A 246,923-nucleotide genomic window follows, 5' to 3' on the forward strand; every position below is an offset into this window, starting at 1 on the left:
TTCACGCCATTATTATCATCATATGATATAGCTAATGATACTAATTTTGCCACTTTCCTCGTTGTTTTCGCGCAGGAATGTCTGCTACACAAGCTTATCGCGCTAAAACACGATAGGCCTCTACAACAATTAAGTTTCACATTTATCGCAGCGTAATTTCATCGCGCCGTATATTTAGAGGTCTAATAAGCGCGATTAGGCCCGTTATCCACATACCCCGAAGCTTGTTTTTGCGTGATTGCTCCGCGGTAGCTTGTAGTTTGCTACTTCATGTTGTGTTTCATGGGTGGCACAAGGTTGAAAGTTTGAAACGTTAACGGGCGGGTTGTAGAGTATTAATGGCGGAATTTGGTAGTTATACTAGGATAGATTTAGTTAAAGGTAACCGGTTTTTTTGAGGGACTGATCAATTTTAATTATTTTTTTAAGTAGGTAGGTAAAACTAGATTTCATGCCGATCTGGTCGGCCAATTTCTTAGCACGCTACGAGAGTTCTATAAAAGTATATAGTTTTATTTTTTTCTCTATAGTTCTATTATTCTGCTAAATAATAGGACAATGAGGCATTGTCAACGACATAACGAGACGATCAATCATTGCCTTTATTATGCCAGTTAATTATGCCAGTTGGGCATTTAATTCGCGTTGTAAACTGACAATGGAAACTAATTGTCAATCTCGTGAAATTCATAATCACGTTTAATCGTCTCTGAGCCGCTAAATTACTAATTTAAAAAAATAAGTACCGAGTTAAATTGTTTGATCGTTGTGTATCGCGGAAAAGAGGTTTTTTCTTGTTGCCGGATATATCCTTGTGGTTCCTTCCACAATTCGCTCAGCACTCTTAACTTGGCCCATAACCTGCAGGCCCGAGGCGTCGGTCAATCAGCCCGCATCGACTAAGCAAATTCAGCACAAATAAATATTCCATAAACAACCACATACAGTTACATTATAAATAAATCTCGATCGCGCTTTCAATGGACAACCTCGAGTCTATTTCATTATTCTGTGACAATTGCTGTATTCACGAGATCATACCATATTAATTCATATCATATCATACCACACAATTTGAGTAATTCGGATTTTCAGATAGGAAAATGACATATTGCGTTTTCAAATCAAATCGAAAATCATTTATTTCGAACAAAAGTCCATAATGTGTTAGCATAGACTAGGAATCCTTGGATGTCTTGTCTGTGTGTGTTAGTAACATACTAATACTTAAATCTAGAGTTAGTACAAACATTTTTTACATAATGGATTTGATAATGTGTCCATGCACTTTGACCTGTGTATTCCGTTAATCCGAAACGTCTGAATTATGGTTTATATTTGTTTATTCATTTGCGGTATCTGATTTTGCACGCCTAATATTGTCTTTCACACATAATCTTAATTACGATTTACTAGCATAGTTGTGTTTACTTCCGAAATAAACTAGTAATCAGTCCCTCCTTTTCTACTACTACCTATGTAAATAAGTGACTATGTAAATATATCTTAGCACGAATAGAGTTTGTTCGGAATCTTCGGAAGGAAAGAGTCGTGGAATGTATTGGGCCCCATACATTCCACGACTCTTCTCTTTCCGCACAGACTCTAATAGTTATCACAAATATAATTCCTTGGACACCCAGGACGGGATTACGATGGCTAGATATACTGGCTATTTTTGCAATAGTTAAAATTTCAATAGGCCGTTCAATATTCATCACATTTCCAATAGTTCAAAACAGCAATCTCACTATCCTGATGTCTAGGGTAAACATTAATCCTGTAACCGATATCTTGCTCTTAGCTAAGCCATTAAGCAGATACGACCAGCCGACCAAACCGTCAGGCAGCACTTAAAGTGATTAGATTGTGTCTGTCGAGTGCCTGACTACCGTATGTTATCACGTGTATTGAAATTAATAGCGCGCCGTCATTTCGCGTTATATGTTTTGAACATTTTTAAATTACATAATACACTGTTTGACGTCGCAAATATAACGTCGCCCAAGTATGCATTGGAGCGCCAAATTAACGAATATTGTAATACTGTGCGAGTTGTATGTTCATACTTATACGTATATAGTTTGTAGCTTTCTAATAGAGCCCGACGGCTAATCCTATTGTCTATTGTTAAGTAAAACCGCTCGTGCCACGTGCCACAACCACCTGCATAAAAAATCGCTCGTTCACTTTACCCAGGTAATTGAATTACAACTCCTATGGAAATTGCAATAAGATTCAAAATGAACTAATGGATAAATATTATGTTACGATGTGTGTGGTCAGTACTTCGGTTACTGAGTGCCGGCGAGTCGAACGCTACAGAACCAGTCTAAAATGTGTCATCGAGATGCGTAACAAAGGCGCGTTACGGAGAGCGCACCTACACTGGTTTTTTGAGCGTTGGACTAGCCCGCGCTCAGGTGCCAAGTAGAATAATTAAGACCCTTTTTTGCAGGTAAGTAGCACGTGCGGTTTTACTGAACAATAGACAATAGGATAAGCCTTCGGGCTCTACTAGAAAGCTACAAACTATACCTATGTACATTTTTGTTAAAACATGTTAGTCATAATTTTGTAGTATGTATAATTATTCATGAACAAACAAGAGAAGTATGTTTGTGTGTATATATTATGATTGACTGCAAATTCATTCGCCATTCAGTAAAAATAAAAATGTCATATAAACAATCCATGCAACACATGTCTCACGCCCGTCACAGTAAAGCTTGATAGGCGTGTAAATTATTAACAAAGCTTAATTTGCGATTCAGTGTTATCAGAGCTCAGAAAAACCACATGTTTGTCGCGTGCCTGCTTGTATGCATGATTAATAAAGATTTAAGTACTATGATAAAGTCATTTAGGTTAACATTTTTTGTGTAAAAGTAGCATTTAAATGGCATTTTTACTAACAGTAACTGGGACACTGAATTAAACGCGCGATATAGTTAAATAAAAACCGGCCAAGTGCGAGTCGGACTCGCGCACGGAGGGTTCCGCACCATCAACAAAAAATTGAGCAAAACAAGCAAAAAAAACAAGCAAAAAAACGGTCACCCATCCAAGTACTGACCCCGCCCGACGTTGCTTAACTTCGGTCAAAAATCACGTTTGTTGTATGGGAGCTCCACTTAAATCTTTATTTTATTCTGTTTTTAGTATTTGTTGTTATAGCGGCAACAGAAATACATCATCTGTGAAAATTTCAACTGTCTAGCTCTCACGGTTCGTGAGATACAGCCTGGTGACAGACGGACGGACGGACGGATGGACGGACGGACGGACGGACGGATGGACGGACGGACGGACGGACGGACAGCGGAGTCTTAGTAATAGGGTCCCGTTTTTACCCTTTGGGTACGGAACCCTAAAAACTGAAGGGTTGGGCACCTGTCTGAACACATATCTTGTACCTACTTATTCCTGGCAGTCTGAATTATTAATCTGCAGTTTGTAGATTTACACACTACATATTTATGCGAATGCCTACATATCAACGTCATTATACTAATTTAATTTAAACGGTCGTAAATATGAAGAATGAACAATCGGTATGCGAAACGATATTAAAACATCTCGAGAACGTGTGCTTAAGTGGTTTTACTTGGAACTTTTTGAAAACCATTGAACAAATTTAATTACAAAGTAATTCTTGAAGTGTTTTAAATGCTTGATACCACTCGATGAGCTTGAAATATTTTGTCTTTTTTAGGGTTCCGTACCTGAAAAAGAAAAAAGTCCGACCGTGCGTCTGTCTCTCAAGACCCTTTATCGCGGGAGCACGTGGAGGTATCGAGTAGAAATTTAAACTATATACTCAAGTCTAAATTCCCTTGAAGCTGTGAATAAATAAAAGTACTTTAATATAATATTAATAAAAGTGGTTTACGAAATAGTTTTCGAAAATTAAAAATTAGATCCGGCCATTATGCCGCAAAAAACGTATATTTTGACACTCTCAAGGTAATCAAAACTCATGGGGTACTTCCCGTTGACCTAGAACTATGAAATTTGGCAAGTAAAATCTTCTTACACTATAAGTACAGGAAAAATCTCAAACCAATTTTGTGAAAAATAAAATAAAACAAGAATAAGTTAAATTTGAACGGAATCCTCGGTGAGCGAGTCCGACTCGCACTTGTCACGTTTTTTATGTAAGTCTTGACTTCCTTGGTATTTCACAACGTAATTATACTAATTTGATTTCAACTTTGTTCAAAGTAAAAAATATATAGTATGTAGGTAGAGTCTGTGCGGAAAGAGAAGAGTCGTGGAATGTATGGAGCCCAATACATTCCACCACTCTTCGCTTTCCGCACAGACTCTATGAGTTATTATACATATAAGACTGGATGGTAAACCACAGCAGGCAATAATGGCCGTCAATATTGCTGAACCCCACTGGGGTGACCTAAAAAAGTTTTATTTTCGCTATGACAGTATCGTTCTTTATTTTATGTTTGCAGGTCACTTTGCCTTACTTAAGATATTCGTGTTCTAATATCCTTTTTATCCCTACAATGTCTAGAAAATACATTGATTAAAACATCTTTAATCTTTGGTATATTAGAAATTTCATACTTAAACTACAACGTTTAAGGAAGGTTTTAAAGGGATCATTACACCGGAAAAATAACTTCTAGGTAAATGCGACTTGACCTATTTATAAAGAAAACCTATTTTTGAAAAATTGTTTATTATGAGGGGTCCGCCAACCGTCGCCAGTATGTCTAGCCTAGACGGCGCTTCCTAGAAATACTTACCTACTACTAAAAACCTAGACAGTAACGGTTCAAGGTAGTCGAAGCGGGAATAACTAATTAGCTAGACTAACGTTAATTTTTTTGTAAACGTTTCAAGATACTTATTTATAGGTGAATCTTATACCTACAAAACGTCGACGGTTAAAGTCGGACTGCAATAAATATATATACAATTATAATTCACTAGCAGTCACTATTAGGTAATACACCTACTTAATTAACTATTTACGATAACTTTCTGTCATTAGACTTCATCGACCATTTTCTGGCATCCTGCTACCTAGTTATTGCTTAATTTTAATAGGTACGTACCCACCTAACTAAAACGAAAATGTAGATCTAAATCTACAACGCTGATAAACTCTTAATTATCTAAGCATCTAAGCTTTTCAACTCCATGACATAATTACGTCGTGTCATTTAAGATATAGACGTAATTCAATAAATAGATAATTTTATCTAACGACAGCTGTCAGCCAAACCAGGCTTTTGAGCTATTATCCTATCAATTCTAGGTTCTTGGTGAAATATAAATTTAATCCTTTGTAAAATACCTATGTAGGTACCTACGTAGTGCTGTTGTGTAGGTACCTAAAGTCTATTTTTTTATTCGGTAGACTAAAATGACATTTCATATTATGAAATGTTATTTTATGTTCATATTATGAAATGTCATTTTAGTCTACCGAATAAAAAAATAGACTTTAGTATTCGCATGTGAGTCAATCTAGTCGAGTGCTATCGGTTATATAGTATTTAATATCCACTGATAGAGTCTGTTCGGAAAGAGAAGAGTCGTGGAATATTGGGCCCCATACATTCCACGACTCTTCTCTTTCCGCACAAACTCTAGCGTTAAATATGTATAAGAGAAGACTTTCGTGAATACTTAAAAGCAGCTAAACCGACACAATGTTGAAATCGAGACAAAATGTGAAAAACTGTCGATACGTGTCAGCTTCGTCTTCGTGCACGCCTGTTAAATGCCCGGTCGGTACCTACACACAAACAGAAAACTATAAAATAACTTCGCACGGGTTAACAAATTATACGTAAACCTTCCTCTTGAATCACTCTGTTAAAAAAACCGCATCAAAATCCGTTACTTAGTTATAAAGATCTAAGCATATATAGGGACAGACAGACAGCGGGAAGCGACTTTGTTTTATACTATGTAGTGAAGCCGACAACCTGACACTTGACACCTCCAGATCAAAAATTTTGCTATGATCGTCGCATGAAAAATAATGTGTGACACTAATAAAATAATACGATAATGACAAGCACATGTATCGCTTACAACTCTGAATAGATAACGCATCTCGCAACCGTTTATTAATAGTCAATTCAATACGCGCCGGTAGTACGGGGGGCAACACAATTAACTTTGTTAAATGAGGTCCGTTAATTAGAGACGTGTCGCGTAGGCGTGCCCCCGGCTGTAGCGTCAGCAAAAAAATATATAATCCACAGACATTTCATAGAATCAGAGTGTCCTATTTAGATCCGTGATCATATAAAAGTTATGTTACTGGTGATTCCCTTTTAGCCCTATTCAGTCAAAAACACAAGAAATATTATCATTTTGTTGAATAATTATTAGTGTCCGACCGAAGGTTCGGTTTCGGTTTCGGTTTCGGCCAGTTTCGGCCAAAAAATCATGTTTCGGCTGTAGTTTCGGTTTCGGCCAAAAAACGGCCGAACCTTTCGGCCGGGCCGAAACTTACGAAATGGTACTTCGGACAAAGACCAAAAGTTGGGGAATAAGTAGGACAACAATATTATTACCTACATATACTGATTCATGTATAATTAGGTACAGACATTAATTGGTTTATTATAAAACACAATTCCACTAATGAGGGCGCCACTGGACGGTTGACGCAGTCTTAAGAGGCTGTCAATACATAAGTGAATGAGATAGCACTGTCGCATGTTACTGGGCCCTGGGCAAGATAATAATAAGAAAACTAGCCTCACTTTTTACCTCAATTTACCATTGGTTTGTGTTCCACATGTCCTCTACTTCAGCTTAGCCTTTGGCCTCGCTGCGCCATGCTCGGCCTGCGGTCTCGCTTTTGAATCCAATGGACATTGGTTGGAATCTGTGCTCAACTACTTATCCTGAAGCCTTAAGCACGGCTAGGGCTTTGACTTTTCGGCCCAGGTGAAGATCGGTACCCGGCCTTGCGATATTGTTAACAAAAAATTTCGCGCTCGCTGCGCTCGCGTTTTTGGTTGACCCTGTGTCTACATGTTAGCTTGACTGGTGAATGAATAGAGTTAGACCAAGAAAATTCTGCAATGATTTTGATAGCATACGCAGTGCAACTAGTGCAAATGTTATTTATACGTCATAATTTCATAGAAGTTTTGACGTTTAAAATAACACTTGCACTGCGTGTGTTATCAACTTATCAAAATCGTTGCAGAATTATCTTGGTCTAACTCTAGTAATTTTCATAAAAAACTGCTTAAGTAACATCAATTTCAAGGACATTGGGTGTTGACAGCCCCATAATATGTGTGTAAAAGCGGTTTTATGACATTTTTTCAACGATTTTAACAAGTCTACAAAAGTTTCGGTTTCGGTTTCGGTTTCGGCCGAAACTAGAGCCAAAGCCGAACATTCGGTTTCGGTTTCGGTTTCGGCAAAAAAACATGTTTCGGTCGGACACTAATAATTATAGTGACAATAAGTAACTTGTCGGTTTGTTAAGACAATCTCATAACGGATGCAATTAGCAATAAAAAGATATATTATTTTGTTTGTTTAACTTTTATTTATTAAATGTACACCTTGATTCTATAAAGTTAAGGTCACATTTTGCTCAGCTTTGATAAATTACGGAACAATTAACAAGACAATATAAAATGGGCGTGTTTATAGTTTCAATTATCTTTAATTTCCTACTAAGATTAAATACCTAATTTGCTTCATTATATCTTCAGAAGGTATTACTTATGTTGTTGTCGCTACTGACGGGGAATTAAGCAAAACAGCGCGACGTCGGCGCGCGTGCTCTCGCTTATGAAAGCCTACGGACGTTAAGACATGCACATACGGTACTGTTTGAATTAAAAATACAAATAACCTATGCAGTTATTTAGAGATTTCTGGATTTTCTATCAACATCACATTTTCCGTCGTTTTACAGATTATTACCTACTTCGTAAACTGCTCCATAGAAAAATTGGCATTGGCGGTCATAACAGACAGATGGACAAACGGACGGACACAGCGAGACTATGAGGGTTTTTTGAGTTCTTGTTTCATATGATCAATGGTATGATACTCGTATGTCAATCAAGTGCGACATCATATGAGTCGCGCTTGAGGTAACTATTGAAGTCGTGCTAGTTACCGCAAGTTAGTTATGCAGTATGCTACAGTCGACGACAAAAATATGTGTACATTTTTCGCCTTATTACAAAGCAGTAAGGTGCAAAAGTATGAACATATCTTGGAAGTCGACTGTACAAGTGTTAAATTTAAAAATTTGCCCTACGTTGTGGCAGTGGCACTTGAACAATTACTTTAAACTTATTATATTTTTTTTATTTTGATATTAACAAACGCCAATAATGAATAATAGAATTGAAGACGAATGTACACCGAGCTCAAGCCTTCAGGAAATAAGGTTGTGGTCTAATTCAATCGTGGGGCTCCGTGCGCCGCCGCGATTTATTGAGGCGCGCGCGCTGCTGTCCAGTCACGATGCTGTAGGCTGGCTTCCGACTGACGAATACCTATGCCATCGACTACGTCTAACGTTGAGCCCTAAAGGAGTCATAGTTCAGCTCCTATTAAAGAGATTAGCTAGTTAGAACGAGAAGATAAACACTTAAATGTTTATGATTATAGAAAAATAATTTTCTTACATCATCTATGTCTATTGATGTGAAGCACTTTTCGACATTCGATGTGCAAATCACGTTTTAAATTTTACGATGTTTCAATAGTGTGGTGGTGTAAAACCTTGCATCTGCGTGCGTTGCGTTGTATGTCACTACCGACACATACCGATCTTGTAACACACACATACTGCGTGCCAAATGATTATAATGTGACGCGTGACGTTTCATTTATTGTCTTAATTCCGTAAAAGATATATCTCAATGAATTATTTTGGCTACGTACTTTACGAAGAATATATCCACGTAATTGGATTCAGGACTACTACCCGGTGGCTCCGGTAAATTATTAGCCTGGCTTTTTAATAAGATTGGTTCTTTACAGACCCGTGCTTCGCTTCAACAATAACAACAATGGAGACTGGAATAAGTCTCGAATTTCAAAATGTGACTTGTAAATCCTATTACGATAGCTCGACACCGATATATCGCATCTTTCTCTTTTACTCCAATGAAGGCGTAATTAGTGACAGAAAAAAATCTCGCAATTTGCGAACTTCGATTTTCGCGGTTGTAGCCCAGTTTACAACAGTAATATAAGCATCTAAATGCTTGACAACCCGTAAATCTGGTGACTTTATGGTCGGTTGCGCCAAACCGTCAGTCGCTGTTAAAAATTTCGCTATATTCTATTATATAAATAAATAGTATAGGACAGTACAGGAGTTACAGGACAGTAGGACATTCTTACACAGATTGACTAAGTCCCACAGTAATCTCGAGAAGTGTTGTGGGTACTCAGACAACGATATATATAGTATACAAATACATAAATAAATACATAGAAAACACCCAAGACTCGGAAACAAATATCGGTGCTCATCACACAAATAAATGCCCTACCCGGGATTCGAACCCAGGACCGCGGCTTCACAGGCAGGGTCACTAGGCCAGACCATTATCAAAGTCATTAATCGCTGAACCTAGACTTCAACCCAGGACCTTTACTTTGGCAATCGCCTACCGACTAGCAGCTTAAGGATAAAATATAACCTAAGCAAAATTCGCAACAATACCTTAGCACCGTTACCATCGATAAATAATGCATCAGATACATACTATAACTCCCGTTTTAATGACGAGCCCCTTTGTTAACTATTTTAATACCAACTATTGTTACTAATGGCATGCGCTTGCTTTGAATTTCTAAAATAGTGATTTTATCGTAGAGCAGGCTAGTTGATATATCGGTGCGTCTTAGAATGGAGATGTATCGTTATTGTAAAATGTCGAATGGGCGCATTGAATGATAAAACGATATGTTTTCATTATATTCTAATTTAGACTCGGTAACTGTATTAATATACCTACTTGTAATTAGAATAATAGGCATTACAACAAAATCAATGATTAATACCAGCTACCGATCGATTCCAAAGTAAAATATGTCCGACAAAAACTCTGCAAACATACTCAATATTTACTACCACGAAACCTATTTCGAAAGGAAAACTTTCGCAAGATTACATCTTCCATGCACACAACAGTAAAACAAATTGTATTCCACAATATTAAAGTTCAAATTCCTATCAAACTTACTTTGATACGAGCCTATGAAAGGTATCCCTCGATTTACAACAATGCTTTTATCCCTCTCCATTCCTCATTCTATTTATTTGGCCCCGCGGCTGTATTACATTACAATCGAATATAATCGATTCCTACCTCGATTTCCCATCAACACTCCGTATAATAACCAACTCGGTGAATTGTTGCCGACAATTTCTATTATTCGATACATGATGCCTGAGGGCGAGTGACAGTCAATACGTTATCGGGGTGCCGGTATAACGGATGGTTGCATATGATACTCGCCTTATATTGCCGCATATATTAACAGGACGTTTTTGCTCACTGCATGACCAAGAGATTTATGGTAACTATAAATCACAACTAAATAGGGTTGAAGAATAAAAAATATGCACGTATTGCATATCAATTTGCAATAGATTTAAAATATCCAGTAAATCGGGATAGGATGACTCACGTTAGACCGGGCCGTGTCCGAGCCGGAGCTTCAGCGCTTACTTTTCTATGACAATGGCAGGTGATCACGTGATGCTTTCCATATAAAACGAAGGAAGCTCCGGCCCGGACACGGCCCGGTCTAAAATGACAATGATATTTATAAACAAATTACCTAAGCTTCGCTTGACATTTCACGACGCAGTATTTAAGGCAAAGAAGTACATATTTCTTTACAAAAATTTTATACTTGCCTATTATTGCAAGTAAATTAATTATTCCGTAACTAGCGACCCGCCCCGGCTTCGCACGGATAGTTCAATGAATTTACACAAAACCTTCGCAAATTATACACCGAAACCTTCCTTAAGAATCACTCTATGAATAGGTGAAAACCGCACGAAAATCCGTACAGTAGTTTTTGAGTTTATCGAGAACATACAGACAGACAGACGCGGCAGGGGACTTTGTTTTATAATATGTATGTATGTATGTATGTATGTATATACTTTATTGCACATAGAAATAAAAACACGAGAAACATAGTTACAGAGTAAATTAAATACAACAAAGGCGAACTTATCCCTGATATGTATTGATGATACTTATACGAACTTGCCTAGTATTAAAAAAACTCAAACTCAAACATATAGGGTACATTGTAAATCTAGCATAAATTGTAAAAACAAGCATAGCTACGATTTGTGGGTAGGATATCTAGGTTTGATATAAATTGCTGCTGTGGCCAAGACTACAAGTACTAATAATGCCCCTACGGGCATATGATGGTCTCTTTTATCGAGACTGGACTGGAACTTTAAAAGCCTTAGAGAGATATATTATATGTACATTCATTCACGAAATCTTTACAGATGTAAGGGTTCATTAAAGAGAGAATTTTGTCTAAGATAAGATAAGATTTCTTTATTGTCAAAGCTGTGTTGGTACGTCTTATAAATATCACAGAAGTCCATCAGCTTCAAATTTCTATGTCTGGCTTTATATCACTAAAAATGCGATAGGTAGGTAGGTACTTTAAAAAAGTAAGGAACCGTGCACGTTGGAGGTTCTGCCGGTACCTACCTAGAACGATATTGATGTGTAAGTATGTGGCTTCATCAAGGCCACATACATTTATCTTATCCAAATATAGCACTAAAATAATTAGCTACCAACGTTTGTTAGATCTTAATTGACTTAGATATATCGTGGTCACTGTCCCGACAAAGGATTTATTCCGCAATGACTGTTGCGCCCGCAGCACCGCGTGTTTGTCACCTCCTGCGCATACAGACAATCTTTGTTTAACGTGACTCTAATGAACATACGCCTTTATTGAAGTCTATAAAATAAAATATTAGCATAGTTTGTGATTGGAATTATGCTATCGTTCATGTTGGCATTCAAAAAACTTCACGAAACCCAAGCTTTCAATTCAAAACGGCATGAAAACGTCTTATTGTAAATACCTACTCATCTTAAATTATAAAACATAATGTGGTTAGGTACTGGTAAACAGTGTATTTTTTAACTAATACTTTGCAAGCAGGATATGTCGGCGAAACAGATGGCGAATTGAACGTCCAATTGTATTTTCGCGATTTTGGGGTTAATGGTAAAAGTTGTACAATATATTTACCTCGCGGGCTGCGGCTAAGAGTTGAAAAACATCCTGTATGTGGAATACGTAACTATTGAAACCTTTCCAAAGATTAAAATTAAAATTCAAGGATTTAAATCCATACGGTTTGGTTGGTGTATCAGAATCAAAAAGTGCAACAATTGCAGAAATGGCAATTGCGATGCACGAATGACAAGCAAACAGTACATAATCAACAACAGTTACTCGTACGAATACAAGATTACCTTCGAAATCAAATGCTTGGCTTCTGTGAGTGTGTATTTACAATCCTTGCCTCGAGGAATTAAGTACCTACGACGGATTGTTCGAACTCTTGACATTCGCCTTTCGTCTTATTACCGATTTTACACAATACAAATTAGATGTAGGTAGGTACGTACACTTACCTGCAGAAAACAGCACTTACTCCGGGCAACTGGGCCCTGGGGCCATGGGCTGGGGCGGCAGGTTGCGAAGGGCGGCGCAGATCGGACGCTTCACCATTGGTTTAAAAATTCAATTTCAATTTATTTATTTAAAAGAGAACAATGGCACATTATATTGGTTTAAGCTCTGCTCTTCTGTAGTTGCCTTCAGCCTCACAGGGAAGTTCACCGCAATCGGACATTTCGGCCCGCCGGCCCTATGCGAAGCTCGGCCCTCAGCCTCGCTCACATTTGGCCATAAGTTCGATTCCAAGCTCTATTTTCCTGCAGCTCGGCCTTTGACCTCGCAAACGAAGGCGCCGTTAAAAGGCTTTGGTGTTTGGGGCGGCCCAGGGAGACTTATATTAAAAGACGCCTCTGCATTTGACCACTTTGCTGTTTCCGGTATTTAAGTACCTACATATATGCATGTATATAGAAACGCTTTTCTCTCTCTGACATGTTTATTATTTCTCAATTCGGGGATTGATATGCGTGCAATATTTACTTTAAGTAGGTACAGCCAGCTACAAAATTATCGGATATCACAATGCATTAAAAAAATCTACCCCAGAAAGTATCAATCAGGAAGAAACATTTGAACGCGAACTGCATAGAGATACTTACACCTTTATTTGTAAGTAAACTAGCATTGTCTAGTATGGCAGATAATTTTGGCATTGTTATTTCTAATATTATTGCAGCTGACTATACTCTTTTTATATCCTACTATACTTCCAATCAAAACAAACGCAACCATTTCTCCGACCGCAATTTTTCTGCGCCCGCAGCATCTATTCACATGCTTATTATCCCCGCATTATCACGGCTCGGGGCGCTCCACCACTCGATAGCCATTGACACGTGGTAACCACAGGCTTGCCGTCATTACTGCTGGTTACAGGACGTGGACTCAATACGGTAGTGATGTACCGCGAAATAACAGAAATCGGTAGGTTATTGTAGTTTCTTTATTATTGATGCCGAATTACAGGTTGTTGGATGCATTACCTATTTATCTGTAGGGTCAATTTAAGTTTGCATTTTCAATCGAATAGTCTCCTTAATCACATTTTAAGGAGACTATTCGATTGGACATTCTAACAAGTACCTTAGTGCCATAAGGTCCCATACACATGCAACAGCTATGTGTAGAGTTTTGATTATATATGCACGTTTTCTTAGTATATTTTCCTTCACCAAAGAACAACATATCAGATTACATTTTTCGTACAGATGAATACAAGTTTCCAATAGGTACTCATTAGTAGTAGGTAGCTAATTGGTGTTCCAGTTCATTCAACTACCAGATGAAAGTTAGCCACACCTTTGACGCCCTTTGACGAGTCAAATAGGTTCCAGATGTACCTAAATGAGGTGCTAAAACATATCGTGCGTATCCTGCTCGGAAACACGGGCGCACTTAACCTGACATTCGATTCAGCCATATTTTAATAATTTTACCGCTGTTAGTATACTGACACCAAAGACAGGACACCGGAGCCTTCCGCGTCGAATATAGCCCAGTCAACGAGTGGCGTTATTATTATTGCTTTTGAATCTTTTGATTCATGGATATGGGTAATATCAGTAATATGAGACGCCTAGATCTCTATAATAATCAGAGTTCGGCGGGGGTGAGCTATTTACCTTATAATTTGACATGTCTCACGTCAAATTATAAGGTAAAATAGCTCACCCCCGCCGAGCTCTGATAATAATGAATGACATCATGACATGAACCTAATTGAACTAGAAAACCAAGTATGTTATTCAAATAGATGTCCAAAAATACAAATACGTCTCTCTTGTTATGATAGTTATATCTATCGTTATTAAAAACTAACCTTCTTTAATAGGTATGCTGCTAATATTTATAATTAATAAATAAATAAATAAATATTGGGGGACATCTTACACAGATCAACCTAGCCTCAAACTAAGCAAAGCTTGTACTATGGGTACTAGGCGACGATATACATACATATATAGATAAATACATACTTATATACATAGAAAACATCCATGACTCCGGAACAAATATTAGTGTTCATCACACAAATAAATGTCCTTACCGGGATTCGAACCCAGGACCATCGGCTTAGCAGGCAGGGTCACTACCCACTAGGCCAGACCGGTCGTCTGTATGTAAATTATTTTCAAAATATATTTAACTGTTAAATCACAGTTAAATTGATATGATAGATGAATTATTCATACGGTTTATCAATTTCTTTATAGTTGATAGGTACCTACTTCACCTTTCACCTATTTTAACTAAACTGCAAAGATTGAACCGAAATCTGACTAATTTATTTACGCCACCTATTGTTCGTTTTTTTTTTAGCTTTAGAAAGTACTTGCAAGAAGGTAAGCGATCTTGACAGGTCTTTTAATTGAAAAACGCTTTTTAAAAATCAAAAACTATTACTTATGAAAGCAGAAGAATATAAATGATCGTATTAGATTCATAATTGTTACATATATTTGCCGTAACTTATTTTTAAAATGTGTTTTTCAATTAAAAGACACATCAAGATTGTTTACCTTATTTCTAATGCTAAAAAAACGAACTATAATTGAAGCAGCAATTTTAAGTGACATACAGTCACGCACAAACAAGATTAATCAAGTTTAATGTACCTCCTTATTGACTGGAGCGCATCAAACCCAACAAGGGGCGGTCAGCGGTCATGTCGGCTAATTTTACGGCACCCAACCAATAAAAGTCCACTCAATAACCCAGTTACAGCTTCCTTCATCAGCAATTATAATCGGCACCACATCGGCTACTTTAACGACGTCTAGTATTGTTCTAGATGCCTTAGGGCACCACGAGGGCCATTGCTCACCTGCCGAGCTCCGCGAAGATTAATGGCCGAGTGTGGCCGAGGATGCCCGAAGGCCCCCGAAGCTATCTGCGTCAGATTCGCGACTGCTAAATTAATTGCGCTCCGATTGAAGTTATGGCCACATGGTGGACTGTAGCTATTTGTCTATGGTAGAAATAAAAGAAATAAGTACGAGCTTCTGAATTATACTTACACTAATTGTATTTGGTGATAATTTATTGTGTTTGCTTCTGCTTTAGGGATATAAAAATATGATGAAATAAGAGTCTCTTGATTGCCGGTAATAGGAAAGTATTTTTTTTTTATTTGAGTCGGCTTACAAGACATTAAAATAGATTATAAATAGCCACGATTATGGTGATGATGACTGTACATCCTCGACATGGAAATTTATGAAAACATCCCATACTTATTCGTTCACAAAAATGAATAAACCTATCGTAGGTAATACTACTACAAACACTGAGGCTGGACCAAAGTAAAGATTTCAACGCGCTCATGAAAATCAAATGACAATGGACCCATTTTACTTCAGCGTATATTGTGGATCATGTTTGTTTGCGATATCATTAACAAGATGTATTTCTTTCAGGTACTTAACGTGCAAGATCAGTACGTATTCTACGGAGTAAGTATATTTTCCTTGGCAATGCTGCCGGCAACGATTCGGCGCGAATATGCGGTCGCAAGAGGAAATGATGTAAAATTTATGAATCCGTTTTAAAAGGTTTGAGATTTGCATTCTAACGTATTATTTTCAAGGACATGCATATGAGACGTGTAAAAAGCGTCACAACGGTGACAGACGTTATGTATATTTTAAATTAAAAATACTTCCGATTCCAATAACCAGGCTTGGGAGTTTTCATAGCACGCTAATACTAAAGGGCCCCACTGATTACCAGTCCGCCGGACGATATCGGCCTGTCAGTTAGAACAAAAAGTTGACAGTTCCGAACAACTGACAGGCTGATATCGTCCGGCGGACTGGTAATCAGTGGGCCCCTTAAGGTGAGCTATGGAGTATGGAGTCGATATTAACATTTTCATCCTTTTTTAGGGTTCCGTACCCAAAGGGTAAAAAACGGGACCCTATTACTAAGACTTCGCTGTCCGTCCGTCCGTCCGTCCGTCCGTCCGTCCGTCCGTCTGTCACCAGGCTCACGTACCGTGCCGTGCGTGTACCGTACGTGTATCTCACGAACCGTGATAGCTAGACAGTTGAAATTTTCACAGATGATGTATTTCTGTTGCCGCTATAACAACAAATACTAAAAACAGAATAAAATAAAGATTTAAGTGGGGCTCCCATACAACAAACGTGATTAATGACCGAAGTTAAGCAACGTCAGGTCAGTACTTGGATGGGTGACCGTTTTTTTGCTTGTTTTGCTCTATTTTTTGTTGATGGTGCGGAACCCTCCGTGCGCAAGTCCGACTCGCACTTGGCCAGTTTTTTATTTACATCCGTTATCACAGGGTCACCTTCAGGTATTTTACACGGACTTACTGGGATTACAGGAAGAAAGCCCCGCTCACCTCGGCCAGGGTCTTAGCGGCCCGGTGCGTACCAACCGTACTGGCCTGCTAAGTCCCAAGCCGAGGCTGGCTATGCTGCGGACAAGAAACTGACCAAACATGTAGATGAACTATCATATGGACCATCATTCGACACGAGAGGTATAATGTGTTAAGCGCCGCAATTTAAGACTTTCAAAAGGAATTTCGATACTGATGGAAGATTATTAGGTTTAGATCAAAACTATGTAGAAATTACGGTATAATTTTCAACAAATGTGCCTACTTTCCTTTTTTGTGTTTTGTAGGTTTGCTCATTCGCCATTTCGTTTCTTTTTGTAAATTGTGTCAGAAATCTTTTGAATATATACTACCTAAGTTAACATGCGCCAGAGGAAGCACTAACATAAATCTAGCTTATTTGCTTTATGCGACGACTGTGATAGCTTTGTTATTCATTATATTATTACATGAACTACCAAAAGAAAATATTAAACTTATAATAATAAACTACGTATTTCTTACGCAGGTATTTAAACATATCTGTCTGTGCCATTTTATTTTATTTAGTAAATTTCCATTCTGGGGCCGTAGCCAAACTGGCCGCGTAGCCAACGTGCCAATCGCTTAGGCTCTGTAGCGATCGAAATCGAAACGCAACTGTCACTGTCACACTAATATGGAAGAGTGATAGAGAGACACAAAGCGGTTCGATGGCGAAGGGATAGCGATCGTCTTCTTGGCCAGGCCGCCTGATAATACTCTAGAGTCAATAGTTTATCGACAAACGCCAATCAATAAGTAAAAATGTATCGGGGTGACAGATGCGAGCGAAAAGTCTCGTGATCATTACCATACATTAAGACGGGGCCAATCCCTATGATCAGTAAAAGATCGATGACTTTTGCAAGACAAAACGTGACCTTTAGATTGTCACCTGCTGATGCATTACTGTTGTGACGTCGTTGTTGCCGCCGCTGTAGCTGTCAGTTTCCTTGATAAAATGTGTGACGGAATCAACGTCATAATAGCGGCAGTAATGCGCTGGCGAACGTCCCTCATTTTATCAAGGAAATAGACAGATAAATTGGTGGCAACAACGACGCCGCGACAGTAGGTAATGCAGCTGCAGTTGACATCCGCACGTTATCTTAAGAATTTGGGCCATTTTATTTAAAGTTGTCCCCTACACTTTTTTTTATGTTATTTCTACTTAGAATCATGAGCTCTTTTGATCCTAATAGGAGAAAAAAAGTGTCCCAAGATTTCCATACATTTTTCGATCTTTCCATTCCGAAACCGCCATACAAAGTCTATGAAAAAATGGTGACGGAATGGGAAAAAACCTTGGGACACTTTTTTTTCTCCTATTAGAATAGCAAGAGCTCGTGATTCTGAGTAGAAATAACATATAAATTCACAAATTAAAAAAAAAAGTGTAGGGGACAACTTTAAATAAAACGGCCCATTTACGCCAGCATTTCTGTCGAATATTAGCAATACACATGTATGTACAATTATTGTAGATGGCTTGGAGCATTTCTTCAATCGTACAATGCGCGGCCTGCTCAAAGCGCTCAATCAGTACATTCAGTACTAATGAAGTTACTTGACATTGTATGGGACAATCCCCACTGTTCCGTCAATGTAGGAGGTCAACTGTTCGTACTCGAAATAATTATGTTACGGTTCCTAATAAACATCTATAAGTATATATAAACGTGAAAGACCTGACTGACTGACTTAAATCAACGCACAGCCCAAACTGCTGGGACTAGAAAGTCCGAAATTGGCAAGTAGGTTCCTTATAAGGTCTAGGGGTCCACTAAGAAAGGATTTTTCAAAATTCATCCCCTAAAGGGGTGAAATTTAAAAAAAACTCTCCTGCGCGTGCGAAGCTGCGGGCAAAAGCTAGTTAGGTTATAATGAAAATTATTTCATAAGCAGGTGTAATATCGTTGGACATTTAATATGGCCTATAATGCCCTAATAAACCTGGATAAAGTCTGAAGAAGAAGCAAATTATCTCACAATGCCTGGTTATATGCACTACCATAACTACAGAACGAATAAGAGGGGAGGAGGAGTATCCATATATATACGGAATAACATTAAACACAACATTACCCGAGGACAATACATAAATGGCAATAACTACCTATGGCTACACTCAGATAAATTTAATCTAAATATTGGGTTGGTATATAAACCCGGCGACACACATATGGAAACGTTTTTTGAAGATTTTGAAGGTCAACTGCCTCAGAACAAACCAACGATTATCTTTGGCGACTTTAATATAAATTTACTTGTGAAAGACAGAGTTTCCAAAACTTACATAGATATGCTTAATGAAAACGGATACAAGATTATTAATAAAATTGATGAACAATATTCAACTCGCGAAACAACTACTACAAAAAGTATCTTGGACCATATTATAACGAACGTGAAGGACAAGTTTATCCAAATAGCCTTGATTGACTCTTCTCTATCAGACCATAAGCAAATTATTCTAGGGATGAAGAACTGTGTATCAAAGAAGCCAAAATCGCACCAAAAAGAACAGTATGAAGCAGTTGACTACAAAATTCTTAATGAATTAGCGGAAGAAGAGCTAGTGGACCATACTGGAAATCAAAGCATTGAAGATTTGCACATTGCAATAAGGGATTTAGCCAAACGCAGCACTACCTTAAAAACTAAGATATCTAACCCGCCAAAGCAAGACTGGATCAACAAAGATATAATTGAAAATATAAATAAACGAAATGAACTGTGGCTAAAGTTGAAACAGTACCCGCAGTGCGCAGAGATATCGTCAAGTTTTAGAGCTCAGCGAAATAAAACTACTATCCTTATAAACAAGACTAAAAACAAATATTACAACGATTCTTTTGAGAAATGTAAAAGTGAACCTAAGAAAATGTGGGAGCTGATCAATTCTTTATCGATCAATAAACATAAATCAAACTGTGCTCCTTCGAAACTAATTACGACATCTGGAGTCATAACTAATGACAAAGAAATTTGCGAACAATTTAATCACTTTTTCGCAACGATTGGTCCACATCTAGCTAACCAAATACCTGCTCATTATCACAGTAATAGGTATCCGATGACAAACCTCAATAATCCGACAGTAAATTATACAGGCCTATCTGATTTCCCACTGTGTACCGAAGAAGAGGTTGAAAAAATTATAAATAATCTGGATACAAACAGCAGCTCAGGCATAGATAAAATAACAACTAAAACAGTCAAATGTATAAAACAGTACTTAATACCAAAACTTACAACATGCATAAACAACTGCCTAAAAAATGGTACTTTTCCAGATTGCCTAAAAATAGCTAAAGTCACACCTATTTATAAATCAGGTTGTAAATCGGATCCCGGGAACTATCGACCAGTGTCAGTTCTGTCAATACTCTCTAAAGTCATAGAAAAAGTAATACACACCCGTCTAAATAACTATTTAAAAGAAATAAATTTCCTTTCTAATAGTCAATATGGTTTTCGGTCCGAATCTAGTACCTTGTCCGCAGTGATTGATTTAACTACTAAAATAAAAACAAATATAGATGCCAAAAATTTTTGTCTCGGGATTTTTATTGATCTTAAAAAAGCATTTGACACGGTCAGCCATCCACTACTTTTAGAAAAACTTAAACATGTAGGCATCACCGGCAATGCTCACAAAATTATGGAATCGTACCTAAGCAACCGGTGCCAAATAGTGAGAATAGGTAATGTGCAAAGCAGTCCCCAAATTATTACCTGCGGCGTCCCGCAGGGATCAATAGTTGGCCCTCTCCTGTTCTTAATTTACATAAATAGCATCTGTCAAGTACCTTTGCACGGAGAGATAAGCCTCTACGCAGATGACACCTGTATTTTTTATTTCGGACAGTCTATAAAGAATATCATAACATTGGCACAAGAAGACCTCAATAACCTTAATGAATGGTTCCAGTTCAATTTACTCACTATTAACGTAGACAAGACCAGTTATATAATATTCAAATCAAAAAATAAAAATAAAACTCAAGACATAGAACTAAAAATTAATCAAACACAATTAAAACAATCTAGTGAAGAAAAATATCTTGGCCTAATATTGGACTGTGACCTATCATGGAAACAACACATAAATAAAATCCGATCAAAACTCACATCTTTAAGAGCCTGCCTCTACAATACGGCACACTGTCTTCCCCGCCGGGTACGATACACGATTTATAACTCACTAGTAAAATCTCATTTAAACTATCTAGTTGAAATATGGGGCAGTGCCACTAAAACTACTCTTAAAAATCTTCAAATCGCTCAAAATAAAATAATTAAAACACTTTTCAGTTATGATTACTTAACTTCTAGTCGCAAAATTTACTTAGAAACAAAAATCTTAAATCTTAACCAACTGTACTTTAATAATACCTGTCTACTGATCCGAAAAATAATAGATAACAAAATCCACTCACAACTAAGTTTTATAACTAAATTTCAAAAAGGCTTACGACCTCTACGTAATTCTAACGACCTCTGTCTTCAACCAGCTAGAACTAAATGTGGCAAAAAAAATATTGGTTATGAAGGGGCACAGTTTTACAACAGCCTACCTAAAGATATTAAACAGTGCAAAAATCACAATATTTACAAACGAAAACTATTGGACTACGTAATTCATAATATCTAAATCCGGCCCTGGCGAACATTCCACATGGGAACAAAAGATAATGCACTATTATATTTAAAATATTGTCGCTCAACTTAACGTGCACATGTTTAGAGTTTAAAGTGCAATGCGGCTAAAGTGTAAATGTAAAATGACTTAGCAACAGTTTGGTAGTTCGTGAGAAATAATAAGCAACTTGTATTTAATTTGGACATACCCACATATTTATAAGAATATACTTATACAACTTCACTATAAGCATGTTCGTGTATCTATTTTTATATGTAATGTCTCGTAAATGACACGTTCTAGTTTTAATTCGTTATTTGTTATTAATTAATTTGTTAATAACCTGCATGCTCACTCATATTTTATGATTTATCTTGTATTTTCTCTATTTAAGTGAAATGTTAAATTTCTTTTTGAGAAAATAAAGTTTCTTTAACCACAATTCCTACGCATTGACATATACGGTGTATATCATATTATAAGTTTCCTGATAAAACTTATCGTAGAAGCGATCATTTCATGGTGTGGCAATAATTTCGTGTAGTGTTCGGTTGGTCACATCATAAAAAAGTCAAACCTAACTAGACCATATGTGTAGTTTTCAAGCAAAAGGTACCACTTTGTCGCTTATGTACCATAAAGACGAAATTTGCTTGTACATACTCGTATCTTTATACGAATAACTTGTCAAAGCGTCTTTATGTCAAGCGACAAAGTGGTACCTTTCTCTTGAAAATGACACATATCATGAAGTGGTCAAATCTAAAATGGTATTTCATGAAATGACCAGTATCTATGATCCGCCGGCCACGACATTATTCATAAACGTCTGCTAAGTTAATCAGCTGATGATCGTCGTTTGTCCCTCTCTATGGCATAAACGACAGATAGGGACAAACGACGATCATCAACTGGTTAAGTTAACAGCCGTTTATGAATAACGCCACTACATTTTAAAAGGATTATACTATGTTACTATAGGTCTACCACTTATCTCAGGCGGTTGGTGAAGCATTAGTACGGTTTTTTCTAGTTGGAGCTTTATTCAGTCAAACCTTCAACCAGTGCGTACAGTATTGACGCTAAGCACGAAGAATTTCGTATTTCCCATCTCTATCGCACACGCATAATTATATTGCTTCCCCGCTCGCACAGTGGCATTGACGGGACACGGGCGGGACAGCAATATAATTACACGCGTGCGTTAGAAATAGAAACGGGTGGATCAATGTACGAAATTCTTCGTGCTCAGCGTCCTTACTTTAGCGCATTATAACTTTTTATCAACCGTCTCAGCTAAACGGGAGACCTATATCCTCTAGCCGCCCAGAGACCTATAAAAAGGTCTCCTGTTCCGTTCTAATTTGAACTTTGTGTTGACAAAATAAAATTTCATTTTGCTTGGCAAGGTTTGTCGTATGGGCGGCTTGAGGTTAAACAAGGACTTTTGTATATGTTGTTATGTAGGTCTACATTAAGGGTCGCCGCATAGCTGGGGTTTCAAAGTGGCATGTGCCTCCCTAATGCAATGCCCTTGGAAATCCCAAACGTGCTGGCGACGCCGAGCTTCGCTGCAGGAACGGAAAACATCTTATTGTGCTTCTGAATGTATTATTTTCTTAGTATTGTGTGTCTTAAATTTCTTGTATATTGTATTTCCCAAAGCAGGCTTATGGATTCACAACGTTTTATAAAGCTAGAAGATATGCGGTCGGCCGATCGCTAATGACAGTCATGAGATGTTTTAGATATTTAACCTTTTAACCGCCAGCAATTTTTGATCGAACGTGCTCGTGTCGCCACCGACAGTAATTGTACCACGCAGAGTAAGGTTGGTATAGTTACAGGAGTTATAAATGTGCTGTAAAAACCAAATCAGATCTTTGTCTTATTTATCAGACTGTGGCGAAATGAGCTGGATATGTAATGTCTTATATATCAGACTCTGGCGGTTAAAGGGTTAAAAAACATTTACAGCTTTCTCACTCATGGACTTCGCTTCGCTCACATACAGCATAGGTCTTGTCATGCTTCTAAATATGTTTTCTCTCTCGTCAAATGAAAGACGGCCGATATAGGGACCGTGCGCGTTGGAGGATGTGCCGTCTTGAGGCCTGTATCGGAAACATAAACATGCACATTGCCAAAGCAAGTGCTGCCATCTACCGTTCTCGTACGTTTTCTCCGAAGCATAAACTTCACATTTACGCCTGTGCTGCCCCCTATAGTTAAAGCACACTCCCTATAATTAACTAGGTAGTACTTAGGTAGTACTTACTGTATTGTCTAATAAGTTAAGGCAGGAAATTAATAAAATCCAAGAAATACATACATTTAAACATTTATTCTTAATCCCAACTATCGCTCTCTTTGAACGCAGACACGCATTCCGTCTTAGCCTCTTCATCGAATCGTTCTATCACTTTCTTTTCTTGCTTCTTCGCCCTTTCGTTGTCCTTTTCTTGCTTTCCCTTCTTAGGTTCACTGGAGTCCCTCTTGCCGTTGACTTCGGGCCTCTTTCGGGAGGGCTCGGGCTTCTTCGGCGGTGGCTCCGTTTCGTCAACCTTTAAAAATAACCAATTAATAACCATAATACCCAGGCCCGGATCTAGGGTAGAGCGAGTGGAGCGGCCGCTCTAGGCGCCGGATAGCAAGGGGGGCGCCAAAATAGCAAATGAGAAAAAAAAGTTTTAAAAGACGCGAGTGTGGCGAGGGCCCAAAATACGCTTGAAAACTTCAACGAAGGGCGCCATAACCCGATTTCGCTCTACCCTGATCAAGGGCTCGGGCCGGCACTGATAATACCTCGCATAGCCAAAATTCTGTCTCCTAAAAGGACTTATTGAGAAACAAGATTAGGTACTACTTTTCTACTTCACCCTCCACCCTTTTTAATAATGTTTTAAAATTTTTGCTAGCAATCTCTCTCTACGATCCGCTCCATAAAGCCCTGGGCAAGAGACGGGGAGACTTTGACCTCTATTTCAAAGTCTCATCTTAAGATACCACTCGCCAGAAAGACACCTGAGCTGGGTTCTCTTGTGGGATATACGCTCCTGGTACCCACTAGAGCTTTTCCTGTTTGATGATGATGGTGGCTCTTAAAGCTCCTGGGCGGAGAACCTTGATCTTTATTTCAACGCCACAAAATACATTTTGCCGTGGCACTCACCTGGAACACACCGGAGCTGGTCCTCTTCCTGTTGGGCGGTGGTGAGGTCAGGCTGTTGCTGCGCGCGCGCTCTTTGGTGGGTTCTTTAACGTCCTTCACGGGAGACTTTGGAGGTGCGGGAGAGACGCTTGTTGTGCTAACGGCTAAAAAAAAACATTATTTTTATAACTTTTCAAATTCAGAACACATATCGGAGCTTTCACACGCTTTAATTAAGCCGCCCCAGTATTTACGTACATTAGGGCTGATTTAGACGGCGCGCGAACTCGCATGCCATTTTAGTTAAATTACGGACTGTTGGTTACGTCCAATTCAACCGACCGATCAAAACCCGCAATGTAATGAAACTCGCATGCGAGTTCTCGCATCGTCTAAATGGGCCCTTATTCGTTTCATCAAGTGATTAACATAACGCATTTTTCATAGACAACCGTCGAAATATCTAGTACAATGTGATCGTGATCGTATCGCACTCATATATATGATCATAATCGATAAATTTTTTTCATGTCATACTTGTCTAAACTAGACTAGGCCTAGGTTCAAACGGGATAGCCTAAAATGGCTAAGTGGTAAGGCACTAAAGCTCCCACGCCAAGCAAATCGTCTTTATAACGCAACTTTATGACCACTAAAAAGGCACAATAAATGTTTGCTCTAATCATCACAATTCTACACTATTGTAAATCTTAGGTAATAGTCGTACTGTCTCGCTAACCAATGCTCTGAATAGGATTAAATTTCACGAGTCCGATGTCCGAACATGGACATGCCAAATAGTTAAATTACAATATCTTGTTTCAGGAATTCACTACGACCATCCGTTGCGAGGTATTTTTGTGGAGGCTTAGACTCAATTTCCTATTGCACAAATTTCATATAGTTGACCGCTTAAACATTATGTAGTTAAAAAAGTAGGTACCCAACTAGCCAAAATTACTTCAAAATTAATGGAATGAAAAATTTAGAAACTGACATTTTGCGAAGCTTAGTTGTGTTTTTGCCCATTAGAATACATAGCCAAAAGATGATGATCATATTTTTTTGATCGACATTAGATACAAGAATATGCAATATCTTTATTTTTAGCTTACAATGTTCGGATGCTGGAATAACACCTCCACATTTCTCCCAATCACTAAAAACAAATTAGCTACATATGTCACGCGATTACTATGCAATACTTCTTCTTCTTCCTTGGTCTATCCCATTTTAAGTGGGGTCGACTCTCCTAATTATAGGGTTGTATCGTTTTTTTTAAGTAATTGGGTCATGCTGGTCCACCATGTTGTCGTCGGGCGCCCCTGGCCTCTCTCTTTCTTCGCCCCTTCACATCACGATACTATGCAATACATTGTTTAATTTTAATAGATAACACTGCGACCTGCATTATCCAGCCATGTCCATACTATCTGTTCAATATCACTGTCTAATAACAGTTCACTACCTATTCAGATCCTTGTCGATAACCCGTCCTGTCTAAAATAACCGTTAATTTTAACTGCTTAGAATAATGATGGTCGTCATTTCATCTTCATAGGTAGAATTTGCTTTATTATTTAACAGTTAACTATTACTCGTAATAACTATTAAAATGGTACCTTGCCGTGGCCTGGGGGTGTCAGGAATTCTGTAACAAAAGAAAACTTTTATATCAGGAACTTTCCTATATGTTAATAATTAAACTTTTCTATTATTTATTTGTTTCTAAGATTAGAAATTTGACACGAAAGTGGTCTTATAAAGGTGATTGAACAATGAACATGCGTAAAGACGAATTGAATAATAAGTGCTGTTTACTAAAATGTTTACGTAATATACAGAGTGGAAAGATAAGTCGGGCCCTGGAGGGAAACTGCCTTAAATCCTTAAGCTGGCTCATTTTACTTAAAGGAGACATTCCTTTATTTTTAAAAAGAAACAAAACTGCATTCAAAGTATTTTACTTTTTTTCTTCAATTTTGCTTGTCTAAAAAAATCTTGAGTACTAAATACAAATACACCCTGTATAACGTCACACGTACCAAGCAGATGCACGCAGTGCAAGTGTCATTTATTTTATACGTAATAATTTCATATAAGTTTGATGTTTAAAATAACACTTGCACTGCGTGTGCTATCAAAATCGTTGCAGACTTCTCTTGGTTTAACTTTCTTGGTCCTACTTGCATAAATAGGTATTTTAAATGGGTTGTTTTTTTATTGTTGTTTTTTTTCGGCACTATTACAAAATTCTTAGTGGAAATACGTGACCAAGTCCCTAGTTAACAGCATCCTAATTAATTTAAATCCGCGCAGTCACGTCTAGAAAAATACCTCAGAGTCGTTCTGGCTATTTTTAAGTCTTCAAGCGGCTCGAGCACTTAGGAGGGTCGTTTATTTGAACACGAGATGTCTTTAATTGGAGACGATCTAGCTAATAGTCTTAAGCCATAGAGTAAGTAGTGGCGTAGACGCGTTAAAATAGGACATTTGATAATAGGTACCTATAAGTAGTTAGATGACTTAGATGGCTTGATGTGGGTGGTTGGAAATTAATTGGACATATAGAATTGAATTTAACATAGAACATTGATAACCCGATATTGTTTCATGCGGTGAAAAGGGTTGCTTTTCGTAATAAGAAGCTAGTTAATATCGTATCGTAAAAGTCAATTTTATGATATTATATTAGTGTTGAAAAATTTAGTCTTATATGGTAGGTAGGTATATATGAAAAGCGAACGTATATTTCAGACGCTATTACAACGCTAACAACTGTGTAACTGTGTAATTGGAAAAAAGTTAATATCTGTTGGCATAAATATTTTTTTCAATGTGAAAAATTAAGGAAAGCTATTATAGAACTTACATTTATCCGTATCTTGTGTTTTAATTCGCACGGACACGGTCAATTGTCACCGGCGGTTACAAGTCACAATCCATGGACTGATTTACGTAACTCAGTTGTAACTACGAAGCTTCCAATATTTTAGTGAACTTACGATCTACAGTTCGGACCGACATGAGCGAGCGGCGCCGCGGTCATGAGCCGTGCTAACTGTCACCAGCGGCGGTTCGGAACAATCAATCAACTACGTAACTCAGTTAAGAACTAAGAACCTTCCAATATATTAGTGGACGTACGATCACCGCGACAGTTCGGACCTGGTCTTAGTCGCTACGGATCCACCTGTCACCGCGACATGCGCGCGCGGCGCCGCGGTCACGAGCCCGGCTAATTGTCACCGCCTGCGCAACCTGCCAGTGCATTCCCGTCGGTTAGGGGAGGAGGCGAGTTCGGAAGCAAACCGATATAACGGATCCGTATATTCTCTGTACGTAATTCGCCTCACAAGTCCAATAGATTCTATAGAAAAGTAAGTATTTTTTCCCATGTTTTTATATAACTAGGTACGAACTGGTTATAGTTTTTTGACATTACATGTTGGTCAAACCAATTTGTCAGTAAATAGGAACAAAAAAAAACTATACTCATCCTTTTCTTTTGGGTACTAGTGTAAGACAAAGATAGTATGATTCTCTCTGTATATGTATGTTTGAAATGATAAGATAAGATAAAAGATAGTTTATTCAAGTAGGCATAATTACAATGCGCTTATGAACGTCAAATAAAGCTAGGTAGACCGGCTCCGAATGAGACAGTCCTTTGCCACATTATAGGTAATACTAATGCGTGTAGAAAAAAATGTTCGACTTTAATGTAATCGCATGAGCGTATACCGTTATTTTCTTATACTGGATTGTAAGAGCCATCGACTCGCGCTAGCTGGGTAAGCGATAGAAATACCTTGCCCAAGTGGCCATCCTGCCCACGAAGCTCACGGAGCAAATCTGTTCGCTATGGCCGTAACCCATTAATTTACACTGAATACGGCGACATAAACTGTGCGAGAGCGTTTGACAGCCAGTGTCAGTTTTAATCAGGGCTCTACGGCAAAATATTAAATGAATTTCGTACCTACCTTTGAGTTTTATTATTGGAATGCGAGACTATAATTATAGCGCCCACCTGGCTTTGGGTTGCCAATTGACATTTATGTCGAATACTGTAAGAATTTGGGCCCACAAAAGTTTACAAAAGCTTGTTTGCTTTTTAGGCTTTTTCTAAAATAAATATCGAAAACCAGATTCTTTCAAATCTGGACGTTCTTGGGCTCATTCTACTCAGAATCGACAGCACTCTCCATCCTACCATTAAAAAAAGATGTCCCAAAATGTCCATTCCATTACGTCACGTTTTTATGTAGTATGAGAAAAATTTTCACTTGTATGTAACGTGACGTAGTGGAATGTACAATTTTCATACATTTTGGGACATCTTTTTTTAATGGTAGGATGGAGAGTGCTGTCGATTCTGAGTAGTATGAGCCCAAGAACGTCCAGATTTGAAAGAATCGGGTTTTCCATATTTATTTTAGAAAAAGCTCTTTTACTATGTATGTATGTATGTATGTACATTCAGCAAATCGATTAGCTTATCACCCCTGCATACATATTTGTATGTACATACCTAGAACAGGGAACAGTTTTCCCTCCAAGTTAATGTTATATTTTTGTAGTGCTTGGTGACTACGGGACACTTTGTAACTACTACGAACTACTACCTAGAATTCATTCGGTGGCAACTACACGAACTACTACCGTAAGCCCATGTGGCATTTAGAATTTAAATTCAAGTTATAATTTTCTCATAGCTGATGTTTTGACCCGTTTTGTCCTCTTTGAAGTCGTATATAATAGGTATATGAAGTCAACTGTACTTAAAACGCTAATTGGCTATTTCAGCACGTGACAATACCGTTAAAGCCTAGACTAGACCGTAAGAGATAAAAGCGCGCTGTGATTTATATCGTAACTAAATACTAATACTTTGCTCCATAGACTGACGGAATGAATCATTGTGAGCATATTTCACTAAATGCCATTTCCCTAATTATGACATTACACGAAGTCGTATTAGCCTTGCGTTGAACTGATGTGTTCTTAATTATCAAGGTTGCTTTGTTGCTCTGTTTTGCTATAACTTCATTTATAATCGGAAAACCTTTGTATACAGTACTGAATTTAATCTTACGACATGCTCATACTTTTAGGGGTCATTCTAAAAAGGTCAAACACACAGTGAGCACTCTCTATACTCGTAAGCTTACTTATTTCCCTATGGATTTAAAAATTTAGGAAAATGTCAATTGAAAAATCAACACACTATAATTATGTATATACATTTGCCTTTAGAACCTGGGAACATGGAATCTCATATGCTCACCCAACGCAGGCGATTGGATATAGGCTCACACAAACCAGATAAAAGCTCCTTCCGGACATGTATAGTTGTTACGAATCTCTAGATCAATATACCCTGGTTTACCCATTAACTGACACGCTCGCGCAACCCATGGTCATAGCGTGACATCTCACTTATACGATTTATACTTATAAATACGTAAACATGACGGCCGCGACGGCAATATATCATATCTTAAATGATACGTTTCACCCGACCATATTCGGCGTGTGCCACTCTTAGACATATAAACTTGTGTAAAGACGCTGGAATCATCTGATCAATATTTCATACATAATTCAATGTAGGTAGAATTAGAAAACCGACAAATTTACAGTCAGCATCAATAGTAGCGGATGAGAGTAACGTGTCTAAATATTTACTATTATCTGATAGCTTTAGGTACTTAAAGAGATATTTACGTCTGGGCCTATAATAATATGGTATACGATTAGACTATCAGATGAAATATTTTCAGGTAACTAAGGCCCATATGTTAGTTTTTAAGGTAACATATATTTACCACCTTACAAACTAACATACAGTGTGTAAGTCCAATACGGGCAATAAATTAACCCAGATATAGAATTTACCCGTTTAATCATTAATTAAGATTTTTTTTTTAAATTGCACTTAATTATGACCCCGTAATTAGTTATTTTCACATGTACCGAGCAGCAATGTACTGCAAACGTTAAGAAACAGAAGATGACATGACATTACGAGATACGAGCTTTTTATTGTAACTGCCAACAATCGTTGACAGTTACTTTATAAAGCTCGTATCTCGTATCTTGTGTGGTGTATTACATTGCGGACCGAATTGTTTTGTATGGGTAAAATTTTCATTGCATTTCTAAGTAAAATGTATCTCAATATACTTTTTAGGTCCTATGCTAACCACCGTTTAAATATTCGCCCGTATTGGATTTACACACTGTATAATTATATTTACAATAAAAATCTTATAAACTAAACAAAATCATGTCAGCGACACAGTTCATACGTCCAAGTTTACTTCGATCCAAGCATCGTCTTGTGGAGATTTTTATTAATTGTATTCTGTTTGCCGACTAAGTATAAGTACTTATACCAAGTATCAACCTCGAAGTAACGAAAATAAAAATTAAGTATCAGAAATCGAGCTGACACCAAAAGATGTCACAAAGTTTTGATGAAAGAAACTCGTCGCTTGTCGCGACGCATGGCGTCATTGGCTGGCTTCCCGTAACCATTAGACACTACAGTCAGGTCACTCAAACTTGGCAGCAGCAGAACAACGTAGGGTCAACCTAAGAGTTAGAAGGAGAACGAAAGAGCCAGGAATTGCATGTATGAGTACATATATGTATAATCCTTCTGCCTAATGTCGAGACCGTTACGCAGGACGTGTTTAATTCATATTTTCTCTTTTAGGGCCTATTGCATCAAACTGTATCCAATGTATGTGTGAGAATTGTCACTTCTGTAAAGTCTAGTATTTAAGGTCGATTAGTTCATCAATCAGAAACATTAATTCCTCCACAGATTTATATTCATACACTTTCGACTTGAATAAACTTTCAAAATTGTGCTCCTTTAAGATGTTCTAAAAATCTTAACTGCCATTTCCTACTCTTCATACGTTGGCGCGGTTTTTTTTTATATTTACTCTTTTCACGAACCCTACTATACTTATCATAGAAAATAAATGTAGTATTATGTTATTACAGTAACTGACGCGTTGCAAATCAAACTCAACGCCGTATATGGTTCTCGGCGCGCCTGGCGCTACCGCCCGATGATTGACTCGTATCCGAGGTTTTGTACGGCCACTAATAACCACGGTATTCGAAAAACAAGATCCGTTCTAAAGAAGAGAACGATACGATATGTACCTACTAGATACCTGGTAGTTTAGATTTCAACTAGATATCTTTTGCAGCTCAATTCGCGGGCAACCAATGTCACTTTTACATTAAATTATCGTATTAAGATCGTTTCTAAATCATTTTGAGATCTAAAAATACATAACGAAACGTTTTAGACATTGTGGATATCGTTCAAGAGTAGGTATCTCCAGAATCGCGGAAATGTCAAATTTAACAGCCTAAATCTTAAAAATATCGTTGTTGTATCTTGGTGATGTCTAATAGACATCTAATAGATGTCTAGTTCAAAATCCGAATCGGGCCCTAAGACTCGTTATTGGGATGTGCTTCAACGCGTTTGGAAAATCGGAAATTTAGGGGCAAAAGAGTAATTAACAGAAGTGTTAAGTTATTTAGTGATCGGTGATGCGATTGCCACGCTGCGAGATCTAGTTACTTACCTTGCAGAAATGTTTGTATGGTTAACAGTATGGTTTTATATGTTAAACCCGCAATATCGATTGAATTGTTAAAAAACGCTATTTAAGAAGTGTTGAAAAACAATTTACTCCTTAACTTATCAACAACATGCCGCAGTACATTTTTTGTGAAAGTATTTTTGGGCCACCCTGTATTTGTTGTACTACTTGTACCTACAAGATATTCACTCATTCCAGTAGGCAACTGCTAATGAGAGCATGATAGCCCGAAGCGTCTACTGGTCTCTAAAGTCTAAACACTAACTACAGGTTATCGCCACACAATGACTGTAATCTTCTCAACACTGAACTTTAACACTTGAACCGACAAAACGGCGTAACTTGCGACTTATGTCTAAGGGTAATACGACTTATTCGAATTAAGACAGCAGTTCTGCTGAGTTTAGATATAAGTATATATTTTTCAATTCTGTACTACCTTATGGTTCACGCATTAGTTATATAAAATAATGGATTTTCGAATGTAGATAGAGCAGAATTTTCACAAAAGTCGTACAAACAAGTCTTATAGGTATGTGTTTATTTTATACTAGTATTTAAGTTTAGATCCTAGAGTAACCGAAAAGCAAAGGTCATTTTATCGTACTTAAATTAAAATGTACTATAAGCTATTGGCATTAGCCAGGTTCAGTAATACAGGCATAGGAGGCAATTCTTTTACATAATTTGTACTATGAAAAGCACTTTCCGTTTCAGTTCGTAGTTTTGGGTTTGGGTGAAGGCGAAAGACTGCTTTGACCGCCAAAAAAGTCCACAAACGCGCACGGTTAACCTTAATGCAATCCAATAATAAAATAGAGTGTTATATAAAATAGTCGTGGCGTACAAAGGGTAAGGTATCTTAACAGGCATGCTAGTCTACAAAAATCCTTCGAGTACCTAGGTACCTACCCAAAACCTGATGATCATAAAGATACTTTTATCCGTTTCGCTATTTGTAAATTTACCCCATCGAAAAGACACTACATCGAGATATTCAAGATCTTCCAAAGAATTTCCAACTATCAAAGAACCCTACTTAAAATATGACTTTAATGTTATACGCACACAGTTCTAAATCGATCGTCAATAGATTTACACGGCTCGTATAGAAGTTAGAATAATTACGTCGGCGCACTTTTGTTATCGATGAGCGGTAGATCATGCTACCAATATTCCCTAACAGCAATGCTAATATTGCGCACACGCCGCCTCCATCTTGAATGGCCATCCGCGCCAAAATGGCGGCAGTTAGCGTCAGCGTCACAGCGCGAGACATGAATAAATGGTTGTTAGTCTAGTCAACGAGATAGATCACACAGTATGAGCTATACCCAACGATGTGTAAAACGTGATTACACCGTGGGATTTGGTGTTAAGTCGATTAGTTTACTAGAGTCTAAATAAGTCTGGTCCGCAGCGAGCAAGTGTTATTTTAAACGTCAAACTTCTATAAAATTATACATACATAACACTTGCATACTGTCAAAAAAAGTAAATAACTTTCAATCATAATGTGTTTATAACATACAGGGAAAAAATAATAGTCAGCAACACAACTTTAAAGTATCGCAATACGACAAATAAATCAATGAATAAATATGCACACCCTTCTACGTTTTTTTCCAGACCTGGTACTCAAATTATTCAAACTACAAAATAATTATCATGGACTAAGGCCTTTATAAGGAACCTTATTGACTGGGCTCCCTCTCGTTGTAAGCCACATAGTAATTGTATTTGATTGACCCGCGAGCGTCTCGCTGACGGCATTATGAAAATCCACCGCTCTTCTTATGGATAAATGAATTTCGCTTGCCTTTAAAGAAAACCTGCTATATTTGTGACGTTTCAGGCAAAAGGTACCACTTTATCGATGCCAATAAGGATGATTTTTGAAGTGAAAACCTCTTTAGCGGCGCTGTGCACTTTTTGTGATGGGGAAAAAATGTTAAACTCGCGACAGGTCACGTGACCGACAGATTGAAAATTCGTAAGACGGACACGTGACCTGATCGAAAAACAATTACAATGTCATTGAGTTTTCACTTCTGCCGGCACTCCCGGAGCGCAACCCGTTGTTTTTTTTTAAATATCAAACTGTGATAAACAGTAGTAACGAATAATAAGCGGACTGATCGCGTATCGTATCTAGATAGATCCTTATTGCAAGCAGAGGTGTCACATGCTTGACGCCCTTTATACATACCTACGACGATTTACTGTGTTAATAAATAATAATGGATTATTCCTTAAATGCAGGACCCTCGCCGACAACACAGTGCATCTTATCTTAAGGGACTTGCGACTTCTTGCCATCACGAACGGAACACTTCGTGCAAAATAGTACCTACTTAGTATTGTAATGGCTGTGGATTTCTGTTATTGTTAGTATAAATAGCTCAGAAAATAAGCTAAATACCATTATTATTTCTGGAACAGAAAACGGCAGTGTCGCCGAAATAATTTTTAGCTTGTAAGATTTTTATTATTGTATGTACTCGTACCTAAATATATTAGTTTTTTCTATGGGCCTTAGAATAATAAATGATATTATTTAATTTTAATTATTTTTTTAATTACTACCTTCAGCCATCGCAGATATGTGTCAGGCTCAGGCCAGATTAAGCTAAGTGATGTGAATCATTAATAAGTGAGAGAAACCAACACCCAAGCGACCAGAACAAGTTATGTTTATGGAATATTGCATGATTATTGCGCGCCAACAACTTTGATTAACCGCCAACACGAGTGTAATTAAAAGTCCACACGTACCAAACGAGCATTATAGTAGGGGAGCCCAAGAGGGGATTTTTGTGTTAACTCGAGCGCGTCAGATTAAGATATGAGTGATATCTTGCTACCCGTGTAGTCTACCTTTACCCCTTTTAGCCATCTATGTCGAGCCCTTGGTTGGTGGGGGGTTCAACAAATTGTTAAGCAGATTGTGGATTTGGTCATATTAGTCCAAATTAACGCTATAATTGTGCTATTACTAAATCTGATAATTATTTGCACGCATTTCCTTAATCTGACGGTTACAATTAGAGATGCCACGAATATTCGGCAACTATTCGGTATTCGGCCTATTCGGCCACTTTGCCGAATATTCGGTATTCGGCCGAATACCAAATACCTGTTGCACCTACTTAAAAAGAAAAATTGCTCAATAAAAATAACCAAAAACTATGTAGGTATATTTAGAATGTGTTCTTGGAAAGTTGTCAAATACGAAGACCCTTTTTGAGCATTTATTGATTAAAAAATATTTTATCTTTAAAAACTTTATATAACTTTTTTTTATATTTCGATTCCAATAGGTCTGTACGACGCTCGACTCTCGAGTAAGTACACATTTAGCATCGTCGGCTCCCCAACTATTACTGCCGGTTTAGCGAATCAATCAATTCGTCGGAAATGTTGCATGTGACAGGTCGCGTGTTGCAAATTTTCGCGGCTCGCTAATGGCACACGTTTTGGCATGCGGAAATTGCGGGGCTCGTGTCACAGAATAAGTCGTAGTATTTCATACAGAACGGTTACGCCCCATCCCGCTTAGCGTTGTGATATGAACAAATGGAACAGACAAAATTCTAACATCACCCTAAAAATCCTGATATTTCCTGGACGATCATTTCTCCAAAAAAATTAACCAAGCCTTTCTGCATAGTCTTTTTCAGGATGTGCGCAGTGTGCTCATTTTTACTGCTGTATCGCAAAAAACAGGATGCAAACTAATGTGTGTGAACACACCAATGATTTTTGCGGGATTCGGTAAAAAACCGTTCCCGCAGAACTGGACCTCAGTGGGATAGAGCCCTTAGCTTCTAGTTGTTAGCTGAGGTAAAAACACCCTTGTAAACTACTACCACTTATCTCTGCAGCTGATTGGACCTATTAACTACCTATTTATCATTTAAATAGTACAATGAAATTCCACTGCATATCTATGTATTAAAACGCATTGCAGGTGTGTGCAGTGTAGACTTCTGTATATCTTTACGAAAGGTATGTATACACTTTGGCTTGTAGCCCCATGTAAACCCGTCCGAAAACACTGTACGTATAAACCGAGGTGTCTGAGGACGCGTCTCTAAATCGCTACCCGTATTTATCGTTTGTTAAACCGGCGACGACACGGCGCGCGCTGGTATATCACCTTTAACGACATTTGCGGGGCTTACATGCGATGGTCGTGTTTGTACCGAATTTGGAATTTAAGTTTACCATAAAGTTAATAAAGCGCAGTAAATCAGGGCCGTTAAAGAAACTAATAAAATTTTAAACTCAACTCCTACATTCTAGCTGATTCAAAATGAGCCCTTCTTTCATTGGTGCTAAGAAGGCCACACAATTACAATTATTACAAATTGTGTCGTTCTAATTAGATAACCATTCAAAGACCATCCAACGCGTAGTAGAAGTGCGTTTTCTGATTGTCTATCGCGAACTTAGAAAATCGAAATGTGTGTATAAGTATATCCGTAACTCCGATAAGACGAGATCGACAGAGATGGGAACACAACACAACGATCTTCGAATCCTGACATTCCTGACGTTATCGGCAGTCTCCCAGATCTCGACGTCACACGTCACAGTCACTCTGGTAAGATGAGCCTCCTTGCCCATGTAAACCCAACTGTCGTCCACTAATCGCGCGTCGCGTGCGTCGGATCGCCAAACGGCTCTATATCTCAACCCACCCTCGACACAACAATGTCTATGTCACAACGACACATCCAACGACATACGCTCTTCTTCTTCTAAAACCATGTTGTTAGCTTCGACTAAACCGATAGGCACTTAAAAGAAGAAGGTCCCACGATCATATAAAGGATAGAGTGAGTTGGGATATTGTTCTTTTGATCCTCTAAACTTAAACTGATCAGGTCCCTAAAGTGTCCAAAGTGGGTTTAGAGCGTGTAGTGAAAAGCTACATTATTCTTCTAAACGTGCGTTGTTAGTCTACTAAACGGATATCAAAATAAAGGAAGAACGGCGTAAGTGACTTCGGGGTGGAACAACGCTCCATGCGTTGTAGTTTTGGAGGTGGGTTGTTAGCTTGGCAAAACGGGCTGGATTCCAGGGCTGTTGTTCAAAACGCATACCGAGTGTGGCCGAATTTGGTCGTTTTTGATGCCAGTATAGCAGAGCTCACCGATTACGAATAGTTCTTACGTATTTCGAGTTCATGGCACACCAGTTCGACCAAGAATTTCACTCGCTCGCGCTCGTGCTACTAATAAGATTACAGGACAAGAAAGGATAAAACATGAGAGCTTTTGTTAACAAAGCTTAGATGCGCGGGGTTTAACGGTGATAGGTCTTGTACGCTGTCTTATTTGTAAATAAATAATGGTTACCACACGAGTATGCGAGTGCGCAGTCAACAGAGGTGCAATACGATATTGTCTCTTGACAGCTGATGGAATCACGAGTCGTATGTCTTGGTCGTGTACGATATGTAATAGACCATATGTCCACTTCGACTATGTGACTGACAGTATCAAATTTAGGAACGAAAAACATCAGTTTACTTATGGTTTTAGAAACTACCTTTTTATTTATGACGATTATTTCTTTGTGAAACGGTTACTATAATCACTAATTTATAATTGGTGCCGTGACCAGGATTTTAATAGAATTTGAATTTCATCAATAAGTACTTCTACAATTGAATTATAAGTTATAACCATCAAATTTCAAAACACAATTTGAATTCATAAGATTAATTAATTTTCCGGTTTAAACGTGTTTTTACGAGTATGTATGTATAATCGATTGGTGATATAATAAGGTACAACGTTAATCTCGACGAATAATTCTTATCACGTTCTGTCCTGGGGCATGAGCTTAAACGCATTAGTCTCATTTATTTATGCAGATCGCATGCGCCGACGTCGGCCGCGATTATTGCGTTAATCCTTCAACGAAGTAAGTACAATATATATAATTAATTACATGAGGTATGAATGATGACTTCCATATAGTTTACAGCAGCACCTGAGGTATACACCCAAAATCCATATTTTTGGTGGTCGACACGTATAATTTCTCAAATACATTGTAGATCACTCTTATCCTCGGTGTCGTATGGTTGTCCGTTAATATATAATTGAGTTTCTTAGGATATTCAGAGGATGGGTTTCGATCCCTTTGCCTTTGCGCTGGAATGGAAGCCCGATGCGATCCAGTCATACTGAATACATAAATATAAAACGTGACTCAAGCAAGAAAATTATACCTATGTGCTCATCACAATCACACTAAATATATGCCCTAGTTTCGAACGTAAGACCTCCGGCTTTGTATGAGGCCGGGTCTCAGCCAACAACGCTGCCGTCTTTTATTCTAAAGTTTATACATACAGCTTCCGTGTCCGTAACCCGACTCTTGTTATTCCAGAATTACATTCCACACACTTGAAAAGAGGACTTATACCGTCGTTAACAGAAGCCTCTCGTGCGATAAATCGCAAGTCGACGGGTGGCGCTATTACTCCGACGTCAACGTTATCTTGATCTGCCGTCCTACTTGCCCTTTCCTCAATGCACATGTTTTGTCTCTTTCTGGAAGACAAACTGCGCGTACGCGGGTGCGATTCTATTTAGAATCCGGAACGGGAGCCTGATTGGTCCACAATGCATGTTACACACGATCTTGCTCTTGTCTGTTCAGCTATTTATTCACGTGTGTCAAGTTGCTAGCTAACCAAAGGACGGTTTGATGGTAAACGGTTAAAGTACGCTTTAGATGTTTGCAACTTCAAGGTTTTATATTCAGTTCTGTACCTCTTTTTTGCTAAGTATATACTGTCGACTTGAAGAGTTTATAGGTACTCAACACTAGTAGCTGGAGTTTGAGTTAATCATTGCTCTTTTGTACTTCCACTTTTCTTAGGTATTATTTTTATTAAGTGTCCATTACAGTAAGGCAAAGTATTCTTTTATTTTCTGGTATAACAAGTTGAAGAGGTCTACTCCAAACGTCAGAGTGATGTGTCGTGTCTGGTCTTGTCCACTTTTTTTTCCACCTTTGTCTGCTTGCATTTATTTTTAAGTGAAGAAACGGCAACTCGTCAGAATCTACAGAATTGTGCATCTCTAAACGCCCTTGCCTTAACCGACCGTGCTCTCACTACAGTGCTAATCCAAGTCGACTGGCAGAATAGCGTCCGTTTGTCACGGCTGCCAACCTGACGTATTAAGAGCACGCTTCCCTTTCTCACCTGCCTAACGAGCCTCGTGCGGGACAGAGACCGTAAACAACCAAACGGGAAACAATTTACAAAAAGACATATTGCATTAAGGACAGCTTGGTTTTTACGCCTTTTTATAAACTGTTTTATTCAGGAACATGACGCGTGATAAATGTCTCTTGAAGGTTGTCTTGATTTGTTTGTGAGGTAATGAAATGATCGCAGATACCGTGTTTGTGAGCGTAAATGTTTTAAGCTGATTAATTTCGTGTAATAAGTCTTCAGTGAATTTCTATAGTCCTAGGAGATAATGGGATTAGATAAGTTTATGTGGATTTTACGTTGTCTTTTCGTTATGCTAAGTGGTCTATTTCGTCAACATAGCTTAACCATTGTCAGCTGATAATGACAACAATTCAGAATTTGAAATATTTACGTACGTATTAGAAATATGTATAAGACTTTTCACACGTACGTATATGCATTTAGTGGGAATTAAGCCGTTTCCATTAAGGTTTCCTGCCAAACATTTCATCGATATTGAAAATAGTTACCGTAAAAGTATAAAACTTGTATAACATAACTTGGCCCACCGCGTCACAGTTCAGTAAAAGCGAAATAACTTAAAAGTAGTTACAGATACACTTTCTTCAGTTTTAGTTTTTAACTTTTTATGTTTTAAATTGCTGGCTAAAGTAACGAGCCTGAAATCAAAGGGATAACCGGGAATTACGGGGTCAAAGACTATCCAATTATTACTGACATAAAAGTATAATTTCACTTGTCATACAAATACTATATATAACTTTCCATGATTTTCTTGTAGCTACAGTGTTATGAATGCAATATATATTTAGTTACAACGAAACGAATCCGTTATTTGCCACCACAAAATACCTTTTATAATTATCGTAACGCGCGGCGTCCCTTTTACCGGTGACGAAATCGATCGAGAGCATCTCTACAAGCAAGTATCTGCTGCAATCGGTTCGCACATCGGTATCGGAGATCTCGACACGCCGTCGGGTATCCTTCGGCTGTCGGTGAGGTGACACAGACACCGGTAGTGAGGGGATTTAGATTCGGCCATATATTTTCGGCAACTTGTTAGGGCCGGTTGGTTATTTTACGGTGGTAATAGAAAGGTTAAGGATGAGCATCGCTACAAGCAGGTATCGAATGCAATCGGTTCGCACATCAGCAGGTATCGGAGATTTCGACATTCTCGACACGCCGTTGGCTACCTTCGACAGTGAGAAGACATAGACACCAGATAGTAAGGGGAATTGTTACCGACATTTATTGGCAACTCTTATTCCAGGCCGCGTAGAAAAAGTGCCAATCGGTAACTGTCGCACTAATAGGGAAGAGTGATAGAGAGACACAAAGCGATTCGATGGCGAAGCGCAAGCGATTGTCACCTTGGCTAGGCCGCCTGGCCCCTATTTCACCACCGTGACAGGTGCGACAATTGTCGACATCACTGTTACTGACGTCACAGGCCTCCATAGGCTACGGTAACCGCTTACCATCAGACGGGCAGTGTGCTTGGGCAATGACAATTGTCACAAGAAACACGACAATTGTCACGAAATTCCGACACAGAACTCATTTGCTGTCAAGAATTACCGAAAGTTCTTTTAAATCTTGTGACAATTGTCATCATTATCATCATAAACATCGCAAGAGAAATATCTGTTTTTTGCCGATATAATAAAGTTTTTTTTAATAATACAATGATGGTGACAAACAGGAATACGGCCCGCCCGATGGTAAGCGGTAACCGTAGCCCATGGATGCCTGTGACGTCAGCAAGAGTGACATTTGTCGAATTGTCGCACCTGTCACCGTGGTGAAATAGGGGCCAGGTCGTAGATAACAATATAATTAAAAGAGTTAAATAAGAAAATAATCATTAGATGGGTCTATGTCTGCTGTCATTACATCGCACATCAATATTGTGAGTATCAGTGAAGTTATACTGACTTCGGGAAGTTTCGGAGAAGAGTCATTTTATGGGGACTCGTAGGGCATTTCTTGATGTGAGCAACAATCGATGGTTTTACGCTATTACGAGTATGGTACCAGGTACATATATTAGTAGATAATCAGGGTATGGCTACACCTCTATATTATCGACTTTCGACTCGATTAGACTGACGGGAAGTTGACACAGACATTGTATATGAAGAGTACCAGGATTGGAAGTTAGTTTCGGCAAAAAAGCCTTTTACACGTAGCGCGAACCGGAAAAATTCGCCGTCGTCCAAATCTCAGCGCATCCCTCGACCAAAAACTAACGGAGCGATCGCGGTGATACCCGCTTTGCGCGTACCGACGATGCTATCGTCGGATCTCATTAGTTAATGGCAGCCAATTACAGGTGAGTGACGCGTCCGGGGCAAATTGCGCCGGCGGCGTTCCGCGCACGTATTTGGACACTTGACACGCGACCGTGTGTCAATTATAGTCGTGTGTGGTTCAGGTAGCGGACTAACATGGAAGTGCGAGTAAAAGGTCGGCACATGCCTGCAGGAGCTCTAGTGCACATTTTAATGGCAGCTTGTGCCCGGTAAATAAAACTGGAGATGTGACCAGTAAGGAGTGAAATTCAACATTTTGTGGCCTAGGTGACATATCGTTAAATTTACTTAATATCCACGTAAATTATCTAATACTGTGTATTTCGATCACGACAAGTTGCCATGTCGATAAAAGTTTGAGGGCTTGTGACACAGCGGGCAGGGCGACAAAGTCGAAAATGACGGTCAGTTGTCACTGTCCCAGGGATAGAAAAGAGGGGGTCGTGAAAATCAACAATGTAGCTGTTCCAATCAAGTGTTAAAAGATAACAAAAATATAATAGTGAAGAGAATGAGTTTAGATTCCTATTTCTACTAACCGTACAGATGCCTCCTTACAAGCTATCAATTACGGCTCATGTCACCCCAATGTTACTGAGCGGTTATCTCGTGTTATCTATTTTTTGTCGTCCTGTACAAGGCGACGGAGCCCGTGTAATTAGGGTGTTTTCACACTGACGCTTATGGCCTGTGAAACTTAAATGACCGTAAAAGATGTGTGGATTGCGGGAAAGAAATCAGTATCAGACGTTGAAGGAATTTAAAGGTTAGTAGGTAACGCAGCACTTGTAAAAATAAAATAAAGTATGTAATGCTGCCAATACCATACCAAATTTGGCCCAATATGTGTGTGTGCGTTATGTTTATTAGGTATTGCAAGCGAAAAGTGAGGCAGCCATAAAACGTAAACGACTAAACAAAGTAACGTTATTTTTATGTGTGTTGGCGCGATCGGTTATTTCCAATATTTTGTCGTTTCTATATACGATTTCCAAAAATTTCCTAAACCTCCTATTAAATTCTGTTTTTATTTCGTGATTACTCAAAAAAAGTGTTTGTGCGCATTCATTGTTCACAGGCTTATTATTTTTATTCTAAGATACACAATAAATTACATACCTATATGAAAAATCATAAACCCTAAAAAAGTAATTCCAATGTAATTCAAGCAAAAAAGTCACGACCCAACTTATGAAACTCATTAATGAAAAGCTATCAACGGATATATGGTATTAATGGTATGTATATAGGTTCAATGTTTCTGTCGTACTGTTTACAATTTTACGTACCTATTTCCTGTGAACATCGCAAAGTTAAGAGAATCAAAAGCTAATTGCTAGGACTGCACCCTAACAGACGGGGTAAATTTTATCAGTACTGGAGACTCAAGTATACCCGGGTCGTTAACTTTTGATGTTTTATCCCCAGACCTGCAAGAAGTGACCTTTTAATGAAACGTGTTCGACCCCGTGTTAACAGAGATTTGATTTTGGAATTCTTCTGCAAACGTAACTTGGAATATTCGTAGATACAGATTCCTCGATACCTTTTGCTGATGTCCACGTGTTAGTGACCACTGTCTGTAGCCTAAATCATCTCAAGCTATCTAGAGAACAGCTGTTCTGTTGTATGGACACGTAACTCAGTAGAGATAGCATCTGTCGTGTTATTACAGATGCTTGCCGAGTAAGAGCCAATTTAAGGTTCGGGGGACCATTAAAAGAGATAGTGATAAGACCTACATTTCAAAATTACGATTAGCAACGTTGTACGTTTCCGTACCTATCGTGGACACAGTTTCGTTCCTTTGCCATGCTTGCAAATGCAAACAAGCATTCAATAAATGACAGTCTCTCAGATTGTCTTTTTTGCACTAGGTATACAGACATCTAGTCCTAGTTTTTTAAGTCCTAGAATAAGTAATGTTCCCAAAGGGGTTTATGCTGAAACATGTAAATATTTTAAAATCTTGTAAAACCCATAAAAGCTAAATAAATTATGAATTATGAATCTAGCTCACGTTTCGATGGTTCGACCAAAAACTTGACTCGAAAGCAATCTTGCCACCACCAATGAGAACACACATTCCGCGCACGCGCGATGACTCTTTACGATGCGCGGATTGCGCTTGCAATTGTTTTTGACTTTTGTTCGTTTCAACACCGAACGCAACTACTGCCAACACTCGGCCATTAAAAATCCGACCGTATTAAACGAGAATTAAGTTCAAATTTAGAAGGAACTCGATTTTGTTGTATGTTATTTTGGTTTTGTATGTATCATTTGTTCGTTTATCGGTACATCGGGGACGAATGTTATGAGCTGAGCTTTCGATTAAAGCTTGTACAAACAAATCAGAGCAGGATCTGTGTGTTCGTGGGTGTAAGTGCCGTTTTTGAAAGATTAGGTACCTATCTACTCAAGTAAAAACACTGAGTACGGTTCTTTTATTAGAAGTAGGAAGAGAAAAAAAATCCAGTGCTTGACTGCTAATCTAACAGAGATCATTTAAAATAACTGTCTGGCAGATATCCGTTAACTGAACACGTACTTAAAATTCAAAACGACAGACGACTTCTGTAGAGCATAAACACACCCAATTTAAAAAATATTCCCGTCAACTTATTTTTGTCACGGCGAAGGTCAAAGGATTATCACCCGATCATGACATCTTAAACGAGTTAAACGCTGTCAAGATGACAGGCTTGACATTTTGGAATGCGGGTAAGAAACGACAGTCGGTGGACTTCGTGACATGTCAAGTGAAATTGACGTTGGATAGTGTCGGCACGATCCCTTAGTTGGGGGTATAGATGATCCCCTAAAAGATACAGCAAAGGCTTCGAGCTTAACACTCATCGCCGCACTCATTATATTTCTAAAGCAGAACGCCGTGACTTACACCTTTTGGCTCCAACCCTTCGGTTACAACTTTAGTCACGTGCCTAAAAATAGTAACGAAAACTTTATTTACAGGATATACACGTGCCGTACAGCTGCGATCGTGGCCCACAATAAATGGACTCGCCGGAAGATCAGCGCTGACTCTCGGGTCAGCATTATGCTGAGGCGAGCCCATTTCGTGGTAAACAATGTGTAATTATGAATTTCTAACCTTTATCATGTTACTTTTGTATGTTTAACTAGTTTATCACGAAAAATAAATGATTTATGATTTATGATACATGGACTATTGTACCTAACATAAAATAGTGAATACAACTAAGCAGGGCAGCTGTCTACATACATAGTAATTTACATGCAGAAACACCGCAAAAAAGTGGTAAGCGCTATTGCTATTTTAGGTACATATTTATTTTGCTCTGTCTTGTGGAAGGTACTCTGTCGCTGGAGTTCATTATTACAGTCAGTACTTTAGGTCCAAAAGAGTTAAATAATCTTCCTAATTCCTTTTTGAGTTGCCAAAAGCGGCATTCATTCATAGGCAATTAGGTACTCATTAAAAAGATAAGTTTTTGAGAAACAAAAAAGCACAATCAATTTTGATGTTCGTTTAATACATTTCATTATCTGATCACCCAAGCTCGAGTATAAAAACAAAGTGCATTGAGTAGCAAAAACTTTAGCATAATCATCAATTGTTTAATGAATTTAATCTCTAGATAGCGTAAAAGGTTTGTCAAAGGCGGCGACAATTATTCGTTATCTACCTATGTAGGTATGTACATCTACATGCCTTATTACGAAGTAACTTGCAAAATTGCACAATTTAACAACTCTTTAAAATTCCCGATGTAACATTCTTGTATGAAAACATAAAGATAAGCTTAAATGCCATCGACTAATTTGCATTAGATACCTGCTGATATAAAAATTAACTGACGTAGGTAGTTATCATTATAGGGAGCGCTACTTAAAGCATGTTTTAATACAAAAAGTCTGTTAAAACTGTACTCAAGGAGAGCAATGATAATGATCATCTAATTTACTTACGATTAAGTACTACTACTAATGTACATTACACTACTATGTAACCAAAAAATAGTTTCTCGTCGTTAGTAAAGACATTATGATGATTTTGGTCTCTATAATGTTCATAACAAGGTGTTTTCATTAGTTATGCAGTAACTAACCTGTTTCGCCTGTAATTGGTCTCCGCTTCAAGATCAAGTCCTAAGAAAGTCGGACCGAAGTACCTATAAGCTTTACAAAGTAACGTAGATGTTTTGTATATTTAAAGATTTCGAAACATAACCGTACTCCAGTGCGAGCTCAATTAGCGTCTTACATACAAAACTGACTAATAATGACTTTCTTTCCAGCCGGCCTAGCCAAGGTGACAATCGCTATCGCTTCGACAACGAAACGCTTTGTGTCTCTCTATCACTTTTACATATTAGTGCGACAGTGACATATGCGTTTCGGTCGCTACGGAGCGTAAGCGATTGGCATGATGGCTACGCGGCCAGGACATGCCTAGAACCCAACTATAGTTTCAACGACACTGAATATATTAAAGCAGCCAACTACCGAACGTAACGCAACAATGGAAATCCATTCCCATAAAACCATATTCCTAGCTCATACTGCGAACATCGTCATCGAATGTAAAGTAGTGGGTGGGCGGGAATCGTCGGATCGACACGTCACCCGCGCACGGCAGCTGACATGCAAATGATCACGTGGGCTTAACGTAGGGTCGCCAGAAACACTACGCGGACGGTACTAGTTTAAGGGCCACCACCTCACTAAGGTCTTTTGAGCGTCGGCGTTTACGGTTTGGCCACGACATTGAGCGACAGGCGACGGCGGCAGCGACAACCATAGGTGGGAACGACAGGTCCGATCGCTGTGTCTCGCTCCAACCTATGGTTATCGCTGCCGCCGTCGCCAGTCGCTCAATGTCGTGGCCGAGCCGTTAGTTAGCGTTATGGAAAATGGTATCGCTGCGCCAACGTTGCGTCGAACAAAAGCCATAGAGTTGACTAGACGCCGACGCTCGGGAGACGCTATGTGGGGGGCCCTAATATTACTTGTTTTCTTGTTTAATATTATAGTGTATCTACATAAAACTAAACTCATTTATTATATTCACACTCAACCGGCTGCTATAAGTCGTTTTAAAATATAAAATGTATGGCGGTAATGGTTAGATCGATACATCTGCTGCGCGCGACTGCTGGCATGCTAATGATGACGCGTGATTGTAACTAGTCCTACTATAGGTACACATCGTTACTATAGTCTTGTTCAAGAAGTACCTACACGTATATAAATAATAATAAATGGTAAATATTATGGGACTATCTTACACAAATCGACCTAGCCTCACAGAAAGCTCAATAAGGCTTGTGGTGTGGGTACTAGACGACCATAAATATAATACACACTTAAACACATTGAAAACATCCACAACTCAGAAACAAATGTGATAAGCACGCAATTAAATGCCCTTACCAGGTTTTGAACCTGGGACCTGATTCGTAATCAGGATGACAGGATCACTACCGACTAGGCTAAGCTGTTAATATGTAGTACACGATTATGAATTAAGAACCTAAATCCCTATGGTTACTAAATCAATTCTCAAGGTACGGGTAGATACCATTACCGTTTCAGCTAAACTGTGTTTTTGTGTCCTGCTTTTTTACTAATTTTGAACTAAGTTAATATATCAGTTGTAGTTGTACTACAAATCAGGGCAACTTTTAATAATGGTCAACAAAAACTTAACAAAACTTTGTCAATGCATTTATGATCGACTTATTGTCCGTCCGGTTCTGATCTCTTCGCCGACAATATTAAAAGCCAGCACGTAAATGAGGCTGGCGCGCGCGCACGTGTCGGCGACATGCAAATGCGCGCGCATTCGAATGCGAGATGGCGGAAGCGGCGCGCGAGGTCGCGGGGTCGCCGTATCGCCACGCGCCATTGTCCAGCCGTGGGGTGACCATAGGCTGGCCGTAGAAAAAAAGACTTAGTGCCAGTTGCACCAACCGTATTTGACAGACTGATCAACGGCACCCGGCGCGCCGCGGCGGTTTACTATGAAACTCTCCATACAATAAAATTTTTCTACTCCAGCACTTAAATGTGTCAATTAAATGACTGACAGTGATATCTAAAGCAATGTCATTTGAATGCTTTGTCTATAGGCTCATAAGATGACTGCTAGCAGTCATCTTATGAGTATAATACAACTGCTTTATTTTTTTTAAAGATACAAATTCCGATCATCTTGATTGAAAGAGGTATGTTTTCATTTACAATAATAACTCTTTTTTTTTAAATAATAACTCAATTTTTTTTAAATAATAACTCTTTTTTTTAATAATAACTCTTTTTTTTTAATAATAACTCTTTTTTTTAATAATAACTCTTTTTTTTTAATAATAACTCTGTTTTTTTTTTTTTTTATTTTTTTTATTTTTTTTTTTGCTGCAGCTGTCATAGAAAAAGTAATGTATGCAACAGCTCATAATTGGTTCTTAAAATTCTCGGGTCTTTTTTTACAAAACTCGACTACGTCTCGTTTTGTAACTTCGACCCTTGAATTTTAAGAACCCTTATTATATCACTGTTGCATAAACTACTATTAGAGAACTCTTTAAACGAAAATATAGGTACCTACAGAAAAAACTTATTTTTGTTAAACTATTTTTACGGTTTAAACTCACGTGTTTTTAGTCACTCGCGCGACATGTTTCGGGGAGCCTAAGTCTCCTTTCTTAAGCACTAACAGTGTGAGCAGAAATTCGAATTTTTCAGAGTGCCAAAATTACATAGCAACGTGTACCTATGGTTTTTTTGAAAGATATATTTCGATTCCATTTTCAGTGCGATTCAAATTTTTCTAATAAATATGCTATCTATTGTTCCCCAGACACTTCCAAATTGCGAAAATAAATATAATAATATAATTTCTTTATTCAGATAACTTATGATCCATTGGTGTTAGGTACAAAGTGACTTAAAATCTATTGTTAATATTTAAAATACTACATAAGTTATAAATAAATGAAATTAAAATTTACAATAAATTAAATTAATAAAAATTAAAAATTAGTAAAATCACAATAAATAAATAAAATCAAATAAAATCGATAAAATTAAAATGTACACAATTAACTACCCATGATCATTAACTTATTAATATGTCTGTGCATGGGAGAATCAGGCTTTCCTGCAAACACTTTTAGGATGCCGTTAGAGCAGGTGAAATATGACAAATAAATGTGGCGTAATTTTAGATACATTTTGCAGCGTGGTCACCTTACCGATATCCTCTCACGATTCCGCGCCGTACAATAGCTCCTATAAAACTAGAATGCGCACTGAAATACGCTGTGCCGTTACAGAATACGCGACTTTGTTTAACGAACCTATGTTTAAACCAGTCTCTAGTAAATAAAGAAGACTGACAGCCTGGTCAAACACATTTTAGAAAAAGGTCACTCCCGTGGACTATACTATAAAAGTTAACGACTCCGGTACATAGAATAGAATAGAATGCAACGTAAAAAATTAAATTATAGATTCCTGTAACATTCGATGTCTACAGGAAAGACACGAAAGTATACTATAAAATAATTATGTATAACCCAGCCTCCATACAACACCACTAGGCCCGCGAGAATAGTCAATGTTGTGGATGACATTAAATATTACTTTTACATTCTAGTTAGCATATGAAAACTGCCACCTGCCTGTAAAATTAGATTTGCCAGACCGCAGTTAGATGGCGCCATTAATTGATAAGAATATGTGTAAAATGCCTTTATTATACTTTAATTGTAAATATTATATTTGAAAGCATGTGCTTTCAAATATACAGCATGTGCTTTTAAATATATAATATATATATGTGTCATGTGACAGCGGTCAGGAAAATCGGTGTTACGATTAGAAGTCATAACAACGGTAGGTGACAGATTTTACACGTGTAAAGCTAAAATTGAAAAAAAAGGCACACAAGGAATGAACGCGGGGTTGTATGGAGGTTATTCGTCTTGAATATTTACTTGTCTCTGATTTAAACGGTTATTTTACTTTTGAAACGTATTCCGTAAATTAGATACAGGTCTACTGTTTAACTGAGGCGGCCAGTAAAGTTATTATGGTCAGCAATGGACTGGTTAACTGGTTAAGTATGTAAAAATGCTTATACATATAAACTAGTTTTAGTCCCGAAGCTGAGCTACATTTCATGATTTTTAGGGTGATGTCCGGACTTTAAAGAGGATAATCCATTTATTATACGACAACCCTAGTTGCAGGCGAGTTTTCGCGCCGTCTAAATGAGGGTTTAGTACGGCATATTAAGTGGTGGCCTGGTGGTCATTTTAAGGATGTCACTATACAAGGGGATTTTGAAGTGGACGCGTTCCTTTAAGAAGCCAAAATTAGTTTATTTTCAACACTTAAGTTCCTATCAACAGGGGTGAACCAATGGTTTCCGAGATACTTTTTCAACATTATATTTTTTTAGACTTGCCGTCGAAAAATGAATATTATCAACAAATATGTACGACACTATAGTTCGTTTTTTTAGCATTGGAAAGAAGGTAAGCGATCTTGATATGTCTTTTAATTGAAAAACGCTTTTTAAAAATCAGTAACTACCTATTACTTATAAAAGCAGAAGAATATAAATGATCGTATTAGATTCATAATTGTTACATATTTGCCATTATTTATTTTTAAAACGTGTTTTTCAATAAAAATACACGTCAAGATTGTTTACCTTATTTCTAATGCTAAAAAAAACAACTATTGTGAATGAAAGAGACTAGTGAGTAGTATGTATTAAAGTATTACAAATTTACCAAATATCTCGTGGTTAGTAGTAATTTTTTTGACGGCAATAATGTACAAATAAAAAGAAAAAGTCTAAAACCCCGGGTTGGAGCGGATTTTTTTTTTTTGCAAATAAACTCTAGTATTCGATCCTTGAACGAATGCGTCCAAAATCACCCTATATAACAATATGACTCTAACAAATAAAACAAATTTGTATAAAAGTTATATTTATTTTCAAAAGACACTTATAAATCTATGAGATCTTACATTATGTATGTACATATATATTGTATATGTATTACTCACTTGCACAAGTGTCGTTTCAAACAATGTCGCCTAGTCGGCTGGCATCACTTTTTATCTTTAGGAAATAAAAAGAGATGGCACGTGGGCATGTGTTATCCTTCTAATGTGTAAGAAGTGAGTCGTTATTATTTCATTACATTTACTAAAAACTCAAAATTTGGACTTTGTGCAACTGAGTGTCAGCCTTAAATAATGATAACGTTAGAGTCACATTGTTATTTCGAGTGATGTCACGTATTACAGAATGGGCTTAACCTGTAGCCATAGACTAGGAATCCTCTAGACGGAGTTTAGAGCAATTATTTCAAGAAACCGATGCTGCCAAAAATACTGGGGTGCGGGGGACGAGGTGAGCGAGTCCCGTGCCGTGATTGGTCCGTTCAAAGACACGGACGTCACACAAAGACACTTTGACTCGAAAATAGAGTAAAACTACCGTATATTTGTGGCAGAGGGGGTAGCGCTACTATGCTCAGTCTGGAGGATGTCTTGTCTGTGCCTGTAGCCGACCACATATCAAAACTTTAAATGCAGTTCTGGTATGTCAATATAAAGATTCAACATACAATGGAACGGACGGCCTTCTTATAGGCCTCTGGGCAGCTAGAGGTTAAAAATTGCCAATCAATGTCTCAATACCCCCTAGCCGCCCATACGTCAAACCTTGCCAAGCAAAATTAAATTTTATTTTGTCAACACAAGGTTCAAATTAGAATGGAACAGGAGACCTTTTTATAGGTCTCCGGGCGGCTAGAGGATACAGAGGGTACTTGAAATTAGTTCCTTAGTAATATGTTTAATATCTTCAATGGCTAATAAATGATCAATTTATGGCATTCCTGAGTTCCTTAGTCTATTGTTAATATGCTAACGTGCTCGAAACAGGAATGTGTTTCATTTAATTTTCGATCTATTTCGACAAAAACCTAGAGATTCCGAACCAACTGGCACGCAACACCGCTAGGATTTAATTGATGACATACGACAAATGTATCATCTACGTGACATGGACGTATTAAGAACACTGGAATTGGTAACATAATAGAGGGCACTTATTTTCGCAAAAAGTTGTTTTTTAGCTAAAACCGTAACAATGTTATGCGAAATAAAGCCGTTAGAAAAACATTAACTTAACTAAGCAACGTGGCCCAACATGGACCGTAAAAACCTTATATTCCTATAATCTACTACATGTACATACCAGTAAACAGTATCTCACATAATTTTATATTCTCAGATCATATGTTTCATAGCCAATATGCATATCGACAAAAAGCTCCTAAAATTATTAAAAATACAATTTCATAATAAAAATAAATCGGAAATCTTCTTCACTTAGTAAGTGTAAAATAAAATGATCCCTACTTATTCACCAGGAAATTTATTTTATTTTTATTTTTGGACACCTGGATAAGAATGCTAGGTTTTTTAATACTCTGCTCAACCCTTTGACAAACGTCAACAGACGCGCATGTTTACAGTGTAATATCAACCTTCGTATAGTTTGTAGCTTTCTAATAGAGCCCGACGGCTTATCCTATTGTCTATTGTTAAGTAAAACCGCTCGTGCCACGTGCCACAACCACACCTGCATAAAAAATCATTCGTTCACTTTACCCAGGTAATTGAATTACAACTCCTATGGAAATTGCAATAAGATTCAAAATGGACTAATGGATAAATATGTGTGTGGTCCGTTCAACTCAGTAACCGAAATACTGAGTGCCGGCGAGTCGAACGCTAAAGAACCAGTCTAAAATGTGTCATCGAGATGCGTAACAAAGGCGCGTTATCGGAGAGCGCACCTACACTGGTTTTTTGAGCGTTGGACTAGCCCGCGCTCAGGTGCCAAATAGAATAATGAAGACCCTTTTTTGCAGGTAAGTAGCACGTGCGGTTTTACTGAACAATAGACAATAGGATAAGCCTTCGGGCTCTACTAGAAACCTACAAACTATACATTCCGATAAGGTTTACGATGACGCGTTATGTTAACAGGCGTGGCGTTCAAAGAGTTAACAAGCTTTCTTTGTGAAATTCAACCTAAATGAAAATTCTATAAAATTAAGTCGAATTTAATTTAAAATAACGTATATAACAAAGTCACTATATTAACATTTCGAAAAGTATATGGACTACGGTCTAGACATCAATATTTATAGAGCTCCGTACAAAACTGTCCGCGTAGCTCTTATTTTAAATAGGTACCTAATTTATCTATGATTCTATTTAAAGTATATTATTATATAATATAAATGCTTTTTACCTAAAATAATAGGTGCCTTCGTATATACTTAGATTCACTATGAATTCATGTACTTGCATAAAATAGAAGGACACGCAAAAATTTTACAGAGTCAAAAATTTCATAAGTAAAAATTCGATTTTCTTTTAGTCTTTCTCTTATTATTTCATAGTTTTATCTTTTCCTTTCATATTTCAATTTTTAATTTATGTTATTCTTCCAATCTTAACCTCTAGCCCGTGGCCGAGTCGTCAAAACTTGCCAAGACAAATTCAACTTTAATTTGTCAAAATTAAGATGCAAACTAGAATGCGAGACCTTTATAATATAGGTCTCTATCCAGAGACCTAGCGGGCTAGCGGAGAATTTCCAAATATCCTGGAAGTCTAAAGATTAATCTACTTAATCATCATTGGCTCCGCTACCTTGGATACCAAGAAGAGAAGGAAAACAAAGCCAACGGCTATTACAACGATAAATAAGTGATATACGCACGTGTACTCCTCCTTGCGCCAGTGTCTGCTGTCTTGTGAAGCCTGTAGGACAAAAAAACAATCGTTAGGTTGCCTTTCCACTGAGCCAGAGCGGAGATGAGAAGAGACGTGAGGAAATCAACCAATAGCATCGGTTGTAATCCATATTACCACTCATCTCCGCCTCAGTGAAAAATTCCGCCAGAGCGCCACGAACGCAGACGTGTCGTCAATTAAATGTACCACTATAATATTTGCTATTGTGTTTGAACTTTGCGTACGGCATCAGCGTGGTCGACGAATGTTTGGCGAGCGTCCGCTTAACGTCCCTCGCTTGCTCCCGTCGCGAGAGCGCCACTAACGCTGGCGTGTCATCAATTAACTGTACTACTATATGTGACTATATAATTACCATGTGTTTGAACTTGGCGTACGGCACGAGCGTGGTCTGAGAATGTTTGGCGAGTGTACGAATCATGTCCCTCGCCTGCTCGCATCGCGAGAGCGCCACGAACGCAGACGTGTCGTCGATTAACTATACCACTATATAATTACCATGTGTTTGAACTTGGCGTACGGCACGAGCGTGGTCCGTGAATGTTTGGCGAGCGTCCGCATCACGTCCCTCGCTTGCTCGCGTCGCGAGAGCGCCACTAACGCAGGCGTGTCGTCGATTAACTATACCACTATACAATTACCATGTGTTTGAACTTGGCGTACGGCACGAGCGTGGTCCGTGAATGTTTGGCGAGCGTCCGCATCACGTCCCTCGCTTGCTCGCGTCGTGAGAGCGCCACGAACGCGGACGTGTCGTCGATGAACTGTACCACTATGGGACCTGTGAAGAGTTGTCACTTTTTAATCCATTTTGCATTGAGCGAAAATATAAGATCTAATAATCTTACTGAAAGGTACACTAGTGGAGTAGCGATAAGGCGGGTAGTTTTTTTTTAGAACTTATCTATGTAAGAAATATCATTTAATATTTGGGCGTTTTTTTTTGTTGTCCCCTACACTTTTTTTTCCGATTTGGGATTTTTTATGTTATTTCTACTCAGAATCACGAGCTCTTTCTATCCTAATAGGAGAAAAAAGTGTCCCAAAATTTCCATACATTTTTCGATCTTTCCATTCCGCGACCGCCATACAAAATCTATGAAAAATGGTGACGTAATGGAAGTAAAAACCTTAGGACACTTTTTTTCTCCTATTAGGATAGAAAGAGCTCGTGATTCTGAGTAGAAATAACATAAAAAATCCCAAATTTGAAAAAAAAGTGTAGGGGACAACAAAAAAAAAACGCCCATTTACAAGTTGCTTTTCAGTTAAGGGAAACTCGTGAAGATATCGCTCTAATGGCACTAAGATATACTTTTCCCTCTGAGTTGAAAGGCCAGATGAAAACTCTCGCAAAAACCAGTGCCTTCGCCCATTCTTGCCAAAACGATCCCAGATCCTTTAGGATGCAACCGGGAAAGCGCTAAGGGACGATACAGACGGACTGCAACCCAACTGCAATTTGTATGGGAACTGCACGCCGACTGCACGCCAACTGCAACGTCGGCGTGCAGTTCCCATACAAGTTGTAGCCTGGTTGCATTCTGTCTGCACCGGCTCTAAGGTGATTAGGAATCTTACCGAAAGGACTGAACAACTGATTGATGTCATTCCTCTGCCACTCCACGGGGAACGTGAGATGGAACACGTGGTCTCTGGACGGTGTAGCTGCGAACAAAATAATTAATTAACCCTTATTAACCTTTTGGACGCCAATGACCGATATATACGCACCGCAGGTCCAACGCCAAAGACGTATTAATCGGTCATAGACCACAGAGCAACATAGACCTAGGTGCATATGCATAAAGTTCAATTTCAGTTTTGACACTTCGGTGACGTGGCGTCTGAGAGACAGCTTTTGTGTTTGACACGGCGTCGAAAAGGTTAAACGTCTCCTAAGTTAATCAGTTGATGATCGTAGTTTGTCCCTCTCTATGGCATAACGACAGATAGGGACAAACGACGATCGTCAACTGATTAAGTTAGCAGCCGTTTATGAATAACGCCGTTAATTTCTTATTGACTAAACAAGCAATCTGTTGGGACTGATGACACCTATTTAATATGTTTTCATTTCATTAAAATTAAATTTTCCACATCATGTCGTATCACAGAGTGAGTCACATTGCAGTTAACGAAACATTAACAATAACAATATAAAAATATCTTTATTGACAATAAAAGTTTAACAGGCACATTACAGTGAACCCCGCACTATAGTTCGTTTTTTTTAGCATTAGAAAGAACTTGAAAGAAGGTAAGCGATTTTGACATGTCTTTTAATTGAAAAACACTTTTTAAAAATCAATAACTATTACTTATGAAAGCAGAAGACTATAAAAGATCGTATTAGATTCATAATTGTTACATATTTACTGTAACTTATTTTTAAAATGTGTTTTTCAATTAAAAGACATATCAAGATTGTTTACCTTATTTCTAATGCTAAAAAAACGAAGTATAGGCATGGCCTAGTGACGTCTAACCTGTCTCCAAACTACCATCAATCAATTCATCTCGTTTAACTGACCTAACTCACCTAACCAGGGGCCTATTTCTCAAACGGTATTAGTCTAATATTATTAGTGTGTTGCCATAGTAACCTATACGATTTGACAGTTCGTAGACTAATAATATTAGTCTAATACCATTCGAGAAATAGGCCCCTGACCAGAGCTCGTCTCCAATCAGAACTCCTGCATCAACTACTTATAGAACTAGTCCCACTCGCCGTTCCCAATATAGGTAGTGTCGTCAGTAAAAAGTTATTTACTTTCTATAAGCGCTTATAAATGACATAGTATCGACAAACTCTTTTTTTTTGACACACATTTATCTCAGATGTCTTTTACGCTCAAACAATTTTTGGTATCTTTTCATCCACTTACTACTTTGACCAGCAAAACGCACCGTTCACGACACTGTCGTCGAAAATCAATTTAGTCAGTAGAAAAATGCAGCAAATTTGAGAAACGTAGTCGGGAAGGTTCGATTCGACACAAATTTGGAATTCTGAAAATTCTCTAGTGACAAAATGTTTTACTATATACAGGTTGTTTCCTGTAACAGGAGCAATAAATTAAACTGTAGGGTGTACTCCTCAAACTGACCAACATTTGTTCAGCAACTTTTGAAAATAACTCATGTTTTGATTTTTATTACACTTTAGAGTTTATTCTAAGTGTAAGGCCTGAGTGGACGCTAGAGTTGGGCGTGCAGCGGGGCGGGGCGTGCGGCGTGCATGTTAAACAAATGCAAGCGTATAGGAGCGGCCTTAGTGCACGCTGCTCAAATCACTTGTGAGCCCGACGCCACGCTGCACGCCCCGCTGAGCGCTCCGCTTCGAGCGTCCACTCAGGCCTTACACTAAGACGCAATGTATTGCAAATTTTGTTATGTTTAAAGCGTGACAAGCAACGTCAAACACACTGATGTCAGCGTACATTGAAGGCAATATTTATTTTGTATGAAAAAGAGGAAGTCTAAAGGTATCATATTTTTTTAAAGTTGCTGAACAAATGTTGGTCAGTTTGAGAAGTACAGCCTTTAGTTTAATTTATTGCTCCTGTCGGGCTAGCACATGATTGGCGCGACAGAATCTCGCGGCGAGATAGACTACCCGTCCCTCTTTTATTAACACAGCTAGAAAAAGACGGGTAGTCTATCTCGCCGCGAGATACTGTTGCGCCAATCATGTGCTAGGGGTGCTGTTACAGGAAGCTCCCTGTATATGAACAACTTACGATCCGGTCCATCGATATTCATAAACGGTGAGTCCTGGTACGCAGTCTTCGTAAGGAACAGCTTATTAAGGAACGGCCTGAGCAGCGCCGCGCTCGGCTCGGACCTCTCGCTCTCCCCGCGCATGCGAGACACGTGCGACCGCATCGCTAGGAAGCAGAGGCCGGTCACGAAGGCGTCGTAGCCGGCTTCGTGTGACTTGTCGTCCGAGAGGGTGTAGCCACGGCCTGACGATGATCCTAAAAAAATTTGAGAGTTAATTGAGCACATTTATTTTATTCCGAGCGGATTGCGATTTTTATTTTATTTATTTAGGATCACCAACAGACAATACATCATGAAAAAATAATCTGCAGCTTACATAACATGAAGGGTAGATGCTTGTCCAATTACAGCTTGTTATTTTGAAGTTATAATTGCTTCAACTTACCGACTGTAGGGAGGCCGAAAGGCGGTTCCGATAGGGTGGCCAACAAATGCTGCAGCACGCTGGAATTCACCTTGTCCTTGAAGGGTGGCAAACTGGACATGTATTTTGTGTCTAGTAGGCTGTGGACAATCATATCTTATATAAGCCTTAGTGTAAGGCCTGAGTAGACGCTCGAAGCGAAGCGTTCGGCGGGGCGTGCAGCGTGGCGTCGGGCTCACGAGTAATTTGAGCAGCGTGCACTAAGGCCGCTCCTATACGCTTGCATTTGTTTAACATGCACGCCGCGCGCCCCGCCCCGCTGCACGCCCAACTCGAGCGTCCACTCAGGCCTTACACTAAGTGTGTATTACTGCCATTAATAATCATTTTATTGGGAAAATGTATATGAAAGCAGTGCACTGGTAGCTAAGCGGTAATTAAGGGTACGAACTGAGTGTACTCCGCGCTTCACGGCCTTCACGCCAGGCCGAACGCGCCGCTGGTCGCTTGCCACTATGGCTTGAATGCCCCGGCCAGTAAACGCCATACTTTTGTTTTAACCAATGTGCGTTGTGCGTGCATTCAAACGAGGGTCGTGGTTTGTACATCGGTTTGGTGCCAATGAGTCTCTGAACTTATACAGTACTAGCGACCCGCCCCGGCTTCGCACGGGTTAACAAAATCTACATAAGCCTTCCTCTTGAATCTATCTATTAAAACAACCGCATCAAAATCCGTTGTGTAGTTCTAAGTTCTAAAAATCTAAGCATACATAGGGACAGACAGCGGGAAGCGACTTTGTTTTATACTATGTAGTGATTCCTATACTGGGTACTTAACTGTAAAAACCGGCCAAGTGCGAGTCGGACTCGCGCACGGAGGGTTCCGCGCCATCAACAAAAAATAGAGCAAAACAAGCAAAAAAACGGTCACCCATCCAAGTACTGACCCCGCCCGACGTTGCTTAACTTCGGTCAAAAATCACGTTTGCTGTATGGGAGCCCCACTTAAATCTTTATTTTATTCTGTTTTTAGTATTTGTTGTCATAGCGGCTATATAAATACATCATCTGTGAAAATTTCAACTGTCTAGCTATCACGGTTCGTGAGATACGGCCTGGTGACAGACGGGCGGACGGACGGACGGACAGCGGAGTCTTAGTAATAGGGTCCCGTTTTTACCCTTTGGGTACGGAACCCTAAAAATGAATCGAAAATTTTAGTAGGAATTGTAGTATGCAGCGATCACAGTAAATCAGCAATAATCGCAGTGATACAAGGGCTTACTGGCCTGGCAAACCCGGCATTGCTCCTAAAATAATGATAATACTTACTTACCTAGGAAACATGCAGTGTGCGAATTCTTTGAAGGTCGGATAGTCTGGTGGCAGCGGTTGGAAGAAGTGGTTGAGCGTGTGGAGCACATCTAACAACATGTTATGTCCGACCACCAGCTTCTCCTAAAATAAAATATTAAAAAAACATTATGTTACAGTAATATGTAAATAAGGTGTAGTAAGTAATGAGTAATGACATACACTGCGACGTGAACACTTAAAATAGGCCTCAAAAAGAAGGCTCGAAGTCACTCAAACAGCGATGAAACCAGCTAGAGCAGTGGTTCCTAACCTGGGGGTAATTACCCCCGTGGGGGTAAAACTGGTATTTTACGGGGGTAATAAGCTAACCTAATATAACAATACAACAAACGTACACGTTTAACTTTTTTATTACCATTGGGAGGAGGGGTAAAATCAGGTTCCCTAGTTAGTCATAGGGGTGACCGGACTGAAAAGGTTAGGAACCACTGAGCTAGAGTCTGTGCGGAAAGAGAAGAGTCGTGGAATGAATTGGGCCCCATACATTCCACGGGTCTTCTCTTTCCGCACAGACCCTATGCTGTATGAGTTTTGTAAGTAGGAAACTTAAGGAGTGACTAATTATTGGCTCTTAGAAAATCCAATTGTTTTCTGGAGGAAGAGTGAGAGGAGGAAAGCTCATTCCTTCTTCTTTTTAGGGTTCCGTAGCCAAATGGCAAAAAACGGAACCCTTATAGATTCGTCATGTCTGTCTGTCTGTCTGTCTGTCTGTCTGTCTGTCCGTCTGTCTGTCCGTCCGTATGTCACAGCCACTTTTCTCCGAAACTATAAGAACTATACTGTTGAAACTTGGTAAGTAGATGTATTCTGTGAACCGCATTAAGATTTTCACACAAAAATAGAAAAAAAACAATAAATTTTTGGGGTTCCCCATACTTCGAACTGAAACTCAAAAATTTTTTTTCATCAAACCCATACGTGTGGGGTATCTATGGATAGGTCTTCAAAAATGATATTGAGGTTCCTAATATCATTTTTTTCTAAACTGAATAGTTTGCGCGAGAGACACTTCCAAAGTGGTAAAATGTGTGTGTCCCCCCCCCCCCTGTAACTTCTAAAATAAGAGAATGATAAAACTAAAAAAATATATGATGTACATTACCATGTAAACTTCCACCGAAAATTGGTTTGAACGAGATCTAGTAAGTAGTGTTTTTTTTTATACGTCATAAATCGCCTAAATACGGAACCCTTCATGGGCGAGTCCGACTCGCACTTGGCCGCTTTTTTTACCTTACGGTGTCGCACTGAATTCTCTCATACACTGGTTGTTATCAGTGTCACTAAGGCTTACGATGACATGAGCTACACCGCCACTCGCGTTAAATACTTGTATGCCTCATATGGCCAAAAGTGGAGCACTTAATTATAGTTGATCAAGCAAATTTTGTCAGTAAAAAAAGGCGCGAAATTCAAATTTTCTATGGGACGATATCCCTTCGCGCCTACATTTTTTAAATTTGCCGCCTTTTTCTACTGACAAGATCTGCTTGACCAAGTATATATATATGTAACACTTGTTTGTAACACTACCTGCTTTTCGACAAATAAACGTATTGTATTGTATTGTATTGTCACAGAATAACTAATAGTACTACCGTACAGAAAATTCACTCCTTCACAAAAGTCAGGTTTAGGTATAAAATTACACCTATATCGCCGCCTGCAAGCAAAATTTAAACTTATAACCGCGCACGAACCGTGAATCTCCTTTGCGCGCCGCAGTTTTATGACCGAGCTGTGAGTGTCGGCACGGGGTTATCACTTGACAAGTTTTTATACCTATACCCACTGATTTATTGTTTTTAAGATAAATATGTAGGAATTACAAACGTTGATTAAGTAAACATACATTTTTTATCCGAAGATAGCATGTCTGATTCTCGCGGAAGTAAGTTTCGAAGCCATTGTGTATTTTCAATTTTGCGCGAGCGCCACGTGACACGACTATCGTGCGCGCCGAGCGGCAGCCCACTGCTATACGCCTGTCCGGTGGGCGCGCCGGCCAAATGTACCTAAACTGCGGAGTGAAACCCCCCTGGTATTGTATTGTACACTCACCGCCTGGCTGATCATCCGAGCCACCTTAGAGAAGCCGACTGCCTCCTCAAGCTCCTCCCATTCCTTGTCCTTCTTCATCGCCTCTCGGTCCTGTGCCGCGTTCTCCGGCGTTACCCGGGTCACTTTCAGAACTCTACGAATAAAACAATCATAGTCATGTTCTTTCTTAGTACTGGCATAGACATTGACAACCCTGGAGCGAAGAAGACAGCGTGGTGACCTCATTGAAACATTCAAGATCATACATGATTATTATGAATTACCTGAACTAAAGGACCTGTTTGTTATGAGCAATACTCATCGTCTAAGAGGCCACAGCTCAAAGATTATTCGAGTTCCCAGTACAAGCAATCCTAGGAAGCACTTTCTATCGAACCGCGTCGTACGTGAGTGGAATAAGTTACCAGAAACAGTGATATGTGCTCCTTCAGTGAACAGTTTTAAAAACAGACTTGACAAACACTTAAAACAACAAAAAAATTGACATTAATCATTAAAAAAAAACAAGTGCACTGATATACACGCATCAGCTATCAGCTGCTAGTGTATTAAACAATATAATAATAATAATAATAGAGAAAAAATACATAGAGTGCTCACTCCATACATCAGTTTTAGTACCAAAAAGACTATTAGCATCTAGCATCTAGTAGCGGAACTATCAGTACTGCTGCTGCTGCTTATGCTGTTGAGATAAGACTTTCCAGTCGGTGCTACATCTATTGTCAAGTAGCAGTACTGATAGTTCCGCTACTCGATGCTAGATGCTAATAGTCTTTTTGGTACTAAAACTGATGTATGGAGTGAGCACTCTTGTCTTTATTTCTCTATGGTACTGGTAGTTATTGTTATTGAATAAAAATGATAGAAAGTGAACACTATAGCCCACTGACCAACAATCCGGCCAGCGAAAAAGCCAAATTCCATACAACCAGCCCCCGAAAAGATAATAATCCAGCCCCATAAAACCATTATTCCATGAGGGTAAGAGAGTAACTATAGTTCGTGTGCAAATAAATGATTATGATTATGATTATGATTTTTTTTAGCATTAGAAAGATCTTGACAGAAGGTAAGCGATCTTAACATGTCTTTTAATTGAAAAACGCTTTTTAAAAATCAGTAACTATTACTTATGAAAGCAGAAGAATATAAATGATCGTATTAGATTCATAATTGTTACATATTTGCCGTAACTTATTTTTAAAATGTGTTTTTCAATTAAAAGACACATCAAGATTGTTTACCTTATTTCTAGTGCTAAAAAAAAACGAACTATAATATTCATAACCTTGTCAATAGAAAAGGCGGCAAATTAAAAAAATATAGGCGCGAAGAGTTCACTTTCCGTAGAAAATTTGAATTTCGCTAGTTTTTCTACTGACAAGTTGGGTGTGTTTCAGTATATATATTTTCCTGGATTGATTTTAAACTGGAGGTAAATTTTACTAGTCTCTCTAATAGATCACAGAGGTTATTGCCTATTGATTTGACGCTTGGTATACCTGCATAGAAGGTACCATCCTATAGAAGTGGTCTACGCGTGCCTCCGTGAGGGATAAAACATACGCAATGCGACGCTATGATTGGTCAAATTTATTTGTTGCCCACCATAATCCATACTAATTTATGGTGGGGAATAAAAAAAATGTGAGACTGTGACAAGGACAAACAATAATAGCGCTTTCGCTGCTACTCCTAGTGAAAGATACATAAGACTATCCCGTTCTGTCAGTTATCCCCACCACTCTTGCCCAATCCAGTTTAAAAGCTTGGCCAAACACAGAGCGCGACGCAGCGCCGCGTGATGACTGTTCAAACAGGGCGCGCGCGGACCGCGCTCTCAACACGCCCTCATCGCGCGCGCGAACGCGGCGCGGCCGCGTGGGAACGCGGCGCGGCCGCGCGCCACCGCTCGCTGCCTAACGTCCGATCCGACTGATCTGACCCAGCCGCGTCCCGCCGCGTCCGCGCGGCGCAGCGCTGCGCAGACGCAAGGGGCCGCGCGGCGCGGGGCGCGACAGAAGCGGGGCGTGATACCGGCGGGACGCAGTCTGTTTGACGTCGGTAACCTGTTAGCGTGTGCCGCGGTCGCGCGGCGCGGACGCGGCGCTGCGTCGCGCTCTGTGTTTGGCCAAGCCTTTATACTAGATTCATGTATACCTGTTTTTATTCTCCAGTACTTTGGTTTCCACGTACGCCTCCCCCTTGAAACGCGAGCCAAGCTCCTGGAAGCAGAGCCGCCTGATGAACGCGTTGCAGCGGTCGATCTCCATCTCTTCCGATTTCTGCTCGTCGAGGAACTGACGGACTTTTTTACTGATGAAAAATAATAATGCAATGTTAGAGAAGTGAGATCAGCTATCTATGTATTAGTGAGATCGCTTTTTAGCGATAAGACCGCCTGTCGTTGCTTAGCTCGTTATGTTAAGAGCCTATCAACGTGCACACTAACGCCACTGCTAAATAGTCGTGATTATTTAAATTTAACGAAAGATATTTAAAAAAGGGCGCCGCTACGTACTGTAATCTTGTATTAAAGTACCTTTTGAATACATCAAACTAGTTTCTATGTTGCTCGATTTGTCAATCTATGAACTCAAAACAAAAACGGCAGTTTTAACTTTGGACGCATAGATTGACGAATCCAGCAACATAGAAACTAATTTGATGTATTCAAAAGGTACTTTAATACAAGACACAGTACGTAGCGGCCCCCTTTTTTAAATATCTTTAGTTAAATTTAAATAATCACGATTATTTAGCAGTGGCGCTAGTGGGCACGTCGATGGGCTGTTCATTATAATATATTTAATATTGTTTTAATTGTGCACATTAAAGAATATTACTACTACTACTATTATTAAGACAGTATACTTGCTCTTTACGAGGGTTAGGGATAGAGTAGATGAAGGGTACACGGAAAGAACATGTCTAGTCACTTTATTCGGAAAATGAGATTTTCATCTCAAAATGTAGAGCTCTTAATGAAATATTAGTTACATCTTTTGCTACTGTATAATATATGTAACGCAACTTTTTTTTAGTTAATAAAGTCCTGGTCACGGAAATTCCATACATTTTGACATTGTTCCAAATTTTAAAACTGCCATTACTCAGAATGTTACTAAAGTGACTAGACATGTTCTTTCCGTGTACCCTTCAGATAATATAATATAGTACTTTTGGTATACACTACAGGGGGCCTATCCAAAATGACAATCGTTTGCGCTACGACAAGGAAACGCCATGTCTCTCTATCGCACTAATATGGAAGAGTGTTAGAGAGACGGTGTTCGCGAAAAAACAACTCTTTTAACATTACATTTACTTCGTAATATCATCGGCACATGTTGGAATGTGGTTTAAAGCATACTGCATTGGCGTGATATGCGCATATGACTGCGTAAAGAAGTGTCAGCTTCTGGAATAAGAATAAGAATAATATTTATTTAATAGAAATAACCTTATTAACAATTATCTGTCCTGTGGCCCCACACTAGCTTCTCAAGATCACAGATTAAGGACCAAAACTAAACAACCGGCCAAGTGCGAGTCGGACTCGCGTTCCAAGGGTTCCGTACATTAAGTCCGTAAATTTTAGACCCAGTAGTTTCGGAGATAGGGGGGGGGGGGGGGAATGGTCATATTTTGCCTATTTTCTTGAATAACTGCTAAATTATTCATTCTAAAATTATAAAAAAAATATATTTGAGATCCTTACACTGAGCTCTTTCATTTGATATGTAACACGATATAGTTTGTAAAACTTTATTTTTTAATTTTCTCATTTACCCCCCAAAAATGGCCTCCATATTTAAAATTCATTTATTTACGTTACACGTCCATCTTCGGGTCACAAACTTACATACGTGTGCCAAATTTCAACTTAATTGGTCCAGTAGTTTCGGAGAAAATAGGCTGTGACAGACGGACGGACAGACAGACGCACGAGTGATCCTATTAGGGTTCCGTTTTTTCCTTTTGAAGTACGGAACCCTAAGTATGGTTTAGTTCTTTACCTTTATCTTTATCTTTAGTTATGGTTTAGTCTATGGGTCAACTATACTCAAAAGGCATACAACGCCCTCCGAATCCAATATAACAACGCCTTCAGGATGCTGTTGGGACTGCCCCGTTACTGCAGCGCTTCAGGGACGTTCGCCGCGGAACGAACTGATGACTTCTATGCCATCCGGCGTAAACGAATAGCGTCTCTGTTGTATCGGGTGCGGGGCAGTCACAATAGTATACTTAAGGTCATAGCAGAGAGGGTGGATTGCACCTTTTTGAAATTTTGGGTAAATATAATAGTAATTAAATAGTTATTATTATTTAATGTAGTAGTAGTTAAGTAATTAACGTAGTCATAAGCCAAACTAACAATTTTATGGATAAATTATTATCTGACATAAAGAATTAATAATAATAATTTACCAGATATCCTCAATCTGCTGTTTATTCTCGTCCGGCACCGGGATGATGTTATTCTCATTGGCGTACAACTTCTGCCTCTCCGCAAGCATTTCTCTGAGGCGCGACTCCGTTGGCTCCGTCATGTAAGGGATGCCTGGAACAAGCTCTCAAATCTACAAAATATATCATTCATAAGTTATGTTTGTAAGTAGTTCATAAATTTTAATAAACATACTCTGATTAAAATAGGTTGTGCAATGCAATGTACATAACATAAGTAAGGCAAGAACTCGTTTTTGTATACATACATTGCTCAGACACAGTCAGCAAGCAAAAGCTTTACTTCTATGACCACAGAATAGGTAGATCAGAAGGATATACATATACGATAGAGGAGTAGAAGGTAGGTATATTGGGTAAGCAAACAAAACAAATGCACCATACAAGAGCTTTGCAAGAGATACTAGGCTCCCTATACAAAATGTATGACTTTTTATGTAGTGTGCCTCTATAATGGTTAAACATTTCCCAACTAATATTATAAATGCAAAAGTATCTTGGTCTGTCTGTTACCCTTTCATGCTTCAACCGTTGAACCAATTTATATGAAATGTGGTATAGACATAGTCTGTGGCCCGAGGATGGAAATAGATTTTTTTTTAGTAATCGTCACCAGCCCATGCTGACGAAGTCACAGGCAAAAGCTAGTATTATGTTAAAGGTCAAAATTGAAGAGTTAAAAAAAATACTGCTTAGCATTATTTGTATAAAACCAGTTGAATATGAGTGGATTTAAGGAAAACAATTTAACATAATAAAAAACTTGGTATACAACCCTCAGACAAGAGGTGAATTATGCACTTAGCCGGTTTTGTAAACCTATAGTCAATTTTGATTGAAATTAAATTAGTATGATTAGTATTACACAAAATTTTACATATCAAGAGTAATGCGGATTTGAGGTTATAAATATTTCTACCGCTAAAGTTTTTTTTTTATTACGAACATGTTTTATTTAAAATCATGACTTAAATTCCATGAAATGTTAGTAAATAGTCCAACTTACCGTCTCGTATTAGTTTGTTGAAGTCAAACCCCTGGGCTGACAGGAAATCCAAGCTGGAGCTTTGGCACAGAAACATCCGCTCCGGGCCGGGCCGCCCGCGCGGGAACAGATAAAAGTTATACGCGTCGTTCATGTACTGCTGCGCATCCTCGTCCCAGTAGAACGCACACAGCCCGTACTGGATCAACAAAAAATCCTTACAACCCGCCATAGTCCGTAAGTAATACTCCCCCGGAGAATCAAACATGCTGACGTCCTGCCCATGTATTAGCCCCGTAAACTCCGCGTCTATCACTAGAAAGTCCGCTCTCTTTATAGACTCACTCACAAGAGGCAAGGACTCCTTGAAATCTGAAAAAAGAACACGAATCTTGTAAACACCTTGTGCACAAAGCAACACTACTTAATTATTTTTTTACGTACTTTTGCGAGTGACTTCCATGATGCAAGTTATTAAAACTAATAGTTAATTCCTTGCAGTATCATTTAACAGGAGATATGTCGTGATTTATGCCTATAATTTATTAATAATATAATAACAAAGACTATCCGATCTCGCGATACAACGCGCCGCTCTCGACTATTGACAATTTGACAGCTGGGCAGCTGTCATTCATTACTTTTTTGCAGTCAGCTGCGTTCGGGTATCACCCCCTTTCGGTCGTTCCGGTCTTTAACCGACTTCAGATATATAGTTGGTCAAACCAATTTGTCAGTAAATCAGAAAAAAAATATATACTCATCCTTTTCTTTTGGGTGCTAGTACTAGCGTAAGACAAAGGCAGTATGATTCTCTCTGTCTATGTTTGTAATGAGATAGTCCTTTGACAAACTTTAATCTGCTCATATTCTTAATATTAACCGATTTGGAAAATTATTTTCTTTGTTTTAAAGTATTTTAGTACCCATTTCTGTCAAAACTGATTACAGTCACACCAAGCTAACTCTGCAGCGATTTTGATAGCACAGATTGTGCAAGTGTTATTTTAAACGTCATAATTTCAAAGAAGTTTTGAAGTTTGGTATTTATTTCTTAACAAGATAACAACAACGGTGTGTTACGATATTTGGCTACTTTGGCCGTCACTGTTATTAATTAATGGTGACTGTACTTAATAAATAAGAACTTTCAAGAGTTTCAAGCCCATTTTCAGCCCTTTAGGATGCCTTTAGGAGATTGTTAGAAAATTATCCTATGTCTTGCCTTACTCAGAACAAAAACAACTGTTTTCAGGATAAAACCAATTTATTGCACTTCTAAATTACAAACTAAAATCAAGAAAGGATCTCACAATGAAATCAAAAGCCTCTAGGTAAATACATGGAAATTGACTTTTACGATAAAACTTAATATATAAATTATGCTAAGACTTCAATATCTTCTCAATATGGCTAGACAGCCGTTCATAGGCTGCTTTATTTCTGTACAGCTGAATATTTGCTTTCACTTTTTTCATGAGGAGCGGTGGGTCAACGGCACTAAGCGTGATCAGGGCATCTGAAAAAAGAAAAAGATTAATATACATACAAGTATGTAGGTACATTGAAAATAAACCTTAAACAATATATTGCTTCCTAAATTGCCTAACTTATTATTTAAATGACTAGTGTAGTTCAAAGCACACTTTGGCTAGGGGGCTATTCATAAATTACATCATTTCAAATTAGGTCTGGACATCGGATGATGGTAGCAAGACGTAGGAGGAAACGGGGTCATTCCAAGCATGATGGGGGTCAAAATCGTAAAAAATAGATGACGTAATTTATGGACAGCCTCTAGGCTGACTATTACGCTTGGCTTTATAAAAGGATGAACTTTTTGGGTGGTGGATGGAGTAGTCACAGACCCCTCAGAGTGTTCTAAAATGAACCTTAAACACTAGGCCATAAGTCCCTGATTTCACCTAGCATCTCCTTGCAGAACTCCTGACAGGTGTAGTCCAAGTTTATATGTAGGAAAGTATGGCGCTGTACAGTGCACACAGCTTAAACCCGTAAAACACTATCGCACCGCACCGCGACCTTGGTGCGTCGCACCCATAAGTGAGAGCGAGAAAGATATCTCTCTTTCTCGCTCTCACTTATGGGTGCGACGCACCAAGGTCGCGGTGCGGTGCGATAGTGTGTTAACACTTTTACATTTGCATTCAACAGTATTATGTTGTACGTCCTATAATGAACCTTAAACACTACGACATAAGCTTTAAAGTTTAAAGTCTCACCTAGCATCTCCTTGCGGAACTCCTCGGAGGTGTCGTCAAGGTGTATAAGCATGGCGCTGTACATGGCATCGATGTGTGCGTTGTACAGTATGGTGTCGTACGGGACAGGGCGGTTTTTGAACAACGTGGTGAGAGTTTGGACGGCGAAGGAACGGACTTTGTCGTTGCTGTCGTCGAGACGTTTCAACACTCCTGTGGATACGAAAACATGAGATGGAAATAAAACTTTCAACACCATTTAAATTCGTATTTACCGAAAAATTCGTGTTGTATCTGTAACGTCGCACTCTCAGTGTACGCGTTAACATAATCTTTAATACGGAACCACGGTATTTACTTAAAGCGCTTAAGGTTTTAATCGCCGCGCGCCGCGGTACGCGGACAAGAGCGGATCCCTAACACTAACGAGCATCTCCGAAGATGCGCGAGCGCCGCCGGCTAGCGGCATTCGGTTTTCTCTGCCTTCACACCGCTCCGAGCCATCGAACGGGGAGCGCGTGTTACTTTTTATCAAAATTCCGTTATTCGACACGTCGCTTGTCGTGTCGTGCATAATATTAATATCATTAGTTTTAGTGTCGAGTGTTTCCCGCTGGGGTGAGTTCACATTATGTAGCTTCTGTGCTTAATTGTATATTAGGGCTGTGCTAAATACTGTTATAAGCTTTTAAAGTTGCCGGTTGAGCTAGGTAATTGCGCTTCCCTTCAATCCTTAACACTGGACCTTGACCGGCACAAACAGATGACATGGCCTGCACCCTAACGCTTATCTCTGGGACTTCCAGGATCATTTACTCGACGCCTAAGTACCGGCGTAAGGGCTGGAGTTGCCGTACTACAAGCGGTCACGGAACTCACTGGAGCCACGCCTAGCTGACGTGGAGCTGCCTAGTCCCTACAACATCCACCTTGGAGTCTCCGCTACCGGACCCTAGTCAGGCCAGTGTTATTTTCAGTGCGCTCATCTACCCAGTGCTGTTAGGAACGGACAATATAGTTATTTTTAAAAACAATATAGTTATTTTTAAGTAACCTGAGGTTTCATTGACCCGCGACCCTACCATAGCGTGACCTAGCGTTACAGTGGCGCCTATTCGTGGTTGTCTTGTTCCAATGGTACTGGGTGGCATCAGGTCTATCTATCTAGTTCTCAACCTGGCTGACGCAACATTGTGAACGAGGAGGTTCTACGGCAGCAAACTGGTACGTTCTACCCACTTTGTTTTTTATTCATGCTTATGTAAGTACTTAATCAACTAATTTTAATCAATTATTGTGAACTGTTGCGTATAAATGCCAAATTTAAGAAATTAGGTAGTGTATAGATAATTGGCAAACCAGTGTATTGTGAAATTGAGAGTAATCGGACAGTTTAACGAATACCTATTTAATTTAACTGAGTAATTATTGTAAGGGTAAGCTTACGTAACAGTTTGCATTTGAATATCTTTTGATTTTGCATGCTAATTATTCATTCCTTAGCGTAGTTCACAAAACCGAATCGTAATTTAACTCAATTGTTTCTCGTGTAAATCTTATATAGCACAGTATAATATTATTGTAACTCCATTCATTTTTAGTTGGTATAAACCATCGTTGTAATTTACCCTCTTCTATTAGTGTAAAAGTAGTGTGTATTGGGATTAGTTCTGCTTCTCTATTTAATAATCTGCTCTTAATTGTGAAACAAAATGGAAACTCACCCCATCAAATATTTCATGCTTAATAAGAACGAATTAACTTATGAAGTGCTCATTAGGGGCGGTGAGCCAGCATTAAACGTGTTAGGATTGCGAAAACAGATAACTAAACTGGTTTTGTTAGTTCCAAACGATGACGTTCTCGATTCTGGTATTGAGGCTAAGGAGGACTGTGATGGCGTGCGTATATCCTTGAATGAGCTTGCTTCAAAAATTACCTCGCTTGAGGATAAATTTGATAATAATTTATTTCAACGTACAACTGCATTACATAACCATATTTATCATCGTTTGAGACGAATAGATGACACTGACACTTCTCAAGCTTTGGTGATTAAAGCGATACAAAAGGAATTTAACACATTATCTAAGAAAATTAACCAATTTAAAATTAGTCAAACTGCTCAAAGTGCTACATCTGAGCACACCAACTGTGCTCAACAATCGACTTCACTAGAAGGACCGTCTGTGGTCACAGTACAATGCGACCACACGAAGTTTAGCGATTTTAAAATTAAATACGATGGTAGAAGTTGCGTCCATGCATTTGTACAAAGAATAAACGAGTACAAAACCGCAAGGAATCTATCCTCTGAGAAATTGTTGATGTACGCTTCAGAAATATTTACAGGTAATGCCCTGCACTGGTACCGCGGCATGCGTGATTCCGTCACGAGTTGGGATGACTTAATTGTACAACTCGTTTCGGACTTTAGCCCTTTCGATTACGACTATAGACTTATGACGGAAATTCGTAGCAGAACGCAAGGGGAACACGAGAATATCACTATTTACTTAGCGATTATGTCTGAATTATTCTCGCGGTTGACAACGCCGATTACGGAACAAGAAAAATTACATATTTTGCTACACAACATAAGACCGTGCTATTCCCCGGTGTTGGCAGCTTATATAAACGGTATCGATTCTATTGCAACACTTCGCAAAATGTGTCTTAATTTTGAAAAAATCCAATGCCTTTCATCTCAATTTCGCGAGCCACCTAGATCTACCAACACTACTTTGGCTCCAGACCTGGCCTACACTAGGTTTGAGTCAAAAGCACCATATTTTAAAAATAACTACGGCCCTTCTGAGCGTAAAAATTTCCACAATTCTTATGACCGCGAGTATAAATCTAACAGCAACTTTACACCGGTGGCGGCTATCGAGTCAAGACCAGGCACTTCAACTGCAAAGGCTCGATTTTGTCCCCGCTGTCGCAGTGCTGAGCACTCGCTGAAGGACTGTAAACAGGAGCGTTATCCGATATGTTTCAAATGTGGTCTAAAAGATTATACGTTCCCTAACTGTCCTAACTGCCAATCTACTAAAGCTCCAAAAAACTAGAGGCGGAAGGTTGTTGCAATAATATTGCCAAATTCGATTACGAGGACTGGCAAGAGTGGTTAAAAACTATCAAAATTTATTTCTCGAGCTATTCCATTGCAACAATCTTCGATAAAAAGCCATCAGGTGATGTGCGCCCTTATGCAACTGTGAAAGTGGGGGATCAGTCCTTATGTGGATTATTAGATTCGGGTTCGTGGATCACGGTACTTGGAAATAACTCACACTTAGACTTGGCCGCTTCTACTGGCCTGGCTTTCTGTGATACCAACGATTCTAAGTCGTTTGTATCTGCCGGCAATCACAAGTTGGATACTGTAGGTTACATAAACCTTCCAGTGACATTTGAAGGCCAATTTCACATTATTAAAGCGTATGCTATACCTACGGTCACTAGTCCTCTGTTACTAGGGGCGGATTTTTGGACTAAGTTCAACCTCCTTCCAAAATACTGTAAATCGATTTCTTTGTCACCAAATGACCAGCAAATTTCGGCAATTGCGGAGAATCCTGTCATGTTACACTCGTTAAATGAATTAAATGACTCTGAGCTAGCTACCGCGACAGATATTATCAAACAGTTCGAATCTATATCAACCGAAGTAGCGGGGTTAGGCCGTACGCACTTGGTTAATCATCGGATTGATACTGGGGACTCGCCGCCTATACGACAACGATATTACAGGCTACCACCTGAAAAGATGCGTATAATCTGTGAGGAACTAGATGACATGATTAAACTTGGTGTCGTAGAACCATGTGAGAGCCCGTGGTCATCGCCAGTCTTGCTCACACCAAAGAAAGACGGGAAGTTACGATTTTGTTTGGACAGTCGGAAACTCAACTCAGTTACACGTAAAGATGCTTATAAACTACCCTACGTAGCAGAAATTCTAGACAATTTGAAAAACGCTAAATATTTAAGTAGTATCGATTTATCTAAAGCCTTCTGGCAAATTCCCATAGCGGATGAAGATCGTGATAAAACTTCTTTCTATGTCGCGTCTCGTGGAACCTTCCGCTTTGTTACTATGCCTTTCGGGTTGACTAATGCGCCTGCAACTATGCAGAGACTTGTAGATCACCTATTTTATGGCCCAGAATTCGAGAATTCAGTGTTTGTATTTTTGGATGATATTATTCTGGTCTCATCTGACTTCCAAGGTCATATAAACCTTCTTCAAAAGGTTCATAATAAACTTCGGTCGGCAAATTTAACTATAAATTTTGCGAAGTCTGTCTTTTTTCGTAACGAATTAAAGTACTTGGGATACATTGTCAACTCTAAAGGACTTCATGTAGATCCAGGGAAGGTCGAGGCTATCCTCAACTTTCCTACCCCAACGAATAAAAAAGAAGTGCAAAGGTTCTTGGGTACGGCCTCCTGGTACCGTAGATTCGTACCAAGTTTTAGCTCTATTGCAGGTCCGTTAAATCAATTAACTTCTGCGAGTAAGAAGGCTCCCCCCTTTGTTTGGTCAAAGGAAGCGGACGAAGCTTTTAATAAATTGAAGGAGTGCCTCATATCTGCCCCTATTCTGACCTGCCCTAACTATGATATGGCCTTTGAGGTCCACACAGATGCGAGTGACTACGGCGTCGGAGGCCTGCTCACTCAAACGGTTGACGGTGTGGAACGACCTGTGGCATACATGAGCAAAGCGCTCTCTCCAGCTGAACGAAATTATAGCATTACAGAGAGAGAAGCCCTGGCTGTCTTGATTGCCATTGAGCACTGGCGTTGTTATCTAGACAATGGTAAAAAATTCGTGGTTTATACGGACCACTCTGCACTGAAATGGTTTTTGAATCTGAATAATCCTACTGGCCGCCTTGCACGTTGGGGTGTGCGACTTTCAGCTTTTAACTTCGAAATCAAGCATCGTCGGGGATCCGAAAATGTAATTCCTGATGCCCTGTCGCGAGCCTGCCCTATCTCTGCAATTGAGGACAATACCAACGCTGCTCAGTCGACTGATCAGTGGTACTTAAATATCTACAACGGTTGTCAAAATTCTCCTACTTCTTTTCCAAACTATATAGTGAGGGATCAGAAGCTTTTTAGGCTAATGAAAAGCAACTGTCCCTTGCGCGTGGAATTTGATTGGAAGGAAGTTGTACCGAGCGAACTACGACGCTCTGTACTGGAGGAGAATCATTCACAGCCAATTGCTGGCCACTTAGGTATTTTTAAAACCTATAAGCGGCTCGCACTGAGATACTATTGGCCGGGTATGCATGGCGATACAGTGAAATTCGTAAACTCATGCGACGCTTGTATTGCTCATAAACATCAAAACCACCCTCCGCTGGGAGAGATGGGTCGGCCGAAGGTATGCGCTAGGCCCTTCCAATCTATAAGCATAGACCTAGTAGGACCGCTACCGGTGTCCAAAAGACAAAATTCATTTCTATTCGTAGTTACTTGCTGTTTTAGTAAATATTGCCTTCTGTTCCCTATTCGACGCGCTACTGCTGCCATAATCACTAAAATTTTGGAGGAAAACGTGTTCCTAGTGCATGGCATTCCTGCAACTGTTATTCTCGATAATGGAAAACAATTTATAAGTGCAACATTGAAAAATATGCTTGATAAATATAAAGTACCTAACGTGCATTTCACTCCTAAATATTCCCCCCATGTAAATACAGTCGAAAGATATAATAAAACAATTATGACTGCAATTTCGACATTCATAGATAAGGATCACCGTACTTGGGACCAACAAATACCCCAGATTCAATTTGCTATCAACAACTCTTTTAATGAAGTTACGCGTTATTCTTCTTCATTCCTTGTGCATGGTCGAGAGTTGGTTACGTGTGGTTCGCACTATATAGATGCAAAATGTGACAGTGTTATCTATCAGCCCCGGGATGCTTATGCTGAAAATCTAGGTGTCCTTTCCAGCATTTTTGATAAAGTACAAGCGGCGTTGATACAAGCTCATTCAAGGAACTGCCAAACGTATAACTTACGAAGGAAACCTGCGGAGTTTAATGTAGGAGACTTAGTCTGGAAGAGAACATTTTATCAAAGTGACAAGGACAAAAGGTTTAGCAAAAAACTAGCACCTAAATTCGTGCCCTGCAGGATCATTGCTAAAAAATCACCTTTAGTATACGAGCTGAGTGACGAGTCTGGTCAGTCGATCGGTTGCTGGCATATAAAAGATCTAAAGTTAACTAACTATGCAGATTAGGAAGACGGATTTCCGTTGATAGTCGCAAATCCTTCCGTTTGCCGCGGGGTACTGTAACGTCGCACTCTCAGTGTACGCGTTAACATAATCTTTAATACGGAACCACGGTATTTACTTAAAGCGCTTAAGGTTTTAATCGCCGCGCGCCGCGGTACGCGGACAAGAGCGGATCCCTAACACTAACGAGCATCTCCGAAGATGCGCGAGCGCCGCCGGCTAGCGGCATTCGGTTTTCTCTGCCTTCACACCGCTCCGAGCCATCGAACGGGGAGCGCGTGTTACTTTTTATCAAAATTCCGTTATTCGACACGTCGCTTGTCGTGTCGTGCATAATATTAATATCATTAGTTTTAGTGTCGAGTGTTTCCCGCTGGGGTGAGTTCACATTATGTAGCTTCTGTGCTTAATTGTATATTAGGGCTGTGCTAAATACTGTTATAAGCTTTTAAAGTTGCCGGTTGAGCTAGGTAATTGCGCTTCCCTTCAATCCTTAACACTGGACCTTGACCGGCACAAACAGATGACATGGCCTGCACCCTAACGCTTATCTCTGGGACTTCCAGGATCATTTACTCGACGCCTAAGTACCGGCGTAAGGGCTGGAGTTGCCGTACTACAAGCGGTCACGGAACTCACTGGAGCCACGCCTAGCTGACGTGGAGCTGCCTAGTCCCTACAACATCCACCTTGGAGTCTCCGCTACCGGACCCTAGTCAGGCCAGTGTTATTTTCAGTGCGCTCATCTACCCAGTGCTGTTAGGAACGGACAATATAGTTATTTTTAAAAACAATATAGTTATTTTTAAGTAACCTGAGGTTTCATTGACCCGCGACCCTACCATAGCGTGACCTAGCGTTACATATCGTTAGGGCCCATTTAGACGGCGCGCGAACTCGTATACGATTTTAGTTACATTGCGGACCATTGAGGGCTGAATTGATGTAAATCAATTCAGCCGACCGACCAAATGACGCAATGTAATGAAACTCGCATGCGAGTTACCGCACCGTCTAAATGAGCCCTTATTTATTATACTGGTTATCGAAAGCAAAACACAGTTCTACAACCTGAACACGATCACAAAATGGATTGTGTCCACAGTCGCCATCAGATATATCGGAGCGGCCGAGGTGCTCACAAATATCTGATCACGCCTCTATTGTCAAGGCCATAGAGTGCGTGTTCAGATATTTTTGAGCACCTCTGCCGCTCCGATATATCTGTTGGCGACTGTACAAGAGACAAGAAATTTGTAATAATCTGTTAAAAGCACCAGCGATTTGTATACACGATTCAACTTACCAAAGTACAACTTATGTAATATTTCAGCAGTGAAGCAACCCCGTCGAGTTGCCATCGTGGCTAGACAGCAGGTGGCTCGCAGGGTATGTTGTCTAGTCAGTGCCGAGTTGTCATCCAGTAAACTGTTGAGCAACGGGACTATTTGCTCTAAGAATGGCTCTAGGGACTCTTTTGTTGGGAATAGATTTACTTCCTGGAAAAATAATAGTTGAATTAAAGTCACTGTCAGACTTAGATTATAATCACCTATAGGTAGGCACATAAAAGTGCATCGCGCAGAAGCCTAACCAGTGCCTCACAAACTGAATTAGGTAGGTACTTATGACAGCTGAGTCTGGAACTCACGAACCATGTTTTCACTTCTCAACGCATAGCACACTATCTTTCGGCTTTCTATACATATCACGAAAGATCTTTTGTGATGCTACATCAAATTGACATTTATTCAAATTACAATAAAGTTCAACTTACTTTACAACTCGTTGCGAGGGTTCTCTTGTAATGCTGAACACAGACACGCTATGGCGGCCGTGCAGATAGTGTGTCATATCAAATTGATTTTTATTCCCGTAACAATAGAGTACAACTTGCCTTGTCCTTGTCCTGCTTGTCTCCGTCGGCCCCGCTCTCTGTCTCCAACTCGTTGCGTGGGTTCTCTTGTAATGCTGAACACAGACATGCTATAGCGGCCGTGCGAATTGCTTCTGCAGTGCGGCCTGGTTCCCATACCAAATTCACCAAAATCACCTCTGTGAATAAGGATCAATTTGTTTTATGAAGAACATCGAATTTAAACTGTTGTGAGACATACTAACATTGAATAATTTTACGGTTTAGACTCACTTGTTATAAGTCACTCGCGCGCCATGTTTCGGAGAGCCTAGGTCTCCTTTCTCAAGCACTAACAGTAGGGCATGCTCCCGGGAATTCCCGGGAGCATGCCCGGTTCATCCGGTTCATATATTCCCGGGAATTCCCGAGAATTTTATAGTGTTGAAAGAACCGATACTGAAGACCCGGTACCGGTAATTCCCGGTTCTCATCAGTTTGCGTATTTATTCCCATTTCAATAGTAGTTATCTTTTAGTAGTTTAGTTTTAGGATATTATATTCGAATATTCTTCTAGTAACTTGGTTTTATATGAAAATATTCCGTTCTCGGGTTGAATTTTTACCTTCTGACCCTTCTATTATATCTTCTTTTCTATCTATATCTGTGCCGTCATAGTGCTGAGTGCATCAACTACGGCCGTGTAGCTCGTACAACTTAAAGCCCAGGCGGAGGCAAAGTGTGCTGGTTAATTTCGTAAAATAGGTTGGAACGCTAATAAAGTGTAATTTTTTTTTTATAAAATAAGTCAATTATGAATATTTATGCAATTACTTATATGAAAATAAGTCATTAACGCTTACACAAACAATTTCTTTATAATAATCATAAGATGCCAAGAGAACCGGGAAGAACCGGGAATCCCGGTTCCGGCTATACCCAGAACCGGGAAATGAAATGCTTGGTACCGGGACCGGTACTGCATGCCCTAACTAACAGTGCGAACAGCGTTCACGACGGCCGTGTATCGCTCTCCGAATCGCACGAGTGACTTAAAACAAGTGAGCTAAACCGTAATAGTTATTTTCCATACAAGTGCGAAAAAGAGGAAATTCGAAACGAGTGGCGATAAATTAAAACACGACCGAAGGGAGTGTTTTAAATCGACACGAGTTGCAAATTACCTATTCGCACGTGTATCGAACAACGTTTTACAGTACATATGGCACTTTAAAGTTTCGACATACGCACGTAAAGTGCTATTTTACGCACTAGTGCGGAAAAGTAGCCCCATATGTACTGTAAAAATATTCTATGAAGAACATTTTATACCTACCTATGTATACGAGCTTTGCACAATGATATTCCATGCAAAACCCAAAATTTGCCACTGAAATTTGAACCTATAGTGCAGGGAATAGAGTTGATTTTTATTTATTTGAAAATTTAACGAAACAAAGGAAATGCAACTGTTCTCTGTTTAAATTTCATCGAACTGAAAAAATACTATAGGTAGACCTTGGGCCTTAGGAGGATATTTCAATTTACCTTCAATGATAATTTTCAAGAAAGCCTCAAGTATGTCGCCGCTGCACTTGCTAAAGTTGTCCTGTCGCCGCAACAGCGTGGTGGAGAGAGCGGTGAACATCTTCAGCTTGACCTCGGGGTCCACTTTGGGGGTCGCGAGGCATTCCTTCAGGAGGGGGGCTATTAGGTGCAGGTTGGACGACATGGCTGAACCTGTGAGGAGAGCGGCTGAGATTAAGTTTTAAAAATTGGAATGTTTTCGGATCACGCTTTCTCTATTCGCCTCGCCATTTGCACTTATGTGTGTATAGACTCCATTGTTGGTGGTAACAGTAGTAGGAAAAGAAGAAGATTGTTTTCCCATTATTTTCCCGGAATTCCAAAAGAGACCTGTCTGGCGTCAGCAGCGTCCAAGTCAGGGCGTCTGAGGTGATAGCAGACATCAGGATACGTCGAATATGCTTCTCGTACAGCGTGGTGAGGGTACGCCCGCAATTCTCTACAAAACGGATCGTGTCCAGCTTTGCTGTAATACGTACCAGTGTTAATCAGCACGCATTCCAGAAGACACCTGTCTGGCGTCAGCAGCGTCCAAGTCAGGGCGTCCGAGGTGATAGCGGCCAGGACGTGGCAAATATGCTTCTCGTACAGCGTGGTGAGGGTACGCCCGCAATTCTCTGCGAAACGGATCGTGTCCAGGTTCGCTGTAATACGTACCAGTGTTCATCAGCAAGCATTCCAGAAGACACCTGTCTGGCGTCAGCAGCGTCCAAGTCAGGGCGTCCGAGGTGATGGCGGCCAGGATGTGGCGAATATGCTTCTCGTACAGCGTGGTGAGGGTACGCCCGCAATTCTCTACAAAACGGATCGTGTCCAGCTTTGCTGTAATACGTACCAGTGTTAATCAGCACGCATTCCAGAAGACACCTGTCTGGCGTCAGCAGCGTCCAAGTCAGGGCGTCCGAGGTGATGGCGGCCAGGATGTGGCGAATATGCTTCTCGTACAGCGTGGTGAGGGTACGCCCGCAATTCTCTGCGAAACGGAGCTTGTCCAGGTTGGCTGGAAAAACGAGGTTTCATGTTTTACGTGTATGTTAATGTAATGAAAAATGTAGATAAATGAAATTGTAGAAGCTAAGAAAAAAGTAGTTCGCAAATTTATAGGTACTCTGTCTGGCAAGACAACTTTGTCAGTAGAAAAAGGCGCCAAATTCAAATTTCTATTGCATACCTTATTCCATTTTTTAGGGTTCCGTACCCAAAGGGTAAAAACGGGACCCTATTACTAAGACTCCGCTGTCCGTCCGTCCGTCCGTCCGTCCGTCCGTCTGTCACCAGGCTGTATCTCACGAACCGTGATAGCTAGAAAGTTGAAATTTTCACAGATGATGTATTTCTGTTGCCGCTATAACAACAAATACTAAAAACAGAATAAAATAAAGATTTAAGTGGGGCTCCCATACAACAAACGTGATTTTTGACCGAAGTTAAGCAACGTCGGGCGTGGTCAGTAATTGGATGGGTGACCGTTTTTTTGCTTGTTTTTTTTTTGCTTGTTTTGCTTTATTTTTTGTTGATGGTGCGGAACCCTCCGTGCGCGAGTCCGAATCGCACTTGGCCGGTTTTTTTCTACTGACAAAGCTGTCATGCCAGAGTACCTATAGTTTTAGAAGACACATTTTTCAAAAGTTCGTTGGCAATTTTATAGACGGGGTGTGTCTTGAAATAGGGTCTTAGAGAAAATATACTTTTTGCGAAATAACTAGAGCGGATAAGGTACCTACTATAACCAAGTTAGTTGCCAAGCGGACCCCAGGTTCCCATGAGCCGTGGCAAAAATGCCGGGACAACGCGAGGAAGATGAAGATGATGATGAAGGTACTTACTATAAGTGTTAATAACATACAGCTTTTAATAAAAAGTTAAAAACTATCGGGTACCTAACAGAGCTACAAAGTAATACTACATTTTATATCTGGAGACTCACATAGGGCCATGAACTGAGCCTTATCATCCACTGGCATTGCGTAGACGGTGAAGTTGATGGTAAACAACTCCTCTGCCACTCGTTGGCAGCCCTCGCCGCAAAGATCCAGCACCGCTTCCGACACGTAGAGGAGGCCTCTTTGGTATTTTTCCTGCAAATTTCTTGCAATGAAGGGCGCTGGTGGTTATTAATCATTCTAACCCCTCTTGAGAAGTTCTGCTTGAGAACCGTTGATGATAATCACTAGAACGATCAGAGCCCCCCAGGAGTCTATCTCGGCCTCCAATAGGGGCCTCACGTGCCCAGGCCGATAAAGTATCTAAAGTAGTATTCCACACCACACCTGTAAATTACGAAAGTACCTTACCTTTCTAACCCTACATCTGTCCGGATCAGCCAGCTCCTTGAATATGTCTTTCAATTTCGGCAGCACCAGTTCCGCTTGGGAGCCTTTAATGATATTCGCAAGAACGATAAGAGCCCCCCACGAGTCCATCTCGGCCTCCAGTAGGGGCCACCAGGTGTCGGGGCTGATGAAGTAGCCGAATAGCTCCGCAGCGCGTTTTACCTGGACATGGAAAACTTTAGGTTTGAATTGGTAAAAACCAGATGTCAAAGTGCACTATGGCGTAGCGACCACATTTTCCAACGGTGTTGGTGTGTTCTCTTCCTTCTCGTCATGCCAATGTCAAATCTATTTCTATATAAATCAGATCATCTCCAGAATAACCAGATCGTCATCGACGTCATCGTCACTAGCCCCGCTATCGTGTAGCGACTTCAACGATGGTGGATTGACGTTTTGTGTAGAACCATTTTCTCCGCAAACCAATACCAACTTTATTTCTATAGCAACAAGATCACCTCTAGAATAACTCGGTCATCATCGTCACTAGCCCCGCGGTGTAGCGTCCGCACAATGGTGTTGGCGTGTTGTGTGGATCCTTCTTCAGCGCATAGTACAAGCCAGCACAGTAACTGGGCTACGCGGAGACGTGCGTCTGCCTGCCAGCCCTCCATTTCTAGAACAATCGTGATGATGCTCTTATGGAAATGTCAACACTCAGCAGTGACCCATCACTCATCAAGTCATCACACATCACAGTGGCATCACTTCAGAAACGGGAAAATTAGGTCTCAATACTTATAAAATACTAATTTGCCATTAAATTTAGTGAGTCCTTTTAAAGTCAGTCAAATTTGAATCCTAACTGATTGTCATAAAGTTGTGTGTTCCAATGATCAAAAATGACGTATTAGCTAGCGTAGAGTGATAGAGACACGAAGCGATTCGATGGCGAAGCGCAAGCGATTGTCACCTTGGCTAGGCCGCCTTTTCTTTGTAAACCTTATTGCAACGAGATAAGGCCTTAACTTTTAATATTTTTAGGTATCATAATGTTACCTCTTCCAATAGCAGGCACAATCTTCCCAATATTGCTCTGCACCAGCTGCCTGCAGCCCAAATTGGGTCTCTTCACGTCGGGGTAGTGTGACGGCACGTCCTTAAGAAAGTCCGTTCTTTTCTTGAGATCCTCCTCGTTTTCTTCCATGTACTGAAGGCCGATGTCGGTCCACAGTTTAGCGGCTATTTCTCTGATGTTTTCTATTATATCACTCATGCTGAAAATGAGTTACAAAGTTCGTACAATTTTAAACGGGAATTGTAATAACTGAGAAGGTGAAAATTGGTGACGTATTCCTAAAATAATTTTGCATTTACTAAAACCTATTCCGAATTAAATTAAAGCCATCTTTGTCTGCTATAACTTGTATATCCTGTAGTTATTTGGGACCACGTGGAATAGATAGAAATATCTTCTTAATCTTAATTAGCCTTTATTCAATGACTCGTTTGTACTCGTAACATATGATTTTATTTTACAAATAAAATAATATGTCACGAGATAGAAATATATTAACCCTTTACCTGGTATGCATCATTTTAGAACTGGTAGAAATTTAACTTGATCAACTAAATTAAAAACAATACCATCCTTTTTTGGGGCAGTCGTGTAAAAATAGATATCTGTGTTCATATAATTATTTTATAAGTTACACATTACATATACATATCTTAAATATCAAATGATAATGTAAACTTGCCTGGTCAATAGCAGAGGAATCATGCGATGCCAGAACGAGTACCGGTCCCGGTAGTTCAGCATCCAGTTGCCAACCTCCTGCGTGACCGCCAGTCGGACCTGGTTGTTCTCATCAAACAGCTTCTCGGCCATCGGAGTGATGGACAGCTCAAAGCACTTTGCGTTGCCAGCTATTACTATAGCTCCTAGAAAAAAATTGGATTGGTGTGCCAGAAATGAAAGAGTAGTATGGCATGCCACAATAATTACAGAATAAGTTTGATACGGACCATAACAATAACATGGGACAATTAACAGTAGTTTGTGCTCTAATGATTCCAGATATGCTATTCCTTAGTTAGGCAATGGTACATAAGGCATTTACCCATTCCAGAAATAATTAATAAGTAGTGCAAACCTTAAAGAGCAAAATTTTTGTGTTGATTGCTAATAGTTTGTGCATATTATTAACTTATTAGTAATCTACTACTTTACTAATGTCGTATAAACTTACCAATAGCCTTAATTGACGCCACCCGAACCTTATAATGTTGATGAGCAAAGTTAGACAGCACTGGTTTGACATAGCTCTCACTCTGGAAATGGAAGTCCCGAGCCAGGGACCTGGACAGCAGAATGATGCACTCGCAGGCCTCCAGCTTCACCTTCGGGAACGGGTCCGTGCTGGTCTTCGTGAGGATGCTTGTGAAATCATTAATGAAGGGACTCAGGAGGTGCGTCACATTATATTTCACAATTATCTGGTGAACTAGCTCTACTAAGATTAAACGAATCTCTTCAGATTCCTCTACGATCTCCGGACAACCAATCCGACGGACTACAACTGGTAAAATGTACGTTAAATAATAATCGTTCAGCGGTAACCGGCCAATGAAGTTAGATATTATTGCCACTGCAGTCTCTCGACAAGCCTCAGAAGAATCAGCGAAACTCTTCAAGACGTAAGCATAGACCTCTGGGAATACGACAGTTAAGTCGCAATCTTTGTGCTCCGGGTTCTCGAATATCTCTTCGTTGATCTTAAGCAGGGCCTGTTTTCGAGTCATCTTTGACTCGCTTTGTAAAGCGGTGATGTGCTGCTCAAGAAACGCACGAGGGTTCGCCTCAAACTGTGATTTCTGAGATTCAGTCATTATTGTAGTTCGCAATTTTTGTATGCTAGGAAATAATGTCGCTTTATCGACTAAACCACACTTTTTTGAATATTGATAAACAAAATGTGGTTTCCATGACGACACCAATTTGACATTTGATTTTTTAAAGCATCTACCTTAAAAAGAGGCAAACGAACTAAAAACGGAGTGTGTTTTTCAGCTAAAGCACTCACTGAATCTAATGATTGCGAATACTAGATAAAAATATTAAAGCATTTAATATATTTAGCGTAAAATTTACTTGTTTCAAGTAAATTTATTGCTGTCAATTGAAAATAAAAATATATGCGTTAGCCGGAACGTTTCATAACTGGACTATGAAACGTGCGCCAATCACAGCTCGCCAAGTAAAGCTGTCAACGTCTTCATTTTCATGAATGAACGAGATACTTCTCTTCATTTTATTTCGATCTCTCTAGCTGCTGAAGTTAAAAGTAGTATAAATTATCTCGTTACAGCAACGTATTTACAATGTTGAAATTCACTGTGTTTCATTTATTATTACTTGCGGCGGTGCTGCAGGGGGCGCTCGCTCTAAGGGAAGGCGAATGTGAGGTGTGCGTGAAAACAGTCGAGAAATTCGCAGCCACGTTATCAGACAGCGTAAAGAAAGACCCCAAATTGATAGAGGCCGAGTTCAAGAAGTTCTGCAAAAACTCTAAGAGCAAGGAGAACAGGTTTTGCTACTATTTAGGTGGCCTAGAAGAGTCCGCAACTGGTATCTTGGGTGAGCTCTCGAAACCGCTCAGCTGGTCAATGCCCGCTGATAAAATCTGTGAAAAGTTAAGGAAAATGGACGCCCAGATCTGCGATCTGCGATTCGACAAGCAGATTGACTTAAACAATGTTGATTTGAAGAAATTGAAGGTTAGAGACCTGAAGAAGATCCTGAACGACTGGGACGAGGTGTGCGAGGGCTGCATCGAGAAGACGGACTTCATTAAGAGAATAGAAGAGCTCAAGCCTCAATATATGAATAGTGGTCGATCTGACTTGTAATAGTTCAATAATAGGTAAGCATTTGCTTTCACTAACCTAAATAAGTACTTTCTAGTTAGACATGCATTGTGACTTGAAGTTCTTATGACAAAACTAAAAATTAAAGTAAATAGTTTCAGCATTCCATCTTCCTGCATGCACAACATTTTGTTAGTTAAGATGCATATTTTTGCAAGATGACTCTGGACACATACAAATTTTAAATTTCACTTCATACTAAATACCTATTTATCATCCAAATCTACATATGGCATCATCACAGCCTGGAACGAGTTTTTAGTCCCAAGAATTGGATACAAGCCAGCCACAACATGCGATTAGAAATATTGTGATTAATGTTAGCTGCATTAATGTCTCTTTGAAGCCAACAATTAAGTCTCACAATGTTGGTTTTCCTTTTTATTTATTCTGTGATTTTAATGGCTGTTCAAAATGTATGTGTATAGTGTCATTCTATGGAACTTGGTAACTAAATATGTAAACAAAAGTCACTAACTTAGTAAATTCATCATTCGGAGAAATGTTCAGAGAATTTCAATATGGGGGGTTGTTTATACTAATCGTTATTAAAATATACGCCCATATGGAATACACATGCTGTATAGTTAGCAAGTTTCATAGAATCACACTTTAGTGCTAAGACTGCAATTTCAAAACAGGTTAACTTGTTAACTATTTGCTAACTCCCTACATAATTATTTGAAAATTTCCCTTAAGATAATTGTTTCATCTTTTTAAACTGATAGGTAGCCCAAATTGGGACAAGACAATAAATTATGAGATTCAAATACCTAAATGCTATAAAGAAAAGTTGTAAATAATACAATAATGAACTAAAATAATATATTATGCCAAAGATTAATGTATTTTCTTTTGTTACAGAATAATAAATGAAATGTGATATCAACATCAACAACTAGGCTCCTTGGTCTAGCCCGAATAGAACATCAATTGCATTTAAGGACTCTGTGAGTGTTGTGGGAATGTTTGTGCACACATTGAAGTAAATTATTGTAATTATTTTAAGTAAATATTTTTATGAACTCTGAGTTTTATTACTGAGTAAGAATTTGGTAGCTTTGGTTGAATAGACTAACTGAAAATGTTAGTCTATTCAACCAAAGCTACCAAATTCTCAAAAAAAAATGCTACCAAGCTCTTTATTTCAATAGCAAAAGATGCTTATTGTAATTTATGGAACTACAGCTATTGTGCCTAATAAATCTGTCTGCTGTCTACATTGACATAGATATCTAGGGACTGGCTTTACGGGCAATAATAATGAGGCATGACAGGGGCCAGTACAGCGGTGTGAAATCGCTACAACGCGATTGGTTGATGAGTTCGCATCACACGCGCGATTGGTTGACGAGTTCGCATTAAGCGCGCTATTGGTCGCAACTAGTCGCGTTAGACTGCACGATTGGCTGGAATTCGCGGGTAGCACCGCTGAACTAGAACGATGTTTAGTGCTCCATTAGCCCGTCCTTAGATATTATACGTCAACGGCTGTCTAGCTAAAACATTTTTTTTTTTTGCTTAGCTTGCACATGCTTGGCACAAAATTGACAACATGGCATGCAGACTTAGTACAGATAGCTCTTTAGCTTAGACAGCTCTAGTCATGGATCACCATGGTAATAAAGAAAAAGGATGAATTTTGTTTGTTTGAGAAAGCATTGAAACAAAGAAATTTTAATTTATTTGGTGTACAAAACTCATACAAAAGGTTCTAATTAGATTGAAACTCAGTGTACAGTGTAATGCACATCAGGCCTCACTAGGCTACACTTGTACAATCAGTTAGGTAATTCATCTCATACAATATGTAATACATATCCACAAGTTCCTTTTTTTAGCATTAGAAAGAACTTGCAAGAAGGTAAGCTATCTTGACATGTCTTTTAATTGAAAAACGCTTTTTAAAAATCAAAAACTATTACTTATGAAAGCAGAAGAATATAAATGATCGTATTAGATTCATAATTGTTACATATTTGCCGTGACTTATTTTTAAAACGTGTTTTTCAATTAAAAGACACATCAAGATTGTTTACCTTTTTTCGAATGCAAAAAAAACGAAGATAGCATATAAACACCAATAACCAATGTTGCTGAATTTCGTCTTATGTGATGTTTAATATTGCTGACTGTAGGTACATATGGATTACACAATAATCCCATAAGTAGCTGCCCAGGCTGTTGGCTTCAGGCCAAAGTGCAATCCATATTTTCAGTTATGTAACTAACTAGGCCAAATTTCAAAGTTTTGCCTCCATATTGGCACTTGATGTTAATTGGATTGGGAAAGGAAATTTCGTTATAGGGAATATGCAAAGATTACAAAGTAACTAAATGTATAATAGAAAATGAAAAATGTATTGTACCACACAACAAATACATATACATGCCTACATAGGCTACATACAGTGGCGGATTTGCAGTCTTTGCCGCCCTAGGCTCAGACCCTGTAACCGCCCCTTTCTCAGTATCAGCACCCATCATACTGACTGCATTTAGGTCAGGCAACGAAAAGGTACAGAGGGAAATGCTTGGACACATTTTTTACTAAGTAACTTTGTTTGGACTCGTTAGGAGGTGAAAATATCAAAAGTCGCCGGCCGGGCCGTAGCCCTTGAGCGGGGGTGGGGGGTTTGATTTAAAGGTCCCATTTTTCGGTTTTTCGCTTATAATATCTTAGAAACTATGCGTCCTTGTGACATGATCATTATACAAAATGAAAGCTGATTAAATTTGCTACAAGTTTTATACAGTCGAGTTTTTCGATAGGTATCTTGTTTAGTTTTTGAGAAAGCCGCTCTTGAATGTCTATAATTTTGCATTAAATTTCCATCAATAATATTCACAGTGCTCACGAGGAAAGGAACCCGAAAGATTTTAACAGTGTAGCAGATCTGCGAAATTGACTCCACACTCGCGTTCGCGGCTTCGTGCACGAGTGTGGAGGGCCCTATACAAGCCCCCCTTCAGACTATTGCGCGTCAATCGCGGCTCGACTTCGCGGAGCGAATATATTGCGACGTTGACGTATGACTCCACACTCGCAAAGTTCTCGGTGATTTCGCAGTTTAGTTCGCGCCAAGATGGCTGAAAAGCATCAGCTGATCGACTTAACTGTAATTTATCTACGGCAATGATTGCTGATGCTTATGATATCGAAAAACTGTACTAAATAAAACTTGTAGCAAATTTAATCAGCTTTCATTTTGTACAATGATCAGTCGTTAGAACGCATAGTTTCAGAGATAAGTATAAGCGAAAAACCGAAAAATGGGACCTTCAAATCTCCCTCTTTCCCCTGCTCATTAGCTACGGCCGGGGACTTTTGATATGTTCACATCCTAAGTAGTTCAAACAAAGTTACGAAGTCAAAAATTGTGTTCCAAGCATTTCTCTCTATACCTTTTTTTGAGAATTCGTTGCCTATATATGAATAATTTTGTGTTATTTCTTGTTATCATCAGCGATTTTTTGCCACAATTTGCCGCCCCTAATATCTCGCCGCCCTAGGCTCGAGCCTACTGTGCCTTATGGGAAATCCGCCACTGGCTACATACATAGGTATAAACAACATTTTTTTTAAATTACATTCTGGATAGAATAACAATCATAATATTATCTTCAGTTTTCACCATTATTTAGTAGAATCAAATGGTGTTATTGCATACCTAATGTTATACCACTAGATCTAGTGGTACTTGTAATTCCTGTGGTGACCTGAAATGGAAAAACAATGCAAAATTTTAAAACCTTGAAGTTGCTCTGATAACGTTTCATAGTAACTTTCTAGTGGGTAGAGTCTGTGCGGAAATAGAAGAGTCGTGGAATGTATGGGGCCCAATACATTCCACGACTCTTCTCTTTCCGCACAGACTCTACAATTATTGCGCCACTAGGTTAAAATCAGGGATGTTGCGAATATCCGCATCCGCAACCGCGGAACTTCCGCATTATTTTCAACATCCGCATCCGCATAATATCGATGCGGATTTAATGCGGATGCGGATGTGGAACAGGTCGGTACGGGAACGTCTTAGCATCGGCGTAAGTGCTAGACTGCTAGGTAATTTAGTCATTAACCAAAAAAACCTACTAGAAATGAGCAGTCAAGCGTGAGTGGGACTTAATGTACGTGACCCTTGGAACGCGAGTCCGACTCGCACTTGGCCGGTTTTTTGAAATAAAAATTACTAAAATGTAATATTTGACTTTTTTTATGGTACTATCTTGACATCCGCATCCGCATCCGCGGATGTGAGCCTTTAAAAATCCGCATCCGCATCCGCGGATGTCAAAAAATCGGCATCCGCAACATCCCTGGTTAAAATAGCCCGGGGATGCAATGTTAGGAAGGCCAAGGATTAATTAATCTCTTGAGTAATGGGCCTATAGCTGAGTAGCTAACATCCAAATTCGAACTTTCGGTATCTGCCTCTTCATCGTTCGTATATGCATGAGCGGTAGAGTTTTGGACGGCAAACAAAGGCATGGCGGCTACAAGAAAAATTAAGGATACTTACTGATCCTTCCATAGTTAATCGCGTAGAAGAATACCATGTTACCGACGAGTATCTGAAAGAAGGGGGCGGCGCCCACTTTGCGAGGCTGCATGTACTTGTGCTGCCATCTCCACCAAGCTGCGGGAAAGTGAGAAAACACTATTGCAATATTTTGCCGCTAGAGGCGCTACTGCACAAATTTTTGAACTCTAAACACCTAAAGTATTCATAATTGGAGTATAAAGCTATGTAAGATACCGTAAAATATTGTAGAAGGAAAACTAGTCCGATCAAGTATCTATTATCACATTTCTATCAATAGTCAATACCTTCGTTTCGTTGTACCTATAACATAGTGCAGGTGCAGTGCCGGTGACTGTAGGTACATATTTGTGTCTTTTTTTCATATACGGTGTGGAAATATGAATCGGTCCTTGAAAATCCTAAAAGCCCGGTTCGAAACTTATAAATTATACTTAGATAAATAGGTAAGTACCCCGGCTGAAAAGGCCCATAAAGGCGGAAGGAGATTTGGTCCTTCGAGCAAACCACGCTGGGAGTTCAATCAGTTTCACGTCGCCGAATGGAGTATCAGCTGAAAAAATACAAATGCACATGACGACCACAGGGGGCCGTTTTTTATGTGTTAATAAGGTGTAAGAAAATGAAAATTTATTAATAACCTTAGGTTACAAGTCAAAGATTACATAAAATTTGAAATATCATTTGAATTTGAAATTTAAGTATAGGTACGCAATGAAACTTTTTTTACGTGATAGTTGCGTCCCTCAAAGCAAGGCGTAGGAAAGTTCATAACTTCATAAAATATCTAAGTTGCTTTCTTGTGGGTAAATACTTACGTTTCCCATAGTATTTTGCAGGGTCGTAAGGTCCATGCGTCTTAGGATCATACTCTTTAGGATAGTCTCCTAAACCCATTATAATTTTGAGATTGCCAAAATTTCTTCAAATGTCGGAAATGACAAACAATAAGACTATAGACGTTATAATTTTTTCTTATATAACATTATTAATTAAATTCCAAAAAGTTTGACTAATATAAGAGTGGAGCCAAACGTGCGAGTGGCGAGCCGCTTATTTCATTCATAAAAAAAAACTTTTTTTTTTTCATAGATATAAAGGCCATTATTACGTGGGATAGCTTTTAACTTTCGTTGGCTCAAATTATCAACTGTCTGTAGGTACAATACGTAGTGATTATATGCTCTTTGGGTACAATAACTACATTATTATGCGTTATATAGCAGTCCGGACCTGTGTACACAGGTGTACACTATCAAGCACATAGCCATGTCTGAGCAATCAAAAGAAGGCAGCATATTACTTTACTTTTCTTTGCGGTTTTAAAAATATTAATAAGGAATTTGGTTAGGTAGCTATAGTTTGTACAGTGAATATTGTAACATTTAAAGCACTCTTCCAGTTTTGCTAGTTCTTATGTACTTTAAAACAATATCTGGGTCCCAACAAACACCGTTTCGGAAATAAGGTGATAATAAAATTCATGTTCATACTAATAACTTTATTGCAGTAACTGTAGAATTCACTTTCCCTTACAATACAATCATGGTTTTAGCAGATGTTCCCATACATAAACATAAATACAGTATTACTATCTGCTGATGGCTTGTTCCGATGACAATCTTTAGTGGTATTTGTAGTTCCTGTGGTGCTCTGAAATGGATAAATATTAGATTAGAAAAAAATACTTTAATCAAACTGAAAATAAGAGACTTGTTCAGTGATATTTTATCCTTTTGAGTGTTTCAACATGATAGATATATTTGACATGTTGTCTTTAAATTTAGATCGCAGTTATGTTGGTCTACTAGAAAATATCATGAAAGTGATACAGTACAATTTCCCAATGTATGATGATGATGATGATGATGATGATACAGTATGATGAAAGGTGTCCAAAATTATGTGATATGATAATATGAATATTGTACTGTACAATAAATTGTGTTGACGAGCTCACCTACAGCCCAATATCAACCTTAGTGCTTAAAAAGCTTTAGGCTGGAGTAATACCAAAACTAATAGCTAGTGTTGAAATTTTTTTATCTTTTAGGTCACACAATATTTCTGGTGAACTCTAAGTACAAAATAATTTATTGCTCTAACATCAGACAATATCTAAACACTAAGATCTTTTAACACATTCACTACCAGGAACCCACCTGGTGGGCGCTCATAAACTTTGCTCAGATGCCGGACAACCCGCTGGGCGGGTTGTTTTATACGCAGCTATAGACGACTGGTTTCTGGGGTAGTGCGCCGTTTTTTGTCTGGTAGTGAATGTGTTAAATAAGTAATTAGTCGAAGGTCTTATTTTGGATTACACAGTAACAGAAATTGCAGTAATCCCTTCATTACCATTTCTACTACATGTTGATGAAAGAACTTACTCATCTTTCCGTAGTTGATAGTGTAGAAGAAGATCATGTTGGCCACCACCAGCTGGAAGAACGGCGCGGCGGTCATCCTCTTAGGCTGCATGTACTTGTGCTGCCAGCTCCACCAGGCTAAACCAACATAAATCATGTTAACATATACATTTTCCTTTATCAACTCTGTAGGCCTGTCTTTATCTAACTGTATTAAATTAAAGAGAGACGGGTAGTCGTGCCAATCATGTGCTAGCACGGCTGAAGGTAGTTTAGGGGTTGCAGTTCGATTGGATTGAATGACATTGCGCTATAACCTATACAAAACTACAATTATATATCATACGCTACCTCGGCTGCAAGCGCCCATGAAGGCCGAGGGAGTCTTGTTCCTGCGACCCAGCCATGCTCCGATTTCGCTCAGTTTCAACTGGCCGAATGGAGTATCAGCTGAAAAGTGGAAAAATAATTATGTAATCAAGCGTTGTAAATTGACGGACGAAAATTTTGTAAAAATACACTTACGCTTTCCGTAGAAACGGGCAGGGTCGTAAGGCCCGTGCACAGCCGGGTTATATTCTTTAGGATAGTCGCCGAAACCCATTATTATTTTGTAATCGACCAAATTATTCAGAAAGAAATTTGGTCGACGAAAATGACAATCGTAGACTATAGACAACTATTTTTTTTTTAATTGATTTTTCCGATTGTCTATGCTGTGTTAAGGTTTACTCATGGATCTCAAGGACTACTCATGTATAGCTGGTCATACCAAATTGGCAGTAAATAAGAACACAAAAAACTATACTTATCTTTTTCTTTCGGGTGCTAGTACTAGTGAAAGACAAAGCTAGTATGATTCTTTCTGTTTATACTTGGTCAACCAGATCTTGACAGTAGAAAAAGGCGGCAAATTTGAAAAATGTAGGCGCGAAGGGATATCGTCCCATAGAAAATTTGAATTTCGCGCCTTTTTTTTACTGACAAGATTTGGTTGACCAGCTATATGTTTGAAATGGGACAGTCCTTTGACACACTATAAAAACGTTTAGAATGCCTTTCACGTTTTAAAGCATATCTTAAATGTCACTCAAATGTCATTACATTATTAAAAAAATGTATCGTTCTCTATGATTATACAGCAAATTTCATTGTGGAGTGTCCGACTTTTTCTATCTCTCGTAAATATAAACGAAAAAAAAGCTGGGAAGATGGTCCTCGAAAGTACAATGATATGTGTTGATAACAGTGACTACATGAGAAATGGAGACTTCCTACCAACACGCCTCCAGGCTCAACAAGATGCCGTAAATTTGGTATGTCATTCCAAAACAAGATCGAATCCTGAGAATAATGTAGGATTATTGACACTCGCTAACGTCGAAGTGCTGGCCACGCTGACCAGCGATGTTGGCCGCATCCTGTCTAAGCTTCACCGTGTGCAACCGAATGGCGATATCAACCTGCTGACCGGAATCAGAATTGCCCACTTGGCACTCAAGCACCGTCAAGGCAAGAACCACAAAATGCGCATCGTCGTGTTCGTTGGCTCGCCCGTCCACTCCGACGAGAAGGAACTCGTCAAACTAGCAAAGAGGCTGAAGAAGGAGAAAGTAAACTGTGACGTTGTGTCATTTGGAGAAGATGCTGAGAATAATCCATTGCTAACAACTTTTGTCAACACCCTTAATGGCAAAGACAACACTACAGGAGGCAGCCACCTTGTTTCCATTCCTGCTGGTAATTGTGTGGTTCTCTCTGAAGCCCTAATCTCGAGCCCGCTGATCGGTGGAGATGGTGCTGGCCCATCAGGTTCTGGATTGTCTCCATTCGAATTTGGAGTTGATCCTAATGAAGATCCAGAATTGGCTTTAGCTTTGCGTGTGTCTATGGAGGAACAGAGACAGCGTCAAGAGGAGGAGTCCCGGCGCCAGCAGGCTAACACTGAGGGTGAGGCTCCTAAGGCTGGGGAAACACAAGACAGTGGCATGGAGCGGGCTCTGGCCATGTCTTTGGGCCGCGAGGCTATGGAGCTGTCAGAAGAGGAGCAAATAGCCTTGGCCATGCAGATGAGCATGCAACAAGATGCCCCTGCAGCTGAAGAGAGCATGGATGTCTCTGAGGAATATGCTGAAGTCATGAATGACCCTGCCTTCCTGCAAAGTGTTCTTGAGAACCTACCCGGCGTGGATCCACAGAGCGAGGCTATCCGGAATGCCATGTCTACTATCAAGAAAGACAAGGACGAGAAAGATGACAAGGATAAAGATTCAAAGGGCTCAGGTTCAGGTTCTAAATAAAATATTTTTTTTTTACAATGTTTTAATGATACATTATGCTTGTAAACTTTAACCTTAGACACCACTGTGTAACTACAACATAAATTTATGGAATACAGAAGTTCTTTAAAAAAATATTGTTTATTGTGGCCAAGAGATCCAATTTAGACCCTCTATTTTGTCAAATTCTGAAACAAAAAGTTTATTTAGATGTAAAAGTGTTTTACTAAAACAAAACACCACTGCAAAAACTAAGCCAATACAGTAAAATCCGCATAGTTTGTGTTTGGTACAATTTCCCACACAATAAACCATTTCACACTGGTCCATGCAACTTTTTTTCTTCCTTATCATAGTATGCTTTCCCACTGGGCCAAAAGACCCGATACAGAGGATAGTAAAGTTAGTTGAGTTAGAATTGGTTGGCATTTTATTGAGTTAAAATACAAAATGGAACAAGACAATATTATTACTAATCTATATGGATAGACATAATTTAGGTAAGTATGGCAAATTAACTGTTAGTGTTAAAGGATTACTAACTCCTTGTGTGCACTTTGTGTCACATGGGCTGCACATCATACTGTGTAACCCATGTGACACATTGCATATGTAGTGTGCTAGCGGTTCATAAATACGAGTAGGCAGGTCCACAAAAAATAGTCGCGCAAAGCTGGCTGTGTAAAAGTATGTCGGGCATTGTGTCCGAACGTGCGTTTGCCTGGGTCGAAGCACATCATCGCAATGTACATGATGATTGATTACCTACTTGACTGGCACTGGTACTGTTTGCTCTGGAACTTCAGTTTTGATTGACGTATCATCACTTGTCTCAGATCCTCACGCAATGGCTCTGGTTTTTTGGGAATAATATCTGAAATAGAAGATATCATCAGTTGGCAAAGAACCTAAGAATTGCATAGTTGGTTGCAAGTATCTTTAAATTGCCTATATATAAAGGCCAGTCCAGACGGGAACAAGTTTTCGCCAATCTGATTAAATCGTTTGATCAAATCAGGTGGTGTGAACGCAAACGCCGATTTCGATTACGGATAAAATGGAGGCGCGGACGCAAGAACACCAATTTTTTTGACGCTAGTATTCGTGTATGGAGTCATTTTTTTTAATTTAGTGCTCTCATATTATCACCATAAATCTAAAATTGATGATTAAATTGGAGATTGACGCCAATTTCTTTCGCGATCATTCGATTTGATCATCCCGTCTAAACTAGCCTTAAAGAATTAAAGAAAATATTTTCGTTCCTCAACATTGATGTAGATGGCGACACTTGACGAAGCCTAAGAACGATATGTTTTCCGCTAAGATCTTAAATATTAAAAAGAGTAAGTAGTAAATTAGTCGACAATTATAAAAAATCTCATGCGATTGGTTGCAAGGCTTGCAATTCTTGCAAGTTCTGTGGAACTCTTAAAACCTGTCCTAGGTTTTAAAGACATGTCTTACTGTCTTCAAACTGTTGAGTTCGACGTATGAAACGGGTCCGGGCTTGGATGATCGCTTCTCTTGTTTTGTTTCTTCTTTCAGTTTTCTGGGTACTTTCAAGTACACTGGTGTCTGCAAAAAAAGAGAGGGGAGATACAGGTATTTATTTAGCCAGTTAAAATACTACGCCACGGGCATAAGGCTATACTTGACAGGTAAAACAGTCACCAATGCTGGAGGGCCGCTGTACCGCGAGGTTCTGAGGAATTTTCACACTCGAGGGCTCCCTCGAAGTGTTGATCAGTGAGCCTAAATAAAACAGTTTATATTAGTAGTACCTACTTAGTTACGAAACTTGAAAATTTATACAAGTATACCTAACATTTTAGGTGAAAGTATCGTTATTCATGGAACGGGGAGTAAAAAATCAGAATGGAAACTGTTTAATAAATCCATTTAAAATGTTTAAAACCAAATTTCAATTGCTTTTCGTAAAAAAATGAAAAAAATCGTACTTGGAAAGTAAAATGCTCAAGTGCAGAATCGTAGATCACTCTCTGCACACTTTTTAGAACAACAATGACCCTCTTTAAGAGCATGATAAATGAAAATGATAAAAACATGCAATCCCATGGAGTGCATGAATGTACCTACAAGAAGAGCTACAGTACTACCTACCTATAACCTACCTACGGGAAGAATGGCGACGGATTGTGAAACTTGCCACTGATATGACGACCACGACCACTCTGACAAGAGTGTGACGACATAGAAAAAGTCATCCCGATATTCTACATCTACATTATGTTCTTTTATTTTGGCGTTTGTCGATTATGCGATTGTCATCTTCGCTAGGCTCCCAGTTCGGGAAAAATCAGACTAAAGTAATCACTTACTGAATCTTACTGCGGCATTCTTAATTGCAATAGCTCCCGATGACATCGGCACAGGCGAGTGCTGGCTCTTCAAAGCTTCAAAATAACAAGGGTCATTCTACAAAAATCTCATTCCCCGACTAAGTAGTACCTATTCGCGAATTCCCAGAAAAATGACTGTGTGACGAGTTACTCGTGCCAACTGCCAAGTTCCATCTACAACCAAAACAGCTAAGCGGGATCTCTTGGGAATTTGCGATTAGGTATAGCCAGGGGAATGAGAGTAGAATGATCCACAAATGATCGTGTAGGTATGGTAAACGGTATTACCATACACGATTTGGTAGACCAGACTAGTGGAAAGTATACTTTAAATAATATATACCTACCTACCGTACCTACTGACTCGCAATTGAGTCAAAATCCTCGAACGAATCAGACTCTGTCACGATATATTTTTTGTAATATGGGCCTTGTTGCCTGATATAATTTCTAAATAAATAAAACATTTCTATGTGACGCAGATTTGTATGTAAATATGTATAAGATGCTATATTTTTTGTATTTCTATATTCTATTCTATTTCTAAGAAAATTAACAAATTTACATCAAAAATACATTAAACTATAAACTAAATTAAAACTAAACTCAATAAAGCCATAACTCAGTCAAAAAACTCGTCCCGCGCCCTTCCAGACGCAAAGGTGCCCATCACGCTCGCCGCATTGCCACGCTGAACCGCGATGGACAGCCTCTGCATCAGGAAAGACCCGGAACGAGGGTCATGACCTCTCTCCCTTAAACGCTGCCCTAATTCACCCAAGAAAATTTTGGCCTCAGCACACCAACACCCGGACGTCTCCACTGCCAACGGGACAAAAATATACTTTGTCAGCAGCGCCGAGTACTTATCGCGCTTCCGAAGTGCCGCAAATTCAGCCGCCGCTCCTGCCGTCCGGGACGTTCGGCCAATGTGCGAGGCGGCAAAAGTGCTAACACACGTGGCATCCCAAATTAGACACTTACCCTTCTCCCACGGAATAAGCGTCAACCCGTCAGGTCTTTTGCCGTCGGACCGACTAAGGCCTGGAGGTTCCAACATGCAAGGCACATTTGCTGATAAAAGTGCCCTCCGCACAATATCATTCAGGGCATGGTGGCGCGGAAACCTCCCCACACACCGACAACAACTCAACGCATGATGACCATTACTCTCAACCAAAGTGCCGCAGATGCATATGTGAGGTTCGCAAACATCGCAGCCCAGGCGAAGAGCGACAGCCACCCGCATGGAGTTGTTGTCGAGAAGGGTACCCACGTGTGGAGAGGGAAGTGCACGTAACCATGCCCCAGCCTCAGGCCTAGACACCGCAATCAGCCTAGCCTTGTCTGCACCAACAGCGCGTTCCAGCAGGCCATCAAAAATCCGCTCCACACCTATGTCATCCCACATCCTTTGACGGTCTGGTTTATCTGGCATCGGCGCATTCGGGTTGAGAGCCCTCCAGGCCGCCACAGCATCAGACGCAAAAGGAATTGTTGGCCTGCCACCATTCACAGATAAAATTTCAGTGACCAGGCCCACAACTCCCTCTGACGATGCCAAGAAGGCCGGCAGACTGACGTCCCGTGCACGCCGTATACCCAAACCACCGTTCCGTATGGGCAAAGACGCCAGAGCCCACTGATCTGGATTGAGGGAGACATTCAGCAAACGCTCCACTGACTCCTTCAACACACAGTCGAAGGAGTCTATACGAACAGGGTGCAACCAAGCTGGAACGGTGCGCAGAAAGTAAATTATTTTAGGGACGGCAAAACATACCCGCAAAAGAACCAGAGCCACATGCGCCGGAAGATCCCTCAATCTTTCCGCAGCCATCAAGAGAAGCTGCCTTCTCTCTTCAAAAGCCTCAGGAATCGCCTCCGAATGAATTGGAGAACCCAAGAGAGCGAAAGACTGAGCTGACACCTCCTTGAGTCCGGGAAGCAGATTACTAAAAGTAAAGAAAGAATCACGGGACTCGGCACTGCAGGGGAAAAACTCGCATTTTTCAGGGTTAACCTCCAGACCTAGCACCTGAAAACGTGGTAGAAGAGTAAGCAGATCCTGCTGCACATCCTCTGGCTTACCCCCGAGGGTACCATCATCCAGATACCAAATGTTCAACGGCGACGTAAGCTCAGAAATTGCCTTCTGTATAGCAAGGCTGAAGACCAAAGGACCTAGAGGATCACCCTGCTGCGCGCCTACCTGGGAAAGGACAAGGGAGCCATTGTAAAAAAGATTTGATGGGGAGGAATAAACTTGAAATAGGAACGGATAGAGAGAAGGCACCTTCTCCCTGACCTCCGACAACAAAACATCACGCTCAACCGAGTTGAAAGCGTTTTTGATATCGAGCTTAACTATAACACATTCCTTGTCTCTCGAATCCTCCGTAAATGCTCGAGTCGCGTGTATGGCAGCCTCGCAACCCAATCTAGTGCCAAATCCTAACTGGCAAGGTCGCAAATACGCTGCCATCTCCTCTCGCACCGCTCGACACCCAAGTTTAGCCACCAACCGGCGAAATGTGCTGCCAATTGCGATTGGTCTTACCCCTCCGTCCTTCTTCGATAGCGCGCACAACGAAGCTCCATAAATATAGGGGCAAGCAAATGCTATATAGGTACTTACCTACTAGTTTCTAACATAGCCTATTACGGCTATCTGAAGATAGAGTCAAAAAATTTAGCTTACGATAAAAAAAGAACATTTGCAAGCAACAAACGCTCGAAAAGTTCTTCATTCTCAGAAATACATTATATATATTTACTTATAGAGTCTGTGCGGAAAGATAAGAGCCGTGAAATGTATGGGGCCCCATACATTCCACGCCTCTTCTCTTTCCGCGCAGACTCTAAATATTAATATGTAGTTCGTGGTATGTATCTACACTATCTACTTATACTTTAATTGTGTAAATTTTCTTCATTTAAGTAGGTGTAATAGGCATTCGGTATTCGAACGAATAGTTGCCGAATATAACATGGGCCACTTGGGGTAAACAATAACACTTACTGTTATGGGTATATATTAAGGGTGTGGGGTACGGGTTGATGATCAGATTCTTGGTTGCCCTTTTGACTAATAATGGCCGACCGTAACCTTCCCCTTTAAACTTGACTGCTGAAAAATACAAATTCGATGTATATATCATTCTCAGTGTTCAGGGTTTTGGTTGCCACTCGGGGTGAATGACCTCAGTAACTGCTTATTTAATGTCGTATATTTTGTAAATAGGTATGTTATACTAAAAAAGCGGTTTTTCCACCAGTTTAAAAAGGTTTCGCGGGCTTAAAGGCGTATCCATGCATATAGGTACTAGTATAGGCTTTTGCCTGCCCGCGACTTCGTCTGCGGGATGATTTCGGGAATAAAAACTATTCTATATCCTTTCCAACAGATCAAACTATCATACCAGCATACCAAGTTTCATCTAAATCGGTTCAGCGGTTATTGATTTCCCATACAAATTTCCACCACTATTTTCACCCCCTTGAGGGGTGAGTTCTGGGATAAAAAGTATCCTATGTCCTTTCCCGGAACTCAAAGTATGTGTATACCAAATTTCAACTAAATCAGTTCAGTGGTTTAAGCGTGAAGACGTAACAGACAGACACACTTTCGCATTTATAATATTATTAATTTATAGTATGGGTTACTATTTTAACTTGATTATACCGCGGTGTGCCATCAAAAATCCCGATCACTGATCATTTTGGAGCTAGCTCTGTCATGTCTTATCTTATCGATATTTATGAACCGAAACTGAGAAAATTAAAAAATAAAGTTTTTCAAACTATATCGTGTTACATATCAAATGAAAGAGCTCATTGTAAGAATCTCAAATATATTTTAATTTTAGGATAAATAGTTTAGCAGTTATTCAAGAAAATACTTAGGCAAAAAATGCCCATTCCCCCCCTTATCTCCGAAACTACTGGGTCTACAATTTAAAAAAAAATACACAAAATAGTTCTTTATCTATAGATGACAGGAAAACCTAGTAGAAATGTGCAGTCAAGCGTGAGTCGGACTTAACGTACGGAACCCTTGGAACGCGAGTCCGACTCGCACTTGGCCGGTTTATATATTGAAAGAGGTTTGCTATTTTTTACGAATGGTCTTGGTGCATTTTGACGAAACCTGCGTTGTAGATTTATTTAGTAGCTACTTATTATGGCTCCTCTACACGATGGGCCAACGTCGGCCACTCCAAGGGACGCAGCCATGCGGTAGAATGAGATAGCAATATCACTTGCTCCCTCTAAGAGTGGCCGGCGTTGGCCCATCGTGTAGAGCAGCGGTCGGCAACCCGCGGCCCGTGGGCCGCATGCGGCCCGTGAAGCTGTCACTTGCGGCCCGCGAGCCTCCCTGGCTATTTTGTATGTAATATTGACAAATGACAATGTCTGACAAAGTCATAAAAATTAACAAAGTGCGGCCCGCGTCAACTTCGTTAATTACAATGTGGCCCTTGGCTGCTAAAAGGTTGCCGACCGCTGGTGTAGAGGAGCCATTAGAGATGTCACGCTCACGAATATTCGGCTGGTACTATTCGGCCATATATTGCGTACTATTCTGGCGAATAGCGAATACCTAATTCTTAAACGGACAATATTTATATTGATAAAGAGTTACTTACTTTTATTTGGCTGTCATGGTGAATGGACTTATATTTTATTACTCACTAGACTTTGGGCCAGGGGTCTCCAAACTTTTTTACCTGAGGGCCATATTGCGCCTCAGAAACTTCGCGCGGGCCAACGTGGGGGGCGGTGCGTTAGGTGCGGTTGTTGCTGTTAGGGCTGAACCCCTGGAGCCTGGCTCCCGCGGGCCGGACAGTTTGGGTGTCGGCGGGCCGGATTGGAACGCGTCGCGGGCCAGGGTTTGGAGACCCCTGCTTTAGAGATTACTGTTAAAATTTCTCTGATTCCTCGTGGGCACGTGGAACATATTTGGGTAGTTTTACAGTAATAAAGAGCTACTAAACTTACTAAAGTTTTTAGCTTATATGAGAAATTTACTTGACTTCCGCGTGACTCGCACGAAACTTGTGCCCGAGGGCCGCTTAGAGACATCTGACAGTAGGTCTTGTGCACGCTGGCTTAACTCGGCCGCTCCTTTACTCTGTTCTTGTGCTACGATTGCTGTAATTATGAACAATGTACACTCACCACACGGGATTGTTACGCCATTTAGGGTCCTTGTTAAATTGGTTGTTCCATAATTACGCTATGGAATGTCCAATTTAGCTAGAACCCTAAATGGCGTAACAATCACGGAGAGTGACTGTACTTAGGTAATCGCAATTGAACTCTTCTCATCATCGAATCGCTCGAATATGCAAGAACGGGAGAGAGTTATTATAGAAAACGATGTTCGATTTTTCGCAGTTGGGGCCGTCTCAGGGCCTACCGCGAACCACGACGTGTTACCTCCCTTACACACTTACGTACGGTACGACTTTACAAGTGCGACAGAAAGGCAAGACGTCGAACGTGGTTCGCGGTAGGCCCTTCTGGATACATGATTTTAAAATGACAGAGTTGACTTCGCGTGAGAAGTGTGACAGAGGGCCGATTAGAGTTGGACACATCCGATAGCAACTGTGGGCTATAACCACGAAAATTGAAGTTCGCAAATTGCGGCCATCTTTCCCTGCCGCTCTAATTACTCCTTCAAAGAGAAACATACCCGCAGTTTGCTAATTTCAGTTTTCGCGGTAGGCCCCCAGGTCTAGATCCAGGGTCACACGCTCGCTTAGCTTACCCGCTTGTTTAAGTTGCCTTTCCACTGAGGCGGAGACAGGAGATGAGAGGAATCAATAGCCTTACTCTAGGGCAGAGGGCTTCACTTTTTGAACCGGCCATAGCCTCAACTTATTTTCTTTTCGCGGGCCAGATCGTATGGAATTTGGGAATTTTTTCGGGCCATTTAGCAGGCGTGTGGGCCGTAGTTTGGAGACAGCTGTTTTTTTTCGTCCATTTGGACAGGCTAACGCTCTAATGACTCTAATCCATAAATCATAAATCTTTATTTGCAATACATACTGCCTTTGTCATGAGTAGGAATTTTTCTTTTCAGTAAGTTCAATCCGGTAAACGTCTTCAGTAAATACTATTCATATTAGGTCAATTTGGAGACTTTTCTGGGACTTTTCTCGCTACAATGTACAAAAAAAGTAACGAGACGTAAAGAGAATAGTATATGATCGTGACTCGATTATGATATTACTTGGCTTGCCCATGAGAAATATGCCAGAGGGCCGGTTGGAGTGTGACACATCCAACATATGGTCCTGTACACGTTCGTTCAGCTCGCTAGTCCGATTATTCTGCAATTGGGTTCCGAATGCTGTAATTAATCAATAAACATTTTACCCTATATAATATCGCCAGGTTACAAGTTACAACCAAATTAACCAAAACTAACTATATTTCTATCACGGACAAGGCTTAACACGTTCACTGCCCCCATACAAAATGATATGACAAAGTCACACGTCCAAGTGTGCTTCCACTTTGAAGAAGCACGGACTCGTGACAAAAAGCTTCATGATCCCACATTGGGGGCACCCGGACAGGGATCGTTTTAAGTAAGTAACCGATACTATACGTAGGACCAAAATTCATCATAAAACTATCTAATAAACTATAGCCATATCTATGAAAAGGGACCTTATTGTCGATGGTGCTTACGCCATTATTAACGATGCTCCGATATAAATACAATGCCGCGCGAGCGCGCGACGCTGTGCGGTATAAGCGCCATCGACAACAAGGTCCCTTTTCATAGATAATGCCCCATATACATTTTACCAACATTTCTTTAAGCTTAATTAGCTAAGTAGGTAAGTGTTCCGTATTCTCGACTCACTTCTGTGGTTCTCCATAGAGCTGAAATGCACTGCTGCCTCCGCAGACAGGCCCCTTGGCGTTACACATCTACCCTTAGAGGCGGCTGGGGAATTTTTCAATGTGTAAAAATCGTGAAAGCTTTAATCAGTGTAGATATAGGTACCTATAATGTCATTGTATGTGTAAAGTTTACAGTCTAACACTAGTTTTAAAATGAGATCGTAACAACTCTGTTTGTGTGGGAAGATGAAATTCGGCCGAGATTGCTGGGGACTCTTAGGCACCACAAAGGACTTACCGCTAGAATTAACGTTCTTATTGTGAGTATTGGACGGCAAGTGTTTTGTACATAAGCTTCCGACGATGTTAACGAAGTCGTTTTTGCTCTCACGAGTTCTTGAGGGTTCTCCTGAAGTAAAAAAAAAACACCTTTCAGCTTCTAGTAATTTCAGCCCAACTCCCAAGTAGCATTTATCAAATAAACAAAGCGGAAACGAACATTCGGTCCCTGACGCCACCCGCTCATAGATATTGTGTAAAACATACGTAGGTCGTGGAACTCGTAGACAACCTTAGATTATGTATACCTATCTAAATTAGACTGTGTTAAATCGAGCTAAGTAGCTATAAGTATAGAAGAGGCACTCGGTATTCCAATCCAGCAATTCGTGACTTCGATGAGCCGCTCTAGTTTACACAGCCGAACGCCGAATTACAGAACGCTTAGACTTGATAGAGTCTGTGCGGAACGAGAAAAGTCGTGAAATGTATGGGATCCAATACATTCTACAACTCTTCTCTTTCCGCACAGACTCTACTTATGCAGAATTTATTTTCTTATAAAGCTTTCTTTTCCCATACATCCATTATCCATTCATTCGCCAATTCCTACAATGGGGTTGGCAACTGTCAAAGGTTTGCATAGATGGCGCCATCATAGCTTGCCCCTTTTTCTATGAGATTTGGCTTCAAGGGCATTTAAAAAACAAAAATTTGACACAATTCCACGGATTGACAGGGCAAGCTAATGGCGCTATCTGCTAAATACTTCGACCGGCCAACCCCATTCCGCATAGGGGAAAATTTGGAGGTGCCGGATTAAGTACCAAGCGCCTACTTTATTTGGGGTATTCTTTAGCTGTAGTGTAGGTAATAATTAAGCCCCCTCCACACTCATGCGCGAATCGCGGCGCGAAGCCGCGAACGCGAGTGTGGAGTCAAGATCGTAGATCTGCGAAATCGGCTCCACACTCGCGTTCGCGGCTTCGCGCCGCAATTCGCGCAGGGGCTATAGAAGTATAGACAATAACACTGACGCGAAGGCAAGGCGGTCCTCCTGCTAGCGGGAGGAGAGGATCTTCGGGAGCTCATTAAGCTGGTAGTGCTGTTGTTTACTGACGAAATACGACGCAGCCCTGTGTCAAAAGAATGCGATTCAAACTTCTTCTTATAATGTATGTGCTTTGCCAATATGCCAATCGTTAACGCTTCGTAGCGTAGGTAGTCATCTCTATAGCCCCCACCACACACACCACACGACAGTTGCGTGTCGTTCGCTACGGAGCGTAAACAATTGGCATGTTGGCTACGCACTTTGGTCTGATTGATAGGGTTAAGCCATTTGTTTTTCTGTGGGTGAGCCAGACTACGCTCATACATTTACGAACGTAGCATTTGGAGATAGAGCGTCTGCTCAACAAGAAAAGTTTAGAGGGGGAAATGCACTGAGAGCAGAAAAAATCTTAATCTAAAGAAGAAAAACATGACGTGTTTTAGCGGACCCGTAAGGGCCGATACAGATGGACTGCAACCCGACTGAAAGTTGTAAGGGAACTGCACGTTGATATTGCAGTTGGCGTACCGGCCCTAAAGGCCCCAGTACACAATGGGCCAGCGTGGGCCATTCTGTTAGAGGGAGCAAGTGATATTGCTATCTCATTCTATCGCATGGCTGCGTCCCTTGGACTGGCCGGCGATGGCCCATTGTGTACAGGGGCCTTCACAGTCAAATCGTTTGTTACAGCGCTTGTGTAATAAAAAATAAACAACTCACTGGCTTGAGCGATTAAAAAAAGGGTCGGGATAGAGAGGACCTGGGGCCCGTTTCTCAAAAGCCTGTAACTTGTAATACAAGTGGAAGTCCCTTTCTAACAAATGCTGTCAAAAAGTAACATCCGCTTGCATTACAAGTTACAAGCTTTTTAGAAACGGGCCCCTGATACGCTGGTGTGGATATTTTATACTGTTACTTTTGCCCTGTGCAAAATAAGTATTTTCCACTACGATTTATTAAATAATCAAACTTACTGGCGGTAAGGTTCTCTTTGTAGCGCAAAGGGGCTCGTAGTTCCTTGGTCGGTGCCACATTTCCTAGATTCAGATTTGAGATCCATAATTAATAATAATTCTTTTGGCACTGTATAAGTACTTACTACAGTTTACGTTTTGATTTTTAAGTAGGTACTAAATATATGGACTTACGATTAGAATTAGGATCGCCATTCTTCTTCTGAGCATTAGAAGTCAAGCGTTTTGTACACAACTTTCCGGAACTTTTGGAATTTTTGTCTTTGCTCTCACGATTCTTCAAGTGTTCTCCTGAAGTAAAAACACGTTTCAGCATCCAGTATTTTGAGCTTAATAGGAGTAGCTTACAATTAGCCAAATATTTTGTCATGGTCTGGCATTGTGCAACATTTTTGACCATGGATGGGAGGTGCAATCTTATGCGTATTAAATTAGGAGTACTTAGGTATTGGCAAGGTGCGAAGTCGGTGGAGGGGGAAGTGGCGCTGATCGTCACAAACACAGGTAATCTTATGGAATGTCCGCCATTAGTACTAGCGGCAGCCGCTTGAACTAATTTTACTCATCCATAAGATTTAACGTAGAAAGCCCGCCAAAATGAGGGCAGCACCATGTCGTGCACCCAGCGAATAGTGATAAATGGTCTCTCGCTAGCACTCATTGTCTCTAGTGATGTGTGTCGCCGCGTTTCTTTTTATTACCTATTGTTGCCCTAACTGTATAAAAACTGAAAATTAAGCCTACAAGTACCCCAGTGGCGGATTTACAGCTTTGGCCGCCCTAAGCCCCTGTAGTAACTACTATAGCCGCCCCTTTCTCAACACGCATCATATAGACGACGCCACCCCACGCCTACTGTGCCTTAGGGCAAATCCGCTACTGAAGTCGACACAGTCACAGAATAAATAATAGTACTAGGTACTTATAGAAGATTCACTCTCTAACAAAACGCGTCTGTTACGATTAGGATATATATGACCGTTAGGTACGTGCGGCTTTATGGCTAGCCACCAGAATTGGTGTGGGACGGATGTACTTTTAGGTACTTGTTGCGACGCGGCGAAGTCGCGGAGTGAGCCACACCTGACACAGTACTGTCAGCGAACGCGGTGTAGGGTTCTAGCAGTTCTGGTAATTTTGGTGTAGGGTTCTGGCTTTGGCGCACATTGACTTATATATTGCTTCGTAAAGTCGTGCCTTACGAACCCTACGCAGTGGGCCAGTTCGTTGGTGCGCAAATAAGTAGCGTTTGTGCACATTTTCATTGGTGCGTGTGTTCGCTCGGCATTCAATGAAATTGCCTATCCTTACTTTTGAAATCTTTTGTGGCGTATCGATAAATACTAAAAAGTACTTACTGTCAGATTCTTGGCGCGTGAGCAAGCGTGTGGTCGAAGAGATTCCGCTATGCGAATGGCGGCGGTCGGCTGGCCTTTTCTCTCGCTCGGTTCCTACGAATATCGCTTATTATGCAGTATAAAACGTTGTACCGTTCAGAAAGGACACTTCATATTTCTACATATCCCTTTCTAACTTAGTGCACAATTCCCTTCGGCGGTTTCGGCTATTTAGGGTTGTCAAAATTAAAGTATTATGTAATTATCTTATCTGTGGTCGTGCACGCAAAGGGACGTCAAGTTGTGTCAACCCTAATAATTGCTCGGAGCAATGCTGAAACGAACGGAGCCGAGTATGCCCGAAGTTAGAGGAGTGTCTCCCCACAGGTATTGTTTTGTGTAGGTTTTTCGCAACGAAGATGTGTGGACTTGTGGAGCGTGAACTTGAACTATATTTCATGCAAGACGAAACTAATGAGTAAAGTCTATTTTTTTATTCGGTAGACTAAAATGACATTTCATAGTATGAACATAAAATGTCATTGAATGAAATGTCAGTTTAGTCTACCGAATAAAAAAATAGACCTTAAGTAAGAAAACGAGCTTTAAACGAGCGCTTGTTCATTTATTTATATATTTCGGGGATTTCGGAAACGGCTCTAACGATTCCGATGAAATTTGGTATATGGGCGTTTTCGGGGGCGAAAAATCGTCTTATCTCTGCGAAAAGGCTCATTTTTGAGTTTTTACATGTTTTCCGAGCAAAGCTCGGTCTCCCAGATATTTTATTTATTACGTGTGAAGTGAGCGGCGGGATCCCTACCGACCCCATTCAGGGCCAGCGACTCAGCGTATGGGTCATGCTCAAACAGTTCCGCAGGGCCAGTGACTCACATGTGAGTCCTGAATAAATTCTGATTTAAACTTAAACGAAACGTAATTTGATGTAATAACGTAAGTAACATATAAGCTAACAATCATTTCTATAAGGCATATTAGGATAAAAATTATAAACACGTTTTTTTTAATGCAAACATGGTCTCGAATATTCAAGTTTGGTTTACTATCAGTGCAATATAGTAAATATACTGAAATTCTAGATACATAATGCGATGCAAGCAAACAGAAAAATCTATATTGAAAAAATACAAAAAATATATATATTTCAGAAGTTATTGACAGGGCTCAAGGTATGGGTCACCGTGGCCTGGCGCTACTTGTAAAAACTGCTAATGTTTCCGTAGCAGGCTAAAATAAACTTTATTGGCTGGTTTTAAAGCTTATTTCATGTTGAAGCTGTTTGATATTGTACCATTTTACAACTGATTACTGTTTGGATGATGGTAAGCAACAATTTGTAGGAACCAAGCCGTAGTATAATAATATTTTGTTTTGTATGAGGGGTAAGGCAACGAGGATTTTTTCCCACTGTACTTTTATGTCATAATATTTGGTGATCGTTGTATTGTATCTTAGGCAATTACCTACTAACAATGATGTTAAAGTTAATTTTTTTTTCGTTTCAATATAGAACAAGGCGGTTGAAACAGTCACCACTAACTAATATGTATTGTATAACAAATAGTTTGTGACAAATATTTACAAGTTTTTTCAAACATCGTGGTTTCTACGGCAGATTAGAAAGTAATACATTTTAAGTTCTCTATTGTTACTAATATAATGGCGTTTACCAAAACAAAGATAATGACCGACCAGGTGTAAGCTTATCGGACACACTTGGACAATAAACAAGGAATGCATCCGAACGGCGGCGGCGGTATTATCTTTCATGTGGTATTTGTCACAAGAGTTCAAGATGTGATTCATCCCATCCCCCCTATTAGAGATGTATTTTAGAGTAACATGGAAAATATTATTTAGTCACGATTTATTCGTTGGCGACTTTATACTCCTCCTGTGCTGTTTAGTGATTTCGTATTTTGTGACCATGGCTATGGATTACCGGAATTTGAACCCGCCTAACCTGACCAACTGTGCTATGAACTGGACCCCGAACCTGCTTCATCCGAATGACCTGGCTACGAATTCTGGAACCCTGAACTCACCTTTGTTGAATTTCATCTAAATCGGGAAACGGTTCTAATTTAACTTCCAAGATTTGCCCCAAAAAACAACAACAAAAAACACGGCAAGTTAAATAGAATCAGACTAAGCTAAGTTGGCAGCGATTTTGATAGCACAGGCTGAGTACCTAAGTGTAATTTAAATGTCATACTTATATGAAATTATGACGTTTAAATTAACACTTGCACAGGCTGGGCTATAAAATTTGCTACCAACTTAGCTTGGTCAGACATTAAACGCTTGTAGAAAGTAAAAATATTCACTCCTACAAACTGCAATAATTAGTTTCTTTTTTGATAGGCACAGAAAATCGGTGGTTAGTAAAAATGTAGCATAATGCTGTCCAACTGGCCGGCTTCATAAGCGGCGATTTATTTACCGTTCGCGCCAGGCTCGAGACCCATAAGCTGAGTCATGCGTTTTAGCTAAAAACGATTTGTATGGTGGCCTGGCGTATTGTGTACGCTCGGCGGTTCGTGGCCATGAATGGGTTAAAATCATTGACATCTGCATCACACGCCTTCACAGTGACAGTATCCTTTAACAATGGGGTTGGCCGGTCGAAGTATTTAGCAGAGTGCGCCATCATAGCTTGCACTGTCAATCCCTAGAATTGTGTAAATTTTTTGTTTTTTTAATGCCCTGGAGCCAGCCCTTTAAGCCAAATCTCATAGAAAAAGGGGCAAGCTATGATGGCGTCTATGTAAACTTTTGACAGTTGCCAACCCCATCAAGTTATTTTTCTTTTTACTCCTAAAGATGGATGTACAAAAATGTCAAAAATAAACTACGAAATATTCAACAATATATTTTAATGTATACTAGCAACATACTTAGACAACATTTTTTCATTACAAGCTAGAGTTATCTAATAGATACGATACATACAATAAGACTAAAACGAAACAGTCAAAGTGACATTAAATCTAAATTTTACATTATATGATATGAGGCACAATTCCATAAAGGCTAAACATTACTATGATAATAAATAAAAACAGTGCCTCAAAGAATTCGACAATTTACACAGCCAACCAGATTCAACAACTAGCAACACTATTTTACGTTTGTTTTTCTTTCGACTCTATGGCAACATTTTCAATGTTATCCTTTATCTGTGCTACCGAGTCTACAGTCTCTTTTACATTCTGTTCGTTAGTTACATTATCTGTGGTGTGAGCAGTGTTGCCAGTGGAAAATTGTCTAGTACCCGAGAGGCTGGTGTTTGCTGGAGTTGGTGTGTTGGAGGATTTTTCCTTCCGCCGCACGCGGGAGGCGGCCTTCAGTTCCATGTCCACACAGTGCTCGGCGAACATATGTTGGAGGGGCGCGTACATGTGCGGGAGGAGGGGGAGGTCGCTTAGTGTTACCTGTGAAAAAAAATGTTTTATTGTAAGTAGGCATTGACGTATATCTCAGGACGGGCCTTACGGGCACAAAAAATGGTCCTAGTTCAGAGGTGTCACTCACGAATTCGACCCAATCGTGCAGTCTAACGTAACTAGTTGCGACCAATCGCACGCGTGATGCGAAGTCATCAACCAATCGCGTTGTAGCGGTCTCACACCGTTATACTGGCCCCATTCATGCCCCACTTTTATTGCCCGTAAGGCCAGTCCTGAGATATACGTCAATGTAAGTAGGATAGTTCTAAACAAGTCTTTCTGAAACTGGGATACCGAAACCATCGAAGGTTCGCGAACATAATGGGTAATGGATACTCAAGATTTTACATTCGCGGTTAAAATCTTGTGACGGAGGTTCGCAGCCGTCTGCGAAATTAAAATACGATATAAAACAATAACGTTCTCGGGGTATTTACATAGAGAAATATAAGCAAAGAAAGAGTGGTAACTCAGTTTTCTTACACACAAATTACAAACAAATTGATAGTAAAATAAAGTTAATGTTAGATTTAACGATCATTTTTATTTTTAAGACCAAATGTTTGTTAGAGAAATTTTATCCTGAATAGTAATACTATCGATTAGTATAATAAAATAGGGAGTGTTCGTTTTTTTTTTAAATTTTAGTTGGTTCGAGTCCCGGGCGAGGCAAGCGAGTTTTAGAAAATCTTTGAATGCAGTTTTATCTCTTTTTAAAAATAAAGGAATGTCTCCTTTAAGTAAAATGAGCCAGCTTAAGGATTTAAGGTACTTTCCCTTCAGGGCCCGACTTATCTTTCCACACTGTATATTCAACCATTAGGTAGTGTAGCCAACTTTTTTGTCACTAACCTGCATATTGTCAAACGCGATGCCGACGTTATGTTCGTTGAATATGTGCGTGTTGATGCGCGGCAGTCGCGCGTATCGCTGGCTGAAATGCGTTAGCACCTGGAAACGTATTATTTTCTTTGAGGTTTTCTAGTGAAAATTAAGATATAGAGGTGATAAAACAATACGTTTATTGTTTCAGGTATAGTCCGTAGATTTGAAGCTGGCTCCGAACGGCTAATCTTTTGTCTATTGTGTTAAGTAAAACCGCACGTGCCGCTACCTGCGAAAAAAGGGTCGTGTAATTCTAATTGGCACCTGAGCGCGGGCTAGTCCAACGCTCAACAAACCAGTGTAGGTGCGCTCTCCGATAACGCGCCTTTGTTACGCATCTCGATGGCACATTTTAGACTGGTTCTGTAGCGTTTTATGGATCAAATTTATATTTCGAGTTATCATTATTGTATAAAAAAATACACAAAGAGGGTGTAAAATGATGTATCATCACAGAATAAATAATAGTATTAAGTACAGAAGACTCACTCTCTAACAGAACGCGTCTGTTACGATCAGCACAGATATGGCCGCTAGGTGGCGACAGCGCCACACGCGGCTTATGGCTTTCCCCAAAATTGGGGCTGAACGGATGTACTTTTAGCTACCTGTAGCAAAGCGACGAAATCGCGGAGTGAGACACGCCTGGTATCATGTAAGATACATTGCACTAGATATGCAACGGATAGTTGTTTGGCCGGATACCGGATATCCGGCCTGGACACTGGCCGAATATCCGGTATCCGGCCGCCGGATATTCGGCCGGCGGAACTATACCTATATTTTGAGTTTTGCAGGTGCGCGTCGTGCAGGTTTCGACCTATTTCGTAGTGAACGTTCGCGCGGACACATTTCTAGGATCGTAACGAGTTTTATCATGTCATTACGTAGTAAGTTCGTTTATAGTTACAAGTGCGCGCGCGTATTTTTGTGTAAACAAATAAGTGTATTGTGTGACATTGGTTACGTATTCATTTCTATTTACAGTGTCGTTAGCATTATGACCGTGACTGTTTTTTAGATTCCATTTTTTACCCCAAAATGTGTTAATTTTACTATCCGGTATCCGGCCGGATAGTAGGTCGCTATCCGGTATCCGGCCGGATAGTAAAATAACGGCCGGATAGGCCGGATACCGGATAGTAACCGGATATCCGGTGCATCTCTACATTGCACATACCGTGTACTTGGCGTTCATTTTGCGTCCAATCTCTATCGCTTGCGACGTCGTCGAGTGCATCTTGATCCTCGCCTCGTCTGCCAGCTCGTCCTCCATTGTCGCCTCGTGTATGAGGATGGTTGAGTCTTGACCTTCAATCAAACAGGAAATATTAGAGAAATATGGAGTCATGGATGTTTTCTCTATATATAAGTATGTATATCGTCGCCTAGTACCCATAGTACAAGCTTTGCTTAGTTTGGGGCTAGGTTGATCTGTGTAAGATGTCCCCCAATATTTATTTATTTATTTATATTTCAAAAAATGTTGTGAATGTTGTGACTAACAGCTGGGCCCGTTTCTCAAAAGCTTGTAACTTGTAATACAAGCGGATGTCACTTTTTGACAGCTTTAGTTAGAAAGGGACTTCCACTTGTATTACAAGTTACAAGCTTATGAGAAGCGGGCCCCTAGTCTTTAGGCGTAAATACTTGCAAGATTGCACGTCTCAAAGGCGAATTATTGCAACACATGTTACTTTTATAGACATAATTAAAACAATCTTAATATTAACGAGTCTCTATAAGATTCGAAATTAGGCGTGAAAAGATGGTGAGCGGTATTTCACATTTAATTCTGAATTTTATTAAGTGTAAATAAAGTTCAATTTTAAATAACAAATCACGAAATCTTAGCAAAGGGATAGGGACGATAGCGGTATTCGCGGACATTAGATCTGGGGCCGATTGCATAACAACTTGTAACTAATAATATTAGCGGAAGTCTCTTTTCCATTCCTTTGATTAGAAAGAGACTTTCTCTAATATTATTAGTTACAAGTTGTTATGCAATCGGCCCCTGGTTGTTTTAAAATAAGCACTATAGCTTTAGATACCAATTTTGCTTATATTTAATCTTGCTTAGTTTCTATTGAGAAATATAATGCGAGGCATATCGGAATAGCAACTTTGACCGCGTTGGAGCAGTGCGGTACGAGGCAAGTCAGTACCGAGTCTTGGACTTCAGTCCTAGATCTTAAACCTAGTGCTCTATAGGTCTATAGGATACTCACCAATCTTGACCAGTTTCTCAGTAGATCTAGGATCTTGTGCCCGGCGGCGGTGATGGCGACCCCGAACGCGTTAGGGCAGTGCGGTACGAGGCAAGTCAGTACCGTCTAGCCCGATACTGGCGAGCGCTGCGGGTGTTAGGCCTGGTTCTATAAACAAGTGGCCTGTAGTACTCACCAATATTGACCAAGTTCTCAGTAGGCAGCGTATCGCCACTGTACGTGATCTTGTGCCCGGCGGCGGTGATGGCGACCCCGAACGCGTTAGGGCAGTGCGGTACGAGGCAAGTCAGTACCGAGTCTAGCCCGATACTGGCGAGCGCTGCGGGTGTTAGATCTGGTTCTATAAACAAGTGGCCTGTAGTACTCACCAATATTGACCAGGTTCTCAGTAGGCAGCGTATCGCCACTGTACGTGATCTTGTGCCCGGCGGCGGTGATGGCGACCCCGAACGCGTTAGGGCAGTGCGGTACGAGGCAAGTCAGTACCGAGTCTAGCCCGATACTGGCGAGCGCTGCGGGTGTTAGCCCTGGTTCTATAAACAAGTGGCCTGTAGTACTCACCAATATTGACCAGGTTCTCAGTAGGCAGCGTATCGCCACTGTACGTGATCTTGTGCCCGGCGGCGGTGATGGCGACCCCGAACGCGTTAGGGCAGTGCGGTACGAGGCAAGTCAGTACCGAGTCTAGCCCGATACTGGCGAGCGCTGCGGGTGTTAGCCCTGGTTCTATAAACAAGTAGCATGTAGTACTCACCAATGTTGACCAGGTTCTCAGTAGGCAGCGTATCGCCACTGTACGTGATCTTGTGCCCGGCGGCGGTGATGGCGACCCCGAACGCGTTAGGGCAGTGCGGTACGAGGCAAGTCAGTACCGTCTAGCCCGATACTGGCGAGCGCTGCGGGTGTTAGGCCTGGTTCTATAAACAAGTGGCCTGTAGTACTCACCAATATTGACCAGGTTCTCAGTAGGCAGCGTATCGCCACTGTACGTGATCTTGTGCCCGGCGGCGGTGATGGCGACCCCGAACGCGTTAGGGCAGTGCGGTACGAGGCAAGTCAGTACCGAGTCTAGCCCGATACTGGCGAGCGCTGCGGGTGTTAGCCCTGGTTCTTTTGGGTCCATCTAAAAGTATCAATAAAGTCTATTGAATGAAGGATATCTAAAAAAATATTAAACTATATCTGTATTACCTATATGCATATCGAAACCATTGAGGGATCGTTTGTTTATGTAAATTGACCAAGCGAAGCGATGGTCTTCGTTTCTGCTTAGCAAAAGTACATTTGTATGTCTGTCCGGCTGTTCTCCTTTACAGGTCGTGTATCTCAACCGATTGATCTCTAACTAGTCAAAGGTCCACTTTGTCGCTTAAAATAAGGACGAGATTTCCTTGTATCTTTATACGAATAACCTGTCAAAGCGTCCTTATGGCAAGCGACAAAGTGGGACTTTTTGCTTGGACACGACACAAATGTTTTTTTTTTCAAATTGGCGGGTTCGCAAGGTCTACAGCACTGAGAGCCACTAGTTCTGTTAACATATTAATATGTGTATCTTAAACCTACCAGATTCTGATTAGGTATGAGTGTAAACTCTGTGTCAATTTTCTCGAACTGGCTATCATACATGGTTAGCCAAGTTACAATCTGACCAGGAGCGAGCAACAGGAGGGGTGTATTTTTTTCTGGCGCGTTGGCTAACGCGGCCGCGCGGGCTTGTAATACGCCTATTAAACCTGGAACATAGGTATGAAATGGGTATATCATGAACATATATCGGGGTTTTCGGTGCGGGAATGTTTTACACTAGCCAAATAACAGGTAAGAACTGTAATAAACGATACTAATTTAACATTTCTAAGCACATTTGGACCTTACTACCTACGTTTAACTCATAGTTTGATAATTATTTTACAATTTAAACAAAGTTATAAATACACGAAATCATTCCCGCACCGAAAACCCCGATGTATGATCATGAAAATAAACGTTAGCTTTTAACCAAAAGAATACTGTGGTATGAACATGTAAATATAAAATAGGCAAAATCTTGTAGTTACAAATTTACCATCGGAAGAAATTATACAGATACGAATGCGGCCGAAATACGAAGGGCGGTGCGAATAGGGTATTTGACAATTTTTTATGAATGGTATCAGTCGATCAGGTTTGTTTTGAGGATCAAATGTCTGTATGGGACCCATTGTCTTAAAGCAATACAAAAATCACAAATGATGGTCAAAGTCTGGCACCCGGACTTTACTGATGAAACGCTTCTAACAAAATGGCAATACACACATCGTGACGTCACTATGTAAAAGTCTCCAATGTATTGTGATAAATTGCCCATTTTAACTAGATTTACCTAATTATAAAATTCAACATGTGTCAACATCAACAATCCTATTAGAACTAAATAGTTAGGTGGCAAGACACACCTGCCTACTGCTCTGTTTACAAAAACCTGCTGAACGAAATTAATGTGTTTTATTCCAATCCTAGTCAATATTTAACCCTTCGAGCGCCACGCCTCTCGTGTGCGGCGCGTCATCGTATACCTTGTCGGAGAGTACGAAGGTTGAGAGTTGTAGCTGCGCGCGTCAGTTGACGTTTATGGCGGTCAAAGGATTAATTAGAACAGGTAAATCGGTTTTATTTAATATAACATTATTTAGGTGCTTTTGTCGTCAGTAAACTTTTTTACAAAAAACTAAGTGCATATACTTGGAATTCGACCTAGGCCGCTGTGCCACCGGCCGCGGCACCTGCCGCGATAGCAGAGGACGCTGGTTCAATTTCAGCTTGGGGCACTGGATGCCTTGGTCACTTTTTCTTAGTTTAGGTATGACATTCATTTTTGTTTGTTTTAATTTTAGGATATATTTCAATGAAATAAATTTTATCTTATCTTATTTGAGTCTAGGAAAAAGTTTGTCAAGTTATTATTAGGTCCCGCGCTGTATACCTACACTTACCTATGTGATGATCGGCGTGTAGATGTGATATGTATATAGCTTTCAGTGTTCTAAGCAGTCCGTCCACTTTCCTCGGCCCGTAGAACCGGACGAGCTGTCCGAAGGTACCTTCCCCACAGTCCAGGAGGATCGTGCTTTGGTCACTGCAAATAAAAACATACTAAGGTGAAATATTTATTAATTTCCACTACCCAAAGGTTGTCTGGAAGAGATCACTTTTTAGCGATAAGACCGCCTGTTGTTTACCTTTGCATGTGTTTCTGTTTTCTTTCTGTATTGTTTTCTTTTATTGAGGTGTAAGAGTATTTGTATTGTATCCTTAAAATTTTAACGTTATACACTTATACCAAACCCAATATAATTAAATATAGGCTAACTGAATACCTAAAGTAGAAATAATTGGTGACGTTAATAATTGAAGTTTTCGAACTAGCAATAATATTTTTTAATGGTTACTTGGTTGTCTTTGAGTATTCGATGCTAGTCTTTTTAGGGTTCCGTACCCAAAGGGTAAAAACGGGACCCTATTAATAACACTCCGCTGTTCGTCTGTCTGTCACCAGGCTGTATCTCATGAACCATGATAGCTAGGCAGTTGAAATTTTCACAGATGATGTATTTCTGTTGCCGCTATAACAACAAATACTAAAAACAGAATATAATAAATATTTAAGTGGGGCTCCCATACAACAAACGTGATTGTTTTGCCATTTTTGCGTAATGGTACGGAACCCTTCGTGCACGAGTCCGACTCTCACTTGGCCGGGTTTTTTTCATGTAGCGTACCTCTTTTGAAACGTCCACGAATTGAAATGGAAACTAACATGTAATTTTCAACTCTATTTCAAGTAGATACAGTTCAAACTGTAACAACTTAAGATCAAACCTAACTCACTCAACATGAAGAATGATGGCGCTTGTGTTCCTAGTCTTGCTCGGTATACAGCTGCCGGTTCCCAGGAAGACGATCTTCGGATACTCATTGCTAGAGTAGTTATCCTTGAAGCGCAAGTTTTGGGCCTCCTCTCGGAACTTGGCGAGGCAAGCGGCGAACCCCTCCACGTCCATGGTCTCCTGGTAGTAGTCTTGGACGTGGAGCTTTGGCTCGGCCGATCTGGATGAAGGGATTAAAAAAATTAGAGGACCTTAATAATCACAATATATTGCATTGGATGAATGAATGAAATCTTTATTTCAGGCACTAGAGGCCTATACATAAATACCTTAATTCTTGCATACATATTATAAAAATATAACTAAACACTAAAAATACTCGTAAGATTATGATTGCGATGCATTACGCAACCCCGAAGTGTCAGGGAGCCGGCCGCGGAACCGCCGAAACTTGATACCCTTCGGCCAAAACTCCTCAATGGTGAAGGTCGCTAGATGTTCAGTCGGAACGGTCACCACAAACAAATTAAAATTCGCATTGTGTCGCGATTCCAACTTCGCGACCCTCAGGTAGAATCCGGTTTTTGCTTTCACATACTTTACGATAGCATTGAATAACCGGAGTCGCCTTAAAGAGCATACCCCTCTGCCGAAAACCTTGCACAATCGGCAGACTGCTTTGTACAGAAAATGACAGACAAGGCGTCTCCAGTTACTAAATGCTCTAAAGTCTAACCTAAAATACTCGTACAGTAATCATGTTTAACACGACTGACTCACTCCAACCGATAGCTGCGTCTCTATGAGGCTCACCTGTCAATCTACCTCTTGGGAGTCTTGGGCCACAAATGGAACATCATCGTCTATGACCAAAGATGGCGAGTATGGCTCCAGTTTTAACCATAATCACTCACCTCTCAATCTCTCTCTTGGGCCGTGATGAAACACCGTGATCGCCCATGACGAGTGTGTCTCCAGTCTGGAGCTCTCAGTTTCTTCAGACCTGTCTTTAGGCGGGATTATATTGTCTCAAACAACATGGCAACAAGTTTCCAGTATAGGGTTTACCTCTTCTTTATACATGTCTTTGGGTGGGCTTTCGCAGACTCAGACTCCGGTCCTTTGCTGTGAGCGTCCTTCAAAAGTTACTATTACTACTACAAGCTAGCGCCTCCCAGCTTTCTTAGACTATACACTGTTGATGTCTCCTTCTAAAGGATAGTTGCATCTCTATAACTCACCTGTCAATCTCCCTCTTTGGCCTTAGATGGAACATGGTGAGCGTTCTCGAAGAGTAAGTTTCCAATTTCTGGGCCCCTTCCTCTTCAGCCGTTTCTACCGGCGGGCTAGGCATAAGCTATTACTGTCTCACTCCAACAGATACTATCTCAATCACTCACCTGTCAATCTCCCTCTTTGGCCGCAGATGGAACATGGTGAGCGTTCGTGAAGAGTAAGTTTCAAATTTTTGTCCCTCATCCTCTTCAGCCGTTTCTTTCGGCGGGCTGCGCTTAATCTATTAGTTCTATTACTGTCTCACTCCAACAGATACTATCTCAATCACTCACCTGTCAATCTCCCTCTTTGGCCGTAGATGGAACATGGTGAGCGTCCGCGAAGAGTACCTAAATTTCGAGGTTTTTGTCCATCATCCTCTTCAGCCGTTTCTTTCGGCGGGCAGCGCTTAATCTATTACTATCTCACTCCAACAGATACTATCTCAACAGAGATGTACAAAATGGTTTTAAAAAAGCATTTAAATACAAAATGCAAAATACTTTTCAGATTTACTATTTCAAATGCAAAATACCAAATAGTTTTGCGTTTTGTATTTCAAATGCTAAATACAAAATAGGTATTTTCAAAATACTTTTTCAAAATAAAATACCTTTTGACCAAATCTCAGATATTTTTATTTATTTTAGGTACTTATTTATCATGAGAAATAGAGACACAATGCCGAGCCGAACAAAAACGTCTAATAACATGGCACCTTATGCATGACATTTTGGTCATATTTATCAGTAGGTACGCGTATCAATAATGTAAATCATGTAAATGTTTACATTATCTAAATTATCTTGTTGTAGTACAGTACATAGCCGTTCCAGTATTGTAGGGCTAACAACAACACTTCAATATCATAAAAGTAGGTAATCAAATCAAATCAGTAACCACTTCACCAGCACCAGCAAACAATAAATCAGTGAAATCGAATCGTCGGCGTCAGCGGCGTTGCGTTTCATAGCCATAGATCATGTTCGTCGTTTTCGTTTGACATTGACACTAGTCAGACATAATAGCCGGTTTAGACTCTCGCGCGATCCACGAGACGAGCCGCGAGCCGCGCCACGAAACGCGAGTGTAAGCGGTGGGCTCGCGGCTCGTCTCGTGGCTCGCAAGCTCGTCGAGCTAATGTAATTTAAACACTAACGGCACGGCATAAGGTTTATAACCGAATGACAAGCCAAACGCGGGTGCGTCGAGGCGAGCCACGAGCCGAGCCGCGAGCCGCAAGTCTAAACGACTATTGAGACCGTGCACGATGGCAGCGCCGCCTAGCGTTCGCAACGTGGTCAGCGCTGTCAAATAGCGAGCGCTACAAAATAAAGATTATTCCTTAAAAATATTTACTATAATGTACTTAACAATGTGCGGAATCTATTCGTATTTAATGTTAAATACACTTGGTTTTTGCTTTAGTGAAAACAGTAAGAATTATCTGTGTATTTTATATTATTCGGTCAATATCCTTCGTTGTTTTTTCGTTACAAATTCAATGAATAAACGCATGTTTCACTATGTTTTGATGACTCACTTAGTGATCCTTTTCCTGGGGATACGTACGATGCTTGCAATTATAAAAACTTTGACCTTTTTCACAGGTTTTAATCAACACATTTTATGTTAAAAATTTATGTTCTCCCGCTTAAGGCACAATGTCTGTTGTGACACTTGTGACAGACGACAGATAACCCTACGGGCCAAAAGTGTGCTTTTGACGGGCTTTAAATAACTAATATTACAATCACTTAATGTTGGTACACTGTATTAGCTATTTTATTAACATACAAGAAAAACTCTGTGTTGACATAGACTAGATAAAATGTTTAGCCATTACGTTGTTAAGCCTGGAATAGTACTATATGGTATAAAAAGCTAATATCTAGCTCGGCGTTGAAAATATATAAAATTTACTATTACGGTTTCGTCCAGTATTATTGCAGTTTACCACACAATAGCTATCGTGACCAATTTTTATCGTAAGTATGATTATAAAGCTAAAATAACTGAGAAGTATGGGAATTGACAGAAACACTGATACCAATCTTGTCATTATTGGCCACATCAAGCGCTGCGATCGTTTCGGCTTCCCCTACGGGTGCTTTGCACGGAGCGAATAAGGCGCGCACTCTGACTGGCATGGCTAGCAGTAGGCGCCTCTATCGGTCAAATTCGGCAATACAAGCGTCATTCGTTCATTTCATTTTGTTTGACTGGTAATGTTGGCTAAACTTAATCACAAAGTATTTTGCATTTTGAAATGAATGCAAAAGGCAAAATACATCTCGAAAAGTATTTCAAATAAAATACAAAATGCTTTTTACTAAAAGGCATTTAAATGCAAAATACAAAATAGGTATTTTGCATTTTGTATTTGCATTTTAAATAGAAGTATTTCAAATAAATCGCATCTCTGTATCTCAATCACTCACCTGTCAATCTCCCTCTTTGGCCGCAGATGGAACATGGTGAGCGTTCGTGAAGAGTAAGTTTCAAATTTTTGTCCCTCATCCTCTTCAGCCGTTTCTTTCGGCGGGCTGCGCTTAATCTCCGCGTTGATAATGTTCTGGAACTGGGCGATGGCGATCTAGAAGCGGTTTAGTGACGTCATAGCGAGAGAAGCGATAAGCGTGCGTTTAGAGAGGGACAGATAGGGGTGAATGTCCGAAAACAGTAATTGAGTAGCCTTAACAGTATTAAAGATAGTATTATGATGTTGTCTTTGTTGTTAAAGGGTGCTTCAATCTATAAACCGTCTTTGCAACAAGGAATAATCACTTAAATCAGTATATACAGTGGACACAGTATACAGCGGTATTAAAGATGCCTATTATTTAAGACCTATTAAGGCCGTGCATCGAAAAATAACAGGATCTTAGAAAGGTGGCAGTGGCTAGCCCCGGAAACAAACAGTAGTGATTTTCGGATATATGTTTCTTGACTATATGATAAGAGATTTCGTAGTAGTCGAAACACGAATGCTTAAAATTTTCTCGATAGAAAATAAATCCAAACTTACGTGTTCATTTTTCGGTTTTAGCTTCGTACAACTAGAAAACACATCCATATCCAGCACAACCCACCTTACAGCAAAGGTTTTCATCTCGTCTTAACTTTCAAAGAACTAAATATTAACTTATTATCCTTTACCGATGGATTTATTATCGATTTTTGATTTTATGAATTCAACAGCAAACGCCCATTTTACGCAGTTCGGTTTCTCTTTCTGTCATGCGTCAAAGTCATAAATGCATTCTTTATGCCAGTAATGTTAGATGGCCGTCGTGCCTCAAAGAGGTAAGACCTATGTCACTTCGCGCAGCGCTCCGAATTACGTAAAATTTAAATATCCAATAAACGTTGAGTCGTAACTCCATTGAGTAGTAACGGAATCGGAGGTAAACCTATGATGGTGCCTTCTTACAGGCCTATACGTTACGCATGTGTGCGTGTTTGCTAGGCTACGTCATGCTACGTCGAAATCTATACCCTTTGTCAGTTACAACGGGTTAGGAAATTTCGACAGATATTGAAATGTATCGGTAGCTGTTTGGTATTTAGCCATCAGAATCTAACCGTAACTTTTTGCTTTATTTTTGTTTGAAAATAAAATATCTATAAGAATATAATTTTTGCTTTTTTTCTATTGTAATGATAAAAATAAATCTAGTATGTTTCATGCTCAAATAATTTAAAATAATTGAATCAATATTAAAAACTAATTGATATTATTCGTTTTAATTATTATATTATTAAGTTTGTTTGAATAAAATATTTTATTTCAATAATACGAAAAGTTATTATATTTAAGTACCACTAAAAAAAGGTCCCTACTTACAAAAACTCACTTGCACGGGCCGGGGTTCGAACCCGTGACCTCCGGTTTGAAAGTAGCACGCCACTACAATTTCACATAAGTAATTTACAATGACATGATACCGTGGAAAAAGTGAATATTACAATGTACTGTGTTACTATCATTTTATAGTTTATTTTGGCTTGACAAGGAGGAATGAGAAAAACGTGCAGAGCGAGAGGATTAAATCTCTCTGTCCCTTTCTTAAAGTAGCCAATCCTAATTATGACATCTGTTTTGATATTAATTCTTTGAACATAATTTGTCGATGTTCTTTTTTATATCATCGAGAAAGATTTTTATTAAAAAAATGTGTTGAATTTATATGTTTTATTTATGTTTTTTTGGCATAAATTTCATTACTTTTGACAAATTTTGATTGTGATGACAAACGATTTGATGTGATGTGTGAAACGAACCATGTGATCAACGATTTATCTAATAAAACTTCATTTAGTCGAAAATAATAGTTGTCTACTACCGGGTGGAAAAAAATTATGGGCCCTGGAGGGAAAGTGCCTTAAAACCTTAAGTTTGCTCATTTTACTTAAATGAAACATTATTGTTTTTTAAAGAAACAACTGCATTCAAAGATTTTTGAAGTCAAAACTTCTTTAGCGGCGCTAGGCACTTTTTGAGGTGGGGAAAAAAATGATGAACTCGAGACAGCTTAAGGCGACCAGGTTTAGATGGCATTTAAATCAATAAAGAAAAACTCAATGACATTACATGAAAAAGGTTATAATCTTGTACGGGCTGAAATACGAGGATCTCACAGTATTATAACTTTATATCACTCAAATATAATTCAATAAAGCTACATCTTGATGAAATCGCTAATAAAAGTGAACTCTAGTACTGGTGAATAAAACTCAAAATATCATGACCAAATATATTTAGATGCGAGGTCTGCAAGGTAACTTTACAATTTCTATTCGAATTTTAAACAATTAACGCTATAAATTTGAATTTCGAATTTTAAACAAGCTCACTGACCAGCAATTTCGGAACCAAAAGTTTTCAATAGAAAGGAGGATGGGTCAATTATACATAGTGCTGCAGACATTTTGGACTAGTCATTGAGTTTTCACTTCTGTCGGCACTCCCGGAATGCAACACGTTGTTTTTTTTTAAATTCGCTTAGTCGCGCCCGGGAATCGAACCTACTTTTTCCACACTGTATAAAAGAACACAAATGCTTTTCTTCTGGTAACTTAAATGTTCTATCTATCTTGGTGATATGTCAATGCAATCAAATAATCTGAAAAAATAATAATAACCCAATTTATGAATTCCGTTCCTTCAGAAAAATGCGAAATGTACGTACAATTTTTAGGGATATCGTACTTTTCCCAGGGACAAATTTAGTTGGCTAAGAGACATTTTCACTGATTTGGGGTCTGTACTAAAAATCTAACATAATATGATAAGGACTTAATCGTTTTAAGCTCAAGAGTGAGTTTTCCTAAAGCTTTTTCTAAAAATGATGTCTTTATTAACGTTAGGAGTGCACTGCAGCATGTAAAATGTATGCCAAAATGTCAAGGGAGAGAACAATAAATTAAGTTTAAATTCCACTTCCACTCATCAGCAAAGTGATATAAGTATATCAGCAGTTTAAAGTTATTTTAGATTACAAAATTAGCGCATCAAAAAAATCAAAGTGCATAGAAAAAAAGTCTCCTGAGTCATAATAAAATTGATGTCTCTTGGGTCACCAGAAAAGTCACCAGGGAGAACGATGACCCAAATCACATTTAAAAGAAAATGTAAATTTTGTGTACTACCTACGAACATTTTTCAAAAAACTATGTTTTTATAACATATTAGACCCAGGATAGATCTAATACCTCTTTTCGTACCCCGGATAAAATGGTCGGCGACTAAAAAAGTAACTGAAACCTTACGTTATTAGGTTCACGATGCCGCGTTGTACCCTTGCCTTCGTTGCGATATGTTTGGTAAGTCAGGAGACTTAAGAGCCAACAGGAGTGGTCATTTCTCCATACAAACGTACTCGACTGTTTCCTCCGTGGGTTTTGAAGCCAGAGCAATGATTTTTTCAACACAGATTAATATAGTCAATATCTGTGTCGGACCGTTTTGCTTTTTTTGACATTTTTGTTTTTTAAGGCGCTAGAGCCCTTCAAAAATGGCCAAATTGACTATGCCGCAATGAGAGGCGTGGTATTCAAAACTCATATCAATTAGCCAAAAAAGCAAAACGGTCCGACACAGATAATTTTATAATAATTTAGATTTCCAAATTTGGTTACGATTGGTTAAGTTTTGGAGGAGGAAACAGTCGAGTACGAAACCTCGATTTTTGAGATTTTTACGCAGGATTTTTCGCCTTGTCCTTATCGCACTAGTTTCAGGAGCCGCTTCCGTTAGCGAGATGGGTAATATTTACCTAAAATATTTAAATCTCAGCTCCTGTTGGCTCTTAAAAAATGAGCCATGATTTTGGGACATATTAACAAATATTTTGTTGAATAGGTATATATTAACTTTAGCGGACTTTAATAATTTACCAGTTAAATTAGATGTAAATACCTTTTTAGTTAATCGTTAATGATATATTAGTAGCAGTAAAACACTTTATTGTACAAAAAGACACATAAAACATGAAAAAACACACATCCTTCGCATATGGTAGAATATATTTTTCACACTTATAAGTAAAAACTAAAATCGATACGCGATTGGGATACGCTCTTTTTGTATGGGATACAAAAAAAAATTCTCCTGGGTCACCAAGAAAAATCAACATATTAAAATAATTCAGTTCGTTTTTAAGTTCTAGTCAGATTGACTTTTTGGTTATTTGAGATAAATTACAATAACGCTTAGATTTGAAAAACATAATTTTCTATTTTGTTGCGATCGACCCGGGTAATAAAAATACGGCGAATTTGAACTTTTGTTTGTTGTCGTTGTAAAATGTATTAAAAAATAATGTAGGCACCCCTGACAATTGAAATTCAAAATTATCCAGAAAAAGCGGCCAAGTGCGAGTCGGACTCGCCCATGAAGGGTTCCGTATTTAGGGGATTTATGACGTATTAAAAAAAAACTACTTACTAGATCTTGTTCAAACCAATTTTCGGTGGAAGTTTGCATGGTAATGTACATCATATATTTTTTTTTAGTTTTATCATTCTCTTATTTTAAAAGTTACAGGGGTGGGGGGGGGGGACACATTTTACCACTTTGGAAGTGTCTCTCGCGCAAACTATTCAGTTTAGAAAAAAATGATGTTAGAAACCTCAATATCATTTTTGAAGACCTATCCATAGATACCCCACACGTATGGGTTTGATGAAAAAAATGAGTTTCAGTTCTAAGTATGGGGAACCACCAAAAAAAATTTTTTTTTTCTATTTTTGTGTGAAAATCTTAATGCGGTTCACAGAATACATCTACTTACCAAGTTTCAACAGTATAGTTCTTATAGTTTCGGAAAAAAGTGGCTGTGACATACGGACGGACAGACGGACAGACAGACAGACAGACATGACGAATCTATAAGGGTTCCGTTTTTTGCCATTTGGCTACGGAACCCTAAAAATGAGTGTTTCAAAAAGGCACCCTGTATTCATTACATACCTAAATAATCTCTTATTCAATAAAACATATAATTACTAAACACTGATTTATTTCAAATAAATGCAAATCGATCGGATAAAAGATATTAATACCTACCTATACAACAATGAATACGAGTACAGTCAGCTGCAATAATATGTTACACACCGAAGGCCGTTTTGCGGTAGATCATGTTAGATCTTATTTGTAGAGCCATAAGAGCGTGTCACATATTTTTGCGGCCGTCGAAGAGTAACATTTTATTGCAGGTGACTGTACCTATGAAAAATTCGAGGGTTAAAAAGCATTTCAACCAAAGCATTTATAATAATAACGACTATGGACGCCTGCAACCCCAGGGGTATTGTAACCCCATAACAATAAGGTTGAAATTTGCATTTAGTGACCGCAAAGTCAGGTGAGCGTAATCAAGTAAATCTGTTTTCATCATATTTTATCAAAAATAATCTCTTTTCTGTTCTTGTGCTATTTTCTTATTATCAATACTCTTAACTTATATGCTATATACGCTGCTGCTTCTATGCTGTTAACATCTTCCAAAACAACAATAAATATTCAGGTTTATTAATTAATTATTTTATTGTTTGCTATTATGAACAAGTAACAACGCCATCTGTTTCAATTTTTTCCGAATTTAAGTTTCTGGCCGACCGCAGCGACCGCGTATAATGGTAGTTAACTTCTGTAACGTTAGATGGTGCTAAAAGGTCACACAAACTTCACGTGCGGCGCGAAGCGTTTCCATGTGTGCGTGTTAGCGGGGAGGGAAGAACTAGCGGGCGTGGTTTACGAAGCGCCAGACGCGGCTGCAGTAGGCCCTTAAAGAACTATTGCCATTTTTTCGTGTGTTTTGACTGTTTATTTTATTTTGAATGGTTGACATCCACAAAGCCATGCATGCTAAGCGAAAGCGCTTACACCATTAGATAAATCTGGTTTGCTTCTATTAAATTACTATCCGGTCAAAGTATGCACAGGCACGACATTGGTATGCGACGCTACTCCCCCCGCTCGCCCCGTCGCTTGCACATTGCACCCAGGGCTATAACCGCGAAAATCGAAGTTCGCAAATTGCGGGCATTTTTCTCTGTCACTCTAATTACGCCCTCATTGCAGTAAAAGAGAAAGAACCCCGCAATTTCCGAATTTCGGTTTTGGCGGTAGCCCCTCAGAGCGCCGACATGACGTCACGAGGCGAGGTGCACAGATATTGTGACCGGGTAGTATTTAAGCTTACAGAGTCAATAAACTTAAAAAAAAAACATTTTTACTAGTTTACTCAAATAGGCAACGACTACAGATATAGTGCATAATTGTTTTCCATCGTATTTTCTCGGAATCGTTCGTATTTGTCATGCTACTTCAGTTAACCTCAGTACGTTTTGTACGGAGACTGAATGAAATAGCAATATACGTTCGTATGTTTCCGTGAAAATACAATGGAAAATAATTATGCACTACATCTGTACGAGCCGATGGATAAAAGTTCATTGACCCAGCAACCAATCAAGAGATCCACTTACCCTATTCTTCAAATCTTCGATGCCCTTTATTTTGGTAGGACTGTTGGTCTTGGGCACGGTACCCCAGTCGGCTGGTATGCTTGGGTCCTTAAATAATAGAATGCTGTTAGCTGTTAAGACCTTTTAACCGTCTGATGTGTTTATACTGTTTATGAGCTCCTTGTGTCACAGGTAAGCCTTATCTTGAGAAGTGGGAAAACCTCAGGGTCCAGTAAATGTGGTTTCGAACGAACGAACGAGTTTCGTCGGAACGAGTTCTTCGAGTTGAGAATGTGATGACGTGTTGTTGGGCCGAATTTGTCCATAGGACAAAACAACTTTTATTTTGCAATTTCTGTAGGACTCATAAGTTTCTTGTTATAGGTTAGCCTTACCTTGAGTAGTGGGAAAACCTCAGGGTCCAATAGATTTAGTTTGTGCTGAGTGCGATGGACGGCTTCGGAACCCAGACACGAGTTCTGCGAGTTGAGGATGAGGTGGCGTGTTGTTGGGCCGAATTTGTCCATAGGACAAAACAATTTTTGTTTTGCAATTTCTGTAGGACCCATAAGTTTCTTGTTATAGGTTAGCCTTACCTTGAGTAGTGGGAATACCTCAGGGTCCAACAGATGTAGTTTGTGCTGAGTGCGATGGATGGCTTCGGAACCCAGACACGAGTTCTGCGAGTTGAGGATGAGGTGGCGTGTTGTTGGGCCGAATTTGTCCATAGGACAAAACAATTTTTGTTTTGCAATTTCTGTAGGACCCATAAGTTTCTTGTTATAGGTCAGCCTTACCTTGAGTAGTGGGAAAACCTCAGGGTCCAACAGATGTAGTTTGTGCTGAGTGCGATGGACGGCTTCGGAACTCAGACATGAGTTCTGCGAGCTGAGGATGAGGTGGCGTGTTGTTGGGCCGAATTTGTCCATAGGACAAAACAACTTTTGCTTTGCAATTTCTGTAGGACTCATAAGTTTCTCATTACCTATAGGTCTTACCTTGAGTAGTGGGAAAACCTCAGGGTCCAACAGATGTAGTTTGTGCTGAGTGCGATGGACGGCTTCGGAACCCAGACACGAGTTCTGCGAGTTGAGGATGAGGTGGCGTGTTGTTGGGCCAAATTTCGTCATGAAATCTTGGTAGCTGTGGACGAAGGAAATAATATAAGTATTTGTTACGTTCTTAATTTTAACTACAAGAAAACGACTGCTATTGGTAGTAAACCAGCGTGAACTATAGATAACAACACAGGAGTCACTTATGAAGCAGGTGTGAACTGTAGGGGGCACCACTTGTCTTTTGGCTTCAAATGTCAATAACAAAATTAAGTTTTCTATATGTGATCCTAAGATTCACTGTTAAGATACCTATTTACAACATAATATGGCAAGCTAGTCGCGTTATGTTTTACGCATCCCAAATGATTTGTAAATGAAAAACTTTAACCCTTTGACCGCCGTTGGCATGTATACAAGACAACGATAGAACGATACACTGGCGCCGCTGTCTTGTATATAAGACAAAAATTCAACCGCTCGGTAAATGTGGAAAAAATATCAATTATATTTTTTTTTACTCATGTTAATGTTTTCGGTCCTTGTTTAAAAAAAAATTGCATTTATTGCAGCTATAGAAATCCATTCTTTTATAATAAGGCTCTCAAAAAAATTGCTCCAGATTTCAACGTTTTTCTTGTTCCTCGTCGCCGTTGTCTTGTATACAAGACAGCTAGGGATGGGAATGTTAACTCGATATGAGAATATTCAAAATAAATATCAAATCGCAAATCTGGTTTTATTTAAGCATTTGAACACTTGTTAAATGCCAATTGGTGGTAACTAGTAACTAGAATACGTAAAACGAGACAGGCATTAACTATAGCTGAAGTTCAGGGAGCTTCTTCAGCTGTTGATAGTAGAGTCAGACAAGTAAATCTGTCCTTGTGGTTTATTTGCAGAACAAAAGATTCATTTTAAGATGATAGTGTAGTGGGGAGTGATACCCTGCAGTGACCGCTTCGCACAAGAATGGTACAGGCGGACGCTAGGACTATATAGTCAGTGTCGCCTAACTATGAGAATGTTATATATTTGAAATTGACGAAAAATTGTCATGGTAGGGAGGATGTAATACGGGAACTGAGAAGCTCATCTAAGGAACATGTCGAATGTGAAACATGCATTCCCGAACATTTCCGATCCCCACCCTTTTCCAATATTATTGTTCTTCACTCATTGACAATTCAATTAACCCACGTGCAATTTTCCCCAATGCAGTTCCGGTACTTACATTTATATTATCGACACACGATGCGCGGCTCTAACGTTACGCTTATAAAGTTTACGTACCGACAAGCGCTTACGCCGTTGACCTAGAGACTATTATGTTTTAGAATTAAGTTAAAACATATTAACTAGTAATTCTGTATAATTACCTACATATCTTAGTTACCTAATGTTAATAAAATAAAATAAATATTGTACTACTTATAAACCTAGGGAAGAGCGGTGCCTCCCAACACAAGCATAAGCTTACCGGGCGGCTCCATCCCCTGTATCACAAAAATGTATACTATTATGAAATAAAGAATTTATTTATAAAGAATTTATTTATTTATATTATTACTTAATCCGCGCGGAAACAGTCCTTGTCGGTCTGCACTGCGGACAGTCCATGCGCGCCGTTGTCTTGTATAAACGACTTCTTGTACAGCCTAGTGCGGTGATATTACGTCATGAATCGATATTGTTTAGTGGTTGTTTTTAATGATAAAGACCTTTATTTTTAACATTGTCGTGTGTAAAAAAATATGTTAATTTTTGGCATTTTCGAAATAAATTAAAGTTGGATAAGAACAAAGCCAAATTGAGAAGATTTTTACCATAAATTGTAAATATCGATATCACTATTTGCAATCCCTAAACTTTTTATTAGTTGTTTACTTAAAATTTGCTCTGGCGTGTGAGTGAGCGTCTTTGCGGACTAGGTCCGGCGGCCAAAAGGTTAGGTGTATTTTTTAAAGCCAGATTCAAAACTTACTTTTTATGGTGGAACACCTCAGGCGGCGACAAGTGGACGATGACTGTAGGTATGCTTTCTGGTGAATTGGTGCCGTTGTCGAAGTGCGCCGCGAACTGTTCTTCGCTGAGGTAGCTGATCTCTGGCACTTCCAGAACTGAAAAAATTAGATATAACTAAAGATAACTTCTAACTTAAGATTGTTTTTCCTTTGCACTTATAAATACAGGATCAGGGTCGTCAGCCCTCTTCACGTCTTTAGACGCCATTAAAAAAGTACCATCAGCTAGTACTACAGTAACAGTACTACAGCTAGTACTACCATCAGTATTCCACTTTTAAACTGTCCCAGCAAAGTTCTAGGGTTGTTGTTATCTGCTATGTCGGTTTAAAGATCTTTATTTTTCTCAAATAACAATAATTCACTTACTTGAGCAAAGAAAACATTTACTAAGTTCATATGTGAACTCTATTTCTATAAGTTAAGATTGTTTTTCGTTTGTACTCACTTATAAAGACAGGGCCAGGATCATCCGGTGTTTTCACGTCTTTAGACAGCACTAAAGTACCACCGGGCAGTACTACATCTATCCCACTCTTTAGCTGTCCCAGCAAAGGTCCTGGTGGAACTCCCTTCTCCACGCACTTGGCTAAGTCTAGCGTGCCTAGACGTTTCTGGAAAAGACAGGGTCGTTTTTGTTTGAGTGAGTTGTTAAAAAGTTGTTGAAGCGAATCTTCTTATTTAGGCGGCAGTTCAATCAAGTAATATTTAGATAAGACTGTGCAATTTTTCGATAAAGAACAGGTTATTATTATTAATGCTCTTAAGCAGAAATAAATACTAAACAGAGATATTATACGGTCAAAAATAAGGTGTAGGTACAATTTCTTCATCTATTTTACACAACCACTAGTTTTTCGCGCAAGAACCAAAAAGATATAGATATTGTTAAAAAATATATCAATAATGAGTTATATAAATGGTTGGCTCCTTACTCTGTCAGCTATTAGCCTGAATTATAAAGTACTCACCTTTAATGTACAAATGTACGCAATCGAGGTATGAAGGTCCACAAAATTCTTCTCGCGGCGATCTAAGAGAGAAATATTACAAAATAATCATTAATGCCTTTATGCACGATTGTACAGTCGCCATCAGATATATCGGAGCGGCTAAGGCGCTCACAAATATCTGAACACGCCTCTATTGTCAGGGCGTTAGAGTGCGTGTTCAGATATTGTGAACACCTTGACCGCTCCGATATATCTGATGGCGACTGTACTGTTTAATTAATCTATACTAATAATTTAAAGCAAGCTAAACGGCGTTTTATATCTATTATCTCACAGTTACAGAAATTCAAAAAGTTATTGATTGCATTATGGATTCTACAAGAGATGTACCAAATGTCTAAGAAAAATTCGGATTCCTAGTTTGATAGCTGTAATAGATGGTGTTGTACTAAATACTAATGGCACTATGCCATATTTTTCATGGACACCGGATTTTAAAATGTCATCTTTTGTTAACTACAAGTGTTGTGAACGAAGTCATAAGTCATAAGTTATTTATTTGCGAAAGATAGGGTATACATAGGATGTTCCATTTCATAGTTAAGAACTGATACAACTAATTATTTGAAGCTGTGACGAATCTACAACTAAAAATGTTACTTATACCTTGCCTTTACATAGTGTGATCCAAAACAAAATAACTACACAAATCATGTAGGAGCTTCTAAAGACCCCTTTGCTTTATAATTTTAAACTCTATCTAGTGACGAGAGTCTATTGTTACTTGGACTCTGATAGCGAGGGGTCGCCGTCGCCTCGACTTCTTGTCGCCGCGGCCGTGGTCTACCTTGTCGTTTATCTGTTACATTCGAATTTCAAATCTGTTTAACGCAGGTCTATATAAAGTTTGGATTGGGCATATCCTCAGGAAACTTAACCTATCCAAAGTGGCCCTGGAAGATGCATGGCAGACGGAAACATGGTCGCCCTAAATTAACTTGGCGCCGTTCCGTGGAGCAAGAGTTGGATGTATTGGGAAAGGGGGGGGGGGGGGGAGGTTACCCAAGCCCCAAGCTACCCAGGCCCGACAGTCAGTGGCAGTAAATGGTTGAGCCCTACACTCCAGCAGGGGGTAACAGGACGAAAAGAGGAAGATATAAAGTTTGCGTAATAACTCTTTTCACATTTAGTAGTGATAATTTCCTTTTTGGAACATTACGATGGAATTGCACTCATTGATATTTCTTGAGAATATAATATCTTATAAAAAGGTTTGGCGTCTTTAGACCAACTCTGAGGAGCTTAAACAGTATGCGCTCGTATCTAAACTACTTTTAATAAAATAATTCGATTTTAACCACACCATCTCGGAAAGGCTTACTTTGCACTTAAAAAACTGATTGCAAAGTTGCATTTTATTCACATGTGAGGCAAAGTAATCAAATGCAAATTTTGAGTTGTTTTCTTATGTTTGCTGGTAGAATTGACTTTTAAATGATAATTTTGGATGATAAATATTTAATAACATTAATTTGGATTTGATTTGGTTTGATTTTGTTTGATATTTTACATTTAATATTTGCTTCGGGGTGGTGTGGTGAAAAATTTTGTGTTTCACTCGGGGCAAATTTTGTCTAACCCTCGTGCTTTGAAACCCTCGCAAAGCTCAAGATTCCATTTTTTGGAATCTTTCGCTTGCTTGGGTGTCAATATTAGCACGAGCGGTTAAACAACAACTTTGCCCCCTTGTAAAACAAATAACTATTGTTCCATAGTTCTAAGGCACATTTTGCCTGTAAAGCAACATATTTTTTTTTTAATAATTAGGGCTCATTTAGACGGCACGCGAACTCGTATACGATTTTAGTTACATTGCGGACAATCAATCAATCAATCGGTGTACGGGTGTACTATACCTGGACTCCTCGCCGACCTTGGCGTCGTTTTCCCCTCGCCCTCACCCTCCGTCCCGCGTTTATAGTAATCCGTCTTGTCGTGTATGAACTGGTCGTACGCGAGCGAGAGGACGTCGTCGAGCCTGGCGCGCTTGGCCGGCTGCGGGGGTATGTCTGGGAGCAGAGTCAGCTGCGGCAACCTAGGAACAAATATTGTTTAGGCATTGTTGAATACAATGTGTTGTTTTTCTATTGCTTTATTAACATCGAAAGAAACATAGGAAATGCAACTCTATTACAAGTGAAAATGGTATGTTTTTTGAGGTAATTAGAAGTGGAGACTTACAGGTGAACATATTTGATGGTCATAACATTATCCTCAAAGTCTTCTGTAGGGCTGGATGGCGCCATGGTCACCTGCATCTCTTTCATTATGACGAATCTCTTTGTTGCATTGTAAAGGACGTCCTGGAAAGGTATGTAAATATTCATATATCTCTACTAACTTTTTATTATAACAAACAGACGTTAGACTATTGTTGTGTGGTTGACAATCATAAAACAAACAGGGCGAGAAACACCATGAATAAAATTGGGGAAGATCCGACCTAAAAGTGACTGGTAAATATATGATCGTACATCCACTCCCGGCCAAATGTATGGAAACAAGCTTGTATTACAGTAGAAAAATGTATTTTTTTAAGCGATGGATTGTATACTACACATTGGCAATTTAATAAAAAAATGGTTAAAATAATAATATAACATTATACAAATAAAATACTCAAATGCTGGCTATGATATTAGCCAGTTAAACATTTTGTTAAAATGTATGTGTAAATTAAAAGGGTATTATAACATTTTCCTATTTACATATTTACTTTTTCATTCTTTTGGGGCTGCCTAATGTAAAATTTAGAATTCAAATATACCTACAACAAAGAAAACAACCTTGATTCCATACTTTTGGCCTTGGGTGTAAGTTCTGAAAAACTCATTGGTATGAGCAGGTGTTTGAACCCGCAACCTCTGGATTGCAAGTTGCACGCTCTTACCAGTAGGCCACCAGCGCTTCTATGACTAACTTTACTATGCCTTGTGTGTAATATGGTCTTGCATAATTGGATCATAAAGCAATATTCTTACCAAACCCTCAGGTCCATGGAGTGTAATCTTTGGGACCCCAACATCCTGCAGTGTCAATGACAGGCCAGGCAGACCTCCAATATTCTTCCAAGTTTTACTTGTGATGAACACATGCTCCAATCGTGACAGTTTTACTTTATGTTCATGTGCCAATCTTTGGGTGCACTCTCCGCAGTTGAAGAGGTACCTGAATCGAACATATAAATTTTTGTATCAGCAAAACCCCAACCACAATTAGGTTGTGTTGTATCACAGAGTTCCTATGGCTACCTCCCATCTCAATCCCAGCTCAATGGTACCATATAATACCGACTTGCCGAAGGGTGTAGTGCAAAGGTTCCGGAGCAAACTGCGGAATATGACACAAGACCAGACTATTCAACAGGGCCAAGCTGTTTTGCCGCCTAAATTGTGTTTAGTTTTTAAGTTTATAAATGCATATATATGTTAATCTTTGTAATATGGGCCTTGCATAGACGTACGCATGGTGGGGCAAGGTGGGGCTGTCGCCCCACCCTGGTCTGTGACCAGAAGCTAGAAATTTTTACGCAGAATACATGTAAAACTCAAAAATGCACGATTTCCCAGAGATAAGATCTAGCTAAATCGATGTTTCGCCCCCGAAAACCTACATACCGAAAACATATAGCAAATTTCGAGCTGTTTCAACCATACCCTGTTTCAACGTACCCAGCCTTCCCTACTTCTGCCCCACCCCTTAAAAAATGCTGGGTACGCCCATGGGGCCTTGTAGCCTGATTAAAATAAATAAACAATATTGCAAACACCAGACTTACTCAAATTTAACTTGCAAGATTTGACCCCTACAAACATAGTTAGTAATAGTTACATACTTATATAGGTACATTACAAGTTAATAAAAAGCTTGTAAAATAAAAAATAAGCTACATGCCATTACAAAAAAAAAGCAATTCTTCAAGGCTTGAAGTTGAAGCTATGGCAGTCCAAGTATTAGTATTACTGCCAGTAGTATACAGAATCTTATTCACTTACCGTTTCTGATCAGTGAAGAGGTAGAGCGTGTTAGGTACGCCACGAGCGCCAGAGCCCAGCACTTGTAAATAAACGGTGCTAGGGCCGTACTTCTCGCCTTTCTTCGAGATGGTCTGCCGCTGCTGCTGCGCCTCCGCTATTCGCGCGGTGTTAGCCTTCGGCATGTTGGCTAGAAATTCCAACAGTTTTTTATTACTACCGTTCTTGAAATAACGAACGCTACTTGTTCTAGCTAATCTAAATAGACTTGAACCGTACATGTGTTTTAAGGTTATATTTATTGTGAAGCAATGTTTACAAGCATTTGAGATTTACTGAATTAAATGATAGTTTTGCCATATGACCATGTTAAGTTTTTATTCGTTTTTAGAGTATTTTTTAGGGTTTTAGAACATTTTTAGAATTCTCCGAATTCTTCTTTTATTTTTCCATTATTTTTCTGTCTTTTTGACAGATCAGACAGGCAAGTCACGAAAGTGACAATGACAGATTTTGTTTATTTAAGGCATTTACAGACGTACAAATTATATTCATAATTTACTTGGGCCTTATTAGACACACATTAATTTTATTGTTGTAAAATAATGATAAAATTTAATGTGATATTGGCTGATTGGGAATCAAAAAATTAGAAAATTTAAGTGAAAGTTTTTGCAACTTTTTTTTTAACTTTGCCATACGTAAATTATGGAATTTATTGAAATTTAATGAATGAAGTGTGGCAACATCGAATTAGAAAAATGGCGTTTGGTACAGCTGTGGGTTGCGCAATTTTTATGTAAATGTGCATGAAATTTATAATAAATTTGAAGTTTCAAGTGCAACAAATTACCACGAGACAATAAGTGAATGTTTTGTAAAATTTACACTGTGAATATTGTAGGATAAATAAGTGTTTTTACGTTTCACAAAGCTGTGATGGACTGTGTATTTTTTGTGTTGTGGTGATGTTCGGAAGATAAATAATGAAACGAAAAATTATGCGGCTGTGCAAATAATGTTACAATGATGGATAAGTTATGGGTGGTGTTGTTAGTGGCCTTGACCGGCGTACACTTTGGGCAGGGATTGCCGCTGCGTTCGACGCCGCACAGCTACCCGCATAGTAAGTCAATTTACACTTCATATTATCATGTTTTTGCTAATTTACTAGCAAAAACTACGTATTCATATGCTAAATCCAGTCGCAGATAGATGACAAGGCATTGCAAGCTCTCGTACTATTAACATAAGATAAATCTATTGTAAATTAGACACCAAGAATGCCAACATTTATTCCTGACGGTAAGGCAGTATATAAATAAAAACACCACCCCTAAATTGATTGTACTCTACATCGCTGTTAAACATTTACATTATTTAATTTTGTAGTAATTTGGATATTCTATTTTGGAACCATAAATTAAGTATCCACACAAATTTTTGAAAATCATAAATACCCTCATTTTTAGATCATTTCCTTATTGGAATTAACTAAAATCTAACTTTTGAAACTTTACAATTGCAAAACTGAAGAACGCTAAAAGCTAACCTACAGTTAATATTTTAAATTAGAATTTTGAATAGTATTTTATAAATTTAATTAATTCTAGAAACATACATTATACTTAATTCTAGGAATGCCATTATAATAAATAATCAGAAAAGTTAAAAAACTTTAACAAACTTAATAACCCAGCTACGTTTAAATAAAGTTAAAACGAACTCACTTAGTCAGTTTTATCAGATAACTCATTTTGCTCACCCGTCACTGTGATGGGTGGGACATACTTTGAAAAGCGTTACAAAGCGATTTTTATTTACAAATGCAACGCGTTTTTTAGCTAAAATTGACGCCCTCAACCTAATTGTTACTTTCACAAAGCAAGACAACAAGAGGTTAGATATTTTTAGGTTAAACAAGAAAAAACATTGTTTTACTGTGACAGGCGGGACATGAGTTAAGCATTTTGTAGAAGCCCAATAAATCCTAATCCTCATTTTCAGATCATTTCCTTATTGAAATTAACTAAAATCTAACTTTTGAAACTTTATAATTGTAAAACTGAAGAACGCTAAAAGCTAACCTACAGTTAATATTTTAAATTAGAAATTTGAATAGTATTTTATAAATTTAATTAATTCTAGAAACATACATTATAATAAATAATCAGAAAAGTTAAAAAAGTTTAACAAACTTGCTGCAAGTACAGTTTATCCTCTGTGTAAGAAAACCCGACAAAAATAGGTGAAAACTGCATGTAAAGCCATTTAGAAGTATACAGGGTGCCCAGTAATTAATGGATAACCATCTAACCACCAACAGGGCACCTTAGGCTGGTCCAGAAAATGCACTTATAGGTCTAGTAAAAGTTTCGTGGTTTTCGAGATAATCGATCTTTTCTGTCTTTTTTAATAGCTAGCACTATACTTCAAATTTAGAAAAGTGAGATTATCTCGAAAACCACGAAACGTTCACTAGACCTATAAGTGCATTTTCTGGACCAGCCTAAGGTGCCCAGTCGGTGGTTAGAAGGTTATCCATTCATTACTGGGCACCCTGTATATGTTTATCGCGAACATACAGACAGGTAGGGGCTTTTTTTTAAATAAGTGTAGTGATTAAGTGATTCTGATTTTATTTGAAAATACAATTCTAAATAAGTAAGTGTTAAAATTGGTAATGTATTCCAATTTGTGCCGCTTTGATAATAGACGTAAGGTGCCAATGCAAATTGTAATTTGAAATAATAAAATTAAATAAAAAGTATTATTCCATAAAAATTTTACCTAATCTACCCAACCGGATTAGTGAGATTCTACAGTAATACTATTGGAACCATTTTTTAATCAAATTTAATTTTTAAGCCAGAAAGTGAATACATATTATATTGACACCAGTCTAAACTATAACTTAACATAAAAGAAGAGACGCTTTCCAGATAGATTTTCGTATCTCTATTGCACGTCTCTATGTACGAAAATCGATCTGGAAAGCGTCTCTGCGTTTTACATATTTCATATTTTGGGATTACACCTTATGCTCTTTCTTAATTTTCATAGTCTGTAAATTTCCTACAAAAACTATGCTTGGTATGTCTACAGCATGCCATTCAGTTGCTGCATACTGAGAGTGGTATTTGTTGGAAGCTTACCAACACACGAGGGAGGATACTTTAGATTCTTTAAGATCTGAATTGCAGATTTGACTGAAGTTTTTTTATTCTAATCTGATTATGTACTTATTTTTTGACGCCAATATTTAAGGGCGTCCGCTAGCTGGGAGGGTGCACGCGGGTGCCAGCCATTGTAGATAAAATCCGTCGCACGCGTCCGCGCCAGTTAAGGTACCGTCACACATGCGCGTTTTCCGGGCGGGTCGTGAGCGGGGCGCGTCGCTTTTATATATAAAACGCTCACGCCCCGCCCGGAAAACGCGCATGCGTGACGATGCCTTTAGCGTTGCAAACTATTTTTCGCTAATCCGTTCACCCGCTCCATGCAACCGCGCCAGCTAGCGGACACCCTTGTACGTCATCGTTTTTAAGTCAGCTGTCACGTCGCATGAGAAGCCAGACCTGTGTACTGGTTTAAATTTGTTTGGCTTAATATTTGTTTCAGACACTAATGGGCCAATCCTAGCAGGATGGAAGGAGGGCAACCTGTACGCGGCTGTGCCGGCGCTGGCGCTCATAGTCACGGCCGTAGGGCTCCTGTTCGGGTGCACCTGGTGCTACAGGCATAAGGACTGCAAGGTAAGGGCATACGAGTACACTTGATATTGAACTCTGTTCCCTGTTGCTAACTTCATTGTGTCTGTATTCTTTGGATATTTTAATAACTATAATTGATTGACAGCTCAGTCTCAGTCATCTACTTACAAACTTTTATGGAGAGAATAGGGCGACTATCTTTTGCAAAAAGAGTAGGTTTAAGGCAAGAGTATACCGGCTCCGAGCGCGTGCGCTAAAATGTTGCTTTGCACGATCACGTCATGCAAGCGGTCTGCCGTCTCTTATAAGCATATGTATATTACAAGTACAACTCGAACGGGCACGTCTACGCACGTACACGCATCCGGTGTGCGTGCACAGGCCTTTAAACAAACTGTTGTACCTAAAGGTTCCTTCACAGGCGCGTTTTCCGGGCGGGGCGTGAGCGTTTTATATGTAAAAGCGGCGCGCCCCGCTCACGCCCCGCCCGGATAACGCGCCTGTGTGACGAAGCCTTAAATGCCCAAGGAGAACAGAAATCAGGTGTGGGTAACATGTTTGCAGGTGCCTACTGAAAGAATTTTATTATGTGGTTGTAGGTATATCTATATTATAATTAGTGTCCGACCGAAACATGTTTTTTTGCCGAAACCGAAACCGAAACCGAATGTTCGGCTTTGGCTCTAGTTTCGGCCGAAACCGAAACCGAAACCGAAACTTTTGTAGACTTGTTAAAATCGTTGAAAAAATGTCATAAAACCGCTTTTACACACATATTATGGGGCTGTCAACACCTAATGTCCTTGAAATTTATGTTACTTAAGCAGTTTTTTATGAAAATTACTAGAGTTAGACCAAGATAATTCTGCAACGATTTTGATAAGTTGATAACACACGCAGTGCAAGTGTTATTTTAAACGTCAAAACTTTTATGAAATTATGACGTATAAATAACATTTGCACTAGTTGCACTGCGTATGCTATCAAAATCATTGCAGAATTTTCTTGGTCTAACTGTATTCATTCACCAGTCAAGCTAACATGTAGACACAGGGTCAACCAAAAACGCGAGCGCAGCGAGCGCGAAATTTTTTGTTAATAATATCGCAAGGCCGGGTACCGATCTTCACCTGGGCCGAAAAGTCCGAAGTGCCCCAATGAGGCGAACTTTCATGCGAAGTCAAAGCCGTGCTTAAGGCTTCAGGATAAGTAGTTGAGCACAGACTCCAACCAATGTCCATTGTATTCAAAAGCGAGACCGCAGGCCGAGCATGGCGCAGCGAGGCCAAAGGCTAAGCTGAAGTAGAGGACATGTGAAACACAAACCAATGGTAAATTGAGGTAAAAAGTGAGGCTAGTTTTCTTATTATTATCTTGCCCAGGGCCCAGTAACATGCGACAGTGCTATCTCATTCACTTATAGGTATTGACAGCCTCTTAAGACTACGTCAATTGTCCAGTGGCGCCCTCATTAGTGGAATTGTGTTTTATAATAAACCAATTATTGTCTAATATACATCAATCAGTATATGTAGGTATTAATATTGTTGTCCTACTTATTCCCCAACTTTTGGTCTTTGTCCGAAGTACCATTTCGTAAGTTTCGGCCCGGCCGAAAGGTTCGGCCGTTTTTTGGCCGAAACCGAAACTACAGCCGAAACATGATTTTTTGGCCGAAACTGGCCGAAACCGAAACCGAAACCGAACCTTCGGTCGGACACTAATTATAATAAGTCAAATCACGTGACTTGGTATTGCTGGTACCAATTTCTGAATATTCGACTGTCAACTTATCTGCTTTGTTTACGTCACGGTTGTTATTTTTTAGTTTTCAACTATTCTTTTAACCCAATAGCTATAAACGATATAGGTAACTTTGGACTTTTGTTAAAATTCACACTGAAAATTTGGCTCTAGTTTTGGTACGAGACAGTCGCATATAAACGGGCGAATTACTGTAACCGCTGCAGTGCTAATGGATTACCTTCCAGTATTGCAGGATTCTAATTAATTGTCTACGCTTTATATCCTGGTCCAAAGGGCGTTATAAACAACTGACACAATCCAACTAATAAATTGAATCTATTGTAAATAGTAATGGACTATGCGTTTTGTGCACGGCGATGCTGTAACTGTCAAAGTTTCCGTTTGTTCATTGCAATTTATAGGAAAGCTTTTAGTCACTATTAAGGCTTCGTCACACAGGCGCGTTTTCCGGGCGCGGCGTGAGCGGGGCGCGCCGCTTTTACATACAAAACGCTCGCGCCCCGCTCACGCCGCGCCCGGAAAACGCGCCTTTATGTTTACTGTAAATAGTTGCAATTTGCTGTGCGTTTACAGTAAAGTTCTTTTAGAAATAAACAGACAGAAACAGTCACACGGAATAAATCTAGCAGCATGGACTGCTTGAATAATTCCAAGCCTGTCCGTGTCAAAGCAAAAGCACAGTATTTTTAACTCGACTACGGAAAAGCCAAAAGGAAAAGGGTTATGATAGTATTTGCATGTACATATGTATTCTTATCTAGCACCATACGAGCCGATTCTCATGAGTATGATATCAAATCAATCGCTCATTTTAGGCTGCGGGTGAGACAGGCTACACTATAAAAACTAAAAAAATAAAAAGGTTTTGTACATACATTTGCTACTTGAAACGAAATTGTATTCATTTCAGCGATAAGTGCAGCGTGCAAGCGGAAATAGCTTTATTTTAATAAAAAGTTTGTGTGATTTTGATTACATCATGTCGTATACGTCATACGCAAGCCATTCCTAATATTACAAATGCGAGGTTTTGGTTTGTCCTTGATCAATCAATGGAGCAGCTAAAGAACTGCTAGTGTGCTAGAAGTACCTTAGATTATTGATGATCGATGAATTGTGAGTGACAAAATTTGAAATGATCTTTGACTTGCAATCATTCTTAAACTACAAGTTTAAATAAAATGTAATTGAAGATATACCTATTACCTATAGGTTCCGAAAACTATATGGGCCATCGTTTGACATAGTATTACTTTTATCCCGGTTAAATGTTTAAGTGTAATTTCCACGAGACAGATTTAATTGTGCATTGTCTCATTATCGGCCATCTTAGCGTTTATCGCGGTTGCGTCTTAATAGATGCTACTTCGGAACCCGAGATGCGCTTTTTCTACTTTTTTTCCTCCACTTTGCACGGTTTTCGGTGTTCTTTTTTTATAAGACTCTAGGCATGGATGTCATTCGTGGCAACAACCAGCCAGCATCTCAAAGGCTTTCCCCTTTTGACCGAGTACAGTCATGCGCTAAATGTGGACGACATGACAATTTACTTCGAGTTAGCAGAATATTACTTACAAAGAAATTGTGCTGAGCTAAAAGTACAAAACTGGCGAATTCATTAAAATCTAATTAAGACCTACAAACGTGACATAAACATGTCTAGATCTCATTCGTGTGAATACTGTGAATTAATTTCATAATGCTGTTACATGACAGCACTTTCTACTGCATTTCGTATTAAATTACTGCAGCAACGAGATACAGTTATCAACCTAATGTGACGTGGTATGGAACTGCAATCGTGTAGAATTACTCGCGGTTACACTTTTCCTAATTAGGTGACATATTTTTAAATATAATGAGGTGAAAACAACATTTTCATCACACTTTAATTTCGTGTCGATATTTGCAACACGATTCAATAGGTATTACAAAATCCATTGGATGAATTCGACAAATATGCTGGCAACCGCACTATTGGAGAGAAAAAGCTGATGTGATTTCGAATAATATTGAATATTGGCCAAAGAAATGTAATCAGTATCAGTAGCATTTCGCCTCAACGCCCCCAACCAATAAGGTTTAAAAAGTTGGATGCCAAGTAAGTCAAGTGCACGACGCTTTTATTCGCTGATAGCAGAGCTGCAGGAATGTGATACATTTTATGCAAACACAAGGCGAACACGAGATAGGGAACATTGGACGTATAAGATGCTTGCAGTGCAGCATCCCAGCGGTGCTTACTTTCTTTATTAGTTGTAATAGGTACTCGCTGAGCGATGTAGCGATGTAGCGTAAATGATACGCCAATATGACAATAATTGCAAGCCGTAAGAGAACTTGCTATATGCCAAGGAGGAACAAATAAATCCACTTTAACGTCCACCAGGAATCCATTCAAATTTCCTCATAGAATACTAAAAGCTTCTACTAAAATAAGCTGTCGCACATCTATTGGCACCTTCATTCTTAATTCTTAGTACAGAAAGTCAGGTTTTAGTCATTTTTACTATGCCTTTAAACGCCCAACGGACCTCCCTCCTGTCCAAGTACTGGTAATCATCCGACGGGGTCGACGGACCGGCGCGCCCCGACTTATCACGCGTATGACCCATTTACTATCCCGCCGCTTGTCACTCAGTGCATAACGTTAATATAAACCAGACGATGTACGAATATGACACGTCACGCGTAGTTTTAAGATTAGACAAGGTTTAGAAATAAAACCCAAAATACTTCGAGTTCTAAATGGCTGAAGTATACGAAACTGTAATTTTTTATTGGAAAGGTTGGGTATCTTTTCTTTTCGGTCCGCAGAGTACTGTTATGGGTTCGACAACAGCTTGTATGTGTATTGTGTATGTACAGTGAGCTGCGAAATTGCATGGAGAATTTATGAATAAATTAAACAACTGTACCGATATTCGGAACCTAAAGTAATATATTGAGAGTGGCAACACTGTAGTTAGTCGTATTGTCCTTTTCTAGCATATACGTCCATCTCTCTCCCACACCCCCACCACTTCAGGCAGTTGCGTTTGACAATTTTGACAGTTAGAAACAAACGCAAATTACCTCATTGGCTTGCTGTTTTTCCATCTGGAAGGTCGTGAAGCTAAACTGCTGGTGAGTTTTTGAATTTGTACCCCAGTTTAGCTGACTATATTGAAAAACAGTTTCTAACGGCTTTTGCCGTTCGAAATAAATATTTAAATTTAGTTGTCCGTTAAACTATCTAGCAAATAAAAATGATCCGGAATAGTGATGTGCAAGTGTTTTCAAAGGCTGCCTGCGCGCACCGTGGCTATGCCAATGAAAATACTAAAACACATGGTAGAAAACACATCGAGCTGGTAAAGCGTGCACGTGTCACCATTATAATTTAATTTTATTAAGTCTCTTCCGAGTCTTGTTAGTTTAAATCTTTGTGTGTGTATAATAACGGTTGAAATTATATAATACTTAAATGGTGATGTGTGGAGGTATACCCTTTCAAGTGATTTGTGTTTTCGAATACGAATGGATCGGATAGTTAATACGTGTTACGTAGAACCTACGTATTAAGGTAGAAGCTTATAGACGTGTAGGTTTTTTATCTGTCCAAGTATCTATCAGCAATTTATCTTTTTATCCCGTTCCGGGTTAATATAATATTGCAAAATTAATTTTTTGGTAATAAACTTGCTGATAAATAACGTGTACCCGAATAGGAGTCGACGATATTTCCGCTCTAAGGGACACAAGGTAACGAACAAACCTACATCGCAAACATTGCATTTATTTTTGTGGAAAGTGAGTACTTCGGCAGTACATAAACTTAAATCTGACTAGACATAGAGAGAGATTAGCATGGCTCTGCGCAAGAATGACATGCGAATTCGTGAAGTATTTCACTCTGTATCTATCAACTTATATCTCTCCAACTAGATCTTTGATTTATGTAGGTAAGTACCTACTTAAATATATAACTTAGCAGGTACTTACAGCTTTAAAGGTTAAGGAAAAGAACTCTTGCATGTAGGTGCTATATGTGCTTGTGTTATTTTGAATTTGAATAACTTGATTATTAATTCTATACGTAACTACATACAAGAGGGTCAATTCTTAAGCCTACTTACCTACCTACATAAATAGTACACTTAAATTAAACGTTTCAAATAAAATCGGAAGCCTGTGACATGGAAGGGCATTAACGATACGGGAATCTTTAGATTGATTCATTGACGAAGACGCATGGTTTGATTCATATTGTCAAATTATATTAGTTAACTGTAGAGTTCAAGTTTAGTTTTGGCAAATCTGCGCGTCACCGTGAATGACACTTTCTAAAAGTGCCTGTTAAAGCCGGCGTAAAGCCTTTCACCTTGTCGAGCAAGGAACCCGCAACTTAGGGAATATTACCCATAAACTCAGGGTATTTGATTTGAATGATACTTATTCTTAAACTTACGTTTGTTATGGTTCCACCTGCTAAGGTGCGCCTAAGAGAATCTTTTATTCGTTCACAAACTAACGTCAAGTTATTTGTGATGAAACCAATATATTATGTACCTATCTAAACCTGCGCAAGGCTGCCATGTTTACACCTGCGTAAGGTGTGCCAAAAGAATCTTTGATTCGTTCACAAACTAACGTCAAGTTATTTGTGATGAAACCAATATATTATGTACCTATCTAAACCTGCGCAAGGCTGCCATGTTTACACCTGCGTAAGGTGTGCCAAAAGAATCTTTGATTCGTTCACAAACTGACGTCAAGTTATTGATGATGATATTATAACCTATGTAAGCCTGCGCAAGGCACGTCAGACATATTCACAGAAATATAAATGATATGGTCATAACACAGGCGTGCGAGTAGACCACAATCACAAAAATATTACAAAGATTAAGTTGTAAATATCTCTTTTTAGAGAAAGTAAAAATGGTTTAAAATAATGTTTTGGGTAAAAATCAGTCGAAATAGGCAAGGCTTCGTTATTAGAGTTTTCATTTTTGTTTACCAATCTATTTCAAGGGTCCCGAACACCCTATTGGCTAAACCCGAAATTGGGCTAATTAACTGTGGTAAAAGTGAAAACTGCTTTCCATTTACATAACATTTCTAAAATTATAATAGGTAAAATAAAAACCTAAGATTCCAGGCCTATCTCGACTCATTTTTATTTTAAAGATGAAAAAATCTTTGCACCCTAATATAAAATTGTGGTCTGGAGACGCTAAGCCTCATAACTTGGGTGGCATAGATAATACTAAGAGATTTAGTCACCTAATTTCGACTATAAGCCCAGGCAGAATATTGATAATTAGAATAAGGAGTGGTCAATCCTCCAAGGTCCATACAATCTGTGGACTCTAATTAAATCAGGCTCGGTAAGCTCACGACACGACAGAGCTTACGATTCCATTCTGAAATAAGCTATGTTTACAATATATATTACCCATGGTGTGAAACAAACAGCCTGCTCAAGGTGTACAAAGGGTCCGTTTAACGGCCCTATAAACATCTACAAACCTTTGAAGTCTAGGCCTGCTACAATATGACAGACTAGAAATAAATACATATGATCCCAATGTAAGAGCAGCTCACAGTTGCATAAATTATATTTGGCTGGAGAGCACTTGTCTTTCAGTTAACATGTTTACGAGTACCTACCTATGTACACGACATGACCAAGGTTACCTACCTTTTTACATAATTATTATATCCCTGACTGCCATGGTATATTAGGAAAATTATCATGTGCTGGCGGTGCTGCACAAGCATGTTTGAAATAAAATATACAAAACTGGCCTAACGGGCGTTTATGAATTATGTATTTTACACCCTTGTATCTGTATTGTGACCCTGGAAGTTTTAAACCACCTGTATCGTAAGTGCTCCTATGCACGGATTAAGTTTATAATAAACTACCCATGCCCTAACCTCAAGGGCAAGTGCTTCTATGCACGGACCAGATACTGTTATCACTTATTTCACTTATCATGACTTGTCATAGTTTGATACTACACGTTTAATAAATTTAAGACCGTGGAATGTACCCACTACAAAAGGTTTTTAAAAATAGTGACTGAATGGTTTGCACGAACGGTTCTAGCACAGTTTCTGGGCGGTCACGTCTAGGGCATGACCCTCTAGTTCTCAATTTATACAAAATTATAGCATTGTGATACTGTTCGCTTTGCACAATAAAATAGGGGAACAGGAGCACGCCTTGCGAAAAGGCGAAGCTATTTTGAAACGCAAACCTTTCAAAAATAGATTGAAATATATAAATAATTATGTTTTTGGTGTGGAACATGTAATTGTACACCCAAACAAATGCAATCATTTATTATATGTTAGCAAAACTCTGCCAAAGTGTTAGTCTGTCTCTACAGTGTAACCTGAAGGCATGAATGCACATGAATCTCTTGAAACATGGTGGATTAACTAATTTACACCCCGTCTGTGTCTTGCTCCTACCAAATCCACAAGTTGAGGACCTCAACCTATCTAGGCACCCTTCTTGCTCGAGACCTGAAAAAATAATCTCATGCAGTCAAGTGTCGGAAAACCAGGTCCACACTCTTAGCACTACCGTGAATATATCTAAGAAGTCTGTATACTGCCTTCCAGGAGGCGGGATGTTAATAGACTAGCCTATATAGTAGGCCAGAGATATAGGATACAAAAGCACACTGGCCCAAATCCAGTAATATTATATGCACTTCAGAATACAAAATAATTGACTATTCTGCGTATATTTGATATCAAAAAGTTACAATTACCTACCCTTAGGTCATAAGGAGGATAAATATACATAAATATCAAATATATTCGACAAAGTGTTGACCCTAGCATTGGATAAAATAGAGGTTCCTCTTAAACGGCATCTGCGCTGTTGGCTTTGGGCCCACGGGTGCCCGGCAAAAGGTCGGGGACCCCATGGTTCCGCACAGTTATTGCAAATAATGTAAAATCACAAAATAAACACAAATTTTCATTTTGGTTAAAAACACATATGCGATGAGCTAAGGTTTCGAATTAAGTACCTTATTCTTAATCTGGAAAGAGAAGACTGAATATTCAGAATTAAGCTATGTCTATGAATGGTTTACATAAATTAAGCCACTTTAGCGTTCAGAAACAATCAAGTTTATGTCTACTAGTAGGCACCAGATAAGGTAAACTACTCATACTGCATATATAGACAATAATGAGTACAATTAAGGTCACTTGATGATAGCTAAACATGAATATAAGCAGAATGAGCTGCACCTATACAAATATCATTGATAAAGCTCTGTGGCAATTCTACATTTACCATTTGAACGCCAAGAGCACCAAAAAGCGTCGTAACTAGTGCCCACATGAGTATTATGATATGGCTTAGGCTCTCAAAGTAACCTTCACAATTTTAAGTAAGGTTTGTTTAGGTCCATTAGCTCGCGTTCGCGTTAGTAAAGCTTACAAACGATTAAATGCATTTTATAGCTATAACCAAATAAATAGCTCACACTGGCTCACAGTCATTAAAAGAATTCAGTAAAATCATTAAAAGTATTCCCTATGACATTTTATTAAGTACCTACCCAATATTAACCTTGTGGGTAGTGATAGTGATATAACGAATATTTAAAATATTCGTCTACTTAATCCTGAGGGATTCTGGAAATAAGAAAGGTCTTGTCCTTGTTATATCCTGCAACTGCTTACCTTACTAGATAATTATTATCAAACTTGTCAATAATTGGGAGTTATAAATAAAAACTACTCGAGTACTTTATGATTTTTATCTTTTCATATTTTAATTACATCACTCCATATCACAGATGTTGTATGCTCCCTGAAGAGTAGACTGACTTATCTTCTATTACATAGTCTCACATACATATAATTAAGTACTATAGCACCCTTGTGGTGACTCACTTATTTTCGTTGAAAATTTATAAGTACCTACATTAAATACGTATATAAAATGGAAAGTTAGTATCATAATATAATGGTATATAAAATTGTATGCTTTACTAAATACCTCTCTCCTCACATGTATTAAAATAAAGGATGTACTACATAATTAATTAATTAATTAAACACTCCTAATATAATAATATTACATATACATAATATGTAAGTACATGTATAATCACATTGGCTTGGCGTCTTCCCACCACCAGGCGATAACAAACACGTCTCAATATATTACTTTAGGTTCCGAATATCGGTACAGTTGTTTAATGACAGCGTTTTACACAAAAATAAAACGCTAATTAAATAACTTACCATATTCGGAACCTAAAGTTTTAATCCTGCCTGGTGTAAATATGTATAATTTTGAGACAATGAGGTAATTTGCGTTTGTTTCTAACTGTCAAAATTGTCAAACGCAACTGCCTGAAGTGGTGGGGGTGTGGGAGAGAGATGGACGTATATGCTAGAAAAGGACAATACGACTAACTACAGTGTTGCCACTCTCAATATATTACTTTAGGTTCCGAATATGGTAAGTTATTTAATTAGCGTTTTATTTTTGTGTAAAACGCTGTCATTCATTGATAAATTCGCCATGCACTTTTGCGGCTAATGGTACCTACACAACTGAATACGAGAGAGAAGCATCAAGTTTTTCATATGTTGTGCCCATTTTTTCGTGTATGTACTACGAGGGGTATTCAAAATATTCTCGGTATGAGAATGAAAACAAACAAGTACGAAAAGTTTGATATTTTTATTTTTCAATATACTCCCCCCCTATGTTCATACACTTAAAAGATCGATCAATTTTTTTTTTAATCCCTCGTAAAAATATTTTTTATCTTTCGTGTAAAAATGCTCCTCCACTGCCGCCTTCAATGCTTCATCGTCAGAAAATTTATTTCCACGCAGATCCTTTTTAAGATTGGGGAGCAAAAAGAAGTCGCTGGGGGCTAAGTCCGGACTATACGGTGGGTGAGTAACAGTTTTAAACCCACATTCAACAATAGCTGCCTTGGCAATATGAGCAGTATGGACGGGGGCGTTGTCATGCAGAAGCAGAATACCTTTGGTTAACTTTCCTCGCCTCTTTTCTTTAATTACATCCTTTAATTGACGTAGAATGTTAGCGTAGTACTGTCCTGTGATATTTACACCTTTTTCTTTATAATCGATTAGTAATACTCCTTCACAATCCCAAAATATCGTGGCCATGACCTTGCCAGCTGAAGGGATGACCTTGAACTTCTTGGGATGAGCTGAACCCTTAATGTGCCACTGCATGGACTCTTGTTTACTCTCTGGGTCATAATGATGAACCCAGGTTTCATCTCCAGTAACTATTCTTTGCAGCACCTCATCAGGATTTTCACCGCACAGGTCAATAAAATCGGAACAACAAGCTACACGCATGTCTTTTTGAAGCCGAGTCAGCATTCGCGGAACCCATCTTGCACTTACTTTTGACATATTAAGATGGTCATGTATAATATCATGTACGGTACCAATAGAGAGATTGGTTACTTGTGCTATAGATTTTACCTTCACTCGACCATCTTCCAATATAAGTTTTTCCACTTTATCAATATTTTCTTGTGAAGTAGCTACTACAGGCCGGCCAGGTCTAGGGTCATCTTCAATACTCTCCCTTCCGCGTTTAAACTCGCTTGACCACTTTTGAATGGTAGATAAAGAAGGAGCAGACTCACGGTAAACACAATCCATTTCCTCTTTTATGGTTTTTTGATTTTTACCCTGTTTTGTCAAGAATTTTATCACGCATCGATGTTCTAATTTAGTTAACATTGTCAATTCGCACATGATGTTCATGTTTGTTCAGCAATTGCAGAAAAACAAAAGACTATCTCGGTTCGAATTATACTTTTTTTTAATGTCAATGAATAAACCTTAGCGGCCAGTAACGAAAGAAATTTTAGAAGAGGTCGTAAGATATCAATACCGAGAATATTTTGAACGCCCCTCGTATGTAGCTTCCAAAGTCTTTGTATCCTAGTCTGGTTAGGGCGTGACATCCTCGCATTTGTTTGACGTTTCTCGATTTTGCTACGCATGTTTTATTGAGGAGGTTGGTCTTATCAATAATAATGAGAAATGTTTTTGCAACGGCATAGCAATTTGATTGACACGACAATGTAACGAAGACTCGACGCGACTTCTAATGTGCTAGGGTTAATTTGCCAAAGCATCGCGACTACGAAAAATTACTCTAGGCAATATTCTTCATACATCATACCAGGACCAACTCAAAAATAAACCTCCAACCATTTAGAATCGACATCCGCTGACGTCGACCGACAGATCACCGTAAAGAATAGAACGTCAATTGCTGCCAAGTATCAGATGGTGATGAGTAATCCGTCGCGGGCTGTCCCATCTGCCGTTAATGAGTCATTAGTGCGCTGTGGATCATTGGGAGTTAAGGGGATATGCCATGCACATACAAATGAACACACGGAAGATTCGTAGACCTTAAGCTCATTGTAATAGAGTTCATAATAGACCCGTTTATGGTATAGGTAGTGCTATCTACGAGGGGTATTCAAAATATTCTCGGTATGAGAATGAAAACAAACAAGTACGAAAAGTTTGATATTTTTATTTTTCAATATACTCCCCCCCTATGTTCATACACTTAAAAGATCGATCAATTATTTTTTTTAATCCCTCGTAAAAATATTTTTTATCTTTCGTGTAAAAATGCTCCTCCACTGCCGCCTTCAATGCTTCATCGTCAGAAAATTTATTTCCACGCAGATCCTTTTTAAGATTGGGGAGCAAAAAGAAGTCGCTGGGGGCTAAGTCCGGACTATACGGTGGGTGAGTAACAGTTTTAAACCCACGTTCAACAATAGCTGCCTTGGCAATATGAGCAGTATAGACGGGGGCGTTGTCATGCAGAAGCAGAATACCTTTGGTTAACTTTCCTCGCCTCTTTTCTTTAATTACATCCTTTAATTGACGTAGAATGTTAGCGTAGTACTGTCCTGTGATATTTATACCTTTTTCTTTATAATCGATTAGTAATACTCCTTCACAATCCCAAAATATCGTGGCCATGACCTTGCCAGCTGAAGGGATGACCTTCAACTTCTTGGGATGAGCTGAACCCTTAATGTGCCACTGCATGGACTCTTGTTTACTCTCTGGGTCATAATGATGAACCCAGGTTTCATCTCCAGTAACTATTCTTTGCAGCACCTCATCAGGATTTTCACCGCACAGGTCAATAAAATCGGAACAACAAGCTACACGCATGTCTTTTTGAAGCCGAGTCAGCATTCGCGGAACCCATCTTGCACTTACTTTTGACATATTAAGATGGTCATGTATAATATCATGTACGGTACCAATAGAGAGATTGGTTACTTGTGCTATAGATTTTATCTTCACTCGACCATCTTCCAATATAAGTTTTTCCACTTTATCAATATTTTCTTGTGAAGTAGCTACTACAGGCCGGCCAGGTCTAGGGTCATCTTCAATACTCTCCCTTCCGCGTTTAAACTCGCTTGACCACTTTTGAATGGTAGATAAAGAAGGAGCAGACTCACGGTAAACACAATCCATTTCCTCTTTTATGGTTTTTTGATTTTTACCCTGTTTTGTCAAGAATTTTATCACGCATCGATGTTCTAATTTAGTTAACATTGTCAATTCGCACAGGATGTTCATGTTTGTTCAGCAATTGCAGAAAAACAAAAGACTATCTCGGTTCGAATTATACTTTTTTTTAATGTCAATGAATGAACCTTAGCGGCCAGTAACGAAAGAAATTTTAGAAGAGGTCGTAAGATATCAATACCGAGAATATTTTGAACGCCCCTCGTACAATGGCGTAACATTGCTCCTTTTTTCCCGCTTTGTTGTTTGCATTGTGGATTATGTAGAAGACATTAACATCCAAGAAAAGGTTTACAATAGGGCTCGCGGTCGAGTCCGTGTTTCGTTTACACGTTTCGAATACCCGTTTCCGAATAACACGTACACGGTTTTCTGGCCCGTTCCGCACGTGTAATTAAGAAACGTGTAATTAAGATCCGTTCCCACGGATAAACGGGTATTCGAAGAAACGGATCTTATTTACCCGCGGCTCCGGAGACGTCCTTGACGAGTAGCGAAGGAACGAACCGGCGTAGGTACTTAAGAGCTACAAATGAATAGACAAAAGATTCATGAGGAGTTTCTGTCATATTTAACCTTATTTCGTGGTTCATAGAGTCGAAATTCAATAAACGGTTTACAAAACCCTTTTCTGGGCAGGTAGTTTTTGCTTGCAATGTTGCAATATGAGTAGAAAATTAGAAATACAGTAGGTATACCTACATGCTACTATCAAAATAGTATTTTGTATAAGACTTCAAATACTAATACTTTATGGTTTATTATATAATTTGATAGCAATAAATATAAAGTGTAATAAAAAATAAAAGCAATAAAGAGTATAAAGAGAAGACTGTACGATAAAAACTGGCCATGCATGATCTGATAGGTATACATACAATATTCTTACCAATTGCACATTATTAAACAGCTCTTATATTTCCTATAAGTATAATTATAATTAAAATTCAAATTCAATTGTCAATCATATTACAATGTATGTGTGAGTTTTCTCGAACAGGTATATTTTATCGAATAAATATTCTGTCAATAAGAAATGTATATTTTTTAATCGTATTATTTTTTAACTTACGTAAGCCAGGCATCTAGGTATTAAGTATTATAGTAAACCATGTGCCACTGCATTTGTTACAATTTCTTGTGTAGAGGTGTTCACCTTATTACACCGACATAAAGCTTATAATTGGTTGTGGCAGTTCGGATAATGGTTTGGGAACCTACTTGTTTTCGGCGATATCAGACAAAAGGGTATTGGAAAACAACACGTTCTAATGAATGGAACACCAGCGGCCGGCATTTATTACCTGAACACTCGTGTGAAAGTGACCCAAGTGAACATGAATGATTACCAATTTTGAGATCTATCTTAATGTTCTTAACAATATAATCGCTAGGTAACCAAAGTAGCATGGGTTTTTATTTTTTTAAGGTTCTCGTCTGAAATCCTTCGTTTCGAATGCCGCTTGTGTGTACTTTTTTTGCGTCGTTGGCAGATTTGCTGTTTTCGCTCAGCAGTAAATTGATAATAATAAGAAATAACCACGAAGTAATCCATACTTATTACCTGTTATTATCTGTTATTTTTAACTAATATAGGTAGTATTTGTCTGCACATCTATTCTTCACGAAACTATATTACTTAATTACTTACACAATTATACATGTATAAAATGTATTTCTTTGATTGAAATATAATTATATTAATTATGTAATTAATGATGAATATGTTAGCTTAAAAGCAATAATAGTAAAAAAATGAAGGTTTTAATTTAAACTAGGGACGAGTAGGTTTAAAATTAAAAATAGTAGACAATATAGGATAGGGACACCTACTTCGATTAATATATTGTATAGTTGGCTAAATATGTTATATCAACACAGTTATAAATGTGACGTCCCACGGGTAAAGGTACCTTATGGCCGTTGGCGCTTACGCTATTATTAACGCCGCTCCGCCGCCGCGCGCTATTATTATTGCAGCGCTATGCGACGTAAGCACCAACTGCCATAAGGTACCTTTTGCCGTGGAACGTCACAAATAATTAAAAAAAAATCGTACGCCAAACGAGTTCATCTGAAGTCAACATTCAATATTAGACCTTACATACCCAGACCTAGAGCATTGATTGGGTCAACCTGTTTCGGATCCGTTCGGGCCGGTGTTAAGTACCCGTGTAAACGGAGATACGTATCTGAGAAACGTGTCTTGGGAACGTTTATTGGAGACGTATCCGGATCCCGGCGGTTCCGTGTAAACCGTGTTCTTAGCACCGCCGGGCTTAAGAACACGGGTATTCGTTTCGGCGTGTAACACGGATACCGGGAGCCCTAGTTTACAATGTGCTATAACCAATAAGTGTAAGGCCTGAGTAGACGCTCGAAGCGGAGCGTTCGGCGGGGCGTGCAGCGTGGTGTCGGGGTCAGGAGTAATTTGAGCAGCGTGCACTAAGGCCGCTCCTATACGTTTGCATTTGTTTAACATGCACGCCGCACGCCCCGCCCCGCTGCACGCCCAACTCGAGCGTCCACTCAGGCCTTACACTAACTCGTAGATACGAGTTCACGATGAGGTAGGTACCTGTTGTTCTTTGTCACTATGACAATTTACGAAATGGTACTGAAATTAAATTCCTCGACCGTACGACTACCAAACTTCACCAGCGCTGCGATTTCGTCTGCTAGTTGTAAAACAAATCATTCAAATCAACCCCATTTCACCTCTTATTAGCCTTTGAATATGACAAAATCCTTTCTAAGTGAAGGGCTGAAACGTTTGTCGAATATATATTTCAAATTTCGAAGTCCTTTCTTCAACGGTTTAGGCTATATATCTATCAGTATCTATATAACGGGACTGTTTTACACTTATATCTACAGCTCTGTACCTACGCACTTCTATCTAAGGCCATTGAATATTATTGACAGCCTGTCTCTAAGCGGCAGGCGTGGGAAATCGAACATCGATTATTTTGTCACTTTCCATTGTTTCTAGCAAGTTGAATGTAACGGTTGTAACATTTTGAGTTTATGGGACTAGTCTTGCGGTCGATTGATGACATGTCTATTCACAAAACGTCTGTTCTTTTCTATGCTTGATCCAGGTTAGATAAAAGTTGCATGAGACCGGAGCGCACTTAGTTCGGTTTGACTTGTGAATATTTGTGTTAATACGCTACGCCAGCCATTCTCAAAGTGTGTTCCGCGGAACCCTAGGGTTCCGCGACACCCCTGCAGGGTTCCGCAAGAATTTAGAATAATAAAATAAGCATAATTATTATGCTTATTAATAAAAAAATACACTTCTAAAAACTATTGTTTTATTGTAGGGTTCCATCAAGTATTTCGCTTTCCAAAAGGGTTCCGTCAAAAAAAAGATTGAGAACCGCTGCGCTACGCTATCAAGACTTTTATGAGAGATGCTCTCAAATATCTGTACAGACAGACCCCTGCAACAATCCTGTGCACAGAGATGCACGCAAAAATATCTGTCACACTGACACTACGAGCTACCTTCGATCGACGACGAAGACGAAATTCTATCTTCTGCTTAGTTCATGTGTTTTAAGTACCTAAATAGTATCGGTCGTTTTCATGTTACGTATTACGAGGGGTATTCAAAATATTCTCGGTATGAGAATGAAAACAAACAAGTACGAAAAGTTTGATATTTTTATTTTTCAATATACTCCCCCCCTATGTTCATACACTTAAAAGATCGATCAATTATTTTTTTTAATCCCTCGTAAAAATATTTTTTATCTTTCGTGTAAAAATGCTCCTCCACTGCCGCCTTCAATGCTTCATCGTCAGAAAATTTATTTCCACGCAGATCCTTTTTAAGATTGGGGAGCAAAAAGAAGTCGCTGGGGGCTAAGTCCGGACTATACGGTGGGTGAGTAACAGTTTTAAACCCACGTTCAACAATAGCTGCCTTGGCAATATGAGCAGTATGGACGGGGGCGTTGTCATGCAGAAGCAGAATACCTTTGGTTAACTTTCCTCGCCTCTTTTCTTTAATTACATCCTTTAATTGACGTAGAATGTTAGCGTAGTACTGTCCTGTGATATTTACACCTTTTTCTTTATAATCGATTAGTAATACTCCTTCACAATCCCAAAATATCGTGGCCATGACCTTGCCAGCTGAAGGGATGACCTTCAACTTCTTGGGATGAGCTGAACCCTTAATGTGCCACTGCATGGACTCTTGTTTACTCTCTGGGTCATAATGATGAACCCAGGTTTCATCTCCAGTAACTATTCTTTGCAGCACCTCATCAGGATTTTCACCGCACAGGTCAATAAAATCGGAACAACAAGCTACACGCATGTCTTTTTGAAGCCGAGTCAGCATTCGCGGAACCCATCTTGCACTTACTTTTGACATATTAAGATGGTCATGTATAATATCATGTACGGTACCAATAGAGAGATTGGTTACTTGTGCTATAGATTTTACCTTCACTCGACCATCTTCCAATATAAGTTTTTCCACTTTATCAATATTTTCTTGTGAAGTAGCTGCTACAGGCCGGCCAGGTCTAGGGTCATCTTCAATACTCTCCCTTCCGCGTTTAAACTCGCTTGACCACTTTTGAATGGTAGATAAAGAAGGAGCAGACTCACGGTAAACACAATCCATTTCCTCTTTTATGGTTTTTTGATTTTTACCCTGTTTTGTCAAGAATTTTATCACGCATCGATGTTCTAATTTAGTTAACATTGTCAATTCGCACAGGATGTTCATGTTTGTTCAGCAATTGCAGAAAAACAAAAGACTATCTCGGTTCGAATTATACTTTTTTTTAATGTCAATGAATAAACCTTAGCGGCCAGTAACGAAAGAAATTTTAGAAGAGGTCGTAAGATATCAATACCGAGAATATTTTGAACGCCCCTCGTACTTTTTGGTTGAACAAACTTGAGGTTTATTTAAACTTTTCCTATTATAAATTGATATTAAGGTACCTATGTAAACTCGTTAGCATTCCAACTCATAAATAGTAACCAAGGAAAATATGCAATGCATACAAATGCTTGCCCGTGACTCTGTATAATGATATGCATCAATATTATTAGTAACAATAACAACACCGCTCATATTATTTATAGTGTGTGAAGTAATCTTCCAAACAATGCTCATAACACGTAGTTGCAATTGAGTACGCTCAAGGAATTGGATTTATGTACCATTGCGTACCTTGTCACAGTGACAAAATAATATGAGATCTCTAATGGCTTTGGTAATGTACGAAATGGTACAGAAATCAAATTACTTAATTGTACCCAGGTACCCACCAATGGGGATCCGAGTGACAGATAACGAGCGAGTGATGATTTAATAACGCGAACCTCGCGATAACGTGATGATTTCGTTTTTATGAGATAGAGGTGTAGCGATAACGACATCGATGATCAAATGATAATTTCATTTAGTCAATTGATTCTACTTCAATTATTGACCGGACGTCAATCTGTCGATTGTGGTATTGTACTTAATATGTAATGCAATAAACGAATATACTCGAATAATTCGCAAACATAAAATCTCTCCTAATACTCCTTACTTACTCCTTATCGTTACTTCTGTTTTGTTTTATTCGTTTCCTCAAAGGTTAACTGGAAGAGATCCCATACAGGGATAAGTTCGCCTTTGTTGTATTTAATTTACTCTGTAACTATGTTTCTCGTGTTTTTATTTCTATGTGCAATAAAGTATATACATACATACATACATACTTCTAATGCAGCCTCTAGAGTTTCAAGGGGCCTTCGTGAGCTCTCGCCATACCTCCCCCTCTTAAGGCAACACTTTCCTCGCCCCAGCCTAGTCCAACAGCACATTAGATCGCCTTCGACGGCCTATCCCTATGAGTATAGGCTGTATAGGAGCCAAGGCATTCGCTTCTCCCCTGCTAAGCGTGTGGCCTATTACTCGTCGAAATAAGTTAATTCAGGTCCGTTGCAACAAAAATATTAACTATAATCTATAACGTTCTCGGCACTGTATTGTCAATATTATATGTAACATTTTCCAATGCATCTTTTTTGTAATGACTGTTTGTGCCATAATAAAGAGAAAAAGAGAAAAAAAAAAGAAATGCTTTAAGCGGTTTGCGCAGCGGGATATGTCCAACAAGCCCATTTGTCGATAAAATAATAATTTGATAACAACTTCAAAACGGTTGGAATATTTTATACTTCAGTGGTCATTGAGACTTGAGAGGAGTAATAATTTAAGAATAGAACGGCAGTACCGCAGTATGCATCAGGAATATTAATAACTGTGGCACTGACCGCTCCTAAATTAATCTGTTATTGATGAAGCGTATTATTAAAGCTGTAAATACGTACATTGTATCGTGGATGAGGTCGTAATCACTAATAATTAGGTATGATGTTTATTTATGAAGTTATACACTTGTTTTATCTCTTGTACGTTTTTCACATACTGTCTAGATATCTTACTTGGTATTTATTGCACTTGCAAATACATATCTTCTGATTATACAAAGATGTACCGCTGTCCGATGAAGTAGAAGTTTCACAAGTGTTTAACATTGCTTTGTTTATTTACAAGAGTAACTTGAGAGGAAATTAATAGTTCCAATATGATTAATCTAAAGTTATGATTCCCCTAAGTCATCCTACGCACGTCATTAGTGTTTTAAATACCCAAAAATCTAGTTACAATGATCTGGTATGTCGCTAGGAAAGGCCATTTTCAACCTTTATTAATGATAATGACGCAAAATCTTCCTGCATCTGTGTTATTTACTGATGTATCTAGTACAGGGAGATTGGCAAAGGTGCAGGTTGATTAAAGAGATATACGAGTGCGAATCTGTCCAGACGAAAAAAACAACACAAACGTGTATTTTACCCGTTCTACAAAAGCTCCTTGCTCGGATAAATAGGCCGAGTGCACTACACGTCGAACTGAGCATGCTTCGCGGGCCCATTGTGCCGCTGTTCTCCGCTAGCCCCGTGTACGCTGTGTTGGAATCAAGTGACATGACCTGCTTACGTGTTGCAGTCCTTTTACGAATACTTAATGGCAACGAGGAAAGTTTCCGTAAGAAATGCTGTTCTCTAACAGACTTCGGAAAGAAGGCAGCTAAGCTTAATTTAGTTTTGTTGTGAAAAGGTTTAAATTTGTTTATTATAATACGGTCAAGTTTTAGTTTTAATTATGTTGCTTGTTAATCTAAATTGAAGATGAGGATAATTGGGAAAACTGCTCAGAAAGTTAGTTTCGTCGTCTCATTGTACAGCGGTACTAAAATTGATCGAACTATTCATCGATTCCATTTTTATCGCCTGTCACTATGCCCGTCACTTTCGCACTTACATACTTGTTAGAACATGACAGGCATGGTGACAAGCGATAAAAATGCGACCGTGCTACCGCCACTGATATTAATATTAATATAGTTTTGATGGCAACCATCACTTACTTTTATATTTTAGGTATTTCGTGAATTATTAAATGTTCAACGATATAAAATTAAGTGCACTAGGGTCATAAATGGCATAATTAATCATTTCCACTATGTTACGCGCTATCAGTTGCCAAAATATATACTATATTTTCGCAACATCCATTTTCAAGCTCATTACACGCATTTGTTATCTCTACCCAAACCACTTCCACAAGCCTCCCACGGCTCCCATTACCGAGTGCGAATAGGGTCGTAGCGACCCCTTGCTTACGTCACTAGTCACTATCAAGGACAAACCAAATGTCAAGTCGATGCGAAAATAGCTATATGATAAATTAATACGAGGAAATGCGGATTAATATAGACTTTGGGGGATTGAGTTGCTTTATCCTAGTAATGGGAATAGCTCTGTGGTGCTCATTTTATTTTATAATGTTACTATCATCATCATTTTAGCCTTTTGTCGCAACTTATCCCGGTCCAGACTATAGTCTCGATTTTTTTTACATTTGCCTGCAGCCTTTACCGTCGTAGCGCAACTCAATCATTTTGAACGCGATTAAAATCAATCAGTAGTGTTTAGATATATGTGAGCACTTTTTCGCTCAGACAACCAGTTATCCCGTCGCCATTCTCTATAACGCATTTAACTGTTTTCGTCGCGAAGTCACCAACCCGTTACAGTCTTACAGTGACGTCACTAAACAAAACAATCGCTACTCAAAGGCTAACTGCCTCTTACTTCGTTTTCTGCCATATAAATCGAATGAATGGGCGAGCCAATTCGCAAGACTTGCAGAACACTTCCTTTGAGTAGACCACTGTTGAGTAGACCACAGTCTGACTTTGACTTCAGTCACAGAATAAATAATAGTACTAAGTACAGAAGACTCACTCTCTAACAAAACGCGTCTGTTACGATCAGCACAGATATGGCCGCTAGGTGGCGACAGCGCCACGCGCGGTTATGGCTTTCCCCAAAATTGGGGCCGAACGGATGTACTTTTAGCTACCTGTAGCAAAGCGACGAAATCGCGGAGTGAGCCACGCCTGCTTCAGTTTAAGCAGACACGTTTGACAGTGTTTGTAATTACAGATTCTTATAAGTAAGGGCATATAAGGGTTCGTTGTGAGAGGGCTCTCTATCCGCGGGAGCTTTACGCAAAATTGCTATCATTATAAAAATACATAGTTTGGTTTATATTGTACTTAGTCAAGCTAATCAGATCAAATCAGTCAGAGAGTCAGATCAGAGGTGGGGTTAATTCAGGTGAACTTTTTCACTCGACCAGACCAAGCTGAAGCGTTTACCTGCCAGCCTATTATGGATAGCTTTATCCATCTTTATCCACGTGATAAAATAACTGTCACTGTTTAACACCGTGGGAAAGAAAGTGACGGACACCGTTTTATCACGCTGTCACGTAGACAAGAACGACCATCATATCCGTACTGATATTAGCTGTACTATATAGCAGATATAGTAACATTATTATGACTGGGCTCTTCAGTAGGTATCACAGGTGCAGGGTGATTAAAGACTTCCCGTAAGCATTAATTATTAATTGTTGTTACCAATTTCAAAATGTATAAACTAGGGGTCAAATAATACTAGAAATAAGCTTACAGTCGGGTACAAAATGTTATTATTGATATTGTGAGGTCAAAGCGCTTCTATCTTGGCACTTACTATTATTATCTTAGCACTTACAGTAATTAACTGCCGCTTTGTTCTTAAGTAGGTGATAGGCTGGCGGTTCGTTTGTACGTTAATCGCGTGCGTATGCCGCGCGATTAAAACACAACAATAATTATAGATGATATGATGATTGTGGTTATTGGCAGTGTTTAATTAATTACATAAACAATAAGTTGTAAAAAGTATATCATCACACTATTCTTTGCGCTTTTTACCATTTAAAGCTATAGTAAAAACTTACCTAGAGTCTGGCTACTGACATATTACTCAAATGTTTGGCGGGAAATTCAAAAAATCTTGGGCTGGTCACACTTTGTGTAGTAGGAATTATAGTTTTGATACTAGAAAATATTTTTGATTTTCTGTGCACACGTAAAGTACCTAAGGATATAAGTCAAATATACGTTGGCGTGCACTCAAAGTCAGCGCACATAATTTCTACCACTATATAAAGTACAGTCAACGATAAACACATATGTTTACACTTTCTCACCATATACCATTGTAACAAGGCGAAAAATGAAATGTAGTGTAAATAAGACCTAGCTCGATAATACCGTAATATTAATCCATCACCAAAAAATTACATAAGTACTATGCCAAATATGCTAAATGCTAAGTATCAAAATATTTATAGAGCACCAACCTCCTAATTTGTGTACGTTTGTTTAGGACTTGTAAACATTGCAGTTTTTCGTTATACAACGCTACACGTCGACTTCGCACATTGTCGTAATTATTTATGAGCTTAAATAATAGTTTGCGGACCTCACTCAGGTATAGACATTATTATTTAAAATAAACCCGGATAAACCACAAATGGTCCACGAGCCAGGCGCAAATTTCGTCAGTCATCGCCTCCCGGGTGAAAACTCGTATACTGGTTAACGGCCATATATGATGAACCCTCGTGGACGTCAGCTGCCGCTACGTTGGTGGGTTGAGGAATGGCAGCCACCGAAACACGTAAAAAAAAAATTTTTTTTCAGTCATCGCCTCCCGTTTGATACTTAGTCAGATGAAAGTTTAGGTGCTATTGTTAATAAAAACAATCGTCAGCCGGTTGTATCGCGGTGGAATCACCGTCAGCTGTACACATGAACATGTAAAAAAAAAATTTTTTTTCAGTCATCGCCTCCCGCTTGATACTTTGTCAGATGATAGTTTAGGTGCTATTGTTAATAAAACAAATCGTCAGCCGGTTGTATCGCGGTGGAATCACCGTCAGCTGGTCACATGAACATGTAAAAAAAAATTTTTTTTTCAGTCATCGCCTCCCGCTTGATATTTTGTCAGATGATAGTTTAGGTGCTATTGTTAATAAAACAAATCGTCAGCCGGTTGTATCGCGGTGGAATCACCGTCAGCTGGTCACATGAACATGTAAAAAAAAAATATTTTTTCAGTCATCGCCTCCCGCTTGATACTTTGTCAGATGATAGTTTAGGTGATATTGTTAATAAAAAAAATCGTCAGCCGGTTGTATCGCGGTGGAATCACCGTCAGCTGGTCACATGAATTTATAAAACAAATAAATAAATACAATCTAAAATTTAAAATAATTGGTTTCAGTCATCGCCTCCCGTTTGATACTTTGCCAGATGATAGTTTAGGTGCTATTATTAATAAAAAGAATCGTCAGCCGGTTGTATCGCGGTGGAATCACCGTCAGCTGGTCACATGAACATGTAAAAAAAATTTTTTTTTTCAGTCATCGCCTCCCGCTTGATACTTTGTCAGATGATAGTTTAGGTGCTATTGTTAATAAAACAAATCGTCAGCCGGTTGTATCGCGGTGGAATCACCGTCAGCTGGTCACATGAACATGTAAAAAAAAAATATTTTTTCAGTCATCGCCTCCCGCTTGATACTTTGTCAGATGATAGTTTAGGTGCTATTATTAATAAAAAGAATCGTCAGCCGGTTGTATCGCGGTGGAATCACCGTCAGCTGGTCACATGAACATGTAAAAAAAATATATTTTTTCAGTCATCGCCTCCCGCTTGATACTTTGTCGGATGATAGTTTAGGTGCTATTGTTAATAAAAGAGATCGTCAGCCGGTTGTATCGCGGTGGAATCACCGTCAGCTGGTCACATGAACATTTTTTTTACATGTTCATGTGACCAGCTGACGGTGATTCCACCGCGATACAACCGGCTGACGATTATTTTTATTAACAATAGCACCTAAACTATCATCTGACAAAGTATCAAGCGGGAGGCGATGACTGAAAAAAAAAATTTTTTTTACATGTTCATGTGACCAGCTGACGGTGATTCCACCGCGATACAACCGGCTGACGATTTTTTTTATTAACAATAGCACCTAAACTATCATCTGACAAAGTATCAAGCGGGAGGCGATGACTGAAAAAAAAAATTTTTTTTACATGTTCATGTGACCAGCTGACGGTGATTCCACCGCGATACAACCGGCTGACGATGTTTTTTATTAACAATAGCACCTAAACTATCATCTGACAAAGTATCAAGCGGGAGGCGATGACTGAAAAAAAATTTTTTTTTTACATGTTCATGTGACCAGCTGACGGTGTTTCCACCGCGATACAACCGGCTGACGATTTTTTTTATTAACAATAGCACCTAAACTATCATCTGGCAAAGTATCAAACGGGAGGCGATGACTGAAAATATTTTTTTTTTTTACGTGTTTCGGTTGCTGCCATTCCTCAACCCACCAACGGAGCGGCAGCTGACGTCCACGAGGATTCATCATACGTAGCCGTTAACCATTATAGGAGTTATCGCCTGGGAGGCGATTGGTCATGGAAACCTGTTCGTGGCTCGCGGTCTAAAACAATTTGAATGAATGACATAAATTGACAACTGACTTTTAGTTTTTTTTTAAATCATAGACAATTGGTGATACAACAACGAAATATCTGTCAACAATTTTTGGCTAGCCAGACTATAATAGCCTACCATTTTGATTTCATACTTAACATAGGTAATTAACAATCTTGTACGAGGGGCGTTCAAAATATTCTCGGTATTGATATCTTACGACCTCTTCTAAAATTTCTTTCGTTACTGGCCGCTAAGGTTTATTCATTGACATTAAAAAAAAGTATAATTCGAACCGAGATAGTCTTTTGTTTTTCTGCAATTGCTGAACAAACATGAACATCCTGTGCGAATTGACAATGTTAACTAAATTAGAACATCGATGCGTGATAAAATTCTTGACAAAACAGGGTAAAAATCAAAAAACCATAAAAGAGGAAATGGATTGTGTTTACCGTGAGTCTGCTCCTTCTTTATCTACCATTCAAAAGTGGTCAAGCGAGTTTAAACGCGGAAGGGAGAGTATTGAAGATGACCCTAGACCTGGCCGGCCTGTAGTAGCTACTTCACAAGAAAATATTGATAAAGTGGAAAAACTTATATTGGAAGATGGTCGAGTGAAGGTAAAATCTATAGCACAAGTAACCAATCTCTCTATTGGTACCGTACATGTTATTATACATGACCATCTTAATATGTCAAAAGTAAGTGCAAGATGGGTTCCGCGAATGCTGACTCGGCTTCAAAAAGACATGCGTGTAGCTTGTTGTTCCGATTTTATTGACCTGTGCGGTGAAAATCCTGATGAGGTGCTGCAAAGAATAGTTACTGGAGATGAAACCTGGGTTCATCATTATGACCCAGAGAGTAAACAAGAGTCCATGCAGTGGCACATTAAGGGTTCAGCTCATCCCAAGAAGTTGAAGGTCATCCCTTCAGCTGGCAAGGTCATGGCCACGATATTTTGGGATTGTGAAGGAGTATTACTAATCGATTATAAAGAAAAAGGTGTAAATATCACAGGACAGTACTACGCTAACATTCTACGTCAATTAAAGGATGTAATTAAAGAAAAGAGGCGAGGAAAGTTAACCAAAGGTATTCTGCTTCTGCATGACAACGCCCCCGTCCATACTGCTCATATTGCCAAGGCAGCTATTGTTGAACGTGGGTTTAAAACTGTTACTCACCCACCGTATAGTCCGGACTTAGCCCCCAGCGACTTCTTTTTGCTCCCCAATCTTAAAAAGGATCTGCGTGGAAATAAATTTTCTGACGATGAAGCATTGAAGGCGGCAGTGGAGGAGCATTTTTACACGAAAGATAAAAAATATTTTTACGAGGGATTAAAAAAAATAATTGATCGATCTTTTAAGTGTATGAACATAGGGGGGGAGTATATTGAAAAATAAAAATATCAAACTTTTCGTACTTGTTTGTTTTCATTCTCATACCGAGAATATTTTGAATACCCCTCGTAAATACATAACTGGTTCTCAAAAGAAATCCCTTAAGTGCAGCGTTGATAGCGTCAATTGTAATTTCATTGTACCTAAATGGCTTGAAGTTCACCGTACAGATATCATTAGTGTTTATAGTGAGTATAGAATCGGATACGCGGCGGCGCCGGCGCCAACACGTGTTCTTGGAACAATTGCTGCGTTAATCGCGTGATTGAAACTACACCTTTATATGTTTACAATCAGTAATCACGCTATCGTTTAAACTATGGACTGTTACTTAGGTTAATAACCATATGAAGTAGCTAGCTTTTATGTTAATTAAAATGTAATACTCAACTAACTATATCCTTTTAATAATTAGACAATGCTAATGCCTGTCTACCTTTTGACTTCGTGAAGCCGTTTTGTTTATTTGAAGAACAATAAAACCTAAGTCAGTCACAAATATGTATTAGGTAAGTATAGTAAGGTCCACTGTCTAACATACCGATAGTTGGCAAGCTGGCAGATATAATACCTCCCCACGCAGTGGTTGTCATGTAGTTGTACCCACATATATACAGGATATGTATCTTAAAAGAAGTGAGTACCTTGTATCAACTAATACTTCGTCTCCGATGGACAAGAGAATAAAAATTGTAGCCTTATGTAAGGCAACCGCCAAAATTCATATTTTTCGCATCATCCATTTACATCAACTTTCTTCAGCCTAGGCCATCGGCGGCCCTTGCTAATAACATGAACACAGACGTCCCATGTGTTGTTTACTATACGATATACATATTATGGTAATGACATCGCTGACAACAATTTCTTGTTTACATTGATAAAGGCCCAGTGTGTTACGTGTGTAACTGAGTCATCTCTCGTAATCGCGTCGATCCGCCGACAACGTTCATTCATCAATAATCACTGTGGTTTGTTGACACAACTAAAATACCAAGTGATTCATGGCTCGATAAGACGTAAAAATGGCATTGCAATTTTATATTTGATGTACCATTTTTTTTACTGTAATTACTAAAGATGTGCATTGTCAAGTCAGCATTGTAAGTGATGTTTACGAACCTCTCGAATGATTTTTAGTATGATCAGGCCAACATCAGGCTTCCATCAGGAGAATCGTCTGCTTTTTTGCCTCCTTTATCATAAAAAAACTTGTGTCGGGTAAATATAAATTTCTTCATATACTGTACATTTTCACCGTGACAGGACTGCAATATTCTTGCAGTTTCGTGCCTACGCATTTAGCGCTTGCGTACATTGTCTCATCGTGCGCAGGTGGGCGGGACTGACTCATACGCACATATTTTTTTATGTTTACTAGAAATTAAAAACAAACGTACTTGCGAAACTTACACACTTTGATAATTTTATGATAATTTTATCTATACAGAGAATTAGGTTTCAATATCCTGTACCTACACCGTTTTGAAAGACATATCAATTAATATTATAGTCGATATATGCAGGAGTTCAGGTCAAGGTCGCCGAAGGTCATGTCATTGTATCGTAGTCTCTACGAACTACAACACTTACGGAGTTCAAAAACGCTCTAACTCCAACACAGATAGTCCTTTAGCAAAAGTTATGTTGAAACTACTAAGCTATGATGAAGTTGAGACTCTCTTATTATATAATACATAACTATTTACCCACACACCAAATATAGAATAGACGTACATTTACTCACACTCTCACACACACACACACACACACACACACATTTTAGGAAATTTGTATTAGATTAAAATTTATTAAAATCACATCAAAAGAAATAAAATTGTATTAGTAATAGATAAGTAATTAATTAGTTAATATTCCCAATATTAAGTTAATTATATTATATATATATATATATATATATATATATATATATATATTATTTTCTTCTTAGACAACAATATTGTTACTAGTTATATTTGTTAATTAAGTTCTAAGCCTTAGATATTATGGAAGAGCGGGGTTTTCTGTTACAAGTATTTTATACTTACTAGAAGACTCCAACCTTTACAACTGTACCCTCTTTGTTAACAAATAAACATTTTTCATTTTTTTTTCATTTTCATTTTTCAACTGGAGTAGGATTACGTTGAAATACGATACGATTATTATTTCAGTATGAATAGTAAATAACGTAATAAAAGATCATGAATAAATGTAACATAAAATTACCAGTAATAATCGACAATATGTTGATGGATAGACGACGCAAAGGATACCGTCCGAGGTGTCCGAAGAACTACAGATGCCGGAGTCACAGACTTTCCATTGGGCTGAAGATCGCAGTATCAGGAGAAACCTTTTGCTACCCTTCCGTCGAAGCCAGAATTCTCAGCAATAAGGAAATTAGCACCAGTTCCTTACCTAAAGACGTCACAGAGAACAATCTAGTCGCATTGTTGGCACCGGCAGCGTGTGTTTAAACTGAATCATCAAAGTAGCCGGTGAATACCAGAAGTAGAGCAGTAGTCAACAGGTGAACACAGATGAATCAGTCGTTTCCATACGATCCTAATATGGTAACATGCCCTTAGACGTCCCCGAGACGATCAATCGCGATTGTCAATAAGACGTACAGTCACCTGCTCTTGATCCACAATGACGTGCAAAAAAGTATATGCTCTTAAGGGTGAACAAATAAGATTTAGTCAGATTTTTCGGGTTTACCTTTTAGAAATAGAAATATGTAGGTAGTTTATTTGGTGTTGAATACAAACTTAATATTTTCAATAACTGTAGCTACGTTTAATATATATATAGGTATGTTATTGATAATCCTGATTGAAGTACAATTAATAAGTACACTTTCAATCGATGCACAAATCGCGCAAAAACATATGACGCTCTCTTATGGCTCTTCAAATAAGGTTGGGTCAGGTGTGTGCGTGGTTCCTTGCTCAATATTAACACAGGTGACTCTCGTGCCTTAAATTCTAAAACATTTTGATATAATTTCACGGACGCTCAAAAGACGTCACCAGTTATTCCATTGCAAAGAACCTCAAAATTTTTCTTTGCAATAACGGCTGTTTTCATTAAATAATGCAAGTTTTGTTAATAACTTTGTTCGAGCACGACATAAAGTTAAGCCGCGTTTTTACTTAATGTTCTGAGCGAACATTTTGTTTTGAGCAAATGTTTACTCTTCCCATTTACCTACTAATGGAGAAAGTGTTTCCATTAACCGAACCATTCAGTTTCTAATAGGTACAGTTAGAGCAGAAGCAGATCAAATGGTTTGATCGTGGCATAATCACAATCACATTGAAATACAATTCTAATCAATGCCAAGAGCAAATCAAAAGAGGTATTATTTTTCCTCATACCCACTATCTGTAACACAACACTGTGTCACATTCTCGGTAACTCCCGCAGGACAAGCTCAAACTAAAAATACATTATTTCCCACGATACGGCATTACAATTTCGCGCGAATTCCTGCGAGGTGGACTTTGAGATGCTTCACATTAAAAACCCTAGACTACGCGCGAGACATTCACACTACGCGACAACTATGTTACTCATACCGCAAGAAACTTTTAAAACGTACTTTATCTAGTCGCGATAAGGATTATCCAACGGCAAATGTGGAATAGTCGACGTGAGATGCAGTGGCGCTTCAACTTGGCATAAAGCCCGAGTTCGAGCCCCTTCTGTTGTTCCATCGCATCTCGCATGTAGATTGTCATGCAGAATACATAAAGAAATAAACTGACGATGCTTGTAATCATTTATTGTTTATATGGCCGTTTATACGTACAGCAGCAACACCCACACACATTTACACACACACTATTACATATAATGTAAACGATTTAACAAGAATACACAGTGGCTGAAAGCTACTAATATAGTGATTAGTGATTGAATAATTACCTAATTTTACTGATATCCCATGAGAAACTGACAGTGAAAACCACCTAATACGCGATGTGGTTACGTGTAAAGTAAAACGCAAGGTCAGGAGAAAACTCTTGAGTTTTTAGAATAAATATAAATGTCGATTAATATTTATGTCCTTTCTAGCTGCACTTTGTTCTCCATGCCTGGTCCTTTGTGTCGCAAATATCTATAATTATCAGTGAGGATGCTAACACTACAAACCAACCAAACCACAATATCGGTTACCTATTAGATATCATACTCTTTTGTAATTAACTATCTATAAATAAGTGCATTAATAACTTCGACGTTTATTTCCCCGCAATACCTACCTATTAATAAAAATGTCGTCCTTCCTATCATATATCTTTTATCGCATCTTTTGTTATTGTTGGATGCCTCTTCGGTGAACCGAGTAATTTATAGTCTCCGAAATATTTTAGGACCGCGAGCAATTTAGACAGTCTAGCTGATTGTCCACATCATCTTCTTACTTCCAAAGCAAGATATTCACAATTATATTATAGGTGCAATAAGCTGCAGAGTTAAGTGCTGCCCTGCTTATCGCAAACGCAGTACTTTGTATGATGGGTTTCATGCAAGTACTGCACCCGCGATAAGCAGGGCAGCGTGACCCCCCCTGCATATACATTTGTTTGCGGGGGGAGGGGGTTCACTTAACTCTGCAGCTTACTGTACATAATACCTAATTCAAAATTTTAAATCAGCGGTCATCTATTCGATAGAACCAACAAACAAACTTACAAAGTATTCCTACTTCAGCACAATCTATAGAACCCCTCAAATATTAAAACGTACCTATTATGTAGCAATTTGGAATTTCTATAGGTATGGTTCCGTGTGGCTCATTCAGAGATAAGCAATCCTCAAAGGACATGGGACAATTCAATGCTTACGATTTTTGTCTGTTATTAATGTATAATCTAGATTTAGGCTCCCATGAACTGTGAGACAAATAATGCTCATTCGACAAGATCAACATACAAATAAAGACTTGGTTTCAGGAAATAAAAGGTAATGTCGAGCTACTTATTAAGTTGTCTGTCGACCGTGTTTTTATTGTTATGTACCTACTACCTGCGTAATTGCTTCAATTAGCCTCCCGTTTGTTTATCCTCACTGTGGGGCTCCATCCCGTTAATCATCATCCCGCTAATGATTGCTGATACTTTATCTCCGACCTACAATTTCACGCCTCGTATATTCAATTGGATCCGGAGTTTGTCTATCCATATGTACATGTTAGGCTTTGTAAATGCTCGATACTTCAGGGATCGGTCGACTTATTCTAAACGCAGAGGCGAAATGAAACCAATATTGAATTCAATATAAACCTATTTAATCCCTCTTTTTTGCTTGACTTCTCTTGAAATGGGCGTACAATGTTGAAGATTAAATGCGACCACATACCCGCATGGCTATGTAATTTGATTTACTCATCCTTATACTTCACAGTTTTACACATCTATCTAAGATAGCGAAAATAAATCAAAAAGCAACTGCTCGAATCGCCATTAGACGCCGCCGGACTTATAAAAACAATCTTCAATTTTTCTGCGACATATCGACACAGCTTCAAAAAGACGTAACGTACGAACGGTTTCCTTCTACTACGCAAACCCTTTGCACAAAGTATGACCTTATTACAATGTGATAAAGTCGATTAAGACCACTTAATCTTCGTTTTATATAGCGAACTCCCGCTGCCAAGATAACACAGAATCATTGATGAGTCACGTATGCGCTAATTGCAATGTAGGTATGTACTTACAACACGTGTTTGCCTTGAAGAGAGCTTTATCAACGCAGCCTTCTAATACAAAAACACACTACTTATCTCCTGCCGAGTATCATGGTAGTAATAGTAATCGTATAAATAAGAGCATCATAGAGATATTCCTTCGTCTTTTAAGCTACAGTAAGCAGAAGTAGGGCGCATTGAATCAAGAAATCACACATTATTATATCAGATTGGCTGATAGACAATAGATACACTGTCTCTTACGGACTTTTATCCATTAAATAAATAGTTGGTAATTTTGGAAACTTTAAGCAAGCTTATAGATCGTCTAGGTTTTGCGGAGATTAATAAAGTGTATCGATAAAATATCTAATGCCTCTGGTGATTCCATCTTACACAATATATTATAAATTATAATACAATTGAAGTGTTTAGGATTATTTTTAGTGGTCCGTACAAAACTTTGCTCACGGAACACTTATGGGATCACTTCGGTCTTGCAAATTCGTTAAAATTTTGAATACCTAAAATTTGGAACAGTTGTAGCAATTAGCACCACTAATATTGTAAATAAGTCAAAACCGCTTATTTTTTTTAATAATACAACATACTTAATTAAACTATGACCGACACTGAAGGACGCTTGTAAATCTTTCGTCTTGATAGTTTTTTTGTTTCAAAAAAGAATGTCAATGCCCACACCGATATTCCAATTATTTGGCAGCACGTCCGCATCATACATTTGCCATCTATTTTCGCTCGGAATTCCCAACGTACGTCAAATGTGAAAGAAAGTGTGGTGAAATTACAATTATTGCAAATCATCGCATTTCTATCGTTTACCTACCTACCACTTTGTCGCTCTATATCTTTTGATGATTTTGATATGGCGACTCAGTAATTATATTATTGTGATGTTACTATGTTATTATGTGTACCTATGTGAGACGTCATACTGCTCTGTTGCGTGATATTGAAATAAATGAATCCAGAACGTGCCATAATGTTCAAATGATGAGTCATAAAAGCATACAAACTACATAATCATTTCCACAGTTGTGTTTACTTAGCTTGATTACGTTTTGATGGAATAAAAACAGAGTCACGATTTTTCGAGTATCCACTACGTTTTACAAAGGTGTTCGAATATTTACATCTCGTATGCACTAGAATTATTTTCTTCCTATAACTTATTACATATTGTGTGGTTTATGTTATGACATCTGCAGGGTACAAACATTCCCTAGAAATGGTTGACTGATTCAATATATTTACCGCGAAATTTGCTAAGAAACTTTATCTTTGCACAGTGACTAGAGATAAAGGCTGTTTTCCTCATCCCCTATAGGTACTACTCGTATAACTATAATACATATAAACACTATGAATCACAAACACGTACAAGTAAAGGTTCTTGACTATATGTATATATTCTTTTCAATAATGCGCGGACTTTTTTAATAATTTGACAGTTTAAATAATTGCGTAGTAGTTAATTTGATAATAAATCTCGAAATCTTGTGTTCGATTATTTGTAAAGATTGGTAAAAAACAGTCCTACCCAAAATGAATTTTCCTAAAACATTTCTATCCTGAAATCAGAAGTAATTATTTTATTCATAACATTGAAAATAAACATTCATTCGGTAATACTAACACCGAGACTTATTCGCATAAAAAACTAACTCCCCTTACATTGTACTACAAACAGAGAAAGCAAACAGCTAACCAGTTACATTGGATCGATTCCAGTGAAACGTCCGATTAATTAAAGTAATCGCTCTATAGACTGTAAATAAAGTACGCGATAAAATATTGCCAAACATGATCACGTATATTTTTTTATTAATTGCAAATTTTGTAGCATCACTTTAAAATCTGCGATATTGATTTTTTATTCTAGGTATAGTAATCTAAAATAAAAAAAATGTTTCGTGCACAGTTTTTAATTGGAGAAAATAGATGAGGGCATTTAATAAAGGGTAAAAGGCAAAATATAAATTTTCCTATAGTCGGATGTGTTCCCTTACCTATCTTGAACAGATAAAATTATGTGTAAAAAAACAGTTTTATATATGTATACTTAATTTAACAATTGTATTCTCGCAACTACCGTACTTATAAACTTCTCAAGTAGATTTCCGTATTATTGTCTAGTTAAATCTATTCATTGACGACTATGTGAACAACACGATAACATCATTATGATGATTCGTGTAACATCATCAATTCACACGTTGCAATACAAATATCACAATACAGTAATTAGCAGTATGCTGACTACGAAAACTATGATAAACGTAAAGCAATCAAAATACAGAATATCTTTAATGGTCCGTACCAAATTTCGGTGTCTCGAAGCGTTTTTCAAAGCTTAACGGTTTAAAATATGGGCGACGTACTGATACTCATTATATTACTGCGCTAATCTAATCACGTGGACTTGAGCTAGGCACTTATCCATAAGTGGCTAGCTCTTTAATAAGATAATCATTGTTTGAACACAGATAATTTGCTGTGATCGATGATGTATTGTCTTCTATAGAATACATTCCGATACCATCAACAAATTACGACTGATTTAATCGAGCACGACGCCGCTGCTGCAAGACAATTGAACGTAGATTAACGAAGAGAATGGGTAATGGTCATTTAGTCTTTTTGTAGCAGCAAAGTGGTTTAGGCTCACGTCTATCAAACATACCAAAAAGGTACCCGGACTCAGACACGAAATGTATTTTTATAATATTTATCATTCAGTTCAAGGGGAACCTTATCTAAACACGCTTTCTTTATAAAGAAAACTAACTAATTTTCACGCCAAACTACGATTGAACTAGCTGAGCAGTGTCAATACCGGAATATTCATACAAACTAAATTGAGAAATGGTACTTTATTAACTAAAACAAAGTTGTGAATTCAATATCAAAGCACTGCTACAAATTTGCCCTTGATCGAATTCTTGAGCTCAAGTTGGAATCAAAGCCTTTCCTTATTATTTTTTGATGCCTCGTTGATATAATGTATGTTTGGTATTTGATGTTCTCGGACCAATAATTAATTGATCAATTTGGTTCAATAGTCCTCCGTACTAAACAAATCCTACTGGGCCAACAGTCTCACGTTAAGGTGCCAATTTTTTTCTTATTTGCCGGACGCCCTTTCGTGTTAAATGTCGACATCCGTCGCGTACTTCCTCCAATTCTTCCCATCGAGCTCGCAACCATTTCCGGCAATCAATTTGCTTACCAGCAACAATCCATCGGCATTACCTTAAGGCCGCACGCGCGAGCCTTTATGGTACTCATTTTGTGTAGAGTGTTGCACAAAAACAGCGTGTACGAGGGCTGTTTGATAAGTACCCGTTTTCCAAATGTATTAATATCACGGGCCGAAAATATGTATACAATCGTTTTAAGCCATTTTTCAGAGGTGGGAAAATTTAAAAAAAAACAGCATTCTTTTGTTTTTTTCTCATTTGACAGCGATTCAGTGAAAGCGTGAACTTAAAATTGTGAAAATAGAGAAAGAGCAGTATCGGTCTGTAATTAGATTCTTGTTTTTGGAAGGAAAAACATGTGATGAAATAAAAGTAAGAATGCAAGCGGTTTACCATGAATATGCTCCTTCTATGACAACCGTCAGATACTGGTTTAACGAGTTTAAGCGGGGGAGAACAACCGTCTTTGATGAGGATCGCCCAGGCCGCCCAATTGAGGTGACTACAGACGATATGGTTAAGAAAATTGAAAATATCGTTTTAGCCGACCGCCGAATTGAACTTCGAGAAATCGTTGATGCTGTAAATGTTCCAATCGAGCGGGTACAAAACATATTAGAAGAAAAATTGGGTATGAAGACAGTATCGGCGAGGTGGGTGCCGCGTTTACTCACGGAGGAGCAAAAACGGAACCGACTGACTACTTCGGAGCAGTGTTTGGCCGTGTTCAAACGTAACCCGAAGGAGTTTCTGCGTCGTTTCGTGACCGTAGACGAAACGTGGGTCACCACTACCCCCCGGAAATGAAAGGGCAGTCGAAGCAGTGGATTTTACCGGGTGAACCTGCGCGAAACATAGCAAAAATCGTTCCATCGGCTGGAAAGGTCATGGCGACCGTTTTTTGGGATTCGCAGGGTATTATACATATTGAGTTCTTAGAAAAGGGGAAAACGATAACAGGGCAGTACTATGCCAATTTATTGGATGAATTTGACGCTGGGTTGAAGGACAAACGACCCCATTTAAAAAATAAAAAAGTACTGTCTCATCACGACAACGCACCAGCTCATTCGTCTAGAGTTGTGATGGCTAAATTAACACAATTACGCTACGCCCTATTGCCTTACCCCCCGTATTCTCAAGATTTGACCCCATGCGATTTATTTTTGTTTCCCAACCTGAAAAAATGGCTCGGTGGTAAGCGATTTGGATCAAATGACGAAGTCATTGCCGCCACAGAGGCCTATTTTAATGACTTTCCGAAATCATACTTTTTGGATGGTTTATTGAAGCTTGAATATAGGTGGAACAAGTGTATAGAGTTAAAAGGAGACTATGAAGAAAAATAAATGCATATAAACAAAAACAACTGATTATTTTTTTCATAAACGGGTACTTATCAAACAGCCCTCGTAGATGTAGAATTTACTTCCGTTTTCCGTGCTCTCTAGTGTATTCAGTCCTTTTAGCAGCAAATGCAGGTTTTCAATGTTGAATTTCTATTTATACATTGTACAGTAAGTACCCCAATTTAAGTACCCACGCCGTCTTACTAGCTGTATAGAAAAGTGGATACATAATTACTTATGCTAGGGCACCGACTGAACAACATGAAGGATTGTCATTGTACGGATTTGCATTGTGTCCAGTTGTGGGACAGCTTTTGGCCACGTATAAGCTTACTTACTTAGTGGCCGATCGGCCCATCCTGGTTAGAATAGAATTTATTACGTGGCTCTATACAACTAGCATAACAGCGTTCACTTTTCTTCAGTAGCTCATCACATAATCCAATCCAATGTCGCATTTATAGGTAAAGTTGTAAAATATTTTACGACGCCATTGTTCGGATTGTCGTGTTCTGTCACTTCTGTTGCCTATTGTATTATTGTACATTTCTAAAAGGTAACATGTGCCAACGGCTTTCATAATCCTGTACCTCTTCGATTGAACATTGAGACGAGATCGAATACGTTGAGAAAACGAACTGTACCTATCACAAAAAAAGTAATGTGCAAACACGGCTACGCTTCTCGACCCTGCATGTAGGTGATACTGATACCTACTCCTATACGTATCTATATTTGCATGTTTAAACTTTGAATCGAATCTACAATAAAAGCTCACGATAGCAGAACCGTGATCTCGTTTTATTTTGTTTTTTATGAAGACCTTGCAGTAGTCATTACATAAAGTGTCATTCTATGGAACTTGGTAACTATGTAAACAAACCGCCATATTGAAATTGTCAAAAAATATGAATTTACTAGTGACTTTTGTTTACATAGCAAGTTCCATAGAATGATACTTTATGTATATTCATGAGAGATAGACGGTTACTATCTAAAAGCGAAAAATTGTTTAACAAAAGAGTTGCTATCCTATCCACTGGAATGCGAACTATTATAGAAACACAATATCCTACATGTTTAATAGTGCACTTTTTCATTAGTTGATTCTGTAAGAACACAAAAGTGTACAATGTCTCTAGCGGAGCTCTTTCCAATAAAGCTCTTTTATTTTATGTCTTTGTCCTATATCTCCGCTATAAAGTCTAGTCTTGTCCTTGTGTTCTTGTCTTGGGTTGTCCCATTCGTTTTTTGCTTTTCTACTGTTCATAGGTAGTTAATTTTTACTATAACATAATTGAGGTATCATTTCGCTGAATCATTTCGCCACTCATAATTATATTTTAACAACCACAACAACTTGAAACAGAAAAAACATTAAGAGAGCTTTTTCGATTCAGCGAAAAGCGGAGTATTACCGAACGCTATTATTCCTTCAGAAAGTTTTCCCGGAAAATTTGCGAGCATTTTTTCCCAAAGTCGAACAAGGGTTGTTACTCCAAACGCTTACCAAGCACATGCGGACTAGTTTCTCTGTCTTCTACTATGTACATACTTATATAATGGTTAAAAATTTCGGGGCCACCGTATCACTGGTTTGCTTATATATGCGTTCACCTGGGTAGCGCTTCGGTATAACCATATAAGCAATTTGAATACGAGGCAAGAACTCACAAAGACCTTAATGTGGCGGTTTTCTTCACAAATTAATTACAGCTGCGCATTGTTCTTCTACTTGTGTGTATGCATACAGAATGTGTTAATTACAAACCTCGTATGAACATCATTTGTCTCTAAAGAACGTAATGTTCTGTCTACAGAGCTACATAGAATAACCCAATAAATACGTTCACACAATACCCCATTTTAAATGTACCTACATGCTAAATATCTAACTATTGATTACCATTACCCCACTCTAATCTAGCATACTTAAATACATAATGGCGCTTCTCACGCACACCCACCGGCTTTTCAATCGGCTGATTCGCATCCGTATGTCATATCATTACGTCATCACTTATAATCAACTATGTCTATATGTATACTGCTATACTCGTAGCTGCACCTAACTATGGGTGTGTACTCTGAGAAGAAAAAGGCATTAAAAGCGTAGGAGTTTCATAGAGCGTTTTACATGGACTGTACTTTCTGTTGCTTGCCGAGGCCAGACGAGCATTCATCTCGGGCGAATCAGTTTAATGTGTTGTCGGGAGCCGAATCAATTGATGTAGGCCTTGTTATTACTACGGGAAAATAAGGAAGACAACACCATTTCTACATATACAGCGGACCGCTTTATACAACGTACCGCATAATCAGACAGTTGATGATTAAGGCTAACCGAAAAAACAAACTCTAGTCGATAAGTCTTCCAGTGTACGTCGTTCAAACCAGGGTTAAGTTCCTAAATTTTGAGTTGCTATCGTGATTTCCGCCAAAGTTTCTCGGCTCTTATGTTGGGAAATTTGATATTTACCGCGAATCTAGATTGTTGGTTGATAAAGGAAAACTTCCTAGGGTAATTTTCCGGGAAAATTTATATACATAATTTAACTTTAAATGCATCGAACCGGTCTGGAGGTCGAACCTACCCCAATCTATTTCACACAAGAGGAAGCACGTGTTCAGCAGCAAGACTATCCTAATGCTCAGATGATAATGGTTCGTCTCGTACCAAGCGCTAGCTTGCAATATGCTCTAAAGTTATATAAATATAGAGCTTCTAAACATACAAGTAGTACAACCTACTATTATGCTTAGTTCGTCCCGGTTCACAAGGAAGCATATTGCAAGCTAGCGCTTGGTTCGTCTCGTACCAAGCGCTAGCTTGCAATATGCTCTAAAGTTATATAAATATAGAGCTTCTAAACATACAAGTAGTACAACCTACTATTATGCTCAGTTCGTCCCGGTTCACAAGGAGTTGCATAGCAATACTATTGTTGTGTTACAACATGGTATTAAAAGAAACAAATTGTTTAAGTAACCGATTACAGTACGTAAGTAACGCGGTAAATATAAATTATGAATGTAAACATCCAGTAAACCAATGCGTATACATAATTATGTAGCTAGTCAATCCATTTTATTCTACGACGTTTCGATCAGCTATTGTCATCATTTACCAGGTGTTTTGTATTCTCTTTTCTTTTCTATTACTTTAGAAACACGGACAGGCCTTACATGCATATGTACATATTACAATAACCTATTAGTCCGTTTTGATTTACATTTCTGATTCACATTTAATTCACACTTAAAAATTAATTAAACATACAGGAAAAAGGAGATGATTGGTTTTTTTTTTTGGTGTTACCACTTGAAGTCCTTAGACAACTGATGTTGTGATTTTGTATGTAAAATATCTAATAGTATTTTTCAACTTTTGGAAATAAAATTTACCAAAAAATACTTATCGTACTTTAGAAAATAGCGATTCCGGGGACCAACGGATCGCTCCTCTATGCTCGCGTGCAGTGAATTCCACAAAATATCTCTTTAAAATTAGCTGACCTGATTTCCTAGCTTCATCTATCTGCAAATTACACCAATTATCGCACTTGCTACAACCGCTAAAACATAAAATTTATCTTAGGCAGTAAATAATAAAGCTCATTTTAAACTGAATCTTTCCAAAGGTACTGTATGCCCTTATCGTGCGTCTTAATACTAGCATGTATGCAAATTGGTATGTGGTGTGTAGTTATTAGGAAAGGAACTAGTAATGTCATGCGTACTAAATAGTAAGAGAAAGTACTTTTCTATTTGAGAGCGATTTTCTTAGTCAAGTGCATGAATTAGCATTATTTACTAGTGTTATTCAGATTAAATGGGTCAATCAATTATTTCTTGTTGTTATTCTGTCCCATCAGCGAGGAGACAATAGTAGCATAGATTGTTAGAAGAACTGGTGTACCATGTTCTACTAACATGCTCAGTAGATGTCCCATTATGGAAAGGTTTTATAACTACCATCAAATGCAAGTTTGGTTCATTTAAATACGAAAAAACCTAGAATTTTAAGAGTGATTCAGGAGACCGTAACCTTAGCAACGGGTGACAAGTTGACTAACCCAAATACTTTAATACCTTAAAATCTTCTACAAGTCACTACTAAACCCCACAGTAACAACCCTTAACCCGCTATTTCAACTCAGGTGATGATGTTTCTCCAAATTTAATTAAGTGGCTTTTACTTATTCCAAGATCTTCTTAAACATGCCAAGTGGTGATATTCGTATTTTTAACATAACTAAAGTCTATTTTTTTATTCGGTAGACTGAAATGACAGCTAATTGTATGAACATGAAATGTCATTTCATACTATTAACTGTCATTTCAGTCTACCGAATAAAAAAATAGACTTTAGAATAGAAATAGTATCATCTACAATAAATACCAATTATACAAAGCCAATGAAACCAACAGTACCTAAAGGAGTAATAAAACAAATAACAACGGTACTACACCGAAAGTTCTCCGAACTCAGTAACTGCAGCGCAATGCACACGACGGAGCGACAAACACATGCAAACTTTAGTAGTTACAGCTTGCAGCACTAATTAGTTTACGTTTGCTGCTCAGTTCATTATATAAAGAAGTGATACAAACCAACAATCGAGTGCAACGCAGGTTTCGCCGAATTCTGAAACTACCGCAATGCACATACGAGCTCGCGTGACACCCTATGCTAACTTTGGTAGTTACAGTTCATCCCATCGCAGATAGAAGCAGATTACGCTACAGGAAGTACAGGGTTTAGACAGAGAATCAACGCCTTTAATTAAAAGATCTTAGAAAACCGTTATAATTGTCTATGACATTACCTTAACTAACATTTTTTTTTACATTAAGTACTACAATCATGTTTAAACCTTTCTGGGCATACTGTGAGTGTGGCACTCATCTTTATAATGAACTACCTAATTGATGATATTGATGATACATGGGAATAGGTATGTAAAACGATAAGTACTGCTTCAAAGTCACATTAAAATGTGATCATTCAAATGTCAGCCTGTCAGATTAGCTGTTCACGTCCATTGAATTCCTTCACCATTCAACGACTGAACGTGAATTGAATTCCAATGAAGGTCAAAGCACAGTCGAGGAATAATCAGCGGGGTTAATATTCACAACTACAAACCAGTATAATTCTCATATCCGATTACGCAAAGTTGTTAAGAATATAAGGGTCAAATTACGATGGAGACGAGCTCGCAGTGAAGTTTTGTAAATAGACGGACGGTACATCCTCACCGCGGCTGACTGACTGTGCTTCCGTTTAGTACGGTAGATTGATTTGAATATACAATCCCTTTTTTTGCCATCGACTGTTGCATTGATTGAGGTAGTATTTTTTATAGTAGTATCAATTACCCTTTACCCCCGCTTACTCTTTATTGGCGCACATAGGTAGTCTAAGGGTAAATTTCGTTTGAGTCTGACAAATTTACTTTAAGAAATATTTCAATATATGTACTAATTTGATACATGAGATACAAGCCTTATTTTCTTTATTATGTAATTTTTAGGTAACATAAATTGGAGAATAAATGCACAGATTTTGAATTTTCTAGAATAGATAGACTTTGGCTACGGCTATGTTCTTAGGCTATTACTTCAAATCGAATTAGGTATATAAATAAAGCTTGGGTCTCAATCAGTTCAGTAGCATCGCAAACATATACACTCGGGCCTTAATCAAGTCCAAGTGGTTATTTGCGCGTTTCTATATCTTCATTCAATATGGTGTCTACTTGTCTAGTGTATGTCATAAACCTATAAATGCTGCGCATTATTTCATTGCAAATGATAAGTAATGTACACACTGCATAATTACATATAATTAATGTATTGTTTTCTCTTGTCTCCAGCAAAACGAAGGAGCGGACAACCAGGTAGATTAAATTCAGATAATTAATGTGTTGTTTTGTGTTCGTTTTGTACCTACTTGGTACCTATTGTGTTGTCTCATTCGTGTATGTTTTGTTGGTAGTAGGGCTTGCAATTCGAATATTCGAATATTCGAATTTGTCGAATATTCGTCCTGTTTTGATATTCGAATATTCGGCCGCTCAGGTTTCGAATATTCGAATATTTTTTATTACTATAAAAAAATCTATGTCATCCACTGTAGTTACAGTTTCTGTGTGTTTTACGGGTATTTACAGTGAATGAGGAACGGTAGGTACCCAAATACGAAGGAAATAATATTTTTACTGTATTCCTCTCGATAGACTTCGTGAATACAGTGAAACCTAACTAAATTTAAAAGAATACGATACCAAAAAGTATATGTTATTTTTACGGTGCGTAAGTTTTAAGTTAAAGGGTCATTCTGTTTATTCAGTACAAGCGTATACGTTAAGCGAATTTTTGAAGTCTAAACCTTGCCACTTATCGCAATTCTCAAATTTAATCATACCAAACCTGCCCAACTTGGTAATCTAACCATGCACCTTTAGCTGACGAATAATCCACCCAGTACTCAACTAACTTTTTCCCTTAAATATTCCAATATTATATAATTAGCCGACCATTAGGAATAATAACTTGCTAAAACAAATAAAGTCAATAAAGATTCAAAATACAATGAAATTAAAGGCCTTTTTACAGGCCTCTGAGTGATTACAAGTTAAATTAAATCGGAAAATAATTACCTACTAAAAAAATATCTTACATACCTAGGTGTTTGGATGGTTAAAGTTATATTATTTCACGCAACGACGCTTTTATAATAAGTTTTATCTAGAAATATTAAATACGTCTAATTTTGGCGTTTTACTTGTTTTTATAAATGTGGGCATCTTATAAATAGTAGGATGATAAAATCTAGTCAATTAAGTGGATTTCTGCCAAATATCCTTAGTTTTAGCAATATGTGAAAAAAGCTTTTGAATAAAACGATAATAAACCGATTTCTCGTTCCTTTTCTTATTTTTTATAATATTCGAATAATTATTCGAATATTCGAATACGTCGTCAGAAAAAGTCGAATATTCGAATATCTGAAAGTTTCGAATATTTGCAAGCCCTAGTTGGTAGTGGCATTTAATATGATTTTGAGAAAGGAACAAAAAGACGAAAAAAATCTATCAACACGCCGTTTTAATAATGTGGTTAAATATTATTTGGCTCTTGGTTTACGTGAATAATCAAAACCGCTGCTGTCTGTAATGTAACCAACATGTCATCTTGTCTGTAAATAAATTCAGTGGGTATTACGTTTTATTCTTAAATTTCCTGTAGTTTAATCTATTTGTCAGTCACACCATCCCTATAAGGTTTGCGGTGAAAAAACGTACTTATGTATAATATATGTTTACTGCATCAACATCATATCTCATATGTTGCATTGCAAAAGCAACTTGTCACTAGTAGCATAACATATTATTTCAAGAAAATAACTCAAGGAAGATATGAAGTTGAGAGAGAGGTGTATATTGTGTTAATCGAAAAGCGTCCAACTGTATGCTAGCTGCGAGTGTACTAATTATGTTTGGCATCTTCCTAATTAATCGAAGTACAATGTACTGCAAAATATAATTCTCGCTTGTCACTCAAAAGGCTATGATAATATAACTTGCGGTAGCCTTAACTCTTCCTGATTGATGGATCTATCGACACCATCAGAATCACAGAACAAGTAGAATGGCGATGCGAGCAGGTTACGTGTCGCCGCCGGTTATGAGCAAACGCTCGCATGCTAGTACTCGCCCGCGCTGACCGAAAAACGTAAACATGCCTTTTGCGCCACAATAACGTTCAGATTAAGAAACCAGACATCAAATCTGTCTAAAGGAGGCGTATCCATTCACCAGGCACACAAGTTTTTACTACCGTTGCGCGAGAAATGTGGAAATGTGGAGAGGAACGAGCGGCGACACCGGTTCCGATACTAACTGCGCGCGATAGCCGTTCTAACCTCTTTAATATGTTCTGTGATCAGAATTAATGTGACTTGTGACTTTGAGCCGGCCGCTGCTGCGTTCCCTGAAAACGTTTGACCTTAATCCCATTGATTCCTTTCAAGTGAAATCCTTAATTCATTAAAGCCGACGAACTCGTAAATCTTTCATAAGCGCCCGTTTAGTTTTTACCCGGCTCCACCTTGCTACTTAGCCCGTACCTTATTTACTTCAACACGCGATCCATTGTTTAGTTTAGATACTTTGCCTGTTTGTTGTCTGCTTATGTATTGAAGTTAATTTTAGTTTCGTGATTATAATAATCATTCGTCCTAATCACGTCAGGTTTTGTGTACTATGTAAACTAAATCTATATAACTATGTGGATCGATGTTTTGTGTCCGAGTTACTTTTTTTCTTCTTGTTTTTGTTTGTAATTTCATAGTTTTGACTTGCACTATGTAGATTACGGAAAATTCTCGATACAACAAACTACTGGAACACACTTTGACGCGTGACTAGCCTCTTAGGAACATTAGCACGTCACCTGTCATGTTTTCCATTGGTTTCTCGAACTTAAAAGCTAACTGTTATTTTTTAGTTCACACAGATAGATTTGTTTCCCTCCAAGTCAAAGATTATTTAATATTTATATAAATATTTTTTCACCAGCTGTTCACTGCCAGTGCCACACACCTGCACGAGCGGCGCTCGCACCCGCCCGACTCCGGCTTCTCAGAACCCGCCAACAACAACATCAGCGAGGACAACAACAATGGCCCCATATCGCTGCGGGAGATGCAGAACATCGCCAACAACAATGCTACAGCGTACATTGTTAGCGAGAACGAGGAGCGGAATAGAGTCAGCCGCGAGTCGGTTGTTGAGTTTGAGCCACTGCCTTCAGGCATCAGGGTCGCTGATCCGCTGGAGAGATGCGTGGATTGGTTCGGTGAGTTACCTAACTACTTTATACCACTGTGACATCGGCAGCGTCGCTAATAACCAATGATCGGAATAGGTAGTGCCATTTGGGGTGAACGACCTCAAACATTGTACTTAACATGGATAAGACTCGGGATTCCAAGACTCTTATTTTTAGGGTTCCGTACCTCAAAAGGAAAAAACGGAACCCTAATAGGATCACTCGTGCGTCTGTCTGTCCGTCTGTCTGTCACAACCTATTTTCTCCGAAACTACTGGACCAATTAAGTTGAAATTTGGCCACATATGTAAGTTTGTGCCCCAAAGATGGACGAGTAACGTAAATAAATGAATTTTAAATATGGAGGCCATTTTTGGGGGCTAAATGAGAAAATTGAAAAATAAAAAAAATAAAACTATATCGTGTTACATATCAAATGAAAGAGCTCATTGTAAGGATTTCAAATATATATTTTTTTTAATAATTTTAGTATTAATAGTTTAGCAGTTATTCAAGAAAGTAGGCAAAAAATGACCATAACCCTCCTTATCTCCGAAACTACTGGGTCCAAAATTTTGGAAAAAAAAATACACAAAATAGTTATTTACCTATAGATGACAGGAAAACCTATTAGAAATGTGCAGTCCAGCGTGAGTCGGACTTAATGTACGGAACCCTTGGAACGCGAGTCCGACTCGCACTTGGCCGGTTTTTTTTACAAAAATATTTCTTGGCATGTCTTTAATTGAAGTAGGTAATATGAAATCCCGGGGTGAAAATGTATATCCATACTAAGTTTACGCACCGAAGTCCCGTGAAATGGCACTACCAATTCCGATCACTGCTAATAACAACAATGTTAGGAAGAACGAAGACTTGTAGAGTCCACTACATAATAGGGGGTTTGAACCGCTGCCAACCAACTGGAATTAGTAGCTGATCTGATGCTAGCGACGCGTGGTTTGGTTCGACGAGTATCCTATCACTAGAACTAGAACTTCACAGCATTTTTGGGTACTGATATATAGTTATGATGATGATAGTTTATAGATGATGTGTGATGTGTGAGTGGGGTGATGTATAGTTTATAGAGCATAATACTAACAATATTTTATAAGGCATAGTCGTAAGTAGGTACTAACAAAAAATGATCCCTGATGGTCCTGTAATAAATGAATTTATTTATTTATTTATTTATAGTGTAATATTGAGCAATCCATTTCTAATACCGTAACGGGGAACCAAAGTTACATTCTTTTATAAACCCGAAATAATCTTGCCACAGTCAGAGTAGGAATGAAATGGAATCGACATTTCCCATATATTTACGTCGCTGTCGTTATAATTTATATAATAATATAAATTATGTATTGACAGTCCAATCCCATTCTGATCGCGTTAATGGAACCCTCGTTATAAGTATGACATAACTTGACACGGCATGTATTTCTGTCCAACGTTGAATAATATCAATTTCGGACGGTATTTCCCGCTATCGTACCCAGCACTATACGTAAAGTGCGCAAAATCAATTTCAAAAATTCCTCATAAACTTTAACGATAGAGACGACCTTTCACACAATATAAACAACAATGGAGTCCACTATTGTGGTGATAAAACTCGTTTATATTTTCTTTTCAGGCGACGAGGATTTCCCGAGGAACCGTTTGCAATATCTACGCGAGATCGGACGGGGGTGGTTCGGCAGGGTGAGTCAACAACTAGATTCGTTTCGATTTTCCTCTGTTGACACGAGGCAAGTAACAGTTATTTGCACAAGTGAACCAATAATTTGACACAGTTAAGGAATAGCGATCAATTCAACAAAATATGTTGTTGAAATATGTTCACTTTTTGTAATCAACGAGTTTTTACTTAAACAGTGTGTTCGAATTGCGTTCTTATCCAAAATTCAATCAATTGCAATTAAAAGTAGGTATCGTATAAAGATTTGAGATGTAATTTTTGTCCGTATAATTTTCCCAGTTAGTTCTTTTAACGGTTTTATTCGAAGTCACTAATATTTTAGTTTTTTTTTCTAACTCTGAAATGGAAAGGCATGGCAATCGTATAATATTTGGACCATTTACTGCCAAATGCTCTCGACGCAGAACCTAATACACTATGCATGTGTATAATGTGCATAATGTGTGTTTCGCACTTCGGTGAATTCACTTAGAGCCAATGCGAGGCGCATTAACGACGCGTTAAGTACTCAATCGAGCGTATACAACTAAATAATCCAGTTAATATATTGATTTCCAACATATCGCAGGTAGTGGAAGGCGAAATCGAAGACGAAGGCACAACAACGACAGTAGCAGTCAAAATACTCAACCAGAACGCGAGTCTAGAAGACAAAGCTCGGTTCCTCGACGAAGCGCGCCTTTACCGCGACTCGAGTCACGAGAACGTGCTCGCTTTCGTGGCCAGCTGTCTACAGGAAGACCCCTGGATTCTTATATTTGAGCTGTGCTCCATGGTAAGTAATACCCGACCTTTTATATCAGTCTACAAAACGCTAGTCTAGATCATAAGGCGCGGTTCTTCGTAGTAGCTTATCCACCTACCATACCACGAGGCTCATAACATAAAATAAAACCGACCCTTTTGGGACTCGAGGCATGAGAACGTCCTTAATTTTGTGGTCAGATGTCTTCAATATCCCACAATAGATATGTAAAGCGTCAGTAGGTAACAGTTTAATATAATACATAGTAGTGTAAGTTTCAAGCTATTTACGGCCTGGCCACGACACTGCGCGACTGGCTTCGGCTAAAGCGAAAACTGTATCTCGCTCCAACCTATGGTTGTTGCCTTAGCCGTAGCCAGTCGCGCAATGTCGTGGCCAGGCCGTTAGACCTGACCTAAAGCCTTACCACCATAAACCTCACGACTGTAGGCGGCGAACGTACATAATTATATCATAGATCTAGTATCTCAATCAACGACCGCATAGCTGGAAACGGAATGTTGTCTGTGGTTATATTTTACCGTGCTTATTTTCCAGGACCTCCAGAACTATTTGACAGCGAACCGTCCAATGATGGCGGCACTGAACGAGAGCGGCGTTCCGCTGCGTCTCATGTGTGACGTCACTTCCGCTCTCTCCTACCTTCACTCTAGAGGATACACATATGGGTAAGCTACAGGTTTAGGCACATATCTAATCGTCTATATTAATTTATCCTTAGATGAATCAGTCGTGACATACGGCAAATCGTGTAGAAAAATCACTCTGGTAAAAATTTGTCAATTTTGTGTTGAATATAATGTCAATATTTCATAATTCAAGACATTGTGATCAACACATTGCACACTAACTTGACATTGTCACAAGAATCAGTTGCAAATCTTATATCAGTAAGATATTTCGCTGATTTCCCGGTACATGGAATGGGTTGAAAAAGTTTCCGTGATTGCAAACTAAGAAACTTCTCACAATTTTCTCTTTCCAAAATGGATTCTTCCTTTATTTCTTGTGAAGGTATGTATTTAATTAGCGTTTACTACATAATGTTTGGAAACAATCCGAAACGAGCACTTAAATAGATTCTGTATGTAGTTATGAAACAGTTTTTTTAGAGACGAGTTCAAAATCTTGTAATTTTTCTATATTTGTATTTGTATGTTTATTACAGTAAAATCTAATGGCCTTATTCATAAACGGTTGCTAACTTAATCAGTTGATGATCGTCGTTTGTCCCTATCTGTCGGTATCCCATAGAGAGGGACAAACGATGATCATCAGCTGATTAACTTAGCAGACGTTTATGAATAACGCCATAAATGTTTTGCAGTGAGCTGTGCACGCAGAACGTTCTGATTCGCGGTTCAGACGAGGCGGCGCGCGCCGTGCTGGGCCATTATGGCTTGGACCCGCGGCCGCATGACGACAATATTCAGCATATGGTAAATAATGCTTAGTAAATAAAACAACTAAATCACATCTGGACAAGTGACTCATAATTGTAGTTTTTATACGCTTCGAACATTTGTAAAGTGTTTGTTCCGTCTATGGAAAATTCATATCTAATACCTGACCTTATTGAGCTGATAACTTCCATAATTTCGATGTCAGTGCAATAATGTAATGTTAAAATAAACTTGGCCTGATGATGCTGTCACAAGGTGACAAACAAACTCGAAAAAAAAATGCAACTGATCCGATCCAACCGACTGCGCCATGTCAGGAGATACACGACCATTACAGTTTACAGATTGCTTTATTTACTGTTAAACTTAGACTTTAGTTTCTATTAATTCGAACGCGTGTCGTGAGGATATGATAGATGTACAAATGACGGGAGGCAATAAAAATGTGTCAAAAAACTCTTGGTATTTATAATCAGTCATAGTTAGTTTTATCATTGGCCTTAAAGTCTATTACAGACTATTGAAACAGTGTCAGGTAGGGCGACAACGTTTTTCGTGGCTATGTAAGCCAATACGGGAGCGGCAAACACGACCACAGGCCTGGCAGGTGTAAATTACCCGTGGCGAACAAGTGTCGGGCTGATGACGCTTGGCTCGCTTACTTGCGAGTGTCTTAAACTTGCGTGTCTTAGTTTTATACTGCATAGTTAACTGAGCAAATGGTGATTTTAGTCGCAGGCCGGCGACGTGTCGTCCCTGGGCTACGTGCTGCGCGACATCTGCTCCTGGGCCGCCGCGCCGCCGCCCGCGCAGCCCGACTGCCCTTACCGGGAACATCTGTAAGTTAACCCCAGCCGAAAGTACTCAATACCAAGGCAATCCGCTTAGCGAGACTGCCATATTCCAGTATGAGATTCGATTTAAAACAGTGAAAGCATATAACTGGAAACCGCCTTTGGGAACATTACCGTTCAAATTCTCGGGCCAAATTAGCACACATACACAATTACGCCTACATTTAAATAAGACGATACGTTTACAGAGCCTGTCTCTATTACACTAACGTACACAGCTAAGTGTAGATGAAATGCATATAATGTCAATAACTACCAATCAGCGACATTAATCCGCTAATAACCTTCTTACTGTACGTACTGGCCGCTGAGAGTTCGCGGTTCATATTTGATTAGAATATGACTTGGACAGGGATAGGTTTATGCCATACATTGAAGAACCAGTCAAATAATTCACGTATAATAATTTAATGCAGATTAAAAGATAACTAGTTAAAATGTTGTTATGAAATTAAATGACAGACTAACTCAACATAATTAAATATTCATTGTTGTAGGTATAAATGTATTCCGCTATAATAAGTATTTTGTATATTTTATTATCAATCTGTATGGCAGTGCGAAGTCACGTTCAGAGCCCGTACCATGAGTCACTGACAGTGTCAAAACTGACATTTACGCTATCGAGAACGTAATTTACTTTCTATACATCTCGTTTGCACTAATATGCGAGTACGAGCGAGATGTATAGAAAGTAAATTACGTTCTCGACGGTGTTTGTCAGTGCCAAACTGATGGTAGCCGTACTGGTATAGTCTGTCCGTTTTTCTAAGATCAAGTACGCCATAGTAAATGTATGGCGAACTTGATCTTAGAAATCGGGCAGGCTATACAGCCTGCAAAATTTACATGGGTACACGAATCGGGTCAAAAACATTTGAACAGGCGGAGTCACAATAAATCCCCACTTTCAGTTCCAATGGAAATATTTTATATGTATATAGCCGGTCAAGCAAGTTTGTCAGTAGAAAAAGGCGCATAATTACAATTTTGTATGGGACCATAACCGTTCGCGCGCTTACATTTTCTAAATTCGCCGCTCTTTTCTACGGACGGAAATGGCTTGAGAGAGAACCTACATACATCGTTCCTCAAAGGCTGATGTGACAGTAGAGGGTGGATTAAAATGATAAACATTTTGAGATAATGTGTGTATTTGTTAAATTAATTCAGTGAAAGCGTGATAGAAAAAAATGTATCTACATATAGGAGACCGGGTATGATTATCTCACGGGTTATCTCATGAATAGAACATTAGATATCTTGCCAGGCATCCACTCAATTTCATGTCTCTCTAATTGGACAGCTTTTTTCCATAGTTCTCTGCGAATAGCATCTTGTGGGAATCTGAATGGAAAGTAATGTAAAATGACAATACCAAATTTGATTATTAATTTGAAATAACTAGGTAGTTTTTTTATAGCTCCATCTCATGAAATAAAAAAGGAAAATACAAATCTGTAAGAAGGAATTTATTACTACATTTATAATTACAGTGGAAGCCGTTTATTATCCGTTTATCCGTTTTTTTTTTTATTTATTTATTTATTATGACTCCGCTTATACTGTCCAACCGCTTACTATGACGCAATTACTGTGCGAAGTTTGGTTTTCATATGAAATTCTTTGTGACAAAGTCGGATAAGATGACTTCGACCTATAAATACTATTTTTATAGAATTATGTTCGGTTATACTGACAAATTCCCTGGTTTTCGTGGCCGGCCCCACATCTTTCCCTGCGAGGACGTCTGTGGCGTTTAAATTGTTTTAGTTTTTACTCTCGGTGAAAGTTGATAATTCGTATAAGGTTAATAAAACTCATCTCTCACAAAATAGTTTGAGATTAATTTGGAAAACATAAAATAAAAAGTTTATCAACTATGCTTTATATGACATCCGCTTAGTATGACATGTTTGTTACTTCCCTTCAATGTCATTATAAGCGGATTCTACTGTATATAGAAAATACCTAAACCAATCATAAGTTAATAAAATAGTCTACTTCATTTGGCATAAAACCATCCCTATTATCCTCGCAATTTAAAAAGTCGTATGTTGTTATGAAAGTCGTATGCAGTTGTTACGTTTTAGCTTAGCACGGTAGTATTGAAAAAATGTCGTCATGTTTATTCCAAATTTTACTGAAGTTATCTGTTTACTACAAGTGAAAAGTGATTCCACTGTCCTTGATATGAACTAAAATAACTTCTGCACCACTTCACGACACATGAAGACATTTTTAATTACAAAAAAACGTAGTTTTTATAAACCAATTTAGCCATCCGTCACTGACTGTCATCTCGGCCGCACTGAAGTTGCCAATCGAACACTCTGTAAGCACCGCCTACAATCGAATACTTTACGTTGGGTCATAATTGAGCGGACAGAATACTTCCATGGTTTATATGCGTTCACTGATTTAAAACGATATCACAATAGGCTACATGACTATTTTTTTTTTATGGTATCAATCGATCGGGTTTGTTTTTAGGATCAAATGTCTATATGGGACCCATTGCATTAAAGTAACACAAAAGTCAGAAATTGTAGTCAAAGTCCGACAGTCGCACTTCACTCGCGAAACGCCCTATACAAAACGGCCAGAGGCCGTGACGTCATCGCCCACGTTGTAGTATGGACAAAACAAGAAAATTGTGTTTTTGTCGGTGAAATATTGCGTTTATGTATATAGTTGCTATACAATATTTTTTTTGGTGAAATGTAAGGAATCGAATGGTACCCTGACTTTTATCGTTTTTGGAAGTTAAAAAAAACTTAAATTTTGAAACTCCTGTATTTTTGTAATTTTTTAATATTTTATTTTAATATCCACATTATTGTGATAAATTGCTCGTTTGCTATCTATTTTACTAGATTTTGTTATAAAATTCAACATGTGTCATCATTCCTTATTTTCCCCACAGACACCAAGTGATGCAGCTATGCTGGCATGAGAACCCCGACTCTCGGCCCGGCGCCGTCCAGGTGCAGGCGTTACTCGAACACCTTCACTCTACGCACCTGCGCTGTAACGAGACGCGCGACGACGGCTACGGCAGCTCCGACTTCGAGGAGCGCTGGCAGCGCCTCAAGCCCAACACCATCCCCAAGCTCGACGAGCACCGCGCCCTAGTGCACGCGCCCTCCACCTCACACTTCACCGGCTCCGAAGACCTGTCCGCCGGCTGTCTCAGCGTCGACACCGCCGTCTCCAGGTCCAGCAGCATCTTGTCGGACAAAGACCCGCTATCCGTGCAGATCAAGTCCGAGAGCCTCACTAACCTCCACGGCTCGCTCGAGGACGTCCGCAACATTTATCTCACGCATAACGAGCAGGCCGTCCTCGAGTGCCACCAGGCCAACACCATCGAGGACCGGGACGACGATCGCTCGGACGCCTCGGTCGACCCGTGGCTCAAGGAGATCATCGCCGGCAGCCAGGACGACGTCAGCTACTACAAAGATGTCAGCGACGTTATAAAGAATCTCGATAATATTCTCAATTCGGAAAAGACGTCCAGCTCGGAGTCGAGCCACCAGGCGAGTCCGTCGAGGGACAATCTGAGCTTAGACTGTAAAAAAGATTACCCGACGCAATCTAGTATGGTTAAATCGCCTGGCATTACAAACTTCCAGAATATTTTGGAAGTCGGATTTGAAGAAAAATCGCCCGAAAAGAAACAGAATGAGGATGAAGATAGAGATACGATAGGCACGCTCAGTCACTCCTTCGAGCGGCATAGCGATACCACCAGTCAACACACCTTAGAAAATTTAACTCCTGATACGCCCATAAAAGATATGGAGTTACCGTTTGATAAGACGAATGCTGATTTACAAAATAAACTGCATGCAATTGAAATATCTGAGGATGTACAAGTTGAACCAGTATTGCCAAAAGAAAGTGAAGTAGATAATAGTGATAGTGTAAAAACTGATATATGTATAACGCCAATGCATAGTGTTAATGAAGATAAGAATGTGTATGTGAGTGAAGACTGCCAAACCCCGAGTGATAATAAGTTAACTGATATATTGCATGATAAGGAAACAGTGCAAACTAAGTCAATAAGTGAAGTTAGCGATAATAAACCAGTTTGTAACAACGCTGAAGAAGTAATAATTAAGACTGTTCAAAGTTTAGAACAAAATGTGCCAGTGAATGTAGAAGATGAAGAGGTCTTGCCGGTATTCCCTGAGGTAGTTAAAAATGATAAGGCTGCAGATCTGTTACCAAATGCCCCACTAGAAGAAAAACACGCGACTGACCTACGACTCGAAACGACTAGCATAAATAGTCAAAAAGAAATAAATAATGATCTCATTTCACCTGCAGAAAGTACAACCGATAGTAAAATAACACCATTTGATATCATAGCCCTGGAAGAAACTTCGTCTGTAAAAGTAGAAAACTTAGACAATGTTAGTCAAATAGCGTTTGAATCTCCTCATAGGCTAGAAGAAAGTCAACAAGGCGATTCGCCATTACCAACTTATGAACTAAAAGAGGAATCAGATATACCTGAATCAGTACAAATTATATCCGCCACTCCAGTTATTGAGAGCTTTTTAACTGGACGTCATAATAAAGGCGATGTTGAAGTAGATCTTAAGTCAATTACTGAAACAGATGTTTCTAAAAACACAGAGGAAGAACTTGTGACATTGGTAGAAAAAGAAGTTGTGGTAACAAATGCTCCAATTAATGTTACTACACCTACGCTGATTTTTTCGGAAGCACAAGAAGAAAAACAACTCTCAATAGATAAACTTCCTGAGGAATTTATTGACAAAATAATTAAAGAAGCTGAGACAGCTGCTTTGAATTGTATTGAAGCTCAAGCTAAAACATTAGTACCTGAACCATTGAATATTCCTAAAAATGAAACAGTGGAAATATTTCTCAACACTGAAATAAAATCCTTGGATAACTCTACTGCATATAAAATTACTAATGAAACTGGAGCTGGGCAAGACATATTACAAAAACAAACATTCTCACAAGTAGATGGTCAACATAATTTTCTTAAAGAGGAGGTAAATATACCTTCATCCAGCAATCTAGATAATATTACAAAAGAAATCTTGCTAGATGCCATGCAAGAAGTACCTAAAGCTATACTAAAAGTAGAGTCACCGAATTTTTTTCACAAGAATAATTTAAAGGTGACACCCACTTCTGACGCTTATTTACGAGAATGTGAAAACAAAGCCCCTGAAATCGAATCTCTTCCAGATGTTGTACGGGATGTTACGCATACCATAGATCAGCCGATTGATAAACAGGTGCATCATGATAAGGAAAATACTAAAACGCAAATTGAATCACAGTCTGTGGTCCCTCAGATATCACTTGATCTTGAATCGACAGCAAGTGCAGATTCTTCACAGAGTACTTTTCTAATTAAAGACACAGTAAAAGAAGTATCGAATTTCGAAATTGTATCCGAAAGTCCTGTAGACACTATACTTGATGAGCCAGTACGAGAAACGATGGAACCGGAAGTTAATATGGGAACAGTGATAAATACATTTCTTGACTCTGAAAAAAGAGTAACAGAAAGTTTATGCGCTGATGACACTTTAAAACCATTATCTAAGTTACCAAGTCAGAATGAAGCAGAATTAATTGCAGTGGTTGCAGAAGAAACAATTGCAAAAGACAATATTATAGAACAAAATGCTATTCCTAAGTCTAATACTACTGCTTTTGAAAATGGGCATGTACCATCAGATGACAGCACAGCTTATATGGATCTGACTGATAGTGTGAAGGCTGAAATTGTAGAACAAAACCCTTTGGATGATAACATTAAAGATGTCATAAACTCTTGCTTAGAAACTCCTGGAAATGATAGCTGTTCACTAATCAAGCATGAATCCACAGAGTACTTGGATCTGCCTACGGTTGCGAGGGATGTGGATGAGTTTTTACACGCGGAAAGGCAACTTAGCAGCCAAGTTGACGAGAAGGAACCTCTATGTTCAAGTACACCTAAAAGCTCAGTCGATGACACTCCCAACTCAACAGAAGAAAAGTCTGACGTATTATCAGAAACAAAAGTCCCTGACTATGGACCCGGAGTAACGCTAACAAAATTGGAACAACAATGTGTCCCAGATTTTTTAAGCCCTTTTGATTCTCCGACTAGAAGTCACCCAACTGACACCTACGATGAAAACAGCTCAGTAGTCTTAGGCCCTTTTGAGAACTGCACTATGGAACTCTTTAAAGGCATCAAATCTGGTGGAGATCTAGGCGACATCCTGAAAGAAGAGATGTTCTTCTCTTCAAATTTCAGCGACATGAATCTCGAGACTCCCTCGCCACTCCGCGATGGCAACTTTTTAAATGAAGTACCGGATATAGTCAATAACGATAATTTCCTAGACATAATGAGTCCTAAGGATGAAACAGACGCGAACACCGAAGCCAGCGATGTCACTGACCAATCTGTCGCTGAGAAAAAAGTTTCACCGTCGACGCCTCCCAACTCGCCTGGTTACTTTCTAGCCTCCACATCTCAGCAGAAATATCTAGTGGATATAGATTTGAACCCAGCAACGGAGCCCGCTCCCGTGGAATCAGATTCCGGTTTAAGTTCACTGCACAAAGAAATCGAATTGAACCAAATAGAGCTTCAAATCACTTCGAAATTGGCTATGGCCGAGAACGAAAATAATCTGAATATTGAATACTCAGGGCCGTTGACTGTGGAAGGTTTAGTGCAGAACGATGTGGTGAGGGAGGAGGAATCGGCGCCGGAGACGTTTCTAGCGGGGAACGGGGGGAACATTGATAATATACGGGAGATGTTCACGCTGCATGAAGACTGCGTCAACGCATTGAGGAACGAGCTGGAACTGAAGCTGCCTCTTGCACAGGTATTTTATTTGGTAGACTTCTATTAGGTATTTGAACTTTTCTGGCGAAATTGTATATAGTTTGAGTGAGTGCCTATTCACTTACTCAAGGTTTATGGCTCTCCAAAATTTGTACGGATGCTGTTCTTATGTGTGTTCTTATTCTTTAACATTAATATTCAGATTTCAAAACCTCTTTCATACCGCGAGCTCACACATACCCCAGTAAGATTCTGAATAAAGTAAAAATTAGACAGTAGTATCGAAAATGGTTAAAATGGTTTTAATTCGGAACATCTTTAGGTATCCAATTTCAGCTAAGTAGTTCTGAATGTGAAAAGGTTAATTTGACCTCTGGCTTCACCATTGGAAACAAAACTATGTTTTATTGATTAAGAGAATTTGCTATAGCTGTCCTTGTCTTTATTTAGGTGGCAGCCATAGAGCCCTCGTGCGAGAGCGAGAGCGAGAGCTCGTCGTGGTCGGAGCTGCCGCCGCCGCCCGAGCTGGTGGTGAGCTACCCGGGCGCGCTCAGCCCCATCGCCGAGGAAACCGGCCCGCAGCTGTCCGCCTACGAGAGCGACGTGCTGTGTAAGCTAACGAGAGAGTTAGGGTTTGCACGACGGATCTGAAATGTATGGGAAGATCCGCGGATCCGGATCCAGATCCGGATAATTTCATACGTTTCGGATCCGGATTGCAAACCCTAGAGAGAGTGTTGTGTGTGTGCGTGAGAGCGAATCGAGCGAGAGGTGAACCTGCTATGTAACGCGCCGGCATCCTACCGACTGTGCCAGTACGGTAAATGTACAGAGCGAGATAAAGAAACATCGGGCGGTGTTAATGAAACTGAAATTTACATAACCTACAGTTTTGTTTAAGTATGATTAGTCTGGTATCCTGATTAAGGCCTGCTAAAACTGGTTAAATTTGTTTAATGAGTAGTGGAACACTGTTTAAAGTACCGTCGTTGACAAACGCTTGTATCAAAAAAACATGACTAAAGCTGATTAGGACGACTTATATCAACCAAGTTTAATGTTACAGGGAACGCGTCACTCCGCACGGAATCCTCAGAAAGCTATCCGTCGCCATGCAACAACTCTACGGAGGAACCCACGGAGCCCCCGACAGGCCAAGACACCTACACGCTGCCCGGCCGGCAATCCTGCACCCAACCTCAAACTAGTAGCAGGGAGTGAGTACACACTAAATAAACTAGCAATACTTACAAGTTTAGATATAACTTCTAAATGAAGTAACTAAATTAACACCAACATTTTGAGAAAACAAAAACTCAATTCCATTTTACTGTTTCCAGGATAACAATGAGTGCTGACAGTCTTAACGCCAGCCCTGCGAAAACCGAAATAGACGACCGAACGTTCACCGTGTACGAGGGCCCCTGCGAGCGCATCTCCCAGGTCTCCCCTTTCCTGCTCAGCCCCACCACCGACACCGCCACCGCGGTCACGGGCGTCTCAACACTGTCCAAAACCACGCAACCGACCGACATCAAACCTTCCGAAACGCTCTCTAAAGCTACCAGCATCGATTCCTGGTGTTCCAACGACACGCTGTATAACGTAGAAGAGGCTTTCGACGACCTAGCCTCCGATCAAGATCTCCCTCCAGACTTTGATGAAAAGGACGACAACAGCGAAAGCGACACGCTCACCCTCGACGATGATAAAGAGCTCAGCCACGTTTCCACCTACATAGTCCACGACAGCAAGTCGGACGACGACCGGTTCTCGCCCGATTCCATCACAGCGAACGATAATGACAACCACACGTACACGAAAGCGAAAGCTTCGCCGACCAAGTCGGAAGGCTCGAAAACGAAGGACTTAGCGTACGGGACGATGACAGGACCGTACTCTAACTGCACTACAGAAGCCTTGTCTGCCGATAACGCTTGGATATTACCCCCGCCGGAGCTAGTTAGACGCTCGCCCATAGATGTTAATGTCGACATCTCCGCACCGGCACCCAAAGAGTGCGAAGAAGTCGTCGCTAGCCCGAAATTAAAAAGCGAGCCTTTTATCAAAAAAATGGACAGCGTTGAAATAACTTGCCTGGAAGACCATCTGTTTTACGAGAGCCCGAAACGCGATGAAACCCATGACAGCCCGCACTGCCACTACGATATGGGGGCCGGTGTGACGAGCACTCCTCTTACGGAGATTCCTTCCGACGAGAGCACGGCTTCAACATTGGCAGTAGACGTGAGGACGCCAGAAAATCTACCAAACATTGTACCTAGCTACCAGTCGTTTATGCTGTCAGCGGAGCTGCGGCAACAAGAGACAGATGTACATACCTTCCCTTACGAATCCGAGGTGTCCGAGGAGAGCCGACTCGGATCGGACGCGACGCCGTCTTTCATCGAGTTCATGCACGCGGCCACTTCTAAACCCCAGGAAACGTCGCGCTTGCACTCTAGTCAAAACGGTTCAGGCGACTTCGACCGATTCGAAAACTCATTGAAAACACGCCCTCAGGACCTTTCCCACGAGAAAGAAGCTCCTACAGAAGACTCGACCAGGCCTAGTCAACCGAGAACTCTAGTTTTAAGTCCGCCTAGTATTACAAATTTTAAAGAATCTCACGTAGATAAGAATACAGTTATAATTACAGACTTAGAAGAGGATGAAACGGAGCAGCCTCATTCGATTATTATCGCTGAAATTTCCAAAGAAAAGGATAGTCCTAATAGGACTTTTGATTCTCACATACTCGAATTGAATCATACATACGACTCCCACACGAGCAGGAAACAAATGGATGGCGCACTAAAAGAGAGCAACAGTGACAATTCCAAAGAAATAACAATCAATGGAATAAATGATGAAAGTCATGATTTTAATCAGGCTGAACCAAAATCACCGGAATCAAAGCAAAACGAACAAACTACACATAATGTTGACACGCTTAAAGACATCCCAAACGGCTCAGTCACGAAAGTCAATAATGCTTATGAAATAAAGTGCAACGGCAACAGCGAGAAATTTGCAACAGTCAACTTTATAAGCGAATCATTTGAGGAACTCCTCGAAAGCAATGTAGACGATGGGGACTGCAAAGAGACCAAAAACTATGAAATTCCAGATGGTTCTGAAGAAGATAAGACGCTCACTTTAAAAGACAGCCCGGTCAAACTTGTTCCTGAACAAGTGAATGGAGTCGAAGAGAAAATGGTGGCTGTAACGGAGGATTTTTTACAGAATGAGAAGAAGTTCTGCCAGCTCGACTCATACCTGCCCCTCCTGAGTGATATTAGATTTACAGGTAAGACAGTTTTCAGCTAAATCAATTTGTTACTCTTGTTTTATAGTAAATAACTCTACTTTTTTATTATTACTTTTGTCTGTGATGTTATATAAAAGCGTGTTGTGTCTAAAAAAACGGCCGAAAATTATAAAGTTTTTTTGATAGGCATCTATAGGCGTTGTAGGCTAACACTCTGCTTATTACCGAATTCTAATGCGCCGTTATTTCAACAGTCTTGATGCTAATCATAAAAGCATTACTCAACTGATCACGAGTAAAATAATAATAAGAAAATTTGTATTAAATATTGAACAAACTTTAATGAGATCTCTAAATTAGCCTTTCAAAAATGTGACATATCATTAAGCAACACACACAGTTAAGCATTCGTGAACATTACTACAACGAGATAAGGTGCACCTAATATAACCATTTCAATGTGTTGCCATACTCCGACACTTTGTCGCTTGCCATAAGGACGCTGTGACAGGTTATTCGTATAAAGATACAAGCAAATCTCGTCCTTATGGTAAACGACACACACTTATTTCTAAAAAAAATCACAGGACCAGCTTCCGAGATCATGAGCACATCGTTCACGCAAGACTCGCCGACAGAACCCGCGCCAGAGGGAGACGGCAACAAGCCCGACGACGTGAAGGAGTGGGACAGCGACACCGACTCGCACTCCAGCAATTCGTCGAGTGGCGAATTTATTTGGAAGGTGAGTGTGTGTTTTGAGTCTTTTAGTGTGGTGTCTATTGTGTGTTTTTGATTTTATCCATATATTACTTTTATTGCTAAACAAGTTCAATCAAAGCTACTTACCTGCCATTTAATAACATATATATATTTGTGTAGTATACTCATCCAGTGATAATTTAAAGTTACAACTTTAATCAACACTTTGAACTGACTTACTGCACGCCGTTTAGTAAGTCACTATCTATACCTTTCGCGTCGGATGATGGTCCATATGAAAGTTCAGTTTTGGTAAATTTGATGATATTTCATTAGCAATAACCTATAATCTTGCTAACTGAGCGAAACACAGGTTTAGGTTCTGTTTAATTGATATTTTACTGCTTTCTAAAGATAAGGACATAGAAGGATGAACATTTTTTAAACGACCGCATTAAAAATGTATGAAAAGCAGGAATTAAAGTAAAAATCTGACTTTTCTTTTGACTGCTGAAATCGCACATAATAGAAAGTTAGTTTTACACGTAAAGGTGGTTAAAAGGTTAAATGTTTGTAAATACATGTATTTTAAATACCAACTGACAATTTAATTAACAGGATTTTGTAATTAATAAGTTAACGTTAACTAGAGAAAAGTGACTACTATTTTTCCTATTATATATTAGTAATAACATTTACATAGCAACATTATGTAGTATCTATATATGAATAACGACTGATAATCCCATGCTTTATATAACCTCCCTAGTACTATACCAAGATTTAGTTTATAGTGAAAATGTTTTACTTTGTCAATGTGCTTGTAATTACCTAAAAACCAACTTCTCAAAAATGGAACATTTTCACTTTCACACCAAATTTTTAGTTTACCTTTTACCTAATTTTATTGATTATATATTTACATATGTGGACAGTTTGTCAATATAATGTTTTTTTTTTACTTGTACTGTTCGCTGCTAATCATCCTATTTTCTACCTTCTGGTAGTTATTATATAATTTATATTATGATATTGAATCATAATCGGCGAGTATTTTAATATCATCTTATTTTGTTTGTGTTTAGATTTTAAATCGAATGTACACCCAAGGCCAAAAGTATGGAATCAAGGTTGTTTTCTTTGTTGTAAGTATATTTGAATTCTAAATTTTACATTAGGCAGCCCCAAAAGAATAAAAAATACAGGATAAATATCAAAACATCCTAAACTATTATTAAAAAGTAAATATGTAAATAGGAAAATGTTAATAATACCCTTTTAATTAACACATACATTTTAACAAAATGTTTAACTGGCTACTATCATAGCCAGCATTTGAGTATTTTAATTGTATAATGTTGTATTATTATTTTAATATACAATGTGTAGTATACAATCCATCGCTTAAAAAAAAACCACATTTTTCTACTGTAATACAAGCTTGTTTCGATACTTTTGGCCGGGAGTGTATAACAACTATTTTGCTGAATCTATAATCATAAATCGCAAAAGAAAACAAGAACTTGTAACATTTGTGTCCTTGTGAAATTTATTCCCGTTAATTTACAATGTAGTATGTTAGTAATTCACGACATCTATTAAATATATTGACAACTGTCCACGTCGAATAACGCCATAATATACTGGTTGTGGTTTGCATGCGTGTGAATAATATTGTGTATGTGTGCGTGCTAGGGCGGCGACGGGCAAGAGACGTCAGTCGTTCCAACCACGCAATTCGACCATGTAAGTGTTTATATAAGTATATACTACCCTATTATATATACTAATATATTTGTGCAATTGTATTATTAGTAACTTATTTTCCCTTCCACAATTAGATACTTAATAAAATATCAAATATGAAGCTCTATGTACAAGATATTGTGCAATATCGATATATCATATTAAAAATTTAATTTTCAGCTCTCTTGAAGGTTCCAATTTTAAGGGCCCGAACGCGTTTGTTTCAATTCAACATTTTGATGTTGATCTTTATAAAAATGTTCGTTTACAAAAGACGAATGTCACGCAATGTTTGTACCCGAAAGCCCTCAACTTTAACCCCTCGGGTCCGAGCGCGATATCGGGTTATCAGAGACAGTCAGAATACTGTAACGGGACTCAAAGGGTTAAGGGTTCATTTGAGTCGCTTTACTTCAAACTCGCATAACTGTCAGAATTTGGTATGAAAAGAAAAGGTAGATATTTCCTAAGAGGGAAATAAATCCACTCTGGATTGATCCAAGTTTGATTGAAGTTAACGCATGCACTGCCAGCAACCCGCCAGGCAGGTGCACTATCCGTAGTCGCTTTTCGCTACATACGGTTTTTCCCATGTTATCGGCTACGCTCGTAGCGCGTAGCAAGCGCTGGCACTGAATGTGTTAAGCGGCTCATTTCGACTTTACAAGCTGTTACATCAGTCAAATCTTACAATAAAATAAAAGTTTTTCGCAAAAATTGAATTTTTGGTACACGCTTTTATCGCTGACTGTACTTTTCTTACGACAGACAACTAATACTCATCGAGACAATTCTAAAAACCCCTAACACAATTAGGTTGCGTTGTTTCATCACAGAGTTCCTATGGCCACCTCCTGTCTCCATCATCAGATCAGCTCGATGGTACCATAATATTGCATTGTCACCCGACTTACATGTGTATGCAAAATTTCAGCTCAATCGGAAACCGGGAAGTGGATCAAATTTAACTTGCAAGATTCCATTACATGTTAGTTACATACAGGGGCCTATTTCTCAAACGACATTAGTCTAATATTATTAGTGTGTTGTCATGGCAACCCATACGATTTGACAGTTCGTGGACTAATAATATTAGTCTAATATCGTTCGAGAAATGGGCCCCAGGTCGACCTAATAAAAGCGTGTTAAAAACATTGCGTCACGATGTTCTATATTTTTTAGGAGATTTTTTTGTAAGATTTGACTGATGTATGTCTGCTTATATTGAGATGTACGTTTTGCCAGCGCGGCTCGAACGGGTCCTCGGGCCGCGCGGCGCCGGGCTCGGGCAGCGCCTCGGGCTCGGGCTCGGGCTCCGGCTCGGGCTCGGAGGGCGACGAGGTGGAGTTCGTGCCGTCCTCGTGGGACTGCCGCGCCGAGCCCGCCAAGTCCTCGCTACGCAGTCTGCCCGTTTCACAGGTTAGTTTACTATTTTATTGTGACTGACTAATCATTTTTCCTCGCGTTGTCCCGGCATTTTGCCACGGCTCATGGGAGCCTGGGGTCCGCTTGGCAACTAATCCCAGTTATTGGCGTGGGCACTAGTTTTTACGAAAGCGACTGCCATCTGACCTTCCAACCCAGAGGATAAACTAGGCCCGTATTGGGATTAGTCCGGTTTCCTCACGATGTTTTCCTTCACCGAAAAGCGACTGGTAAATATCAAATGATATTTCGTACATGAGTTCCGAAAAACTCATTGGTACGAGCCGGGGTTCGGACCCGCGACCTCCGGATTGCAAGTCGCACGCTCTTACCGCTAGGCCACCAGCGCTTTTTTTTATTGTGACTGACTAAAAGACGTAAAAAAACGAGTAAGGGCAATGTGGGGAAGTAAAGTAAAAGTTCTTTATTCGAATAATAGTACATTGTGCAACATGGGGCGTAAGTTAAATATTGCAAAAGAGAGTAAGTTAAATCGCGACGGCTTGCCGGAGCGATTTATAGACTCGAGTTTGCAATATTCTTACGCCCCGAGTTACACACAATGTTTTTCATCACACTTGCGATGCAAAAATGAAGTATAAAGACAAAGAACTGTTAATTATGGTACTAGAAACTACATTACTCCCTGGGGAAAACGCTTTTTCTATTACTCCCGCTAAGCCTGCGTGCAATTCCACATTTACTGAGCGAGTGTGATGAAAAATATGGTACGGTACTTAATAGGTGGTAAGTAGGTAAAAAATCCAGTACGAAGACATATTTTGCTATACAATAGCATGCAAAGTAATCTTAAAGCTAGACTTAGATTAAAAACCGTCTACAAGCTCTTTCGTCGTTTCTAACAGTTGCGTTTGTACACATACTCCATTTATAGAAGGTTCAAAAGGAAGCGAAGGTCTTCCTTTCTGATTGTGTGGGCAGAGTGTACGTAAACAAATACAAGAGTTATTGCCCTATGACGGTCATCCCAACCAAATATTGGATATTTTAATAACAAAACTTCCGTGAGACACAGGTATATTAAATATATTAAAACGAATCACTCGCGTATTTGTAACATACACGTATTTATAACTCCAAAACGACTTTGATAAGTTCAAGCACCCATGAGAACATAAGTCACCCGGGTTTTTTAGGGTTCCGTAGCCAAATGGCAAAAAACGGAACCCTTATAGATTCGTCATGTCTGTCTGTCTGTCCGTCTGTCCGTCTGTCTGTCCGTCCGTATGTCACAGCCACTTTTCTCCGAAACTATAAGAACTATACTGTTGAAACTTGGTAAGTAGATGTATTCTGTGAACCGCATTAAGATTTTCACACAAAAATAGAAAAAAAAACAATAAATTTTTGGGGTTCCCCATACTTCGAACTGAAACTCAAAAAATTTTTTTTCATCAAACCCATACGTGTGGGGTATCTATGGATAGGTCTTCAAAAATGATATTGAGGTTTCTAATATCATTTTTTTCTAAACTGAATAGTTTGCGCGAGAGACACTTCCAAAGTGGTAAAATGTGTGTCCCCCCCCTGTAACTTCTAAAATAAGAGAATGATAAAACTAAAAAAAATATATGATGTACATTACCATGTAAACTTCCACCGAAAATTGGTTTGAACGAGATCTAGTAAGTAGTTTTTTTTTTATACGTCTTAAATCGCCTAAATACGGAACCCTTCATGGGCGAGTCCGACTCGCACTTGGCCGCTTTTTTTAGATATTATTTTAAAGATTTAGGATAGATTTAAATTAGCCTTCTACCCAAAAGTAAAGGACATGGCTAAATTAGGTATAGCATTTTAATTTAAAATAACAACAATATATTTGCAAACGCACAAATGTATTTCTTATCTATATATATATATATATATTATATATATATATATAAATGCAAGTGTCCTGACTGACTGACTGACTGACTGACTGACTGACTGACTGACTGATTCATCAACGCAGAGCCGAAACTACAAAAGATAGAAAGTTGAAATTTGCACACTAGGTTGCATTTATAAAGTGTACAAGAGATAAGAAGCGATTTTGAAAAATTCAACCCCTAAGGGGGTTAAAAAGGGGATGAAAGGTTGTATGGGGAACAAGTTTTATTTTAAGCTAAGAATTTGAAACTTTGTAAAAATGTATTATATTAAAAAACAAGAAAACTAATTTCAGCGTTTTTGAAAATTCATCCCCCAAGGTGGTGAAAAAGGGGTTAAAAGTTTGTATGGTGATCAAATATTTTTGTGAGTGTGGGACTTGAAACTTTGCATATGGGGATATTATTATAAGACAGGAAAAGTAATTTCAGCGTTTTTGAAAATTCATCCCCTAACAGGGTTAAAAAGGGGTTGAAAGTTTGAATCCATTACAAATGCTTTGAAACTTCTTAGAAAGGCATAATAGCCGATTACAAAAAAAAGTAATAGCAACGTTTTTGGAAATTCAACCCCTAAGGGGGTTAAAAAGGGGATGAAAGTTCGTCTTGGGGAGCAAATTTTATTTTGATCTAGGAACTTGAAACTTTGCAGAAAGGTATTAAATTAAAATACAAGAAAACTAATTTCATCGTTTTTGAAAATTCATCCCCCAAGGTGGTGAAAAAGGGGTTGAAAGTTTGTATGGAGATCTAATATTTTTGTGAGTGTGGGACTTGAAACTTTGTATATGGGGATATTATTATAAGACAGGAAAAGTAATTTCAGCGTTTTTGAAAATTCATCCCCTAACAGGGTTAAAAAGGGGTTGAAAGTTTGAATCCATTACAAATGCTTTGAAACTTCTTAGAAAAGCATAATAGCTGATTACAAAAAAAAAGTAATTGCAACGTTTTTGGAAATTCAACCCCTAAGGGGGTTAAAAATGGGATGAAAGTTCGTCTTGGGGTGCAAATTTTATCTTGATCTAGGAACTTGAAACTTTGCAAAAAGGTGTTAAATTAAAATACAAGAAAACTAATTTCAGCGTTTTTGAAAATTCATCCCCTAAGGTGGTGAAAAAGGGGTTGAAAGTTTGTATGGATATCAAATATTTTTTCGAGCGCGGGACTTGAATCTTTGCATTTGGCGATATTATTAGAAGACAGGAAAAGTAATTTCAGCGTTTTGTAAAATTCATCCCCTAACAGGGTTAAAAAAGGGTTGAAAATTCGTATAGGGTTCAAATTTTATTTTAAGCTAAGAATTTGAAACTTCGTAAAAAGATATATTTTTAATATGCAAGAAAACTAATTTCAGCGTTTTTGAAAATTCATCTCCTAAGATGGTGAAAAAGGGGTTGAAAGTTTATATGGATATCAAATATTTTTTCGAGCGCGGGACTTGAATCTTTGCATTTGGGGATATTATTAGAAGACAAGAAAAGTAATTTCAGCGTTTTGTAAAATTCATCCCCTAATAGGGTTAAAAAGGGGTTGAAAGTTCGTATAGGGTTCAAATTTTATTTTAAGCTAGGAACTTGAAACTTTGTAAAAAGTTATTAAATTAAAATACAAGAAAATTAATTTCAGCGTTTTTGAAAATTCATCCCCTAAGGTGGTGAAAAAGGGGTTGAAAATTTGTATGGATATCAAATATTTTTTCGAGCGCGGGACTTGAGTCTTTGTATTTGGGGATATTATTAGAAGACAGGAAAAGTAATTTCAGCGTTTTGTAAAATTCATCCCCTAACAGGGTTAAAAAGGGGTTGAAAGTTTGTACGGGTATCAAATTTTATTTTAAGCTAGGAACTTGAAACTTCGTAAAAAGGTATTAAATTAAAATACAAGAAAACTAATTTCAGCGTTTTTGAAAATTCATCCTGTTAGGTGGTGAAAAAGGGGTTGAAAGTTTGTATTGATATCAAACATCTTTTCGAGCGCGGGACTTGAGTCTTTGTATTTGGGGATATTATTAGAAGACAGGAAAAGTAATTTCAGCGTTTTGTAAAATTCATCCCCTAACAGGATTAAAAAGGGGTTGAAAATTTGTACGGGTATCAAATTTTATTTTAAGCTAGGAACTTGAAACTTCGTAAAAAGGTATTAAATTAAAATGCAAGAAAACTAATTTCAGCGTTTTTGAAAATTCATCCTGAAAAGGGGGTGAAAAAGGGGTTGAAAGTTTGTATTTGCATTTTGTCGAGCGCGGGACTTGAATCTTTGGATTTGGGGATATTATTAGAAGACAGGAAAAGTAGTTTTAGCGTTTTGTAAAATTCATCCCCTTACAGAGTTAAAAAGGGGTTGAAAGTTTGTACGGGTTTCAAATCTTATTTTAAGCTATGAACTTGAAACTTCGTAAAAAGGTATTAAATTAAAACTGAAAAAAAAACTAATTTCAGCGTTTTTGAAAATTCATATCTGAAGGTGGTGAAAAAGTGGTTGAAAGTTTGTATGGAGATCAGATATTTTTGTGAGTGCGGGGCTTGAATTTTTGTACAGAGGCATTTATTAGAATACAAGAAAAGTAATCTCAGCGTTTTTAAAAGTACATCCCTTAAAAGGGTTAAAAAGGGGTTGAAAGTTTTTATGGGGTTCACATTTTATTTTAAGCTAGGAACTTTTATTAAAAGAGAAGAAAACTTATTTCAGCGTTTTTGAAAATTCATCTCTCAAAGTGGTGAAAGAGGGTAAAAAGTTTGTATGGAGATCAAACATTTTTGTGAGTGCGGGGCTTGAATCTTTGTAAAATGGCATTTTATTAAAATACGAGAAAAGTAAATTCAGCGTTTTTAAAATTCATCTCTTAAAGGGTCGAAAGGGGGTTGAAAGTTTGTAAAGTTGCAAACAAACTTGAAACTTCGTAAAAAGGTATTTCATCAAAAGAGAAGAAAACTAATTTCAGAGTTTTTGATAATTCATCCCCATGGTGGTGAAAAAGGGGTTGAAGATTTGTATGGAGGTCAAACATTCATTTGAGTGCGGGACTTGAATCGTTGTAAACTTTGTATATGGGCATATTATTAAAATACAAGAAAAGTAATTTCAGCGTTTTTAAAAATTCATCCCCTATAATGGTTAAAAAGGGGTTGAAAGTTTGTATAGGGTTCAAATTTTATTTAAAGCTAGGAACTTCAAACTTCGTAAATAGGTAGTTAAGTAGTAGGTTTTATTAAATAGAGGACATGAAAATCTTCTGGTTGAGAGGGATTATATCGAGAACAATTTTATTCAGTTAGGGGCTTGAAGCTTCGTAGGTTGTGAAAGACAAGTATCATGCGTTGTAATATTAATAATTAACAAATGATTAACCGTCCTACTGCGATCTTTTGCTGCATAATGTTCTAAGCTAATGTAGAATATATAACCACCAATATACAAATCCACGCGTACGAAGTCGCGGGCAACAGCTAGTGTAAGTATATAATTTCAATAGGTTCTTAGACAAACTGCTATAATAGTACAAAACAAAGATCGATAACTTCGTTTACTTATAAATTGATATAAGTCTCCAGTGCCTGTGACTGGATCTGAATCAGCTTCTTTAAAAAAATGCCCAAATCATTTCCACATGTGTTTGACCTCTCCTGTACATTTTTTTACTAATGTCTCCTAACATGCTTTCGTCTCTGCTGACATATAAAATGACCATTCCCAATATCTATCATATGTCGATCGGTCGGACATTTATATATAGGACTAGCCGGCAGACTACGACGCTGCCTCGATAGAGTCTCCATCACCCCGCTGTCGTACTTGTAGGCAATGTCTTTTGACAAGTCTGGGGGTATGTAAGACTGTCCGATGCTGACATTGATGTCATCGCTTTGAGTGGATCGCGCGGCCGCCCAGCTTAGCCCGAGCAGTAACACCAACAGCGAACACCGACACATTTCTCTGAAAAATATTGGAATATCAAATACAAATTTAATATACTGAGTCAATCATAAAGATTCATTATATTAGTCATTTGGGGTAAAACAGTCATCACTTTGCGTCACATGAGGCACATTCATTTCAATAGGTAAGGTAAAGTGTGTATGATTTTGTGGACGCTGTATGCGTCTACAATAAACAGGGTATACCAATAGATTGGTTTTCTGTTTTGTTACCTGATTATTGAGGCCACAAAAAAGTAGAATGAAAGTCGTGACTATAACCCCTTATTTCCAAATAAAGACAGATAACTTTATAAAAGAGGAGTGTAAATCTGTCTGATAATAGTGATAATTCGTAAACCTTCAGTAGAAAACAAAAACAAAGTATGCTTACAAACAAACAAAAACAAATTGTTTGTTTGTAAAGATCGGCATTGTCTTAGGCAGTAATACTAGTATATAGGTACTATGTATTTATTATATGGTAACGTATTCGCTCTGTGCAAGACTAGTGCCGCGCTGTCGGTTATAGGACACATAGTTTATAGTTATCTGACAGTTGTCAATTGTCAAATTGTATGAACATGTCCCTTGAAATTTCACGTTATTCCCACGCCGTGCGTTGTCGTGGCTTGATCTCCCCTTCCACGCACTTCACACATAGTAAATATATATCAAAACAAAGACTTACCGGCACGTCCTCTTTAAAGCAGCTGGCTGAAGAAAGTATAATCCATACTGTACAGGCAGCTATTTAAACCGAATGATGATATCACCAACACACGCACAAGGATTAAAAAGTAATTAATGCAGACGCTCATGATGTCTCACACAATAAACTGACTCTTTTTATTTCGTACAGAGTAACAGAGACGGTTGAATGCATGTCATGCGACTTGCGTCAGTCGCGGTTTATTAATTGAATTTGTGACGTTTGCACGGTAAAAGTATTTTGACTGACCCCCCCCCCCAAATTAAAAAAGTAGGTAGGAACAGGCAGTCATTTCTGTGGGTTATAGTGTTGGCAGAATGACATTGAAAAACTTGGTCAATGTTTAACATGTGAGTGTATTTGTTGAAAAAATTTACAAATTAAAATTACAATATGCATGTACTCGTACAGCACTGAGCAAAAATATATTACCACTGCTTGGTTTGTAGTTCTTGTTGAATACATAATTATAGTATTCAGAACATTTGTTGGTGAGAATCACAACATCATTTTTTAGATGATGATGTATATTCTTGATGGGTATTATGTTCTTCAGCACCCAGTCGCATGTTTCTTTTTCACGCATATTAATGCTCCTTTAGCATATTTCGGAATCCGGTCACATGGACATTTGGCTAATGGACCGCGGTCATTTTTGTCTAAACCAGATAGAAATCCTCCTAAAGAGCGTAGAGTAGGTGAGTGATGTGGGGAGTTAGCTGGCCATGCGACTGCCCAGCTCAGAGCCAGTAGAAACACGAACAGCACACGCCGATCCATTGTATGAAACTAAAATAAACATTATTTGTTAATTTAATTAGGCGGTGCCACGCTGAATCGCGAATAACCTTTCGTATGTTACTGAAAAATTTTGGCTGATCAAGAGATTATAAACTTAATGTTGACATGCTTGTGCTTAACTAAGTTGAATGTAAGGATGCACTGATCAGTGATAAAGGTTAACTGCCTCTGCATCAGGAATGACCCGGAACGAGGGTCATGACCCCTCTCTATCTGTCTCTCTCTTGGCGAGCGTAATGGGCACCTTTGCTTCTGGAAGGGCGTGGAACGAGGTTTTTTTTGTGACTACTGAAGCAAGCACTACTTTACTTACCAAGACCCGGGACGTCCTTTTAGGATCAGTTTACTACTGAAACTATCTAGTGCGAGTGCGACACATCAACTTATAGTTTCAGGTTCCTAATAATGGGGTTATACGCATCATTACTCATAACATAACGTAAATTTTAATTGCTCATACGAGTACACAAGTTAAGTTTTCATTGTTTAACTTTGTCCTCACGTTCAAGGAAAAGAATTAAGCGTTCTGCCATAACGATGTAGGTAATAAAAGAGGGACCTTGTCAACATTCGAAAGTCTCTTTTGTATTGATGTATTTTTAGGGTTCCGTACCCAAAGGGTAAAAAACGGGACCCTATTACTAAGACTTCGCTGTCCGTCTGTCCGTCCGTCCGTCTGTCACCAGGATGTATCTCATGAACCGCGATAGCTAGACAGTTGAAATTTTCACAAATGATGTATCTCTGTTGCCGCTATAACAACAAATACTAAAAATAAAATAAAATAAATATTTCAGGGGGGCTCCCATACAACAAACACGATTTTTTTGTTTTTATTTTTTGTTGATGGTGCGATTGGTGCGGAACCCTCCGTGCGCGAGTCCGACTCGCACTTGGCCGGTTTTTTGTCTTGTTCTTATATATTATATAGGTAAAACTTTCGTTCTCTCGACGAAACGAAGTGGCTCGAGCTTGACTGGGCTAACCTCTACATAGGAAAATATCTTATGTCTACGATAAGAACTAATGTGCGAACCCATTGCCTTAGAATCCTTAGATAAACTGATAGTGTAAATTTGATTAAGATAATTATTATTTAATTAGCAATCGAGTCGAAAGGGAAATAAATAGCGAAGTGTCGCCCGTTTTCGTGTTACACAAAATTATCCGACGCCGATAATAGAACTTAATAATTAGTGCCATAAAAGTAAATCACTATTGCACAGATATCCAGATTAAGAAAAAGTAAACTGATTCAGCATCTGTATTGCCATGCAAATAGATGTAACTATAAATCATATATTATATAAATTAAAAATTTTGCCTAAAAATGCCTGCAAGTGCCAGATCACACGCATAAAAAAATGTGCATAGACAATTATTCAGGCAAAAATTTATTCCGGCGTTTATTGTAAAAATAAATAGGTATACTTACGAGTTGTAACTGATACCAAATATTTCATAGCTTACCGGGACGTCCTTTTAGAAGCTCCTTACTGATAAAACTACATATGAACCGTATTAAATACCTGAATTTAAACGTTGCGGTTCCTACATTGGTTTTTTTACGCATCATAACGCTAATTTTCATTGGTCATAATTTTTCTTTATTTCATTGTTTTATTCATAGCCTATAAATAAAAATACCTACCTAATAGAGCATAAAAATTTCAATTTTTAGGGTTAACTATGCGGTCACTCGTATGTGATCCTATAAGTAACCCCTATCCTATAAGTAAGGGTGAATTGTAAAAAGATTTTTTTTTCTTAATAATAAATGTGTATTGTTTCTAAACTTGACACGATTAGTACTTAATGTTAAGCCCGTACACGATTTACCTTTTAATCGTGTACAAAGAAGTTTACGCCTTTATTATTCTGCTGGAATTAATGTAATTCCGAAAACGCATCTGATGCGGAAGTAACAAATACATCTTATCGTATTTTTTTACTTGTTAGAAATAAAACAACTTATTTAATATTTTTTTTATTAGAATCAGTACATACCTACTACTCAATACGAATAACTAGGTAATTTGAGCTTTAAGGCTAGGCCACATTAGAGCGAGACACTAGCGCAGCGTGAGCGGGCGTCGGGCACGTTCCCGAATCTAAAGCGTAACCAAATTTTGTATCGTTTAACTTAACACTTCTGCATTTTTTCCACTTCTTTTCTTCTTGCATATTAAAAATCCAGCCCAAACCGGTGTAGTACCAGCCGGGCAGTGACTAACTCCGCACGTAATGCAAGCAATGACTGGGCCTTGTTTTGTGGGTGGTATGTCAAAAGATCTTTTGGGTGCCAGGGAACCGGTAGATCCGTGTGTTTCCGGGGATCGGACATCAACTGGAGAAGCAAGTGCGGCGGCCAGGATCGCCACCAGCACAATCTTTGGCAGCCAGGACATTGTTGTTTACTGTAATATAAACAAAATATATCAGAGTACTGCCCCACATCGCCTAACATCTATCACAATCGTAACTTCCTGCGGGCGCAGCATTGTTCCATTTTTATCGCCTGTCACTATACCCGTCACTTTCGCACTATGCTTGTTAGAACGCGACAGGCATGGTGACAAGCGATAAAAATGCGACCGTGATGCCGCCGCAGTACAGCATAGAGAAAATGGTAACCGTGACCAAGGTCCCAACCGTAGCCGTGACCGTGGTCAAAAGAGACTTTGCTAATGTAAAAAAAATGCAACTTACTATTTAGTTAGGGCCTATAATATATTTACTTTGGAACGCCCTACAAAGGTGCTAGGATTACATATAGCTTAATAACACTGCGAGAAGACAAAGCTTATAGGTACTCGTATATAAAAAAAAACTTGCTTCTTCAAAAAAAATACCGCAATATTATAAACATAGTATCAAATATGTACTTAACCGCAGTGTTGACTGTTGATCTAATTGAATTTCCTTGAATGTCGACTTTGAGGTTAGGTAAATAGGAGTCATACAATAGCTAGGTTTTTAAAATCATGTGTCATAATACTCATAATAATACAATACATATATCAACGTTGATTCACCCAAACTGTCAACAAAGCTTGTGCGTCTAACTAAACAAAGGGAGGAAGAAAGAAGACTTCCGTTTCTTTTACAGGTAACAAGCTTTTGTGAAATGAAACCTAGTTCTACGAGAACAAGCTTTGTTAAAATGAATCCTAAGATTCCTAGGTGTCTGATGTAGGTATAAAACGTTGAATGTTAAAGGACTCACCTCGACGTCCTCTCGGAAACACCTCATGAGCCACACTGGCAGTGGCAGACATGACAAGCTTCCTTGTGTAACAATTTGTAGAAACACGTCGGTGCAGTGTTTTCCTTGAACTAGGATTCTTGCAGCTTTATTTTATTTATTACATTTGTTGTTTATTACAAACAGCTAGTTCAGTTAGTGGACCTCCGACCTAATCTCATTGTAATAAGGTTTACAAATCATCAGAATGCTATAAATAGTTATCTAGATACAACATACTCGTAATTAATAACGTCTACGAGGCAGATTTTACCGCGGTGTCTGGCACTTGGGAAAACCTATAGTATTAATGTACTTAGTTTATTAAAAAATTTTTTACCTTATTGATGACTATTTATATACTTAAAGGCACATTATGTGTCCACTATGAGCTATGTAAGTTTAGGTATCATCAAACGCCAAACGCATAGGTACGTTTCATCGTTAAATTGAAGGTGCAGTAGGTACAGAAAACTGAGTTTTTAGAAAGTCGTAGTGCTTTTTTGGATCACAATACGGTCACAGAATAAATAATAGTACTAAGTACAGAAGACTCACTCTCTAACAAAACGCGTCTATTACGATCAGCACAGATATGGCCGCTAGGTGGCGACAGCGCCACGCGCGGCTTATGGCTTTCCCCAAAATTGGGGCCGGAACGGATGTACTTTTAGCTACCTGTAGCAAAGCGACGAAATCGCGGAGTGAGCCACGCCTGATACGGTTGCCATACATTTAATTAGCAATCCTGAAGCCTTTTTAGAGGGACTGTATCGATTCGAATCCTGAGTTTTTGACTTTCGCTCGATAGAAAAAAATTACGATCATACTCGTAGGTCTAAAATGCACTATAAACATTTGCATAAAAGCTTCTTAAAATCGGCATTTTCCCGTACAAAAAATTAAAATTACAAAAACGTGATATCCGCGCTCCCGGGCACAGTGCGAGTAGAACATGAACTTGCTGTGCCTTAAGAGACACATTTAATTCTTGTTGAATTTAGTTCTCGTCTAATTTTGCAAACGCATCCCATATGTCTGCGTTTAAAGAATTAGATTAGATTACCAGTTTCTGGACAATTGACCTACTTAATTACTCATGTTTCTTTACGCAGGATAACAAAAAGCGCGTGGTGTTCAAGCGGCAGAAGTACCACTGCGTGTACGAGTACCCGCGTGAGCTGGCCGCCGTGGACGCAGACTCGCCCGCCTACCTGCCCGACCTGTCCACATACTCAGGTCAGCCGACAGTTTACTTGTCGACAATTCGACATCGTTAAAATGCTAGTTAACAAACAAGAACAATGAACAATTTTCTTGAAAAAAAAAAAACATTTTCATTTAGGTATTATTGCTGTCTGCAACTGGTACAAGAGCGTACATAAGGCCTCTTACTAACGAGCGCTTTTTCAACGCTTGAATCCGTCCACACGCTAAATTCGATTTAACGACCAACGCTTAAAGTCGAAAATCCAACGCTTGATAAAAGCGCCACCGCCATCGTGTGAATAAATACTCATGTATCCATTTGCGTAATTCAAACGCTTTTTTAACCCGCATTGAAAAACTCTCGTGCGGCTTGGGCCTAAGAGCACGTCACAGCCGGGAGCCGTTTATCTATAAAAACATTGACTCTTCATTCGCGATATTACCCTAGACTGGAATACGTTTTAATATCAGTCTTTGGGCACAAAACAGATACAGTACAGAAGTCAATCACATGTATGTACTTCACTTTTCATACCTACGCTCGGCGGTCGCTCTAGGGTTGTTAACTATGACTTATGCACAAAAAACTATCGTGGTAGTGGCACTCGTAGTATCTATAGTAGTGGCCGAGGCGGGGTGCTTACCTACCTACCTAACTGTTCTGTGTAACGTTAAAACGAACCATCGAACTACAAGCAGATACCTACTTACCTAATAACTTACCTCTCCGAAACCACTGGTAGCTTAAAAAACGACAATTCACAGTTTAATGTTGAATTTAAACAACCGTCCACTGAACAGTTATAATAATTTTTTTTTTGTTTCTCCATTATTGCACAAAAAAGTTCACAGACGCGTGTCTCAAGCGGATGGCACTCGCGCTCGGACTGGTCCCAACCGGTCCGAGATATCGTGTCTGTGAGCAGTGTCTATGTGTGCGTTGCTCGAGCGCACTTTGTATGTAGATTGATTTCTGTACTGTATCTGTTTTGTGCTTTGGGATTAGGATATTTCTATTGTGCTAAAAGACACTGTCAATGAAATGATCTAAATGCTGAGTGGTATTTCAGAATGGGACCCCGGCAGCGCGGAGGAGGCGGAGCTTGGCTACGGGCAGCTGTTTGGCGCGGCCTCGCCGCCAGACCTGTACCCCCTGCGCGGGACCATCGCCTTCGGAGCAGGTCACTATCATAATACCTATAGTTAAAATACGCTTGAATTATACATCAAAATGATGGTAATTTTATTGCAAATACAGTGGCATAGGGTTGCCTGCGATAAAAACTGAACTCACTCACTTAAACTTTCACTCACTCACTCACTTAAAATTACAACTTGTCGGTAAAGATTAGGGTATATTCATCATATTAAGGGTGATTGGGGTAACCTAGCAAAAATATTTTTGCCGCTAATAAATAAATAAAATAGATAAATAAATATTGCGCAATGAGATTGTTACACGGTAACAAAATATTTTTTATCTCGCTTTGGTCAAAACCTTTTGGACGCCAATGACCGATATATCCGCACCGCAGGTTCAACGCCAAAGACCGATTAATCGGTCACAGACCACAGAGCAATATAGACCTACGTGCATATGCATCAAGTTCAATTTCAGTTTTGACACTTTGGTGACGTGAAATGAAATGAAAGTTTATTCACGAAAACATATGGTACAGTAGATGTTATTAAGTGTACATATTGACCCATGATATGTTTGGCCTTATGGCATGTGAAAATTATTTGTATTGACATAGTTCATGCATGTCAAAAGAAAATACGTTACAAAATGTCGCGTTTACTAAAATATTATCAAAAATTAAATTAATAAATACAAACATCAAGTTTCAAGCCTCAATCTACAGTCAGTTAGTCATTCATATTCAGCGCATAAGTTCATCAAACTATTATAGTTAAATCTAATTTCCTTACTTAATATAAAAAGATTAGTGGCGTCAGCGTGACAGCTTTTGTGTTTGACACCGCATGCCCCTCTATCAAATGCATTTCACAATCCACCGTTGTTTCAGAATACGATGAGGACTTCTTCATATCGTCATCGGCCCGTCCATTCGAGAGCCTCGGCGTGATGTCCACCACCAGCCAGTTCTTCCCCGGCATGCGCTTCAAGCCGCTCGACCTCCCCGCCGACTTCCCCCCACTCTCCCCGCTCGCGCCCTCGCTGGACTTCACCACCCCGGACTCCGGCGTCGAGGACATCACCCCCGGCTCCACGGACGAACACTTCAAAACCAAGCTCGAAGACGTCACTCAGTGGCGGAGCGTAGACAGCAGCTCCAGCGAGTCCGTCAGCCCGAGCTCCCCCGGCGGCGAGGCGCTCGGCGGCCTGCGGCACACGCGCGACAAACTCAAGCTCGACCTCCCGCCGAGCCCGCACATACCCTCGCCCAAACACAACAGGGTGTTCAACTTCGTCCTCGACAAACCGAAGAGGCGCGCGACGGACCGGTCGGAAATCGGCACGAGCGACGAGACCGGCGCCCTGCCCGTCCCGGACTGCGAGAACATCCCCGCCCCGGAACCGACTTTCTCCACCTTCGGGAAAACCCTTCCTCGGGCCGATCCGGAGCAGAAGATTATACTGACCGATGATGAAAAGGCGGCCAGTCCCGTGAAAGAGCCCGTCCGCGGGGAGGGGACCGTGCTGGACAGCGGGGACGAGGACTCGGGCATAGAGAGCAGCGCTAAAGCCACGCTGGAGCGGAAAACACCAAACGTCTCTTAGATATAATAGCGTAGCGGTGGCGTGGCGTCAAATTTGTTTCTAGATCGTGACGAAATCCCACTCTCTTTAAAACCTGCGGAAGTCGCTCGTGCTGTCACGAGCTTAACGACTCGATAAGAGACTAAGCGAGGCGGCATAGCAGTCTGCCTCGCTCTAACATCCGGCCAATTGTTGTATCCTCTAGTATACGACAGCTTTGAACGATAAGAAAGTCGATGAACTTGTAAACTGGGAACAAAAAAAAGTTTTATAACATCCTAGCAAGAATCGGGTTCCATACATTGCTTACGCCGCGCCACTGGCGTAGATTGTTATAGCTCCGAGGCCTATGGTCCGATTGTTACTCTAGCTTATAGTATTACCAAGACTAGGTTAACTCCAGGCGTATGACGGTAATTCGTAGAAAATAATTACCCTCTTGTCATTGTCAACTCACTGTCATTTTGAGAGTTCAACAACTTTTGAATGTTTTAGTAAGTCGCTGAACAATCTTTTATAATTACATGAGAATATCTCACCCTTAACCATTTGTATTGAAGTAGATGTTTTTAGTTTCTGACGGAATACATATCGAAGAACGCGTTGTTTTATGCTATTTACACTACAGTTTAGTCGAAATGGCATATTATTATTTTCTTTATCACAACATCATTATATAATGCCTCATATTTATTCAATATGAAGATAGAAAAGCTCATTATCTATGGTTTTACTTGACATTCGCCGAAACAATGAACTTAGAATGTCAATTTAACTCATCTCATATTACCATTGCGTAGAATTTAACGATATTTGTAATTTAGCCAATCTAAAGCTACGTCCACTAGCATTCCGTATGAATGCTAAATACCAACAATATTTTATGGAGACTACAGATGTAAGGTACAAATAACCGGCAGTATCTAATATAAGTGCTTTGATACGTTTACAGTCCCGTGATGACGCAGCCTAATTTTAATACTAGTACGATGGCCTATCCATTTTTGTAAAGTTTTAGCCCATTCTTATACTTGCTAGATTTTTCATACGTAAAGTGTTACTCTAATTTTTAACATAGTGTAGAGTTGCGTTTGGCACGTAAAGAGAACGATATGATTAAGGAATATCGGAAACTATTTCTACACGGACGAAATTTCAAAAATATCTCTTATCTCATGCATGACAATATAATGGCGTCGTTCGTGTAGATGTGTTGCTGACTGTACCTACTATTAGGCGCGAGAGTCGAAGGTTTCAGATGATGTAAAATATAGGTATATTTTAAATCGTTTTAATAACCAAATGATAAAATTGGGAGAATAGAAACCCTATATTTTACTCGATGTCTGTCCACTTATAAAACATAGTCGCAGCTTGGAGGCAGAATCTCATTAGAATCTAGAGCGGAGACCCAAACGCGACTTAAGTTATTCAATGTCTAAATTATTTCATTTACCGTGATTTCACATACGCACAAGTGAATTCGCATCTTCCATCTATCGAACCTCGACATTATGAAATCTAAATTAAATATATCGGTATAAAATTGAGGTTACAAAGCCAATTCTTAGTTAAGTGAAAATTTATATTAGATAAGGTAGGAGTAGATGTAAAGAGTTGTGGTGATTATTGCGTATTCGGCGCCGGCGGACTGGCCGTATATATGTATCTAGTGTACTAATACAATATGTTATTGAATCAGTCACTGACACCTGCGTATGCTTAGGTACCGGCCCGTACTGTGTATTAGAACCTATTGTTTTTCTTCAAGTTAAAATGAATGGCTAACTTTGACACCTTTTTGCGAGAGGTTAGACAAGTGTGTTTTAGTTAGTGCAAGTAGCAACAAAAGTAGCTAATGCAGTGTTAAAATGGTCTCTATTGTTAAAGCGATAAGGTATTTCGAGCATGCTCTACGTAGCTACCGTTTGCTGTCCTGTACGCGCTGAGCACAGCCATAGAGAAATATAGCAAGACAAGAGTGCTCACTCCATACATTAGTTTTGATACCAAAAAGACTATTAATTTCAGTGTCTACATCTAGCATCGAGTAGCGGAACTATCAGTACTGCTACTTGACTTGACCGAAAAGTCTTATGCTCAGTAACATGATGTATGGAGTGAGCAATCTATGTATTTTTTTCTCTATGGCACAGGCCTCGCCCGCGCCGGTCCCACGACATCAATATAATATGCAATACGTCCAAGTGTGAACCTAATGTGCAATTCTTCTCATTTCCATATCATGGTGTTTTAGTTATTTAGTTACTCAATGTAAATATAATTTAATGATCCAAGGAAAATTTTTAATATGAAATTTTATTGCTTGTATGTATTGTACGACACGTTTATTGTTCTGAACATTATTTTTACAGTTTTAGAATGTTTTCGTTAATGTACAGTTGTAAATACGGTAGGAGTCCATTTTGTTATGATGTAGTGGAGGTTTCGCGTGCAGTAATTCGTTCTGAACGCTTAATCGAAATCTCCAGACAGATTCCATTATACTACGTCGCTAAAGAACAAGGAATTATTTGATTGAATGAATTGTCCAATAATTATGGTATTTATTGTTTGTAAGTTGTTATTGATTTGTATGAACTGTCCGCAGTATTTCGTGAATGTGAACGTTGAAGGTTTTCATATTGTGACTTTGTCTTGTCTTTTAAAAGTATTTCTATGGAGAAAAAAATAATGAATAAAACTCGTAACTCAATATAAGACTTTTATTTAAAACAATACATAGGTATAACTTCTCTTACATAACTACATTAAATAATGTCAACATAATTATTACATTTTTGAGATTCAATTTCTAATAAATCAGGAATGTTAAAAAGTAAGCATAAGTATTAAGTACAATATTTAGCTAATATTCCTGGTTATGCAGCGTCATATATCTAGGGAGTTATAGCTTTTTTTTTCACGATCCATAATTCCAGGCGTTTGTCCTTTAGTACACCTGCATGAAATAAGACCTTTTTCGAGCAAGTGTGATAGAGTTAAACCAAGAAAAGTCTGCAACGATTTTGATATAGCAAACGCAGTGCAAGTTATTACATTTTTGAGATTCAATTTCTAATAAATCAGGAATGTTAAAAAGTAAGCATAAGTATTAAGTACAATATTTAGCTCATATTCCGATCAGTTACTTTTAAATATTGTTCATTTCGGTATCGGAGCAATAATGAGTTTCCAAATGTCACAGTGACAATAGTGAACAAAACTTAAGTGGCGTATGGATCACGTCTCTTTTCAATGCATATGTGTCATCCAGTTTTTACTTAACGATTGGCGTTTGTCGATAAACAATAGTAGTCTAGGCTAGACCCTCAGTTGGTCGTGATGGAGCAGCGTTGTGGCTTGTGGCCATGGGCATTGTGTTGGTGAAGTCTGGGCCGCCGCCAGATGATGACGAGGCCGGAAGCGTCGCTGGTGGCCAGCAGGGTCTCGTGGTGAAGTCAGGGTCGCCGCCAGATGATGACGAGGCCGGAAGCGTCGCTGGTGGCCAGCAGGGTCTCGTGGTGAAGTCAGGGTCGCCGCCAGATGATGACGAGGCCGGAAGCGTCGCTGGTGGCCAGCAGGGTCTCGTGGTGAAGTCAGGGTCGCCGCCAGATGATGACGAGGCCGGAAGCGTCGCTGGTGGCCAGCAGGGTCTCGTGGTGAAGTCAGGGTCGCCGCCAGATGATGACGAGGCCGGAAGCGTCGCTGGTGGCCAGCAGGGTCTCGTGGTGAAGTCAGGGTCGCCGCCAGATGATGACGAGGCCGGAAGCGTCGCTGGTGGCCAGCAGGGTCTCGTGGTGAAGTCAGGGTCGCCGCCAGATGATGACGAGGCCGGAAGCGTCGCTGGTGGCCAGCAGGGTCTCGTGGTGAAGACAGGGTCGCCGCCAGATGATGACGAGGCCGGAAGCGTCGCTGGTGGCCAGCAGGGTCTCGTGGTGAAGTCAGGGTCGCCGCCAGATGATGACGAGGCCGGAAGCGTCGCTGGTGGCCAGCAGGGTCTCGTGGTGAAGTCAGGGTCGCCGCCAGATGATGACGAGGCCGGAAGCGTCGCTGGTGGCCAGCAGGGTCTCGTGGTGAAGTCAGGGTCGCCGCCAGATGATGACGAGGCCGGAAGCGTCGCTGGTGGCCAGCAGGGTCTCGTGGTGAAGTCAGGGTCGCCGCCAGATGATGACGAGGCCGGAAGCGTCGCTGGTGGCCAGCAGGGTCTCGTGGTGAAGTCAGGGTCGCCGCCAGATGATGACGAGGCCGGAAGCGTCGCTGGTGGCCAGCAGGGTCTCGTGGTGAAGTCAGGGTCGCCGCCAGATGATGACGAGGCCGGAAGCGTCGCTGGTGGCCAGCAGGGTCTCGTGGTGAAGTCAGGGTCGCCGCCAGATGATGACGAGGCCGGAAGCGTCGCTGGTGGCCAGCAGGGTCTCGTGGTGAAGTCAGGGTCGCCGCCAGATGATGACGAGGCCGGAAGCGTCGCTGGTGGCCAGCAGGGTCTCGTGGTGAAGTCAGGGTCGCCGCCAGATGATGACGAGGCCGGAGGCGTCGCTGGTGGCCAGCAGGGTCTCGTGGTGAAGTCAGGGTCGCCGCCAGATGATGACGAGGCCGGAAGCGTCGCTGGTGGCCAGCAGGGTCTCGTGGTGAAGTCAGGGTCGCCGCCAGATGATGACGAGGCCGGAGGCGTCGCTGGTGGCCAGCAGGCTCTCGTCGTAGCTGAAGCTCACGCCCAGCACCGGCGACGCGTGCCCTGCAACACGACCACCCGTCACGATAGGGTCTCCCCATACTTATCGACGCGGATTCGGCGAAAGCCGATAGTAAATAGCATAAACAGGTAAGGTTCGGTTCGGCTCCGTTCGGCCGTCGACGGCCGACGCGTCGGCGTCTTTTTCGCTCTTATTGCGTGGACATAAAGTTTCATTTCTATTGGCATTGCCGATTCCGCGTCGATAAGTTTGGGGAGACCCATAAGGGTTATTTCAAGGAAATGCCACGGGAGACACGATTCCTTTGCCTAGTGGTATAGGTAACTAAGTGTCTTAGAAATAAATAAAAACTTTATATCATCAATAAAATGGTGACTCGCGTTACTCCGGCCGTGGTATGACCAAAACAATTGAAGGGATGTTTACAACATAACTGCTTAGAGCGGTTGACACTTTTTTAAGAACATTGTTAATCGTTTCAGGTGTCAACCAGTGTAGTCAGCTATGTTGTTTTTGTAAACATCCCTTCAATTGTACACGATTTACATCAAAGGTATGGTGCCTATTCAGTCAAAGAAATTTGAACCTTCCTCGCATCGCGCCGTGCGTTGACGGCGCCGTTTGAATAGGTATGCAACGTAACTTGTGTAAAGAAGGTTCAAATTCCTTGACTCTAAGTAAAACATTGTGTATGCGAATCCTACAATAACGATTCCAATATCAATCACTAATCAGTAGGTATAAACCAAATAACACAAAGGAATCGGAGCCGACCGTACGAGTACCTAATAACCATGAGACGAAATGAAGTCAAGACCTCGCCCTTCAAATATTAGACAGTAAAAATTCTGCACGTGTCGTACACACAGCGACACTCCTAAGGGCTCATTTAGACGGTACGAGAATTCGCATGCGAGTTCCATTACACTGGGTCATTTGTTCGGTCGGCTGAATAGACGTAACCTCAATGGTCCGCAATGTAACTAAAATCGTATACGAGTTTGCGCGCCGTCTTAATGAGCCCTAACTGTACATCGGTGGATCTTATTACAAAAGGCATAATGTCCACCGATGTACTGTTGTCCAAAAGTGTGGGCGATGGTATGTGTAAACATTACAGGCTTGGTACTAACCTTGCAGCTTATTAACTACGGGCTGATTAGAAGTGCCCTCAATGTCCAGGAAGTACACGGTGGCGTCTTCGCTGCCCGTCACCACACACACGCCGCGCCGGAACGACATAATGGGGCAGAACGTGGACTTGACGCTGTGCTCGCGGTGCATGGTGGAGAAACGCTTCTTCAGGGCCAGGGTGCCGTCGCGGTCCGCGATCCTAATAACAGACAATTCATGTAGATAAACGCAGAGTATGTAGTGACAAGTTAATACTTTCGTTCTGTCAGTGGGGAGACACTCCTGAAGGCCTACCGCGAACCACGTTCGACGTCTTGCCTCCCTGTCACACTTACGTACGAAATTACAAGTGCGACAGAGATGCAACACGTCGTACGTGGTTCGCGGTAGCCCCTCTGATTTCCGGCAAACTCAGCTCCATTCGGCTCAGCATTGTTCCGAGTAATTATACTAATTATTAGGGTTGACACAACTTGACGTCCCTTTGCGTGCACGACCACAGATAAGAAAATGACTTGAATTTTGACAACCCTAAATAGCCGAAAGGTTGCTATAAGTTAGAAAGGGATATTATGATTCCACCCTAAATCGCTGTCAAATTTCGGTTTTGTAGGAAGTGTCTTTTCTGTACGGTAGTAGATACTATTATTTATTCTGCGGTACTGTTTTGGATTTTGACAGTGAATTGATTGATTAAACAATTACTGAAGGTTGTTGCGTCTTGGCTGAAGAAGAATGCGATTTACGTATACTTATAGCGACCCGCGGTGGAGGGCTGCGTCTGAACCATAGAGAAAAAAATACATAGAGTGCTCACTCCATACATCAGTTTTAGTACCAAAAAGACTATTAGCATCTAGCATCGAGTAGCGGAACTATCAGTACTGCTACTTGACAATAGATGTCGCCACCGACCGGAAAGTCTTATGCTGTTGAGATAAGACTTTCCGGTCGGTGCTACATCTATTGTCAAGTAGCAGTACTGATAGTTCCGCTACTCGATGCTAGATGTAGACACTGAAATTAATAGTCTGAACGTATGGAGTGAGCACTCTATGTATTTTTTTCTCTATGGTCTGAACAGGTTCGGTGGCCACGCTAAAACTTTCAATTCAAAACACCGTTCCATTCAATTTGTTCAGGGCTCGCTATCAGTTGGTAGGTAGTTACCTCACTACCTTGAGAGCCAACAGGAGTGGTCATTTCTCCATACAAACGTACTAGACTGTTTCCTCCGTGGGTTTTGAAGCTAGAGCAATGATTTTTTCAACACAGATTAATATTGTCAATATCTGTGTCGGACCGTTTTGCTTTTTTGGATATTTTTCAAATATCAAATATCAACATTTATTCAGCAAATAGGCCACAAGGGCACTTTTACACGTCAATATGGAATTTACATACAGCAAAAAAAAAACACATCAATAATTATAAAATACAACTAAGTCGTAAATATCAAATCAAACTAACATAGAGATGTATAAAGCCTCTAAATGTCGAATTACAAAAAACGCAATAACAATAGTATTGAATGAAAAAAAAACAAAGATACAAAAACTATAATCTAAAATTATTTAGAGATGTAAATGTCTCTAAGTGTCATCATAACTAAAAGATTACAATATATAGTAGTTAATCAAATTATCCTTAGAGATGTATAGGGTCTCCAAGAGTCAAAATCCTGTATACCTAATTAAAACATTCATTAAATTAAAGAAAATGATAGTAAAAATAAAATAGCATACGAGAACCGAATGAGGTGTGTCCATGTAATTATACTCAAAAATAAAGTTACTAAATATAATAGCTCGTATTAGCTTAAATAGACCAGTCTCCACAAACAGCGCCCGTTCACGAGTATGACGCGTATCTCAGCCATCGCCTCTCTCAACCTTCATTCGGGAAAGTGGCGACCCGATCAACAACGCCACCGTAAGCAAAGACTTTTAAGCGAGCATGACATATTCAAGCTGCCGGGCCATATTAATATTTAAATTGTAATAACGTATAGCTGTGACACACAACATTTTGTTCTTGTATGTTACATGAAAAACGGTATATCTTCACATAATTACTAAGCAAAATGCCCTATATTGACTAAGAGATGTATAGGTCTCTCAAGTGTCAGAATCATTAAAAATATAAATATGTACAAACAAATTAAAAATAAAATTAAAACTTAGAGATGTTTAAGGTCTCCAAGTGTCAAAAATTAAAATTAAATTAAGCAATATAAACAATATACCTAATTAATCGAGAACATGATGGTCTCGTGTGTCAATTCTACTGGACACTAGCATGATTAATTCACAATTAAAAGAAAAAAAAAGAAAAGAAAAACAATACATATTAACTCTTATTATACTATCGAAATCAAGCTGCCGGCTTAAAGGCATCTCTATCATCTATAAAATCATTTACAGTGTAGTACGCCTTACTCAACAAGGAGCGCTTAATGTGTGACTTAAATTTGTTAAGTGGTAAATTCGCTATATCTGTGGGAACTTTGTTATAAAAACGTGTACAGTTCCCGACGAAAGACGTACTAACCTTACGGAGGCGGTGGGCGGGCACAGCAAGTTTATGTTTGTTTCTAGTGTTATAGTTATGGATATCTCTCTCTGTTAAGCTTGAATTCGTGGACGTTTTTCCGAACATACATAATATTCTCAAGTATGTATTGAGATGCAAGGGTAAGAATGTTCACTTCTTTGAATTTCTCTCTCAGGGATGCTCGAGCGCCCAGTCCATAGATAGAACGTACAGCTCGTTTTTGCAGCACAAATATTGTCTGAATGTCTGCCGCTTTTCCCCACAACAGGATTCCATACGACATAACACTGTGGAAGTAGCTAAAGTATACCAGCCTGGCCGTCTTTTGTTTTTTAAGGCGCTAGAGCCCTTCAAAAATGGTCAAAATGGCCTAATTGACTATGCCGCAATGAGAGGCGTAGTATTCAAAACTGATATCAATTAGCCAAAAAAGCAAAACGGTCCGACACAGATAATTTCATAATCATTTAGATTTCCAAGTTTTGGAGGAGGAAACAGTCGAGTACGAAACCTCGATTTTTGAGATTTTTACGCAGGATTTTTCGCCTTGTCCTTATCGCACTAGTTTTAGGAGCCGCTTTCGTTAGCGCGACGGGTATATTTACCTAAAACATTTAAATCTCAGGTCCTGTTTCGTCTTAAAGCCTACCTGAACAGGTAGAGCGTGTCGGTGGCGACGCTGGCGAGCAGCGCGGGATGGCGCGCCAGCCAGGGGCTCCAGCTGAGGCAGGACACGGCGCCGTCCACGCAGCAGCGCCGCAGCTTGCTCAGCGCCCCCCCGGCGCCCTGCAGCCGGTAGCTCACTATCAACTACCTCACTACATTAGAGAGCTACCTGAACAGGTAGAGCGTGTCGGTGGCGACGCTGGCGAGCAGCGCGGGATGGCGCGCCAGCCAGGGGCTCCAGCTGAGGCAGGACACGGCGCCGTCCACGCAGCAGCGCCGCAGCTTGCTCAGCGCCCCCCCGGCGCCCTGCAGCCGGTAGCTCACTATCAACTACCTCACTACATTAGAGAGCTACCTGAACAGGTAGAGCGTGTCGGTGGCGACGCTGGCGAGCAGCGCGGGATGGCGCGCCAGCCAGGGGCTCCAGCTGAGGCAGGACACGGCGCCGTCCACGCAGCAGCGCCGCAGCTTGCTCAGCGCCCCCCCGGCGCCCTGCAGCCGGTAGCTCACTATCAACTACCTCACTACATTAGAGAGCTACCTGAACAGGTAGAGCGTGTCGGTGGCGACGCTGGCGAGCAGCGCGGGATGGCGCGCCAGCCAGGGGCTCCAGCTGAGGCAGGACACGGCGCCGTCCACGCAGCAGCGCCGCAGCTTGCTCAGCGCCCCCCCGGCGCCCTGCAGCCGGTAGCTCACTATCAACTACCTCACTACATTAGAGAGCTACCTGAACAGGTAGAGCGTGTCGGTGGCGACGCTGGCGAGCAGCGCGGGATGGCGCGCCAGCCAGGGGCTCCAGCTGAGGCAGGACACGGCGCCGTCCACGCAGCAGCGCCGCAGCTTGCTCAGCGCCCCCCCGGCGCCCTGCAGCCGGTAGCTCACTATCAACTACCTCACTACATTAGAGAGCTACCTGAACAGGTAGAGCGTGTCGGTGGCGACGCTGGCGAGCAGCGCGGGATGGCGCGCCAGCCAGGGGCTCCAGCTGAGGCAGGACACGGCGCCGTCCACGCAGCAGCGCCGCAGCTTGCTCAGCGCCCCCCCGGCGCCCTGCAGCCGGTAGCTCACTATCAACTACCTCACTACATTAGAGAGCTACCTGAACAGGTAGAGCGTGTCGGTGGCGACGCTGGCGAGCAGCGCGGGATGGCGCGCCAGCCAGGGGCTCCAGCTGAGGCAGGACACGGCGCCGTCCACGCAGCAGCGCCGCAGCTTGCTCAGCGCCCCCCCGGCGCCCTCTAGCCGGTAGCTCACTATCACACCCTGCCATAATGATACTTTAACCTGTCATATCCCAAGGGCTCAAATAGGAGCCGTAAATAAATTTTCCAGATTTCCCACGATATTCAAAATTTGAACTCCCACGGCTCAAATGTGAGCCATACTGGGAGACAACGACAAAATTAGTTTTCCGCGACTCGAAAACTAATTTTGTCGTTGTCTCCCAGTTATCGGGGGAGGATCGGACAAGTTAAATTTAAACCGATTTGACTGGCTATGTTCCAGTTCTCCAGTGTATTCTACTTATCTATGTATAAAAACGGAATTCATTCCTGACATTTGACAAACACGGCCAAGTGCAATACCAATGCAAACGAACAGGCCTGAGTGGACGCTCGAGTTTGGCGTGCAGCGGGGCGGGGCGTGCGGCGTGCATGTTAAACAAATACAAGCGTATAGGAGCGGCCTTAGTGCACGCTGCTCAAATCACTTGTGAGCCCGACGCCACGCTGCACGCCCCGCCGAACGCTCCGCTTCGAGCGTCCACTCAGGCCTATCACTAAGGCTAGTCGATTAATTACAAAATAGTTGCTGAGCAGGCGAGGTTATCAAAATTAACAAAAAACAACATTATTGTAAAGTAACTAAGAACGTGGTAACATTTAATACACCTCTCCCACTTGTAAATCTTGTAATTGTCCTGCTTATTGTAGGTACTTATCAATTTGCTAAATCTATTATACGTGTGACTTAATAAAACGTACCTTGTCGTTAGCAGCCCAAAACATTCGTCCACTCGATTCGCAGGCTATCGAAAGAACTCGTCCGCCCAGAATGCTGCTTCCGCCTAAAAACATTATAAGGTAAAGTGTCATTCTATGGAACTTGGTAACTATGTAAACAAAAGTCACAAGTAAATTCATCATTCAGAGGCAATTTCAAATGGCGGTTTGTTTACATAGTTAGCGAGTTCCATAAAATGACACTTTAACATACCTATGACCTGCCAAACCAAATCATTTCAAGCTTCATCAAATCAATTTATAACTATTAAATAAAAAATTGTAATAACCCTCCAACTAAAAAATATCCATGTTATGCCAAAAATGCCTTACATCATTTTGGAAAAGAGTTGACACTCTTCAAACTGCTGGATTAATTTCTATTAAACACAGCTAAAAACCACCGCAAGGAAACTCGCTTCCATCTAAAAAAAAGCATCGAAATCAGTCCATCCCTTGGCACAGACAGACATTGCCGTCAAACATAACTATAACACCCCTCTTTTTGCGTCGGGAGTTAAACTATGATCATTGAATGCCAAAATGGACCTTATAGTTCCTCAGACTAAATTAATCTCGCAGTTTCGGATATCTTCTAAATTTCTAACTGTTGGTTAATCTGATTATTCACGCTATACCTAGATGATTGATGATATTTATAATGATTGGTCTCACCTCTCGGGTATATTCCTGTGGACACGTTCAACACTTCCACCATCCCCTTCGCGTTTCCTGCCTGGTTACTTGGGGTTAAGGAATTACACAGATACACAGATCACATTAAGTACGATTACATAAAGGTTTCATTACATAATTGCTGGATGTTTTATCATTATTTAGCCATACTATCCAAAGGTAAATTATGTAGGTAGTTCATACCGAAACAGTTTTGATATTGGGAGCACCTTTCATAAAGTCTGTGCGGAAAGAGAAGAGTCGTGAAGTGTATGTGATCCAATACATTCTACGACTCTTCTCTTTAAGCACAGACTCTACATCTCTTTTTAATGGACTGTAAATGAGCACAGCACAGCACAACGCGGCAGATTCGCCATGGAATGAGAGTAATTAAAGAAAAACACCAATGCTGCGAAATTTTAGTTTATTATGACTAAAATAATTGGTTACAATGCATAATATTATACACTCTTAGCGTATGTGTAATTGAGTGAAGCGTACATACACTATAAGGGATTTTAGGAAATTACTAGACAGAGTCCGTTGTCTTAGCGACAGCCGCAACTCTTAACCTTCAAATACGGAATATTTCCATAGACTACATTTTTGTCATGGTCAAAATATACCATGCTGACATGACAGCCTCGAACTCTGTTGGCACGCAGCACGGTTTCTTATCCTTTAGTTTGAGTAACATGAAAGCATGCGGATTTAGTCGTTGAGGTTGACAGGAGCCCGCACAGAAGCCCGCGTCGTATTGACGTGGTGCGATGACCCACTCCCAGCTGAGCTGAGTCAGCGAAGCTCAGGTTGAAAGAACGCCGTTGGCAGAGCGTGTCAACGTAGTTTGACTCGCTAGGCATGGGAGACGGCGGGACACCCCACGGCGCTAGCGGACGCTCGACGATTTCAGCCTAAAGATATAAAAGCAAGTCTGAAGAGTGGGTATAGTGTATACTCGATAAACAATAACCACTGGGGTTAACAGGCGAAGGTATCTACCTCCCAATTTAGTTGAATTTAGTATCTGTATATATAGAACTGGTTACAACTGGCCATTCCCATTCTTTGCTGGGACATCTTGCTGACAAGGCAAGGCATTGGGCGGTTTGAGAAGCAGCTGTTTTCCTCCACCTAGCGTGTTGCCCACATACTTTAGTCACAAAGTATATACCTAAGTACCTAAGTTTATAGTTTGGCTTCAGTTGCCCTTATTATTAATTTTACTAATCGAGATTTGCACTGAGGTCACTGAACTATCAAGATTTTTTTAGACATTCGGCGTCAGTACATTCTTTTCCTAAGGCAGTATTTTCACTGGATATCCTGCGTTACAGCTACTATCTCAGTACATGTACAACATTTAAAAGTAAATATTCAACTTAGACAGCAGCTGTCATACACACAATAATTCAGTGGAAATTCTGTAAAGACCACAGCCAAATGAACGCAGGGGAGCATTGTTTACTATCACCACTACTAGAATCTGATTCGGTTGCGACTTTACGTATATCATACTCACCGATTCCTTCTGGTCCGACGGTGCAGCGGCGACGGTCACGCACAGTGCGACCACAACACACACAAACGACTCTTTAAGTTCTTTAACTCCACTTTAAGTTTTAGAATTCCGAAATTAAGACACAATAAAAAAACAGTTCTAATTGTTTTCTGAGATTAGACAGACGGTCCTTTGCGGATCCTTTGGAAAAATCTACACAAGTAAAAATCTAAAGATGCGGATCTGATCTGATCTGATCTCAAGCCTGGCTTCTATAGGGATGATGACACATGTTGAATTTTATAACAAAATTTAGTAAAATAGATAGCAAACGAGCAATTTATCACAATAATGTGGATATTAAAATAAAATATTGAAAAATTACAAAAAAACAGGACCTTAACAACTATATACATAAACGCTATATTTCACCACCAAAACACGCAATTTTCTTGTTTTGTCCATACATGGTCCATACTACAAGATGGGCTCCCAGAGACCTTGACGTCACGTTCCCTTGCCGTTTTGTATAGGGCGTTTCGCGAGTGAAGTGCGACTGTCGGCCTTTGACTACAATTTCTGACTTTTGTGTTACTTTAATGCAATGGGTCTCATATAGACATTTGATCCTAAAAACAAACCCGATCGATTGTTGATACCATAAATGAAAATTAGTCATGTAGCCTATTGTACTGATCGGAGTGATCGCTGCGAGCTCGCATGAGCCTATTTATACACTTGTTCGGGGGTTTCCTTTACACAGCATTTTTTTAATTAACAATGTTGAATAAAACGATACCAAGTGCGAATCTAATGAATTCGTACTTTTCACCCCGCTAATAGTCTGTTGACATTGTATATAGACATAGCAATTTATATTTTTACTGCAAATATATAACTACTAGGGCATTCCACGTAATTGTACACCGCATGTTATGTACAAACTCAAATGGAGATTGCACATAGAGAGTTTATTGTTCGGTGATATAAGGGACTCAAATAAACTGGTAGGAGACGGGTCAAGATTGGGATGCGTAGAAAGGAAGGAGGCAGGCCTTTGCTCAGCAGTAGGACACTCTAGGATCGTATATACTTAACTAGCGACCCGCCCCGGCTTCGCACGGGTTAACAAATTATACACCAACCTTCCTCTTGAATCACACCATCTATTTAAAAAAACGCATCAAAATCCGTTGTGTACAGTCGTCATTAGATATATCCGAGCGGTCAAGGCGCTCACAAATATCTGAACACGCCTCTATTGTCAAGGCGTTAGAGTGCGTCTTCTGATATTGTGAACACGTTGGCCGCTCCGATACATCTGATGGCGATTGTAGTTTTAAAGATCTTAGCATACATGCGGACAGACAGCGGGAAGCGACTTTGTTTTATACTATGTAGTGACCAGCCCTAGTAGCACGGTCCCATTTTTATCGTTTGTCACCATGGCTGTCACGTTCTAACAAGTATGTAAGTGCGAAAGTGAGGGGCATAGTGATAGTCGATGAAAATGGAACCGTGCTGAGCCCGTAGGTAATTTAAAAAATGGTAAGTTGTAAAGGTGGGTATGTGCAGAAAAGGATACAATGACCATGTTGTTGTTGGCGGGCTGGAAGGCGACGGCGAGCAGCGGCGCGCGCATCTGGTCCCGCACGGCGCGCAGGCGCGCGCGCCGCGACACGTCCCACACCACCAGCAGCCCGTCCAGCCCCACCGACACCACCAGCTCGTTCGACGCCGACCAGTCGCAGCCTGCACCGCACATGCGGGGTGTCAACGACACGCTTTACACTGTGACTTGCGAACGGCGGCCTAGGGGGTGGCGAGCGGAGCGCTCACCCGGGCAGTTTTTTTTTACGATGGCATCACAAAGATCTTCCACTCGGAGCCTTGCAAAGTTGGAATAATTAAGGTTGCCTCTATTTTTGTCACGATTCAATCTCGATGTAGGAAAATAGCTCAGTTGCTTAAGAGTGGCTGGACCGGTGTTCCGAAAGCTCGCAAGATGTAGGATCATTGATGTAGTATAAAGAACTGGATACCCAATCAGCCGCCAAAAATGGACCCACAAAAGTAATGTCAATACAGATCATGCATTACTTTTTCGTTTAGTCTTGTTTGAAACGCTCAAATGTGAAGTTGTCAACAATTACGAAATGTACCGTTAAAATATGTAAAAATAACAATGATAAAACAAGGAAAAAGGATGGAATGTATTTATTTCGGTTAGTTCTTTGGATAGCATTACATAATTTATGTAATCTGGTGGTAATTTTATGGTTTTGAATAAATTAATTTGTTAGTACCAAAGAAGGGATGTCAAGGAACAAAAATCTAATGAGTCGATGTGAGGTCAATATTTTTTTATATTTTTATATGGAATTCATAAGGAATAATATTATGTTTAAATTCAAGATTTCCAAGAAAACCTATGCGACGTGCAAAGTGGACTGCTATTTAATTATAGCAAGAGATAGGGGTGATGCAGTTTTAAACAAGGCAAAACGGCACTTGTGTGTTCGGTCCATTTCCCTGTTTCCGACATATACACCACCAATAAGGGCTTATATCGACTAACTGTAAATGCTAAACCTGTCTGAACACAGTGACAACCACAGGATTTTTTTTATACTTTTAGACTTTATAAAAAAAAAAACCAATCAGTACCTAAATGTCCCCGTGCACCCGTGCTATGAGTAAATGTAGATCTTAAATACACAGTTATTTAATAAGTAGAATTTATTTCAAGGAAATTAGTATTTAAAGACGTATAATTACGAATTAAAAATTTATTTGAGCTCCCGATTAAATTAAATTTGTTTTATTTATTACTTCAATTGGTTTTCCTGTACAGTCATATTAAAGTGTACCAAAGTGACTCCATTCGCTCATTATTCTCGTTTGACGTTGTTTGACGTAAATACGTTACGTTTAGTGCCATCGGAATAAATTTTTTAACAGTGTTGGTACTTATCTTTGCAAATTTGACACTTAATGCTTACGACATTAAGCTCTTTTCTGTACGAAACATTTATCTTGACTCAAAATTTACGTAAGCGTTTTTATCATCAATGCAAATGGTGCGAAACGTCATTGGGATCCACATTTCTTGACATTTTTGTTCGGCTTTGTGTGTCTATTTCTTTTATATTAAGTCAGTGTGTAGGATACATAAAGTGTCATTCTATAGAACTTGCTAACCATGTAAACAAAAGTCACTAGTAAATTGACATTCAGAGACAATTTTAATATGGCGATTTGTTTACATAGTTAGCAAGTTCCATATAATAACAGTTTAGGCTACAACTGTACAGTGTGTACATATATTATGTATAAAGAATGTCACGTCACGACTCACGATGCAGTCACGCGTTCGCGCAATCTTTAAGCATAAGGGGCTATTCATAAATTACGTCATTTCAAATTAGGGAGGGGGGGTCTGGACATCGGATGATGGTAGCAAGACGTAGGAGGAAACGGGGTCATTCGGAGCATGATTTTTGGATGATTTTAGGGGGGAGGGGGTCAGTAATCGTCAAAAATAGATGACGTAATTTATGGACAGCCCCTAAGCGTCACTCTAGGCACACCTCGGACACTGGCGATCAAATGTATGAAACAAACGCGTTGCTACGCACACAGCCTAAGCTCGTGTAGGTGAACGCGTACCATGCTTGTATGAGTGAGATAAGACATTGTAAGGTAACTGTGAGGTAACCGAGAGCGGGTCTCAGCGGGTGGGCGGCACTTTCAACGGGAGGCAGGGAGCGTCCCTACTGTACGCTAGTACTCTTTATTATACTGTGCTCTAGGTCTATCATGTGTCAGACAGCAGTCACCTGTGACGGGCTGCGTGTGTCCCTCCAGCACGAAGCTGACGCGCGGCGGGGACGCCGTCACGTCGCAGATGGACACGGACCCGTCGTGGGACGCACAAGCTAACTTGGAACGGTCGTTGTTGGCGAACTTCACTACGCTCACTTGCTCGGAGTGCTGAAATTAAAAAAGTACTGGTTATTGAAATTCATTCCATGTTTCAAAGGTATTTTACCTAAGGTGGATGGTGATGGCCACGGCTATTTTGTATAGTATGCAATAATAAACTTTATTGAAATGCATTAAAGCTCACTTTAAACCTTTAACAGGCAAGATTTAAAAAAATACGCGAATCAAGCTTCATTATCTCTTTCAAGTCCTAAAAATTCTGCATAAGAAAAAATACAAAAAGAATGTTCTGGTTTTTGCTACATAATAGTTAAACATGATGTGTTAGTCAAAAGATTTTAACAATGTAACAATTAGGTAGTTTATAAAGACTGCTAAAAATACATATTTATTTTTAAGCAATGAATCATAATTATTAAAAAGTGTTGTTATTCTGACCTGGTCAAAAATATGGTGTACCCCAGTGAATGCATAGTTCTCTGATATTGACATTTCATTTTTCTTCTTGTTGTTGGAGCTCTGAGGGAAGTCATCAAGCGCCAGACTTGCCTGTAATTATTCGTACAAAAAACAAAGAAAAAGTTACATGAACATGTACCAAACCAAAAATAGTTTCAAATATATTTGTATAAAAAAGCCATATTATAGGTATGATGCCTGATACCAAATTCTAAGATACTTTTCTTAATTTTTTTAAAGTTAAGATATAATCTCCAAAAATACATGTCTGGTTTAACTGGTGTTTAAAAAAAAATCTAATTTCTGCAAGAGAAGTTTGAATCTATGTATTTTTATTTTTAAGTAGGTTCTAAAAGGTTAAGGTAGGTAGGTTAAGTAGGTCCTCGTCGCCAATGTTGTATACGGGAGCGAATGATACGACCGGCTTGCTTCAGAACTGGTTTATTACTAACTGACATACTTGCATACATGACAGTTAAAATAAAATTTAGGCTGAAATTGGAGCATAGTAGATTATAATACACATTGGGTGGCTGGAGATTACAATAAAATTGTATATTCAGCTCACATAGCATAGATTCAAAAACCCCCAGAACAAAATTTTATTTTGTTGTTTATGTCAGGTACTGTACCTTACTGCTAGATCTTTGGCGTGAGGAAGCCGAGCTGATTGATATATTGTCTTGGACGCCATAGCGGCGCTGCAGCAGCTGGCTCCGGATGTGGAGGTACTTCTTTATGGTCTCTATGTCCTACAATACAGAAATTCAAAGTGAGTTAAAAAAAACAGGATGGTGTTAATATAGGTCTCCCTTTCATTTACAGCAATACACCAATGTATATTTTATAAAAAATAAGAGAAACAAAGATAGAAATAGATAAATATAATTTTGAATGGAGTAAACAGTAAAACCAAACACTTATCCTTAAAGCTAAAGCAGTTTGTATTTAACTCATAGTCATACACAATTCTCAACAATGCCCCAGGCAACTTTAGGTTTTATTTTATAATTTATCTTAGAATATAATTATTAATAAATAAACTCAATCTTAATTGCATGAAATTCTTGATTATGCCAGCATGTACTTTTTAGTATGTTGTTATAGTGGCAATAGAAATACATCATCTGTGAACATTTCAACTGTCTAGCTATCATGGTTCATGAGATACAGGCGCCTGGTGACAGACAGACGGAGAGTGGAGTCTTAGTAATAGGGTCCCGTTTTTACCCTTTGGGTACGGTATGGAACCCTAAAAACCCCCTCTGGTTCTTAGAAAGTTCTGAGAACTGGAGGATTTTTGTTCTAAAAACGGCTACTAATAACTTACTTTGAATTTAGCATTCTCTCTCAGCAATTGACTGCGTCTTCGTATGTACAAGGTTTCTGTAAACATAATGGGAACAATGCTACTTATTGCACTATTCCAATATCTGTCATATTATGCCAGTAAGTCTTTACATATATGTAATTTTACGGAATATCAGTACAGTATTAATAATTAATAAATGGATCTTACTGAAGTTGGGATTATTCGGAGCCCTGTAAGCATTGAAGCGAGCGTCTAAAGCAAATATTTGTTGTTGAAAGGCTGCTGCCATGTTTATTATTTTATTTTAACTGTTTTCTAGAATGTGATGTGAACATTTTTCAATTCATAGTGTTGATAAAATGATTTAATTCATAAATAAGTCGTTAAAATAAATCGAAATCAGAGACACAACACCAAATACAACACTTTAAATCACCTGTAAATAATGACATTTCTGTTCTTTTGACACTGACATTGACAACGTCATTTTGGGGCAAATTAGAAGCGATTTTAAATATGTCTGAAACAGTCTACCCTGCTTACTAGCCATAACACACTACCGCACCACACCGTGCGTGATCTTGGTGCGGTAGTGTGTTACGACTGTAATTTTTATTCCACCTCAAAGAGAATATAATCACTACGTTTTAAGAGACGGGACTTCCATACTAGCCACCTGAAATTCTGAGTAGTATGAAGCGTATGCTAGAATCCTGTACCAATTTCCACCTATCCAATTTCTTTGTTCAATGTTAATTGCGTCTCACATTTTGCTTAATGAGAGAGTGAGAAGTGAGACGCAATGACATTGGACAAAGAGGGACATATATACCACCTCTCTGATCGAAAAGCCTCTCTCTTTGGTCAGCGCTCAGCGGCTTGGATACCGGCCCATCGTTCTAATGGCTCCTCTACACGATGGGCCAACGCCGGCCACTCCAAGGGACGCAGCCATGCGGTAAAATGAGATAGCAATATCACTTGCTCCCTCTAACGCATAAATGCGTCCCTTGGAGTGGCCGGCGTTGGCCCATCGTGTAGAGGAGCCATAAAGGCCCCAGTACACAATGGGCCATCGCCGGCCACTACAAGGGACGCATTTATGCGTTAGAGGGAGCAAGTGATATTGCTATCTCATTCTACCGCATGGCTGCGTCCCTTGGAGTGGCCGGCGATGGCCCATTGTATACTGGGGCCTTAAGTTCTAATGCCAACAAGGTTACCAAAGTTCGCTCGTTTGCGGCCAACATTATAAAATTTTCATAATACTTAGGTATCTCTCATTATTTTTCACCCCCTGAGGCCTGAGGTGACGCCAAAAAGTAAGTATGGATACGGCTCGGTCACGACATTGCGCGACTGGCGGCGTCGGCCACCACAGGTTCGAGCGAGACACAGCTATAGGACCTTTCGTTCCCACCTATGGTTACCGCCGGCGCCGCCGCCAGTCGCGCAATGTCGTGGCCGAGTCGATATGGTGACGCCTAGCTAGCGACATCTACCGCAGGAGTAGATACCTTCAGGGGCAGGGCTATAACCGCGAAAATCGAATGACACAAATGGCAGGCATCTTGCTCTGTAAATTACGCCTTCACTGGAATAAAAGAGAAAGACCCCGCAATTTGAATCTCGGTTTTTGCGATAGCCCCTTAGTTAGCCTCAGACGTCTGCTACAGTCTGTGCGGAATGTATGGCCCAATACATTCCACTAGGTACTCTTCTCTTTCCGCACAGACTATAACGAAGTTACAATTTTTGAATCAAGTATCTATAGAATAAATATTATTATTATTATATAATTATAGGCGAGCAGCTATTGAGCTGATGAGCCTATGTCACAGTGTCCAGTGTAGGGCTTGCAAATATTCGAAACTTTCAGATATTCGAATATTCGACTTTTTCTGACGACGTATTCGAATATTCGAATAATTATTCGAATATTATAAAAAATAAGAAAAGGAACGAGAAAACGGTTTATTATCGTTTTATTCAAAAGCTTTTTTCACATATTGCTAAAACTAAGGATATTTGGCAGAAATCCACTTAATTGACTAGGTTTTATCAGCCTACTACTTATAAGATGCACACATTTATAAAAACAAGTAAAACGCCAAAATTAGACGTATTTAATATTTCTAGATAAATTTATTATAAATGCGTCGTTGCGTGAAATAATATAACTTAAACCATCCAAACACCTAGGTATGTAAGATATTTTTTTTAGTAGGTAATTATTTTCCGATTTAAATTAACTTGTAATCACTCAGAGGCCTGTAAAAAGGCCTTTAATTTCATTGTATTTTGAATCTTTATTGACTTTATTTGTTTTGGCAAGTTATTATTCCTAATGGTCGGCTAATTATAATATTGGAATATTTAAGGGAAAAAGTTAGTTGAGTACTGGGTGGATTATTCGTCAGCTAAAGGTGCATGGATAGATTACCAAGTTGGGCAGGTTTGGTATGATTAAATTTGAGAATTGCGATAAGTGACAAGGTTTAGACTTCAAAAATTCGCTTAACGTACGCTTTTACTGAATAAACAGAATGACCCTTTAACTTAAAACTTACGCACCGTAAAAATAACATACTTTTTGATTTAGTTTTCTTTTAAATTGAGTTAGGTTTCACTGTATTCACGAAGTCTATCGAGAGGAATACAGTAAAAATATTATAACCTTCGTATTTGGGTACCTACCGTTCCTCATTCACTGTAAATACCCGTAAAACACGCAGAAACTGTAACTACAGCGGATGACATAGATTTTTTTATAGTAATAAAAAATATTCGAATATTCGAAACCTGAGCGGCCGAATATTCGAATATCAAAACAGGGCGAATATTCGACAAATTCGAATATTCGAATATTCGAATTGCAAGCCCTAGTCCAGTGTTATATTATACTAGACGGGCCCGCGGCTCTGCTCGCGTAAATGAAATAAAGAGTTCGTCTTGTGTTTAGTTAAATACCGACATTATTATGTATTCAACACATGCCAGGGTTCATAAGTGTGATAGGGACTTCTTATATTTATAACCGTTATTTGAATAACTTAATTCGCAAATTTCTCAATAAATGATAAAAGATTGTGATTTGATAAAAAGCAAGATTGTATTTTTTCATCTACTTAGGTAGGTATTTATTAAAAACTTCTTTAACATAAAATTATTATTTATTTTTATAAGCCCAGCTGCAAAATCGTATATTAGATTAATTTCCGCCTTAAGACGAATGTGGACGACCACCGTCCATAAATCGCCTTTCCTAACAAATGTAGGTAATCCCCATTTTCCTTTCTGGATATTAACATTACTTACTACGGTGACGCAACGACCAAAAGTGAGTCCTGGTCTCCGACACCAGCGGGCTCAGCACGGATCCATTTTTATCCACTATCACTAAGCCCGTCACTTTCGCACTTACATACTTGTTAGAACGTGACAGGCATGGTGATAAATGATAAAAATGCGACCGTGCTACTAGGGCTGATCACGCCATGTTTCTCGGTCTTGCGATAGCTCGCGCCCGTCGCTATGGCCGAAATTGAGCAGCGGGCCTACCGCGAACCACGTTCGAAGTGTTTCCTCTCTGTCGCACTTGTAAATTCGTACGTAAGTGTGACAGGGAGGTAACACGTCGAACGTGGTTCGCGGTAGGCCCGCAGGTCTTGAGCAACTACGTCGTTTCAGCGGTACCTAGGACGTCCAATCGGGCGGGGCGTCTCCCATTTCGTTTTCTCAAGTACGCTCTCTTCACGGCACGATCCTCTCCCATTCTCTCTGTGTCCGAGCTAGTGAAGTTTAGCCGCTTTGGTCTGCCCAATGCCCAAATATATCGGAACACATCCTTATTTCTATGGCAACAAAGTTACATTACGATATATTTGACTACTTTAGCCGTCACTATCTATTTGATGCTGACTATACATTGGCTTCATGAATGTGTAGTCGCCATTAGGTAGATATATATCGGAGCCACTAAGGTCGCTCAAAAATATCTGAACATGCACTTTAACTACATTATAATTTACATTGCTCAGATAGGTATTTGTGAATACCTAGGTCGCTCCGATATATCTGATGGTGACTGTTCAGCAAGAAGAAAAATCTTACCTGGTCGAGTCGTATCGTCGTAATTATCATTATTATCAATACACATTATTACGGGCACCATGCCTTGAACTGATGGGTCTGATGGGCTTCATATTAAAATATTAATTTTACTATCAACTTTGTATTTTTGGCCCTTTTCGGCAGCCCGTTCCCCGAACGAATGGCAATTTTTGCCGAAGCCGTGAAAGTCAATCTAAATAATATAACTCAAAAGAAATTTAAAACAACATAATACAAATTAGTAATTTTGATAATACCTACGTGGCATAAGTCACTCGTATGGGCAAAGGCTTGACATTGACAGCACTTTTTATTTTACTTTGAAACGAAACCAACCGAGAGTAGCCGAGAAATAGCCGATCGTCGTAAAATTAAGATTGTTATGAAAATTTATTTTGCTTATTGAAAATTAAATACGCAGCGAAAGCGATAGTTTTTATGTTCTAGTTCTATTCTCATATTTAGATAATAGATTTAAACAGTTTTTTCTTATCATACGTGCGTCGTAATCGAGAAACGTGTCAAAAACTTTTTTAGAAATTTGTAAGGCGCCATCTCGCTTCTTCCCTCGTTTTTTATCCCGTTCTGGTTTTTCAATTTTATATATAGAGATAGTTCAAAGTTTGTATACCTTACTTTTTTACCGAGAATCTAATAAAATTCCGAAATGCCTACTTTTATACAAAACTTATTGTTTTGAGCCCAGACTCTGCTGTGGGATGTGGGTTTATACTGTGAACCGTTTTATTACCAAACCTGCATAAACCCAAACCCGCGGAACACCTTTCAATAGGTACATATCATCCACATGGAAAAGTAATAAAACCGAAGACAATCCCAAGAACGAGTTTCCAATAAAAGTCAGTGTCAAAGGTCGCATTAAACATTTCCAGATAAACTGAAGCACCTTACACGGCCTGTGCAAAAGCCATTTATCATTGGGCAACAAAAAGCTTGCTGCGTCCTTGTCACTCGCGTGCACGAGAGACGAGAGGCCGGCAGTTTCCCGGAATCCTTATTTCCGATTCGGAATCGGCGGCGCTGTGATACCGAGAAGTTCCGAGGCGTTATTCTGGGACGTAAACCCGCGCTAGCGAGTCGTTATAAATAATCAGAATGCGTAAAGAGAAGTCGGTGACCCCCAATTACGACACAATCCGTATTTATTCTACCGGGAAACGCTTATTTCTGTTTCTTAAGGGACTATTATATTTTTCACGGAAACACACTCGTAGATTGAAATTTGAAACGATCGTTATAGGCATCAACTTACACGCTTCTTATAATAATCAATCCCTCTGCTCAGCTGTCAGATTAACCACTTGAAATATCGTTGACATTTGGTACTGTACTATGTGAGGCAGTTTTGCAGTCACATTCTGTCGTTATACTCGATATCGACCTAAAATAGAGTTTCAACTGCCCAGCAAGCTACTCGTAATATGACGAGAGCAGTCCCCTTCGGAACATCCCGGCGTCAAACCAATGGATATGATAGAGGCTTATCTCTAAACTCCTAAACGAAAACAAAAAAAAATGACGAGAGTCACGAGAGCAAACTTTCGTACATTATTGTATAAAAAAAAAAAAATTAGGTGGCTCTTCGACTTGGCAGAAAACAGGTAGGTATATTATTATTACAGGTACGAAAGCTTGCGCGTAGGCATTTAAGCTTGTGCATAAAAATATGTAGGTAGGTATACAGATCAAAACAATGCATTCGTATTTAGAATCTCATTTTAATTAATGACATAGGTATATTACATACATCATACATAACATTAAAAACCGTTCATACAACGTTGGTATACAATACTATATTAACATGATCAAAACATTAAAATGGGCACCTGAATATTTACATAATTTAAATAAAACTACCAGACGGATTAGCTTAACTTACGAGGTTTAAGTTAGGAATTACGTGAGATAAGTAGTTTGCTATTACATTTGCGATCGTTTAAACATTTGCCTTTAGACGGATGTCAGCAAAATGGAAACCTAGGACTCGGAAAAGAACCCTGTCGAATTGACAATACCTATGTAATGAGATTCCTTACAATTTTAATTAACATCAGGTTTCCCTTTTCCTGCGCACGGAGATGCACCCTTTGACCGCCAAAGATGTCCGAAGACGCGCAAGGTTACAGTACAGTCAGTATACACGGCAATTTCATTATCACTAATCTATTTCATAACATTATAGATTTGATTAATCATTTTTGGCCCGGTTCTTCTGACTTTAAAATTTTCTGAGGCAAGTGCAAAACCTGGGTTGTATAGGAGAGCCGACCAAAGGTACCTAACTGGGCATTTAGGCTGGTTTTAGTATCGCAATGACCGTAGAATATACAAATAATTAAAAATATAGTTTGAATTTAATTTCCTTATCTGTTTTTCAAATTGTTCCAGGTTTAGCATCGATAGGTTCGTACACTATGCTGGCCGTCGAAATGTGGAAACATCTATGCAGTCCGAATAAAGCTCCGAATTTTTCCAAAGGAATGGGGTCATTTCTTTGGAAAAATTCGGAGCTTTATTCGGACTGGACTCGGAAGTAGTAGGGTTACTACTTGTCTGGGCTTACGCCATCGTTTTCACCGTGTCCGAATTCTTTGTAGGAGGCTTTGGCATGGAATCGTCACATTTAAGGTGAGAAAACCAATCGATATATTGTCTTGTGTGGAAAGAGACGCTGGATAAGCTGTCAGACTTCTTAGAAAAACGCCCCAGACTTCCATCGTTGCAAGGCCCGGACGTTCGACCGGTCTTGCAAACGATACGTTCCATTAAGACACAACTACTGCATGGAACATCATTATTTAATGAAGATTTCATGCCAGAAGTACCACTTTGGCAATAAGGATTATCCCGTACCAACTTCAACGTTGGCATGGGTTTAGTACGAAATGCGTGAAGCCTTCGAACGGCGATTCAACTTGGACAAAGACTATGGCCATGAGAAGTGGAAGAAACACCTGGAAACTCTCAAGGCCCAAGACCAAGAGCCAGCGAGCGACAGCGGGGCCTATACCATACAAGATGAAGCGAGAGATGCAATCCATTACGACGAGCCGGACTATGCTGGCCGTCGAAATGTGGAAACATGTATGCAGTCCGAATAAAGCTCCGAATTTTTCCAAAGGAATGACCCTACTACTTGTCTGGGCTTACGCCATCGTTTTCACCGTGTCCGCATTCTTTGTAGGAGGATTTGGCATGGAATCGTCACATTTAAGGTGAGAAAACAAATCGATATGTTGTCCTGTGTGAAACGAGACGCTGGATAAGCTGACGGACTTCTTAGAAAAACGCCCCAGACTTCCACCGTTGCAAGGCCCGGACGTTCGACCGGTCTTGCAAACGATACGTTCCATTAAGACACAACTACTGCATGGAACATCATTACTTAATGAAGATTTCATGCCAGAAGTACCACTTTGGCAATAAGGATTATCCCGTACCAACTTCAACGTTGGCATGGGTTGAGTACGAAATGCGTGAAGCCTTCGAACGGCGGTTCAACTTGGACAAAGACTATGGCCATGAGAAGTGGAAGAAACACCTGGAAACTCTCAAGGCCCAAGACCAAGAGCCAGCGAGCGACAGCGGGGCTTATACCATACAAGATGAACCGAGAGATGCAATCCATTACGACGAGCCGGACTATGCTGGCCGTCGAAATGTGGAAACATGTATGCAGTCCGAATAAAGCTCCGAATTTTTCCAAAGGAATGACCTACTACTTGTCTGGGCTTACGCCATCGTTTTCACCGTGTCCGCATTCTTTGTAGGAGGCTTTGGCATGGAATCGTCACATTTAAGGTGAGAAAACCAATCGATATGTTGTCCTGTGTGGAACGAGACGCTGGATAAGCTGACGGACTTCTTAGAAAAACGCAAGTCCCCAGACTTCCACCGACCGTTGCAAGGCCCGGACGTTCGACCGGTCTTACAAACGATACGTTCCATTAAGACACAACTACTGCATGGAACATCATTACTTAATGAAGATTGCATGCCAGAAGTACCACTTTGGCAATAAGGATTATCCCGTACCAACTTCAACGTTGGCATGGGTTGAGTACGAAATGCGTGAAGCCTTCGAACGGCGGTTCAACTTGGACAAAGACTATGGCCATGAGAAGTGGAAGAAACACCTGGAAACTCTCAAGGCCCAAGACCAAGAGCCAGCGAGCGACAGCGGGGCCTATACCATACAAGATGAAGCGAGAGATGCAATCCATTACGACGAGCCGGACTATGCTGGCCGTCGAAATGTAGAAACATGTATGCAGTCCGAATAAAGCTCCGAATTTTTCCAAAGGAATGACCCTACTACTTGTCTGGGCTTACGCCATCGTTTTCACCGTGTCCGCATTCTTTGTAGGAGGCTTTGGCATGGAATCGTCACATTTAAGGTGAGAAAACCAATCAATTTAAATGTCCTCAATATCAGTGCTGTTTCAAATTTGATAGGTACCTATACAGGGTGACCTTAGCCATTGGACAAACCATTAAAAAAAAGACATTCTTGAACAAGAACAATGCACCTTATTTCCTTGCAATAAGGCATAATAATATTTAACATGGCCCGTACGATCATACCCATTAGTTAATACAAGTCAGAATTCCTAACCTCAAAATCGTGGATAAATTCCTCTTTTATAATGTTCTGTGAAGTGTCCGTGAATTTCTAATAACTGTCGGGACTTTCATTTCATGTTTAGAGCCTAATAATATACCACCCATCTTTGCGAGTGTTGGGCCAAACTTGTATGGGAGCGGAACATCAGCCTTTTCTTTTTAAAAACATATAATTCAAGTGCGTGACCTACGTAACTACAGTGTAATATAGACCTTCATACATATTAATTAGGTTTACGATGGCGTATTATATACAGGCATGGTGGTCAAAGGGTTAACACATTCACTGCCCCCGACGCACATGTGCGTCCACCGTCATACAAGTTTGTTCCTAGGCCACGCCCCCTGGCAGTGAATGCGTTAAGTTACCATTATACCTTTATGGTGTAAACACGTACTTTAGCAGACGAGGAGTTCAATATATCTTTGCACTGTTCTATAGTAACTAATAAGAGTTTGTGTAGATATTATTGAGTTCCCCGTCC

At 39.4% G+C, this 246,923-nt stretch overlaps 11 protein-coding genes, 1 long non-coding RNA gene and 1 other non-coding gene across 16 annotated transcripts; 5 read left to right on the plus strand and 8 right to left on the minus strand.

Annotated features, from left to right (window-relative positions):
• Positions 1-24,074: 24,074 nt before the first annotated feature.
• Positions 24,075-54,566, minus strand: LOC134650986 (uncharacterized). Of its 2 annotated transcripts, none has more exons than XM_063505954.1 (5): positions 54,438-54,566; positions 53,905-53,945; positions 26,523-26,551; positions 24,922-25,064; positions 24,075-24,313 (listed from the first exon to the last, which is right to left on the minus strand). In XM_063505954.1, the coding sequence occupies exons 1-5, from the start codon at positions 54,498-54,500 to the stop codon at positions 24,098-24,100; spliced, it is 492 nt and encodes a 163-aa protein (XP_063362024.1). In that variant the 5' UTR covers positions 54,501-54,566; the 3' UTR covers positions 24,075-24,097. The 2 variants fall into 2 exon arrangements, with proteins under 2 accessions (XP_063362024.1, XP_063362023.1); XM_063505953.1 differs by lacking the exon at positions 54,438-54,566 and adding an exon at positions 54,295-54,429.
• A 2-nt stretch (positions 54,567-54,568) lies between these two features.
• On the minus strand, positions 54,569-67,591 carry LOC134650822 (poly(A)-specific ribonuclease PARN-like). Its single transcript, XM_063505755.1, has 10 exons — positions 67,438-67,591; positions 67,015-67,365; positions 65,970-66,102; positions 63,696-63,851; positions 61,533-61,665; positions 59,431-59,552; positions 58,114-58,232; positions 57,686-57,922; positions 55,521-55,607; positions 54,569-54,720 (listed from the first exon to the last, which is right to left on the minus strand). Exons 1-10 carry the CDS (start codon positions 67,454-67,456, stop codon positions 54,569-54,571), a joined length of 1,509 nt encoding a protein of 502 aa, XP_063361825.1. The 5' UTR covers positions 67,457-67,591.
• Positions 67,592-68,338: 747 nt separating this feature from the next.
• On the minus strand, positions 68,339-84,179 carry LOC134651011 (dynein axonemal assembly factor 5). Its single transcript, XM_063505980.1, has 12 exons — positions 83,455-84,179; positions 82,963-83,146; positions 82,262-82,479; positions 81,721-81,878; positions 81,224-81,424; positions 80,857-81,007; positions 79,765-79,929; positions 78,891-79,082; positions 77,380-77,541; positions 76,793-76,981; positions 69,237-69,428; positions 68,339-68,512 (listed from the first exon to the last, which is right to left on the minus strand). Exons 1-12 carry the CDS (start codon positions 84,092-84,094, stop codon positions 68,379-68,381), a joined length of 2,586 nt encoding a protein of 861 aa, XP_063362050.1. The 5' UTR covers positions 84,095-84,179; the 3' UTR covers positions 68,339-68,378.
• Positions 84,180-84,489: 310 nt separating this feature from the next.
• On the plus strand, positions 84,490-86,157 carry LOC134650987 (mesencephalic astrocyte-derived neurotrophic factor homolog). Its single transcript, XM_063505955.1, has 2 exons — positions 84,490-85,128; positions 85,997-86,157. Exon 1 carries the CDS (start codon positions 84,587-84,589, stop codon positions 85,112-85,114), a length of 528 nt encoding a protein of 175 aa, XP_063362025.1. The 5' UTR covers positions 84,490-84,586; the 3' UTR covers positions 85,115-85,128; positions 85,997-86,157.
• Positions 86,158-88,823: 2,666 nt separating this feature from the next.
• Positions 88,824-90,621, minus strand: LOC134650674 (putative ATP synthase subunit f, mitochondrial). The gene is made up of 4 exons (XM_063505608.1): positions 90,495-90,621; positions 90,131-90,229; positions 89,656-89,772; positions 88,824-88,852 (listed from the first exon to the last, which is right to left on the minus strand). Exons 1-4 carry the CDS (start codon positions 90,571-90,573, stop codon positions 88,824-88,826), a joined length of 324 nt encoding a protein of 107 aa, XP_063361678.1. The 5' UTR covers positions 90,574-90,621.
• Positions 90,622-91,162: 541 nt separating this feature from the next.
• Positions 91,163-92,731, minus strand: LOC134650675 (putative ATP synthase subunit f, mitochondrial). Its single transcript, XM_063505609.1, has 4 exons — positions 92,571-92,731; positions 92,397-92,495; positions 92,067-92,183; positions 91,163-91,329 (listed from the first exon to the last, which is right to left on the minus strand). The coding sequence occupies exons 1-4, from the start codon at positions 92,647-92,649 to the stop codon at positions 91,301-91,303; spliced, it is 324 nt and encodes a 107-aa protein (XP_063361679.1). The 5' UTR covers positions 92,650-92,731; the 3' UTR covers positions 91,163-91,300.
• A 430-nt stretch (positions 92,732-93,161) lies between these two features.
• LOC134650988 (26S proteasome non-ATPase regulatory subunit 4) lies at positions 93,162-94,358 on the plus strand. Its single transcript, XM_063505956.1, has one exon. It carries the CDS (start codon positions 93,176-93,178, stop codon positions 94,343-94,345), a length of 1,170 nt encoding a protein of 389 aa, XP_063362026.1. The 5' UTR covers positions 93,162-93,175; the 3' UTR covers positions 94,346-94,358.
• A 9,490-nt stretch (positions 94,359-103,848) lies between these two features.
• On the minus strand, positions 103,849-105,896 carry LOC134650676 (uncharacterized). Its single transcript, XR_010097068.1, has 3 exons — positions 105,859-105,896; positions 104,868-104,966; positions 103,849-103,960 (listed from the first exon to the last, which is right to left on the minus strand). It is a non-coding gene; the product is annotated as an uncharacterized LOC134650676 (long non-coding RNA).
• Positions 105,897-110,214: 4,318 nt separating this feature from the next.
• On the minus strand, positions 110,215-136,421 carry LOC134650823 (ribonuclease Z, mitochondrial). Its single transcript, XM_063505756.1, has 21 exons — positions 135,989-136,421; positions 134,975-135,161; positions 134,175-134,296; positions 133,845-134,028; positions 132,702-132,792; positions 131,952-132,013; positions 131,429-131,594; positions 130,941-131,076; positions 128,900-129,044; positions 127,923-128,009; positions 121,367-121,521; positions 119,717-119,771; positions 118,892-119,007; positions 117,652-117,870; positions 116,757-116,899; positions 115,348-115,517; positions 114,673-114,904; positions 114,150-114,329; positions 112,731-112,861; positions 111,518-111,616; positions 110,215-110,650 (listed from the first exon to the last, which is right to left on the minus strand). Exons 1-21 carry the CDS (start codon positions 136,246-136,248, stop codon positions 110,342-110,344), a joined length of 3,249 nt encoding a protein of 1,082 aa, XP_063361826.1. The 5' UTR covers positions 136,249-136,421; the 3' UTR covers positions 110,215-110,341.
• A 276-nt stretch (positions 136,422-136,697) lies between these two features.
• On the plus strand, positions 136,698-218,825 carry LOC134651001 (uncharacterized). Of its 3 annotated transcripts, XM_063505969.1 has the most exons (19): positions 136,698-137,093; positions 139,589-139,722; positions 182,553-182,576; positions 185,259-185,538; positions 187,154-187,221; positions 187,788-187,994; positions 188,523-188,653; positions 189,313-189,424; positions 190,121-190,227; positions 193,169-197,129; positions 197,540-197,699; positions 198,156-198,306; positions 198,430-200,399; positions 200,948-201,105; positions 202,758-202,808; positions 204,054-204,227; positions 215,915-216,038; positions 217,079-217,189; positions 218,039-218,825. In XM_063505969.1, exons 1-19 carry the CDS (start codon positions 136,994-136,996, stop codon positions 218,752-218,754), a joined length of 8,739 nt encoding a protein of 2,912 aa, XP_063362039.1. In that variant the 5' UTR covers positions 136,698-136,993; the 3' UTR covers positions 218,755-218,825. The 3 variants fall into 3 exon arrangements, with proteins under 3 accessions (XP_063362039.1, XP_063362041.1, XP_063362040.1); XM_063505971.1 differs by lacking the exon at positions 202,758-202,808; XM_063505970.1 differs by lacking the exon at positions 182,553-182,576.
• On the plus strand, positions 145,244-145,347 carry LOC134651273 (U6 spliceosomal RNA). Its single transcript, XR_010097093.1, has one exon. It is a non-coding gene; the product is annotated as a U6 spliceosomal RNA (small nuclear RNA).
• Positions 218,826-222,104: 3,279 nt separating the features above from the next.
• On the plus strand, positions 222,105-223,365 carry LOC134650825 (uncharacterized). Its single transcript, XM_063505757.1, has 2 exons — positions 222,105-223,297; positions 223,353-223,365. The coding sequence occupies exons 1-2, from the start codon at positions 222,105-222,107 to the stop codon at positions 223,363-223,365; spliced, it is 1,206 nt and encodes a 401-aa protein (XP_063361827.1).
• LOC134651012 (WD repeat-containing protein 13-like) lies at positions 223,349-238,071 on the minus strand. Its single transcript, XM_063505981.1, has 11 exons — positions 237,886-238,071; positions 237,697-237,752; positions 236,999-237,118; positions 236,346-236,456; positions 235,802-235,955; positions 233,548-233,714; positions 230,459-230,519; positions 229,766-229,848; positions 228,880-229,043; positions 224,561-224,760; positions 223,349-223,468 (listed from the first exon to the last, which is right to left on the minus strand). The coding sequence occupies exons 1-11, from the start codon at positions 237,965-237,967 to the stop codon at positions 223,368-223,370; spliced, it is 1,299 nt and encodes a 432-aa protein (XP_063362051.1). The 5' UTR covers positions 237,968-238,071; the 3' UTR covers positions 223,349-223,367.
• Between the last annotated feature and the right edge of the window lie 8,852 nt (positions 238,072-246,923).

The sequence above is a fragment of the Cydia amplana genome, chromosome 9 (assembly GCF_948474715.1).
Source record: "Cydia amplana chromosome 9, ilCydAmpl1.1, whole genome shotgun sequence".
NCBI classification, from domain to species: domain Eukaryota; kingdom Metazoa; phylum Arthropoda; class Insecta; order Lepidoptera; family Tortricidae; genus Cydia; species Cydia amplana.

Excerpts from the sequence above, each read along its gene's own strand:
- LOC134650825 (XM_063505757.1), top strand. The coding sequence starts at position 222,105 with ATGGGCATTGTGTTGGTGAAGTCTGGGCCGCCGCCAGATGATGACGAG.
- LOC134651012 (XM_063505981.1), bottom strand. The coding sequence starts at position 237,967 with ATGGCAGCAGCCTTTCAACAACAAATATTTGCTTTAGACGCTCGCTTC. Across the intron at positions 229,849-230,458 it reads CACAGGAATATACCCGAGAG|GCGGAAGCAGCATTCTGGGC; the intron begins GTGAGACCAATC and ends TAATGTTTTTAG. Across the intron at positions 223,469-224,560 it reads CGTAGTTAATAAGCTGCAAG|GGCACGCGTCGCCGGTGCTG; the intron begins GTTAGTACCAAG and ends GTCGTGTTGCAG.
- LOC134650988 (XM_063505956.1), top strand. The coding sequence starts at position 93,176 with ATGATTATACAGCAAATTTCATTGTGGAGTGTCCGACTTTTTCTATCT.
- LOC134650823 (XM_063505756.1), bottom strand. The coding sequence starts at position 136,248 with ATGTACGGTTCAAGTCTATTTAGATTAGCTAGAACAAGTAGCGTTCGT. Across the intron at positions 132,793-133,844 it reads CGGCGAGGAGTCCAGGTATA|ATAAACGACAAGGTAGACCA; the intron begins GTACACCCGTAC and ends CGAATGTAACAG. Across the intron at positions 114,905-115,347 it reads TCATACCTAATCAGAATCTG|ATGGACCCAAAAGAACCAGG; the intron begins GTAGGTTTAAGA and ends TGATACTTTTAG.
- LOC134650675 (XM_063505609.1), bottom strand. The coding sequence starts at position 92,649 with ATGGGTTTCGGCGACTATCCTAAAGAATATAACCCGGCTGTGCACGGG. Across the intron at positions 92,496-92,570 it reads TGCCCGTTTCTACGGAAAGC|CTGATACTCCATTCGGCCAG; the intron begins GTAAGTGTATTT and ends TCCACTTTTCAG. Across the intron at positions 91,330-92,066 it reads TATCAACTACGGAAAGATGA|AGCACCACAGGAACTACAAA; the intron begins GTAAGTTCTTTC and ends TATCCATTTCAG.
- LOC134650986 (XM_063505953.1), bottom strand. The coding sequence starts at position 54,360 with ATGATTCGTACACTCGCCAAACATTCTCAGACCACGCTCGTGCCGTAC. Across the intron at positions 53,946-54,294 it reads ACGCCAAGTTCAAACACATG|GCTTCACAAGACAGCAGACA; the intron begins GTAATTATATAG and ends TTTGTCCTACAG. Across the intron at positions 24,314-24,921 it reads CCAGCTCCGGTGTGTTCCAG|GTTGACGAAACGGAGCCACC; the intron begins GTGAGTGCCACG and ends TTATTTTTAAAG.
- LOC134650822 (XM_063505755.1), bottom strand. Across the intron at positions 61,666-63,695 it reads GTACTGGAGAATAAAAACAG|AGTTCTGAAAGTGACCCGGG; the intron begins GTATACATGAAT and ends TTTTATTCGTAG. Across the intron at positions 58,233-59,430 it reads GCACACTGCATGTTTCCTAG|CCTACTAGACACAAAATACA; the intron begins GTAAGTAAGTAT and ends GATTGTCCACAG.
- LOC134651001 (XM_063505969.1), top strand. The coding sequence starts at position 136,994 with ATGATGGATAAGTTATGGGTGGTGTTGTTAGTGGCCTTGACCGGCGTA. Across the intron at positions 187,995-188,522 it reads TATTTGAGCTGTGCTCCATG|GACCTCCAGAACTATTTGAC; the intron begins GTAAGTAATACC and ends CTTATTTTCCAG. Across the intron at positions 188,654-189,312 it reads TCTAGAGGATACACATATGG|TGAGCTGTGCACGCAGAACG; the intron begins GTAAGCTACAGG and ends AATGTTTTGCAG.
- LOC134651011 (XM_063505980.1), bottom strand. The coding sequence starts at position 84,094 with ATGACTGAATCTCAGAAATCACAGTTTGAGGCGAACCCTCGTGCGTTT. Across the intron at positions 81,425-81,720 it reads ATGACCGAGTTATTCTAGAG|GTAAAACGCGCTGCGGAGCT; the intron begins GTGATCTTGTTG and ends TTCCATGTCCAG. Across the intron at positions 81,008-81,223 it reads ACAGATGTAGGGTTAGAAAG|GAAAAATACCAAAGAGGCCT; the intron begins GTAAGGTACTTT and ends AGAAATTTGCAG.
- LOC134650674 (XM_063505608.1), bottom strand. The coding sequence starts at position 90,573 with ATGGGTTTAGGAGACTATCCTAAAGAGTATGATCCTAAGACGCATGGA. Across the intron at positions 90,230-90,494 it reads TGCAAAATACTATGGGAAAC|CTGATACTCCATTCGGCGAC; the intron begins GTAAGTATTTAC and ends GTATTTTTTCAG. Across the intron at positions 89,773-90,130 it reads TATGGGCCTTTTCAGCCGGG|CTTGGTGGAGATGGCAGCAC; the intron begins GTACTTACCTAT and ends ACTTTCCCGCAG.
- LOC134650987 (XM_063505955.1), top strand. The coding sequence starts at position 84,587 with ATGTTGAAATTCACTGTGTTTCATTTATTATTACTTGCGGCGGTGCTG.